Source organism: Barbus barbus (assembly GCF_936440315.1).
Source record: "Barbus barbus genome assembly, chromosome: 1".
Taxonomy (NCBI): Eukaryota; Metazoa; Chordata; class Actinopteri; order Cypriniformes; family Cyprinidae; genus Barbus; species Barbus barbus.
The window spans coordinates 1733974-1992500 of record NC_136729.1 but is presented as its reverse complement, the minus strand read 5'-3'; the positions used below and the strand labels follow the sequence as shown (position 1 = coordinate 1992500).

At 38.5% G+C, this 258527-nt stretch overlaps 6 protein-coding genes, 1 long non-coding RNA gene and 1 pseudogene across 10 annotated transcripts in view; 3 read left to right on the top strand and 5 right to left on the bottom strand.

Moving 5' to 3' along the window:
* Positions 1–12422, top strand: part of LOC306872984 (protein NDRG2) — a 37034-nt gene extending 24612 nt beyond the window's left edge. The window contains exons 5-16 of the mRNA XM_079421965.1: positions 2837–2957; positions 3529–3591; positions 5563–5623; positions 7328–7414; positions 7505–7561; positions 7898–8001; positions 8341–8379; positions 8473–8524; positions 8621–8668; positions 8788–8823; positions 8913–8964; positions 11716–12422. Coding sequence (XP_079278091.1) covers positions 2837–2957; positions 3529–3591; positions 5563–5623; positions 7328–7414; positions 7505–7561; positions 7898–8001; positions 8341–8379; positions 8473–8524; positions 8621–8668; positions 8788–8823; positions 8913–8964; positions 11716–11879 — 884 coding nt within the window. The 3' untranslated portion in view covers positions 11880–12422. The remainder of the gene's footprint in view (positions 1–2836; positions 2958–3528; positions 3592–5562; positions 5624–7327; positions 7415–7504; positions 7562–7897; positions 8002–8340; positions 8380–8472; positions 8525–8620; positions 8669–8787; positions 8824–8912; positions 8965–11715) is intronic.
* A 13088-nt stretch (positions 12423–25510) lies between these two features.
* Positions 25511–144751, bottom strand: LOC306871753 (uncharacterized protein). 3 transcript variants are annotated; one of them, XM_079419888.1, is made up of 9 exons: positions 144398–144751; positions 36762–36800; positions 31041–31290; positions 28540–28685; positions 26557–26833; positions 26316–26455; positions 26120–26211; positions 25880–25976; positions 25511–25775 (listed from the first exon to the last, which is right to left on the bottom strand). In XM_079419888.1, exons 2-9 carry the CDS (start codon positions 36778–36780, stop codon positions 25753–25755), a joined length of 1044 nt encoding a protein of 347 aa, XP_079276014.1. In that variant the 5' UTR covers positions 36781–36800; positions 144398–144751; the 3' UTR covers positions 25511–25752. The 3 variants fall into 3 exon arrangements, with proteins under 3 accessions (XP_079276014.1, XP_079276013.1, XP_079276012.1); XM_079419887.1 differs by lacking the exon at positions 144398–144751 and adding an exon at positions 39267–39332; XM_079419886.1 differs by lacking the exon at positions 144398–144751 and adding an exon at positions 39267–39332 and having other exon boundaries at positions 25896–25976.
* Positions 44391–53470, top strand: LOC306871770 (C-type mannose receptor 2-like). The gene is made up of 5 exons (XM_079419915.1): positions 44391–44673; positions 44835–44873; positions 44960–45316; positions 52053–52400; positions 52561–53470. Exons 2-5 carry the CDS (start codon positions 44837–44839, stop codon positions 52920–52922), a joined length of 1104 nt encoding a protein of 367 aa, XP_079276041.1. The 5' UTR covers positions 44391–44673; positions 44835–44836; the 3' UTR covers positions 52923–53470.
* Positions 67552–76214, bottom strand: LOC306875646 (uncharacterized protein; the record flags this gene model as incomplete). Its single annotated transcript, XM_079426334.1, has 9 exons — positions 67552–69382; positions 73017–73071; positions 74029–74112; positions 74226–74293; positions 74373–74456; positions 74668–74774; positions 74998–75088; positions 75194–75318; positions 76130–76214. 9 exons carry the CDS (start codon positions 76212–76214, stop codon positions 68303–68305), a joined length of 1779 nt encoding a protein of 592 aa, XP_079282460.1. The 3' UTR covers positions 67552–68302.
* On the top strand, positions 137945–149367 carry LOC306875560 (C-type mannose receptor 2-like; annotated as a pseudogene). The gene is made up of 5 exons: positions 137945–138008; positions 138554–138910; positions 147233–147580; positions 147741–148139; positions 148822–149367. The product of its transcript is annotated as a C-type mannose receptor 2-like (transcript).
* A 10919-nt stretch (positions 149368–160286) lies between these two features.
* LOC306864303 (uncharacterized protein) lies at positions 160287–177366 on the bottom strand. Its single transcript, XM_079408246.1, has 10 exons — positions 176873–177366; positions 173206–173290; positions 172292–172416; positions 172096–172186; positions 171766–171872; positions 171462–171545; positions 171315–171382; positions 171116–171199; positions 170125–170179; positions 160287–163407 (listed from the first exon to the last, which is right to left on the bottom strand). The coding sequence occupies exons 2-10, from the start codon at positions 173288–173290 to the stop codon at positions 162328–162330; spliced, it is 1779 nt and encodes a 592-aa protein (XP_079264372.1). The 5' UTR covers positions 176873–177366; the 3' UTR covers positions 160287–162327.
* Positions 177367–190173: 12807 nt separating this feature from the next.
* LOC306846903 (uncharacterized protein) lies at positions 190174–210425 on the bottom strand. The gene is made up of 9 exons (XM_079380594.1): positions 210396–210425; positions 210180–210211; positions 202274–202338; positions 201841–202123; positions 201097–201230; positions 200979–201011; positions 191511–191793; positions 190475–190611; positions 190174–190375 (listed from the first exon to the last, which is right to left on the bottom strand). Exons 2-9 carry the CDS (start codon positions 210188–210190, stop codon positions 190371–190373), a joined length of 951 nt encoding a protein of 316 aa, XP_079236720.1. The 5' UTR covers positions 210191–210211; positions 210396–210425; the 3' UTR covers positions 190174–190370.
* Positions 210426–240259: 29834 nt separating this feature from the next.
* LOC306876604 lies at positions 240260–252265 on the bottom strand. The gene is made up of 6 exons (XR_013784841.1): positions 251956–252265; positions 251273–251317; positions 250581–250652; positions 246142–246232; positions 245349–245412; positions 240260–241824 (listed from the first exon to the last, which is right to left on the bottom strand). It is a non-coding gene; the product is annotated as an uncharacterized lncRNA (long non-coding RNA).
* Positions 252266–258527: the final 6262 nt, after the last annotated feature.

Below are 258527 nucleotides of genomic sequence, written 5' to 3'. Positions count from 1 at the left end.
AAATGAAAGAGTCTGGTTGAGTCTGAGCTGAAGATCAGACAGACGCTCACTGGGTTGATATTTTTACTGGAAAAGAGGCAGGTGTGAAAATACATCCTAATTTATTTTATAAGTTTCTTGCCAGTAAGCAAAATGCAGTGTGATTTTTGCTGCTTTGAGATTCTGTTCTTGGGAAATTCACATGCTAATACAATAAAAATCAAGAATAAAACAAAGTGACATTACAAACAGTCCCCAGAATGGACTTGAGGAGAGCTAAAAATCACTAAAACATGACAAAGAAAAGCGATTTTAGTGAAGAGAAATGATCCCGCAGTATTTGAGACAATTTGCAGACATTTTAAAACTCTTATAATACATAAAATGTTTCTTAATGTAATCAATCGACAGGGGAGTATTGTGATTTTTTTACTTTATTTTTATACATTAAAGCAAATTACTAACAATGAGCTAAACATTCCTTGACGACAACAATGACTCAAAGAAAAAGAAAAATAATGATAAAAATAAATATAAAAGAGTAGAAAGAAAACACATGAATACATCATTGTGTGTTAAATTATACAACGGGGAATAAATCAAGGGTTTTCAACTAAATCAATGCATTTTCGATGCATCCAGATACATAGTAACAGGTCTTTATAAAAATTTCAGTTGGAGTTGGGCAGTCATGTATTCCATTCTATTAATAGATTAAATTTTTTTTCTATCCACTGGGCCATTTTTTGGAGGGTGTGTCTTCATCCAGTCAATTGTAATTTTTTTTCTTGCACTTATAATACGAGTATATGCATAATATATCTCTGGGGTATCCCTTCAGGCAAGAAAAACAGGGGGGTAAAAGGCAAGACTATACAAAATTTTCATAATCTCAACATTTACCCCTTGCCAAAATGTAGATCTTTTCGGACAGTCCCAAAATATATTTGTGTGACCTCCTACCTTTAATGAGTGGTTAAAACAACATTTCAACCCTCATTACACCCACCGTTATGAAATTAAATCATGGTGTATAATAGCAAATATCTGGACGCGTGTTCTTTTCAACGTGTTGCTCATGATATTGCACAGGTAGTTTGTCCTCACATTGAACAATTACATAATATTTGGCTGTATGACAATTTTCAATGATGCACTTCCATGACATCTGTGATGTTTCATTTCTGCTTTCAGTGTTGTACACTCGGAAAAGATTTGTACTTTTGGTATAGTTATCCTTTGTGTTTTTACCAGCACCATTGCAGATTTTTTGTATATTTTCTTCAGTGTCGTTAATGAAGGACTGTACTTTAGTTCTACCACAGAGACAATTGTTCACTAAGTGGTTCCTCCAAGCAGCTTCATCATTTGTTTGAAAATCAGTCGGGAGAATGTGTTTTTTCTTGAACTCAGCATATCGGTCGTTGTTCTGGCGATTCGCTCCATTGCTGAGAGCAGAAAGAAGAGGAGTGAGAGAAGAACCGCAGATCTCATCCTATGACAAACAGGAGAAAAGAGCATGTTGAGAAAGTATACAATTACAGACACCAAACACCAAAAATGAGTCGTGTTTGGGATGTTACTCTATAAATTCATCAGCATTTTCCCAGTTATGAACTACTGAGTAAGTAGGTCATCTGAAAGACTGACTGACCCAGTGGTTGTAAGGAAAGCTTGAGTGATCCTCCAGATCAGACTTATGCATATGGCTTAGCATATTTTACTGTCCTATTCTTGTCTGTGATTGTTATAAGTACTGTGAGTATTTTCGTTCTGTGAAAGAACTTATCCAAAAAGCAGGCAAACAGTTTAATGCCATCGACTGTGTTGAACATTAAATACTTAAAAGAACCACGAATGTGATTCATTAGATTGATTCTCATATTTAAAGTCTCAGTGTCTTTGAATCAGTTGGTTTTTGGTGATTTTCAGTGGATGTATGATGTCAGTCCCAAGTTCACACACCGTCTTAGTTATTACTAAATAACAAAAAAAATAAACAAATAAATAAACCTTTACCTTTCCCTTTGCGCTGTTCTTGAGCTTGTGTAAAAGTCCGAGCTGTTCTGAAAGTCGTGTCTAAGACGCTCACTGGACTGATATTTATTGGGTTGAAATGAGGCAGGTGTGAAAATATGCTCTGTAACACCTTTCTTGCAATATGAATGTTACTGGATCTAATAATAATATAGGTGTTTAAAAGCAGTCATGCACATCACACGTAACAAGATGAGCTCTTCACACTCAGTCCATTTTGGTTCACAATCGATGAGCGTGTTTAACCAGCCAGACAGAGTCAAAGTGCATGAGAACCAAAATAAACACATAACACATCAACTGTTGTATTAGCTAGAGGTTTCTTTTATTGTAAATTTATCAGACGCAAGTTGTGAACCATCATGATTAATGGAAGCCTTCATCTACACTGAAATGTCCAAAAGAATTGAATAGAGAATCAGTGCAAAATGCAAATGGAGAATATATATATACATTTTTTTTTTTTTATAAAAGTGAAAATAAAACATCTCTGTTTCCTGAATTGGGATATAAGACATATTTTTGCAAACCAGTGCTTTTGAAAACTTTCTATGTTATTTATTTGTATTATTAGCCATGTTTAGCTCTTTGAGCCTATTGTGTAATTTTAAAAATGATGAATAAAAATTGTGTGAATGAGTGCAAACAAGAAGCTGCGATGTGTGTGTTTCTATGTTTAAAAGCTTTCTAGTATCCCAGCTTAACAATTACCTAAATTAAAAAAGTAATTCCGATTGCTAGTCATCTTTCTAGTTAGAAAGAGTCTAAACCACTGGTCAAGGCACATTCAATGAAATGATGCTTTGTTTGTCTCTTTCAGGTAAGAGCTGCTTCTCCACCCTGTTTAAGTTCGAGGAGATGCAGGAGATTGTGAAGAACTTCACTGTGGTCCATGTAGATGCTCCGGGACAAGAGGGCGGCGCGGCCATTTATCCTGCCGGGTATGTGCTTATGTATATGTATGTATATATGTATAGATCCAAAATAATAGCAGTCATCCAAAATAAAAGTTTTTGTTTACATAATATATGTGTGCATACTGTGTATATTTTTTATGTTTATATAAATGCAAACACATGCATGTATATATTTAAGAAAATTATGTTTTGTTTATATATTAAATATAAAATATAATAATATGAATATATAAATGTATAAACTTAAATATTTTCAAAATATATACTGTATGTGTGTGTATTTATATATACATAATAAATATACACAGTACACGTGTATATATAATGTAAACAAAAACGTTTATTTTGGAAGCAATCGTTTGACAGCACATACTGAGACTTTGTGGGGATGTTATAAAAAATATGAAAAATTAAAATGCATTAAATGGCGTGTGACACCTGTCAAAGCGTCTTGAGAAGGTGTTAGTGGTTCTACCGTCTTCGTGGTTGATGCAGATTGTGACTCAGAGACTATTTGTAAGTTTTCACATGTCCACAGGCCGCTGTGCCTCATGTTGGTCATGTTAACAGTCCTACATTTTTTTTTCTGTGACAGATACCAGTATGCATCTATGGATCAGGTCTCTGAGATGCTCCCTGCTGTCCTGCAGTATTTTAAGTGAGTCAACAAGTTACTGCATGTTTAAATCTTCATTAGTGATAGCTGCAAACGACAAATATACTTGACATCAGCTCTGATCTTCATATGATTCAGTGCATTACGACTGAACTAAGATGGCACCGCGCATGGCAGCCATTATGCTTGGCTATCCAGTTGTTTTAGTGTTTTTGATAGTTTTTCCTTTTTTTTTGTTTGTCAAACACGATCAGTTTCACATTCGGCAGAACACACCACAAAATCTCCAACCGGTTTTCAATTATTCGGATGTTTTGCTGAACATAGTAGTCGGCGGAGCTGCGGCGCTGTTCAGACGCTTCAGGACGCGCAGAAGGGGGAAGCGAGCCGGTGCGCTCGTGAAGCTCAGACAGCGCGGATCCCTAGCATCCATCTGGCGAATCTCCGCTCTCTACCCAACAAAATGGACGAACTCCTTCTGCTTTCCCGGTTTAACAAGGACTTTTCAAACTCTGCTGCTCTGTGTTTCACGGAAAACCTGACTGAATGACGCCATACCGGACAGCGCGATTCATCTTCCTAACTTCCAGCTGATCAGAGCAGATTGCGATGCAGAATCAACGGGGAAATCGTGCGGCAGCGCAACATGCTTCTACATCAATGAGAGGTGGTGTATAGATGTAACTATGTTAAAGAAGATGTGCTGTTCAGATCTAGAAACGCTCTTCATTAACTGCAAGCCGTTCTATTCGCTGCGGGAGTTCTGCTCGTTCATTCTCGTGAGTGTCTACATTCCACCGCAAGCGCACGTGAGCACAGCTTTACAGAAACTCGCTGATCTGATCACAGACACAAAACAACAACACCGGTACTCTGTTTAATTCATTCTAGGGGATTTTAATTAAGCAAATCCCATGAACTGTCAAAATACATACAGCATGTTACATGTCCCACCAGAGACGGTAATATATTAGATCACTGTTACACAACAATAAAGGACGCTTATCACTCTGTCTCATGGGCAATTTTAGGACTGTCTGATCACTATTTGGTTTATCTTATACTGACCTACAGACAGAAACTGAAATCAGCTAAACCTGTATTAAGGACTGTAAAGAGATGGACTAATGAGACAGAGCGGGTTTTACAAGCCTGTTTCGACCTCACTGATTGGAGTGTTTTTGAAGCTGCCACAAATGATCTGGACGAGCTCACAGAGACTGGAATGGTCTGAAAGACATCACCAATTACAAGACACCATCCCCCAGCACTGTCGAGAATCTACAAATTGCAGATGATCTGAATGAGTTCTACTGCAGGTTTGAAAAAACACCATTCACATCTCCTGCAACCCCCCTCCTGCACTGCAGATCAGTGAAGATGAAGTGCGCCAGCTCTTCAGAAAGAACAAACTGCTGCTGAAACAGTTCTCAGCTACCAAATCTGACCTCAGAAGACTACGGAGGGTAGTCCGGACTGCTGAGCGAATCATTGGTACAACCCTCCCCACTCTCCAAGAACTGTACTTATCCAGAGTGAGCAAAAGGGCTGGCAAAATCACTCTGGACCCCTCACATCCAGCACACTCCCTCTTTGAACTTTTACCATCTGGTCGACGCTACAGAGCTCTGAGCACCAGAACGACCAGACACAGGAACAGTTTCTTCCCTCAGGCAATCCATCTCATGAACACTCAACAATAAACGTGGAACACACAACACTATCATATTTTTATTTAATTTTTTTATTTAACACACATACTTATGACATTTCAAATTTGCACCTAACATACCTGCACATATTAAATTGTGTATTTTGTATATTGTGTTTGTGCTATTTTGCACATTGTCCATTTTGTATATTTGTACATTATTTTTTTATTATCTCTGTCCTGTTGCTGTCATTCTGTCGCACTTCTGCTTCTGTCACCAAAACAAATTCCTCGTTTGTGCAAACATACCTGGCAATAAAGCAAATTCTTATTCTGATTCTGATTATTTTCCTTTTGTTTAGTTTCCGCACAATTATCGGTGTTGGAGTCGGAGCCGGCGCTTACATACTGTCCAAGTTCACTGTGAGTTACACACAATTCATGCATGTGCTATATTTGCATGTCGTTATTGATAAACATATTAAAGTAAATAAATAAATAAATAAAGGCATTACAATGATATGTACTCCAGGAGTACCATGTACATACCATGACTTATGGATATGGTCATTATTCAGTTTCATGGTATAGTCTATATATATAGTACAAATACCATATATATTATACAGCAGAAACACAAATGCATATAAACATTGTTTTTCTTTTAAAATTGTAATAAAATAAACAGAGTTTTCATTTAGGAGGCCATACTTAATAATAATAATAATAATAACAAAAATAAATAAATAAATAAACGAATACAAATATATGTAGCTCTCAATATAGTTTATTGTCATTGTCATTTATTGTTCAGTTCGATCCTTTTGCACTGCCACTTTCTGGCTTATGTTTGGAGTTCTTCTTTGAATTTATTTCAAATTTATTTTCTTTCTCTTGCCAAATAACAATTTAAGTTTAAGTTTAGTTTTTTGTTTGTTTGTTTGATTTTTGTTGTTGTTTTGTTTTACCTGCAGCCATAAACATGTTATAAAACAGGATATGTGACACTCAAACATTGAATGAAGCCCTCTGCTGGCCAAATAAATAAATGCATACATGCATTCATGTCTGAATGAATGAATGAATGAATGAAAAAGTAGTTCTGATTTCTTGTCATGACCCCTTAAGATGTGGTGAGCAAGTGACTAAGACACTGAAGGCACGTTAAATTTAATTATGTTAATATGTTAAAATACAGTATATATGACACAAGCAGACACTTAAAGACTGAATGAATCCCTCTGCTGGCCATAAATAAATAACGGCGTGTCTATGTACACTTAAGTGCAAATAGCCCGCCTTGTTGGCAAAGGCTATTTACACTAACTCCACCCACCAACGCGTGATTGGGTTAGTCAACAATAAAAAAAGACGTTCATTTTGTGTCAGTTTTAGTGGCGGAGATGGAAAGGCACGACCCGAGTTCGATTCCGCCTTTTGCTGAACTTTTTTTCTTCCTTTTCAAATCTGATATCACATCAGAAAGGCATTTATTTACAATAAAAATTAAGGAAATAATAAAAAAGTTGAAAATAAAAGTATAGGTTAGGGTAGGTGTAGGGAGAGCTTTATTTTATTTAATAATTTGAATTAAAACTATAATTTGCACTCAATACGATATTATTGTGTACTGTTTTATAATGTACTACAATACTGAGGTGCAGATAATTGCCACTATTTGCAATAAGTAGTATAAATAGCAGATGTGCTATTTTAACATAGCGTAAATAGAATCTATAGCTATTTGCACTTAGTGTAAATAGTATCTATCGCTAAGAAAATATGCTATTTACACTTAGTGCAAATAGCTGCTGCCAATAATTAAACCCCACACACTGGGCCATTCAATATTATTTCACTTTGCAGACTCTTTAAATATACAGTACAGTAAAACTGAAAAACTCTCAAAATAAACGCCATTAATATTTAATTATGCTTATCACAATGCATTAGAATTTCACCTTATTCATGAAGGGAACCTGCATTGCTGCCTTATATTTTGGCCAAAAATGAAGGCTGCATCATTTTGCCTGTGTTTTGAACAGAAAAATGGCTGTGAATCCTTCACATTCTTTAAATATTCACTGAACGCTGCTTTACATACTCTCTTTTCTCTCTCACTCACAGCTGACTAACCCTGAGGCCGTGGAAGGGCTCGTTCTGGTCAACGTCGATACAAACGCACGCGGCTGGATGGACTGGGCCGCCCATAAGGTCTGTCAGCTGCATATGAAGTCCTTGTCTGATTAATAACAGGCAATATGTACCCAAAAATGACTCAAACAGCTTGTGTTTCTTCTGCAGCTCTCCAATCTGACGTCTTCCCTCTCAGAACAAATCCTGAGTCACCTCTTCAGTCAGGTGTGTGTGTGTGTGTGTGTGTGTGATTCAACAACGGTGACATTAGAGTAGACTGTGTGTTTGTCTCTCAATGTAAAGCAGAACACTTCTGATCAACCTGAGGTAGATATTGTTTTTCTGATAATGAATAGCTGACATGTGGGGAAAATGGTCAGTTTCTATAGTTTAACATCATTAGACATAAATGTTTGACTACAGAATGATATGACTGACCAATCAGAATCAATTATTTCTGAAAACAATGTAATCATTTTGAATAATGTCATCCATTATAAAGATGATGGTGTGTACAAAGTTGAATTCTGATTTGTTGTGTGTGTATTTGTTTGTTTTCAGGAAGAGATGTCGGCAAACACAGAGCTCATTCAAACTCACAGAGAGAGAATCGCTAAAGCGCCAAACCTCATCAACATCGAACTCTTCTGGAAGAGCTACCAGGGGTAAATTCACAAACATACGCCAAGAAAACACTGATTTAGCAATGTTTTATACATGCATCACTGCATGCTTCTGGCTGTTAAAATGTGAATATTAGAGTATTAATAATTACAAATCAATTATGCAAGTTTGAATGCTGTGTACTTGCATGCTCAAAAATACACTTCAGTTTGCATTAAAAAGGGATCTATCCATAACTATCAATTCCATGAAATTAATGTGTGATGCAATGTACATGTTATTATCGGCAAGGAAATTCACACGCGTGATACAATACAATAAAATAAATACAAATTTAGCACCTTAATAATCAAACTTTTGTTTTTCTTTCTACCTTACAGTCGCAGAGATCTGAATATCGACAGGAATAACATGTTCAAGTAAGAATGATGACAAATAAAGCCATTCTGTCATACAGACGTCTCTCTTTCAGCGTCTCCTCATGTGTGTGTGTGTGTGTGTGTGTCTTTCAGATGTCCTGTGATGTTGGTGGTCGGTGATCAGGCGCCGTATGAAGAAGCTGCCGTAAGTCTTTTTGTTTGTCAGTCAGTCCAAAAAAAAACATTTATCCACAGAAATCCACATGATTATTCTAACTGCACGTATGTTTCTGTCCACTAGGTGGAGTGCAACAGCAAACTAGATCCAACCACGACCTCGTTTCTCAAGGTTTGGACTTTGGACAAGCATTTAATCATTTAAACATCTTAAAAGTATTTGATTAGAAAATCAGACCAGTTTGCATGACAAAAAGAGCAGTTTCATATGAACTCTGTGTTTTCATTCAGATGGCTGATGCCGGCGGGATGCCACAGCTGACTCAGGTAAGTCACATCAAATTATTATTTAACAATACAGTTAATCTATTCAGATGAATCTGTGCAGTGAGTAAATGGAATGTGTGTCTCTACAGCCAAGCAAACTGACAGAAGCGTTTAAGTACTTCATTCAAGGCATGGGATACAGTAAGTGACCTGACTGTGTTTTATTATTGAAAAATATCATAAAGAAATTATGAAATTGAGGTTTTAATATAAATCAACAACTACTTGCATTATCATTTACAAAATTGGGGTCAAAAATATTTATTTTGACAGAAACTGTTTTATTCAGTTAGGGTGCATTAAATTGATCAAAAGTGAATGTTACAAAATATTTGTTTAAAATAAATGCTGTTGTTTTGAACTTTCTATTCATCAAAGAATCCTGAAAAATAACTTGTCCGATGGTTTCTACAAAAGTATCAAGCTGTTTTCAACATTGAAAATTATATGAAATGTTTCAAATCAGCATATCAGTATATTAGAATGATTCCTGAAGATCATGTGACACTGAAGACTGGAGTAATGATGCTGGAAATACAGCTTTGATCACAGGAATAAATTACATTTTACTAGGCCTATTCAAACAGAAAACAGTGATTTTAAATTATAATCACATTTCACAATATTCCTAATTTTTCTATTTCTGATCAAATAAATGCAGGCTTTCAAAAACATCTTACCAAGCCCAAACTTTTGAGCTGTTGTAATAACACAGCAATGTTTAGCTTCTCATTAACAGTAAACAAAATGTTTAACCCATTGATTTTACCTGTTTGGTGTAATTTTTTATCAGATTAACTAGAGCAAATGGTAACATTTTGTTGGTAAACAAAATCGCTGACAGAAGTGTCATATTTGTATTTATGCTGTTGCTTTAAAAAAATAAAAATAAATAAATAAATTTGGAGTTTACACCATGTCTACAACGGACGAGAGTGGCGCGGTGCGGTGCAAAGCGACATAATGCTGTAGAACCCATTACGGTGTGTTTCCACTACAGCATCAAATCTGCGCTCAGTGCCGCTGGCAACACTACAACACCACTGCTTTCGGGGCGTGTCAAATTTAGGGCAGAGCACGCCTCTAAAAACAATGTTTACACCCTGTTTGCATTTCATCATCTTCTTTTCACAGCAGTTTGCAAGCTAAACACTTTATTGGCATCATCTAGGTACAGCCTAAAATTCAATATGATGAAGCCTATAGAGACAGCCCTAAATAAAACACACAAGAGTAAAACAAACCAGCAATAAAAGGCATCACAATCATATATTAAATAAATGAACACAGGCATATACAGGTCCTTCTCAAAAAATTTGCATATTGTGATAAAGTTCATTATTTTCTGTAATGTACTGATAAACATTAGACTTTCATATATTTTAGATTCATTACAACACAACTGAAGTAGTTCAAGCCTTTTATTGTTTTAATATTGATGATTTTGGCATACAGCTCATGAAAACCCAAAATTCCTATCTCAAAAAATTAGCATATCATGAAAAGGTTCTCTAAACGAGCTATTAACCTAATCATCTGAATCAACTAATTAACTCTAAACACCTGCAAAAGATTCCTGAGGCTTTTAAAAACTCCCAGCCTGGTTCATTACTCAAAACCGCAATCATGGGTAAGACTGCCGACCTGACTGCTGTCCAGAAGGCCATCATTGACACCCTCAAGCAAGAGGGTAAGACACAGAAAGACATTTCTGAACGAATAGGCTGTTCCCAGAGTGCTGTATCAAGGCACCTCAGTGGGAAGTCTGTGGGAAGGAAAAAGAGTCAAGTACCCACAGTCAGTGATGCTGGTGTTGGTCCACTGTGTTTTATCAAGGGCAGGGTCAATGCAGCTAGCTATCAGGAGATTTTGGAGCACTTCATGCTTCCATCTGCTGAAAAGCTTTATGGAGATGAAGATTTCATTTTTCAGCACGACCTGGCACCTGCTCACAGTGCCATAACCACTGGTAAATGGTTTACTGACCATGGTATTACTGTGCTCAATTGGCCTGCCAACTCTCCTGACCTGAACCCCATAGAGAATCTGTGGGATATTGTGAAGAGAAAGTTGAGAGACGCAAGACCCAACACTCTGGATGAGCTTAAGGCCGCTATCGAAGCATCCTGGGCCTCCATAACACCTCAGCAGTGCCACAGGCTGATTGCCTCCATGCCACGCCGCATTGAAGCAGTCATTTCTGCAAAAGGATTCCCGACCAAGTATTGAGTGCATAACTGAACATAATTATTTGAAGGTTGACTTTTTTTGTATTAAAAACACTTTTCTTTTATTGGTCGGATGAAATATGCAAATTTTTTGAGATAGGAATTTTGGGTTTTCGTGAGCTGTATGCCAAAATCATCAATATTAAAACAATAAAAGACTTGAACTACTTCAGTTGTGTTGTAATGAATCTAAAATATATGAAAGTCTAATGTTTATCAGTACATTACAGAAAATAATTAACTTTATCACAATATGTTAATTTTTTGAGAAGGACCTGTACATGGTTTCGCAGTAAGGGAAAAGTTTATTATAAAATATTTGTGTAAACTTAATGTGTGAAGGGATACATTTTCATAATACATGTAATATATACAATGACAGTTTAATACAATTTCACTCACCCAGTCATAGCATAGAATGAAAGCATGCAAAGTGCATTTCCGGGGCAGTCGTGGCCTAATGGATAGAGAGTCGGGCTTGTAACCCAAAGGTTGTGGGTTTGAGTCTTAGGTTTTGAGTCTCTTGCCCTTTTCACAGAATTCTGAGCTTTACATCTCGCTTTTTGATTTTTTCTTTTGGCCTATTTGTTTGTTTGTTCCTTGTTTTTCGTCTTCTTCTTTTGTTTGTTCCCTGATGTTTGCCTTGCTTCTCTTCCTCTCTCAGTGGCGTCGTCCTGCATGACGCGTCTCTCGCGCTCACGCACCACCTCGCTCTCATCCTCCTACTCCATGGAGGGCTCGCGCTCCCGATCCCGCACGCTGTCCCAGGGCTCGCAGGGCGGACAGCTCCCACCGAGCCCATCCCATACCATGGAGGTGTCGTGCTGAGGAGCGCCAGAGAGGGGGAGAGAGATGGACGGATGAAAGGCTTCGTGTGACGACGGACGGATGATGACGACTCTCTCCTTCCCTTCACCGACCCGTCAGGCAGATGATAAAGCCCTTTAACTCTGTGACATGGGTGGGGCCTTTAGTGAGACCCAAACGTAGTGTTAACCAATAGTAATACTTCTAATATGAATATTGATTATTAATATTAATAACGACGAGTGTCACTGAAAACTTAAACAACGATGTTTCTCTTAATTACATGTTGAATTTCTAAACAAAATAATAGAGAAAAGAGTATATAAGCTCATAATGTGTGTCTATCAACTTCTTTGTGATTATTATTTTTTGGTGTGCTTTTTTTGTTTTTGTATTCTGTATTACTATTTTTTTCTGTTATACAATCCTGCTGCTGTGAGAGGAGTGCAGTATTGTCGGAGACGGTGGCGAATGTTTTAGGCCGAAATACTCGTCTCTGTAGATGACAGCCCCCTCATGTCTTCCATTTGCCCTTAATGAAAAAGCTATACACATAAAACCGAGAAAGAAAAATACTGTAATTATATATATATATATATCAATTTTTGTTGTTTGTTTGGTTGCAGGGCTGGGACCATTGGTGTCTTTGCCTGTTTTGAAATGCATGCCAGAATTTTCTCGACCACATCAGTCTATAATTTTAACTTTTTTTTTTTTTTTTTTTTTTTTTTTTTAAGGATTTTACGTTTGTTTTATTTCGGTGAGAGAGTGAATGTGTGGTCTTAAATAGGAAAGAACAACGAGAAAGTCACAGGAATCATTGTTTTGAAGTCAAGTGACACATTTATATCTGTGATGTGATGTGATGTATTTTCATAGAAATCGGACATAAACATTGGACAGGAATTAATCTGTGAGGAATTTATTAGATGGTGAAAAGGTGTCTGTATGAAGGTCTTAGGAATAAAATAAATCAATGTCGGAAGCTGAAAAGGAAAGTTGTTTGAGCGAGTTTGATGAAAGATTACGAAGACTAACGCTTATAGCAAGAGCAGAAATAGGAATCAAGAAAGTAATAAAGTCGATTTCAAGTTGACCTTCAGGTGAGGGCAAGATTGCTAGAAGAGTCGGACAAGTGCTTCCATTAACTGGTGCGAAATCACACATGTAAACACATTCATACGTCCAGTTATAAAGAAATCAACTCAACTGCTAGTTTGAGATATAAAATACCTGCCGGATGAATAATATTGGTGTTTACTTGTAAACAGTAATTCATCTACAGTGCGCACTCAATAAATGAGTTGGCGATATTGTATGAATTCGTACAATATGATTAGTATATAACCAGAATAGAAGTAAGCATACAAGTATGCCTCTAAACTGACTCTAAAGTGGGCAGATCGTACAAATTTACACAAATTAGCCACCGATTCGCCGATTCGCGAACTGACATGAGAGTGTGTTTTTTAATGTGTAGGCTACCTTAGATTTGTAGACACGTACCATGGTATTTTTTGAAGTACTTTGGAGTACAATAGAATTGTAGGCTACAGTATAAATATGGTAACCACCTAGTACTGTAGTATATAGTTTGCATATATATAGTATATAGTACTGTAGGCTTATAGTTTAGCCACTGATGCCATCACTGTACCATGGTACGGCCACAGTACTTTGTCGTGACTAAGTAGTCTGTTAGTAGAAGTGTTTGGTTGGAAACGTTGAGGTGGACTCATGGTGATGGTGACGTTTGTCATATGAATGGCCGTTCCTAGATTTAACGTAACTTGAGAGTTTTATCTCTGGTTTGAAGTGTACTTAAAGCCATGGTGTGATCTAATGCTGAACCATAGTGACTTGTACACAGAGTAAAACAGTACGTGTGGGCATGCCCGAGTGTGCGTGTGGTGCTTTAACTTTCAAACACAATAAGGGAATACGTGTGAGTTTGTTCAGAAGAATGACGCTTCAAAGCTCTTGTGTCAAATTCACTTTGCTGATTAACCAGCCCCTTCACTGCCAGCAGGGTTTAGCCATGTTATTAACTCATTAGCTCCAAGAGCTCTTCCAATCGGCAAGCCATTGAGATTAGCAGGTTGGCGTAGCTGCAATGTTTAAACTTTAAACAAATAGAAGATTTGTTATATAGAGCGCTCAAAAGAATACCGAAATCACTGCATTTTTGCTATATTTTTAACATGATTGCTAACACTTGCCAGTAACAACATAGACCAAATGCATTGTAACAATCACTTTCAGCAAAACACTGCCCTGAAAATGTCAATAAATTGGAATAGGCTAATCAACGTTAATTGGAGAGTTCATCCAGTGTTCGATGAGATTCTCAAATCACTTTTTTTTTTAGACTTTTTCTATTGTTCATGACAGAACGTTGGCTTTAATGGGTTGTGTAAGTGGGAAACGTGGTATTTTTCTTCTTTCTTTTTAATGGACAGTTTATGTTGAGATTGTTGGAATATTGATAATTTCATTCAGCATAAAGACTGCAAGATCATCCCAGATTCAAAGGAGCTTTTACCAAAAATACAAATAGATGGAATCTGACAATTTTAACAAATATATAGAGAAATAACCACATTAATGTGAGAATAATGACACAATAAAATAAAAATATGGGGAAAGGAATGGATCAGGTCGTGGCGTGGCGTTTGTAGGGACGGTGTGAATGTGAATGTCTATTTTTCTTTTTTTTTTCCATTTTTAACTCTCTTCAATGATAAAGCCCTTTAATTTCTGTGAAGTAGATTTGCGTCTCAATGTCCTCATGGGTTAGACATCAGTGTGCTAGTTCTTGTGTAACTTTTTTAGCTTTAGCACTAAAAAAGGAAATAATGTAATTAACAAAAAAAATAAAAATAATAATGTTATGAATAAAAGAATGCAATCAAAATTAATAGTGTGACTAATTTCTCTGTGTAATACTATGAACAACTGGAAAAAAAAAAGTAATTAAAGGGATCAAAATGACACTGTTATTTGAGTCTTATTTTTATATGTACTTTTTGGTCATGTAAAATATTTTTATGTGGTCCTGTGACAATCTAATTTTAATAGGTCACTTAATTTTAATTGAGGATTTTTTTATTATTATTATTTTAATATGCACGTTTTATATTTAAAGCTCTGATATTTCTGAAGATATCTTTGGGTTCCAGTTCATTTCATTTCACTCTTTCACAATGCATGTGTGATATGAAATGAAAGGCCCTGATAAGAAATTAAAGGCACAATGAAATGCCACATTTAAAACAACCAAAGTCGACCAAAGTGCTGCACAGAGTATGCAAAAAGTCAACAAGTTTATAAACAATAAAACAAAAAATATATATATATAAAACACAAATATATAAAACACAAACTGTAAAATGAATGAGATTCGCTAAAATAAAAATCATTGCATAAGTCAAAAAATATTAAATGCCAAGGAAAAGAGATTTTTAGAGTAGACTTAAACACAGATATTGTTGAGGCAGTTCTAATATGAATTGGGAGACTATTCCACAACTTAGGACCAACAACATAAAAAGCACGATCACCTCTATTTTTGAGACGTGCTCTAGGAACTTGCAATAAACCAGAATCAGAATACACTCTTGACTGAGTGTATGGTTGTAACAGATCAGATAGGTGCTGTGGAGCCAGATTATGGAGAGATTTATAGACAAACAGTAGAATTTTAAAATCAATTCTATATTTGACTGGCAGCCAATGCAGTGAAATCAGAACAGGCGTGATGGACTCATATTTGCGCTTCCCATAAAGAAGCAGAGCTGCATAATTTTGAACCAACTGTAGACGAGAAACACATGACTGAGGAGCACCGATATACAGTGAGTTGCAGTTAATCTAATCGAGATGTTACAAAAGCATGCATAACCATTTCAGACTTCTTTAGAGACAAAAGACGAAGATGATAAAAACAGGACTTAACCACAGCACTTATCTGCTTACCAAATTTAAGATTATTTATTTGAACCATACACCTAAGTTTTTTTGCACATGTAGTTCTATATGAAGAGGTCCAGATTCAAAACAATGTACACAGTGGTCATTTGAGCCAAACAAAATAAATCCTGTTTTACTTTCATTGAGGCTTTGACAGTTTTGTATTGTGCAGTTGCTTTGACACAATTTGCATTGGTAAACAAATATATACAGTGCCCTCCATAAGTATTGAAACAGTAAAGACAAAATTGCTCTGTTGGCTGTTGAGTCAAGACATTTACAAATATGATTAAAAGATGAATATGAGACAAAACTACAGAATGTCACATTTTATTATTAGCCGTTTCAACACATATATGTTTTACCAAATAAAAAGAACAGCACTTTTAGAGTTCATCCCACTCATTGATGAGAGCATAAGTATTGGGACAGTTGAACATAAGGCAGATATAGAAGATTAAAAGCTATTATTTAGTTGCAGATCCCTTGCACACAATCACAGCAGTGAGTCTGTGACCCATAGACATCACCAGACTCTTGCTCTCATCCTTTGAAATACTTTTCCCAGCCTTTAATGCAGACAATCCCAATTGTTGCTTGTTTCTGCCTTTACTCTCCTCTTCAGCTGTTGAAATTCATGTTCAATCAGATTTAAATCTGGAGATTGACTTGGGCAATCTAACATTTTCCATTTCTTTGCTCTTATAAACTCCTTGACTGAACTGGCAGGGTGTCTTGGGTCATTGTCCTGATGCAATATGAAGCACTTCCCAATGAATCTGGTGGCATTTCCTTGAATATTGGTAGGCAAGATGGTTTTGTATCCTTCCAAATTCATTCTGCTACTGTCATCATACATTAAGTCATCAGTAAAGTTGAGAGGGCCTGTTCCAGAGACAGCCATGCATGCCCATGCCATGACACCACCTCCACCATGCTTTACAGATGAGGCTGTATGCTTAGGATCATTGCAGTTCCCTTCTTTTCTCCACATTTTTGCTTTCCCATCACTTAGATAAAGGTTCATCTTTGTCTCATCGGTCCATAAACACAGTTCCAAAACTCTTCTGGCTCACCTTTGTGCTTTTTTTCAAATTCTAATCTATTCTATTTTTGGTGCTGGTCAGAGGTTTGCATCTTGCTGTGTAGCATCTGTAATTCTGTGTCAAAGTCTCCTGAGGACAGTAGATTGTCAGAGCATCACCCCAGCTTTCTGGAAGTTGTTGCTGATTTTACAGACACGTCTTTTAGGATTCATTTTCACAGCTTTTATGATTTGCCTGTCATCAACTACTGTTGTTTTCTCGGCCGATCAGGTAGTTGTTGGTTGCTGGTGTCGCTAGTGGTTTCCAAACTCTTGATTTCTCCATGCTCTTTGTTTTTGCTAGAGCTCTAACTGACTTCCTCTTTTCTTTTAGCATCCAAATTGCTTGCTTTTCTCTCAAAGTCAGCTCCATCATCTTCATCCTGGTTTGTGTGTGTCATCAGAATACAGAAGTAATGGATATAACTGATACGACACATTCCCTGCTTTTAATATCTGAAGAATTAATGCAACAGGACACAGTTGATCACTTAGAAAGACCTGTGAGGCAACTGCTCCAATACTTATGCTCACATCAATGAGTGGGATGAACTCTAAAAGTGCTGAACTTCTTAGCTGGTAAAACATGTATGTGTTGAAACGGCTAATAATAAAATGTGACATTCTGTAGTTTTGTCTCATATTCATCTTTTAATCATATTTGATGTCTTGACTCCACAGCCAACAGAGCCATTTTGTCTTCACTGTTCCAATACCTTTGGAGGGCACTGTGTATATATATATATATATATATGTGCGTGTGGGTAGTTGATGTATCATTACATTTAGTCATTTTGCAGACGCTTTTATCCAAAGCGAATTACAATTGGGGAATACAAAAAGCGATTAATCTTGAAGAGGCAATCAGACAGAGGAAGTGCTCATTACAGCAAGTCTCAGGCATTGTTCAAATAAGCATAAGCTAGGAAGGGAAGGAATAATTATAGAGAAAGATAATTTTTTTTTTTTTTTTTTTTTAGTTTAGGATGAAGTCAAGTAGTGTCGAAAGAGATGAGTTTTCAGTTGTTGCTTGAAGATTGACAGGGATCCAGCATTTCGGATAGGGGTGGGAAGATCATTCCACCAGCCATGTATCTGTCACACCTTACCAGGGAGCAAGGAACGAGGGAGCGAGGAGTACTTTAAAACACGGTATTTAATAGTCCACACATGTAGGAGACACAGGAACACATGGAATGACGTTTAGAAGCGACAAACACTAACTGAAAGGACTGGGGCTTATAAAGACAGGATAACGAGGGAACTAAGGAGACACACCTGGAATTAGATTAAACAATCAACATGAAGGAGAAACTGGGTCACCGGGAACACATGTGGAGCAAAACACACACAAAACAGTCCACAATCCTGACAGTATCAATGTGTTCTATGGTGTGATGGAAAAATGTAAAAATAAAAATAAAAAATAACCTCTAGTAACTCTAAGAAGGAAGATACATTTTTCTCAGGTTATCTATATTTAAATTTTTATTTATTTATTTATTTTTTACATTTTTGCTGTCACATCATAGGACACTTTTATTGTCAACTATCCATTTATGCTTAATATGTGTTAATAAGAGTGAAAAAAGTGTAAAAAATAAAAAAGTGTTTTCTAACCGATTATTAAAATATTTGCATATAGATTTGGCAGTTAATGCATCACTTTTTTTTTCTTTTTTTTTGTCATCAAAAATTTATGTTTAAATTTTCTGAAGTTTTAAGGTGTATTTAGGGTATATTTATTCAACTCAGTTTTCCATTATTTTTGTCACAATTTTTTTCAGTTCATATTAAATGCTCATAAGAAAGCATCCCATGTAATCATACCAAAAGTGTTTCATATTAACCACATTTCTGTCTTTGGAATTATTAGATGTTAATGGTGATTTTAATCCGTTTGAGCTTTCACAAACCCTATTTAACACTGTAAACCTAGTCTATTTTTAAATGTAGTCTGGGGTCAGATGAAAACAAAATGTTACTTGATTGTGAGATACTACTGTAATAGTTTATTTTATATATAGACAACTGGACCATGGTTACTCATGTGTCTGATGTGGTCAGTGTTGATACGCAGCTCTGTTTGTTGCTAGTACAAGGGTCGCGACCGCAGACCTCCTTGGTGGTTTATGTACGAGACCACCGACGTGCTGTCGGTGCACACCAACATGTGGTGATCTCTTAGGTCTGGGAGGAAGTGTTTGAGTGCTCGAAACACACGGCCAGCATCTCTAGCCAACTGATATGCCATGTCAGATGGCTGCCACTCCACAGACTGCGGGCAGGGTGGCCACTCATGACCACTCCCCAACCGACGAGGGACGCATCCGTCGCTAGTGCTACACGGCGACAAGGAGCTCCCAGTACCGGGCCCTGGGACAAGAACCAAGGTTTCCTCCACATATCTAAGACACTTATGCATCGTCTCGTGACCTTGAAAGTGCGGAGTGGGTTTCCCCTCGGGGAGAACCCCTTGGTCTTGAGCCACCACTGTAGGGGTCTCATGTACAGTAGGCCAGAAGGTATCACGTTGGATGCAGCTGCCATGAGACCCAGCAGTCTCTGAAGCTGCTTGACAGTGAGTGATTGGCCTTCGCCGTTTGCTATGACTGAGCTAGGATCAACCAATCATCGATATAATTCAGTATGCGGATGCCATGAAGCCGCAACGGGGCCAGTGCCACATCCACACACTTCATGAAAGTATGGGGTGAGAGTGCTAGGCCAAAGGGAAAAAATTGATATTGGTAAGCTTCGCCCCCGATAGCAAACCTCAGGAACTTCCTGTGAGTGGGAAGGATGGAGACATAGAAGTACACGTCCTTTAGATCTATTGTGACAAACCAGTCCTCGGACCTGATTTGAGACACGACATGTTTGATTGTGAGCATCTCGAACTTCAGTCCCATGACTGAGGGGTTCAGATGACGCAGATATAAAATGGGACGCAGCCCTTTGGAACTATGAAGTACCGGCTGTAAAATCCGGACTGTCTCTCGTGAGGAGGGATCACCTCGATAGCCTCCTTCCTCAGCAGAGTATTGACTTCTTGTTCCATCACCAGAGCCTGCTCGGGGCCGACCAGATTCGGAATGACCCCGTTGAAAGGTGGCGGCAGAGCACCGAATTGAATACGATAGCCTCTCTCTACTGTGTGCAGGACCCAACGAGATACATTTAATCTACTAAGGGAATCAGTCTCTCGAGACTGACCTCTGGTGTAATAGGAGCGGCTAGAGGGACTACCGATCTAACTGCTGCAGAGACCTCCGAAGAGGCGGCGAGTTTTTCAGCTCTGCTAAGTCTCCAGGCAGAAAGAACTGAAAATGATGCTCCCGCCCAGCGGCCCCCAGAGTTCGAGAGCAGCGAGGGAGGAACCGATGGAACGCCGCCGCTTGTTTACGGGCCTTCTGGTACCTGTCGACGACTGAGTTGACAGCGTCGCCGAACAGAAGGCGCAAGCGGGGCATCCATGAGGCAGACACAATCTTTATCCTTCATATCTGAGAGGGTCAGCCACAGATGCCTCTCCGCTGCCACAGAGTGTTTGGTCAGGCACAGGTGGACCTGTTTGCAAGGCAAGGCAAGGCAAGTTTATTTATATAGCACATTTCATACACAGTCAAAGTGCTTTACATAAAAGAAAGTGAAATAGTCATTAAAAATCAGCGGTTCTTCTAAGCTCAGAAATATCTTCTGACTTGAACTCCTCACCCTCATCTAACTCCTTCAGAGACGATGCTACTCAAGGGCGACAGATACCTCGCGAGCGTCTGTTCAACCCGTCGCATCGCTCTGTACCCGCGGTCACTCAATCCCCCCACTTTACCGTAGTAATCAGGCGTGTGGACGAAGAGGTGGGCCGAGAATGGCTTAGCCCACGATCTCGACACCTCAGTGTGGAGATTGGGGAAAAACGGGAGGCTCTGGTGTGAGGGTGGGGGCCTTGCTCGCAGAAAGCGTTCGTCTAACCTGCTTCTATGCGGCTCAGATTTTTTCTCGGCGGGCCAGTCGATGTCTAGCTTGGCAACCGCTCGAGTGACAACCTCCAACAGCTCCTCATACTAGGGCGATTGAGGAGGCGAATCCTTATCCAAACTCACCACATCAACCTCCTCGGCGGAAGAGAGATGAAGCTTCGAGCCCTCACCTCGTGGGGAAGAAACCGCGGAACGGGCTTCCGAACCCAGGGAGAAGGCACCAGATCTGGCAGGCGAGGAAGAAGATAGGGACTCGCCCATCTCCATTCCCTCTGCCAGATCAGCCTGCGAGCCCCTCGGCAGAAGTTGGGCCAGCACCGTGAGGAACATTCGCAAAGGCAACACACAGCTTGAGGAACACACAGCTTGAAACGCGATCCATGATCGCTCTTATGTTTTGACTTGTGAGATGCTTTAGACATTGCTTGCTGGGAGGAATGATAAACAACACTAAATAAGACTCACAAAACACGTATCAGACTGACAGACACAGAGCGCTTGCTGAATGACAGAAGGCTGAGTTGACAATTATCCCCTTCAATTTAATTTTATCATTATTATGTGAAATCTATGACACTTAATGTCTTCTCACCACATCTAAAAAGAAGGGTTCAATCATTCATATGCTATAACATGGATAAAAAAATGTAATGATAAAAAAGAGCTTGTTTTATCAAAAGCAACACTTAATATCTCATTTCAAAGCAAGGTTGATTTTTATTGACACATGCATGTTTCAAAAGGTTTCAAAGTTGTGTCCCCATTTTTTGTCAACACTGTCAGACATTAATTAAAATGTAATAAAATCAGGGAATATCAGGGGCAGCTGTCACTCTAAAGGACCCGCTTGCCACATTCCTTCTCTGCAGAGTGGATCAGCGTCAGACAGGCTCTGGTCCAGGGGTGTCCAAACTATGGCCCGCTATAACTCCTGTGGCAGCCCGCAAGGGATTTAAAAAAATGATACGAATCTGCAGAGGTGGGCAAACTACGGGCGTTTTCATCCAGTCCGTGAGGCAGTTGTTCCAAAATAGCTAATTTAATACAATATCAGCAATATCCAATAGATATAGCCGGCGTCAGCCTTCTGTTGAGGTTGAACTGGAATATCCTACATAAGAAAAGTCAGAGGCCAGCACTACAGATAGTGCTACCCTTTTGTTGAAAGACGTCACATCTGATTTGTTACAAGCATTAGTGACAGAATCATTAGCCAATCAAATTTTGACTTTCAATGACAGACCGCCCTCTGGGTCCAGCTACGTGCCCAGTGCTACCCCCAGAGTTAGACCGCTCCTTTAATCAGGGATTTCTAAGGTACGAACATGAAAGTAAACAAAAAGAAAATGACAGCTACAGTCATCGGCGCCTACACCAGATCTTGTTGCCGATCTACTAAAATCGTCTTTTTTAAGGCGCTCTTTTGCAGACAAAAGAGAATAACTGAGAAAGGAAGACCTACACCCAAAGTGAATTCACTAACAAAGGCCAGCAAAGGTTGTATGCGCCATTTCAATGATTGCAACTATGAGTGCTATCAGTGGCTAAAAGCTAGCACCGAGCACAAGTTATTTTGTTGGCTGTGTTTACTTTTAAATCCGAGTAAAGTGGCATGGAATGATGGACCTATGGACTTTATTTACAAGTGACAGGGGAGTGCTTTATTATTTGATGAGTATTGTATCATGCAAATTGTTATGGAGGTGTAGGTGGTGTGTTGATAATACTGTGGTGTGGTGTGTGGATGTCCAGAGTTTGTACAGTTTTGCTGCTTTGGGCGCGTCGTCATTTTAGAGTGAAATGAATGTGCATAGTGACCCGTGTATTGGCGGATTACTTTTACTGACCATGTAGGGAAATTTACTCTGCATTTCACCCACCCCAATATAGCCTACTATTAAAATAGTTGATCAGCCGACATTGTTTGTTGAGAGCCTGTGTGCAGCATAATATGTGCATTATATGCATATAGCTGTATTAGCTGTAACAGAGATGTGTAAGATGTTTACAGTTGAAGTTGAGCTTTATTGTCATTCCGCTACATGTGGTGACATACAGTGGAACGAAATGTCGTGCCTCGCAGAACCACGGTGCTACATAAATACAGACATACAACAATGAGGAAAAAAACACTATAAACCTATACACAACTAACCTTGCTTACTGAAGGCCCTGACTAAAACCCCACGGTATGCCACTGCTACTAGGTACTTATACTATATTGACTGGGTTAAATAGAATTACTAAAAAGAGACTAAAATCCCATTTTCATTGACTAAAACTAGACTAAATGTCATCAGTTTTCGTCGACTAAAACTAGACGAAAATAGTCATGGATAATTCTGACTAAAATAAGACTAAAATGCTCAGACTTTTAGTTGACTGAAACTTGACTAGACTAAAAAAAGTATGAACGTGACTAAAACTAATAAAAACTAAAATGACAGCTTCACACAAAGACTAGACTAAAACTAAAATTAAAACAGGCCACCAAAAACAACACTAATGAGTATCTTACTTACAGATTCTTACACACATCTGCACTTTGTTGTTTCTAATGAGAGAATTCGCCAGAAAGAGGTATTCAGTCAGCGAGAGAGTGATGAAAAAACCGGCATTTTAGCGATGACTCATCTGAACGCTTCTGATTGGTCATTGCATTCATAAGCTCAACAGCATGGTGCATAGTGCAGTGCTGCTCAAACGCGTCTGTCTCAGACTCAGTGCCAGCCAGCGAACACAGATTTGAATTTAGCAGCTGATGATAGGACGCGCTGAATGATTTAATCACACTAGTGTGAATATAGAAAATATTATTTGGCAATTTTCTTTTCTTTTGGAAGCTGCATTAAAATCCACTTGGCTCAAAAATCTGAGGGGGCACGTGCCCCCTTACTTTGAATGGGTACGACGCCTCTGATCACTGCAGTCACCAAATCCGGTTCGTAGCCAGATGACCTCTACAGCCCTGAACGTCAGCAGAGACCAGGACACCTAGATGAGCCCCAGAGACAGATCACCAGTGAGAACCCCGTCACTTAGACAGCCATCGGGAAAAGACCACTGGAACCAGTTGAGCTCTTACAATCTGACTTTGCTGCAGTTGGAACAAACTGCTGGTTCATTTGGCCAGAGGAGAACTGGCCCCCGACTGAGCCTGGTTTCTCCCAAGGTTGTTTTTTTCTCCATTCTGTCACCAATGGAGTTTGGTTCAAAACTCTGGCTTGCTTAGTTGGGGACCCTTCATTTCCAGCGACATCGTCGACTTTATTGCAAAGACACTATTTAAACTGAACTGAGCTAGACAATGACATAATTCAATAATGAAATGCCTTTAACTGAAAATTGAGTGTTTAATCTTGTCATTTTACATTATTGACACACTATTTTCCTATTTTGATATTGTGCACTTGCTTTGACACAATTTGTATTGTTTCTATATAAATAAAGGTGACTTGACTTGACATTTAACCATTATCGTGTAATATGTATTTGGTTTACCATGGGGCACATCATTTTATTCATATGCTGGCATGCACAAGCATTAAATAAAGTGATCATAAAAGTATTTTATTTTTATTCAAATCCTCGGTATCTATGTGATGCTTTGTGTGAGGAACAGATCCAAATTCAAACCATTCATCTTCTTCCTCTGTAGCTATATTAACAATTAAAAAATGTGCTGTTAGGAAGTTGTACAACAAGTTTTACGGAAGCGATATCAAACGCTCATTGGCTCTTGCCGGTTTCGTCATAGATTGCGGCATGCCGTGTTTCCGGTGATGCACGTGTTTTGAATAAGAAACGTGCGCCCTCACAGAGTGGATCGATAGTGTTTTCAGTGATAGATAATTATGTCCTACTCCTCGCACTAAACTATTATATCCTGCCAGAGAGGACTGTGAGTGCAATGTACCATCATTTGGACTACTGTGGGGCTGCTCTTTGACATTTCTGCAATAAATTCTTGATTATACATGTCTATCTGTTACGTTTCTTTTATAGACTGTATACTTTATACACACAGTCTTTATTGGTTGATTTGTTCTTCATAAAAAAAATAAAAAATTCAATGCAATACGTTACATGACCTGTGGACTTTAAGGCTGATATTCTATTCAGTTTAATTGGCATAGTGTGTACATTACCAAAACATTTCACAAAATGAATAATGGCGATTATAGTAATACACAATACAATAATATCAAATATTAATGTTCTGTATCTGAGTCTTTACTTAAGGCTGAGAATTGATGCCAATAATAAAACATGTTTTGGCCCCGTTTAGGGCCAGTTAGGGTGATTACTGGCTGAGATTCGGGCCAGTTATGGCCCATATGTGGCCCTTTTCTTTAATCCAGTTCTGGACCACTTCAGGGCCATCATTCTTTGCAGTACTTGGGCAGAGGGAAAAGTGATTGTGTGGCCCGGAGCTGGGCCAGAAAAGCTTTGCTATGTTGGCCGGAAGTGTGTATTTAGCACATACATACTCTGTTATACATCCAAATAGTTTTTTGAAAGTTTGGACATGTTTAGCATGAGAATCCAACTCTTTAACAATGCAAATAACTCACTGATCTTGACTGATTATGTTTAATAACTTAAATCTATAATTATATATCTATAATTATTTTCATTACATTTATTACTATCTGTCTCTATTTATTTACAATACACAGTTACACAAGATGCATTGTAATTCTTAAATATGGGAATAATCACGAAAAGGAAACTAAGCAGAAGTGAATTAAATAACATTTTCATTGTTAAGCATAATTATAAAGAAATAATTAAAAGAATTAACATTTTTTTAACAAAAGTAAATTTAGTAAAATAAAGACAGTCTTGATTTCCAGTGTTATTTTCCATTGCCACAGTGACCTGTAAATAAAATATTTTCTTATTACTTCTCAAAACAAATTTCGAATCATGCCTATTTTTGCAGCGTATTTCATGTTATTGTACAGTTGTGAGAACAGACTCACTTTTACTAGCATTCACCTTCTGCATCACCCGCTTAGGGGTCTGAGACCAACGAAGAGTCACGTTTGTGAATCCTCTATCAGCCAGAGCAGATCCCAACTGAAAATAACATAATTAAATTGGAATGTAACAATACACTCAAATATTTATGTCATAGAAACATTTGTCATGCCACTGAAAACCCTGATTAAAACAATGTCATTATATTCCGCATGAAGCTGTGAGGTTTTTCTTTCTCTTACCTGTTTAAGAACATTTTCTCTCACTGAAGTGTCAGTTACATCAACTCTGGAGTTAAACTGCATCTTTACAAATGATCTTTTTAAAACGGGAACTAAACAAAGATACATGTAATATGAATTAGTAGAGGTTGCTTTCATTAAAATGTATTAATGCTCCTCACTGTTTTGTTGACAAAAATATGTGACATTGTTAAACCTTCTCCATAGACCTCCACCTCACAGAGAGTGAGTATCTTCATATCTCCAGGAATGAACAGATTCACGTAACATCCCTCCATCCCACCGCATGAGTATCTGTAGGACTCACCTGCTGGAATAGCAGGAATAACAGCACATCTACAGACGAAGAGAAAGCATATAGAAATACTGTCATATCCAAATTAATCCTTCATATTTGTGCTCGATGTCTCAAATTCTTTCAAACTGGAGGGTTTTACATGGGATTGTTGTTGCCGTTGTTCTCCAAAGAGTTTCCGATGCGAATCTCCGTGCCGTTTATTTGTTCTGCGCAGCAGTCGTATCTGTTAGTGACGACCACTTCACTAATTTTGTAAACATCATGCAGATCCAGCCTCCACCACGGATTCATCTCATTAAGGGTTGAGGAGCATGATGTATTCTGCCGGAGACCTCGATTACTGTCAATGGCCTTTTCAGCAAACCAGCCTGTAAATGTTGATGACTGTGTAGTGGCTCCATCCACTGCCAAATTTCCTAATACAAATTTATGTAAAAGAAAATAAAAAAAAAAGATTCATCCTAAAGCACAAACTTGTACATTAAGTGGTTGGGAAGATTATAACAATGACTTGAGGTGAGGTGAGTAATTTATTCATCAACTACTGTAAACAAACGGAATTATAACGGAATCATGTCTAACGATGCCCTCACAACTACAGTATATTCACAAAAATTACTCCATGAGATCCTCAACAACCTTTTGGAACACTATTGCCCTTGTTTACAACCATCTGTCCATCTTCAATAACTTTCAACTGGAATGAAAAAGTATGTTTTGTAACACAGTTGATGCATTTCTTTACTACATTGAATTTTCCTACGTCTTGTGCTGGTCAGCATTATATGCTCACGCTGGCTACAACCTCGACCTGCCACCCACTACTAGGTTTTGTATTGCAGAAAACATTCTCTGTGACCAACAAAAGCTCATGATTCTGACACGTTGTGTTGGTCATGATCATTCTTATAAATAAACACAAATTTTTAAGCCTAAACACAATTGGCAGAAGTAAAAATTAACCGTAGCCTATAAAGGGGAAGGGAAGTGATGTGTGGCCAAGTATGGTGACCCATACTCGGAATTTGTGCTCTGCATTTAACCCATCCAAGTGTACACACAGCAGTGAACATACACTCGGAGCAGTGGGCAGCCAATGCTGCAGCACCCGGGGAGCAGTTGGGGGTTCAGTGCCTTGCTCAAGGGTCTCACCTCAGTCGTGGTATTGAGGGTGGAGAGAGTGTTGGTTATTCACTCCCCCCATCTATAATCCCTGCCGGACCTGAGACTTGAATCCACGACCTTCGGGTTACAAGTCCAACTCTATATCCATTAGGCCACGACTGCCCATAAAGGATTGTGTCTTCAACATCACCACCATTAAGTTTCAACAATCCTTTCAGTTTTTACTTTAATGGGTTAATTCACCCCAAAATGAAAATTCTGTCATGATTAGTTTTTTTTTTTCTTTATTAACTTTCTAACGTGACCGTGGTAGTTGTGTGGACTGTGGACAATGGGGGCAGAGAAATCAATCAGATTTCATGAAAAAAATATATTTATTAGTGTTTCAAAGATGAATCAATGTCCTATGGGTTTGGAAGATGCTGGATGTGGAGGTCCTGGGCTGGTGTGGTTACACGTGGTCTGCGATTGTGAGGCCAGTTGGATGTACTGCCAAATTCTCTGAAAAACCTTTGGAGACGGCTTATGGTAGAGAAAAGAACATTCAATTCACGGGCAACAGCTCTGGTGGAGATTCCTGCAGTCAGCATGCCAAATGCACGCTCCCTCAAAACTTGTGACATCTGTGACATTGTGCTGTGTGATAAAACTGCACATTTTAGAGTGGCCTTTTATTGTGGCCAGCCTAAGACACACCTGTGCAATAATCATGCTGTCTAATCAGCATGTTGATATGCCACACCTGTGAGGTGGATGGATCATCTCGGCAAAGGAGAAGTGCTCACTAACACAGATTTACACAGATTTGTGAACAATATTTGAGAGAAATAGGCCTTTTGTGTACATAGAAAAAGTCTTATATCTTTGAGTTCAGCTCATGAAAAATGGGGGCAAAAACAAAAGTGTTGTGTTTATAATTTTGTTCAGTGTATGTCTTTACATGTTTTTAAAGTATATTACATTCACTGTTGAAAAGTGCTCTTCAACAATGAATTACCTGCCAAATACCCGTAAACGCCGACTTCACTTAGACTAAGAATCTTCTGATGTCCAGGAATATGAACATTCATATAACGTCCCTCCATCCCACCACATGAAAAAGTGGCTGTAGCACCGTCCGCAAGAATAGAAATCACATCACATCTACAGAGAGAGAGATCATCTGTTATATATTTCTGTTCATCTGCAGTCACATTAACCAAGACAGTCAAAGAAATATGAAGGTAGATCAGTAGCTAAACTCGAGAGCTTGTTGATCTGAATGTGAGAACTTGTCATATTAACATTCGTATTTGTAAGTTGAAATTTACACTCACAGCTCTGATCTGAAAAGATGAATCTTTCGATTTGCACACACAGACAATAATCAAAACACCCGTGTTTTGAAGTTGAAGTTGCAGATTAATAGTTACATGTGTAGAATGACATTCACATAAACAAAATGATAATACTTCAGTTTCGCTGTAAAACCTCAGGTCAGCACTTACAACCTCTCAGATCTGGCAGTACATCTTCAAATCTTAGCGCTTTGACTTTTGCTACTCCTTTTGCGGTATTCCTGTAGCAAAACTCACTTGTGCACTTGTGAATGCAGATGTGAGATCTCAGAGCCGGGGCGGGGCTGGGCTGCGAATGAAGACATTTTATTGGTCGATGCCTGACCAATGAACAATGCCAGCCATCGCGACTTGCCCTGCAGAAAGAAACATGTTTTTTTATGCATATGTATCAGTTATTTGTGAAACACTGGAAACTATTTTCATTGAATATCCTTAGCTTTTACAGGATTTTAACACACAGCATTCATCTTGTCATACAGGTATTATCTGGTAGACAAATAATACAACATCCTTCATATGTATATTCTACTGCACATTGCAGAGTAATATCACTGTACCAGAGTTGCGACATAACTCTGTTATTTTTATTATTACTATTATTATTTTTTATAATTTAAACGTCTTTATTGGGTTAAATTCCTTATTTGCTTGTCAGTAATGAACCTTTTTAAATGCAACATAAAAAAAAATCTAACTTATAAAAATCGAGTGTGTGATAATGTCTAAATGTACATTAAAAAGCAAAACCTAAAAAAATAAGCAGTTATGAACGGCAATACTGTTTTGAGCAACTAGAGTCGAGCTAAATAGCCTACATGTATTTATTAAACAGCCATAAGGGCATCTAGTGGTTAAACCATGATATTACATATGAATATTATCTTTCTGGCCACCAAATGCCTCTAATTTGCCTCTTTGCTCCTGAAAACATTTTCTCTATTTTAATCCTAAATACTACACTAATTGTAATATAAATGATAAGCATATTAGAAAATGTTATAGGCCTCTTTTAAACGGTCATTCATGGATCATAATTATTGCGCCTATTATTTAGTAAAATCTCCTCAAACTAAACAGAACTGAGCTAAAATGTACTACAGTTATTTTATTGATTAAAAGTTACACTTACGGTGTTTGGTCACATTTGACTGCCAAGGAGCATGAGAATATTGCTGTCTCTTTCCCCAGAATAAAATTATATTTTAAAGTGTAGTCAGCGTGGTTATCAGTGCACAATCAATTGTTTCTCAACGGCTCTGGTACAGTGATATTACTCTGCAATGTGCAGTAGAATATACATATGAAGGATGTTGCATTATTTGTCTACCAGATAATACCTGTATGACAAGATGAATGCTGTGTGTTAAAATCCTGTAAAAGCTAAGGATATTCAATGAAAATAGTTTCCAGTGTTTTACAAATAACTGATACATATGCATAAAAACATGTTTCTTTCTGCAGGTCAGGCATCGACCAATAAAATGTCTTCATTCGCAGCCCAGCCCCGCCCCCGGCTCTGAGCTCTCACATCTGCATTCACAAGTGCACAAGTGAGTTTTGCTACAGGAATACCGCAAAAGGAGTAGCAAAAGTCAAAGCGCTAATATTTGAAGATGTACTGCCAGATCTGAGAGGTTGTAAGTGCTGACCTGAGGTTTTACAGCGAGACTGAAGTAAAGCGCAAAAGTACACGTTTGTGTGTGTCATTTTGTTTATGTGAATGTCATTCTACACATGTGTAACTATTAATCTGGGTGGTGTATGGGTGGTGATGGCACAGTGGATAAGACACATGCCTTTGGTGTGAGAGACCCGGGTTCGAATCCACTGTGAGACACCAATGTGTCCCTGAGCAAGACACTTAACCGCCTAGTTGCTCCAGAGGCGTGCGACCTCTGACATATATAGCAATTGTAAGTTGCTTTGGATAAAAGCGTCAGCTAAATGAATAAATGTAAATGTAATCTTCAACTTCAAAACACGGGTGTTTTGATTATTGTCTGTGTGTGCAAATCGAAAGATTCAGCTTTTCAGATCAGAGCTGTGAGTGTACATTTCAACTTACAAATACGAATGTTAATATGACAAGTTCTCACATTCAGATCAACAAGCTCTCGAGTTTAGCTAATGATCTACCTTCATAAAGAAACATCCTCACATGGTGTTGCTGTAAATGTCAGGGAAGTTCCCGATACGAATCACTGCCCCGTTAATTCTCGAGCCAAGGGTCGGTCTGTTAGTGATGGTGACTCTGTTCACTCTGTACACCTTCAGTAGATCCACTCTCCACCATGGGTTGTCCTCAGAGTAAGTGTGGGTAAAGGTGTTTAACAGGCCATCAAGAGCCAATTCAGGTCCATTGGCTAAAGTTGAAGACTGACTAGTTTTGCCCCATAGTGCTGCATTCTCTGGAAAATGTTTCAGAGATAAAGGCCAGTAAGAATCATCATCTTTTTATTGTCATTAAGTGTTAGATTTTGCATAAGACTTTCACCAAATTCATCTTCATTACTCATCATCAACTACAAGCCTACCACAGGGGCAGAAATTAAGGGTTGCAAACAAAGGCCAGATATTTACAATGAAGGGGCAAAAGAATGATCCTACAGTGAGTGTCATTTATTTGTTCAGATATCCAACATTTGTTATTTCATATAATTATAATCCACATTGGGATTGGTTTTACATGTTAACCCCCTCCAGCAGGGGTCGGCAAGTAAGATAGTGAAAGTGAAAGTGACGTGACGTGGCCAAGTATGGTGACCCATACTTGGAATTTGTGCTCTGCATTTAACCCATCCAAGTGTACACACAGCAGTGAATACACACACACCGTGAATACACAAATTTAGCAGTGGGCAGCCATTTCTGCTGCAGCGCCCGTGGAGTAGTTGGGGGTTCAGTGCCTTACTCTATTGAGGGTGGAGAGAGTGCTGAACATTCACTCCCCCCACCTATAATCCCTGCCGGACCTGAGACTCGAACTCACAACCTTTGGATTACGAGTCCGACTCTGTAACCCCACAAGATTATCATCAGGCCCAAAAAGAACTTCGCCACTAGATAGTCAAAAACCCTATTCGGACGGTAATTTTTTCTCATGGGGACGTAAGTGATTTTCACCATTTACAGGGTTAGTTAGTGATTTTAATGCCATCCTAATCCAGGATGTCTGTGTTTTTTGACAATTCGAAATGGGTCTTTATTATGGCAGAAGTATGCAATACAATTTTAAAATGTGTATTATAAACAGATATATAATAAGAAGTGGGTAGTGACGAGTTACATTTACTTGAGTACATTTTTGGGGTAACTAATACTTTTAGAGTATATTTAAAAATGGGTACTTTTATTCTTACTTAAGTAAATAGTGAAAAAACGGTACTTTTACTTCGTTGCTGTGGGTGACGAATCTACATTTTACATTTATGCATTTAGCAGACACTTGCGACTTACATTGCATTCAAATTACAGTTTTTACATTTTATCAGCTCTTGCTTTCCCTGGGAATCGAACCCATGACCTTGGCGTTGCTAGCACCATGCTCTACTATTTGAGCTTCCTGTAGCTTTCCTTAAAAAAAGCTTATCTTAATGCAATACAAGTTAAAAATGTTAAAATTTATTCCAAACGCGCCGTCTACTTTTCTCTGGGCAATGAGCGATTCCCATTCGCAAATGATTCATTCTTTTGAGTCAATTCTGTTCAAAGGCTTGATCAAACCAGTTGGCAAACCAGTGGATCGGTTCGCGAATCAGTTTGAATGATTCGTTCAGTTCCCTGCCGCACACGCTGAGTCTGAAGCGGTTCTCACTCAGATAACAGAGAGTTTAAGCACATCAAGAGCGACCTGTTCCAGGAGGAATGCCCTTGCCTAGACACAATTAATACTGATATTTTCACAATATTTACGCTTGCAGAAATATAGGCTACATTTGTTCACATTTTGCAGAACAGACGGAAGAAGATCCGTCAATGTGCATTTGTTTCATTATGTTCAGATAACACTCTTCTCCATGTCAGAGGTTATATACATATACATATGTGATATATAATTCATATACTTTGAAAATTTAATTCAATGATGCAAATCAGAATTTTCATCAGCTGTTACTCCAGTCATACAATCCTTCAGAAATTATTCTGTATTGATTTATTACCAGTGTTGGAAACAGTTTTGCTGCTTAATATTTTTTTTGGAACCTGTGTCATTTTGTTCAGGATTCTTTGATTAATAGAAAGCTAAAAAGAACAGCATTGATAATAAATCAACATACTGGAATAATTTCTGAAGGATTATGTGACACTGAAGACTGTTGTAAAGGCTGATGAAAATTCTGATTTGCATCACTGAAATAAATGACAAACTTTTTTAAAATATTTTGAACAGCAGTGTGTGTGTGTGTGTATGTGTGTGTGTATACACACATTACATACATTATATACTCTGGGGTGGTGATGGCGCAGTGGATAAGACACATGCCTTTGGTGTGAGAGACCCGGGTTCGAATCCACTGTGAGACACCAATGTGTCCCTGAGCAAGACACTTAACCCCTAGTTGCTCCAGAGCCGTGCGACCTCTGACATATATAGCAATTGTAAGTCGCTTTGGATAAAAGCGTCAGCTAAATGAATAAATGTAAATGTAAATATATATATATATAAATAAATAAATAAAATTAGACTATAGATATACAGTATATGATCTATTAACTAGATTTTTGTTTTATCCGATACTTTTTTATTCTTACTCAAGTAACTATTCAGACTATTACTTTTACTTTTACTTGAGTAAATATTTCTAGAAGTACTTTTACTTTTACTAGACTACAGTTTTTGGATACTCTACCCACCTCTGGATATAACGCGTATGATTATATACAACTATAGCATGTCTATTTTTAAACAGGAAATTTAAATAATCAAATAATAAATAGGATTATATATTATAAAATATGCATTTTACATAATAATAAGTATTTTTAAATACATTATACACAATGATAAGAATAAATGTATAAATACAATTCATTTTATTTACAGCAGACAATCATGCGACTGGCCACGTGAGCAGCATGTTCCCGGGTTCGTAGGGTCACAGAACTCACACCTCCACTGTGAATAAATCACCATCCGAATCCATGAGATTTATTACTGAGGTGATATGTACATTTATTTTTACAGATGTCCAACAATTACCGTCCGAAATCTGGCTAAAGGATCATTTAAGCAATTAATTGATGAAAAATGCAACTAGAATTGCCTGACAGACTGTTACAGTGTCTTTTGTAACTGGTAGTGAGCTGTTACTCTGTGTTAAATCCTGTTGGAGGACAGTCATTAACAGAAAGCCACAGAGTATGTGAGCGGAGCGTCAACAATTTCCCCTTGCTCACTGAGATCAGAAACACCGCTCCACCTTTGCTCCGCGTCTAAAGCATTTCAGTCAGTTCAAATATCACAGTTCTGTCCATAACGTATATTAAAAAATAAAATAAAAGGAGAGTTTCAAAGTGGCTTATTGGAAAACTACTGTTCAAACTTTTTTCCAACCACATGACAAGCTAATAACATGGTTGTCAGCATTAAAAGGTGTAATTGCTGCATTTTGTTGTGCAAATTTTGTGTGTGATGAAAATAAAGTTATTTTACCTAAGGATCGATGCTTTTCTTACAGATATCTGCTCATCAGACACAGATGACGTAGCACTGTAAGATTAGGCTACATTTGTTTGAATGCATTATTGAGAGAGCGATTGCGTGTGAATAAATGTTGTAGTACTTTTTAAAAATCATTACATTTCATAATTTCAGGTGAAAATATTCAGTATCTAGAAGGAACAAACAAATTCCTTGAGAACTATAACTTCCCGCTCATGTCCACTGCTGTCATCATAGCCTTCACACTCTTTCTGATCCTTCTCTATAAAGCTACATGTGAATTCTTGTTAAATATGCAGTTATCTTACGGGCTGTTGGCATGAATTGTACTCGTGATGGAGCGGTGATGGAGCAATCTTGCAGCGAGTGAAACTTTTAAAAAAATCCGCTCCTTGCTCCAGTCAAAATTGCTCTGCTCCTGTACTCTGATTGTGAGTAACTGTTGCTGTCATGGCAGATCTATTTCAGAACCAGTCGCTGTCAAAATAATCTGGCTACGGGCCAGATATTACTGCTGGCAGGCCAGTTTTGGCCCGTGGGCCTGTTGCCGACCACTGCTCTACAGCATAGCGTTGCCCAACGGAAAGTTGTTCTTGTGCCCCATGTTCAGTACATGGTTTTTTAAATGATTGCAACCAATTGAAATGTTTGAAAAGTATCAAAGAACAGTCCAATAAGGTGTGGGAGTCACTATCAAGCACCATTTGAAGGTGGGACGTCCTGTTCTGACACATGGTCACAGGGGCACATGGTGTGAGAAGTGGCAAAATTATTAGCTTTAGTAATCTTATCTAAAATGACATGAACTGTACACAAAACAATTATATACATTTATATAAATATGTGTGTGTGTGTGTGTGTGTGTATGAAAGTGTAGAGAAGACTTTTGTCAGGTTTTATTATTTTTTATTTTGTATGTTCAGAAATTCAGTTTTTCTTTTCGTTGCCTCAGGGCAACATTGTGAAATAAGGGGTAAGGAAGCAGGGGTCCACAGCTCCCATCCCTAACCAGGATTTCCCATTGAAATACATACGGGCAAATAATGTGTGACAAAAAGGGAAGATGTATGGTTCCTGGCTGCACAGGAACACCCAAAGTGATGTGCAAAACGTGTAACTTGCACCTCTGTTTCACAGCAGAAAATAAGTGCTTTCTGAAGTTTGACACGGGGTAAAATCTCATTCCATGAAGTACATGATCTGACACGACACACTACATCAGGACTGGGAAACCTTGGTCCTTGAGGGCAACTTTCCTGCAGAGTTAGCTCCAACCCTAATCAAACACATCAGAGCTAATGAATGTATTTATTAGGGTTGGAGCTATCTCTGCAGGACAGTGGCCCTCCAGGGCTGGAGTTTCCCAGCCTCGCACCATGACACAAAACCTACTTCTGAATCAAATGCAATATATCAATGTGTTTCAAGTGTTTTTCCCTTTTCTCTTAATGATTTCTTGACATTTTTTGACCGATTTGTGATTTTGTATTGCTCTCTGAACATTGTCTTATGATATGTGAATGGAGAATTTTCTCTGTGATTCTGCACCATTTTTGCGCAACATTGCCTTAAAAAATATTTTGGGATGGGGGGTGAGGGGTGGTCAAAAATATGTGTTATCAATAAAATGTTACCAAATAAACCCCCCCAAAAAAAAATATATATATATGTGGAATAACGTTTTTTATCATGTACCATCAAAATGCATGCAGCAGAGTTAAATGATACAGAAATCATTGTAATCTGATATAAGGACTGGACAAGAATTTAAAGTTGCAATAAACTGGAAGTAAATTCTCTTTTCTATTGTGATGGAATCAGACTTTTGAAAAAAATTATAATAATAATGTAGTGTACGATGTATCAGAGGTTGATTTGGTGTTTACATGTAAGTAAAATGTAAGTGCACTTAATAATTGGAGAATCATAAACACATTACATCACCAGAGAGAAGACGATTTTGTTTCACCAGAAGAAACATTTACGACATTTTGATCAAACATGACAAGGTCAAAGAAAGAAAGAAAGTAATTTGTCCAGAAAATGTATTTTAATTACTTTAACTAAATGAATGAATAAGTTGATTTTCTGACTTTATGGCCTCAGGAACTGTAAAACATGTACATCAAACTGCAACAGAGCTTCACAGTAGGGCTACATTTCCAAGTACTTTTGTTAAAACAGACAAAACGTGTCAATAAACGGAAGGATTATTACCTTCTTGTCCATTCGCCATAATCTCAGTCCATAACAGCCCTGTGGAAACAAGCGATTGAATTCACTTTCAGAGAACCAATTTGATATCGATGCTAATACATAAAGCATCATCTCAAGGATAACGACATTACTAAACATTGATTTGTGTCAGATGTAACTACTGAAAAATCTGTGATGAGCAGACTGTTTGAAATTAAAATCCAATAACTGGACAGAAATAGTTTAAAATGGGATTTACTTTAGAAACCTGTTCACAATGCACACAAAATAACCCAGGCACATATGGTCACACCATTTGGCATTGCACCCCAATTGAAAAATTCTGGAAACACATGCAGTAAATTGGATGGGGGTGGAGTTGGGGAGGAAGGTAGATTGGGAAGAGGCGACAACACTGATTTATGTTAAATCTAATTACATTTATTTAAAGATTAAGGAATTGGTTTTACTGGGACCCCTGTAGGCCCTTTCACCCCAGGCTCTGTCTGGTGAGGTGGGGATTTGTTGTGGATGGAGTTATGCGAGGCCTGGGGCTCGGGCCTTTGTAACCCCCTTCCTAACCACCACACTTCGTTCTTGTTCTGAATGGGCCTAGAACCCGAGTCTACGGCATAGGAGGCAGGCATACTAACAAGGAGGCTAAAGACTGCATCCACTAGTGCGCCTCTTGAGATCAGGGGAGGGAGGTTTACCTGCACAGCATCTACCTGCTGGCCTCCGTTCCTGCCGTCTCACTGTATTCCCTCATACTGGGTTACATGCCTCTCTTGAATCACATATTAGTTGACACATATATTTTTTAAGAGTTTAACAATGAATGCATTATTAAAAAAAAAAAAAAAAAAAAAACATAGGCTAAGCGTGGTGATGGCCTGGACTTCGCCTCAGGGTGTTTATTTAATTTTATTGATTGATTGATTCAATCATTCATTCATTCATTTATTTATTTATTTCCCATTCTGTTTCTATTCTATCAACTTGTTTTACTAAAAAACAAAAACAAACAAACAAACAAACAAAAATTTGTAACACTTTATTTTAGGGTCTCGTAACTAGTTGCTTATTAGCATGCATATAACTAGAATATTAGCCATTTATTAGTACAAATTAAGCACATATTAATGCCTTATTCTACATCCCTAATCCTACCCAATACCTAAACTTAACAACCACCTTACTAACTATTAATAAGCAACAAATCAGGAACGTATTGAGGGAAAAGTCGTATAATAGTGTTCCCTATTCTAAAGTGTTACCAAAAAAACTAGATTCTGCCAACTTGTTTTTTTTTAAATTATCATGAAAAATAATAAGAACTTGACTCTCTAACACTAGCTCTATCTCTTTCCTACTTTTTATTGTTTTAATTTATTATATATATTGCTACGTGTACTGCGTTAGACTAACCAGGGCTTGTCACAGCACTTATGTATTCTTGTTGTTTTGTTGATTTTGATTGCTTCTATTGCCCTCATTTGTAAGTTGCTTTGGATAAAGCATCTGCTAAATGATTAAATGTAAATGTAATGTAAATATGTGTGTGATGTTCTGGGGAGGGGGGAGGGTCTTGGCCCTATCCTGAGTTTGTTTATTATAATTATAATAATAATAATTATCATTATTACTCTCATTATAGTAATTTTATCGTTTCTACTGTAGCTATACAGTATCTGTTATACGTTTTTAGAAATAGAATCAGATGAGGAAATATTTCTGTGGAATCACTACCAGACCAAAGACAAAAAGGCCGACAAATTTACATACACAAAGGAGCGCCTGTTTAACATAGACTTTGATTAATAAAGTAGATGTACAAACTAAACTGAGAAAAACTATGCCAGAAACAAGCAAATTCCTGACCTACTGTTCAAAAGACTGGGGTCAGTAATATATATGTTTTAACAACTTGATACTTTTATTCATCACGGGTGCATCAAATTGGTCAAAAGTGGCAGTAAAGACATTTTTAATGTTATAAAAATATATATCTTAATTAAATATTATTTTATACTACTTTTTCAACATTGCTAATAATTAGAAATGTTTCTTGAGTAGCATATCATTATATTAGTATGATTTCTGAAGGATCACGTGACACTGAAGACTGGAGTAATGATGCTGCAAATACAGCTGCGCATCACAGAAATAAATTACAGTCTATAATATAGTCACATAAAAAACCCAGCTATTTTAAACTGTATTAATATTTCATGGTTTTTACTGTATTTTTAATCAAAAACATGCAGCCTTTTTTTAAACAAAATCATCTTTCAAGAATTTGAAAAATCTTATTAACCCCAAACTTCTGATAGATAGATAGATAGATAGATAGATAGATAGATAGATAGATAGATAGATAGATAGATAGATAGATAGATAGATAGATAGATAGATAGATAGATAGATAGATAGTGTCAAGATTCAAGATTTTATTTTTATTTGTCACATACACAATTATGTCAAATATTAGTTTTAATCAAATATCAGATCTATGTTGTACTTTACCCAGCAAGATCCACAGGCACTTGAATTGCTTCATCGTGGCTGATTGACGGCATCTGTATCTCTTATTAGGATGATGCGTTTGAGGTTTTTACATTTTATAGAAGACAGCTCATTTAAATGTGCATCATGTGACACTTTGTCTCTCCTCCCTTCCATCTATATCACACTCAACCATCTCTCTCTTCACTGCATCTGCTGTATTTTCTTTTATAAACACAGAGAACAGTTTATATCAGTCTATATTTTGTGCACAGTTTTTCTTATTTTCATGTACACTGTGCAAAAGCCTAATGCTAATATTTGCCTGTAATAAGCATGCAGTAACATTGTGTGCTGTTTTTGTATATTTGCATATCTCACTCACTGGTTGAGTCTAACACACAGCTTTCAAAAAGCGAAAGTAATAGAGTGGTGCAGGTATAACGTCAGAACCTGGAAGACTAATTAGCTGCTGGTTCCTTCAAGATTTCCCTAGGGAGTTTTATAATGGTGTTTTTAAAGTTATAAAACAAAGCCTGTGGTAAACAGAACTTGGCAATACTTTGATGTTTTGTTCTACAGCATAACCTGCCCAGACTCAAACTCTAAACTGTCTCATCTAGTTATCTATTAGAAACTTTTTTTTTTTTTTTTTCAAAAATAAACATAACTGGTTCAAAATTCAGTTTTTGTATGAGTGTGTGTAGTTAAAAAAACCCAAAAAACATTAAAGTGTCATCAAGTTGATCATCAGAATCAGAAAGGGGTTAGGGTTACAGGCTTTATTTTACTCATTGAGAGTGGTGGTGAATTCAAGCACTCCCATTCTCTGTCTGTTTTAGTTTAAGGTCTCTGTTTAACAGTCATATCTAATGAAAGAAAGTAAACAGAATACAAATAAAGTATTATAGTGTTTGCTTTATATTATGATGAGACAAAGTCATTGAGGTTGAGTCTAAGTCAAGTCTTAGGTCTTTGAAAGTCAAGTCTTAAATCTTTATTTTTGTGACTTGAGTGCGATCGAGTCCAAGTCGCAGACTCAAGTTTCCATCTCTGTTAGTAATAAAACTCTGCAATACTTTCTAATTTTCCATTAATATTCAGCAAGTATGCAGTTATGTCATTTAAACAAATCTTTTAATAGTAATAGTCACCCTGTTCTTTAAAGTGCCCCTATTATGTTTTTTTTTTTAAACTGACCTTTCATGCAGTGTGTAACACAGCTCGAAGTGAATGAAAACATCCTGCAAAGTTTTAAATCTGAAAGTGCACCGTGTATAAAGTTATTATCTCTCAGAGTCGACTCTGAATCATTGAAACGAGTCGTTTTTAAAACGAATCACAAGCCGTTTCATGTTGACGTCAATATGAAACAATAGCATATTGCCCGCCCACTTGTTGCACACAGCGACCTGGGAGAACTTGAACCCCCATTCCCTCAAACACTGACGCTGTGCTCTGCACTGTGAGGGTAAATCCATTTTTTTAAATTTTTTTTTACTGCCAAAGGACGAGGCTGTAAAGAATGGTTAAAGTAAATTTTTATGGGGTTTGTAAGACTCGTTTGGGAGTCGTTGAGCAAGTAAGGTCAAAATAAATGCATATTATAAGACAATGAAAGTGTTTTTTGATCTTGCATGCATGCCAGCCTGTTGTTGGGGACACTCAAAACCAAAATATGAACCTTTCATAACCCATAATAGGGGCTAATTTAAGATATAGGCACTGACCATAAAAACAATTATAGGCACTGGCCATCAATATTGGTTAACCACTAAATTTTAGTGTATAAAATGTATTTAAGTGTAACAGTAGTAAACTTTGAGTATATGTATACTGGTGAATTCACATTTTCATTAATTTAATGTTTCAATATCATTTAGTTATGTTTTGTGTATGTATCATTAGTGTACTTTAGTTTCCATGCTGTAACGGCCTGATGTATGCAGTCGCCCTCCACTCAAACTCTCATTGAAGGCTTGAAAAGTGTTTGTGATTGGATATTTTGTGACTTGAAAGTTGTGGTTTGATAATTAGTGTGTGTTAATGCATCGAGTGTTTTATAATGTTGATGGGATTTTGATTTTGTCAGTTTGCTGGGATGTATTGACATGGGATTTTTCTGATTACAGTTTTTTTACGATTGCTTACACACTAAAATGAAAAATAACACACAGTTAGTGAAACCTTACACTCAAGGAACACAACCTCTGCCCAAATATGCACAACAATAAGCACATTCTCAGCCTCAAACTTTTTGCAAAACATTACACACATTGTACTGCAAAACACTAAACTCACTTCTCTACATTAGACACAACATAATGTCAATTCTTTGCCATTTCAAGGCACTGCTTTCAAAAATACCACCCCTATAAACCAAACACGGCCATCAGGTGTGCAGACACTTAGGTGCTTAACTGTAAACTCAACAATCAGGTGTAAGCACTATAAAAAGGCAACAGGTGAATTTTTTTATTCATCAAAAATGAAAGGCAGCGTTGCAGTAAGAGGAAGAGGAATACTGTAAGAAGAAATATCTTTGGCCACAGAGCTGTGTTGAATGTCCCGGGTCAACATGGTGGTAACATCACATTATATGCTGCGATCACACAGAATGGGGTCCTCATGCCAAAATAGCTCCTTACAACACCGACCACATCACGTTTTTAGACAGACTAAGTATTGGACAGAGTACAGTAGGTATCTGTTTCCATTATTCCAGTACCAACAACAACACTCTCCCTTCCTTTCCTTTTCCCCTTCTGCATGGCAGTGGAAGGTTTATGACCTCTGACCCTATTGAAGCTATGGAGGAGGCCTGTGACCTACTGTAATAGATACCGAGTCTGTGTAAGGATGGAGTCACCTTTCAAGAAGATTCTTTGTCTGGACATTGCCTGTAATGTGGATGAAGTGGCCATATCCAGCTATATGAAGAGATGATGAGAAGGTGTTTTTGTCTCGACAAATGTTTATGTACTACATTGTAATTAGAATATGTTCCGATTTTCAGCCTAATTGCAATGATGTACTGAAGAGTTTTACAATGTGGTGAGAAATAAATACTTTCATCAGTGTGCAACACGTGTGTTTGGTCAATTCATGTTCTTTAACAATATCTCAAAAAATGAAAATCAAAAATCAAACCCAGACTGTATCATTAGACAGGTAGAATTGTTACAATTGTTTAAGATTGAGCACAGTAAGTGGTTCAAACAGAATCCGACTGTATGAACCATGTGTGTATCAAGCAGTACCGAAACTGGGTTTTGTTGAATTATTATACAGTTTTGAATGAAGTGTTTCATTTTGCAAAAGATCTGAGATGTTCTGCTACTTGTGTGTGTAAATGTGTGAACTGTTTGTAGTGTTTTGACTAAATGAACCTTGTTTTTAAAATCGTGCTTAAGCAATCGTACAAACACTTGTAATAGGATGTATCTGTAATGAGTCTTTCCACCTGATCACTAGTACCATTTATTTTAAAATGAACTCTTTGTGAAAGTCGAATAATTCACAGAAGAAGGCTGAGAGCTGAAACATTTGATCAACTTGTGTTTTTTGTATAATAATAATAATAAGAAGAAAAACCTACAGATGCATTTACAATAGAGCTTTGTGTATAGTACTGTAAAATCATATCAGGGGTCTCTTCTCACCGACCGCCAGAGTGCAGCATCCAGTCAGATGACGCAAAAGCAGCCACAGTACAACACCACACACCAGCCACAGGTGGAGAGGAGAGAGAGTGACAGAGCCATTTCAGTGTATGGGGATTATTAGGAGGAGGATAAGGGCCAGTGGAATTTGGCCAGGACTCCGTGGTTACACCCCTTCTCTATAGTGTCCCCGTAACTACACTGGGGCGTTAGGACCCATACAGACTAGAGGATGAGCACCCCCTGCTGGCCTCATTAACACCATCTCGGAGGTCTCCCATCCAGGAACTGACCAGGCTCAACCCTGCTTAGCTCCACCACTGATTGGCTAATCTCACAATAACACACAGCGTGTTCAAATATGCCTACTTCTATACTATATAGTAGGCAAAAAAAAAAAGAACAAAAACAAAACAAAACTGTATCTAATGGACACTTTAATGTCCTGTGAGACCACAGGAGAGCATTATAACACAAGACAAATGTAAGTAAATTTCTGTCTTTTACGAGCGTCCAAAATTCCATAGTCAGTGAAGAAAGATGCTGTTTAGAGCCAGATGCCGTCGTTATAACTTCTTCCAGCAGCGGCACATGAACATGTGTCAGCCAAAAGCTGCATCAGAGATGCTTTTAACAGAGCTGTCGTTGTGACAGAGTGTATATTTCATTATTTATGAATTCACATTTTCATTAGTATAATGTTTCTGCATTTAAATGTATTTTCTGCTCTTGTAACTCCTGTGTATTTATGCACTTTTTGTGCTATCTTATGTCACAGTGTAAAAAATGGCATAAGAAAACATGGACATTTAGATTTAGCATTTTGGTTTGAGCCCATTTAATGTTTAATGTTGAAGATCCTCTTATGCATACTGATCAGCAAATAAAAAAGTTAGAAAGGGGTTAAAGTAACACTTTAATCAAATGCAAGCATGTATTGTACCACAAGCGAATGAAATGTACTGTTATATAAGTAGACATTATATGAAGAGAGAGCAACAGTACACCTGCATGCATAGCCTAGTGAAATAATGTGGATGTTCTCTGTGCCTATATTTCCATAATTAAAGAGTTGAGTGTGCTGTTACTGTTGACTTTTATTTGCATGTGTCATTACATTGTGTACATAGCGCTCATGACACAGCAGATAATAATACTGACACAGCGTATATGACATAGCATAAACAAATCAATTCTCCCCCCGAGGACGCCCTAGACGGAAGAAGTGGAGAGCGATGTGCCAAACAGCGGACCCTGCACCAGTGCGGGATAAACGCTAGGAAAGAGAGTGTATGTTCAAATTTTGTGAAAATGCTGTTTAGTTTGGTATGCAGAAACATGCTGATGGTTTCCAAGGTTAAAAACATTGAAAACAAAAAAAATAAATAAATATAAAAGTAGAAAATGTAAATGTTGATGTGGATTTCTTCTGTGAAGGTACTATGGAAATGAAGTGCTTCATTACAGAACATGCAGACTCTCCACTCCAGAGCCTGGGCATGGCCTGTAAATGCTCCCCTGGGCGCTGACCCTGCGGTCTCCAGTCTCCACCACATTCAAATGAACACGCTTCCAAAGAATTACAGCAACAAAGACCAACACACAGAAAGAATTCAGGAAATATATGTGAATGAGGAAGAAAACTGAAAAGCGCTCTTATAATAAACAAATAATGTGACGCTGAATGAGAACAGATATAATCATCACACAGTTTGAAGCTGCAGACAGAAACATCAGACTCAGGACAGAAACACACAACCTCTAAAGTAAGAACAACTCACATGTTCATTCTTTAACTAGAATTATACTTTTGTAATATTAATATTGTCTTAATAATTGTTCACTGTGCATTGTGCATTTATGTTCCTGTTAAGATCTGTGAATATTTAAAATATGAGTTTGTCTATACTTTTCTTCAATTTCTCAGAAATGGACCGAACTCTATATTTCATTCTTCTTCTCGTTGGTGAGTGTGGATTTATTTACGGCTTATAGTTTCATTCGGTTTGGTCTTGTTGTGAAAAGCATTAAAGCAAAGCCTCTCTTTCACAGATCTCTGCTCCGTATCTGAATGTGTTCAGCGTCAATATCACTTTATAAGTGAGAAGAAGACATGGACTGAAGCTCAGAGATACTGCAGAGAGAAATACACAGATCTGGCCACCGTTGACAACATGAACGACATGAACGAGCTGAAGAAGAGTCTGGATGATAGAAGTGTTCAGTTTGTCTGGATTGGGCTGCAGAAGACACATCATAATAAATGGCACTGGTCTTCAGCTGAACCTGTGCTCTATCTGAACTGGGCAGAGAAACAACCTGATGGCAGAGATGAGTGCACTTTTATAAAAAAAGGGCAATGGCATGATTGGAAATGTAGTAACAAGTTGTCTTTCATCTGCAATAACAGTGAGTACAAACACTTGATGTAATAAACATGCATTTAACAAAAGTTGCTTCATATGAAAAATGAATTGTGACAACAGTAAAAGCTATGAATTAGTGTAAATGAAAAAGCATGGAACCATAATATTTACCAAGTCAAATCTACTTTTGTAATGCTGTTGCAGATATATCTGACAAACCTGTTAACTAAAAAATAAACGAGAGATAAAAGAGAAGGAGATCTTATTGTACTCTACCAGCTCTAGATTTAAGAGATCATAGTAATATTCATAATCACAACAGTGTAGCAGTGTTGTTCTATGACAATTAATGCACCATAACAATTAATGAACCATGCTAAGGAGATGAGTTAGGAAATAACTTCTGTGGCACATTTGATCAGACGTGATATACTGAATTTTATTTGTAATCCACCGAAAACATTTCTTACAAGTTTTGACAAATCTTTAGATAATTTGGGCATTAATGTAAATATTATTTATGCTTCATTATCAACACTATTACCCTATAACTCATTTCTCGTTTAGCTCTCAGCGAAGGCGGACGTTTTTTCTCTCCTCTCCTCCCCTTATCTCCCCTGCTTGCTTTCTCGTCTTGTCTATTGTCTAACACTTGAGAGACTCTTTCTGCACTGCTCTCCAAACTGAAAAATCATGAATTTGATCAACTGGTCTCTCAACGCAATTGACACCATCTTTTCTACGAGAAGCCTGGGTTCGGGGGAGCCCAATTGTCCGGCCGGAACGTTCGCTACTGGCTACATGATGGACGCATGGGAGAGATGTCGTGTCGTGTGTCTGGCGGCTCTTTCCGTGGAGGATATTGAAGACATCTACCTATTCGGAACCATGATAACGGGTTTTCTGCTGATTGGATTAGGCTTTGCCCTGGGTTATCAGAGAATTCAGAAGACGGGAACAGCTGTCATGATTGAAGCAGTGGGCAGAGCGGTCAGCACTGAGACTGAGACTATCAACCGCAATATGGATTCTATCACGGAGAAGCTCACGGCTTTGCTTAGAAAAAAATGATGGATTTGGAGACCAGAATGGACAAAGAGAGTAGCTGTGAAATTGGTATGCAGCTGCTCGCACCAAGACTTCTTTCGGCTTCCCTAAACAACCAGAACTGCCTCGGACAAGGTCGTGCTGAAAACAACCCCACGGAAGAGCACTGCAGTGAGACGCTCTTGCTTCCTGACCCCTTCCACAGACACCTGGTTGTCGACTCCGTCTGGGTCCAGATCAAGGCCGTTTCCATGGCAATTGCTGTGTCGCTATCACAATCTGCGGACTGAGACAACTTGTTTTGAATACCAGCGTGGCGGATCTCCAGGTCTACAAATAAAGGAACTTTATATACGCACATACAGATATGCATTCACCTCCCAAACCCCCATCCAACGCCTTTGCCGCTTTGTACCGCCAGTCTGACAAGCGGGCCTGTGATTAGCACTGAGAGGCTTTTATTGATTGTGCTTTTGTTGCTGGGGTGTTTTTCCTGTTCTCAGACTGTACTCCCGAAGGAGCATAGTATGGGGATTATTTTTTTCTCCTCTCCTTCCTCATGTTATGCTGTATTCTTCTTCTCTATTGTATTTCGTTGCCTTGTACCCACATGTGCAATGACAATAAAGTTGAATCTAATCTAATCTATTATTAAGGCTGGTAAAGACGATGGTGGTAGTAGCAGTCTATTATTATGAAAATAATCTTACATACCGTTATGTATAGTTTTATGTAGGGACTCCTAAAATATACCTTGTTTAATATGCTTTGTGTCAAATTATTCAAAGTATTAAAATGTATTTTATTTTATTTTTCTTTATTTTGAAATATGATGCAACAACTATATGTTTGCTTATATCCAATGAGAAAGTGTGTTCAATACAGGTGTACTATTGCAAGCCAGTGACTGTTGAGCTTGAGGTTGCATCATAACGTGAGTCACGTAATGAGGAAAAAGGGGGAGGAGCATCGCACATGGCGAACAGAAGCTGCATGTGAATTCGGTGTGTGTAAAAATCTGAGTCGTCATCATTTTGGAGACCGTGTATATTTTGTAATATAAGGCCCAAAGTGAAAGGGAACACCCCTTGTTTATTTTGGTTTATTTGCTTGGAGAGTTTTTGTTTTTTCTAAAGGTAAAAAAAAGTAAAAGTGAGTGATTTCTATTGTTTTATTCGCCATCGTTTGAGTCACCCGTGTGAGCTGAAAGCTAGAGACATTCGCCTTCGTGAAAAGTAACTTGAAGTTCGTGGTGGACTTGTGCTGAGTTCGTTCGGGACTGGACGCATCCTGTTTCTCCAGGAGACTTCGCTGGACTGGACTTGTTGTGTGCGAGGGACTCTTCGAGACTAGAAGCGGTGAGGTTGTGCCGTGAGTGATTTCAATATTGCCTCATTATCATCGGAAGACCGTAAGTGGATTCATTTTCGTGACTCGTTGACTGTCAGCGATTACTTTTACTTCATCATCTGATTAATGTGCACCAACGAACTGGGCCCCAACGATAACGACTCTCGAACAATTGAACTGTTTGACTGACTCACCTATATTTGAGCTATGTGCGTACAGTACTGAAAGACCGTGTATGATGTGAACCAAGTTTTTGTCTAGTGTATAACTGAGCTGGAAAGAGGGATTGTTGTTTTTTTTTCATTGTATTACGTGGTTCTAGAAGAAATTGAGTGTTTTACCAGAACGGGGTTCTAAATTGACAATGTATATCTTAATTGAGTTATAATATTCTAAAAATAGGAACAAAGCTAAGGTTAACAAGGAGAGTGTAATAAGTGTGAAAGAAAAAAGAACCATTCTGACACTGTAAAAGAGGTTTATTTATTTTACTTAAGAAAAGAAGCAACTTGCATATCATCAGGGGGAATTGTTTACTTGTTGTTCTTTAAAAAGAAGGTTGTTATTGATTTCTTCATTTACTGTTTTATTTAAGAAAAAAAGGAGTTATTACATTAATGTAAAAATAAATCTTTATTCTTTTTCTCCTTTAACATTTGTACTATGGTATTTCATTGAGTCTGGTAAGTTAAATCGTTTACAAATTTACTGAATTCCTGTGAATAGCGAATAAGAATTGTTTAATTGATCTTTAGTAAAGGGATTGGGTAAAATTGGTACAGGAGAAAATATTCATCTACAATTTAGGTTTTTTTGTAAACACTAAAAGAAAAATACCGGCCTAATTCACCATCTAATTGCCGGGGATCCAGGATTTTTGTTTGAGAAATAAATTAACCCCTAGGGTTAAGAAAAGGGTTACATTTATTATTACATGTTTTGTATACACTATTATTATTATAATAGTGGGGGAAGTCGTGGCCTAATGGTTAGAGAGTCGGACTTGTAATCCACAGGTTGTGGGTTCGAGTCTCGGGCCGGCAGGAATTGTAGGTGAGGGGAGTGAATGTCCAGCGCTCTCTCCACCCTCAATACCACGACTGAGGTGCCCTTGAGCAAGGCACCGAACCCCCAACTGCTCCCCGGGCGCCGCAGCATAAATGCTGCCCACTGCTCCGGGTGTGTGTTCACGGTGTGTGCGTGTTCACTGCTGTGTGTGTGTGTTCACTGCTGTGTGTGTGTGTTCACTGCTGTGTGTGTGCACGTTGGATGGGTTAAATGCAGAGCACGAATTCCGAGTATGGGTCACCATACTTGGCTGAATGTCACTTCACTCACTTCACTTATACCAACTAGGAGTGGGCGGTATGCCCAAAATTAAGTTTCACGGTATGACTAATGTTATTTTACGGTAACGATATATTTCACATTATAGTTATTTATATTGTTGTATTTGATATACTGAATAAAAGGGGTTAAAACCTGGATCATTATCAGTAGATATATAATCACCTTTCAGCTGAGTTGATATTGGCAGAAGTCTTCCGTCTGTTTCCTCCAGTGTCCATCCTGGCTCAGTCAAGATCGGGCCTCTTGGGACTCGTAATAAGGATTTAATTCAGATTCTGATAGCTAGTTATTATCTATTAATCACTCAGAGACTTGTTTAAAGGAGTCGACAAATCACCAATACAATGATTTCGTTTTATTAAAACAATAACTCATAAACGAATAACAAAAATAACAGCGAATCAAATCTTCACCACAAATGTCGGCCCCCGTACATACATTGTTTCAGCATTTTATAGCCTTGCATATCATTTGCATTAATCACATAACAAAACCTCCTATCACTTTCCCCTCTTCTGCCCCTGCCTGTGTTTTGCCTCCACTGCTCGTGCAGGCAGGAAACGCCACCTTCGCTACAGAAGCTGCACAAGGCAGGGTCGGAAGTTCAACAGAAAAAAAAATATAACACCTTCAAACAGCAAGCATGCATATTGCTATTTTAAACTATAAGGAAAGCGGCAACACCTCAGAATACATACGTGAATCTTATATACACTTGTCTAAACCACTATATCACACCTCTAGCAGAGGCGAGTAACACTTGAAGTTTTGGTCTCATCTAGAAAGTCCATGTTGCAACCCAGTTGCAAAATGCATCTCCTAGTTTCGACCACCCTCATATGAAACAAGCAAAATAATCACATAACAATTATAACCACAAAGCAATCAATATTCGTGCTCTTAAATATACAGCACATACTTCCTTGGTATAGCATCTATAGATATAGCTATATAGCATTTATATGTCTATGATGGGAGTTTGAAGTTCTATTGTCTCTAATTCATTTGTGACCATTTGCAACTCAGCTGAAAAGTCATGCAACTTAAGTATTTCCCTCTTAACTTCATTATTCTTTTATTCACTAATGTTTGTTTCCTCATTAACTTCAGGATGGCTCTCATTTTGAAGAAGATCTTTTGGTCTTCCAGTTCTCTTGTAGGTCCGCCTCTTTCGTTCCTTCTTCCTCTGTTTCTTGACCTCCTTGTCATGGAGACGTTGAAGTCCCTGAGCTAAAAGATCATTAAAATCAACTTATATTTTTATCCGGCCGCTTCTTACCGCTCCCGGCTGGGGATTGATCAGGAGATCGCGTATCAGTTATGGCAGGAAATGCCACAATATGTATTTATTCTGAACACTGATAAAAATTACTTATGACGAACTCAAATACTTAAGAAATGAAAAGTACTTCACCTTGTTTGAATTTTCTTTTTCTTTTATTTGCTAGTATTTTTGTCTAGCCCCCCGTAGTTAATGCAACTGCATAACAACTTAACTAAAGTCAAGCTGGAATCTAGAATCTCACCTGATATGCTCCATGCTCCATCTAACCTGAGATCTAGTGTATACGTAACCCTGGACACAGACTCGCAGAAACATGCGCCTTCACTTAATCTTGAGAAAACAATTTCAGAATAAGTCAGAATAATATCAAACGTGACAATTTATTAGAAAGTAAAATATTTATGCCAATTACATAATCAATTCAGAGATAATCAATACAAGACATCAAATTATCAAAGATAAATCTAACAGTAAAAGACGCAGACCTGACCTCAGAAAATTACATAGTATGGAGTGTATGGACACACTCCACACTACAGGCTCATCTGCCCACAGAATCGCCCTGATCTTTTTGCAACATTTCCCTAAGTACCCAGACCCAGGCAAATATCCTCCAAATGGCGACAGGAACTAACAATTGGAATTTACATTGATCAAGTCCTAGACGTTGAGAGTGTACACGTTTTGGGACAGATGGTAATTTACAAGAAAGACACTGTCACACCTTCTACAATGAGCAAAATATTTTTAAACTCTTAGAATCTGTATTACCTTTTGGTCTACTTTGGTCAACTATTTCCTGGGTAGGTTTAGAGAGCAAACCACAAAACCATACATACCAGTTTCAGTCATAGACTGTAAAAAAAAAAAAAGATGGATGACGCAATGTGAGTGAAGTGGAGCTGCGTCCCGCCCACAGTCCATCGCAAGCACACTCCCCTGATTGCCGTATAAGAGGTTTGTTAAAATAAGACAAATACAACTCCGATCTCCTTTGTGGTAAAACCATGGTTAATTTTCTATCAATCATGATGTCACACTCCCGTTTTTATAGCATCACACAACTAACTAAAACCAAACTTATTTAAAAAAAAAAAAGAAAAAACTATATAAAATGACAAAAACACTGGCACACCCATACAGTGAGCAAAATATCTCTAAACGCTTAGAATCTGTATTACCTTTTGGTCTACACTGGGACATACATCAGCATGATAAAAACTACATAAAATGACAAAAACCTTAAGACTCAACTTAAGACAATTTAAGACACTTCAGTTCCTAATCCCAGATTTATTAATAGGTGCAAAGAAAATATTATTTAACTTTTAAACTTAAAATGGTCTTTTCTGTTATGTGTTTCTTTTTCAACTGTGTCATGGCATTTATTGCTGTATTAATACAAAAGCATTCATACTGATATACTTGTATCAGCAAGAAATGCATCACAATACATTGCTGAATTGATATTTTGAGCACAGTCCATGTGTCTTCCTATATTTTGCCTTATTATGTCCTGTCCTAGAAACAAACAAATAAATAAAGTGAACCAACATAATGAATTCTAGACATAAGACACTTTTATCTGCATTTATAGAGCATGTATCTACACAATTTCAAACTGGAATGGCAGTTACTCACTCTTAAAGCTATTCAATTGTGATCACATCACATTGCCATTGTAAGGTTTCTTTATAGTGTAAGTGTTTGAGAAATACTGAAGCCCTGATTTAGTTTTTCTTGAAAGCAAAAACAGGACTCGTCTTTGTGAATCAGCCATTGAACTGGAGAGACGCTCAGAGACACTGCATACAGAAACACATAGATCTGGTCAGTGTGAGAAACCAGGATGAGAATCAACAGGTTCAGAAGATCATCAGTGATAGACAGTTATCTGGATCAAGGATCTGGATCGGTCTATTCAGAGACTCATGGCAGTGGTCAGACCAGAGTAACTTCTCATTCAGATACTGGAAGTCTGGTGAACCTAACAATAAAAAAGGTGTTGAAGACTGTACAGCTGTTAAACAGAACGGTCAGAGACGATGGATTGACATCTCTTGTGATAACCAGTTTCCTTTTGTGTGTCATGAAGGTGAGTAGATCGTCACAAAACACACACAATCCATCATTACCTCCAGATCTCTTAAAGTTCACGCTACATGTCTGACATAACAAATTCATCCACAGAGTTTGTTCTGCATGTTGTTTTTGATCAGTCTCTAGTTTCTGCTTGTGCTTGGTTTGGTTTCCAGATAAACTGATTGTGATCAGAGAGAATCTGATGTGGTCTGAAGCTCTGAGATACTGCAGACAGAATCATGTGGATCTGGTCTCGGTTCATTCAGAAGAGATTCAGCATGAGGTGATGAACGTGGTTAAACGGGCGTCTACTGCGGCGGTGTGGTTGGGTTTACGTCACTCCTGTGTTTTGGGCGCATGGTTCTGGGTGAGTGGAGAGACTGTGTGCTATCAGAAGTGGGCTCCAGGGAACGGCACATCAGAGGAGGACTGTGAACACACAGTGAGATCTGGAGCAGTTCAGTCTGGAGGAGATCAGCGCTGGATCAGCCGTCCTGAAACGGACAAACTCAACTTAATCTGCAGCAGATATTAAGAGAGAATGGATACACTTAGATTTCAAGATAGCAAATGTGCGTGTGCTTCCTGTTGATGTACTGTTCTGATTGTGTGTTTGCTCATTGGTCAGAACTGCTTTTATAAACTCATTGAATGTGTTCATTGCCAATTTAGATATAGGTCTAACATTACATAAAATTGCAGGGTCTAAATTTGGTTATTTGAGAAGGGGTTGGATGGAGGCATGTATTAAATAGTCAGGTACTGTTTCTGAGTCAAGACATTTATTAATAAAGTCTAAAAGATTAGGCCATATTGCATTTAAAACCTGTTTAAAAATACAGGGCGGAATTTTGTCAGAGAGGGGAGCCAGAGGGTTTCAACTTATTTACAATTTCCTGCAGAGATGAGAGAGAGATTGTTGAAAACTGATCAAGAACCACATGATATGAAAAAGGTGCAGCTAGATCATATGTTTCAGCAAATATTCAGTCTTATGTCGTATTTACAAAAAAATTGCAAGGAATTTTCAAATAAAACTATAGACTCACTCTGGTGAAATACACTAGTAGTTGTATAAACTACAGCATTTATGGTTTTAAAAACAGTTCTTGGATTATTACAACTGCTTTCAGTGAGATCAGAATTAATTTTTTGCTGATCTCATAGCCAGTTGAAATTTAGAAAGTCCTCCTTAGTAGCTCATAGGAGACCTGTAATTTGTATTTCTTCCATTTCCTTTCTGCTCACCTACAGGCCTGCCTCAGATCCCAAAAATGATCATTTACCGATGGCTCAAATGAAGGTTTTTGATGTTCAGCTTTTAAGAGAGCCGCTTCATCTAAAATACAAGCAGTATTAAACAAGCTGAGGTGTTTAGCTGCACTCTTGGAGGTATGCATCAGAAGCTCTGGCCATTTCACGAAACACTACAGAGAAGTCATAATTAGTTCTGGGTGTCAGTATGACACAAAGCCTTAGTAGTGTTAACCATATCTGATGTAAAAGGAATAGAAAACAAATTTGGCTTTTGGTCAGATCAGCTTCACCCACTTCTAGGTCTTTAATGGATATACCATCATATGTTAGCACCCAATCTAGTGTGTGACCCTGTAAATGAGTCAGTCCTTTCACCCACTGAATAAGATCAAAAGAATCAATAAGACTAAATTCATTTCCAAGTGAGTTTGATGGGCAGCACACACTAATATAGAAATCTCCAAGAATATGCACTAATAATGGCCCCAAGAAAGTTTGCAAATTCACTTATAAAGTCTTTATGGTCTTTTGGGGGTGATAAAGCACAGCAATGGCCACGGGAGTGTAACAGACTTTTACACTCTTTACAATAAGCAGTGAACAAGGGTTGGGGGCGTGGGCGCAGCCACTGTGTTGCCAGATCCAGCTGTTAAAGGCGTTTTTGGACTTGTCTTTTACACTTAATTTGACAATTTAGAAAGTTAATTAAGTGGAAATTTGCAGTTAAGTGTCAGTGATATCCTTATTTCATTTGCAACAATTTGAAATAATTTTGGTTTATTTTCATTTATTTTTCAATTGAATTTGCATTCCAGGGGATAAACATCAAGTTATTGGGGGCACTTCAACCCGCTAACATGAAAATCAACCCACGGTGACAGCGTTATACTGGTCGTCTTTTTCTTATGGTGGTTAGAAAACTAGCTCTAAACAGGCTCAGCTACAACATGCGATTCTTGTAGTCTGCCTGGCACAACCAGAAAGAGCCAGCAAAACAGTATTGGCTTTTTTATTTAAAGGAAGATAAGGTAAGTTGACTAATTTTATACATGCCCAGCCTATATGTTGTGTTGGGCGGTCGTGGCCTAATGGATAGAGAGTTGGACTTGTAACCTGAAGGTCGTGGGTTCGAGTCTCAGGTCCGGCAGGGATTGTAGGGGGTGAGAATGAATAACCAACACTCTCTCCATCCTCAATACCACGACTGAGGTGAGACCCTTGAGCAAGGCACTGAACCCCCAACTGCTCCCCGGGCGCTGCCCACTGCTCCGGATGTGTGTTCAATACTGTGTGTATGCTTGGATGGGTTAAATGCAGAGAACAAATTCTGAGTATGGGTCATCATACTTGGCCACACACCACTTCCCTTTCCCTATGTGAAATGCCATTTGTCATCATCCCCCAGATGGCATGTTTGTGGTGGCATTAAATCATTTAGAATTAAATATAAATTAATTAATGTTAAAACACAATGCATTTTAATTTAAAGTGTTTTTATTTTATTTATTTTTTACATTTAAGTACAGTACAGTTTTAACTGTTACAACACATTTTGTCCAGAACATTTTTTGGACAGAATTTCTAGGCGCAGCCAGGGGCCGGAGGGTGTCAGGTTTGGTGACCACACGATTTCGTCTCTGCTTTTTGCAGATGACGTTGTCGTGTTGGCTTCATCAAGCCAGGACCTTCAGCAGGCACTGGGACGGTTTGCAGCCGAGTGTGAAGCGGCTGGGATGAGAATCAGCACCTCCAAATCCGAGGCCATGGTCCTCAGTCGGAAAAGGGTGGTTTGCCCACTTCAGGTTGGTGGAGAGTTCCTGCCTCAAGTGGAGGAGTTTAAGTATCTTGGGGTTTTGTTCACGAGTGAGGGAAGGATGGAACGGGAGATTGACAGACGGATCGGTGCATCTTCTGCAGTAATGCGGTCGATGTACCGGTCTGTCGTGGTGAAGAAAGAGCTGAGCCGCAAGGCGAAGCTCTCGATTTACCGGTCAATCTACGTTCCTACTCTCACCTATGGTCATAAGCTTTGGGTCATGACCGAAAGGACAAGATCCCGGATACAGGCGGCTGAAATGAGCTTTCTCCGCAGGGTGGCTGGGCGATCCCTTAGAGATAGGGTGAGAAGCTCGGTCACTCGGGAGGAGCTCAGAGTAGAGCCGCTGCTCCTTCACATTGAGAGGGGTCAGCTGAGGTGGCTCGGGCATCTGTTCCGGATGCCTCCTGGACGCCTTCCCGGGAAGGTGTTCCGGGCGCGTCCCACTGGGAGGAGACCCCGGGGAAGACCTAGGACACGCTGGAGAGACTATGTCTCCCGGCTGGCCTGGGAACGCCTCTGTGTCCCCCCGGAAGAGCTGGAGGAAGTGTCTAGGGAGAGAGAAGTCTGGGCATCCCTGCTTAGACTGCTGCCCCCGCGACCCGGCCCCGGATAAGCGGAAGAAGATGGATGGATGGATGGATGGATGGACAACACATTTTAATTTCATCTTCTTCTTTTTTTAACCTGTATGTAAGCAGAGTGCAGTGTTAATGTTCAAACTGTGTTTTTACAATATTAATGAGGCTGACAATAATAAATATTCTCCCACATAAAAAGCTGGTCTACAGTGGACAGATTTGACATTCTCCACGCGTTTTGCTCATCCCTAAGTTTTGATCATTCATATGTACTTCTTAATGATCAGGCAAGTTTAATATATGATCGTCTGACGGTGAGCCTGAAATGGAGGTCCAATATCTGGAAATCTGGGGCCTCATTTATAAAATGTGTAAGAGTATTGCAGGTTTTTTAAAATGTAAGCTGTTCTTGCAGCTCGCTGTTCTAAATTATGATGATTGGTGATATTTTATATGTTAATGACATTAATTAGGAGTCGTTAAGAAGGCAGAGAGCTGAAACCCTTAAATTGCGCGCAAGTTCAAGACATTTGCGATTCACAATTTCACATCTGAAAGAGATGCGTACACTCGTTTTCTGTTTGTACATTCATTCTATGAATCAAATGTACGCATATTCGAGATATGATCGTAAGATCAACATTAGGATGGTTTCTGTGCAAGATTTTATAAATGAGGCCCCTGATCTTACTATGTGAGCTTTTACTTACAGTTTACCCCCCGCACTTTGAAAATGTCTCCTGAGCCCCTGCTGGCAACACTACATCGGCGGCACTTAAACTGGCAATCATCAAAAAAGCCCACGGACAGGTTATTGCAGGTTATAGAATATTCAGTATAGGGGATTACAAAAAAAAATCCCACCAACAACAACAAGATATTATCTGTCAGAAACATTATCAATGCTGTCAAAAACAGCATTTAACACTTACACAGATGTGTAGAACTTGTAGAACTTAATATACAACTGATAAAATTATCCAGCCCTAACCCAAATGTTATACTTTACTATAGTATAGTAAAATATCAACAAATTTTGATGCAATACATATGGTACAATAAATAATTTTGATACAATAAAAAATTTAACAGTTCATCCCTCCAAAACAGAGAAAACATATTTCACAAACATCTACATGTCTTTCTTGTATATTGTATTTGTAGGGGTTATTATAACACAATTCTTAACCCACCCCAGACCTTAGGAAAAGGCTTATCAATGAACATACTGAGTCATACTGCATCAATTTACTATAGTGACAATCTTGTGTTCTGGGTTTTTTTTTTTTTCAAGATCCATTGTCACTTTCAGTATGGCTATACAGTTATACTCATTAGATGTCTAAAGATCCTTATATGTATTGATAAAAAAAATAATAATGAAATAAAAAAAAATGACAAAGAGAAAATAATGTTAAAGTAGCACTTACATCAGATGAACATGCTTTGTAACTCCAGTGAATTAAATGCACTGTTCTGTAAGTTTACATTATATGAAGTGAGAGCAACATCATCTGCTTACATAGTGAAATAATGTGGACATTGTCTGTGCCTATGATTTACATAGTTAAATGTTGAATATGTTGTTGCTGTTGTCTTTTATTTGCATGTGTCATTACATTGTGTGCACAGCGCTCATAACCCAGCAGATAGGGTACAGTGGGGAAAACGCCCCCTTTACATTTGTTTCTGTAAAACAAAGGTTAAATGTGTTCAGAAAAGTTATCAGTTTTTCCTCTCATTGGTGGGTGTGTTGTGGTTTTATTGATGATTTATTGTTAGGTTTGATCCTGTTATGAAAAGCATTAAAGCAAATCCTCTCTTTCACAGATCTCTGCTCCGTATCTGAATGTGTTCAGCGTCAGTATTACTTTATAAATGAGAGGAAGACCTGGACTGAAGCTCAGAGATACTGCAGAGAGAAATACACAGATCTGGCCACCGTTGACAACATGAACGACACGAACGAGCTGAACAAGAGCCTGAATGATGGACGTGTCTGGATTGGGCTGCAGAAGGCGGGTCGTGATGAATGGCACTGGTCTTCAGGTGAACCTGTGCTCTATCTGAACTGGGGGCCTGGAGAATCAGAAGGCAGTTATTGTGCTATGATGCTGAAAGGAGAATTGCATGATTTGCCATGTAGTGATAAACGGCATTTCATCTGCAACAACAGTGTGTACAAACATCTAATGTAATAAAAATGTATTTAACAAAAGATGCTTCATATGAATTTAAGCATGACAATAGTAAATGCTATAAATAATAATAATAATAATAACAGGGGCACGTGATACATTTTCAAAGTGGGGAGGAACCAAACTATAAGCAAAAGCCCAGATAGTAATATATATCGGACCAACACTTCAGGCTCACCATTGGACCACCATCATATATTATTCCGTTCTCAAACTTTTTATACCAAGTACCACCTCAGAAAATATTTGACTCTCCAAGTACCACCATGATGACCGATATTAGGGAAGTCGTGGCCTAATGGTTCGAGTCTCGGGCCGGCAGGGATTGTAGGTGGGGGGAGTGAATGTTGAAAAGATTCCCTGATGGACACCGGCATTAAAAAATATACATTTTATATTTTAAAACGTTTTATACATATTTGTTTTTATATATTATATAGCAAAAAACTTTAAAACGGTTTTAAAATATAAAATGTATGTTCATTTTCAACAGTTATGCTAACAACAATAAAAAGACATTTATGCCATTAAAACAGCGACATCCGCTTACGCACACCATGTTGTGTTGTCATATACATACACACACACACACTCAGAGCGAGTAAAATAAGTATTGAACACGTCACCATTTTTTTCAGTAAATATATTTCTAAGGGTGGTGTTGGCTTGAAAATTCTGCCAGATGTCCGTAACAACACAAGTAATCCACACACACAAAGAAAATAAAACAAATCAATTCAGAAATGAAGTTATGTGTAGTAAAATTAATGACACAGGGGAAAAGTATTGAACACATGAAAAGAGGGAGATGCAAAAAGGCATGGCCTGCATCCCAATGTGCATACTATTCACCCTATTTGCCCTAAATAGTATTGAAAATTAATATTACATAGAATTTAAGATGTATAATATGCACATTGGGACGGTGGGATTGAAAGCCAAGACACCAGCTGAACTCTATCAGTCATTAGAAAGCAATTCTGCCCCTTGCCAGTGGAAATTAGTATTAGCTGGTTCAGTCCCAACACCTACAGTATCAGGATGATGAAGATGAAACAAGGGTGGACATTTCAACAAGACAGTGATCCCAAACACAGCCAAGGAAACTCTCAATTGGTTTCAGAGAAAGAAAATTAAGCTGCTAGAATGACCCAGCCAATCGCCTGATTTGAATCCAATAAAAAATAAGAACTAAAGGTCAGAGTTCATAGAAGAGGCCCACATAACCTTCAAGATTTGAAGACTGTGTGGGAGAATGGGCCAAAATCACACCTGAGCAATGCATGTGACTAGTTTCTCCATACAGGAGGCGTCTTGAAGCTGTCATTACCAACAAAGGCTTTGGTACAAAGTAATACATTTCAGTAGTTTGTTACTTATTTTTCCCTGTGTCATTTCATTTTATTACACATAACTTAATTTCGGAACTTATTTGTTTTGTTCTCTTTGTATGTATTACTTAGGGTTGTTACCGACATCTGCTGAACATTTCTTGTCAACAGCACCTTTAGAAATATATTTACTGGAAATAATGGTTCAATACTTCATATATCCGCTATATATATATATATGTATATATATATATATATATATATATATATATATATATATATATATATATATATATATATATATATATATATGTATATATATATATATATATGTATATATATACACACACATACAGTTGCAAGAAAAAGTAAGTGAACTATTGTCTTTTATTTCACTACTGCCTTTCATTTCATGGCAATAGTAGTATTCTCTTCTTTACCGATTCTGAATCTCTGTGTGTTTTTTTTAATTTTTTTATATGAAATTCATCCTCCTAAAGTACTCGTCAGATTGAAGACTGAAGACAGGAACAAAGTCACAAATGTCAACACAAACAATATTTCTAATCTGATAAAACACAAACAGTCATGATCTTTCATGTATTTATTGAACATACCCATTAAACATGCAAAGTGATGGTGAAAAAAGTAAGTGAAACAGTGCTTTAACAACTGGTTGAACCACCTTTGGCAGCAATAACCTCAAGCAAGCGTTTCCTGTAGCTGTGTTTTACAGCCTGAATTCCAAAAATGTTGGGATGTTTTTTATTTTATTTTTATTTGAATAAAATGAAAACTAAAAGACTTTAAAATCACATGAGGCAATATTTAATTCACAATAGAACATAGAGAACATAACACATTTTACACATAACACATAACACGTTTTAACGGTTAAAATTTTACACCTTTATCCACTAAATGAGCTCATTTCAAATTTGATGCCTGATGCAGGTCTCAAAAAAGTTGGCACGGGGGCAACAAAGGGCTGAAAAAGCAAGACATTTTGAAAAGATTTAGCTGGGAGAACATCTAGCAACTAATTAAGTTAATTGACCTCAGGTCTGTAACATGATTTGCTATAAAAGGGGTGTCTTAGAGAGGCAGAGTCTCTCAGAAATAAAGATGGGCAGAGGCTCTCCAATCTGTGAAAGTGCGTAAAAAGATTGTGGAATACTTTAGAAAAACAACGTTTCTCAATGTCAAATTATAAAGGCTTTGCAAATCTCATCATCTAGAGTGCATAACATCATCAAAAGTTTTAGAGAAACTGGAGAAATCTCTGTGCGTAAGGGACAAGGCCGAAGACCTTTGTTGGATGCCTGTGGTCTTCGGGCCCTCAGACGGCACTGCATCACTCAGAGGCATGATTCTGTCATTGACATTACTAAATGGGCTCAGGAATACTTCCAGAAAGCACTGTCGGTAAACACAATCTTCCGTGCCATCTGCAGATACAATCTAAAGCTCTATCATGCAAAAAGTAAGCCATATGTGAACATGGTCCAGAAGCACCGTCGTGTCCTGTGGGCCAAGGCTCATTTAAAATGGACGGTTTCAAAGTGGAAAAGTGTTCTATGGTCAGACGAGTCCAAATTTGACATTCTTGTTGGAAATCACAGACATCATGTCCTCCGACTTTCCAGCGTGTTATCAGCATTCAGTTCAAAAGCCAGCATCTCTGATGGTATGGGGGTGCATAAGGTATGGGCAGTTTTCTCAACTTTCTCAAGTTTATTCAACAAAAAGTTGAGAATCTTTTACAAAAATAAGTTGAGAGAACTCAAAAAATCTGCTGAAGCTGGTTGCCTTAAAATTTTATGTTAGCTCAATTTATTTTAATTTTTTACAGTGCAGGGAAGGCCTTGTGTATTTCAGCAGGACAATGCAAAACCACATACTGCAACTATTACAACAGCATGGCTTCGTAGTGGAAGAGACCAGGTGCTGAATTGGCCTGCCTGCAGTCCAGATCTTTCACCTATAGAGAACATTTGGTGCATCATTAAATTAAAAATGTGTCAAAGACAACCACAAACTCTTCAGCAGCTGGAAACCTATATCAGGCAAGAATGGGACCAAATTCCAACACCTAAACTCCAGAAACTCATAACCTCGATGCCCAGACATCTTCAAACTGTTTTGACAAGAAGAGAAATCAAATCAAATCAAATTTGAAATGAGCTCATTTTGTGCATACAATTGTAAAATTTCTCAGTTTAAACGTGTTATGTTGTGAATAAAAATTTGACTTGTGTGATTTGAAATTCTTTTAGTTGTTATTTTATTCAAATTTAAAAAACGTCCCAACATTTCCGGAATTCAGGTTGTAGATCTGTACAGCGTCCAGAATTTTGGATTTACGGAAATGCCTTACATAAATGCTTCAGCTCATCCATATTCTTAGGACGTATGGTGTGAATAGGTCTCTTGAGGTCATTTCACAGCATCTCTATTGGGTTGAGTTCTGGGCTTGACTGCATCACCCAGCTTCTTTTTAGCTTCAGCTTGCGGACAGCTACCTTGAGATTATCCTGTAGGTTATCCTGGTAAACTTGGGAATTAATTTTCTCCTCCACAATGCCAAGTGGTCTAGGTCCAGAAGCAGCAAAGCAGCCTTAAATCATGATGCTCCTTCCACCATACCTCACTGATGGGATGTTTTCATGTTGATATGCTGTGTTTTTTTGTTTTGTTTTTTCACTATAAATAGTGCTGCACGTTCTTTCCAAATAATTATATTTGTCTACAAGACATGTTCCCAGTTGTGTTGTGGAGTGTCAAGGTGTTTTTTGGCAAACTTTAGGCATGCTGCAATGTTTGCAGCAGCAGTGGCTTCCTTCGTGGTGTCCTTCCATGGATACCATGCCTGTTCAATGTTTTATGACTGACTCTTGAACAGAGATGTTAACCAGTTTCAGCTAACCCTTCAAGCATTTAGCTGCTATGCTAGGGTTGTTTTTCACCTCATTGAACATTCTGCATTGTGCCTTTGGCGAGATCTCCATACTGTGCCATATTATCTCCATAGTTAGACAATTTTTCTAACTGTGGACTGATGAATATCTAAAGTCTTTAAGACTTTAACTGTTTTAACATGCATATCAACAACTCTTGATCGTAGGTTTTCCAAGAAGATTTTTTTTTTTTTGGCATGGCTCACATCAGCTAATTCTGCTTGTGAATAGCACACTGACACTGTTTGGGTGTTTATATAAGTCATTTTAGCTCTAAACCACACCTTTTTTTCGCATTTCATTGATTGGACTTCTGGACTAGCTGTATTTAATCAGTGCAGCTTATAACATCCAAGTGAAAGATATAACACCAACATGTCCGAACAAATAAATAAGTAAATAAATAAATAAAATCAGAATCACTGACTTGGAAAAATTATCACACCCCTCCTAAAAATGACTTCTAAACAAAATCAGCTATAGGTAAGCACCTTCTCAATGACAAACAAAGCCATTTGACTTTCAACTCTGATCAGCTGTGGTCATTTTTATTAGCTCAGCATGAAAAGAGATTGTACTAGAGCATTTAAATCCTTAACTAAAGCAATCAACTATGGGTGGCAAGGCACTGACTTTGAAAAGATCTCCGAAGTAAAGTGGTGGACAGAAACAAGTCTGGAGAAAAAAAAGGGTTTATCAATGCCTAGTAGCACAGTGAAGTCTGTTTTTAAGAAGTGGAGAGTATTTGGTACTACACAGACCCTCCCTGCATCAGGACATTGCTCCAAACTGGATAAAGGAGTCAGAGGAAACTGCTCAGAGAGCCTACCAAGAGGCCTACAGCAACTCAAGAAAGGCCACATGCAGTCACGACTGAGCTTGCCAGAAGCTTCCAGAAACTTGTCAATGGAAAGAAGGTTAACTATAATAACCACAGTTTATTCAGCTGTATTTACACAGTAAATTTCCCATATGTACACCGAGCAGTGTTGATTTAACACTAGGAAGTGTACTCAGTGCAATTTATAACATCCAGGTGAAAGATAAAGCACCAACATGCCAGAGAAAAAAATTAAATAAAATAAAATATAAAAAAATTGATGGTGACTGTTTGTGGACTGCAGTCTTCAAGTCATTCCACAGATCTTCAATGGGGCTCTGACTAGGCCATGCAAGGGCATTCACCTTTTTCTCCTTCAGCCACTGTGTGGTCCTTTCTGCTGTGTGTTTTGGGTCATTGTTGGAAGGTTATATATATATATATATATATATATATATACAAACGCACATATATATAGAGAGTCGGACTAACCCAAAGGTCGTGGGTTCGAGTCTCAGGTCCGTCAGGAATTATATCACACAATACCATGACTGAGGTTAGACCCTTGAGCAAGGCCCCCAACCCCCAACTGCTCCCCGGGCGCCGCAGCATTGGGTGCCCACTGCTCCGGGTGTATGTTCACTACTGTGTGTACACTTGAATGGGTTAAATGCAGAGCACAAATTCCAAGTATGGGTCACCATACTTGGTCACACACCACTTTCCTTTCCCTATATGTATATATATATATATATATATATATATACTTTATTAGGTACACCTGTTCAATTGCTTGGTAACACAAATTGCTGATCAGCCAATCACATGTGGTGAAGATGACTTGCTGAAGTTCAAACTGAGCATCAGAATTCAGAAGAAACGGGATTTAAAGGAGCACTGCGTAAGTTCTGAAATTTCTAACAGTTACTGACACCAGTGGCCGTTAGAGGAACTGCAGCCAGCCACTAGATAAGGCTTTTTTTTTTTTTTTTAAGCTTACGAGGAGTTTCCGTGGGTGTCTGGGTTGTTCTGGAGACTGGTCGCTTCTTTCCGTGCGCAGAGTCCATTTCAAACACTACCGCTAGCGATTGCTGCTGTAGACGAGAACGTGCATGATGTCACATTTTGTGAATTTTCGCTCCAATTCGGACTCGACACCACCAGACACAACTGAGCCTACAGGCTGTTAGAGGCAACCGTGGTGGACAGTCAAGGTGTCATTCTTCCTATTACATTATGGTTGGCTCATAAATGGACAAATTAAAACTATCTTAAAGATTTTTTTAAGTGAAAACTTACAAGTTCAAAGCCCCTTTAAGTGACTTTGAACGTGGTGCCAGATGGGCTGGCCTGAGTATTTCAAAAACAGTTGATATTCTGGGATTTTCACGCACAACCATCTCTAGGGTTTACAGAGAATGGTCCGAAAAAGAGAAAATATCCAGTGAGCGGCAGTTGTGTGGACGAAAATCCCTTGTTGATGTCAGAGGTCAGAGGAGAATGGGCAGACTGGTTAGAGATTATAGAAAGGCAACAGTAACTCACATAACCACTCGTTACAACCAAGGTATGCAGAATACCATCTCTGAACACACAACACGACACAACACAGGCTCATTAAAATTGGACAATAGAAGATTGGAAAAATATTGCCTGGTCTGATGAGTCTCGAATTCTGCTGCGACATTCAGATGGTAGGGTCAGAATTTGGCGTCAAGAACATGAAAGCATGGATCCATCCTGCCTTGTCTCAACGGTTCAGGCTGGTGGTGGTGGTGGTGTAATGGTGTGGGGGATATTTTCTTGGCACACTTTAATATAGCGTGCATAATGCTGTAATGTGTTACAGTAGTTTCTGTAGTGAGTGTGTTGTCAAAACGAGAATGGAGAACTGATACTACATAAAGAGGTAAGACGTATTTCTTCACAAAATATTCCTGGTTGTGTTAATTCCAGCCGCCATTTTCTAATACAACGAATGGACTATTTACAGAGACAGAAAATTGTCTATCTAGCTCGGATGGATGGTTTGTTTGGTTGGCGGGTCGTCAGTGTGAGTATTCGTGGCAATTTCAGAGGAGGATGATTCCAAATAGAATTCTGAGAGAACGGGAGTGCTCGGAATTCCTTTGGCCCTGAGGAAATCACAGCGATCACGAGCTTGACGGACATCTAGTGCCGGGAGGTGAAACACGTTCTTCTTATTGGAGAGTTGAAGTTATTTTTTTTTGTTTGCTCTGCGTTGAGTGAAGCGTTCTTTTATTTTTTTGACCACAACGTACCCCAGCATCAAACAGGCCTGCAACGTGAAAAGTGAATTTTTTATATTGAGTTAATTTTTTATATTGAGTCAGTTTAAAACAAGCTACCTCTTTCCAGCTGTTCGCAGAGAAAATGATACAACATTTGTAGTTCAGTGGATGTATACTGTGATGTTTTTATAGCAAAGAAAATAATAAAAATAAAAAATAATAAAAATAATAAAACTAGGTTTAATTTGACCATCAAACAATTAAATTAAAACTAGTGCAATATTTGTATCTGTAATTACTGTGCAAATATACACTTGTTCTGTGTTAAAGTCCAACTTGTTCCCCCTTATTCCATGTACACTCTCAGAAATAAAAGGTACAAAAACTGTCACTGGGGCGTTACCTTTTCAAAAGATACATGTTTGTACCTAAAGGGTCCATTTTGGTACCTTAAAGGTACATATTAGTACTTAAAGTGTACACATTTGAACCTAATAGGTACAAAAGTGTACCTTTTGAAAAGGTACCGCCGCAGTGACAGCTTTTGTACCTTTATTTCTGAGAGTGTAGTTACAGGGTAAGTGGCTACAACAAATTGCTCTGAAACTATTGTTTATACAATAGGTCATACATACATACATTATATATGAGGTAATACATTAATACACATGGTGACTGTTTTATTTAATTCAAATATTTTTTGAAATTTGGGTTTTTTAATCAAAATCACACACAATGATAACAGTAACAACACAGACAACAGATAATAAAAGATAAAAAATGTATTACACCAGAAAAAAGCAAAGCAACTCCATACTAATACAGCTTATACAGTTAAGCCTAATTATGTTGAAAACCAAATTATAAATTTTTAAACCAATTATCATTCCACCAAAAAGCAACATGATTACAAATGTGATATTGATTTTATAAAGCAGTTAAATAAACAATAATTTAATATTAACACACTTATGTTTTAGACACAATATTTTTTGCTCTATTTCGCCAACAAATATAATTTCAATTTGCGTCTCTGTGCAACAGCTGTTTTGTTCAAATGATCCGTTTCAGTTGCAATGACTCACTTATTAACAGTGACTTGCTGCCACCTACTGGCAGTTTTAATTTCACATTTCTTTGTTGTTTTTTTATCAGTATTCAATGTTTTATGTTTAAAATATCAAAACAGTATTAATGCATTTGTAACTGCAGGTTAATGTCCTGCATTAAACAGTGTGTAAACGCATCTAAATGCCACTTCTAATGCAGCTTCTGTGTTTTCTCTGCATTGCAAATATTAATTTAGTCAATACTGATTTAATTTGCTTGGCAACAGCTTAAATTACTTATTCTAATTGACATTCAATTTAAGAGTTTGACTGAAAATTTGATGCACACTCATGCAGGGTTTTATAAAGGTAAAAATGCTCATAAAATCTATTTAAACTTATTGGAAAAGATTAATTTCTACCACTTCTGTGAACTGATCACCACAGAATATGCAGAGTATCAAAAACTTTAGGAGTCAGCTGTCCACGGTAGTCCTTAAGATACCAGCACAATAAGACACTCAGCAAAATATTGTGTAATTATCGTTATCGATAAAATCCCAGAAAATATTGATATATATTTTTGTCAATATCGCACACCCTAATATATTTAGCATTTTGTTTAGAAAATAATAAAATTTATATGAGAATTGCCCTTTTTTCCTCTTGAGCCCCTGCCCCTCAAAATGTCTGTGCACGTCCCTGCGTGTAACTATGTGACAGAGCGGTCGTTCAGCCTCGTTCAGCACATACCTAGATAACAGTAATCCAGACTCAACACTGATGTTAATGAGAACAGCCACCTTGAACTGAAACAGAGAGACATACTTTAAAAACAAGGTGAACAGAATCTGATAATCAATGATTAACCATAGCAACAAACCAGAGAGCGAATGAGTGACCAATGGAATACATTTTTATACAAAAGCAAACAGAAACAGAGCAAAACAAATCAAAATGAGATAAAAACAGAACATAACGCAATATACATAAATTATTACCATGGTAAAGTGTATTAATTACCCACAAATCACTAATAACAATTATAAAACACACACCAGTGAGTACTCATAAAACAAATAGTAATCCATAAAAGCTAATTCATAAACTAATCTACACCTATGTAATAGAAAACACTTGTTTATAATGAATATATAGTATTTGCTATATAGTTTTTATTTTATTTTGTGTTTGCTCTCCATTCTGTCACCTAATGGAGTTTGAGTTCTTTGCCACAGTCACCTCGTTTAGTTGTGGCCACCTACTATTAAACTATATTATTGATCTGACTGCACTGACACTTTTATATGAGAACTGAACTGAGTGGACTATGACATCACTGTTTTCTCCTGAGCTACTGAATAGATTAAATTAAATCAATTAATAACTGAAGATCTCTACAATGGACATGAATCAACACTGAACTGACTCAAGCTGAACAATGAGACTTTTTTATTCCAAACTTTATTGCATATTTTTTCCTATTATCGTTGTAAACCTGCATTGTTTTGTAAAATTGGTACTGTAAAAAGCGCTATATAAACAAAAGGTGACAACTTGATATAATCACAAAAACTCAACCTCATGCTACACACGTGAAATCTGGTTTCAGGGCAATATAGGATGTATCCTGATTCGCGGACTGAAATCATATCTATATTTTTAAACTATTTAAATCATTGTCTATTTCCCTCTCATCCTTGGCCAATTCTATATAGTCTTTTAGTTCCTCTCTTGTTTTTTTAATTTCCCTCTGGACATTGCAAAGCTCATTATGTGTTCTCCTCATCTCTGCAATGGATTTGAGAACACTGGATCTGACCCTTTCTGGATGATCAACTCTTCCCTGTCTCATCTGGTGAATGTCTACAGAATCCATCACTATGAAGGCGACATCAAGTATGACTAGTAGTCCACTTAACACGCCTGAGACTGCTTCTGCTACTACTCGTCCTACTCTCGCAGTCTGAGTAGAAATTCTGCTAACATTTGCCAACAGACCTAAATTCATGAGTTGTGCAGCACATAAAATATTTCTTCTGTCTAAATTGCATGATATTTGTACATTGTCAAAAGTTGAGGTACCACCAAAAAAACTGAACTTTGTGATTTTTTTCAGTACCTTTCTCAGTGTATTCAGTGGCGTGAGAATTGGTTCGCTTACAGATTTATACTTTTGCTGAATTTTTTCAAGGCTCTCTCTCAATGATTTTTGTTGTACAGTATTAGTAATGGTGGATGCAGCACCTGTTACTCCACCTGCAACTCCAACTCCAACACCGACACCAGTAACAATCAGAGATGCACCGAGAGTGAACGGTGCCAAAATTAAACCAACTAATGCAGTGATTCTTCCTGCTGCTCCAATCACTGAACCTGACAGACTGCCTGCTGTGGCACTGTAATGTGCAGACTCCATCGAATCTGTTATTCTTCCCCACTCACTTACTAAATCCTCAAAGTCTTTATAGTGCTTGTTGTAGCCCTTATCAAAGGCGTTGATAGACTTCATGAAACTCTGTAGCAGTGCCTCTGGAATTCTGCTGTTTCTGTTCACTGCATCTTCCAGGAAGGGTTTTGCTAGAATCTCTTCAGCTGAAGGCCTGTCTTTAGGGTCACAGCTGAGCATTTGTCTGATTAATTCTCTCAGTTCTACTGAGTATCTCTCTGAGATATGAGGAAGTTGTCCATTCATGCTGACTGCATGAATTATGTGACGCTGCATGTTATCTGCCTATTAAGAAAAGAATAAATAAATACAATATGCATCTGGTTAGTGTCAGTAAGGGTTGAAAAAAGAAAAAAAAATAGTTTAATGTAATTGCAAGCAATTTTTAATGAGAAACAAAAAAAAACAAAAAAAAAAACAATAACATGATACACAGAACAATCACTGTAAGAATGAAACGATCTGACAAAGAAAGGACCAAACACAGGACTATATATACATAGAAAAATACCAGAGATTAAACATGGTATTTAAATAGACCAGGGGTAGGCAATGTCGGTCCCAGAAATCTGCTATCCTGCAGATTTTAGGTCTAACCCTGATTAAAAAATAAAAAAATTGAACCTGCCTGTAGCTTTAGTAGTTCTGCAGACACTGATTAGGTTGTTCAGGTGTGCTTGATTAGGGTTGGAGCTGAAATCTGCAGGACAGCTGCGCTCCTGGACCAACATTGCCTACCCCTGATCTAGACCTGGGGTGTCCAATCCTGCTCATGGAGGGCCAGTGTCCTGCAGAGTTTAGCTCCAACTCAAATTAGACACACCTGAACCAGCTAATCAAGGTCTTACTAGGCATACTAGAAACTTCCAGGCAGGTGTGTTGAGGCAAGTTGGAGCTAAACCCTATAGGATAGTGGCCCTCCGGGACTGAGTTTGGATAGTCCTGATCTGGACCCAGGTTTGACACATGAGGGCAAAAAAAACAAAAAAACATGGTAACAAATGAATAAAGTGTAGGACCTCTGTTAGCACTTGCCCACAAACCTGCAGAACAGACACATTCCAGAAGAATCCAAAGATTCACCCTCCTAACCATCAAGAAGTCGTAAAATTAATTAACTATCCACATGACGCAAGCGTGTTTCGACCGGTTTCTGTCCTGCTCTGCGTTATCTTCTCATGAGATACATAAAGCAATCAGGAGGATAGATAACTCCCTGCATCTGGAGCGACTTAAACCACAAAAGGGGTGATTGTCACCCATGATCACTTTGCATAGATCCATGTAAAGACAAAGGAAAAGGGTGATTTACAGGACACTCACCAGACATGCAACACAAAGGATCTAAGAAACAGTGATAACGTTTAACCCAAGCAACAGATCCGTGGTACCCATGACCATTTACGCATAAATTGATAATCGAATAAACAAGAAAAAGACAGATTTATATCCTCACTCTGAGCCGGGAGGCTCACACATCCACACCACGTGACACTTCCCTGACCTCAGGACATGTGCCCCCTCCTTCTCTAGACATTCCCAAAATCCAGTCTTTATCTCCAACATAAGAACACATAAACTTGATGAGGATTTCTAAAAGACAATCAGTTATTACTGTTGCTACTACAGCAAATATATTCACACATTGTAACCTATTAAGTTAATCAATGTTTTATAACCCCTTGAAGCAGATGAAGTTATTAATGTGTATGCAAGATACTTGACATTTGATGTTGAATGAAAGCTCATTCACAAAAGTGGACAAAGCAGCACTGAGCTTTAAATGTGCAGTACGTGCTAATTTTTATTCAACGAAGCCTTTTGAAAAATCGGTCAGTTTTGATATCGTGGCGGGTCGCCACAAATAAATAAATGTTTGGGAAACACATCCCACAGCACAACAAACTGAGCCCAACTTCATTACTCATCAATTTATTTGTAACATTTGTAACGTTAGCAGTTAAAGTTAAAGTGATGAGAGTGAAAGCTGTGCTCCTCTCATACCATTCTAACCAGAATGATAAACAAACACAGACCAGAAGGTAACTTCGGGCACCCGATGAAACCGTCGGTAACACTTTAGAATACTGTTCCATCATTAATGAATAACTACACAAGAACACATGAGTAACGCAATATTAGCACTCTACTAACTACTAGTAACTAACAAGAATATCTGATTAATGAATTAGCAAATAATAGTGCTTAGTCGAATGTGGTAGTTCACTATTAGCTAATCAGTAACTATTATTTTTTCAAACCTCCCTAAGAACTACTAAGAACTACTGTATACAGGTTCATAATTAATATGAATAATACATAATGTAAAAGTCATGGTAACCCACTAGTAATGACTCAAGTATTACCAAATTATTCTGAAGGAATTACTAATTATTTCTAAAGTGAAGATCGTGATAACTCCCTAGTAATTACTGAAGTCATTGTAAACTTTTAAGGTTTTTGTAAGGTTTTCTTAGTAATTAATTTTGCTAGATTTGGTAACTGTCACGAATCTGGTCCATGCTCTTCCGGACAATCACCACCAGATGTCACTCACTCACCACATTGACTCTCACACCACACTTCTCTGGACTGCAATACCCACAATCCATTGCACTGACGACACGCAGCTGATTACACTGATCATTCCTGTTTTGGTGGAGGGGGGCAGTGCAGACTGGCTGATCGATTGGGAAACTGAGGTAATGCTCCCCACCCTGCATCTCCTGTGCCATCATCACCGCAGGTCCTACCCAGCACAAAGCCTGTGTCATCACCCTGTGCTGAGACTGTGTTGTTGTCACTAATCATGCCTGGCCTCCCTCTCTCAACTCCTCATCCAGATTCACCCAGTCCTTCAGCCCCATCTTTGCTGGTTCCCTTCAACCCATTGTCTTCTCCCATGATGCTTTGCTGTATGGATGAGCCTCAGGTCTTGTGGTCTCCAACTTCGCCCAAGTAAGTGGATCCCCCGGCTTCTCCTCCGACTGATGCCCATCGATCCGTCGACCTGTCGGCTCCACCTTGGCTCCTCCCTCCGTTGGGTCCACCAGGCTCCCTCATCCCGCTGGCTCCACCTTTGACAGCCATCACCCTGCCTGTGCTATGGACTCAAGAGCCTTCCACTGTGCTCCGTCTATCCACCCTACTGCTTCAGCTGGCTCTGCTTCTCCCTGGCTCTGCCTTGGTCTCCAGTCACAATGGCTCCGCCTCAGTCCTCAGGCACTCTGGCTCCACCTTGAACATTTGTCACTGCCGCTACGTCTTGGTCGCCTGAACCATCGGTGTCGCTCGGTCCCATCAGCTCTCCATCTGTGCCTAGATGTCATCAGCCAAGGCTCCATCATGGCTTCTCCCTCCGTCAACTCCGCCATGGACTTGCATCCAGGGTGTGCCCTGGATACTCCTCCCATCCTCACCTCCCTTGTTCTTTCCACTGTAGGTTCCTCCTTCACCAGTGATTTGTACAACTCCGGAACCACCTCCTCAGCCATTTTACAGCACAAGGCTGCACCTTCCCAGAGGGTGGCATTCTGCCACAGTTATGCTCTTTAGTTTTGTTTTCATGGACTCTTAGTTTGCGTCACTTCAGTCACACGTCTCATTTGTTCTAAGTTCCAGCCGCAATCTGTTGTCATGGACACTGATCCAGTCATCATGCATGCTAGTCCTGTATTTCATATTCTCTGTGCATTTAGTTCATCGGTTTGATCTGTTCAGGGTCCTGTACTCTATGTGCACAGCACATTGTTTTGTTAAGTTTGCTTGTTGTTTGGATTTCCTGTTTTGAGTTATATGATAACTCTTTTATTTGACCCTTTTGGCATTTTTTCATCATCACTGGACTTTAAATGTAACAGTAAAATGGAGCTTTTTGGGGAAAAAAATAAATAAATAAAATAAATGAATGAATACTCACCCACACATGAAGCATGCAGAGATCATGGAGCAACCATCCCAATGACCATATGTCACTAAAACAAGTGCATGACAATGAAAATCAAGACGTATGTGTACACTGTTAAAAAAAGGTCATGTGCTATATTTTTAAAAAAAAAATGAATGATGGTAACAATTGTACACATTATATTTTTTTTGTAGTTTTAAAGGCTTGATTTCTTTAACGGAATCTACCTGAATAAATAATGTAAAATGTCAAAAATTATTTAGTCTATGACAATGAATTTAATATTTTTAGTGTCTTTAGTGTCTTACTCTGCTTTCTGCGTTTATATTTTAAGTCTCAAAATTGTGTGATTTTGAGTGGATGGAAACAGTTTGAATTTGATTTTGAGTTATGTTGTTAAATTAAATGTCTGTCTGCTGCTAAAATTGCACATATGGGAAGAATCTTGTTGCTGCACTGGCATTAACAAAGTTATGACTCATTGATCAAAGCAACACGCACAACTGTATTAACATATATGCAGTTATCCACAACCTAACCATAAGCTCTACTCTTCTGCCAAATACTTAAACATAACAGGAACATTTTCAAATGTGAAATACAACTGAACAATAAAGATTAACAGATGTTTCCCTTCACTCAAAAACACATAAAACATGTCATTTCAATATTCACTCTCCATATCCAGCCACATGCAGAGCATGCTGGGAACTAACAATCACAGCCAAATGGTGTCTCTAAATAAAACTGCATTATTTAACTAATAATCTTAAAATTTTCAATACAAGACTGAACCACAATTTACTTAATAAAATATACACACAATTTTTAATTATCACCTTAATTGTTTAATGAAAATTACAACACCCATGATTAATTTTTTACTGTGTACTGCACATAACTGATACATTTTTAGACCACTAAAATAATCGACCTTCGTGGAACGATCTTAAGGAAACTGAAACTATTTTATAATGCTGAATATATCAATATTTTAAATACACTCAGTGGTACTAAAGCTTACCTCTTGGAATTATATTTCTTCTCATAAACTTCTGGGCTCATATAGGATTTTGCTCCCACAACTGAATGAGCATATTCATCAGCGCTGCAAAGAAAAAAAAGAGTAAACTCAAACTTATAAATGTCCAGGACTTTTGGTTTTGGCCAATAATTTGCATTTTGATCTATCCCTAGTTCCCATTACTGTTTTTTTTTTACCTTTCCAATGCTTTTGAGCATCCAAAATCTCCTAAATTGATGTAACCATCTTCAGTCAGAAAGATATTCTACAATGACAAGAGAAATCTCAAAAGTCTTACAGATTTTACTTTGTGATATTAATTATTGAGCTTTATCAGTGCATACCTGAGGTTTAATATCTCTATGAAGAATTTTCCTCTCATGGAGATACTGCAGAGCCAGACAAATCTGAACAAACCAGTCAAGGATCTGCACACATGGAGAAATGTGTGTTTGTGTGTGTTAGTGAGTGTGAGTATATGTGTGTGTGTGTGTGTGTGTGTAATGTCCCCACAAGGGTATTGCATTTTATGGGTATATCATACTAAATCATGTTTTTTAATCTAAAATTTTGTTTTTTAGGGTTGTTTAAAAATACAGAATGGAATGTACAGTATGTGTGTCTGCATAAGAAACTTACCTGTTTTTCTTCAAAAAAACATGTTTCTTTATGTGTTTCCATGACTTTTGAAAGATCACCTCCTTCACAGTACTCCATCATAATATAAATGCGTCCCGCTTCTTTATCTAAATAAATGAACATCCAGTCAGAGAATAATTTAACTCATAATATATTAAAATAGCTTCATTTTCTGACAGCTATACTGAGGTTTTGTGCTATTCTTCTTTAGTCTCTATTGTGGTTATCGTTAGTAGTTCTCTTTCATTTTTAAGAAACATTATTACCACATTTTTGATTTGGAACAATTGAAAATTAGTGTATAAAGAAGAAGAAAAAAACAACAACAACCTTCAAATGAATTCACATAAGTAACAATATAGCCAAAGTTCAGAGTTTTCAGGATCTCAACTTCTTTTCTGACTGCATCCAGCTCCTTCCCCTAAAAGGAAGGAAAAAAACTTCCATTTAAAAGCAACACTCTTATTGGAAAGAAAATAGTCAATTATATGGTCAAATATGTAAGTAAGATTCGGTAAATGCTCACATCTCTGGAATTCAACTGTTTAACCACAAAAGGATCTCCGTCTGTGTCTTTCACCAGAAAGGCTATTCCAAAAGCCCCTCGTCCAAGTTCTTCCTCTATGGTGTATCCATGATTTTTTAGCACATCTATAATCAAGATTTAGAATAAATTCTACAAAAATAGTGTAACCTCTAGAGATAAGAGAAACAAATATTTTCCAAACTTTGAATCAAATGAAACAAATGGTACGTAACATGTTTATTTTAAGTGCTCAAGACACCACAAGGTGACACCTGCTGGTCAAAACTGTGTAAATACAATGAAAACTCAGTCCAAACAAGCAGAAAAACCTTTTACAAAATTACTCCAAATATTTTCTTGAATTTGTAATTTATTAAATGCACTCTACATAAAATACTATTACATATATTTTGCTGTATAATAATTAATTTCATTTATTTTGTGGTGTTTGTTTTGTGTGTTTATTGGGGGTCTAGTTTATAGGCCAATAAGAGACACATAACTGTTTGTTCATACTGTCACTCCAAATCCAATTATTTGTGTATCCAATTAGAAACTGATCTAAACAATTGACTTCCACACTGTTTAATAGTAACTTTCAGTTGTCCTTTCTTCAAAAAGTAACTTTTTCATTTTCTGGACTATCTGCATTGGTTTCTATGGCAATGATGTAGGGTTATGCCAAACAACAACAAGATTATGATTCTCTCTCTATTACAACATAAATGTGTAGCCACCACACTGGACTGACTAATGGGGCATAAGCATACAAGTAGGTTGTCATACCTGTAAGTTATCAGCAATTTGTTTTGCCATCAGAATTTTTTTTTCGTTGTTGTTTTTGTTTGTTTGTTTGTTTTCTAAGGGAGATTTGATGCTTTATGCTGCTAACATAAAACTGATGTTGCTCAAACTCAATGTGAAATGTATACTCACTGATCATACCAGCAGAAACATCCATGCTGTGATCTGGGGTACTGCTGTCAGCACTGGTGTCCGAGAATCTGCGATACTGAGCCATCTTTAGAGGAAAACATACTAAATCTTAATTAAGTATCCATGACACTTACACTTTAAATATTTTTGATGGAGCACTTTTAGTGTTCATCGTATAATGCAACTGAATCCTGCAACATCTCCTCATGAATATTAATTCTGTCTTATCTTGTTATTGAATTGCCAAAGCACAAAGGACAGAACTTGATGGGTGTTTTTGTCCTCCTTAAAATCTTGAAAGTGCTGTTACAACCATCGATACTGCCCTTCCCACCCTTCAAAGACAAGGAAACAGGCTGGAAAAATCCCAATGGACCTCACATCTATAGGCCACTGCTCTGCTCCACTTGCGTGAGCAAAAGCTTTTTACCATTTAGATTTGAAACATTAGCTCTTAATTTCTGGCATGCTATATTTTAGCATTTATAAACAATAACAAGAAGAAAGATCATAACGTTTAAGCACTTTGGAAATGTTTTGACTGCATATATCGGTACCATGGAATTTTAAGATTCTATAATGGCATTTGTTTTTGTTTTTTTGTCAAAATTGAGATCATATTCTTATTCTCTGACAACTATTTAATTGTATTTTTTTTTATAAGCTGTATATATTTTGGGAATAATGTATGAAGGAGAATTGTTCCCCATATAATTTTTTAGATCTATCTATCTATCTATCTATCTATCTATCTATCTATCTATCTATCTATCTATCTATCTATCTATCTATCTATCTATCTATCTATCTATCTATCTATCTATCTATCTATCTATCTATCTATCTATCTATCTATCTATCTATCTTAAATCTGTTCAAGTCCATGCACTTCAATCTGTCACTTCTATATACTTTTTATTTTATTGTACATTTACTTTAATTTAAACACACATATATTACAATAAATAAAAAAAAAGTATGTAAAAGTTACAGAAAAAAAGGTATATTAAAGTTACATAACTCTGTCCATTCAATTACATACATTGTGCATCCTCTGGTCGTGTGCAACAGAAATCACGTGACTAAAAAATATGAATTGTACATCTCCCTTTTTACCTGATTTAAACAACACCACCCATTGTTGACTGGAGTAATTATGGACAAGTTGTTTTGAATCATTGTCTTTTGAAATCTATATGTCGCTTCAGCACAGAAAGCTTGAGTATCAGATTTTAACTGGCGTAAAATGACCGCATCAGCAGCCAGCAGGCCAATCAAATATCTCTCTGGAATCATGTCAATAATATCTGGCAAACTGGGACAAAAACAGGTTCTGCTATATGGACGAAAAAACAAACAACTAATGTTTTAACCATTCAAGTTTATTTTTTTCTCCTAGTCCACCTTTGTCGAGTCCAAGACTTGGACTATCGAGTCTGAGTCAAGTCTGAATCCAAAGAAATTCAAGTCCAAGTCCAAGAGATCTGAGTCCAAGTCAAGTCCAAATGAGACGGTCAAAACAGAGAAAGAAAAAAAGCCTTTTTTTTCAAAACCACATACTTAACTATTGATAATTTATGTGATACGAAAGACAGCATATCTTCTATTCTAAGATAATCATGTTGCATTATTATTTGTAATGATCTAAAAGCATGTGCAGCAACACTGTAGGATCAAATTAGGCTATTTTATTTACTTTAGGTTTAGCAGTTTCACTAAAGTGCAACTTCACATTTTCAGCATTTTTATTAAAGTGTAACAATCACATTCTGGGCTGCCAATGGAAAATATTACAAATAACAAGCAACATAAGTGTAAAAAAAAATAACATGTTCCCATTCTTGAACTTGTTACTTGTTCTAAAGCAGGGTGTCCAAACTCAGTCCTAGAAGGCAAAGTAAAGTTTGTAAATATGATGTAGAAACTTTACTTGTCTGTGAAACTGCTTTGCAACGATTTGTTTTGTGAAAAAGTTATACAAATAAATGTGAATTGAATTTAAATATGTCCATGGAAATAAAAAATTAAATGTTTATGGCCTTCAAACATGACAATGGCATGCCCTGACATGTTGAGTCCACTATATCCCTTACCATTTGCCTGTTAAAATATTTATTTTTTTCCCCTTTACTTACCTCAACCATCATTATAAAAATTTTGTTATCTAAAATTTTTGTTTTGCTTTGTTTTATATCATGTGTGATTTATTTATATTCAATTCATTTGTAAGATGAGAGTAAGACTCTGACAATTGAATGTGTGTCTGTGTACTTGTTTAACCTACGGTGTGGGGGGCAAGCGTCCTCTCAGAGAGAGAGCGAACATTTTATTGATCCCATGAGTAAATTACTAACATTAATGCACATTAATTATTCATTTATTTTCTAAGATGTAAGGTTTTCTGTGATGGGTTGTAACATGTATAATTATCTGTAGATAAAAACATCAGGATTCTGTGTAATATCCCCATTTTAGATGGCTATGCAAAGGTATGTGTGTGTGTGTGTGTGAGAGTGTGTGTGTGAGAGAGAGAGATACAGAATTAAAGTTTAAACACAACCATTTTTGTAATCATTTCATTTGAGACCCACTGGAATACCGTGAAGACATGCATTCTCTGTTTCCATGAAGTATGTAAGAGGATTTATATTTGTTAACCATTTTATTCGTTAAGCTAAACATTTTTTTATCCCTTCTCATTGATAGCCTGTTTTATTTCAATTGTTTTTATTCAACCAACAGAATATGTGTGAGCGCTGGGTGTGTGTCTTAAAACTGATCTCTTATTTCCTTTACTTTTTAATATTGCTTGTTCATTATTGTTTTTTCTCACGGATCCCATAGAGACAGAGAGGGAAAGAGAGAGAGAGAGAGAGAGCGTGTCTAGGAACATTCCTCAGGACTTCATGTGTCTCCTGTCACCGGACGGACACGTACAAACATCATATCTCATTCACAGATCACGTCGGAAATTCAAAAATCTGAATCTCATTGACGGGTCATTTTTGTCATTTGCCATGCCATATTGACTACTTACTGCATAGTGTTTCCCTCAGGCAACGGAAAGTTTTTCTTATGCCCCATGTTAAGTGCATGTTTTTTAAATGATTGCAACCAATTAAAATGTTTGAAAAGTATCAAAGAACAGTCCAATAAGGTGTGGGAGTCACTATCAAGCACCATTTGAAGGTGGGACGTCCTGTTCTGACACATGGTCACAGGAGCACATGGTGTGAGAAGAAGGCAAGATTATTAGCTTTAGTAATCTTATTTAAAATGACATGAACTGTACATAAAAAAAAAACATGTGTGTGTGTGTGTATGAAGGTGTAGAGAAGACTTTTGTCAGGTTTTATGATTTGTATTCAATTTTGCATGTTCAGAAATTCAGTTTGTATTTCCGTTGCCTCAGGGCAACATTGCGCAACCATTATGTGTGACAAAAAGGGGAGATGCAAGGTTCGTGGGTGCAAAGGAACATTTTTTCCTATTCCACTGCCCACGTCGCATCTTTGTCAACACAAAAGCACATTCTGTGTGAATGATATAGAGAACATCACAAGACAACGGTTAATCATGTGCACCGACATGCGGTTAGATCGTTCTTCTCTCTTTACTGTTATTGTCAAAGTGTCTAATTCTAGCGTTTGGTCATATTTCTATTCGAAATCTGGATTCCTCGATATATAAAAAATATAATTGTGGCAAAACATTAAATTCGAATTAATTGATAAAATCTGAAAAATCGCCCAGCCATATCCACAGTGTTTGCTTATTTTTACCTTATTTAAATTTGTGTGTAAGTTATTTATTTTATAATTACATCAATATGTATTCTGTGCCTCCAGGCTTTATTCGTTCTGTTTCTTATTCATTTGGTTCCACAGCGTTTGCTGATTTTCAGGGGGTTTTTACATTTAAACATTTTGTAAGTTTGTAATTTTATATTAGGCTTATAGCATGATAATGGTGTATTTTTATTCGTTTTGTTCATAAAAGTCCCATGTTTATTGCAGAAAATGTGTTGCTTATAGATAAGCAATTGACCGGAAACGAAAGTGAAAGTAAAAAGCGCACAGGCATTTCTAAGTTATTTAAAAGCGAAGGAAAGTGAGAGAGAAAACGCCAACGAACTTTGTAAAACCAAACTGTATTGTGCAACTCGCCGACATTGCGTCTGTGGCCAAAATAAAAATGATTTATGCCCCAGGCATATATGATGCAGCTGTGCATTTACCAGGCGACCAAAGGCAGTGCCCAGATGGAATTAAACCAATTACATTACCCATTTTCCGAACAAGCGAGCCAGATTAATGTTTGTTTTGAAAGAGAAAAGAGCATATATAGCTGGACTCGGTCGAGACCAACTAGAACATTTGGCGAGTCCGAGACAAGTCCGAGTACTACAGTCAAATCTGATCACACAAAAGATTTAGCTGTAGACATCATTCTCACTCAAAGCAACATTTATTGCTCGAATTGCCAGATAAAATTGGCATAGTTTAAAAGCAGTGATTTTGCTTTATTATGAAGGCCTATAACATGATACAGTTAAAATTCAGGTGTTTTAAAGCCACGCTTCTCCACGAAGACCTCGTCGTTATCGAGGGGCTTAATTAACATTAAGTTTGCCTAACTTATATATAGGCTATGCAATTATATTAATATGAAATCTCAAAATCTAAAACACAAAGTTAAACAAAAGTATCAGAGCACATCGGCATATGCTTCAATCACGCGTCCCCTAAGTAAATACATAAATGCATCCATACATACATAAATGAATAATTCAATCAATCAATAACAGTGGCCACTAGGACAAATATTACAGTATTTAGAATTTGGTTCGTTTTTCCAAATGAAGCTTAATTATTATTATTTATTTTTTTAGTTTCGATTTTGTTTTGGACATTCATACTGTTACATAAATAACATTATCCTACCTTGTTGCAGTCTTGATCGAACCTCTTGTGTTTTTTTTTTGTTTGCTTGTTTTTTGCGAACTAAGGATATGAAGCTTGAGCACGCGCCAAAACAGGGAAACTTTTTGCTTTTACAGCTCGACGATAAAAACTAGAGTGCACTTAATGTGTACGGGTCCGAGCCATCCACTATGTGTAATAAACTAGGTGTGTTCGACTTCAGGGCTATCAGCGAGAACAGACGCTTGCAGTCGGGCGGGGTTGAAAAGGAGAGTGAAGTCGGACTCTTTCTGCTCCCGTTAGTGATGCTCTCGCGGTGTTTGGATACTCTTATCACAGATGAAGTGAATAACATGCAATATTTGTCAAATGCACGGACGTTTCAGAAATGTTTTCATGAGCAACAGAAACACTTTGTATATAGTGCTTAATAAAGGGCCATCTGCTCAAGAATAAAGATCAACGTAAACATATACTATTTAAATACCAATAAGGAGAGTGAAGTCGGACTCTTTCTGCTCCCGTTAGTGATGCTCTCGCGGTGTTTGGATACAGACATCCTGTTCTGACACATGGTCACAGGAGCACATGGTGTGAGAAGAAGGCAAGATTATTAGCTTTAGTAATCTTATTTAAAATGACATGAACTGTACATAAAAAAAATATGTGTGTGTGTGTATGAAGGTGTAGAGAAGACTTTTGTCAGGTTTTATGATTTTTATTTTATTTTGCATGTTCAGAAATTCAGTTTTTATTTCCGTTGCCTCAGGGCAACATTGCGCAACCATTATGTGTGACAAAAAGGGGAGATGCAAGGTTCGTGGGTGCAAAGGAACACCCAAAGTGATGTGCGAAAAGTGTAATGTGCACTTCTGTTTCACAGCAGAGAATAAGCACTTCTTGAAGTTTAACACGGAGTAAAATCTCATTCCATGAATTATATGATATGACCCCAAACACATCAGAACCAGCTAATGAATGTATTTTAGGATCCTTAGAAAGCTACAGGCAGGTGTGTTTAATTAGGGTTGGAGCTAAACTCTGCAGGACAGTGGCCCTCCAGGGCCGGAGTTTCCCAGCCTTGCTCCACAACACAAACCTACTTCTGAATCAAATGCAATATATCAATGTGTTTCAAGTGTTTTTCCCTTTTCTCTTAATGATTTCTTGACATTTTTTTGATAGATTTGTGATTTTGTATTGCTCTCTGAACATTATCTTATGATATGTAAGTGGAGAATTTTCTCTTTAATTCTATACCAGTGGGAATGGGGGGGGGGGGGGGGGGGGTCAATATATATATATTTTTTTCAATAAAATGTTCCCAAATAGACCAAAAAATTATGCGGAATAATTTTTTATCATGTACCATCAAAATTCATGCAGTAGAGAGTTCTGTGTTATTCTAACTGCACCACAAATGAAGTTGTCATCATGATGTAAATGCTAAAAAAACACTAAATATCTTTGCAGAAAAGATGCATGAACTACAACTACATCATGTACAAACTTTTCTTATGCATAGTAAATGTTCAGAAATAATACATGAAAAATGCTTAAAAAAATCTCAAGTAATTCAAATTCAAAATGACTGAAGGTATAACACCTAGAGTGCTATTATTAACTATAAATGCTCTGTAAAACAATGAACAGTAGTTTTCAGCCTGTCACCTTCATGCACACATGAAATATCAGACATACAGTAGTAGTTCTTCACAGGTTTATTATTTGATTATGCTGCTTTTCCATTGTTTTTTCTGTAAACATGGACGCGTTTGACTGTTGCGCTCGCGTCTCTTGCAGTGTCTCGTGCATGAAACGGCTTTCTAAAAACGCGGTGCTCTAGTTATTAAAAGATGTTTAACTCCAATCTTCTTGCATTTTTTCCTATTCCACTGCCCACGTCGCATCTTTGTCAACACAAAAGCACATTCTGTGTGAATGATATAGAGAACATCACAAGACAACGGTTAATCATGTGCACCGACATGCGGTTAGATTGTTCTTCTCTCTTTACTGTTATTGTCAAAGTGTCTAATTCTAGCGTTTGGTCATATTTCTATTCGAAATCTGGATTCCTCGATATATAAAAAATATAATTGTGGCAAAACATTAAATTCGAATTAATTGATAAAATCTGAAAAATCGCCCAGCCATATCCACAGTGTTTGCTTATTTTTACCTTATTTAAATTTGTGTGTAAGTTATTTATTTTATAATTACATCAATATGTATTCTGTGCCTCCAGGCTTTATTCGTTCTGTTTCTTATTCATTTGGTTCCACAGCGTTTGCTGATTTTCAGGGGGTTTTTACATTTAAACATTTTGTAAGTTTGTAATTTTATATTAGGCTTATAGCATGATAATGGTGTATTTTTATTCGTTTTGTTCATAAAAGTCCCATGTTTATTGCAGAAAATGTGTTGCTTATAGATAAGCAATTGACCGGAAACGAAAGTGAAAGTAAAAAGCGCACAGGCATTTCTAAGTTATTTAAAAGCGAAGGAAAGTGAGAGAGAAAACGCCAACGAACTTTGTAAAACCAAACTGTATTGTGCAACTCGCCGACATTGCGTCTGTGGCCAAAATAAAAATGATTTATGCCCCAGGCATATATGATGCAGCTGTGCATTTACCAGGCGACCAAAGGCAGTGCCCAGATGGAATTAAACCAATTACATTACCCATTTTCCGAACAAGCGAGCCAGATTAATGTTTGTTTTGAAAGAGAAAAGAGCATATATAGCTGGACTCGGTCGAGACCAACTAGAACATTTGGCGAGTCCGAGACAAGTCCGAGTACTACAGTCAAATCTGATCACACAAAAGATTTAGCTGTAGACATCATTCTCACTCAAAGCAACATTTATTGCTCGAATTGCCAGATAAAATTGGCATAGTTTAAAAGCAGTGATTTTGCTTTATTATGAAGGCCTATAACATGATACAGTTAAAATTCAGGTGTTTTAAAGCCACGCTTCTCCACGAAGACCTCGTCGTTATCGAGGGGCTTAATTAACATTAAGTTTGCCTAACTTATATATAGGCTATGCAATTATATTAATATGAAATCTCAAAATCTAAAACACAAAGTTAAACAAAAGTATCAGAGCACATCGGCATATGCTTCAATCACGCGTCCCCTAAGTAAATACATAAATGCATCCATACATACATAAATGAATAATTCAATCAATCAATAACAGTGGCCACTAGGACAAATATTACAGTATTTAGAATTTGGTTCGTTTTTCCAAATGAAGCTTAATTATTATTATTTATTTTTTTAGTTTCGATTTTGTTTTGGACATTCATACTGTTACATAAATAACATTATCCTACCTTGTTGCAGTCTTGATCGAACCTCTTGTGTTTTTTTTTTGTTTGCTTGTTTTTTGCGAACTAAGGATATGAAGCTTGAGCACGCGCCAAAACAGGGAAACTTTTTGCTTTTACAGCTCGACGATAAAAACTAGAGTGCACTTAATGTGTACGGGTCCGAGCCATCCACTATGTGTAATAAACTAGGTGTGTTCGACTTCAGAGCTATCAGCGAGAACAGACGCTTGCAGTCGGGCGGGGTTGAAAAGGAGAGTGAAGTCGGACTCTTTCTGCTCCCGTTAGTGATGCTCTCGCGGTGTTTGGATACTCTTATCACAGATGAAGTGAATAACATGCAATATTTGTCAAATGCACGGACGTTTCAGAAATGTTTTCATGAGCAACAGAAACACTTTGTATATAGTGCTTAATAAAGGGCCATCTGCTCAAGAATAAAGATCAACGTAAACATATACTATTTAAATACCAATAAAGTGGGGGTATATTTGCTGTTATCAGTGTTTTTTTTTTTTTTTTTTTATTAAATGTGACTCAATATAACATTGCGACCATAAGCCTACACCCCAGCAAGCAATTTTGCGTCTAATTGGATTGGATTGGATTGGATTCAATTTATTGTCATTGCACATGTAGGTACAAGGCAACGAAATGCAATAGAGAAGAAGAGATACAGCATAACATGAGGAAAGAGAGGAGAAAAAAAAGTGTCTTCCCACTACGTCCTTGGAAGAGGGTGCAGTGAGAGAACAGACAAAAAACCTCAGCATAAAGCACAGTCAACACAGAAACATAACTTGCATAGTAATCCTAGTTCAGACGAAACAGCCATCCGGCCAGCAGCCATTACAGCGCCAACACACGGACCCGTTAACACCTGACAGGATGAAGCGACGAAGGCGTGGGATGGGGGTAGGGAGGTGTATGAGTGTGTGTATGTGTAAGTTCGTGTGAGTTCGTATGCCTTGAAATCCGTCTCGCCAGCACTCCAAACCAGTCGACACAGTTCGCAGGTCGTGATGCGACATAGCAATTGCCATGGAAACGACCTTGGACAGAGCACAAGCGCCCGACAATAACAAGGTGTTTTTGGGAGGAGGGAATGGAAGAAAGAGCGTCTCCCTGCAGTATTCACCGGAGAGTTGATACCAGAGCGGCCTTGCCAAGCCGTTCTGTTGTGGGAAGCCGGAAAGAGATAAGATTGTTTTGTCTTAGTGCGAACAGCTGTCTTCCAGTTTCACAGCTATTCTCATTGTCCATTCTGATCTCCATGTCCGTCGATTTTTCTTTCCAAAGCCGAGAGCTTAGCCGTGATTGAATCCATATTGCGGTTAATCGCCTCAGTCTCCGAGGCGACCGCTCTGCCTACAGCCTCAATCATGACGGGCAGCCGTGAGAGGTTTTGGACAGCCAGTCCCGTCTCCTTAATTTTCTGATAATTTAGGGCAACGCCTAATCCAAATAGCAGAAACCCAGTTATCATTGTTCCGAATAAGAAGATGTCTTCAATGTCCTCCACTGAGAGAGCCGCTAGACACACGACCCGCCATCTCTCCCATGCGTCCATCGTGTAGCCAGCAGCAAACGTCCCAGCGGGACATTCCGGTTCTCCAGATCCCGCTTTCCTAGTCGAGAAGATGGTGTCAATTGCATTTAGAGACCAGTTGATCAGATCCATAATTTCGGTTTTGCAAATAGTGCAGCGAGAGTCTCTTAAGAAGACAGGACAATACAAGAGAGCAAGCAGGGAAGTTCAGGAGGGAGGGAGGGAAGAAAAATGCGACCGCCTTCGAACAGAGCCAAACGAGAAGTCTAATAGACGTCTAATAGCCGTCAAAACACAGCCCAGACGTCTAGGCTAAAACGAGGCTAATTTTGGGCTGTCAGTGAAAATCTAATAGACGTCTAAACATAGACTAAAAATAGACAACTATTGAATGACTACATATATACGTCTAATAGACATCTAAACATAGCCCAAGAATAGACAGCTATTAAACGACTACATATATACGTCTAATAGACAGGCAATATGGGTCTAGGCTAAAACAAGGCTGATTTTGGGCTGTCAGTGAAAATCTAATAGACGTCTAACCATAGCCCAAGAATAGACTAGTCATCAATTACACTACATATACATGTAATAGACAAAAGGAGGCATAAGGATTCTTTTCACTCAAATATAACAGGTTCTCATAAATGAAAATCCATCCAAACTACTTGAATATAAAGGGATTTATTAAGAACAATTATATTAACAACTTAGACAACATTCAAACATAAAAACGAACAAATAAAATATTGCAAAATATGTAAAACAACTTAAGATACTAAAATTTTTAATTAATTGTTAGCTTTATAGCCATAACCCCCGCCCCCTGCTCTCCCTGGTGCCTGTTTAAAATGACCAGAAATTGCATTTTTTATTTCCCATTCAGTCGCCAATGGTCATCACTGCGGTCATCACTGCGTCTGCCAAATGAGAAAAAGAAAACAATTATTGCTCAAGAAAAGCATTGTGGACAATAATTTTTAAAGGGGTCATATAATGGTACATGCACTTTTACAAGTTGATTGTACTTAAATGTGTGTTGGCAGTGCCTGTACACAACCATCATAAAATGATAGATATCCATGCAGTGTTTTTTTTTAATCTTCTTGTATGTTTACCCCTCTCTGAAATCAAGCTGTTCGATTACAGTATTTTTAATTATCATTCTAATGAAGGTGAAAACAGATTTTATTTTCATTTCTTTAGTTCTTCCCTCATTTTTAAAGGGATAGTTCACTTTGAAATTAAATTTTGGCATGTTTTAGCTTACCTTAAGGGCATCCAAGATGTAGGTGTCTTTGTTTCCGCAGTAGTTTCAATTTTGATATTTTTAGGTCAAACCGTTCTTGTCTGTCAGTCATATAATGCAGGTCTATATGGTCACCACCTGAAAGAGCATGCACAGAGAAGTCCAAATTAAACAAAGACACCTACATCTTGGATGCCATTAAGGTAAGCTAAAACATACCAAAATTTAATTTCAAAGTGAACTATCCCTATATATCATTCTTTATCACTTACTCGTATAACTCTAACTCGTCTAGTATCAAAATACTACAGCTGGTTATTAAATTAATTAAAATTTTAAGGCCAAAGTAAATTTCTAATCTTCTGATGCATTATGAACCTTCCAGAGCAGACCTCTCAGGTCATCTGGGACAGTAGCCAGCTACTTTTATATCCCCAAAGTCAAAACAAAACATGGAGAAGCAGCATTCAGTTTTTATGCACCATATATCTGAAACAAATTCACTGAAAACTGAATGTATGCTGCATATTTTATTTCTTTTATCAAGTTTAAAGACTTTACTGTTTGCCACTACCTTTTATTAATTGGAAAGGAAAAAATATTTGTTTATAATTTCTTTTCATGTTGCTGTTAAGTTTTATGTAAAGTACTTAGAAAATTTGCATTAAATCAAAAACTATTATTTCTTACTCTAATCTAAAAACAAAAATATACTGGTATATTTAATAATAATAAAAAATAGTAATGATAAGTTTCATAGTTTCTCGACATTGAATTTAACTGTTAGATACATTTTAGAAGGGCACACAGTTGCAATAACACGTGCAGGTAACCTTAACTTGTTGGAGAAAAATAGTACTCTGCAATGGTAATGTTAAAATGTCACGGTTTCTACACGTTATAACAACTAACTAATTTAAACAATGAACATACCAAAAATAAAACGCATACTTACAAGATCGAAGTAGAAATGTGACGCTTTTCAGAGTGTCGCTCTCCCGTTGCTCTCCGACAGCTGCCTCGTGTAAAACAAAATGGCGGAAATGTTTATCGCGAGATCTGGCTAAAGTGATCTAGTCTCGCAATGCCAGTAGTCCCAGTAGTCATGTCTCAGTAGTGTTTTGATTGAGCAATGCAATTGCATTTGATTTAATTTGAAATGATAGACAGTCATATCGTAGATTGTGTATGAATGGTATGTTATGTGTGACAGGAAACATTAAGCTTTGTGAGCGAAAACATTTCTAAGACTAATATTCTTATACTATATGTGGTCTGAATCAGGGCTATAGCCAAGCCGTACGTAGACCAGATTGCCTTGATTACGCCAGGTGGGCTAAAGCAGACCGCATATAGCCGTCCAATTCAGAGCTAAATCGTGACTACAGATCGACCATGTCGTGAAATGACACATTGAACCTTGTAGATATCATTACCAATGCGAACATGATGGAATATCAACCATTTCATGCACTGCCTGGCAAAAAACTACAATTAATCAGTTCTGACTAAAAGTGGGCTACAAATAGCCGGGTCTGAATACGAGCTAAATCGTGGCTACGCACAGCCTACACATATAACATGTAAAATAAAGCAAACCAAACAACTTGTAATCACAGTTGACTTTGCTTACATGATGGAATATCATACATCTCACAAGTTATTTTGGAGAAAAATACATTTATCCAGATTAAATGTTATTTGGGCTAAAAGTGGGTTACACATAGCCAGACTATATCGGGTCTATATTTAACCGAGACGTTGAAATGACGGCTATTGCTTGCTGGGACTGTTCTAAAAACAGATTTGTGAGCAGCATTTTTTAATGCAAAAAATATACAAAGGTTTGTATAAGCATATACAACTCACAACAAATAAACATTCATAAAAATATGTAAAGTCAAACAATTCATGCCAGGGGTAAAATAACAACAATTTAAAGTAAAAAAACAAACAAACAAACAAACAAACAAAAAAGCTTCATAGGTCTTTCTTGCTTTTTTGTTCTTAATTTGATCTAATGTAGTACCATATTTTTTTTTATCTCTTTAGTCCATTTTTTATATATATTTCCCAAGTAAAATAAGATATGTGAGCTGTATTGGAAATAAAGATCTTAGAAACACAAGTCATTGTTGTCATGTGGAGAATTTGGCCAATCGTGAAACAGCTGTGTCGTCATCGGAATCAGAAAAGTGCTGTAATAACTCTGTTTAAAATTACAGTAATTAAAATAAACTACAACTCAACATTTAAAAGCTGTTTTATACATTTGATTAGTATACTCACTGAGAGTCTTTGATGGCAGCCTTCCTCCATCAGGCGCTCTTCACCGGATAAACACACGTGTGTCTCATCTGTCCCTGTAACATCCAGACCAGATTCAGTGTCCTCTGTGATTTATCTGCTCAATACTACAGTATATTTACATGTTGAGGTAGTTGCTGATGTGTTAACTCACTTTTTATCCAACACAAATGCTCCTCAATTTATCAACAATACTAATGGACACATGAAATAGATAACTTAAATCTACGTGGAATAACTAAATATGTTTATTTACATTACTAACATTCATCTGAAGCAATGTTGACAACAGGGAATTCTACATAATAGCACACATACTACATCTCTAACTCAGATTTCTGTTCATGTTCATGAGATGTCATCTGTAATTATTTTATTACATTGTCCGGTCTCATATTAAATAGACATTTAGTAATCATCTTTAAGAAATAGTTTATGTAAATGCACTTTGGAGACGTGCGTGTTCTTACTGGAGTTCCCCTGTTAGCTAGTATGTTTTTTACTAGCTAAAATCACAAATATACTGTAATGCTACTGTCTAGCGTCTACACCTTAAGCAAATCAACAGTTTACATACAGTAGCTCAACACATGCGATTTTAACACAAGGAACTGTGTTTTTGGTTTATAATACACACATTTGAAAACACCCTCGTCGCTGTTCTCCATCACGTTCGATGATGATGTGCAAACATACCTGGCCAATAAAGCTCATTCTGATTCTGATTCTGATGAAATTGACAAATTGCACTGCATGCTTTAAAACTGTCTCAAGACACTCAGGCATTTTATTTGATGCGAGAAATACGCGATGAATCATACAGTGGGTCCACTTGGCTAAAGGGGCTACGTTCTGGACACGAGTGACAAGACCGCTAACCCTTCCAGTCATTGAACGGGCCCCGTCCGTGCAAATCCCAACACATTTATCCCATGACATGCCTGCATCCCATATATATCCATCCAGAACTTCAAACAATGCTTCACTGGTTGTGTGCTCTGGAAGAGACAGACAGAAAAAAATGTCCTCCTCAATATTACCTTTTTTACATATCTGACATAGGTAAGCAACTGTGCTAGCCCTGCAACATCAATTGTCTCATCAAGCTGTAGGGCATAGTACTGGCTTTGCATGATGTTAACTAGCAATTGCTCTTAAATGTTGCTTGCTGTGTCAGATATGTGGCAGCGAATGGTGTCGTTAGAAAGGGTGATGTCACTAATCTGCTGAGCAAAATTATCTCCAAACATGACCTGACAGATATATTTGGCAGCAGGTAAGATTAGCGCATCGGCAATTGTGTGAGGTTTTCCTACTTTAGCAACTCGTTTGGAGACGTAGTAGGATGCTTCTAGGCCAGATAACTTTAATTTGAAAAAATGTAAGGGTTTGTCTTTGAGTGTTGGGTGTTTCGTGTCTGAATGGCGCTTCAGCTTGCATGGCTTCATGCTATCATTTGCCAGCAGATCTGCACATATGACACACTGGGGCAGTGGTTCAGCATCTGTCCCAGCCACCATAAAGCCAAACTGAAGATAGCTAATGTTGTACGCATCGTCGTCACAACTCCTTTTCGTACGTGTGATGAACTTATCCAAAAACTTCCCAAAATCCGTTCCACTGCTAATCACTGACGTTCTGAAACGTGTCTGCACTGACAGTTGCATAAAAGGCAGGCAAATAAGCTCCGCCTCTCCCCACCGACAAGAAAATGCAACAACAAAAAAAAAGTTTTTCCCAAGCAGAGTGGGTTTTCTTCCAAGCTGAGCGGGTGTTTTCCATTTTTCCATGTATATGCTACATGAAAGGTGAAACTCAATAAAATACATCCAGTACCCAAATAATGCCTAGTCTCTGTTTTTTCTTGAAAACAGTTTGCGCCCCCACCAGGCACGCCACCCATGTTGAGAACCAGTGCAGTAGAGCAGTGATTTTCAATCCTGTTCCTTGGGACCCACTGCTCTGCACATTTTGCATGTCTCTCTTATCTGACACACTCATTTGAGTTCATGGAGCTCTTTCCCAATGATGATCTGAATCAGGTGTGTAAATTAGGGAGACATGCAAAATGTGTAGAGCTGTGGGTCCCCAGGAACAAGTTTGAAAACCACTGCAGTAGAGGGTTAAAATGATGCTAAAATTCAGCTATGACTCAAAGAAATAAATATTTTAAAGTATGGTAAAAAAAAAGACAAAAAAAAATTCCATTATTTAAAGGTGCCATAGAATGGACTGATACAATATTTTTAATTGTTCTTTGATATCTACATAGAAGGTAAGAGCAAAAATTCTCTAGAAACAGTTTTACATGTCGATTTACAACCCTAAGATTCTCCTCAGAATGAAACGGTCTGTTATTGGCTTATTTGGAAGGGTCATGAATAATAATGTTGAGCTCTGCTCTGATTGGCTGTTTCACTGTGCGGCTCATTCAGTAGCTCACAGGAAGGAATATATATTTCAATACTTTCTTGCGCAGTTATATCATTGGGTAATTATGCAGTAAATAAAATTCGGGCATCAGGGAGCCGTTATTAATATGCGGGGCATTGAAACTGCTTTGGAATGCACATTCGTGTTTTATTTTCAGTTTCGAGAGTCGTGATCGCATGTACTGTTTATACTATGGAGCGGCAGTACTTACCACACATTTCAGAAGATCAGATGCTTGTCAGTGGTGCTCAGGATCTGTAAATCATTCGCCACCATCCTCAGTCATCTCTCTGTTTATGTAATCTTGACAAATGAACTAATGATGACAAACGAGGACAGGAAAAGGAAGGCCAAATATGGGCACGAGAGGAGAGGGAAACGAGACACAGGACTGACAATACAGTGGCACAAAATGGTATTAAGAAATAAAATATTAATTTTTATGGTCATTAAATTCAGATGTGTGCAGAACGTGCAGAACATGTGATTTAAAATTGGCATTGGATGCTGTTAACACATTAGCTACACGAGTGCATTTCATATCACTATACCTCCTCCTCATTGTAAAGATCCAAATTTATTTATTTATTATTCAGAAAACTGCAAAACCACATGCAATGCTGTAGTAATTTATTCATGTAGAAAGCAAAGATAAACAAAGGGTTGTGTAGATACAAGGTCCACCCAATTGGAGGAAGGATAAAGGTACATAAGTAAAATGAAGAAAAAAAAAAAGTGAAATACTAGTATTGCTCAGAAAACAGTAGTTTGGAGAGATCAGTGACTGTGGTGTAACGTCATGTCATTCCACTTACTCTGGCAATAAAATCAGAAAAAAATCAATAAGGCAGTGTAAACATAGTACACATCATAAAAAGCATCTACACAACACATCTCTCTCCTTTTATCGCTCACCTGAATATACCTCAACTTCACACAGTGTGAGGTATTCATTGCGTCCAGGCACAAAAATGTTGACGTATCGCCCCTTAATAGGCTTGAACGCAAAAGTTTTTGTCCCTCCAAGTGGGATGGTCCCAACAGTTGCTGCCCTGTGAAAACACACAGAAACAGAGGGGGGCATATTAAATATACTCCTGTCAAAGGCAAATTTGTGTTACAGTTATTTTTGTTTATTTAATTTTAGACACTAAAAGTGGCCCACACGTTCACTCATATACCTAATATTTAATTTTGAGAAATGGAGCTATAGTTTCAAAAACCGTGTAAGCATTTAATAAATATATATATATATATATATATATATATATATATATATATATATATATATATATGTACAGTTGAAGTCAAAACTTTACATACACCTTTCAGAATCGGCAAAATGTTAATTATTTTACCAAAATAAGAGGGATCATACACAATGCATGTTATTGTTTATTTAGTACTGACCTGAATAAGATATTTCACATAAAATATGTTTACATATAGTCCACAAGAGAAAATAATAGTTGAATTTATAAAAATGACCCCGTTCAAAAGTGTATACACTTGATTCTTAATTACCTGATCGATCCAAAGCTGTGTTTTTTGTTTAGTGATAGTTGTTCATGAGTCCCTTGTTTGTCCTGAACAGTTAAACTGCCTGCTGTTCTTCAGAAAGATCCTTCAGGTCCCACAAATTCTTTGGTTTTCCAGCATTTGTGTGTATTTGAACCCTTTCCAGCAATGACTGTATGATTTAGAGATCCATCTTTCCACGCTGAGGACAACTGAGGGACTCGTATGCAACTATTACAGAAGCTTCAAACGCTCACTGATGCTCCAGAAGGAAAAAAACACAGCATTGGATCCTTCAGGTAACTGATGAATATATATATTCAAATCAATTTGATCATATTTACTAATTTTCTAATCATTTGATTAAGCATTAAGAGAGACATGACACTTACAGCTCATTATTGTTGCCGTTATTGTCCAGGCTGTTGCCGATATGGATCTGAATACCCTCGATCCTGTTTTCACAACGGTCTCCACGATTAGTGATGCTGACCTTGTTTACCCTGTAGACGTCTCCCAAGTCGACTCTCCACCAGGGGTTCCTGTCCCATTGAGTAATGCTGCATGACCCGCGTGTGTAATATGAATCCCTGTTGCCATCGACAGCATTATGAGCATCTGATAATGCACTGTATTTGGAAGACTGGGCAGCTTTGCCTCCAAGAGCAAGATTCCCTGTTTAACATATAACAACAGACTATTATTATCATTATCATTATTGTTGTTGTAATTAATATTAACTTTAATGTTCTAATGTATAATCCCAATATAATGGGGATTATATTTATCATCTGGTCCTTCTTGGATTTAAAACACTTTAACTTCAAATCAATGTCCATGCAATCAATCAATCAAACAATCAATATATTTATTTATTTTTATTCATTATTTTTTATTTTTTGTGAAAAGCCGTGTAATAAATGGTATGACTGACTGTATATTATCTCTGTATATTATTGTTCTTCATGAAAGTTTGCATTGATTACAAGTGAACTAATACAATATTTCAACTCAAATCCAGGGCCATGCAGAGACCTTTGGAGGGGCAGGTGCTCAAAGTATAAAGGGCAGAGTTGGACAAAGAACAACTCTAATACTTGAAAGTCGTAAAGACAGATTTTTACTTAAGTAAAAGTACAGTACTTGCTTTTAAAAGTACTTAAGTACCAAAAGTAAATTTACGTTTTTAATGTCAATTCACTGTTTTAATATTTGTGATACATTATGCCTCTGATGCAACGTACAATACATTATATCTACTGAATACACTGACTCGATTTTGTGTCTTTGAAATGAAGAGCTTATAGAATGTTAAAAACCTATAGAAACTAAACAATTGAGATGACCAAAAAAAAAAAAAAAACGTATTTAACACCCCTACCCACCCCATAAAAACAGGACGGCAGTGATCTCAGTGAAATTGCTGTAAATACAGACTGATAAAGAAGAAAACAAACACACAAACCTGCTTTAAAACCCAGCAACACAACTGTAGCTGTATAGCTTTACAACAAAAACACTGCTTTAACAAACAAACAAAAAGCAAGATTTTTTTGACTTAAAAACAAAAACTTCAAAAGTGCTCTCTAATTGCTCTCGCGGCACTTTTATGTCCTACACAGAGCAGTCTGTGCACTGCTGCTTCGAGTCAAACGCCTGCCGTGTTTTGCTAGAAGATGCACAACTGTTCTTCTGTGACTTTATAGGTAATTGTCACAGATGCAGACGGACTCAAAGGTAGGTGCAATAACAGCGACTTTATTTACAGGACTTGGGTGCTGGTGATCGTGAGACAAGGTGAGTAGCTTCTTTATAGTGAATCTTGCAGGTGTCGGATGACAGTGCTAATAGTGTCTTCTTGCTTTGTAGGCGGGTGGTACGTGGCCGGAGAGGAGTCAGAACTCAGACTTGCAGCTCACACACAGACGGGTCTGAAGACAGAGAAAAGGACAGAACGGAGAACAGGAGGTTAGTACACAAGGTAGGTAATCAGAGGTTATACTCATCAACTGGAGAGCTTCCGAGTAGAGTCCGTTGGGTAGCAACGAGATCAGACAGTTTCTGTGACTGGGGTGAGTGCTTATGTAGTGTCCATGATGAGGGTGATGACGAGGTGCAGGTGCGCGTGATTAATGACTGAGGGAGACCAGGTGAGGGCGTGCATCCGGATTGGAGAGAGGGAAGGACAGGCAGACTCGTGACAGTAATATTTTGTTTACACAATTTTTCAGAATCAGACAATGTTGTGTCTAATATATACCACAATGTTAACTTCTTATGTATTTACAATAATTAAATAATATCACATTTGCAATTGGTCAGTGTTAAAAAATGCTGGGAAATCACTTCACGTAACCCTACAAGAGTGATTACTGATAGGCTGTCTAAAAAATAAAAGTCATGTTTAAAAGAAGAAGAAGAAAAAAAAAAATCACAGACTTTCACAGCTGCTACATAGTAACACATTTCTACTTGGAGGACCTTAATAGAAATGAAGTGCAGTGAAAAGTGCAATATTTATCTTTCAAATGTAGTGAAGTTAAAGTCATAAGAAAAAAATAATAGGCCTACTCAAAAAGGCCATTTCTGACACAATTGAGAAAAATAAATAAATAATTATTTAATAATAATGAAAACGTTTGTCATAATTATGATTTATTTTTCTTATAATAATGAGAAACTTTCTCGAGAAAATGACTTAATCCATGCATGCGCAACGCAAGAGTGAACAGTGGCTGCGTTTACATGCACGATTTTTGGTTCAACGATTGAATCGGACAGAATTCAGTCCGATTGATGAATCTGAATGTTGTGTTTACATGATCGCTAAAAAAAGTGATCGGGTTGATGTGCGCATTTATGTCACAAGCTTTAAATCTGAATTATTTTTTTTTTACACGCGCACACTGCCCAAATATAGAATTTCTCACTGTTTGCACATAATAACCACTCTCCTACACGGTTTCTTAATTTGTTTTTAACAACAGAATTAATGGTTACACTTTATTTTAATAGTCCACTTTAGACATTCTACTAACTATAAGTAACTTTGTAACATGTCAACTACTTGTCATTCATTTACAACTAAATATCTACTAACTCTCAGAGTAGACTGTTAGAGGAGGTTTAGGGTTAGTAGAATAAGTTGACACATACTTTCAAAGTTTCTGATAGTCAGTATGTTGTATGTTGTGGACCCATAAAACTAAAGTGTTAGAAGATATTAAGCAGACAGTCTACTAATACTCTAATGGCTGCTAGTTGGCATGTAATTGCAAAGTTACTTACTGTTAGTAGAATATCTAAAGTGGACTATCAAAATAAAGTGTTACCGATTTAATATTTATCAATTTCTGGATAAATATAGCCTCCATATAATCTGCTGCGCCGTGCTGCTGATGCGCAGCAAAAATGTCCCTCCCTGCGCACAAAACGGGTTGCCTGTGGATGAGAATCTGAAATAAGAACTGGTGGGACGAGTTTACTGCCGAGTGAAAGGAGAGTTTTATAATGACAGGACACGCATTTACACAACACTTTATTCAAAAGCAAAAACCGCTTGTTCCGCACGTCATACGTCATTACGCTATTTCTGTGTCATTGCACACACGCAGTCCTTTCAGTTCCGGTTTTCAATCCGAATGAGTGTTTACATGCACTCTCAAAAAGGAATAAACCACCCCCTTCAATCCGATCAAAATTTTATTTAGATTGAGCTCAATCGGATCGATTAAGGTGTTTGCATGAAGGTTTTTCATTCTGATTTAGCCGTCAATCCGATTACTAACGGATTATTTGGTTGCATGTAAACGTAGCCATTGATATGTTCTGTAATCTAAAGTGTACAATATGTCATTAAATAACGATTTCAGATAAATTATCAGCATGTAGTCTTGTTAATTTGCAGCATTTACCAAGTTACTCTGATAGAGATGAAGAGGAATATACAGTGCCTAGTAAAAGTATTCATACCACTTCTCTTTTTTTATGTTGCTGTTAAACTGCTTTAAATTATTTATTTTTTCCCCATATCAATCTACACTCCATACACAATATTGACAAAGCAAAAACAGACAAATTTTGACTAATATTGACAAATTGTCACAACTTCGTAAATGTATTAAAAATAAAAAACTGAAATAAGTACATTGCATAAGTATCCATACCCTTAACTAAATATTTAGCTGAAGCACATTTATAGCCTCAATTTTTTTTTGTTTTGTTTGATGGGACAAGCTTTGCTCATCAGCATTTGGCAATTATCTGCCATTCTTCTTCTCATCTCGTCACCTCTCAAGCTCTGTCAGGTTGGATGGGGGCAGATGCATATATTCAGGTTTCTCCAGAAATATTTTATTGGGTTCAAGCTCAGGCTGTGGCTGGGCCACTCAAGGACATTCACAGAGTTGTCTATAAGCCACTCTTGCTGTGTGTTTAGGTTCATTGTCCTGTTGGAAGGTAAACCTTCTGCTCAGTCTGAGGTTCTGAATGCTCTGGACTGGGTTTTCATTAAGGCGATCTCAATATTTTGGTGCATTGAGCTTTTTTTCTACTCTGATTAGTCCCTCAGTCCCTGCTGCTGAAAAACAGCTCCACAGCATGAGGCTGCTACCAGCACACTTTACTTTTGGGATGGTACTCTGCAAATGATGAGCAGAGCTGGTTTCCTTCAAACATGATGTTTGGAATTGAGGTTCATCAGACCAGATAATATTGTTTCTCACAGTCTGAGGATGCTAAATATCTTTTAATAACTAGAGCGCCGCGTTTTTAGAAAGCCGTTTCATGCACGAGACACTGCAAGAGACGCGAGCACAACAGTCAAACGCGTCCATGTTTACAGAAAAAACAATGGAAAAGCAGCATAATCAAATAAAAAACCTGTGAAGAACTACTACTGTATGTCTGATATTTCATGTGTGCATCAGGGTGACAGGCTGAAAACTACTGTTCATTGTTTTTACAGAGCATTTATAGTTAATAATAGCACTTGAAAATAAAATACAAAAGATGTACTTTACAGTGGTAGTTCTTAACTCAGTTTTCCTCAGTATTTCATGTTAGCTCGCGGTTTTATTTTAGGCAGCGGCTATTTACACTAAGTATAAATAGTGTAAATTATGGATTCAAAGATTACACTAAGTGTAAATAGCCACTAAGTGTAAATAGCGATAGACGCTATTTACGCAATCACACGTTAGTGGGCGGAGTTAGTGTAAATAGCCTTTGCCAACAAGATGGGCTATTTGCACTTAGTGTAAATAGACACTCCGTTTATTGGCACGTCTCTCACTGAATTTAGGGACCGTCTCTAAAGTTACATACAACACTGGTACACACGTTTCTAACTTAAATAGCATTTGAACAGAATTGCACTTGCGATAAAGAGGCAGTGTACAAAAGATATTATGCTTCTCTGTGTTCGTTAACTTCGGCTAACTGACATTATTAACTTACCAGATGTTATCATCGATGGCATTCACAAGAAGAGGCTGCAAAATACATCTCCGACGTTGCAGACGAAATCTAGACTAGAAACTTGAAAAGAACAAACAAAAGAAGTACTTGAAAATACTGTTTAAAATCTTGACTGAAACAGTGTTGTTGCCTACGCACTTTACCTCAGTAACGTTATTTCACGTTAGTACGTGTTAAGGTTAAGTAAGGATTTGCCGGATTAACTAACTTGCATTAAAGGCATAACCTACGTGTTTCTCGGTTTAACTAAGGTTTATTTAGACTAATATAGGTGACCTTAGTTTACTCACCAGTCTATGTTATCACCGTTATGGCGGCGTTAATCCGGCCGTCAGTCAGAAAAAAAGGCCCCAAATCCCGATATGAAAAAGGACACAATGAATAATGTTAGTTTGTTGTTAACCAGTTAAAACATCTTAAAATATCTCAGTTTTGTATAAAACAGAAATAATATACTTACCTTTTTGTCCGCTTAACAGTGTAACCTTTCTCTTTTGTCCTTTTACCGCTGCTTCCACCAAAGAGTAAATAAAAGAAATCTCCCTTGCCATTGGTCAGTTTTTCGCGGGCAAGTTCACTACTGTAAATTTGCAGTAGTTTACTGTAAAATACATATATTTTCCCACGATCCTTTGCAGTTTACAGTAAAATACTGTATATACATTTTACAGTATCTTACTGTACATATTACAGTAAAATACTGTTCAAATTACAGAAATCGGTTACAGTGTATGATTTACATAGTTAAATATTGAATATGTTGTTGCTGTTGTCTTTTATTTGCATGTGTCATTACATTGTGTGCACAGCGCTCATAACCCAACAGGGTACATTGTGTCGTCTGAGGGAGTGCGTAGGGATCCTGAGAAAGTTAAGGCTGTGGTGGATTGGCCAAATCCAGATTCCCGTAAGGCCCTACAGAGGTTTCTGGGGTTCGCCAATTTCTACCGGCGGTTCATTCGCAATTTCAGCCAAATAGCCTCTCCTCTGACCGCCTAGACCTACCCCAGAACTACGTTCAGGTGGTCAAACGCAGCTGAGGTTGCGTTTGCCAAACTGAAAGGCCGCTTTGTTTCAGCCCCCATCCTAGTTACCCCTGATCCATCACGTCAGTTCATGGTGGAGGTCGATGCGTCAGAGGTGGGGGTAGGTGCAGTGCTATCCCAGCGTTCTCCTGCAGACGACAGAATGCATCCGTGTGCGTTTTTGTCCCACCGGTTGTCCCCTGCCGAAAGTAATTATGACATTGGTAACCGAGAGTTGTTGACAGTCAAGCTAGCATTGGAAGAATGGCGTCACTGGTTAGAAGGGTCGGGGGTACCTTTTATCGTATGGACCGATCATAAGAATTTGGAATACATTAGAACTGCTAAGAGATTGAACTCCAGGCAGGCTCGGTGGGCACTTTTTTTCGGACGTTTTGACTTTACTCTCTCGTATCGCCCGGATTCCAAGAACATCAAACCCGATTCTTTATCACGTATTTTTGACCGTTCCGATCGCCCGTCTACTCCCGAGTGCATTTTTCCGGAGACCCTAATTGTCTCCACACTCACATGGGAGGTCGAATCAAAGGTCAAGACAGCCTTACAAGGGGTAACGCCTCCGGTCGGCTGCCCACCGAACCGGTTATTTGTGCCAGAGGGATTACGGTCCAACGTTATTCAGTGGGGTCATTCTTCCAGTGTGGCTTGTCATCCAGGAGTCAGTCGCACTACATCTTTAGTCAAGCAACGATTTTGGTGGCCACTCATGGCTCGCAATGTTCACAGTTTTGTTTTGGCTTGCTCAGTTTGTGCCACTGGTAAGACTTCCAATAGACCCCCAGATGGGCTCCTTCAACCGCTGCCGGTCCCTTCGAGACCCTGGTCCCATATCGCTCTAGATTTTGTCACCGCCCTCCCACCCTCTCAGGGTAACACGGTAGTTTTGACTGCGGTGGACCGGTTCTCGAAGGCGGCCCACTTTATTCCCTTGCCCAAATTACCCTAAGCCAAGGAGACAGCGTTAACAGTCGTTAACCACGTCTTTCAGTTACATGGCCTCCCGACGGACGTGGTTTCCGACAGAGGACCCCAATTCGTGTCCAAATTTTGGCAAGAGTTTTGTAAATTACTGGGTGCTACTGTTAGTCTGTCCTCAGGGTTTCATCCCCAGAGCAATGGTCAAACTGAGAGAGCCAACCAGGATTTGGAGAGAACGTTGCGATGTCTGGTCTCCAAGAATCCTTCCTCATGGAGCCAACAACTGTCAATGGTGGAGTACGCCCACAATTCGTTACCAGTGTCATCCACAGGCCTATCTCCATTTGAATGTAGTATAGGTTACCAGCCACCAATTTTTCCTAGTCTGGAATCCGAAGTCGCGGTCCCCTCCGCTCATGAATTTGTCCAGAGGTGTCATCGCACTTGGACTAGAGCCCGCGAGACTCTACTCCAAGTGGGAGCGCGCACCAAGGCCAAGGCCGATCGCCACCGGTCTAGACCCCCCGTATACGTCATCGGTTCCAAAGTGTGGCTTTCTACCAAGAACATTCCTCTCCGCTCCGTGTCGAATAAGCTTGCTCCTAAATTCATTGGCCCGTTCTCTGTCACCAAGATCATTAGCCCGGTGGCAGTCCGCCTCAATCTTCCTCCAGTGTACAGGAGAATTCATACCGTGTTCCATGTATCCAAAATCAAACCCGTCTTTTATGCCCGTATTAATCCGCCAGCCCCGGTTCCCCCACCGCCGCGACTCGTAGAAGGGGAACCTGCTTATTCGGTTAATCGTATTCTGGACTCAAGGCGGAGGGGATGCGGATTTCAGTACTTGGTGGACTGGGAAGGTTACGATCCGGAGGAGAGAAGTTTGGTGCCTGCTAGAGACATTCTGGATCACTCCCTTATTGATGATTACAATCGACAGGTAAGGGAGTCTGGGAACACCAGGAGGCGTTCCTAGGAGGGAGGGTACTGTCACGGTTCATGAATTCACTGGTTTCTTCATGTCTCGTGTATTGTTGTTCTCTGTGTGTGTGTGTGAGTGGGCGTGACCGCTCACTCCAGTCATCAGCGCGCCAGCTGATCTCAATTCCCGCACCAGCTGCTGCCAATCTACTCGCCTATAAAGTCTCACCGCACTTTCCTCTCCTTGTCAGATCGTTGTTTGATGTCCTCGGCGTTGTTCATTGTGTGCCGTCTGCTACAGTGTTCCTGGTCCTCGTCTGTCTGGAGTCTTCGTGGTTTTCGTCTCGTCTGGATGTTCACCTGCACTGGATTCACCATCACCACTCGTCACCAGCACGCTGTCCATCTAGTCCCTGCATCACCAGCCCACCCGAGAGACTTTACTCAGTTTGTGTCCTCTGACAAATAAATAATTATTCTCACTTGCATCTTTGCTTCCTCCTCATTTGTCGTGACAACTTCATTACAGAATACAGACCCTCCAGTCTCCCCCACATTCAAATGAACACACAGAGGAATGAGGGATGAGAGCAGATATAATAATAGATATAATAATCCCTTTGTTTGAAGCTGCAGACAGAAACATCAGACTCAGGACAGAAACACAACACCTCTGAACTAAGAACAACTCACATGTTCAACTAGAATTAGAGTTGAGATATTCATACTGTCTTGATGATTGTGTTCCTGTTAAGAAGGATTTTTAAGTATCACTGAAATCATGTTTTACACCAGAATTAAACTGTGAATGTTTGAAATTTGAGTTTTTTAATGTGTTTCTTCCTCAGAAATGGACCAATATTGAATTTTTCCTCTCATTGGTGAGTGTGTTTGTGGTTTTATTGATGATTTATTGTTAGGTTTGATCTTGTTATGAAAAGCATTAAAGCAAAGCCGCTCTTTCACAGATCTCTGCTCCGTATCTGAATGTGTTCAGCGTCAGTATTACTTTATAAATGAGAGGAAGAACTGGACTGAAGGTCAGAGATTCTACGGAGAGAATTACACAGATCTGGCCACCATTGACAACATGAACGACACGAACGAGCTGAACGACATGAACGAGCTGAACAAGAGCCTGAATGATGGACGTGTCTGGATTGGGCTGCAGAAGGCGGGTCGTGATGAATGGCACTGGTCTTCAGGTGAACCTGCGCTCTATCTGAACTGGGGGCCTGGAGAATCAGAAGGCAGTTATTGTGCTATGATGCTGAAAGGAGAATTGCATGATTTGCCATGTAGTGATAAACGGCATTTCATCTGCAACAGTGTGTACAAACATCTAATGTAATACAAATTAATTTAACAAAAGATGCTTCATATGAACTTAAGCATGACAATAGTAAATGCTATGAATAATAATAATAATAACAGGGGCATGTGATACATTTTCAAAGTGGGGAGGAACCAAACTATAAGCAAAAGCCCAGGTAGTAATATATATCGGACCAACACTTCAGCCTCACCATTAGACCACCATCATATATTATTCCGTTCTCAAACTTTTTATACCAAGTACCACCTCAGAAAATATTTGACTCTCCAAAAAAAAAGTACCAAACCGTGACACCACTGTGTCGTATCGAACCGAACCGTGAATTTTGGGTACGCGTATCAAACCTAAACGGTTCACGAGGCAATTTCCAAATGGAAGTGATCATCCATATCCCCTTGGAGTAGGGACTTTGTTGTGAACAGGCGACTCCAAACGACTGCATAATGTGAACATTATGCAGTCGTTTGGAATGCACTTGGCAAAGGGAGAGACGTAATGTCCTCATTATCTGCAGCTGGGATGTTCCCGTGACAACGCACCACGGTGTGCGTCAGCAGATTCGCTGATGGACACTGGCATTAAAAAATATACATTTTATATTTTAAAAAGTTTTATGCATATTTGTTTTTATATATTATATAGCAAAAAAACTTTAAAAACGTTTTAAAATCTAAAATGTATGTACATTTTCAACAGTTATGCTAACAACAATAAAAAGACATTTATGCCATTAAAACAGCGGCATCCGCTTACGCACACCGTGTTGTGTTGTCATATACATATACAGACACACACACACACACAAACTCAGAGCGAGTAAAATAAGTATTGAACACGTCACCATTTTTGGGTTGTTGGCTTGAAATTTCCGCCAGATGTCCGTAACAACACAAGTAATCCACACACACAAAGAAAATAAAACAAATCAATTCAGAAATTAAGTTATGTGTAGTAAAAGTAATGACACAGGGGAAAAGTATTGAACACATGAAGAGAGGGAGATGCAAAAAAGCATGGCCTGCATCCCAATGTGCATACTATCCACCCTATTTGCCCTAAATAGTATTGAAAATTAATATTACATAGCATTTAAGATGTATAGTATGCACATTGGGACGCTGCGCTTGAAAGCCAAGACACCAGCTGAAATATATCAGTCATTAGAAAGCAATTCTGCCCCTTGCCAGTGGAAATTAGTATTAGCTGGTTCAGTCCCAACACCTACAGTATCAGGATGATGAAGATGAAACAAGGGTGGACATTAACAAAACAGTGATCCCAAACACAGCCAAGGAAACTCTCAATTGGTTTCAGAGAAAGAAAATTAAGCTGCTAGAATGGTCCAGCCAATCACCTGATTTGAATCCAATAAAAAATAAGAACTAAAGGTCAGAGTTCATAGAAGAGGCCCACATAACCTTCAAGATTTGAAGACTGTGTGGGAGAATGGGCCAAAATCACACCTGAGCAATGCATGTGACTACTTTCATCATACAGGAGGCATCTTGAAGCTATCATTACTAACAAAGGCTTTGGTACAAAGTAATACATTTCAGTAGTTTGTTACTTATTTTTCCCTGTGTCATTTAATTTTATTACACATAACTTAATTTCTGAACTTATTTGTTTTGTTCTCTTTGTATGTATTACTTAGGGTTGTTACCGACATCTGCTGAAAATTTCTTGTCAACAGCACCTTTAGAAATATATTTACTGGAAATAATGGTGACATGTTCAATACTCAATGTATCCGCTATATATATATATATATATACACACACACACACACACACACACACACACATACAGTTGCAAGAAAAAGTAAGTGAACTATTGTCTTTTATTTCACTACTGCCTTTCATTTCATGGCAATAGTAGTATTCTCTTCTTTACCGATTCTGAATCTCTGTATGTGTTTTATATATATATATATATATGAAATTCATCCTCCTAAAGTACTCGTCAGATTGAAGACTGAAGACAGGAACAAAGTCACAAATGTCAACAAACACAATATTTCTAAGCTGATAAAACACAAACAGTCATGATCTTTCATGTATTTATTGAACATACCCATTAAACATGCAAAGTGATGGTGAAAAGTGAAACGTGCTTTAACAACTGGTTGAACCACCTTTGGCAGCAATAACCTCAAGCAAGCCTTTCCTGTAGCTCTGTATTACAGCCTGAATTCCAAAAATGTTGGGACGTTTTTTATTTTATTTTTATTTGAATAAAATGAAAACTAAAAGACTTTCAAATCACATGAGGCAATATTTAATTCACAATAGAACATAGAGAACATAACACATGTTTTAACGGATAAATTTTACACCTTTATCCACTAAATGAGCTCATTTCAAATTTGATGCCTGATGCAGGTCTCAAAAAAGTTGGCACGGGGGGCAACAAAGGGCTGAAAAAGCAAGACATTTTGAAAAAGATTCAGCTGGGAGAACATCTAGCAACTAATTAAGTTAATTGACCTCAGGTCTGTAACATGATTAGCTATAAAAGGGATGTCTTAGAGAGGCAGAGTCTCTCAGAAGTAAGGATGGGCAGAGGCTCTCCAATCTGTGAAAGTGCGTAAAAAGATTGTGGAATACATTAGAAAAACAACGTTTCTCAACGTCAAATTATAAAGGCTTTGCAAATCTCATCATCTAAAGTGCATAACATCATCAAAAGTTTCAGAGAAACTGGAGAAATCTCTGTTGGATGCCCGTGGTATTCGGGCCCTCAGACGGCACTGCATCACTCAGAGGCATGATTCTGTCATTGACATTACTAAATGGGCCCAGGAATACTTCCAGAAACCACTGTCGGTAAACACAATCTGTCGCGGCATCTGCAGATACAATCTAAAGCTCTATCATGCAAAAAGGAAGCCATATGTGAACATGGTCCAGAAGCACTGTCGTGTCCTGTGGGCCAAGGCTCATTTAAAATGGACGGTTTCAAAGTGGAAAAGTGTTCTATGGTCAGACGAGTCCAAATTTGACATTCTTGTTAGAAGTCACGGACACCATGTCCTCCGACTTTCCAGCGTGTTATCAGCGTTCAGTTCAAAAGCCAGCATCTCTGATGGTATGGGGGTGCATAAGTGCATAAGGTATGGGCAGTTTTCTCAACTTGTTGTTCTAAGTTTATACAACAAAAAGTTGAGAATCTCTTACAAAAATAAGTTGAGAGAACTCAAAAAATCTGCTGAATCTGGTTGCCTTAAAATTTTAAGTTTGCTCAATGTTTTTTTTTTTTTTTTACAGTGCAGGGAAGGCCTTGTGTATTTCAGCAGGACAATGCAAAACCACATATTGCAACTATTACAACAGCATGGCTTCGTAGTAGAAGAGCGAATTGGCCTGCCTGCAGTCCAGATCTTTCACCTATAGAGAACATTTGGTGCATCATTAAATTAAAAATGTGTCAAAGACAACCACAAACTCTTCAGCAGCTGGAAATGTATATCAGGCAAGAATGGGACCAAATTCCAACACCAAAACTCCAGAAACTCATAACCTCGATGCCCAGACATCTTCAAACTGTTTTGACAAGAAGAGAATATGCTGCACCATGGTAAACATGCCCCCGTCCCACCTATTTTAAGACCTTTAGCAGGCATCAAATTTGAAATGAGCTCATTTTGTGCATACAATTGTAAAATTTCTCAGTTTAAACATGCGTTATGTTATCTGTTCTGTTGTGAATAAAAATTTGACTCGTGTGATTTGAAATTCTTTTAGTTTTCATTTTATTCAAATTTAAAAAACGTCCCAACATTTCCGGAATTCAGGTTGTAGATCTGTACAGCGTCCAGAAGTAATTTTGGATTTACGGAAATGCCTTGCATAAATGCTTCAGCTCACCCATATTCTTAGGATGTATGGTGTAAATAGGTCTCTTGAGGTCATTTCACAGCATCTCTATTGGGTTGAGTTCTGGGCTTGACTGGGTCACTCCACAGAGTGGATTTTATGTCTCCGAAGCCATTCTGTAGTAGATGTACTTTGCTTTTTAGGGTTATTATCCTGCTGCATTACCCAGCTTCTTTTTAGCTTCAGCTTGCGGACAGCTGCCTTGAGATTATCCTGTAGGTTATCCTGGTAAACTTGGGAATTAATTTTCCCCTCCACAATGCCAAGTGGTCCAGATCCAGAAGCAGCAAAGCAGCCTTAAATCATGATGCTCCTTCCACCATACCTCACCGTTGGGATGTTTTCATGTTGATATGCTGTGTTTTTTTGTTTTGTTTTTTCACTATAAATAGTGCTGCACGTTCTTCCCAAATAATTATATTTGTCTACAAGACATTTTCCCAGTTGTGTTGTGGAGTGTCAAGATGTTTTTTGGCAAACTTTAGGCATGCTGCAATGTTTGCAGCAGCAGTGGCTTCCTTCGTGGTGTCCTTCCATGGATGCCATGCCTGTTCAATGTTTTATGACTGACTCTTGAACAGAGATGTTAACCAGTTTCAGTTAACCCTTCAAGCATTTAGCTGCTATGCTAGGGTTGGTTTTCACCTCATTGAACATTCTGCATTGTGCCTTTGGGGAGATCTCCATACTGTACCATATTCTCTCCATAGTTAGACAATTTTTCTAACTGTGGACTGATGAATATCTAAAGTCTTTAAGACTTTAACTGTTTTAACATGCATATAAACAACTCTTGATCGTAGGTTTTCCGAGGAGGTTTTTTTTTTTTTTTGGCATGGCTCACATCAGCTAATGCTGCTTGTGAATAGCACACTGACACTGTTTGGGTGTTTATATAAGTCATTTTAGCTCTAAACCACACCTTGTTTTCTCATTTCATTGATTGGACTTCTGGACTAGCTGTATTTAATCAGTGCAGCTTATAACATCCAAGTGAAAGATATAACACCAACATGTCCAAACAAATAAATAAGTAAATAAATAAATAAAATCAGAATCACTGACTTGGAAAAATGATCACACCCCTCCTAAAAATGACTTCTAAACAAAATCAGCTATAGCACCAATCAGCACCTTCTCAATGACAAACAAAGCCATTTGACATTCAACTCTGATCAGCTGTGGTCATTTTTATTAGCTCAGCATGAAAATAGATTTTACTAGAGCATTTAAATCCTTAACTAAAGCAATCAACAATGGGTGGCAAGGCACGGACTTTGAAAAGATCTCCGAAATAAAGTGGTGGACAGAAACAAGTCTGGAGAAAAAAAAGGGGGTTTATCAATGCTTAGTAGCACAGTGAAGTCTGTTTTTAAGAAGTGGAGGGTATTTGGTACAACACAGACCCTCCCTGCATCAGGACGTTGCTCCAAACTGGATAAAGGAGTCAGAGGAAACTGCTCAGAGAGGCTACCAAGAGGCCTACAGTAACTCAAGAAAGGCCACATGCAGTCACGACTGAGCTTGCCAGAAGCTTCCAGAAACTTGTCAATGGAAAGAAGGTTAACCTTCCAACATGACAATGACCCAAAACACACAGTAGTAATGACCACACAGTGGCTGAAGGAGAAAAAGGTGAATGCCCTTGCATGGCCTAGTCAGAGCCCCATTGAAGATCTGTGGAATGACTTGAAGACTGCAGTCCACACACAGTCACCATCAAATTTTAAATTTTAAATTTTATTTTATTTTTTTCTCTGGCATATTGGTGCTTTATCTTTCACCTGGATGTTATAAATTGCACTGAGTACACTTCCTAGTGTTAAATCAACACTGCTCGGTGTACAAATGGGAAATTTACTGTGTAAATACAGCTGAATAAACTGTGTGTGGGGGGGTAATTATTTTCTATATTATATATATATATATATATATATATATATATATATATACAGGTCCTTTTCAAAAAATTAGCATATTGTGATAAAGTTCATTATTTTCTGTAATGTACTGATAAACATTAGACTTTCATATATTTTAGATTCATTACAACACAACTGAAGTAGTTCAAGCCTTTTATTGTTTTAATATTGATGATTTTGGCATACAGCTCATGAAAACCCAAAATTCCTATCTCAAAAAATTAGCATATCATGAAAAGGTTCTCTAAACGAGCTATTAACCTAATCATCTGAATCAACTAATTAACTCTAAACACCTGCAAAATATTCCTGAGGCTTTTAAAAACTCCCAGCCTGGTTTATTACTCAAAACCGCAATCATGGGTAAGACTGCCGACCTGACTGCTGTCCAGAAGGCCATCATTGACACCCTCAAGCAAGAGGGTAAGACACAGAAAGACATTTCTGAACGAATAGGCTGTTCCCAGAGTGCTGTATCAAGGCACCTCAGTGGGAAGTCTGTGGGAAGGAAAAAGTGTGGCAGAAAACGCAGCACAACGAGAAGAGGTGACCGGACCCTGAGGAAGATTGTGGAGAAGGACCGATTCCAGACCTTGGGGGACCTGCGGAAGCAGTGGACTGAGTCTGGAGTAGAAACATCCAGAGCCACCGTGTACAGGCGTGTGCAGGAAATGGGCTACAGGTGCTGCATTCCCCAGGTCAAGCCACTTTTGAACAGAGAAGCAGCACTGGACTGTTGCTCAGTGGTCCAAAGTACTTTTTTCGGATGAAAGCAAATTTTGCATGTCATTCGGAAATCAAGGTGCCAGAGTCTGGAGGAAGACTGGGGAGAGGGAAATGCCAAAATGCCTGAAGTCCAGTGTCAAGTACCCACAGTCAGTGATGGTCTGGGGTGCCATGTCAGCTGCTGGTGTTGGTCCACTGTGTTTTATCAAGGGCAGGGTCAATGCAGCTAGCTATCAGGAGATTTTGGAGCACTTCATGCTTCCATCTGCTGAAAAGCTTTATGTAGATGATTTCATTTTTCAGCACGACCTGGCACCTGCTCACAGTGCCAAAACCACTGGTAAATGGTTTACTGACCATGGTATTAATGTGCTCGATTGGCCTGCCAACTCTCCTGACCTGAACCCCATAGAGAATCTGTGGGATATTGTGAAGAGAAAGTTGAGAGACGCAAGACCCAACACTCTGGATGAGCTTAAGGCCGCTATCGAAGCATCCTGGGCCTCCATAACACCTCAGCAGTGCCACAGGCTGATTGCCTCCATGCCACGCCGCATTGAAGCAGTCATTTCTGCAAAAGGATTCCCGACCAAGTATTGAGTGCATAACTGAACATAATTATTTGAAGGTTGACTTTTTTTTGTATTAAAAACACTTTTCTTTTATTGGTCGGATGAAATATGCTACTTTTTTGAGATAGGAATTTTGGGTTTTCATGAGCTGTATGCCAAAATCATCAATATTAAAACAATAAAAGGCTTGAACTACTTCAGTTGTGTTGTAATGAATCTAAAATATATGAAAGTCTAATGTTTATCAGTACATTACAGAAAATAATGAACTTTATCACAATATGCTAATTTTTTTAAAAGGACCTGTATATATATATATATATATATATACGCACATATATGGGCAATTGTGGCCTAATGGATAGAGAGTCGGACTAACCCAAAGGTCGTGGGTTCGAGTCTCAGGTCCGGCAGGGATTGTAGGTGGGGGGAGTGAATAAACAACACTCTCTCCTCCCTCAATACCATGACTGAGGTTAGACCCTTGAGCAAGGCCCCCAACCCCCAACAGCTCCCCGGGCACCGCAGCATTGGGTGCCCACTGCTCCGGGTGTATGTTCACTACTGTGTGTACACTTGAATGGGTTAAATGCAGAGTACAAATTCCAAGTATGGGTCACCATACTTGGTCACACACCGCTTTCCTTTCCCTATATGTGTATTTATATATATATATATATATATATATATATATATATATATATATATATAGTATGTATATATATATATAGTATGTATATATATATATATATGTATTTTATATATATATATATATACACTCACCTAAAGGATTATTAGGAACACCTGTTCAATTTCTCATTAATGCAATTATCTAATCAACCAATCACATGGCAGTTGCTTCAATGCATTTAGGGGTGTGGTTCTGGTCAAGGCAATCTCCTGAACTCCAAACTGAATGTCAGAATGGGAAAGAAAGGTGATTTAAGCAATTTTGAGCGTGGCATGGTTGTTGGTGCCAGATGGGCCGGTCTGAGTATTTCACAATCTGCTCAGTTACTGGGATTTTCATGCACAACCATTTCTAGGGTTTACAAAGAATGGTGTGAAAAGGGAAAAACATCCAGCATGCGGCTGTCCTGTGGGCGAAAATGCCTTGTTGATGCTAGAGGTCAGAGGAGAATGGGCCGACTGATTCAAGCTGATAGAAGAGCAACTTTGACTGAAATAACCACTCGTTACAACCGAGGTATGCAGAAAAGCATTTGTGAAGCCACAACACGCACAACCTTGAGGCGGATGGGCTACAACAGCAGAAGACCCCATCGGGTACCACTCATCTCCACTACAAATAGGAAAAAGAGGCTACAATTTTTACGAGCTCACCAAAATTGGACGGTTGAAGACTGGAAAAATGTTGCCTGGTCTGATGAGTCTCGATTTCTGTTGAGACATTCAGATGGTAGAGTCAGAATTTGGCGTAAACAGAATGAGAACATGGATCCATCATGCCTTGTTACCACTGTGCAGGCTGGTGGTGGTGGTGTAATGGTGTGGGGGATGTTTTCTTGGCACACCTTAGGCCCCTTAGGAAGGAAGGAAAGTGGTGTGTGGCCGAGTATGGTGACCCATACTCAGAATTTGTGCTCTGCATTTAACCCATCAAAGAGTACAAACAGTAGTGAACATACACCCGGAGCAGTGGGCAGCCATTGCTGCGGCGCCCGGGGGTGCCCAATTAGTGCCAATTGGGCATCGTTTAAATGCCACGGCCTACCTGAGCATTGTTTCTGATCATGTCCATCCCTCTATGACCACCATGTACCCATCCTCTGATGGCTACTTCCAGCAGGATAATGCACCATGTCACAAAGCTCGAATCATTTCAAATTGGTTTCTTGAACATGACAATGAGTTCACTGTACTAAAATGGCCCCCACAGTCACCAGATCTCAACCTAATAGAGCATCTTTGGGATGTGGTGGAACGGGAGCTTCGTGCCCTGGATGTGCATCCCACAAATCTCCATCAACTGCAAGATGCTATCCTATCAATATGGGCCAACATTTCTAAAGAATGCTTTCAGCACCTTGTTGAATCAATGCCACGTAGAATTAAGGCAGTTCTGAAGGTGAAAGGGGGTCAAACACAGTATTAGTATGGTGTTCCTAATAATCCTTTAGGTGAGTGTATATATTAGATTAGATTAGATTAGATTCAACTTTATTGTCATTATGCAGAGTACAAGTACAGAGCTAATGAAATGCAGTTAGCATCTAACCAGAAGTGCAAGAATATAGTGTTTTATATACATATAAGTGCAGAGTACATGAAGATATGATTTACAGAATGTACAGTGGAATTGCTATATACAGTATTGAGCAGAGTATATACAGAATATAAATAGGAATGCAATGTAGGGATTGTATGTACATTATGAACAGAGCAATGTGGGATTATATATACACATTATGAACAGCAGAGACGTGAGAACAGTGGTAATAAATAAATAAATACAGCTGGATGAGTGTGTGCAAGTATTGATAGAACAATGTATTCTATGCAAAATAACAGTAGTGCAATATTTTATAGAAATAGTTTACTGTGCTTTGTACAGTAACAACTTTAGACCGTTTATATTGTAATAACTTTAACAATGTGCAGTCTGTGCAAAATATGAGTAGTGCAAATGCATGTGTGTAAAGTACTGTGACCAGTGCAGTAATAAGCAGGTGCAGGTTAGATTGGTGATGTGGCGTTCAGAAGTGTCACAGCTTCGGGGAAGAAGCTCTTCCTGAGCCTACTAGTGCGAGAGCGTAGGCACCTGTAACGCCTGCCGGATGGAAGGAGGGTGAAAAGTCCATGGTTAGGGTGAGAGGCATCCTTGATGATGTTTCTTGCCCTGCCCAGACAGCGCTTATGATAAATGTTCTCAATGGAAGTTAACTGGGTGCCGGTGATCCGTTGAGCAGTTTTCACCACCCGCTGGAGTGCTTTGCGGTCAGATGCGGAGCAATTGCTGTACCATACTGAGATGCAGTTCGTGAGTATGCTCTCAATGGTACAGCGGTAGAATTCCACAAGGATCCTGGGATTCAGGTGAACTTTCTTAAGGCTCCTTAAGAAGTAAAGGCGCTGCTGTGCCTTTTTGACCAGAGTGGAGGTGTTATGGGACCAGGTGAGGTCATCAGAGATGTGGATGCCAAGGAACTTGAAACTCGACACACGCTCCACTATAGCTCCGTTGATGTAGATGGGTGTGTGTGCATGACTCCTAGTCCGCCTGAAGTCCACAATGATCTCCTTTGTCTTCTGGGTGTTTAGTTCTAGATTGTTGGTGGCACACCACACAGCCAGGTGCTGCACCTCATCCCTGTAGGCTGATTCATCGTCATCCTTGATCAGACCTACCATAAACAGGAACACAGTCATGGGTGAAGAGGGAGTACAGGAGAGGGCTCAGTACGCAGCCCTGTGGCACGCCGGTGTTCAGGGTGATGATGGAGGAGGAGAGGTTATCTAACTTAACGGACTGAGGTCTGTTAGTCAGAAAATCTAGAATCCAATTGCAGATGGGTGTGCTGATTCCAAGCTGGCTGAGCTTGGAGATCAGCTTGGAGGGGATTACAGTATTAAATGCAGAACTGAAATCTATGAACAGCATTCTCACATGTGTGTTTTGACTGTCCAGGTGGGTGAGGGCAGAGTGAAGTGCTGTTGAGATGGCATCCTCTGTTGACCTATTGTGGCGATAGGCAAATTGGAATGGGTCTAGTGTAGCAGGGAGACAGGATTTTAAGTGAGATGCAACCAGTTTCTCAAAACACTTGGCAATGATGGGGGTGAGTGCAACAGGACGGAAGTCGTTAGGGACCGAGGCAGTGGAGTGTTTCGGTACTGGTACGATGGTGGAGGTTTTGAAGATAGTGGGGACAGTTGTTTGGGCCAGGGACAGATTGAAAATGTCCGTGAAGACCTCAGCTAGCTGCTCCGCACAGGCTTTAAGCACACGACCAGGTATTCCGTCAGGGCCAGCTGCCTTCCGTGCATTCACCTTACGCAGAGTGGAGTAAACATCTGATGTGGAGAGTGTGAGAGGCAGTTCACTGGGTTGATGCTCAGCTTTGAGTGAGATCTCCTTATTATTTTGATCAAAACGAGCATAAAAGTGATTGAGCTCGTCTGGGAGGGAGGCAGAGCTGGAGGGGGACACAGAGTTAGGTGGTTTGTAATCTGTGATAGATTGTATGCCTTGCCACATACGCCGGGGGTCTGAAGAATTGAAGTGATCTTCAATCTTCTGTTTGTGCGTGAGTTTGGCCTGGCAGATACCCTTCCTCAGGTTGGCTCTGGCTGAGCTGTAAGCCTCCTGGTCTCCAGACCTGAAGGCTGCATCTCTTGCCTTGAGCAGGAGGCGAACCTCTCTGTTCACCCAGGGCTTCTGATTGGGGAAAATTTTTATTTTTTTGTGTGTGGTCACTCTGCTCACACAACTGTTGATGTGCTCCAGGACAGAGTTGGTATAAATGTCAATGTTGATCTGAGAGTTTGTGGTGGCCTGGGCAGCAAACTCACTCCAGTCTGTGTGTTGAAGAGTGGCATCAGCACCTTCCAGCCAGATTTTAACAGTCCTTATTGTAGGTTTCACACATTTGATGACCGGGGTATACTTGGGGAGCAGGAACAAAGAGAGGTGATCAGACTGACCCAGGTGGGGGAGAGGTGTGACTTTGTAGGCATCACTCACATTAGTATAATGGGGAAGTCGTGGCCTAATGGTTAGAGAGTCGGACTTGTAATCCGAAGGTTGCGGGTTCGAGTCTCCGGCCTGCAGGAATTGTAGGTGGGGGGAGTGAATGTCCAGCGCTCTCTCCACCCTCAATACCACGACTGATGTGCACTTGAGCAAAGCACCGAACCCCCAACTGCTCCCCGGGCGCTGCAGCATAAAATGGCTGCCCACTGCTCCGGGTGTATGTTCACGGTGTGTGTGTGTGTGTTCACTGCTGTGTGTGTGCACGTTGGATGGGTTAAATGCAGAGCACGAATTCCGAGTATGGGTCACCATACTTGGCTGAATGTCACTTCACATATAAACGTGGTCCAATGTTTTATGTCCCCTTGTAGTGCAGGAGACATTTTGATGAAATTTAGGGAGAACAGATCTAAACAGATCTATATATATTTATATCTAACAGATATAAATATATATAGTTGGGCAAAAAAGTATTTAGTCAGCCACCAATTGTGCAAGTTCTCCCACTTAAAAAGATGAGAGAGGCCTGTAATTTTCATCATAGGTACACTTCAAGGGGAAGTCATAGCCTAATGGTTAGAGAGTCGGCCTTGTAATCCAAAGGTTGCGGGTTGGAGTCTCGGGCCGGCAGGAATTGTAGGTGGGGGGAGTGAATGTACAGCGCTCTCCACCCTCAATACCACGACTGAGGTGCCCTTGAGCAAGGCACCGAACCCCCAACTGCTCCCCGGGCGCTGCAGCATAAAATGGCTGCCCACTGCTCCGGGTGTGTGTTCACGGTGTGTGTGTGTTCACTGTTGTGTGTGTGCACTTTGGATGGGTTAAATGCAGAGCACGAATTCCGAGTATGGGTCACCATACTTGGCTGAATGTCACTTCACTTCAACTATGAGAGATAGAATGGGGGAAAGAATCCAGGAAATCACATTGTAGGATTTTTTATGAATTAATTGGTAAATTCCTCGGTAAAATACGTATTTGGTCACCTACAAACAAGCAAGATTTCTGGCTCTCACAGACCTGTACCGTCTTCTTTAAGAGGCTCCTCTGTCCTCCACTCGTTACCTGTATTAATGGCACCTGTTTGAACTCGTTATCAGTATAAAAGACACCTGTCCACAACCTCAAACAGTCACACTCCAAACTCCACTATGGCCAAGACCAAAGAGCTGTCGAAGGACACCAGAAACAAAATTGTAGACCTGCACCAGGCTGGGAAGACTGAATCTGCAATAGGCAAGCAGCTTGGTGTGAAGAAATCAACTGTGGGAGCAATTATTAGAAAATGGAAGACATACAAGACCACTGATAATCTCCCTCGATCTGGGGCTCCATGCAAGATCTCACCCCGTGGGGGCTAAATGATCACAAGAACAGTGAGCAAAAATCCCAGAACCACACGGGGGGAACTAGTGAATGACCTGCAGAGAGCTGGGACCAATGTAACAAAGGCTACCATCAGTAACACACTACGCCACCACGGACTCAAATCCTGCAGTGCCAGACGTGTCCCCCTGCTTAAGCCAGTACATGTCCGGGCCCGTCTGAAGTTTGCTAGAGAGCATTTGGATGATCCAGAAGAGGATTGGGAGAATGTCATATGGTCAGATGAAACCAAAATAGAACTTTTTGGTAAAAACTCAACTCGTCGTGTTTGGAGGAGAAAGAATGCTGAGTTGCATCCAAAGAACACCATACCTACTGTGAAGCATGGGGGTGGAAACATCATGCTTTGGGGCTGTTTTTCTGCAAAGGGACCAGGACGACTGATCCGTGTAAAGGAAAGAATGAATGGGGCCATGTATCGTGAGATTTTGAGTGAAAACCTCCTTCCATCAGCAAGGGCATTGAAGATGAAACGTGGCTGGGTCTTTCAGCATGACAATGATCCCAAACACATCGCCCGGGCAACGAAGGACTGGCTTCGTAAGAAGCATTTCAAGGTCCTGGAGTGGCCTAGCCAGTCTCCAGATCTCAACCCCATAGAAAATCTTTGGAGGGAGTTGAAAGTCCGTGTTGCCCAGCGACAGCCCCAAAACATCACTGCTCTAGAGGAGATCTGCATGGAGGAATGGGCCAAAATACCAGCAACAGTGTGTGAAAACCTTGTGAAGACTTACAGAAAACATTTGACCTCTGTCATTGCCAACAAAGGGTATATAACAAAGTATTGAGATTAACTTTTGTTATTGACCAAATACTTATTTTCCACCATAATTTGCAAATACATTCTTTAAAAATCAGACAATGTGATTTCCTGGATTCTTTCCCCCCTACCTGTTCAATTGCTTGGTAACACAAATTGCTGATCAGCCAATCACATGTGGTGAAGACGACTTGCTGAAGTTCAAACTGAGCATCAGAATTCAGAAGAAATGGGATTTAAAGGAGCACTGCGTAAGTTCTGAAATTTCTAACAGTTACTGACACCAGTGGCCGTTAGAGGAACTGCAGTCAGTCTCATGCTCGTTCTCGGTGTGCACTAGATAAGGCTTTTTTTTTTTTTTTTAAGCTTACGAGGAGTTTCCGTGGGTGTCTGGGTTGTTCTGGAGGCTAGTCGCTTCTTTCCGTGCGCAGAGTCCATTTCAAACACTACCGCTAGCGATTGCCGCTGTAGATGAGAACGCGCATGACGTCACATTTTGTGAATTTTCGCTCCAATTCGGACCCGACTCCTACAGACACAACTGAGCCTACAGGCTGATAGAGGCAACCGTGGTGGACAGTCAAGGTGACATTCTTCCTATTACATTATGGTTGGCTCATAAATGGACAAATTAAAACTCTAAAGTGAAAACCTACAAGTTCAAAGCCCCTTTAAGTGACTTTGAATGTGGTGCCAGATGGGCTGGTCTGAGTATTTCAAAAACAGCTGATATTCTGGGATTTTCACGCACAACCATCTCTAGGGTTTACAGAGAATGGTCCGAGGATGTAAATCTGTCTTTTTCTTGTTTATTCGATTATCAATTTATGCGTAAATGGTCATGGGGTACCACGGGCCATCTGTTGCTTGGGTTAAATGTTATCACTGTTTCTTAGATCCTTTGTGTTGCATGTCTGGAGAGTGTCCTGTAAATCACTCTTTTCCTGTGTCTTTACATGGATCTATGCAAAGTGATCATGGGTGACAATCACCCCTTTTGTGGTTTAAGTCGCTCCAGATGGAGGGAGTTAAAGAGAAAATATCCAGTGAGCGGCAGTTGTTTGGACGAAAATGCCTTGTTGATGTCAGAGGTCAGGGGAGAATGGGCAGACTGGTTAGAGATGATAGAAAGGCAACAGTAACTCACATAACCACTCGTTACAACCAAGGTATGCAGAATACCATCGCAGATGGGCTACAGCAGCAGAAGACCACACCGTGTTTTTCCGCTCCTGTCAGCTAAGAACAGGAAACAGAGGCTACAATTCACACAGGCTCATTAAAATTGGACAATAGAAGATTGGAAAAATATTGACTGGTCTGATGAGTCTCGATTTCTGCTGCGACATTCAGATGATAGGGTCAGAATTTGGCGTCAAGAACATGAAAGCATGGATCCATCCTGCCTTGTCTCAATGTTTCAGGCTGGTGGTCGTGGTGTAATGGTGTGGGGGATATTTTCTTGGCACACTTTAATATAGCGTGCATAATGCTGTAATGTGTTACAGTAGTTTCTGTAGTGAGTGTGTTGTCAAAACGAGAATGGAGAACTGATACTACATAAAGAGGTAAGACGTATTTCTTCACGAAATATTCCTGGTTGTGTTAATTCCAGCCGCCATTTTCTAATACAGCGAATGGACTATTTACAGAGACTGAACATTGTCTATCTAGTTCGGATGGATGGTTTGTTTGGTTGGCGGGTCGTCAGCGTGAGTATTCGTGGCAATTTCAGAGGAGGATGATTCCAAATAGAATTCTGTGAGAACGGGAGTGCTCGGAATTCCTTTGGCCCTGAGGAAATCACAGCGATCACGAGCTTGACGGACATCTAGTGCCGGGAGGTGAAACACGTTCTTCTTATTGGAGAGTTGAAGGTGTTTTCTTGTTTGCTCTGCGTTGAGTGAAGCGTTCTTTTATTTTTTTGACCACAACGTACCCCAGCATCAAACAGGCCTGCAACGTGAAAACTGAGATTTTTATATTGAGTAAATGTTTTATATTGAGTCAGTTTAAAACAAGCTACCTCTTTCCAGCTGTTAACACAAAAAATGCATGATACAACATTTGTAGTTCAGTGGATGTATACTGTGATGTTTTTATAGCAATGAAAATAATAAAAATAAAAAAATAATAAAAATAATAAAACAAGGTTTAATTTGGCCATCAAACAATTAAATTAAAACTAGTGCAATATTTTTATCTGTAATTACTGTGCAAATATACACTTGTTCTGTGTTTAAGTCCAACTTGTTCCCCCCTTATTCCATGTAGTTACAGGGTAAGTGGCTACAACAAATTGCTCTGAAACTATTGTTTATACAATAGGTCATACATACATACATTATAAGGTAATACATCAATACACATGGTGACTGTTTTATTTAATTCAAATATTGTTTGAAATTTGGGTTTTTTAATCGAAATCACACACAATGACAACAGTAACAACACAGACAAACAGATAATAAAAGATAAAAAAATTATTACACCAGAAAAAAGCAAAGCAACTCCATACTAATACAGCTTATACAGTTAAGCCTAATTATTTTGAAAAGCTTGTTTAAGAGCACATTTAAGATTTTCTTCAATTTTTCATGTTTTTCACCCACTAACAAAGTTAAACCATTACCACACCAAACCATCACGTCAATAAACAGTAATAAACACTGAAATTCAAGATTAAACTGTGTGTTATGGCATAGATTAAGAATGATCACAAAATTCAAGATATGGGGGCAGAAATGTATATATTTATATAATTTCATATAGTTAATCAGTATCACACGAAGACTGATGTTTTGTTTTAGTTTTTTTTTCCACCAAAAAGCAACATGATTACAAATGTGATATTGATTTTATAAAGCAGTTAAATAAACAGTAATTTAATATTAACACACTTATGTTTTAGACACAATATTGACTGTTTTTACTTTTACTTTACTTTTGTCATTTAGCAGACGCTTTTGTCCAAAGCGACTTACAAATAAGAAAAAGTAACTAAAACTAAAAAGTTACAACTCTATAAATACTATCTACCCACATATTTAAGAAAATAAAGAAATTAAATAAAATTAACACATGCATATAACAACAACATTTCAATAATAAACATATCAATGAAAAAATTAAATAAAAAGCTACTACTATCCCTTGCCGGTGTCCCTGCCCGGTGGAGTCGCACGGTAGAGTCGATGGTCTTTACACTCTTTGGTCTTCACACTAGGAGGGCTTCACACGACGACTGCCGCGACCGCTGCCGCGGTATAATAACCTTTATTATACCAAACCAACAAATGATCATTTCAATTCAGCTGGACCCACTTTCCTGTTTATCAACTACAAATGGCCAAGCAAGTGCACACACTGACAAGATACACGATACAGTACGAGACCAAACGCCATTTCAGCAACTCTCATCCTAGTAAACAAAATAAGCTTTTTGCTCTATTTCGCCAACAAATATAATTTCAATTTGCGTCTCTGTGCAACAGCTGTTTTGTTCCTGAATGAATCAACCATTTAAATGATCCGGTTCAGTTGCAATGACTCACTTATCAACAGTGACTTGCTATAATCACAAAAACTCAACCTCATGCTACACACGTGAATTCTGGTTTCAGGGCAATATAGGATGTTTCCTGATTTGCGGACTGAAATCATATCTATATTTTTAAACTATTTAAATCATTGTCTATTTCCCTCTCATCCTTGGCCAATTCTATATAGTCCTTTAGTTCCTCTCTTGTTTTTTTAATTTCCCTCTGGACATTGCAAAGCTCATTATGTGTTCTCCTCATCTCTGCAATGGATTTGAGAACACTGGATCTGACCCTTTCTGGATCATCAACTCTTCCCTGTCTCATCTGGTGAATGTCTACAGAATCCATCACTATGAAAGCGACATCAAGTATGACTAGCAGTCCACTTAACACGCCTGAGACTGCTTCTGCTACTACTCGTCCTACTCTCGCAGTCTGAGTAGCAATTCTGCTAACATTTGCCAACAGACCTAAATTCATGAGTTGTGCAGCACATAAAATATTTCTTCTGTCTAAATTGCATGATATTTGTACATTGTCAAAAGTTGAGGTACCACAAAAAAAACTGAACTTTGTGATTTTTCTCAGTACCTTTCTCAATGTATTCAGTGGCATGAGAATTGGTTCGCTTACAGATTTATACTTTTGCTGAATTTTTTCAAGGCTCTCTCTGAATGATTTTTGTTGTACAGTATTAATAATGGTGGATGCAGCACCTGTTACTCCACCTGCAACTCCAACTCCAACACCGACACCAGTAACAATCAGAGATGCACCGAGAGTGAACGGTGCCAAAATTAAACCAACTAATGCAGTGATTCCTCCTGCTGCTCCAATCACTGAACCTGACAGACTGCCTGCTGTGGCACTGTAATGTGCAGACTCCATCGAATCTGTTATTCTTCCCCACTCACTTACTAAATCCTCAAAGTCTTTATAGTGCTTGTTGTAGCCCTTATCAAAGGCGTTGATAGACTTCATGAAACTCTGTAGCAGTGCCTCTGGAATTCTGCTGTTTCTGTTCACTGCATCTTCCAGGAAGGGTTTTGCTAGAATCTTTTCAGCTGAAGGCCTGTCTTTACGGTCACGGCTGAGCATTTGTCTGATTAATTCTCTCAGTTCTACTGAGTATCTCTCTGAGATATGAGGAAGTTGTCCCTTCATGCTGACTGCATGAATTATGTGACGCTGCATGTTATCTGCCTATTAAGAAAAGAATAAATAAATAAAATATGAATCTGGTTAGTGACAGTAAGGGTTGAAAAAAGAAAAGAAAAGAGTTTAATATAATTGCAAGCAATTTTTAATGAGAAACAAAAAAAAAAAAAAAAAAAACAATAACATGATACACAGAACAATCACTGTAAGAATGACACGGTCTGACAAAGAAAGGACCAAACACAGGACTATATATACATAGAAAAATACCAGATTAAACATGTTATTTAAATAGACCAGGGGTAGGCAACGTCGGTCCCAGAAATCCGCTATCCTGCAGATTTTAGGTCTAACCCTGATTAAAAAATAAAAAAATTGAACCTGCCTGTAGCTTTAGTAGTTCTGCAGACACTGATTAGGTTGTTCAGGTGTGTTTGATTAGGGTTGGAGCTGAAATCTGCAGGACAGCTGCGCTCCTGGACCAACATTGCCTACCCCTGATCTAGACCTGGGGTTTCCAATCCTGCTCATGGAGGGCCAGTGTCCTGCAGAGTTTAGCTCCAACTCAAATTAAACACACCTGAACCAGCTAATCAAGGTCTTACTAGGCATACTAGAAACTTCCAGGCAGGTGTGTTGAGGCAAGTTGGAGCTAAACCCTATAGGATAGTGGCCCTCCGGGACTGAGTTTGGATAGTCCTGATCTGGACCCAGGTTTGACACATGAGGGCAAAAAAAACAAAAAAACATGGTAACAAATGAATAAAGTGTAGGACCTCTGTTAGCACTTGCCCACAAACCTGCAGAACAGACACATTCCAGAAGAATCCAAAGATTCACCCTCCTAACCATCAAGAAGTCGTAAAATTAATTAACTATCCACATGACATGCGTGTTTCGACCGGTTCCTGTCCTGCTCTGCATTATCTTCTCATGAGATACATAAAGCAATCAGGAGGATAGATAACTCCCTGCATCTGGAGCGACTTAAATTGTCACCCATGATCACTTTGCATAGATCCATGTAAAGACACAGGAAAAGGGTGATTTACAGGACACTCACCAGACATGCAACACAAAGGATCTAAGAAACAGTGATAACGTTTAACCCAAGCAACAGATGGTCCGTGGTACCCCATGACCATTTACGCATAAATTGATAATCGAATAAACAAGAAAAAGACAGATTTACATCCTCACTCTGAGCCGGGAGACTCACACATCCACACCACGTGACACTTCCCTGACCTCAGGACATGTGCCCCCTCCTTCTCTAGACATTCCCAAAATCCAGTCTTTATCTCCAACATAAGAACACATAAACTTGATGAGGATTTCTAAAAGACAATCAGTTATTACTGTTGCTACTAGAGCAAATATATTCACACATAATGTGTTTTATGTCTTTTATATGCTTGATGCGTTTATTGTAACCTATTAAGTTAATCAATGTTTTATAACCCCTTGAAGCAGATTAAGTTATTAATGTGAATGCAAGATACTTGACATTTGATGTTGAATGAAAGCTCATTTTATTTCCAGAATGTTGACTTGGGCTCGAAGAAGAAGTTTTATTTATATAGCGCCTTTCCATTGCTCAAGGTCACTTTACATAGTGCTATACATCGCTAATGTAGGAAATGAGCCAGGAAAGAACTGAGCCAGTGATACCGATATCAGAAAGACGAGAGATGAGTATTTCATGGCAGACTGTGTCAAATGCAGAGCTTAGATCGAGAAGAATCAAGATGTTTATTAACCCAGAATCCATGGACAGAAGAATTAACCACACAAAGAAGAGCAGTTTCAGTGCTATGTGATGAACAAAATCCTGACTGAAAAGGTTCAAAAAGGCCATTAGCATTTAGGTAAGATCTTAATTGTGAAGCCACAACTTTTTAAAGAATTTTACTTAAGAATGATACATTTGAGATTGGCCTATAATTGTTCATGTCTAGATGGTCAAGAGCCGTTTTTTTAAGTATAGGGGTCACCACAGCCATTTTTGATTCTGCTGGAACAATGGCAGATGCTAAACTACAGTTAATCATATGTGTTATGAAAGGTTCAACCTCATGAACACACATCTTAAGCAAAACAGTAGGTTTGGGATCAATCTGGCAGGATGTAGAATTTGCATTGACAATTAGATCTCGTGGCAGCAGAAGTATAGTGAGAGTAATGGCAGGAAGAGAGTATGTTGAGTGAGCCGAGTCAGCTGACATCAAATGGATATTTGAGTCAGTTGTATGAGGGGTGTCTTTGGAAATTGATTCAGTGATTGACTTCAATTTGTCTGAAAACTAATGAGAAGAGTTATTCACAAGCTCGTCAAAGCCAGCAATAATATGTTGTGGAGGTTTAGTGAGTTTGTTGATCATAGCAAACAGAGATGTGGGCCTGCACATGGAATTCTTAATAGTAGAAGAGACATATGAGGATCTTGCAGCATTGAGGGCTGTACGGTAATTGAGCAAATGTTCTTTCAAAGCCGAAGAGTGCACACTGAATCCAGTTTTCCTATAAAGTATTTTCAAGTGATGTCCCATAGCTTTCATTGCTCGAAGTGCAGGAGTGACCCAGGGTGAATTGTGTGTAGATGGAACCAATCTAGTTTTAACAGGAGCATGTTTCTCAAGTATGTGGGAAATGGTATTATTATAGATTCTGCATATTCCTGATGGACAGTTGGATAATAAACAATCAGACAAGGTAGAAACCCTTACTGAATCAGAAAAACAGATGGATCTACAGAACAGATTTTACGATAAGGGAGCATTTTTTTCACAGGTGATGTAGAAATTGGAAAACTAAAACTGAAGTTTAGTTTGTGATGTGAAAAAGCAAAATCAGTTCTACTAGCAAGAATATTATTTAAACCAGACGGACTTATTGAGAATGCAAATTCATTCTCTGCCATCAGGAGGCGCTTTAAAGAGGGAGAACTAGAGGTTTCTCCGGTAACGGCTGTAGACAAAGCAGCGCTGAGCTTTAAATGTGCAGTACGTGCTAATTTTTATTCAACGGAGACTTTTGAAAAATCGGTCAGTTTTGATATCGTGGCGGGTCGCCACAAATAAATAAATGTTTGGGAAACACATCCCACAGCACAACAAACTGAGCCCAACTTCATTACTCATCACTTTATTTGTAACATTTGTAACGTTAGCAGTTAAAGTTAAAGTGATGAGAGTGAAAGCTGTGCTCCTCTCATACCATTCTAACCAGAATGATAAACAAACACAGACCAGAAGGTAACTTCGGGCCAGGCGTGTGCACCCGATGAAACCATCGGTAACACTTCAGAATACTGTTCCATCATTAATTAATAACTACACAAGAACACATGAGTAACGCAATATTAGCACTCTACTAACTACTAGTAACTAACAATTAACTCTGATTAATGAATTAGCAAATAATAGTGCTTAGTCGAATGTGGTAGTTCACTATTAGCTAATCAGTAACTATTATTTTTTCAAACCTCCCTAAGAACTACTGTATACAGGTTCATAATTAATATGAATACATAATGTAAAAGTCATTGTAACCCACTAGTAATGACTCGAGTATTACCAAATTATTCTGAAGGAATTACTAATTATTTGGATCGGTATTCTAAAGTGAAGATCGTGATAACTCCCTAGTAATTACTGAAGTCATTGTAAACTTTTAAGGTTTTTGTAAGGTTTTCTTAGTAATTAATTTTGCTAGATTTGGTAACACTTAAATCATCACTAGTGGGTTACCGTGATTTTCACTTTAGAATACTGATGCAAATAATTAGTAGTTTCTTCAGAAGAATGTAGTAACACTTGAGTCATTACTATCCAAAACCTTACATAGATCTCAAAAGCTTTAAATCACGTCAGTCAATATTAGGGAGTTATGATGCTTTTCACTTTAGAATACGGATCCAAATAGTTAGTAGTTCCTTTAAAAGAATTTGATCATTCTTGAGTCATTACTAGTGGGTTACCATGATCTTCATTTTAGAATTAATTATACATTATGCATAATTCACATTAATTATGAAACTGTATACAGTAGTTCTTAGTAGTTCTCCAGTATATATATATATAAATCATAGTTATTGATTAGCTAATAGTGAACTACCAGTTTCAACTGAGCGCTATTACTTACTAAATCACTAATCATAGTTTCTTGTTAGGTAATAGTAGTTACTACAATGTTAATAGTGCATTAGTCACTTGTTCCTGTGTAGTTATTCATTAACAAGGGATCAGTATTCTAAAGTGTTACCAAACCGTCTATCAGCTGCAGTTCTGACGCCGCCGTACCACATACATTCACATCAGTGTTAATCAGCTGTAGAGTTACTCTCACGGGACACTGCACTTATTCACAGTCACAAAAGAGCGCCTTTTTCTGATCAAATACACCCAAAGCGCGCTAAACAAAAAGCCCATCAAACAGCGCCTGATTACTGAAGTTATGTTTTGTGCTAATACTGTCAAAACACACAAGGTTTACATATAGACTCAGTTGGTTATGTATAAATTGAAAGTAAACAGCTGAGAGAAACGGATGCGTGCCTTTATGTTAGATGCGTGCAGGTCTTAAAGGGACAGTAGACTAAACATGCTGCCGACTGTAATTAAAGGGATAGTTCACCCTAAAATTTAATTTGTCATTATTTTTTTCATTCACATGTTGTCCCAAACCTGTATCAATTTCTTTCTTTTGCTGAACACAAAATAATACATTTGAAGAATCTGGGTAACCAGACAGTTGCTGGTTCACATTAACTTTGATAGTAGGAAAAAAAAAATACTATGGAAGTCACTCAGGACCAGCGACTGTTTGGTTTTCCACATTCTTCAAAATAACGTTTATGTTTAGCACAAAAAAGGAAACTCATTCAGGTTTAAAACAACTTTTGAGTGAGTAAATGAAGGTGTAAAAATAAAACACTAGCCTATTTTAATTTTTGGGTGAATTATTCCTTTAATGTTAATAAAACATCACACACAAAGAGAGAAATCACTCACTCCTCTTGACAGAAAAACTGTAATACAGTTGCTTTAATAGAAATCAGTCAATATAGAACCTAGAGGAGGTCAGCACTGACCATCGCCCCGGAGCCAAAGCACCACAGTCAGTCTGACCAACTGTGTGAGCTGGCAACATCCATTCCTGTTTTGGTGGAGGGGGGCAGTGCAGACTGGCTGATCGATTGGGAAACTGAGGTAATGCTCCCCACCCTGCATCTCCTGTGCCATCATCACCGCAGGTCCTACCCAGCACAAAGCCTGTGTCATCACACTGTGCTGAGACTGTGAAGTGAAGTGACATTCAGCCAAGTATGGTGACCCATACTCGGAATTCGTGCTCTGCAATTAACCCATCCAACGTGCACACACACAGCAGTGAACACACACACACCGTGAATATACACCCGGAGCAGTGGGCAGCATTTATGCTGCGGCACCCGGGGAGCAGTTGGGGGTTCGGTGCCTTGCTCAAGGGCACCTCAGTCGTGGTATTGAGGGTGGAGAGAGCGCTGGACATTCACTCCCCCCACCTACAGTCCCTGCCGGCCCGAGACTCGAACCCGCAACCTTTGGATTACGAGTCCAACTTTCTAACCATTAGGCCACGACTTCCCCAAAGTCGTGGGGAAGTCGTGACAACACTCTGTGTTGTTGTCACTAATCATGCCTGGCCTCCCTCTCTCAACTCCTCATCCAGATTCACCCAGTCCTTCAGCCCCATCTTTGCTGGTTCCCTTCAACCCATTGCCTTCTCCCATGATGCTTTGCTGTATGGATGAGCCTCAGGTCTTGTGGTCTCCAACTTCGCCCAAGTAAGTGGATCCCCCGGCTCCTCCTCCGACTGATGCCCATCGATCCGTCGACCTGTCGGCTCCACCTTGGCTCCTCCCTCCGTTGGCTCCACCAGGCTCCCTCATCCCGCTGGCTCCACCTTTGACAGCCATCACCCTGCCTGTGCTATGGACTCAAGAGCCTTCCACTGTGCTCCGTCTATCCATCCTACTGCTTCAGCTGGCTCTGCTTCTCCCTGGCTCTGCCTTGGTCTCCAGTCACAACGGCTCCGCCTCAGTCCTCAGGCACTCTGGCTCCACCTTGAACATTTGTCACTGCGGCTACTTCTTGGTCGCCTGAACCATCGGTGTCGCTCGGTCCCATCAGCTCTCCATCTGTACCTATATGTCATCAGCCAAGGCTCCATCATGGCTTCTCCCTCCGTCAACTCCGCCATGGACTTGCATCCAGGGTGTGCCCTGGACACTCCTCCCATCCTCACCTCCCTTGTTCTTTCCACTGTAGCTTCCTCCTTCACCAGTGATTTGTACAACTCCGGAACCACCTCCTCAGCCATTTTACAGCACAAGGCTGCACCTTCCCAGAGGGTGGCATTCTGCCACAGTTATGCTCTTTAGTTTCGTTTTCATGGACTCTTAGTTTGTGTCACTTCAGTCACACGTCTCATTTTTTCTAAGTTCCAGCCACAATCTGTTGTCATGGACACTGATCCAGTCATCATGCATGCTAGTCCTGTATTTCATATTCTCTGTGCATTTAGTTCATCGGTTTGATCTGTTCAGGGTCCTGTACTCTATGTGCACAGCACATTGTTTTGTTAAGTTTGCTTGTTGTTTGGATTTCCTGTTTTGAGTTATATGATAACTCTTTTATTTGACCCTTTTGGCATTTTTTCATCATCACTGGACTTCAGTGGTGGCTGGTGAAAAATATTTTAGGTGAGGCTGTTTGTGCGGGGGGTCTGGGGCTCCTCCCCCATAAAAATTGTAATTTCATAGATGTGATTTCCTGCATTCTGGTGCATTTGAGGCCACCCATGTCCCTTGCTTATACCAATAAAATAACTCAAACCAGTCAATACCAATGGTCTAAAAAGACAATATTATTTGAACTGCCATGTAGAAATCAACGGTTTCACAGATAATGATAATGAACAAGTTGCATGTTTATTATGCTCCGTGTCCAGAAAGAAAAAGTGCAAATGCATAACGATAAATTATTATAGGAAATACAACAATCTAGTTCTTTAATCAATCCCAAACTGTAGACTATATATCTTTAAAGTTCACTGTAGACAAATTGGATAATGGATAACAGTCTGTGTTGATACTAGAGAAAGAGAGAAGGCTCTCAAAGAAAGCGTGGGACAACATTCTTGAAGAACACCAAGTATGAGAAAAATTATTTTAACATTTTAACTAGTATGAAACACAGTAATCCAGTAATCCAGTAAACTTCGAAACAAAAAAAGCTTATTGAGATCACTATTTTAATGGCAAATGTGTGTGAAACGTGGTGTGTGACTGTGAGTGAGAGAGAGAGACTGAGTGAGTAAGAGAATGACAGCATAAAAATGAATACGCTATATTCACTCAAAATTATTAAATACATTTAACAAATTAGAATTGAGTAATAATTAATCTAATTAATTCCTTAAAAGTTAACCATTTAAAATCAGTAAAATTTACAAAAAATGTTTTTAAACAAAAATATCTGAATTAAGAATTCTTTCTTTTTTTTAATTTACATTAATGCTACTCGATGTCGGCGGCGCTGCCATACTGCACTCGCACTCCTCTGAGGTAAATGTCCTGCGCAGCAGGTGCACTGCTCTAATCTTGGTACTAGGGGCGATATTTTCAGCGCCCCCAAACCATAAAATTCGACGATGATGATTGGCAAAATATAAACTTTTTTGCGTAGCAACAGGGGAACCATTGGCTTAAATTCCAGCACTGTAGGGCTGAGCGAACTGGCGCCCAGGGAAGACAGCCTATTGGCTACTACTACACCAACATGAAGTGAATGCAAATATCATTCTGGAGAGTTCTAAACACATTCTAAAGTAAAACCATTAATAGCATGTCATTAACACGGATCATTTTTCAAAATGAGAGATTATTAAAAACTTATTATTATTAAATAAATAAAAAAAAATATTTAAAAAACTGGCAGGGAGGTCGGCGCCCCAGGGCCCTCTATGGGCGAGCCGCTGCTGCTGGACTTTAAATGTAACAGTAAAATGGAGCTTTTTGGGAAAAAAATAAAATAAAAATAAAATAAATTAATGAATACTCACCCACACATCAAGCATGCAGAGATCATGGAGCAACCATCCCAATGACCATATGTCACTAAAACAGCCGATGCATGACAATGAAAATCAAGAAGTATGTGTACACTGTTAAAAAAAGGTCATGTGCTATATTCTTAAAAAAAATGAATGATGGTAACAATTGTACACATTACATTTTTTTGTAGTTTTAAAGGCTTGATTTCTTTAACGGAATCTACCTGAATAAATAATGTAAAATGTCAAAAATTATTTAGTCTATGACAATGAATTTAATATTTTTAGTGTCTTTAGTGTCTTACTCTGCTTTCTGCGTTTATATTTTAAGTCTCAAAATTGTGTGATTTTGAGTGGATGGAAACAGTTTGAATTTGATTTTGAGTTATGTTGTTAAATTAAATGTCTGTCTGCTGCTAAAATTGCACATATGGGAAGAATCTTGTTGCTGCACTGGCATTAACAAAGTTATGACTCATTGATCAAAGCAACACGCACAACTGTATTAACATATATGCAGTTATCCACAACCTAACCATAAGCTCTACTCTTCTGCGCAGCAGTAATGCCAAAAACATAAACATAATAAGCATGTTTCCCTTCACTCAAAAACACATAAAACATGTCATTTCAATATTCAGGCCTTTGTAACCCCCTTCCTAACCACCACACTTCGTTCTTGTTCTGAATGGGCCTAGAACCCGAGTCTACGGCATAGGAGGCAGGCATACTAACAAGGAGGCTAAAGACTGCATCCACTAGTGCGCCTCTTGAGATCAGGGGAGGGAGGTTTACCTGCACAGCATCTACCTGCTGGCCTCCGTTCCTGCCGTCTCACTGTATTCCCTCATACTGGGTTACATGCCTCTCTTGAATCACATATTAGTTGACACATATATTTTTTAAGAGTTTAACAATGAATGCATTATTAAAAAAAAAAAAACATAGGCTAAGCGTGGTGATGGCCTGGACTTCGCCTCAGGGTGTTTATTTAATTTTATTGATTGATTGATTCAATCATTCATTCATTCATTTATTTATTTATTTCCCATTCTGTTTCTATTCTATCAACTTGTTTTACTAAAAAACAAAAACAAACAAACAAACAAACAAAAATTTGTAACACTTTATTTTAGGGTCTCGTAACTAGTTGCTTATTAGCATGCATATAACTAGAATATTAGCCATTTATTAGTACAAATTAAGCACATATTAATGCCTTATTCTACATCCCTAATCCTACCCAATACCTAAACTTAACAACCACCTTACTAACTATTAATAAGCAACAAATCAGGAACGTATTGAGGGAAAAGTCGTATAATAGTGTTCCCTATTCTAAAGTGTTACCAAAAAAACTAGATTCTGCCAACTTGTTTTTTTTTTAATTATCATGATAAAATAATAAGAACTTGACTCTCTAACACTAGCTCTATCTCTTTCCTATCTACTTTTTATTGTTTTAATTTATTATATATATTGCTACGTGTACTGCGTTAGACTAACCAGGGCTTGTCACAGCACTTATGTATTCTTGTTGTTTTGTTGATTTTGATTGCTTCTATTGCCCTCATTTGTAAGTTGCTTTGGATAAAGCATCTGCTAAATGATTAAATGTAAATGTAATGTAAATATGTGTGTGATGTTCTGGGAAGGGGGGAGGGTCTTGGCCCTATCCTGAGTTTGTTTATTATAATTATAATAATAATAATTATCATTATTACTCTCATTATAGTAATTTTATCGTTTCTACTGTAGCTATACAGTATCTGTTATACGTTTTTAGAAATAGAATCAGATGAGGAAATATTTCTGTGGAATCACTACCAGACCAAAGACAAAAAGGCCGACAAATTTACATACACAAAGGAGCGCCTGTTTAACATAGACTTTGATTAATAAAGTAGATGTACAAAATAAACTGAGAAAAACTATGCCAGAAACAAGCAAATTCCTGACCTACTGTTCAAAAGACTGGGGGTCAGTAATATATATGTTTTAACAACTTGATACTTTTATTCATCACGGGTGCATCAAATTGGTCAAAAGTGGCAGTAAAGACATTTTTAATGTTATAAAAATATATATCTTAATTAAATATTATTTTATACTACTTTTTCAACATTGCTAATAATTAGAAATGTTTCTTGAGTAGCATATCAGTATATTCGTATGATTTCTGAAGGATCACGTGACACTGAAGACTGGAGTAATGATGCTGCAAATACAGCTGCGCATCACAGAAATAAATTACAGTCTATAATATAGTCACATAAAAAACCCAGCTATTTTAAATTGTATTAATATTTCATGGTTTTTACTGTATTTTTGATCAAAAACATGCAGCCTTTTTAAACAAAATCATCTTTCAAGAATTTGAAAAATCTTATTAACCCCAAACTTCTGATAGATAGATAGATAGATAGATAGATAGATAGATAGATAGATAGATAGATAGATAGATAGATAGATAGATAGATAGATAGATAGATAGATAGTGTCAAGATTCAAGATTTTATTTTTATTTGTCACATACACAATTATGTCAAATATTAGTTTTAATCAAATATCAGATCTATGTTGTACTTTACCCAGCAAGATCCACAGGCACTTGAATTGCTTCATCGTGGCTGATTGAAGGCATCTGTATCTCTTATTAGGATGATGAGTTTGAGGTTTTTACATTTTATAGAAGACAGCTCATTTAAATGTGCATCATGTGACACTTTGTCTCTCCTCCCTTCCATCTATATCACACTCAACCATCTCTCTCTTCACTGCATCTGCTGCATTTTCTTTTATGAACACAGAGAACAGTTTATATCAGTCTATATTTTGTGCACAGTTTTTCTTATTTTCATGTACACTGTGCAAAAGCCTAATGCTAATATTTGCCTGTAATAAGCATGCAGTAACATTGTGTGCTGTTTTTGTATATTTGCATATCTCACTCACTGGTTGAGTCTAACACACAGCTTTCAAAAAGCGAAAGTAATAGAGTGGTGCAGGTATAACGTCAGAACCTGGAAGACTAATTAGCTGCTGGTTCCTTCAAGATTTCCCTAGGGAGTTTTATAATGGTGTTTTTAAAGTTATAAAACAAAGCCTGTGGTAAACAGAACTTGGCAATACTTTGATGTTTTGTTCTACAGCATAACCTGCCCAGACTCAAACTCTAAACTGTCTCATCTAGTTATCTATTAGAAACTTTTTTTTTTTTTCAAAAATAAACATAACTGGTTCAAAATTCAGTTTTTGTATGAGTGTGTGTAGTTAAAAAAACCCCCCAAAAAACATTAAAGTGTCATCAAGTTCAGCATCAGAATCAGAAAGGGGTTAGGGTTACAGGCTTTATTTTACTCATTGAGAGTGGTGGTGAATTCAAGCACTCCCATTCTCTGTCTGTTTTAGTTTAAGGTCTCTGTTTAACAGTCATATCTAATGAAAGAAAGTAAACAGAATACAAATAAAGTATTATAGTGTTTGCTTTATATTATGATGAGACAAAGTCATTGAGGTTGAGTCTAAGTCAAGTCTTAGGTCTTTGAAAGTCAAGTCTTAAATCTTTATTTTTGTGACTTGAGTGCGATCGAGTCCAAGTTGCAGTCTCAAGTTTCCATCTCTGTTAGTAATAAAACTCTGCAATACTTTCTAATTTTCCATTAATATTCAGCAAGTATGCAGTTATGTCATTTAAACAAATCTTTTAATAGTAATAGTCACCCTGTTCTTTAAAGTGCCCCTATTATGTTTTTTTATTTTAACTGACCTTTCATGCAGTGTGTAACACAGCTCGAAGTGAATGAAAACATCCTGCAAAGTTTTAAATCTGAAAGTGCACCGTGTATAAAGTTATTATCTCTCAAAGTCAACTCTGAATCATTGAAACGAGTCGTTTTTAAAACGAATCACAAGCCGTTTCATGTTGACGTCAATATAAAACAATAGCATATTGCCCGCCCACTTGTTGCACACAGCGACCTGGGAGAACTTGAACCCCCCTTCCCTCAAACACTGACGCTGTGCTCTGCACTGTGAAGGTAAATCCTTTTTTTTTACTGCCAAAGGGCGAGGCTGTAAAGAATGGTTGAAGTTAATTTTTACTACAATACGACAGCAGCATAGCCCCAACCTTGTGTCCCCATTATTTTACTGAAGACTGCTACAGTGTTTCCCACAGAGTTACCCTCTGTGCTAGGGCTTCCCCCATGGGATATGTATATACACTGGTTCACATTTACAGCTCTGCCGTTTGCTGCGTAAACCATCAGTCGATTTTCGCGTTGGTCTGAATGAAAATGCAAATTCATTCTTTGCCACTAGGTGTCGCTTTTGGAGCGGTAAAAATAACTGTTTCCCCGGTAACGGCTGTACACACAGCAGCACTGCACTCACAAACACTGCTTTATGAAATGAAAATGAAATTGACCGATCGGACCAATCACCGCAGATTTACGTCACGCAAATGAGGGGTTTGTAAGACTGAATCATTGAACGAATCGTTTGGGAGTCGTTGAGCAAGTAAGGTCAAAATAAATGCATATTATAAGACAATGAAAGTGTTTTTTGATCTTGCATGCATGCCAACCTGTTGTTGGGGACTCTCAAAACTAATATGAACCTTTCATAACCCATAATAGGGGCTAATATAAGATATAGGCACTGACCATAAAAACAATTATAGGCACTGGCCATCAGTATTGGTCAACCACTAAATTTTAGTGTATAAAATGTATTTAAGTGTAACAATAGTAAACGTTGAGTATATGTATACTGATGAATTCACATTTTCATTAATTTAATGTTTCAATATCATTTAGTTATGTTTTGTGTATGTATCATTAGTGTACTTTAGTTTCCATGCTGTAACGGCCTGATGTATGCAGTCGCCCTCCACTCAAACTCTCATTGAAGGCTTGAAAAGTGTTTGTGATTGGATATTTTGTGACTTGAAAGTTGTGGTTTGATAATTAGTGTGTGTTAATGCATCGAGTGTTTTATAATGTTGATGGGATTTTGATTTTGTCAGTTTGCTGGGATGTATTGACATGGGATTTTTCTGATTACAGTTTTTTACGATTGCTTACACACTAAAATGAAAAATAACACACAGTTAGTGAAACCTTACACTCAAGGAACACAACCTCTGCCCAAATATGCACAACAATAAGCACATTCTCAGCCTCAAACTTTTTGCAAAACATTACACACATTGTACTGCAAAACACTAAACTCACTTCTCTACATTAGACACAACATAATGTCAATTCTTTGCCATTTCAAGGCACTGCTTTCAAAAATACCACCCCTATAAACCAAACACGGCCATCAGGTGTGCAGACACTTAGGTGCTTAACTGTAAACTCAACAATCAGGTGTAAGCACTATAAAAAGGCAACAGGTGAATTTTTGTATTCATCAAAAATGAAAGGCAGCGTTGCAGTAAGAGGAAGAGGAATACTGTAAGAAGAAATATCTTTGGCCACAGAGCTGTGTTGAATGTCCCGGGTCAACATGGTGGTAACATCACATTATATGCTGCGATCACACAGAATGGGGTCCTCATGCCAAAATAGCTCCTTACAACACCGACCACATCACGTTTTTAGACAGACTAAGTATTGGACAGAGTACAGTAGGTATCTGTTTCCATTATTCCAGTACCTCCAACAACACTCTCCCTTCCTTTCCTTTTCCCCTTCTGCATGGCAGTGGAAGGTTTATGACCTCTGACCCTATTGAAGCTATGGAGGAGGCCTGTGACCTACTGTAATAGATACCGAGTCTGTGTAAGGATGGAGTCACCTTTCAAGAAGATTCTTTGTCTGGACATTGCCTGTAATGTGGATGAAGTGGCCATATCCAGCTATATGAAGAGATGATGAGAAGGTGTTTTTGTCTCGACAAATGTTTATGTACTACATTGTAATTAGAATATGTTCCGATTTTCAGCCTAATTGCAATGATGTACTGAAGAGTTTTACAATGTGGTGAGAAATAAATACTTTCATCAGTGTGCAACACGTGTGTTTGGTCAATTCATGTTCTTTAACAATATCTCAAAAAATGAAAATCAAAAATCAAACCCAGACTGTATCATTAGACAGGTAGAATTGTTACAATTGTTTAAGATTGAGCACAGTAAGTGGTTCAAACAGAATCCGACTGTATGAACCATGTGTGTATCAAGCAGTACCGAAACTGGGTTTTGTTGAATTATTATACAGTTTTGAATGAAGTGTTTCATTTTGCAAAAGATCTGAGATGTTCTGCTACTTGTGTGTGTAAATGTGTGAACTGTTTGTAGTGTTTTGACTAAATGAACCTTGTTTTTAAAATCGTGCTTAAGCAATCGTACAAACACTTGTAATAGGATGTATCTGTAATGAGTCTTTCCACCTGATCACTAGTACCATTTATTTTAAAATGAACTCTTTGTGAAAGTCGAATAATTCACAGAAGAAGGCTGAGAGCTGAAACATTTGATCAACTTGTGTTTTTTGTATAATAATAATAATAAGAAGAAAAACCTACAGATGCATTTACAATAGAGCTTTGTGTATAGTACTGTAAAATCATATCAGGGGTCTCTTCTCACCGACCGCCAGAGTGCAGCATCCAGTCAGATGACGCAAAAGCAGCCACAGTACAACACCACACACCAGCCACAGGTGGAGAGGAGAGAGAGTGACAGAGCCATTTCAGTGTATGGGGATTATTAGGAGGAGGATAAGGGCCAGTGGAATTTGGCCAGGACTCCGTGGTTACACCCCTTCTCTATAGTGTCCCCGTAACTACACTGGGGCGTTAGGACCCATACAGACTAGAGGATGAGCACCCCCTGCTGGCCTCATTAACACCATCTCGGAGGTCTCCCATCCAGGAACTGACCAGGCTCAACCCTGCTTAGCTCCACCACTGATTGGCTAATCTCACAATAACACACAGCGTGTTCAAATATGCCTACTTCTATACTATATAGTAGGCAAAAAAAAAAAGAACAAAAACAAAACAAAACAGTATCTAATGGACACTTTAATGTCCTGTGAGACCACAGGAGAGCATTATAACACAAGACAAATGTAAGTAAATTTCTGTCTTTTACGAGCGTCCAAAATTCCATAGTCAGTGAAGAAAGATGCTGTTTAGAGCCAGATGCCGTCGTTATAACTTCTTCCAGCAGCGGCACATGAACATGTGTCAGCCAAAAGCTGCATCAGAGATGCTTTTAACAGAGCTGTCGGTGTGACAGAGTGTATATTTCATTATTTATGAATTCACATTTTCATTAGTATAATGTTTCTGCATTTAAATGTATTTTCTGCTCTTGTAACTCCTGTGTATTTATGCACTTTTTGTGCTATCTTATGTCACAGTGTAAAAAATGGCATAAGAAAACATGGACATTTAGATTTAGGATTTTGGTTTGAGCCCATTTAATGTTTAATGTTGAAGATCCTCTTATGCATACTGATCAGCAAATAAAAAAGTTAGAAAGGGGTTAAAGTAACACTTTAATCATATGCAAGCATGTATTGTACCACAAGCGAATTAAATGTACTGTTATATAAGTAGACATTATATGAAGAGAGAGCAACAGTACACCTGCATGCATAGCCCAGTGAAATAATGTGGATGTTCTCTGTGCCTATATTTCCATAATTAAAGAGTTGAGTGTGCTGTTACTGTTGACTTTTATTTGCATGTGTCATTACATTGTGTGCATAGCACTCATGACACAGCAGATAATAATACTGACACAGCGTATATGACATAGCATAAACAAATCAATTCTCCCCCCGAGGACGCCCTAGACGGAAGAAGTGGAGAGCGATGTGCCAAACAGCGGACCCTGCACCAGTGCGGGATAAACGCTAGGAAAGAGAGTGTATGTTCAAATTTTGTGAAAATGCTGTTTAGTTTGGTATGCAGAAACATGCTGATGGTTTCCAAGGTTAAAAACATTGAAAACAAAAAAAATAAATAAATATAAAAGTAGAAAATGTAAATGTTGATGTGGATTTCTTCTGTGAAGGTACTATGGAAATGAAGTGCTTCATTACAGAACATGCAGACTCTCCACTCCAGAGCCTGGGCATGGCCTGTAAATGCCCCCTGGGCGCTGACCCTGCAGTCTCCAGTCTCCACCACATTCAAATGAACACGCTTCCAAAGAATTACAGCAACAAAGACCAACACACAGAAAGAATTCAGGAAAAATATATGAATGAGGAAGAAAACTGAAAAGTGCTTTTATAATAAACAAATAATGTGACGCTGAATGAGAACAGATATAATCACCACACAGTTTGAAGCTGCAGACAGAAACATCAGACTCAGGACAGAAACACACAACCTCTAAAGTAAGAACAACTCACATGTTCATTCTTTAACTAGAATTATACTTTTGTAATATTAATATTGTCTTAATAATTGTTCACTGTGCATTGTGCATTTATGTTCCTGTTAAGATCTGTGAATATTTAAAATATGAGTTTGTCTATACTTTTTCTTCAATTTCTCACAAATGGACCGAACTCTATATTTCATTCTTCTTCTCGTTGGTGAGTGTGGATTTATTTACGGCTTATAGTTTCATTCGGTTTGATCTTGTTGTGAAAAGCATTAAAGCAAGCTTCTCTTTCACAGATCTCTGCTCCGTATCTGAATGTGTTCAGCGTCAGTATCACTTTATAAATGAGAAGAGGAACTGGACTGAAGCTCAGAGATACTGCAGAGAGAAATACACCGATCTGGCCACCGTTGACAACATGAACGACATGAACGAGCTGAAGAAGAGTGTGAATGATAGAAGTGTTCAGTTTGTCTGGATTGGGTTGCAGAAGACACATCATAATAAATGGCACTGGTCTTCAGCTGAACCTGCGCTCTATCTGAACTGGGCAGAGAAACAACCTGATGGCAGAGATGAGTGCACTTTTATAAAAAAAGGGCAATGGCATGATTGGAAATGTAGTAACAAGTTGTCTTTCATCTGCAATAACAGTGAGTACAAACACTTGATGTAATAAACATGCATTTAACAAAAGTTGCTTCATATGAAAAATGAATTGTGACAACAGTAAAAGCTATGAATTAGTGTAAATGAAAAAGCATGGAACCATAATATTTACCAAGTCAAATCTACTTTTGTAATGCTGTTGCAGATATATCTGACAAACCTGTTAACTAAAAAATAAACGAGAGATAAAAGAGAAGGAGATCTTATTGTACTCTACCAGCTCTAGATTTAAGAGATCATAGTAATATTCATAATCACAACAGTGTAGCAGTGTTGTTCTATGACAATTAATGCACCATAACAATTAATGAACCATGCTAAGGAGATGAGTTAGGAAATAACTTATGTGGCACATTTGATCAGACGTGATATACTGAATTTTATTTGTAATCCACCGAAAACATTTCTTACAAGTTTTGACAAATCTTTAGATAATTTGGGCATTAATGTAAATATTATTTGTGCTTCATTATCAACACTATTACCCTATAACTCATTTCTCGTTTAGCTCTCAGCGAAGGCGGACGTTTTTTCTCTCCTCTCCTCCCCTTATCTCCCCTGCTTGCTTTCTCGTCTTGTCTATTGTCTAACACTTGAGAGACTCTTTCTGCACTGCTCTCCAAACTGAAAAATCATGAATTTGATCAACTGGTCTCTCAACGCAATTGACACCATCTTTTCTACGAGAAGCCTGGGTTCGGGGGAGCCCAATTGTCCGGCCGGAACGTTCACTACTGGCTACACGATGGACGCATGGGAGAGATGTCGTGTCGTGTGTCTGGCGGCTCTTTCCGTGGAGGATATTGAAGACATCTACCTATTCGGAACCATGATAACGGGTTTTCTGCTGATTGGATTAGGCTTTGCCCTGGGTTATCAGAGAATTCAGAAGACGGGAACAGCTGTCATGATTGAAGCAGTGGGCAGAGCGGTCAGCACTGAGACTGAGACTATCAACCGCAATATGGATTCTATCACGGAGAAGCTCACGGCTTTGCTTAGAAAAAAATGATGGATTTGGAGACCAGAATGGACAAAGAGAGTAGCTGTGAAATTGGTATGCAGCTGCTCGCACCAAGACCAAACAATTGCAATCTTATCTTCTTTCGGCTTCCCTAAACAACCAGAACTGCCTCGGACAAGGTCGTGCTGAAAACAACCCCACGGAAGAGCACTGCAGTGAGACGCTCTTGCTTCCTGACCCCTTCCACAGACACCTGGTTGTCGACTCCGTCTGGGTCCAGATCAAGGCCGTTTCCATGGCAATTGCTGTGTCGCTATCACAATCTGCGGACTGAGACAACTTGTTTTGAATACCAGCGTGGCGGATCTCCAGGTCTACAAATAAAGGAACTTTATATACGCACATACAGATATGCATTCACCTCCCAAACCCCCATCCAACGCCTTTGCCGCTTTGTACCGCCAGTCTGACAAGCGGGCCTGTGATTAGCACTGAGAGGCTTTTATTGATTGTGCTTTTGTTGCTGGGGTGTTTTTCCTGTTCTCAGACTGTACTCCCGAAGGAGCATAGTATGGGGATTATTTTTTTCTCCTCTCCTTCCTCATGTTATGCTGTATTCTTCTTCTCTATTGTATTTCGTTGCCTTGTACCCACATGTGCAATGACAATAAAGTTGAATCTAATCTAATCTATTATTAAGGCTGGTAAAGACGATGGTGGTAGTAGCAGTCTATTATTATGAAAATAATCTTACATACCGTTATGTATAGTTTTATTATTACATGTTTTGTATACACTATTATTATTATAATAGTGGGGGAAGTCGTGGCCTAATGGTTAGGCAAGGCAAGGCAAGGCAAGGCAAGGCAAGTTTATTTATATAGCACATTTCATACACAGTGGTAATTCAAAGTGCTTTACATAAAAGAAAGTGAAATAGACATTAAAATCAATAAAAACATGGAAACAAGGAATTTTAAAATGATATAGAAAATGATTTAAAATAAATTTAAAGAAAATGATTATACATAAAATATATTGCAGTCAGTTCGGACATATAGCATAGTGCTCATTCAAATGCACAGTTAAACAGATGAGTTTTGAGTCTTGATTTAAATGTGGCTAATATTTTAGCACATCTGATCTCTTCTGGAAGCTGGTTCCAACTGCGGGCCGCATAATAGCTAAACGCAGACTCCCCTTGTTTTGTGTGAACCCTTGGTATTTCTAACTGACTCGATCCTAATGATCTGAGTGGTCTGTTTGGTTTATATTCAGTGAGCATATCAGCAATATATTTAGGTCCTAGGCCATTGAGTGACTTATAAACGAGTAAAAGTACTTTAAAATCAATCCTAAATGTAACTGGAAGCCAGTGTAAGGACCTGAGGACTGGTGTGATATGCTCAGATTTTCTGGTTCTAGTCAGAATCCTGGCAGCAGCGTTCTGGATGAGCTGCAGTTGTCTAATGGTCTTCTTGGGAAGGCCGGTGAGGAGACCATTACAGTAATCCACCCTGCTGGTGATAAAGGCATGAACAAGTTTCTCCAAGTCTTGACTGGAAACAAAACATCTAATTCTTGCAATATTTTTGAGATGATAGTATGCTGATTTAGTTATTGCTTTGACATGACTACTGAAACTAAGGTCTGTCTCCAGAATCACCCCAAGATTTCTGACTTGATTTTTCGTTGTTTGACCCCTAGAGTCAAGGTATGCATTCACCTTGAGAACTTCATCTTTGTTTCCAAATGCAATGACTTCAGTTTTCTCCTTGTTTAACTGAAGAAAATTCTGGCACATCCAACTGTTAATTTCATCAATGCATTGGCAGAGGGAGTCAATGGGGCTGTAGTCATTTGGAGATAAGGCTAGGTAAATCTGGGTATCATCGGCATAGCTGTGATAGGCAATTTGGTTCTTCCTCATTATCTGACTTAGTGGGAGCATATACAGGTTAAACAAGAGCGGTGCAAGAATTGAGCCTTGTGGGACTCCACATGTCATGGCCGTCCACTTAGACTTATGCTCTGCTATACTCACATAATAACCTCTCCCTTCTAAGTATGACCTGAACCATTTGAGTGCCATCCCAGAAAGCCCGACCCAGTTTTCCAGTCTCTCTAAAAGTATGTTATGATCGACAGTGTCAAACGCAGCACTAAGATCTAGTAGTACCAGCACTGATATTTTGCCAGAATCAGAATTGACGCGAATATCATTTATTATCTTAATGAGTGCTGTCTCTGTGCTGTGATGTGCTCGGAAACCAGATTGAAAATTGTCCAGGTATCCACTTGACTTTAAGTAGTTGTTCAGCTGATTAAAAACTACCTTTTCAATAATCTTACCTATGAAAGGAAGATTTGATATGGGTCTATAGTTGCTCAACATGGTGTTATCAAGATTGCGCTTTTTCAGAAGGGGCTTAACAACTGCAGTTTTAAGGGAGTTTGGAAAAGTCCCAGAAAGAAGTGAGGCGTTCACCACTTCTAAGAGATCAGCTTCTAAACAGTTAAGCACATTTTTGAAAAAGGATGTGGGAAGTGTGTCAAGATAGCAGGTTGAAGATTTAAGGTGCTGTACTATTTCTTCCAAAATTTTGTTATCAATTTCTTTAAAAACACACATAGTCACTTCTTTTTGAAATTGCGGTCGAATCTGTGTGACCTCTGCATAACTTGAGGATGTGCCAATCTCCTTTCTGATATTATTGATCTTCTCAGAAAAGAAGGAAGCAAACTCATTGCATTTGCTGTCTGAGAGCATTTCACTGGGAATCTGACTTGGGGGGTTTGTCAGTCTCTCAACAGTCGCAAAAAGAGTGCGGGTGTTGTTTAAGTTACTGTTTATAAGGTTTGAAAAGAAAGTCTGTCAAGCTGTGGCTAGTTCCACATTGAAAGCATGAAGGCTGTCTTTATAGATGCTATAGTGAATTTCGAGTTTCGTCTTCCGCCACATCCGCTCAGCTTTTCTGCATTGTCTTTTCATGCTCTGAACTGCTGTTGATTTTCTCCAAATTGATTTCTGTTTCCCCGTCTTCTTGCTGACCTTTATCGGGGCAATATCATCAATAACATTCTTAATTTTTGAGTTAAATGACTCCAGGAGAAGATCAACAGAGTCTGCAGAAATGCTTGGTGTTAATGATATTGCCTCCATAAATAGCACACTAGTGTTCTCGTTAATGCATCTCTTTCTGATAGAGACAGATCTAGATTCAGTGGTGACCGAGATCAATACATCAAAGAAAATACAGAAGTGATCAGATAGTGCTACATCCTTGATTGCAATGGATGAGATGTTTAGACCTCTACTGATGAGTAAATCTAGGGTGTGTCCACGATTGTGTGTGGGTCCGTGCACATGCTGACTCAGGTCAAAAGTGTTTAAAACAGTTATAATTTCTTTTGTAGTTTTGATTTCTGCATTATCTATGTGAATATTAAAATCCCCTGCAATAGCAAAACAGTCAAACTCTGAGGAAATCATTGATAACAGTTCAGTGAAATCATCAACAAAGGCTGGAGAATATTTTGGAGGCCTGTAAATAATGATAAACAGGGTGCGTGGAGCACCTTTCAGCACAATACCTAGGTATTCAAAAGATGAATACTGACCAAATGACATTTGCTTGCACTGATAAACATCTTTAAACAGAGCAGCTACACCTCCACCTCTCCTAACAGTCCTGCAGACACTTATAAAATTAAAGTTAGGAGGGGCTGTTTCATGAAGGACTGTTGCACTGCAGCTGTCTTCTAACCATGTTTCATTTAAAAACATAAAATCCAGGTTGTTTGTGGTTATTAAATCGTTGATCAGAAATGATTTATTTTTAAGTGAGCGAATGTTTAAAAATGCTAACTTGATGGATTTACATTTTGTCTCTACAGCAATCTTAGATTGATGCATTATAGGCCGCAGGTTAGATGGGTTAGCCGTACGGCTTGAGAAGGCCTTAGACTTTCTATTGCTTAATAAAACAGAAAGATAAAACGGTTAGAGAGTCGGACTTGTAATCCGAAGGTTGCGTGTTCGAGTCTCGGGCCAGCAGTGATTGTAGGTGGGGGGAGTGAATGTCCAGCGCTCTCTCCACCCTCAATACCATGACTGAGGTGCCCTTGAGCAAGGCACCGAACCCCCAACTGCTCCCCGGGCGCTGCAGCATAAATGGCTGCCCACTGCTCCGGGTGTGTGTTCACGGTGTGTGCGTGTTCACTGCTGTGTGTGTGTGTTCACTGCTGTGTGTGTGCACGTTGGATGGGTTAAATGCAGAGCACGAATTCCGAGTATGGGTCACCATACTTGGCTGAATGTCACTTCACTCACTTCACTTATACCAACTAGGAGTGGGCGGTATGCCCAAAATTAAGCTTCACGGTATGACTAATGTTATTTTACGGTAACGATATATTTCACATTATAGTTATTTATATTGTTGTATTTGATATACTGAATAAAAGGGGTTAAAACCTGGATCATTATCAGTAGATATATAATCACCTTTCAGCTGAGTTGATATTGGCAGAAGTCTTCCGTCTGTTTCCTCCAGTGTCCATCCTGGCTCAGTCAAGATCGGGCCTCTTGGGACTCGTAATAAGGATTTAATTCAGATTCTGATAGCTAGTTATTATCTATTAATCACTCAGAGACTTGTTTAAAGGAGTCGACGAATCACCAATACAATGATTTCGTTTTATTAAAACAATAACTCATAAACGAATAACAAAAATAACAGCGAATCAAATCTTCACCACAAATGTCGGCCCCCGTACATACATTGTTTCAGCATTTTATAGCCTTGCATATCATTTGCATTAATCACATAACAAAACCTCCTATCACTTTCCCCTCTTCTGCCCCTGCCTGTGTTTTGCCTCCACTGCTCGTGCAGGCAGGAAACGCCACCTTCGCTACAGAAGCTGCACAAGGCAGGGTCGGAAGTTCAACAGAAAAAAAAATATAACACCTTCAAACAGCAAGCATGCATATTGCTATTTTAAACTATAAGGAAAGCGGCAACACCTCAGAATACATACGTGAATCTTATATACACTTGTCTAAACCACTATATCACACCTCTAGCAGAGGCGAGTAACACTTGAAGTTTTGGTCTCATCTAGAAAGTCCATGTTGCAACCCAGTTGCAAAATGCATCTCCTAGTTTCGACCACCCTCATATGAAACAAGCAAAATAATCACATAACAATTATAACCACAAAGCAATCAATATTCGTGCTCTTAAATATACAGCACATACTTCCTTGGTATAGCATCTAGCATTTATATGTCTATGATGGGAGTTTGAAGTTCTATTGTCTCTAATTCATTTGTGACCATTTGCAACTCAGCTGAAAAGTCATGCAACTTAAGTATTTCCCTCTTAACTTCATTATTCTTTTATTCACTAATGTTTGTTTCCTCATTAACTTCAGGATGGCTCTCATTTTGAAGAAGATCTTTTGGTCTTCCAGTTCTCTTTTAGGTCCGCCTCTTTCGTTCCTTCTTCCTCTGTTTCTTGACTTCCTTGTCATGGAGACGTTGAAGTCCCTGAGCTAAAAGATCATTAAAATCAACTTATATTTTTATCCGGCCGCTTCTTATCGCTCCCGGCTGGGGATTGATCAGGAGATCGCGTATCAGTTATGGCAGGAAATGCCACAATATGTATTTATTCTGAACATTGACAAAAATGACTTATGACAAACTCAAATACTTAAGAAATGAAAAGTACTTCACCTTGTTTGAATTTTCTTTTTCTTTTATTTGCTAGTATTTTTGTCTAGCCCCCCGTAGTTAATGCAACTGCATAACAACTTAACTAAAGTCAAGCTGGAATCTAGAATCTCACTTGATATGCTCCATGCTCCATCTAACCTGAGATCTAGTGTATACGTAACCCTGGACACAGACTCGCAGAAACATGCGCCTTCACTTAATCTTGAGAAAACAATTTCAGAATAAGTATAATAATTGGCATAAAGTAAAATATTTATGCCAATTACATAATCAATTCAGAGATAATCAATACAAGACATCAAATTATCAAAGATAAATCTAACAGTAAAAGACGCAGACCTGACCTCAGAAAATTACATAGTATGGAGTGTATGGACACACTCCACACTACAGGCTCATCTGCCCACAGAATCGCCCTGATCTTCTTGCAACATTTCCCTAAGTACCCAGACCAAGGCAAATATCCTCCAAATGGCGACAGGAACTAACAATTGGAATTTACATTGATCAAGTCCTAGACGTTGAGAGTGTACACGTTTTGGGACAGATGGTAATTTACAAGAAAGACACTGTCACACCTTCTACAATGAGCAAAATATTTTTAAACTCTTAGAATCTGTATTACCTTTTGGTCTACTTTGGTCAACTATTTCCTGGGTAGGTTTAGAGAGCAAACCACAAAACCATACATACCAGTTTCAGTCATAGACTGTAAAAAAAAAAAAGATGGATGACGCAATGTGAGTGAAGTGGAGCTGCGTCCCGCCCACAGTCCATCGCAAGCACACTCCCCTGATTGCCGTATAAGAGGTTTGTTAAAATAAGACAAATACAACTCCGATCTCCTTTGTGGTAAAACCATGGTTAATTTTCTATCAATCATGATGTCACACTCCCGTTTTTATAGCATCACACAACTAACTAAAACCAAACTTATTTAAAAAAAAGTTAAAAAAACTATATAAAATGACAAAAACACTGGCACGCCCATACAGTGAGCAATATATCTCTAAACGCTTAGAATCTGTGTTACCTTTTGGTCTACACTGGAACATACATCAGCATGATAAAAACTACATAAAATGACAAAAACCTTAAGACTCAACTTAAGACAATTTAAGACACTTCAGTTCCTAATCCCAGATTTATTAATAGGTGCAAAGAAAATATTATTTAACTTTTAAACTTAAAATGGTATTTTCTGTTATGTGTTTCTTTTTCAACTGTGTCATGGCATTTATTGCTGTATTAATACAAAAGCATTCATACTGATATACTTGTATCAGCAAGAAATGCATCACAATACATTGCTGAATTGATATTTTGAGCACAGTCCATGTGTCTTCCTATATTTTGCCTTATTATGTCCTGTCCTAGAAACAAACAAATAAATAAAGTGAACCAACATAATGAATTCTAGACATAAGACACTTTTATCTGCATTTATAGAGCATGTATCTACACAATTTCAAACTGGAATGGCAGTTACTCACTCTTAAAGCTATTCAATTGTGATCACATCACATTGCCATTGTAAGGTTTCTTTATAGTGTAAGTGTTTGAGAAATACTGAAGCCCTGATTTAGTTTTTCTTGAAAGCAAAAACAGGACTCGTCTTTGTGAATCAGCCATTGAACTGGAGAGACGCTCAGAGACACTGCATACAGAAACACATAGATCTGGTCAGTGTGAGAAACCAGGATGAGAATCAACAGGTTCAGAAGATCATCAGTGATAGACAGTTATCTGGATCATGGATCTGGATCGGTCTGTTCAGAGACTCATGGCAGTGGTAAGACCAGAGTAACTTCTCATTCAGATACTGGAAGTCTGGTGAACCTAACAATAAAAAAGGTGTTGAAGACTGTACAGCTGTTGAACAGAACGCTCAGGGAGGATGGATTGACATCTCTTGTGATAACCAGTTTCCTTTTGTGTGTCATGAAGGTGAGTAGATCGTCACAAAACACACACAATCCATCATCACCTCCAGATCTCTTAAAGTTGACGCTACATGTCTGACATGACAAATTCATCCACAGAGTTTGTTCTGCATGTTGTTTTTGATCAGTCTCTAGTTTCTGCTTGTGCTTGGTTTGGTTTCCAGATAAACTGATTGTGATCAGAGAGAATCTGACGTGGTCTGGAGCTCTGAGATACTGCAGACAGAATCATGTGGATCTGGTCTCGGTTCATTCAGAAGAGATTCAGCATGAGGTGATGAACGTGGTTAAACGGGCGTCTACTGCGGCGGTGTGGTTGGGTTTACGTCACTCCTGTACTGTGGGCATCTGGTTCTGGGTGAGTGGAGAGACTGTGTGCTATCAGAAGTGGGCTCCAGGGAACGGCACATCAGAGGAGGACTGTGAACACACAGTGAGATCTGGAGCAGTTCAGTCTGGAGGAGATCAGCGCTGGATCAGCCGTCCTGAAACTGACCAACTCAACTTCATCTGCAGCAGATATTAAGAGAGAATGGATACACTTAGATTTCAAGATAGCAAATGTGTGTGTGCTTCCTGTTGATGTACTATTCTGATTGTGTGTTTGCTCATTGGTCAGAACTGCTTTTATAAACTAATTGAATGTGTTCATTGCCAATTTAGATATAGGTCTAACATTACATAAAATTGCAGGGTCTAAATTTGGTTATTTGAGAAGGGGTTGGATGGAGGCATGTATTAAATAGTCAGGTACTGTTTCTGAGTCAAGACATTTATTAATAAAGTCTAAAAGATTAGGCCATATTGCATTTAAAACCTGTTTAAAAATACAGGGCGGAATTTTGTCAGAGAGGGGAGCCAGAGGGTTTCAACTTATTTACAATTTCCTGCAGAGATGAGAGAGAGATTGTTGAAAACTGATCAAGAACCACATGATATGAAAAAGGTGCAGCTAGATCATATGTTTCAGCAAATATTCAGTCTTATGTCGTATTTACAAAAAAATTGCAAGGAATTTTCAAATAAAACTATAGACTCACTCTGGTGAAATACACTAGTAGTTGTATAAACTACAGCATTTATGGTTTTAAAAACAGTTCTTGGATTATTACAACTGCTTTCAGTGAGATCAGAATTAATTTTTTGCTGATCTCATAGCCAGTTGAAATTTAGAAAGTCCTCCTTAGTAGCTCATAGGAGACCTGTAATTTGTATTTCTTCCATTTCCTTTCTGCTCACCTACAGGCCTGCCTCAGATCCCAAAAATGATCATTTACCGATGGCTCAAATGAAGGTTTTTGATGTTCAGCTTTTAAGAGAGCCGCTTCATCTAAAATACAAGCAGTATTAAACAAGCTGAGGTGTTTAGCTGCACTCTTGGAGGTATGCATCAGAAGCTCTGGCCATTTCACGAAACACTACAGAGAAGTCATAATTAGTTCTGGGTGTCAGTATGACACAAAGCCTTAGTAGTGTTAACCATATCTGATGTAAAAGGAATAGAAAACAAATTTGGCTTTTGGTCAGATCAGCTTCACCCACTTCTAGGTCTTTAATGGATATACCATCATATGTTAGCACCCAATCTAGTGTGTGACCCTGTAAATGAGTCAGTCCTTTCACCCACTGAATAAGATCAAAAGAATCAATAAGACTAAATTCATTTCCAAGTGAGTTTGATGGGCAGCACACACTAATATAGAAATCTCCAAGAATATGCACTAATAATGGCCCCAAGAAAGTTTGCAAATTCACTTATAAAGTCTTTATGGTCTTTTGGGGGTGATAAAGCACAGCAATGGCCACGGGAGTGTAACAGACTTTTACACTCTTTACAATAAGCAGTGAACAAGGGTTGGGGGCGTGGGCGCAGCCACTGTGTTGCCAGATCCAGCTGTTAAAGGCGTTTTTGGACTTGTCTTTTACACTTAATTTGACAATTTAGAAAGTTAATTAAGTGGAAATTTGCAGTTAAGTGTCAGTGATATCCTTATTTCATTTGCAACAATTTGAAATAATTTTGGTTTATTTTCATTTATTTTTCAATTGAATTTGCATTCCAGGGGATAAACATCAAGTTATTGGGGGCACTTCAACCCGCTAACATGAAAATCAACCCACGGTGACAGCGTTATACTGGTCGTCTTTTTCTTATGGTGGTTAGAAAACTAGCTCTAAACAGGCTCAGCTACAACATGCGATTCTTGTAGTCTGCCTGGCACAACCAGAAAGAGCCAGCAAAACAGTATTGGCTTTTTTATTTAAAGGAAGATAAGGTAAGTTGACTAATTTTATACATGCCCAGCCTATATGTTGTGTTGGGCGGTCGTGGCCTAATGGATAGAGAGTTGGACTTGTAACCTGAAGGTCGTGGGTTCGAGTCTCAGGTCCGGCAGGGATTGTAGGGGGTGAGAGTGAATAACCAACACTCTCTCCACCCTCAATACCACGACTGAGGTGAGACCCTTGAGCAAGGCACTGAACCCCCAACTGCTCCCCGGGCGCTGCCCACTGCTCCGGATGTGTGTTCAATACTGTGTGTATGCTTGGATGGGTTAAATGCAGAGAACAAATTCTGAGTATGGGTCATCATACTTGGCCACACACCACTTCCCTTTCCCTATGTGAAATGCCATTTGTCATCATCCCCCAGATGGCATGTTTGTGGTGGCATTAAATCATTTAGAATTAAATATAAATTAATTAATGTTAAAACACAATGCATTTTAATTTAAAGTGTTTTTATTTTATTTATTTTTTACATTTAAGTACAGTACAGTTTTAACTGTTACAACACATTTTAATTTCATCTTCTTCTTTTTTTAACCTGTATGTAAGCAGAGTGCAGTGTTAATGTTCAAACTGTGTTTTTACAATATTAATGAGGCTGACAATAATAAATATTCTCCCACATAAAAAGCTGGTCTACAGTGGACAGATTTGACATTCTCCACGCGTTTTGCTCATCCCTAAGTTTTGATCATTCATATGTACTTCTTAATGATCAGGCAAGTTTAATATATGATGATCGTCTGACGGTGAGCCTGAAATGGAGGTCCAATATCTGGAAATCTGGGGCCTCATTTATAAAATGTGTAAGAGTATTGCAGGTTTTTTAAAATGTAAGCTGTTCTTGCAGCTCGCTGTTCTAAATTATGATGATTGGTGATATTTTATATGTTAATGACATTAATTAGGAGTCGTTAAGAAGGCAGAGAGCTGAAACCCTTAAATTGCGCGCAAGTTCAAGACATTTGCGATTCACAATTTCACATCTGAAAGAGATGCGTACACTCGTTTTCTGTTTGTACATTCATTCTATGAATCAAATGTACGCATATTCGAGATATGATCGTAAGATCAACATTAGGATGGTTTCTGTGCAAGCTTTTATAAATGAGGCCCCTGATCTTACTATGTGAGCTTTTACTTACAGTTTACCCCCCCCCCCCTCCCGCACTTTGAAAATGTCTCCTGAGCCCCTGCTGGCAACACTACATCGGCGGCACTTAAACTGGCAATCATCAAAAAAGCCCACGGACAGGTTATTGCAGGTTATAGAATATTCAGTATAGGGGATTGCAAAAAAAAATCCCACCAACAACAACAAGATATTATCTGTCAGAAACATTATCAATGCTGTCAAAAACAGCATTTAACACTTACACAGATGTGTAGAACTTGTAGAACTTAATATACAACTGATAAAATTATCCAGCCCTAACCCAAATGTTATACTTTACTATAGTATAGTAAAATATCAACAAATTTTGATGCAATACATATGGTACAATAAATAATTTTGATAAAATAAATAATTTAACAGTTCATCCCTCCAAAACAGAGAAAACATATTTCACAAACATCTACATGTCTTTCTTGTATATTGTATTTGTAGGGGTTATTATAACACAATTCTTAACCCACCCCAGACCTTAGGAAAAGGCTTATCAATGAACATACTGAGTCATACTGCATCAACTTACTATAGTGACAATCTTGTGTTCTGGGTTTTTTTTTTTTCAAGATCCATTGTCACTTTCAGTATGGCTATACAGTTATACTCATTGGATGTCTAAAGATCCTTATATGTATTGATAAAAAAAAAAATAATTAAATAAAAAAAAATGACAAAGAGAAAATAATGTTAAAGTAGCACTTAAATCAGATGAACATGCTTTGTAACTCCAGTGAATTAAATGCACTGTTCTGTAAGTTTACATTATATGAAGTGAGAGCAACATCATCTGCTTACATAGTGAAATAATGTGGACATTGTCTGTGCCTATGATTTACATAGTTAAATGTTGAATATGTTGTTGCTGTTGTCTTTTATTTGCATGTGTCATTACATTGTGTGCACAGCGCTCATAACCCAACAGATAGGGTACAGTGGGGAAAACGCCCCCTTACTGTGTACATTTGTTTCTGTAAAACAAAGGTTAAATGTGTTCAGAAAAGTTATCAGTTTTTCCTCTCATTGGTGGGTGTGTTGTGGTTTTATTGATGATTTATTGTTAGGTTTGATCCTGTTATGAAAAGCATTAAAGCAAATCCTCTCTTTCACAGCTCTCTGCTCCGTATCTGAATGTGTTCAGCGTCAGTATCACTTTATAAATGAGAAGAAGACCTGGACTGAAGCTCAGAGATACTGCAGAGAGAAATACACAGATCTGGCCACTGTTGACAACATGAACGACACGAACGAGCTGAAGAACAGTCTGAATGATGGACGTGTCTGGATTGGGCTGCAGAAGATGGGTCGTGATCAATGGCACTGGTCTTCAGGTGAACCTGTGCTCTATCTGAACTGGGGGCCTGGAGAATCAGAAGGCAGTTATTGTGCTATGATGCTGAAAGGAGAATTGCATGATTTGCCATGTAGTGATAAACGGCATTTCATCTGCAACAGTGTGTACAAACATCTAATGTAATACAAATTAATTTAACAAAAGATGCTTCATATGAATTTAAGCATGACAATAGTAAATGCTATAAATAATAATAATAATAACAGGGGCACGTGATACATTTTCAAAGTGGGGAGGAACCAAACTATAAGCAAAAGCCCAGATAGTAATATATATCGGACCAACACTTCAGGCTCACCATTGGACCACCATCATATATTATTCCGTTCTCAAACTTTTTATACCAAGTACCACCTCAGAAAATATTTGACTCTCCAAGTACCACCATAATGACCGATATTAGGGAAGTCGTGGCCTAATGGTTCGAGTCTCGGGCCGGCAGGGATTGTAGGTGGGGGGAGTGAATGTTGAAAATATTCCCTGATGGACACCGGCATTAAAAAATATACATTTTATATTTTAAAAAGTTTTATACATATTTGTTTTTATATATTATATAGCAAAAAACTTTAAAAAGGTTTTAAAATATAAAATGTATGTTCATTTTCAACAGTTACGCTAACAACAATAAAAATACATTTATGCCATTAAAACAGCGACATCCGCTTACGCACACCATGTTGTGTTGTCATATACATACACACACACACACTCACACACACAAACTCAGAGCGAGTAAAATAAGTATTGAACACGTCACCATTTTTTTCAGTAAATATATTTCTAAGGGTGTTGTTGGCTTGAAATTTCTGCCAGATGTCCGTAACAACACAAGTAATCCACACACACAAAGAAAATAAAACAAATCAATTCAGAAATGAAGTTATGTGTAGTAAAATTAATGACACAGGGGAAAAGTATTGAACACATGAAAAGAGGGAGATGCAAAAAGGCATGGCCTGCATCCCAATGTGCATACTATCCACCCTATTTGCCCTAAATAGTATTGAAAATTAATATTACATAGAATTTAAGATGTATAATATGCACGTTGGGACGGTGGGATTGAAAGCCAAGACACCAGCTGAACTCTATCAGTCATTAGAAAGCAATTCTGCCCCTTGCCAGTGGAAATTAGTATTAGCTGGTTCAGTCCCAACACCTACAGTATCAGGATGATGAAGATGAAACAAGGGTGGACATTTCAACAAGACAGTGATCCCAAACACAGCCAAGGAAACTCTCAATTGGTTTCAGAGAAAGAAAATTAAGCTGCTAGAATGGCCCAGCCAATCGCCTGATTTGAATCCAATAAAAAATAAGAACTAAAGGTCAGAGTTCATAGAAGAGGCCCACATAACCTTCAAGATTTGAAGACTGTGTGGGAGAATGGGCCAAAATCACACCTGAGCAATGCATGTGACTAGTTTCTCCATACAGGAGGCGTCTTGAAGCTGTCATTACCAACAAAGGCTTTGGTACAAAGTAATACATTTCAGTAGTTTGTTACTTATTTTTCCCTGTGTCATTTCATTTTATTACACATAACTTAATTTCTGAACTTATTTGTTTTGTTCTCTTTGTATGTATTACTTAGGGTTGTTACCGACATCTGCTGAACATTTCTTGTCAACAGCACCTTTAGAAATATATTTACTGGAAATAATGGTTCAATACTTCATATATCCGCTATATATATATATATATATATACACACACATACAGTTGCAAGAAAAAGTAAGTGAACTATTGTCTTTTATTTCACTACTGCCTTTCATTTCATGGCAATAGTAGTATTCTCTTCTTTACCGATTCTGAATCTCTGTGTGTTTTTTTTTTTTTTTTTTATATGAAATTCATCCTCCTAAAGTACTCGTCAGATTGAAGACTGAAGACAGGAACAAAGTCACAAATGTCAACACAAACAATATTTCTAATCTGATAAAACACAAACAGTCATGATCTTTCATGTATTTATTGAACATACCCATTAAACATGCAAAGTGATGGTGAAAAAAGTAAGTGAAACAGTGCTTTAACAACTGGTTGAACCACCTTTGGCAGCAATAACCTCAAGCAAGCGTTTCCTGTAGCTGTGTTTTACAGCCTGAATTCCAAAAATGTTGGGATGTTTTTTATTTTATTTTTATTTGAATAAAATGAAAACTAAAAGACTTTAAAATCACATGAGGCAATATTTAATTCACAATAGAACATAGAGAACATAACACATTTTACACATAGCACATAACACGTTTTAACGGTTAAAATTTTACACCTTTATCCACTAAATGAGCTCATTTCAAATTTGATGCCTGATGCAGGTCTCAAAAAAGTTGGCACGGGGGCAACAAAGGGCTGAAAAAGCAAGACATTTTGAAAAGATTTAGCTGGGAGAACATCTAGCAACTAATTAAGTTAATTGACCTCAGGTCTGTAACATGATTTGCTATAAAAGGGGTGTCTTAGAGAGGCAGAGTCTCTCAGAAATAAAGATGGGCAGAGGCTCTCCAATCTGTGAAAGTGCGTAAAAAGATTGTGGAATACTTTAGAAAAACAACGTTTCTCAATGTCAAATTATAAAGGCTTTGCAAATCTCATCATCTAGAGTGCATAACATCATCAAAAGTTTTAGAGAAACTGGAGAAATCTCTGTGCGTAAGGGACAAGGCCGAAGACCTTTGTTGGATGCCTGTGGTCTTCGGGCCCTCAGACGGCACTGCATCACTCAGAGGCATGATTCTGTCATTGACATTACTAAATGGGCTCAGGAATACTTCCAGAAAGCACTGTCGGTAAACACAATCTTCCGTGCCATCTGCAGATACAATCTAAAGCTCTATCATGCAAAAAGTAAGCCATATGTGAACATGGTCCAGAAGCACCGTCGTGTCCTGTGGGCCAAGGCTCATTTAAAATGGACGGTTTCAAAGTGGAAAAGTGTTCTATGGTCAGACGAGTCCAAATTTGACATTCTTGTTGGAAATCACAGACATCATGTCCTCCGACTTTCCAGCGTGTTATCAGCATTCAGTTCAAAAGCCAGCATCTCTGATGGTATGGGGGTGCATAAGGTATGGGCAGTTTTCTCAACTTTCTCAAGTTTATTCAACAAAAAGTTGAGAATCTTTTACAAAAATAAGTTGAGAGAACTCAAAAAATCTGCTGAAGCTGGTTGCCTTAAAATTTTATGTTAGCTCAATTTATTTTATTTTTTTACAGTGCAGGGAAGGCCTTGTGTATTTCAGCAGGACAATGCAAAACCACATACTGCAACTATTACAACAGCATGGCTTCGTAGTGGAAGAGACCAGGTGCTGAATTGGCCTGCCTGCAGTCCAGATCTTTCACCTATAGAGAACATTTGGTGCATCATTAAATTAAAAATGTGTCAAAGACAACCACAAACTCTTCAGCAGCTGGAAACCTATATCAGGCAAGAATGGGACCAAATTCCAACACCTAAACTCCAGAAACTCATAACCTCGATGCCCAGACATCTTCAAACTGTTTTGACAAGAAGAGAAATCAAATCAAATCAAATTTGAAATGAGCTCATTTTGTGCATACAATTGTAAAATTTCTCAGTTTAAACGTGTTATGTTGTGAATAAAAATTTGACTTGTGTGATTTGAAATTATTTTAGTTGTTATTTTATTCAAATTTAAAAAACGTCCCAACATTTCCGGAATTCAGGTTGTAGATCTGTACAGCGTCCAGAATTTTGGATTTACGGAAATGCCTTACATAAATGCTTCAGCTCATCCATATTCTTAGGATGTATGGTGTGAATAGGTCTCTTGTGGTCATTTCACAGCATCTCTATTGGGTTGAGTTCTGGGCTTGACTGCATCACCCAGCTTCTTTTTAGCTTCAGCTTGCGGACAGCTACCTTGAGATTATCCTGTAGGTTATCCTGGTAAACTTGGGAATTAATTTTCTCCTCCACAATGCCAAGTGGTCTAGGTCCAGAAGCAGCAAAGCAGCCTTAAATCATGATGCTCCTTCCACCATACCTCACTGATGGGATGTTTTCATGTTGATATGCTGTGTTTTTTTGTTTTGTTTTTTCACTATAAATAGTGCTGCACGTTCTTTCCAAATAATTATATTTGTCTACAAGACATGTTCCCAGTTGTGTTGTGGAGTGTCAAGGTGTTTTTTGGCAAACTTTAGGCATGCTGCAATGTTTGCAGCAGCAGTGGCTTCCTTCGTGGTGTCCTTCCATGGATACCATGCCTGTTCAATGTTTTATGACTGACTCTTGAACAGAGATGTTAACCAGTTTCAGCTAACCCTTCAAGCATTTAGCTGCTATGCTAGGGTTGTTTTTCACCTCATTGAACATTCTGCATTGTGCCTTTGGCGAGATCTCCATACTGTGCCATATTATCTCCATAGTTAGACAATTTTTCTAACTGTGGACTGATGAATATCTAAAGTCTTTAAGACTTTAACTGTTTTAACATGCATATCAACAACTCTTGATCGTAGGTTTTCCAAGAAGATTTTTTTTTTTTTGGCATGGCTCACATCAGCTAATTCTGCTTGTGAATAGCACACTGACACTGTTTGGGTGTTTATATAAGTCATTTTAGCTCTAAACCACACCTTTTTTTCGCATTTCATTGATTGGACTTCTGGACTAGCTGTATTTAATCAGTGCAGCTTATAACATCCAAGTGAAAGATATAACACCAACATGTCCGAACAAATATATAAGTAAATAAATAAATAAAATCAGAATCACTGACTTGGAAAAATTATCACACCCCTCCTAAAAATGACTTCTAAACAAAATCAGCTATAGGTAAGCACCTTCTCAATGACAAACAAAGCCATTTGACTTTCAACTCTGATCAGCTGTGGTCATTTTTATTAGCTCAGCATGAAAAGAGATTGTACTAGAGCATTTAAATCCTTAACTAACGCAATCAACTATGGGTGGCAAGGCACTGACTTTGAAAAGATCTCCGAAGTAAAGTGGTGGACAGAAACAAGTCTGGAGAAAAAAAAGGGTTTATCAATGCCTAGTAGCACAGTGAAGTCTGTTTTTAAGAAGTGGAGAGTATTTGGTACTACACAGACCCTCCCTGCATCAGGACATTGCTCCAAACTGGATAAAGGAGTCAGAGGAAACTGCTCAGAGAGGCTACCAAGAGGCCTACAGCAACTCAAGAAAGGCCACATGCAGTCACGACTGAGCTTGCCAGAAGCTTCCAGAAACTTGTCAATGGAAAGAAGGTTAACTATAATAACCACAGTTTATTCAGCTGTATTTACACAGTAAATTTCCCATATGTACACCGAGCAGTGTTGATTTAACACTAGGAAGTGTACTCAGTGCAATTTATAACATCCAGGTGAAAGATAAAGCACCAACATGCCAGAGAAAAAAATTAAATAAAATAAAATATAAAAAAATTGATGGTGACTGTTTGTGGACTGCAGTCTTCAAGTCATTCCACAGATCTTCAATGGGGCTCTGACTAGGCCATGCAAGGGCATTCACCTTTTTCTCCTTCAGCCACTGTGTGGTCCTTTCTGCTGTGTGTTTTGGGTCATTGTTGGAAGGTTATATATATATATATATATATATATATACAAACGCACATATATGGGCAGTTGTGGCCTAATGGATAGAGAGTCGGACTAACCCAAAGGTCGTGGGTTCGAGTCTCAGGTCCGTCAGGAATTATATCACACAATACCATGACTGAGGTTAGACCCTTGAGCAAGGCCCCCAACCCCCAACTGCTCCCCGGGCGCCGCAGCATTGGGTGCCCACTGCTCCGGGTGTATGTTCACTACTGTGTGTACACTTGAATGGGTTAAATGCAGAGCACAAATTCCAAGTATGGGTCACCATACTTGGTCACACACCACTTTCCTTTCCCTATATGTATATATATATATATATATATATATATATATATATATATATACTTTATTAGGTACACCTGTTCAATTGCTTGGTAACACAAATTGCTGATCAGCCAATCACATGTGGTGAAGATGACTTGCTGAAGTTCAAACTGAGCATCAGAATTCAGAAGAAACGGGATTTAAAGGAGCACTGCGTAAGTTCTGAAATTTCTAACAGTTACTGACACCAGTGGCCGTTAGAGGAACTGCAGCCAGTCTCATGCTCGTTCTCGGTGTGAACTAGATAAGGCTTTTTTTTTTTTTTTTAAGCTTACGAGGAGTTTCCGTGGGTGTCTGGGTTGTTCTGGAGACTGGTCGCTTCTTTCCGTGCGCAGAGTCCATTTCAAACACTACCGCTAGCGATTGCTGCTGTAGACGAGAACGTGCATGATGTCACATTTTGTGAATTTTCGCTCCAATTCGGACTCGACACCACCAGACACAACTGAGCCTACAGGCTGTTAGAGGCAACCGTGGTGGACAGTCAAGGTGTCATTCTTCCTATTACATTATGGTTGGCTCATAAATGGACAAATTAAAACTATCTTAAAGATTTTTTTAAGTGAAAACTTACAAGTTCAAAGCCCCTTTAAGTGACTTTGAACGTGGTGCCAGATGGGCTGGCCTGAGTATTTCAAAAACAGTTGATATTCTGGGATTTTCACGCACAACCATCTCTAGGGTTTACAGAGAATGGTCCGAAAAAGAGAAAATATCCAGTGAGCGGCAGTTGTGTGGACGAAAATCCCTTGTTGATGTCAGAGGTCAGAGGAGAATGGGCAGACTGGTTAGAGATTATAGAAAGGCAACAGTAACTCACATAACCACTCGTTACAACCAAGGTATGCAGAATACCATCTCTGAACACACAACACGACACAACACAGGCTCATTAAAATTGGACAATAGAAGATTGGAAAAATATTGCCTGGTCTGATGAGTCTCGAATTCTGCTGCGACATTCAGATGGTAGGGTCAGAATTTGGCGTCAAGAACATGAAAGCATGGATCCATCCTGCCTTGTCTCAACGGTTCAGGCTGGTGGTGGTGGTGGTGTAATGGTGTGGGGGATATTTTCTTGGCACACTTTAATATAGCGTGCATAATGCTGTAATGTGTTACAGTAGTTTCTGTAGTGAGTGTGTTGTCAAAACGAGAATGGAGAACTGATACTACATAAAGAGGTAAGACGTATTTCTTCACAAAATATTCCTGGTTGTGTTAATTCCAGCCGCCATTTTCTAATACAACGAATGGACTATTTACAGAGACAGAAAATTGTCTATCTAGCTCGGATGGATGGTTTGTTTGGTTGGCGGGTCGTCAGTGTGAGTATTCGTGGCAATTTCAGAGGAGGATGATTCCAAATAGAATTCTGAGAGAACGGGAGTGCTCGGAATTCCTTTGGCCCTGAGGAAATCACAGCGATCACGAGCTTGACGGACATCTAGTGCCGGGAGGTGAAACACGTTCTTCTTATTGGAGAGTTGAAGTTATTTTTTTTTGTTTGCTCTGCGTTGAGTGAAGCGTTCTTTTATTTTTTTGACCACAACGTACCCCAGCATCAAACAGGCCTGCAACGTGAAAAGTGAATTTTTTATATTGAGTTAATTTTTTATATTGAGTCAGTTTAAAACAAGCTACCTCTTTCCAGCTGTTCGCAGAGAAAATGATACAACATTTGTAGTTCAGTGGATGTATACTGTGATGTTTTTATAGCAAAGAAAATAATAAAAATAAAAAATAATAAAAATAATAAAACTAGGTTTAATTTGACCATCAAACAATTAAATTAAAACTAGTGCAATATTTGTATCTGTAATTACTGTGCAAATATACACTTGTTCTGTGTTAAAGTCCAACTTGTTCCCCCTTATTCCATAGTTACAGGGTAAGTGGCTACAACAAATTGCTCTGAAACTATTGTTTATACAATAGGTCATACATACATACATTATATATGAGGTAATACATCAATACACATGGTGACTGTTTTATTTAATTCAAATATTTTTTGAAATTTGGGTTTTTTAATCAAAATCACACACAATGATAACAGTAACAACACAGACAACAGATAATAAAAGATAAAAAATGTATTACACCAGAAAAAAGCAAAGCAACTCCATACTAATACAGCTTATACAGTTAAGCCTAATTATGTTGAAAACCAAATTATAAATTTTTAAACCAATTATCATTCCACCAAAAAGCAACATGATTACAAATGTGATATTGATTTTATAAAGCAGTTAAATAAACAATAATTTAATATTAACACACTTATGTTTTAGACACAATATTTTTTGCTCTATTTCGCCAACACATATAATTTCAATTTGCGTCTCTGTGCAACAGCTGTTTTGTTCAAATGATCCGTTTCAGTTGCAATGACTCACTTATTAACAGTGACTTGCTGCCACCTACTGGCAGTTTTAATTTCACATTTCTTTGTTGTTTTTTTATCAGTATTCAATGTTTTATGTTTAAAATATCAAAACAGTATTAATGCATTTGTAACTGCAGGTTAATGTCCTGCATTAAACAGTGTGTAAACGCATCTAAATGCCACTTCTAATGCAGCTTCTGTGTTTTCTCTGCATTGCAAATATTAATTTAGTTAATACTGATTTAATTTGCTTGGCAACAGCTTAAATTACTTATTCTAATTGACATTCAATTTAAGAGTTTGACTGAAAATTTGATGCACACTCATGCAGGGTTTTATAAAGGTAAAAATGCTCATAAAATCTATTTAAACTTATTGGAAAAGATTAATTTCTACCACTTCTGTGAACTGATCACCACAGAATATGCAGAATATCAAAAACTTTAGGAGTCAGCTGTCCACGGTAGTCCTTAAGATACCAGCACAATAAGACACTCAGCAAAATATTGTGTAATTATCGTTATCGATAAAATCCCAGAAAATATTGATATATATTTTTGTCAATATCGCACACCCTAATATATTTAGCATTTTGTTTAGAAAATAATAAAATTTCTATGAGAATTGCCCTTTTTTCCTCTTGAGCCCCTGCCCCTCAAAATGTCTGTGCACGTCCCTGCGTGTAACTATGTGACAGAGCGGTCGTTCAGCCTCGTTCAGCACATACCTAGATAACAGTAATCCAGACTCAACACTGATGTTAATGAGAACAGCCACCTTGAACTGAAACAGAGAGACATACTTTAAAAACAAGGTGAACAGAATCTGATAATCAATGATTAACCATAGCAACAAACCAGAGAGCGAATGAGTGACCAATGGAATACATTTTTATACAAAAGCAAACAGAAACAGAGCAAAAAAAATCTAAATGAGATAAAAACAGAACATAACGCAATATACATAAATTATTACCATGGTAAAGTGTATTAATTACCCACAAACCACTAATAACAATTATAAAACACACACCAGTAAGTACTCATAAAACAAATAGTAATCCATAAAAGCTAATTCATAAACAAATCTACACCTATGTAATAGAAAACACTTGTTTATAATGGATATATAGTATCTGCTATATAGTTTTTATTTTATTTTGTGTTTGCTCTCCATTCTGTCACCTAATGGAGTTTGAGCTCTTTGCCACAGTCACCTCGTTTAGTTGTGGCCACCTACTATTAAACTATATTATTGATCTGACTGCACTGACACTTTTATATGAGAACTGAACTGAGTGGACTATGACATCACTGTTTTCTCCTGAGCTACTGAATAGATTAAATTAAATCAATTAATAACTGAAGATCTCTACAATGGACATGAATCAACACTGAACTGACTCAAGCTGAACAATGAAAATTTTTTATTCCAAACTTTATTGCATATTTTTTCCTATTATCGTTGTAAACCTGCATTGTTTTGTAAAATTGGTACTGTAAAAAGCGCTATAAACAAAAGGTGACAGCTTGATATAATCACAAAAACTCAACCTCATGCTACACACGTGAAATCTGGTTTCAGGGCAATATAGGATGTATCCTGATTCGCGGACTGAAATCATATCTATATTTTTAAACTATTTAAATCATTGTCTATTTCCCTCTCATCCTTGGCCAATTCTATATAGTCTTTTAGTTCCTCTCTTGTTTTTTTAATTTCCCTCTGGACATTGCAAAGCTCATTATGTGTTCTCCTCATCTCTGCAATGGATTTGAGAACACTGGATCTGACCCTTTCTGGATCATCAACTCTTCCCTGTCTCATCTGGTGAATGTCTACAGAATCCATCACTATGAAGGCGACATCAAGTATGACTAGTAGTGCACTTAACACGCCTGAGACTGCTTCTGCTACTACTCGTCCTACTCTCGCAGTCTGAGTAGCAATTCTGCTAACATTTGCCAACAGACCTAAATTCATGAGTTGTGCAGCACATAAAACATTTCTTCTGTCTAAATTGCATGATATTTGTACATTGTCAAAAGTTGAGGTATCACAAAAAAAACTGAACTTTGTGATTTTTTTCAGTACCTTTCTCAGTGTATTCAGTGGCGTGAGAATTGGTTCGCTTACAGATTTATACTTTTGCTGAATTTTTTCAAGGCTCTCTCTGAATGATTTTTGTTGTACAGTATTAGTAATGGTGGATGCAGCACCTGTTACTCCACCTGCAACTCCAACTCCAACACCGACACCAGTAACAATCAGAGATGCACCGAGAGTGAACGGTGCCAAAATTATACCAACTAATGCAGTGATTCCTCCTGCTGCTCCAATCACTGAACCTGACAGACTGCCTGCTGTGGCACTGTAATGTGCAGACTCCATCGAATCTGTTATTCTTCCCCACTCACTTACTAAATCCTCAAAGTCTTTATAGTGCTTGTTGTAGCCCTTATCAAAGGCGTTGATAGACTTCATGAAACTCTGTAGCAGTGCCTCTGGAATTCTGCTGTTTCTGTTCACTGCATCTTCCAGGAATGGTTTTGCTAGAATCTCTTCAGCTGAAGGCCTGTCTTTAGGGTCACAGCTGAGCATTTGTCTGATTAATTCTCTCAGTTCTACTGAGTATCTCTCTGAGATATGAGGAAGTTGTCCCTTCATGCTGACTGCATGAATTATGTGACGCTGCATGTTATCTGCCTATTAAGAAAAGAATAAATAAATAAAATATGAATCTGGTTAGTGTCAGTAAGGGTTGAAAAAAGAAAAGAAAAGAGTTTAATATAATTGCAAGCAATTTTTAATGAGAAAAAAACAAAACAATAACATGCCACACAGAACAATCACTGTAAGAATGAAACGATCTGACAAAGAAAGGACCAAACACAGGACTATATATACATAGAAAAATACCAGATTAAACATGGTATTTAAATAGACCAGGGGTAGGCAACGTCGGTCCCAGAAATCCGCTATCCTGCAGATTTTAGGTCTAACCCTGATTAAAAAAAAAAAAAAATCTAACCTGCCTGTAGCTTTAGTAGTTCTGCAGACACTGATTAGGTTGTTCAGGTGTGCTTGATTAGGGTTGGAGCTGAAATGTGCAGGACAGCTGCGCTCCTGGACCAACATTGCCTACCCCTGATCTAGACCTGGGGTTTCCAATCCTGCTCATGGAGGGCCAGTGTCCTGCAGAGTTTAGCTCCAACTCAAATTAGACACACCTGAACCAGCTAATCAAGGTCTTACTAGGCATACTAGAAACTTCCAGGCAGGTGTGTTGAGGCAAGTTGGAGCTAAACCCTATAGGATAGTGGCCCTCCAGGATTGAGTTTGGATACTCCTGATCTGGACCCAGGTTTGACACATGAGGGCAAAAAAAAAACAAAAAAACATGGTAACAAATGAATAAAGTGTAGGACCTCTGTTAGCACTTGCCCACAAACCTGCAGAACAGACACATTCCAGAATAATTCAAAGATTCACCCTCCTAACCATCAAGTCGTCGTAAAATTAATTAACTATCCACATGACGCCAGCGTGTTTCGACCGGTTCCTGTCCTCCTCTGCGTTATCTTCTCATGAGATACATAAAGCAATCAGGAGGATAGATAACTCCCTGCATCTGGAGCGACTTAAACCACAAAAGGGGTGATTGTCACCCATGATCACTTTGCATAGATCCATGTAAAGACACAGGAAAAGGGTGATTTACAGGACACTCTCCAGACATGCAACACAAAGGATCTAAGAAACAGTGATAACGTTTAACCCAAGCAACAGATGGTCCGTGGTACCCCATGACCATTTATGCATAAATTGGTAATCGAATAAACAAGAAAAAGACAGATTTACATCCTCACTCTGAGCCGGGAGACTCACACATCCACACCACGTGACACTTCCCTGACCTCAGGACATGTGCCCCCTCCTTCTCTAGACATTCCCAAAATCCAGTCTTTATCTCCAACATAAGAACACATAAACTTGATGAGGATTTCTAAAAGACAATCAGTTATTACTGTTGCTACTAGAGCAAATATATTCACACATAATGTGTTTTATGTCTTTTATATGCTTGATGCGTTTATTGTAACCTATTAAGTTAATCAATGTTTTATAACCCCTTGAAGCAGATTAAGTTATTAATGTGAATGCAAGATACTTGACATTTGATGTTGAATGAAAGCTCATTTTATTTCCAGAATGTTGACTTGGGCTCGAAGAAGAAGTTTTATTTATATAGCGCCTTTCCATTGCTCAAGGTCACTTTACATAGTGCTATACATCGCTAATGTAGGAAATGAGCCAGGAAAGAACTGAGCCAGTGATACCGATATCAGAAAGACGAGAGATGAGTATTTCATGGCAGACTGTGTCAAATGCAGAGCTTAGATCGAGAAGAATCAAGATGTTTATTAACCCAGAATCCATGGACAGAAGAATTAACCACACAAAGAAGAGCAGTTTCAGTGCTATGTGATGAACAAAATCCTGACTGAAAAGGTTCAAAAAGGCCATTAGGATTTAGGTAAGATCTTAATTGTGAAGCCACAACTTTTTCAAGAATTTTACTTAAGAATGATAAATTTGAGATTGGCCTATAATTGTTCATGTCTAGATGGTCAAGAGCCATTTTTTTAAGTATAGGGGTCACCACAGCCATTTTTGATTCTGCTGGAACAATGGCAGATGCTAAACTACAGTTAATCATATGTGTTATGAAAGGTTCAACCTCATGAACACACATCTTAAGCAAAACAGTAGGTGTGGGATCAATCTGGCAGGATGTAGAATTTGCATTCACAATTAGATCTCGTGGCAGCAGAAGTAGTGAGAGTAAAGGCAAGAAGAGAGTATGTTGAGTGAGCCGAGTCAGCTGACATCAAATGAACATTTGAGTCCGTTGTATGATGGGTGTCTTTGGAAATGGATTCAGTGACTGACTTCAATTTGTCTGAAAACTAATGAGAAGAGTTATTCACAAGCTCCTCAAAGCCAGCAATACCATGTTGTGGAGGTTTAGTGAGTTTGTTGATCATAGCAAACAGAGATTTGGGTCTGCACATGGAATTCTTAATAGTAGAAGAGACATATGAGGATCTTGCAGCATTGAGGGCTGTACGGTAATTGAGCAAATGCTCTTTCAAAGCCGAAGAGTGCACACTGAGTCCAGTTTTCCTATAAAGTCTTTCCAAGTGATGTCCCATAGCTTTCATTGCTCGAAGTGCAGGAGTGACCCAGGGTGAAATGTGTGTAGATGGAACCAATCTAGTTTTAACAGGAGCATGTTTCTCAAGTATGTGGGAAATGGTATTATTATAGATTCTGCATATTCCTGATGGACAGTTGGATAATAAACAATCAGACAAGGTAGAAACCCTTACTGAATCAGAAAAACAGATGGATCTACAGAACAGATTTTACGATAAGGGAGCATTTTTTTCACAGGTGATGTAGAAATTGGAAAACTAAAACTGAAGTTTAGTTTGTGATGTGAAAAAGTAAAATCAGTTCAACTAACAAGAATATTATTTAAACCAGACGGACTTATAGAGAATGCAAATTCATTCTCTGCCATCGGGAGGCGCTTTAAAGAGGGAGAACTAGAGGTTTCTCCGGTAACGGCTGTAGACAAAGCAGCACTGAGCTTTAAATGTGCAGTACGTGCTAATTTTTATTCAACGGAGACTTTTGAAAAATCGGTTTGATATCGTGGCGGGTCGCCACAAATAAATAAATGTTTGGGAAACACATCCCACAGCACAACAAACTGAGCCCAACTTCATTACTCATCACTTTATTTGTAACATTTGTAACGTTAGCAGTTAAAGTTAAAGTGATGAGAGTGAAAGCTGTGCTCCTCTCATACCATTCTAACCAGAATGATAAACAAACACAGACCAGAAGGTAACTTCGGGCCAGGCGTGTGCACCCGATGAAACCATCGGTAACACTTCAGAATACTGTTCCATCATTAATGAATAACTACACAAGAACACATGAGTAACGCAATATTAGCACTCTACTAACTACTAGTAACTAACAATTAACTCTGATTAATGAATTAGCAAATAATAGTGCTTAGTCGAATGTGGTAGTTCACTATTAGCTAATCAGTAACTATTATTTTTTCAAACCTCCCTAAGAACTACTGTATACAGGTTCATAATTAATATGAATACATCATGTAAAAGTCATTGTAACCCACTAGTAATGACTCGAGTATTACCAAATTATTCTGAAGGAATTACTAATTATTTGGATCGGTATTCTAAAGTGAAGATCGTGATAACTCCCTAGTAATTACTGAAGTCATTGTAAACTTTTAAGGTTTTTGTAAGGTTTTCTTAGTAATTAATTTTGCTAGATTTGGTAACACTTAAATCATTACTAGTGGGTTACCGTGATTTTCACTTTAGAATACTGATGCAAATAATTAGTAGTTTCTTCAGAAGGATGTAGTAACACTTGAGTCATTACTATCCAAAACCTTACATAGATCTCAAAAGCTTTAAATTATGTCAGTCAATATTAGGGAGTTATGATGCTGATCCAAGTAGTTAGTAGTTCCTTTAAAATAATTTGATCATTCTTGAGTCATTACTAGTGGGTTACCATGATCTTCATTTTAGAATTAATTATACATTATGCATAATTCACATTAATTATGAAACTGTATACAGTAGTTCTTAGTAGTTCTCCAGTATATATATAAAAAAATCATAGTTATTGATTAGCTAATAGTGAACTACCAGTTTCAACTGAGCGCTATTACTTACTAAATCACTAATCATAGTTTCTTGTTAGGTAATAGTAGTTACTACAATGTTAATAGTGCATTAGTCACTTGTTCCTGTGTAGTTATTCATTAACAAGGGATCAGTATTCTAAAGTGTTACCAAACCGTCTATCAGCTGCAGTTCTGACGCCGCCGTACCACATACATTCACATCAGTGTTAATCAGCTGTAGAGTTACTCTCATGGGACACTGCACTTATTCACAGTCACAAAAGAGCGCCTTTTTCTGATCAAATACACCCAAAGCGCGCTAAACAAAAAGCCCATCAAACAGCGCCTGATTACTGAAGTTATGTTTTGTGCTAATACTGTCAAAACACACAAGGTTTACATATAGACTCAGTTGGTTATGTATAAATTGAAAGTAAACAGCTGAGAGAAATGGATGCGTGCCTTTATGTTAGATGCGTGCAGGTCTTAAAGGGACAGTAGACTAAACATGCTGCCGACTGTAATTAAAGGGATAGTTCACCCTAAAGTTTAATTTGTCATTATTTTTTTCATTCACGTTGTCCCAAACCTGTATCAATTTCTTTCTTTTACTGAACACAAAATAATAAATTTGAAGAATCTGGGTAACCAGACAGTTGCTGGTTCACATTCACTTTGATAGTAGGAAAAAAAAAATACTATGGAAGTCACTGAGGACCAGCGACTGTTTGGTTTTCCACATTCTTCAAAATAACGTTTATGTTTAGCAGAAAAAAGGAAACTCATTCAGGTTTAAAACAACTTTTGAGTGAGTAAATGAAGGTGTAAAAATAAAACACTAGCCTATTTTAATTTTTGGGTGAATTAATCCTTTAATGTTAATAAAACATCACACACAAAGAGAGAAATCACTCACTCCTCTTGACAGAAAAACTTTAATACAGTTGCTTTAATAGAAATCAGTCAATATAGAACCTGAGAGGAGGTCAGCACTGACCATCGCCCCGGAGCCAAAGCACCACAGTCAGTCTGACCAACTGTGTGAGCTGGCAACATCCATTCCTGTTTTGGTGGAGGGGGGCAGTGCAGACTGGCTGATCGATTGGGAAACTGAGGTAATGCTCCCCTCCCTGCATCTCCTGTGCCATCATCATCACCTACCCAGCACAAAGCCTGTGTCATCACCCTGTGCTGAGACTGTGAAGTGAAGTGACATTCAGCCAAGTATGGTGACCCATACTCGGAATTCGTGCTCTGCAATTAACCCATCGTGCACACACACAGCAGTGAACACACACACACACCGTGAACACACACCCGGAGCAGTGGGCAGCATTTATGCTGCAGCACCGGGGAGCAGTTGGGGGTTCGGTGCCTTGCTCAAGGGCACCTCAGTCGTGGTATTGAGGGTGGAGAGAGCGCTGGACATTCACTCCCCCCAACTACAATCCCTGCCGGCCCGAGACTCGAACCCACAACCTTTGGATTACGAGTCCAACTCTCTAACCATTAGGCCACGACTTCCCCAAAGTCGTGGGGAAGTCGTGACAACACTCTGTGTTGTTGTCACTAATCATGCCTGACCTCCCTCTCTCAACTCCTCATCCAGATTCACCCAGTCCTTCAGCCCCATCTTTGCTGGTTCCCTTCAACCCATTGTCTTCTCCCATGATGCTTTGCTGTATGGATGAGCCTCAGGTCTTGTGGTCTCCAACTTCGCCCAAGTAAGTGGATCCCCCGGCTCCTCCTCCAACTGATGCCCATCGATCCGTCGACCTGTCGGCTCCACCTTGGCTCCTCCCTCCGTTGGCTCCACCAGGCTCCCTCATCCCGCTGGCTCCACCTTTGACAGCCATCACCCTGCCTGTGCTATGGACTCAAGAGCCTTCCACTGTGCTCCGTCTATCCACCCTACTGCTTCAGCTGGCTCTGCTCTCCCTGGCTCTGCCTTGGTCTCCAGTCACAACGGCTCCGCCTCAGTCCTCAGGCACTCTGGCTCCACCTTGAACATTTGTCACCGCGGCTACTTCTTGGTCGCCTGAACCATCGGTGTCGCTCGGTCCCATCAGCTCTCCATCTGTACCTAGATGTCATCAGCCAAGGCTCCATCATGGCTTCTCCCTCCGTCAACTCCGCCATGGACTTGCATCCAGGGTGTGCCCTGGACACTCCTCCCATCCTCACCTCCCTTGTTCTTTCCACTGTAGCTTCCTCCTTCACCGGTGATTTGTACAACTCCGGAACCACCTCCTCAGCCATTTTACAGCACAAGGCTGCACCTTCCCAGAGGGTGGCATTCTGCCACAGTTATGCTCTTTAGTTTCGTTTTCATGGACTCTTAGTTTGTGTCACTTCAGTCACACGTCTCATTTGTTCTAAGTTCCAGCCACAATCTGTTGTCATGGACACTGATCCAGTCATCATGCATGCTAGTCCTGTATTTCATATTCTCTGTGCATTTAGTTCATCGGTTTGATCTGTTCAGGGTCCTGTACTCTATGTGCACAGCACATTGTTTTGTTAAGTGTGCTTGTTGTTTGGATTTCCTGTTTTGAGTTATATGATAACTCTTTTATTTGACCCTTTTGGCATTTTTTCGTCATCACTAGACTTCAAATGTAACAGTAAAATGGAGCTTTTTGGGAAAAAAAATAAATAAATAAAATAAATGAATGAATACTCACCCACACATCAAGCATGCAGAGATCATGGAGCAACCATCCCAATGACCATATGTCACTAAAACAAGTGCATGACAATGAAAATCAAGACGTATGTGTACACTGTTAAAAAAAGGTCATGTGCTATATTCTTAAAAAAAATGAATGATGTTAACAATTGTACACATTACATTTTTTTGTAGTTTTAAAGGCTTGATTTCTTTAACGGAATCTACCTGAATAAATAATGTAAAATGTCAAAAATGATTTAGTCTATGACAATGAATTTAATATTTTTAGTGTCTTTAGTGTCTTACTCTGCTTTCTGCGTTTATATTTTAAGTCTCAAAATTGTGTGATTTTGAGTGGATGGAAACAGTTTGAATTTGATTTTGAGTTATGTTGTTAAATTAAATGTCTGTCTGCTGCTAAAATTGCACATATGGGAAGAATCTTGTTGCTGCACTGGCATTAACAAAGTTATGACTCATTGATCAAAGCAACACGCACAACTGTATTAACATATATGCAGTTATCCACAACCTAACCATAAGCTCTACTCTTCTGCCAAAAACTTAAACATAACAGGAACATTTTCAAATGTGAAATACAACTGAACAATAAAGATTAACAGATGTTTCCCTTCACTCAAAAACACATAAAACATGTCATTTCAATATTCACTCTCCGCAGCCACATGCAGAGCATGCTGGGAACTAACAATCACAGCCAAATGGTGTCTCTAAATAAAACTGCATTATTTAACTAATAATCTTAAAATTTTCAATACAAGACTGAACCACAATTTACTTAATAAAATATACACACAATTTAATTATCATATGAAAATTACAACACCCATGATTAATTTTTTACTGTGTACTGCACATAACTGATACATTTTTAGACCACTAAAATAATCGACCTTCATGGAACGATCTTAAGGAAACTGTAACTATTTTATAATGCTGAATATATCAATATTTTAAATACACTCAGTGGTACTAAAGCTTACCTCTTGGAATTATATTTCTTCTCATAAACTTCTGGGCTCATATAGGATTTTGCTCCCACAACTGAATGAGCATATTCATCAGCGCTGCAAAGAAAAAAAAAGTAAACTCAAACCTATAAATGTCCAGGACTTTTGGTTTTGGTCAATAATTTGCATTTTGATCTATCACTAGTTCCCATTACTGTTTTTTTTTTTTTACCTTTCCAATGCTTTTGAGCATCCAAAATCTCCTACATTGATGTAACCCTCTTCAGTCAGAAAGATATTCTACAATGACAAGAGAAATCTCAAAAGTCTTACAGATTTTACTTTGTGATATTATTTATTGAGCTTTATCAGTGCATACCTGAGGTTTAATATCTCTATGAAGAATGTTCCTCTCATGGAGATACTGCAGAGCCAGACAAATCTGAACAAGCCAGTCAAGGATCTGCACACATGGAGAAATGTGTGTTTGTGTGTGTTAGTGAGTGTGAGTATGTGTGTGTGTGTGTGTAATGTCCCCACAAGTGTATTGCATTTTATGGGTATATCATACTAAATCATGTTTTTTTAATCTAAAATTTTGTAAAGTTTTTTTTAGGGCTGTTTAAAGTTGTTTAAAATACAGAATGGAATGTACAGTATGTGTGTCTGCATAAGAAACTTACCTGTTTTTCTTCAAAAAAACATGTTTCTTTATGTGTTTCCATGACTTTTGAAAGATCACCTCCTTCACAGTACTCCATCACAATATAAATGCGTCCCGCTTCTTTATCTAAATAAATTAACATCCAGTCAGAGAATAATTTAACTCATAATGTATTAAAATAGCTTCATTTTCTGACAGCTATACTGAGGTTTTGTGCTATTCTTCTTTAGTCTCTATTGTGGTTATCGTTAGTAGTTCTCTTTCATTTTTAAGAAACATTATTACCACATTTTTGATTTGGAACAATTGAAAATTAGTTTATAAAGAAGAAGAAAAAAACAACAACAACCTTCAAATGAATTCACATAAGTAACAATATAGCCAAAGTTCAGAGTTTTCAGGATCTCAACTTCTTTTCTGACTGCATCCAGCTCCTTCCCCTAAATGGAAGGAAAAAAACTTCCATTTAAAAGCAACACTCTTATTGGAAAGAAAATAGTCAATTCTATGGTCAAATATTTAAGTAAGATTCGGTAAATGCTCACATCTCTGGAATTCAACTGTTTAACCACAAAAGGATCTCCGTCTGCGTTTTTCACCAGAAAGGCTATTCCTAAAGCCCCTCGTCCAACTTCTTCCTCTATGGTGTATCCATGATTTTTTAGCACTTCTATAATCAAGATTTAGAATAAATTCTACAAAAATAGTGTAACCTCTAGAGAAACAAATATTGTCCAAACTTTGAATCAAATGAAACAAATGGTACGTAGCATGTTTATTTTAAGTGCTCAAGACACCACAAGGTGACACCTGCTGGTCAAAACTGTGTAAATACAATGAAAACTCAGTCCAAACAAGCAGAAAAAACTTTTACAAAATTACTCCAAATATTTTCTTGAATTTGTAATTTATTAAATGCACTCTACATAAAATACTATTACATATATTTTGCTGTATAATAATTAATTTCATTTATTTTGTGGTGTTTGTTTTGTGTGTTTATTGGGGGTCTAGTTTATATACTGTTATATACCATAACTGTTTGTTCACACTGTCACTCCAAATCCAATTATTTGTGTATCCAATTAGAAACTGATCTAAACAATTGACTTCCACACTGTTTAATAGTAACTTTCAGTTGTCCTTTCTTCAAAAAGTAACTTTTTCATTTTCTGGACTATCTGCATTGGTTTCTATGGCAATGATGTAGGGTTATGCCAAACAACAACAAGATTATGATTCTCTCTCTATTACAACATAAATGTGTAGCCACCACACTGGACTGACTAATGGGGCATAAGCATACAAGTAGGTTGTTATCAGCAATTTGTTTTGCCATCAGAATTTTTTTTTCGTTGTTGTTTTTGTTTGTTTGTTTGTTTTCTAAGGGAGATGTGATGCTTTATGCTGCCAACATAAAACTGATGTTGCTCAAACTCAATGTGAAATGTATACTCACTGATCATACCAGCAGAAACGTCCATGCTGTGATCTGGGGTACTGCTGTCAGCACTGGTGTCCGAGAATCTGCGATACTGAGCCATCTTTAGAGGAAAACATGCTAAATCTTAATTAAGTATCCATGACAATTACACTTTAAATATTTTTGATCGAGCACTTTTAGTGTTCATCGTATAATGCAACTGAATCCTGCAAGATCTCCTCATGAATATTAATTCTGTCTTATCTTGTTATTGAATTGCCAAAGTACAAAGGACAGAACTTGATGGGTGTTTTTGTCCTCCTTAAAATCTTGAAAGTGCTGTTACAATCATCGATACTGCCCTTCCCACCCTTCAAAGACAAGGAAACAGGCTGGAAAAATCCCAATGGACCTCACATCTATAGGCCACTGCTCTGCTCCACTTGCGTGAGCAAAAGCTTTTTACCATTTAGATTTGAAACATTAGCTCTTAATTTCTGGCATGCTATATTTTAGCATTTATAAACAATAACAAGAAGAAAGATCATAACGTTTAAGCACTTTGGAAATGTTTTGATTGCATATCGGTACCATGGAATTTTAAGATTCTATTTGGCATTTTTTTTTTTCCTTTGTCAAAATTGAGATCATATTCTTATTCTCTGACAACTATTTAATTGTATTTTTTCATAGTGTTTCCCTCAGGCAACGGAAAGTTTTTCTTATGCCCCGTGTTAAGTGCATGCTTTTTTAAATGATTGCAACCAATTAAAATGTTTGAAAAGTATCAAAGAACAGTCCAATAAGGTGTGGGAGTCACTATCAAGCACCATTTGAAGGTGGGACATCCTGTTCTGACACATGGTCACAGGAGCACATGGTGTGAGAAGAAGGCAAAATTATTAGCTTTAGTAATCTTATTTAAAATAACATGAACTGTACATAAAAAAATATGCGTGTGTGTGTATCTAGGTGTAGAGAAGACTTTTGTCAGGTTTTATGATTTTTATTTTATTTTGCATGTTCAGAAATTCAGTTTTTATTTCGGTTGCCTCAGGGCAACATTGCACAACCATTATGTGTGACAAAAAGGGGAGGTGCAAGGTTCGTGGGTGCAAAGGAACACCCAAAGTGATGTGCAAAAAGTGTAATGTGCACTTCTGTTTCACAGCAGAGAAGAAGCACTTCTTGAACACGGAGTAAAATCTCATTCCATGAATTATATGATATGACCCGACACACTACATCCGGGCTGGGAAGGTTTGGTCCTTGAGGGCCACTGTCCTGCAGAGTTAGCTCCAACCCTAATCAAACACATCAGAACCAGCTAATGAATGTATTTTAGGATCCTTAGAAAGCTACAGGCAGGTGTGTTTAATTAGGGTTGGAGCTAAACTCTGCAGGACAGTGGCCCTCCAGGGCCGGAGTTTCCCAGCCTTGCTCCACAACACAAACCTACTTCTGAATCAAATGCAATATATAAATGTGTTTCAAGTGTTTTTCCCTTTTCTCTTAATGATTTCTTGACATTTTTTTGACAGATGTGTGATTTTGTATTGCTCTCTGAACATTGTCTTATGATATGTAAGTGGAGAATTTTCTCTGTAAGTCTATACCAGTGGGAATGGGGTGGGTGAGGGGTGGTCAATATTTTTTTTTTTTTCAATAAAATGTTCCCAAATAGACCAAAAAATAATGCGGAATAATTTTTTATCATGTACCATCAAAATTAATTCAGTAGAGAGTTAAATAAAATGTTATTCTAACTGCACCACACATGAAGTTGTCATCATGATGTAAATGCTAAAAAAAACATTAAATATCTTTGCAGAAAAGATGCATGAACTACAACTACATCTTGTACAAATTTTTCTTATGCATAGTAAATGTTCAGAAATAATACAAGAAAAATGCTTAAAAAAATCTAAATTCAAATTCAAAATGACTGAAGGTATAACACCTAGAGTGCTATTATTAACTATAAATGCTCTGTAAAACAATGAACAGTCGTTTTCAGCCTGTCACCCTAATGCAAACATGAAATATCAGACATTCAGTAGTAGTTCTTCACGGGTTTATTATTTGATTACGCTGCTTTTCCATTGTTTTTTCTGTGTAAACATGGACGCGTTTGACTGTTGCGCTCGCGTCTCTTGCAGTGTCTCGTGCATGAAACGGCTTTCTAAAAACGCGGCGCTCTAGTTATTAAAAGATGTTTAACTCCCGTCTTCTTGCATTTTTTCCTATTCCACTGCCCACGTCGCATCTTTGTCAACACAAAAGCACATTCTGTGTGAATGATATAGAGAACATCACAAGAGAGAGGTTAATCATGTGCACCGACATGCGGTTAGATCGTTCTTCTCTCTTTACTGTTATTGTCTAATTCTAGCGTTTGGTCATATTTCTATTCAAAATCTGGATTCCTCGATATATAAAAAATATAATTGTGGCAAAACATTAAATTCAAATTAATTGATAAAATCTGAAAAATCGCCCAGCCATATCCACAGTGTTTGCTTATTTTTACCTTATTTAAATGTTTGTGTAAGTTATTTATTTTATAATTACATCAATATGTATTCTGTGCCTCCAGGCTTTATTCGTTCTGTTTCTTATTCATTTGGTTCCACAGCGTTTGCTGATTTTCAGGGGGTTTTTACATTTAAACATTTTGTAAGTTTGTAATTTTATATTAGGCTTATAGCATGGTAATGGTGTATTTTTATTTGTTTTGTTCATAAAAGTCCCATGTTTATTGCAGAAAATGTGTCGATGTAAGTTATAGATAAGCAATTGACCGGAAACGAAAGTGAAAGTAAAAAGTGCACGGGCATTTATAAGTTATTTAAAAGCGAAGGAAAGTGAGAGAGAAAACCCCAACGAACTTTGTAAAACCAAACTCTATTGTGCAACTCGCCGACATTGTGTCTGTGGCCAAAATAAAAATGATTTATGCCCCAGGCATATATGATGCAGCTGTGCATTTACCAGGCGACCAAAGGCAGTGCCCAGATGGAATTAAACCAATTACATTACCCATTTTCCCAACAAGCGAGCCAGATTAATGTTTGTTTTGAAAGAGAAAAGAGCATATATAGCTGGACTCGGTCGAGACCAACTAGAACATTTGGCGAGTCCGAGACAAGTCCGAGTACTACAGCCCTAGTAAAATCTGATCACACAAAAGATTTAGCTGTAGACATCATTCTCACTCAAAGCAACATTTATTGCTCGAATTGCCAGATAAAATTGGCATAGTTTAAAAGCAGTCATTTTGCTTTATTATGTAGGCCTATAACATGATACAGTTAAAATTCAGGTGTTTTAAAGCCACGCTCCTCCACGAAGACCTCGTCGTTATCGAGGGGCTTAATTAACATTAATTTTGCCTAACTTTTATATAGGCTGTGCAATAATATTAATATGAAATCTCAAAATCTAAAACACAAAGTTAAACAAAAGTATCAGAGCACATCGGCATATGCTTCAATCACGCGTCCCCTAAGTAAATAAATAAATGCATCCATACATACATAAATGAATAATTCAATCAATCAATAACAGTGGCCACTAGGACAAATATTACAGTATTTACAATTTGGTTCGTTTTTCCAAATTTAGCTTAATTATTATTTTTATTTTTTTTAGTTTCGATTTTGTTTTGGACATTCATACTGTTACATAATTAACATTATCCTACCTTGTTGCAGTCTTGATCGAACCTCTTGTGTTTTTTTTAGTTTTGTTTTGTTTTTGTTTGCTTGTTTTTTGCGAACTAAGGATATGAAGCTTGAGCACGCGCCAAAACAGGGAAACTTTTTGCTTTTACAGCTCGACGATAAAAACTAGAGTGCACTTAATGTGTACGGGTCCGAGCCATCCACTATGTGTAATAAATTAGGTGTGTTCGACTTCAGAGCTATCAGCGAGAGCAGACGCTTGCAGTCGGGCGGAATTGAAAAGGAGAGTGAAGTCGGACTCTTTCTGCTCCGGTTAGTGATGCTCTCGCGGTGTTTGGATACAGACATCCTGTTCTGACACATGGTCACAGGGGCACATGGTGTGAGAAGAAGGCAAGATTATTAGCTTTAGTAATCTTATTTAAAATGACATGAACTGTACATAAAAAAAATATGTGTGTGTGTGTATGAAGGTGTAGAGAAGACTTTTGTCAGGTTTTATGATTTTTATTTTATTTTGCATGTTCAGAAATTCAGTTTTTATTTCGGTTGCCTCAGGGCAACATTGCACAACCATTATGTGTGACAAAAAGGGGAGGTGCAAGGTTCGTGGGTGCAAAGGAACACCCAAAGTGATGTGCAAAAAGTGTAATGTGCACTTCTGTTTCACAGCAGAGAAGAAGCACTTCTTGAACACGGAGTAAAATCTCATTCCATGAATTATATGATATGACCCGACACACTACATCCGGGCTGGGAAGGTTTGGTCCTTGAGGGCCACTGTCCTGCAGAGTTAGCTCCAACCCTAATCAAACACATCAGAACCAGCTAATGAATGTATTTTAGGATCCTTAGAAAGCTACAGGCAGGTGTGTTTAATTAGGGTTGGAGCTAAACTCTGCAGGACAGTGGCCCTCCAGGGCCGGAGTTTCCCAGCCTTGCTCCACAACACAAACACAAATCATGTACAATCAAAATCCATGCAGTAGAGAGTTAAAGAAAATGTTATTCTAACTGCACCAGACATGAAGTTGTCATCATGATGTAAATGCTAAAAAAAACACTAAATATCTTTGCAGAAAAGATGCTTGAACTACAACTACATCTTGTACAAATTTTTCTTATGCATCGTATATGTTCAGAAATAATACATGAAAAATGCTTAAAAAAATCTCAAGTAATTCAAATTCAAAATGACTGAAGGTATAACACCTAGAGTGCTATTATTAACTATAAATGCTCTGTAAAACAATGAACAGTAGTTCCCTTCCAGGCACGTCGAGCTGCGTCCGAAGACGCTATGAGAACTCCATCAGCGTGACCGACGCTCTGAATATTATCTACAACCAGTCTAATGGATGGCGAGGCGTCACGGGCTGGGTGACGTAGGAAGTATATAAGCACGTGCGGCGGAGCCGGCGTCAGCTTTTTGTCATTCAGCAAGCGCTCTGTGTGTTGTCAGTCTGATTTCTGTCTTGTGAGTCTTATTTAGTGTTGTCTGTCCAAAAAAATAAGGAGATGCCTAAATCTAAGGCTGAGACAGTGGGCGATTTCAGATCGCGTTTCAGGTTATGTGTTAGTCCCTGCCCTCGCTAGATTACGAGTGGGGACACACACACAATCGTTGCGTGGTCTGCCTGGGTGCTGGTCCCGTTTTTGCCGAGGCAGAGCGGCGGCTGCACTCTTGGGGCTCGCAGGCTGATCTGGCTGGCGAGAGTGAGACGGGCATGTCCCTATCTCCTCCCGCATCCACCAGATCTGGCGCCCCGTCTCTCGGTTCGGAAGCGGTCTCTTCCCCCGGAGACGAGGGCTCGACGCTTCGTCTTTCTTCCTCCGAGGAGGTTGATGTGACGAGCGTTGACGAGGTTTCGCCGCCTCTTTCGCCGCCCAGTTTGAGGAGCTACTTCTACACAGGAGCCTTCCGTTTTCCCCGATCTCCTCACCGAGGTGTCGAGATCGTGGGTGAAATCTTTCGTCCCGGCCGTTTGTTCCCGCGGGAACTGAATGAGCGCGGGTACGTGGCGATGCCGTGGTTTGAACAGACGCTTGCGAGCTATCTGTCTCCCTCTACGGCATCGCCTTTGGAGGCTCCTGCTCTGCTTACAACATCTTTGGTGGGCAGAGGGTATGCGCGCTCTCTAACTCAGGTGGCTGCTGGGCGGGCGCAGCCTCCTCCGCATACCAGCTCCTCGCGCTAAAGGTCCTGACGGGCGAGCCCCAGGACCGCGGAGGGCGACCCCTACTGGGGTGGAGCGGCTTACACCGTGGCTCACGGTGACCGTCTCCCCTCGGTGCCCTCCGGGGATTTGTCTGTCAACCCTGCAGTTCCAGGGCACAGCAGGTCCCAGCGAGTATTTCTCTCAGGTTCTTCCGCCTGTGATTTCAGCGGGCCTGAGAAACTCGCCTCGGCCGCCAGATCACGCGTCTCCTGCCGGTCCGCCGCAGCGAGGCAGCGGTCTGGCCGCTTCTCTAACACCAGAGGTCAGTCTCGAGAGACTGATTCCCTTAGTAGATCGTTTGGCAGCTTGGTAGCGGCTGCCGAATGTGTCTCCTTGGGTCCTGCGGATGGTAGAGGCTGGCTATTCCATCCAGTTCGATGGGCCACCTCCGCTGTTCAACGGGGTTTGCGTGACTACGGTCCGCCCCGAGCAGGCTCTGGTCTTGGAACAGGAAGTTGGTACTTTGCTGAGAAAGGAAGCCATCGAGTTGGTTCCACCTCACGAAGTCCACACCGGCTTCTACAGCAGGTACTTCATTGTTCCAAAGAAGGATGGGGGGCTGAGGCCCATACTGGATTTGCGTCTCTTGAACCGCTCAGTCATTTCGCTGAAGTTCAAGATTTTGACGGTCAATCAGATCGTGTCTCAAATCAGGTCCGAGGACTGGTTTGTCACGATAGACCTCAAAGACGCCTATTTCCATGTGTCCATCCTTCCTGCTCACAGGAGGTTCCTGAGGTTCGCTTTCGGGGGGCAAAGCGTACCAGTATCGGGTTCTTCCCTTCGGCCTAGCACTCTCACCCCGCACTTTCACCAAGTGTGTGGATGCGGCTCTGGTCCCGTTGCGACTGCAGGGCATCCGCATACTAAACTATATCGACGATTGGTTGATTCTCGCTCAATCAGAGCGCTTGGCAGTTCGGCATCGAGATGTCGTTCTCGCCCACGTGAAAGACTTGGGGTTAAGACTAAACGCCGGGAAAAGTGTGCTTTCTCCAGCTCAGAGAACCACTTATCTAGGCGTGGTGTGGGATTCGACCACGATGCAGGCGCGGTTATCCCCTGCTCGGATCGAGTCGATCCTCACGGCAGTCGAGAGAGTGCGAGAGGGCCAGCCATTCACTGTCAAGCAGTTCCAGAGGCTGCTTGGGCTCATGGCAGCTGCGTCCAGCGTGATTCCTTCTGGCCTGCTGTACATGAGGCCCCTACAGTGGTGGCTCAAGACCAGGGGGGTCTCCCTGAGGGGAGACTCGCTCCGCGCTGTCAAAGTGTCACACCGTTGTCCGTGCCTTAGACATGTGGAGGAAACCTTGGTTCTTGTCTCAGGGCCCGGTGCTGGGAGCTCCTTGTCGCCGCGTCTCGCTAGCGTTCCCATAGCGGAATGCGCTATGGGTATGCGCGCTCTCTAACTCAGGTGGCTGCTGGGCGGGCGCAGCCTCCTCCGCATACCAGCTCCTCGCGCTAAAGGTCCTGACGGGACGCTAGCGTTCCCATAGCGTCTTCGGACACAGCTCTCGTTCCCTTCAGGGAACCTGGGTTACATACGTAACCTGGGTCGTTTTCAGCCTGTCACCCTGAATGCAAACATGAAATATCAGACATTCAGTAGTAGTTCTTCACGGGTTTATTATTTGATTACGCTGCTTTTCCATTGTTTTTTCTGTGTAAACATGGACGCGTTTGACTGTTGCGCTCGCGTCTCTTGCAGTGTCTCGTGCATGAAACGGCTTTCTAAAAACGCGGCGCTCTAGTTATTAAAAGATGTTTAACTCCCGTCTTCTTGCATTTTTTCCTATTCCACTGCCCACGTCGCATCTTTGTCAACACAAAAGCACATTCTGTGTGAATGATATAGAGAACATCACAAGAGAGAGGTTAATCATGTGCACCGACATGCGGTTAGATCGTTCTTCTCTCTTTACTGTTATTGTCTAATTCTAGCGTTTGGTCATATTTCTATTCAAAATCTGGATTCCTCGATATATAAAAAATATAATTGTGGCAAAACATTAAATTCAAATTAATTGATAAAATCTGAAAAATCGCCCAGCCATATCCACAGTGTTTGCTTATTTTTACCTTATTTAAATTTTTGTGTAAGTTATTTATTTTATAATTACATCAATATGTATTCTGTGCCTCCAGGCTTTATTCGTTCTGTTTCTTATTCATTTGGTTCCACAGCGTTTGCTGATTTTCAGGGGGTTTTTACATTTAAACATTTTGTAAGTTTGTAATTTTATATTAGGCTTATAGCATGGTAATGGTGTATTTTTATTTGTTTTGTTCATAAAAGTCCCATGTTTATTGCAGAAAATGTGTCGATGTAAGTTATAGATAAGCAATTGACCGGAAACGAAAGTGAAAGTAAAAAGCGCACGGGCATTTATAAGCTATTTAAAAGCGAAGGAAAGTGAGAGAGAAAACCCCAACGAACTTTGTAAAACCAAACTGTATTGTGCAACTCGCCGACATTGCGTCTGTGGCCAAAATAAAAATGATTTATGCCCCAGGCATATATGATGCAGCTGTGCATTTACCAGGCGACCAAAGGCAGTGCCCAGATGGAATTAAACCAATTACATTACCCATTTTCCGAACAAGCGAGCCAGATTAATGTTTGTTTTGAAAGAGAAAAGAGCATATATAGCTGGACTCGGTCGAGACCAACTAGAACATTTGGCGAGTCCGAGACAAGTCCGAGTACTACAGCCCTAGTCAAATCTGATCACACAAAAGATTTAGCTGTAGACATCATTCTCCCTCAAAGCAACATTTATTGCTCGAATTGCCAGATAAAATTGGCATAGTTTAAAAGCAGTGATTTTGCTTTATTATGTAGGCCTATAACATGATACAGTTAAAATTCAGGTGTTTTAAAGCCACGCTTCTCCACGAAGACCTCGTCGTTATCGAGGGGCTTAATTAACATTAATTTTAGCTATCAGCGAGAGCAGATGCTAGCAGTCGGGCGGAATTGAAAAGGAGAGTGAAGTCGGACTCTTTCTGCTCCCGTTAGTGATGCTCTCGCGGTGTTTGGATACTCTTATCACAGATGAAGTGAATAACATGCAATATTTGTCAAATGCACAGACGTTTCAGAAATGTTTTCATGAGCAACAGAAACACTTTTTATATAGTGCTTAATAAAGGGCCATCTGCTCAAGAATAAAGATCAACGTAAACATATACTATTTAAATACCAATAAAGTGGGGGTATATTTGCTGTTATCAGTGGTTTTTTTATTTTTTATTTTTATTTTTATTTTTTTTATTATTATTAAATGTGACTCAATATAACATTGCGACCATAAGCCTACACTGTTCTAAAAACAGATTTGTGAGCAGTATTTTTTAATGCAAAAATTATACAAAGGTTTGTATAAGCATATATAACTCACAACAAGTAAAAAAACAAATAAACATTCATAAAAATATGTAAAGTGAAACAATTCATGCCAGGGGTAAAATAACAACAATTTAAAGTAAAAAACAAACAAACAAACAAAAAAAGCTTCATAGGTCTTTCTTGTTTTTTTGTTCTTAATTTTATCTAATGTAGTACCATATTTTTTTTTATCTCTTTAGTCCATTTTTTATACATATTTTCCAAGTAAAATAAGATATGCGAGCTGTATTGGAAATAAAGATCTTAGAAACACACGTCATTGTTGTCATATGTGGAGAATTTGGCCAATCGTGAAACAGCTGTCGTCATCGGAATCAGAAAAGTGCTGTAATAACTCTGTTTAAAATTACAGTAATTAAAATAAACTACAACTTAACATTTAAAAGCTGTTTTATACATTTGATTAGTATACTCACTGAGAGTCTTTGATGGCAGCATTCCTCCATCAGGCGCTCTTCACCGGATAAACACACGTGTGTTTCATCTGCCCCTGTAACATCCAGACCAGATTCAGTGTCCTCTGTGATTTATCTGCTCAATACTACAGTATATTTACATGTTGAGGTAGTTGCTGATGTGTTAACTCACTTTTTATCCAACACAAATGCTCCTCAATTTATCAACAGTACTAATTGACACATGAAATAGATAACTTAAATCTACGTGGAATAACTAAATATGTTTATTTACATTACTAACATTCATCTGAAGCAATGTTGACAACAGTGAATTCTACATAATAGCACACATACTACATCTCTAACTCAGATGTCTGTTCGTGTTCATGTGATGTCATCTGTAATTATTTTAGTACATTGTCCGGTCTCATATTAAATAGACATTTAGTAATCATCTTTAAGAAATAGTTTATGTAAATGCACTTTGGAGACGTGCGTGTTCTTACTGGAGCTCCCCTGTTAGCTAGTATGTTTTTTACTAGCTAAAATCACAAATATACTGTAATGCTACTGTCTAGCGTCTACACCTTAAACAAATCAACAGTTTACATACAGTAGCTCAACACATGCGATTTTAACACAAGGAACTGTGTTTTTGGTTTATAATACTCACATTTGAAAACACCCTCGTCGCTGTTCTCCATCACGTTCGATGATGATGTGTAAACATACCTGGCCAATAAAGCTCATTCTGATTCTGAGGAAATTGACAAATTGCACTGCATGCTTTAAAACTGTCTCAAGACACTCAGGCATTTTATTTGATGCGAGAAATTCGCGATGAATCATACAGTGGGTCCACTTGGCTAAAGGGGCTACGTTCTGGACATGAGTGACAAGACCGCTAACCCTTCCAGTCATTGAACGGGCCCCGTCCGTGCAAATCCCAACACATTTATCCCATGACATGCCTGCATCCCATATATATCCATCCAGAACTTCAAACAATGCTTCACTGGTTGTGTGCTCTGGAAGAGACAGACAGAAAAAAATGTCCTCCTCAATATTACCTTTTTTACATATCTGACATAGGTAAGCAACTGTGCTAGCCCTGCAACATCAATTGTCTCGTCAAGCTGTTGTCAGTCCTTGTCTTGTGTTTCCCCTCCTCCCGTGCCCATATTTGGCCTTCCTGTTCCTGTCCTCGTTTGTCTTCATTAGTTTAATTAGTCCCTAGCCCTGTGTTTTGATTAGTCGACACCTGTTCCTTATTTCCCTGTGTTTATAAGCCCTGTGTTTCCTAGCCCCTGTGTCCGGTCTATCGTCAGTGATGTTCGTCTCTCCCCAAGCTCCTCGTCTCAGTGTTTGTGCAATAAATGTGATTATTGGAACTCCTACGTCTCCTCGCTCCTTGTATCCCGAGAGGGAACGTGACAGAAGACCGGACCTACAACAACACTATGGCTGAAGACAGGCTTTGGTGTCTGCGGCAGGATGGTCGGGAGTTGGTAGAGTATGTAGAGGAGTTTCTTGAGCTTTCCAACGAGGTGAGCTGGATTGACGCCTCGCTCGGTGTGTGTTTTCGGTTTGGGTTGGACAAAGATGTCATCAGCTGCGATATCCCCACGTCCAGTTTTTCCCTTATCGGGCTGATAAATTATGTCCTCAATGTACATGGCATTGATTTCGAAGTCGAAGAATGTCAAACTGATCTTCGTCCAACCCAACCCGAGAACAACCCGGCCTCACCAGCTCACCGCTCGCCAGGACCCTCCACTTGCCCTGCCAAATGTTCCGGCCACCCAACTCTTCCCAGCACTGCTGCTGTCCTCAGCCCAGAGCACCCCCGCAACCCCGCGCTTCAAGAGCGCCCTCCTGAGTTCCCGCTGGTTCCGTCCAGCCCTCCTGAGTTCCCGCTGGTTCCGTCCAGCCCTCCTGAGTTCCCGCTGGTTCCGTCCAGCCCTCCTGAGTTCCCGCTGGTTCCGGCCGGCTCTCCTTCGTCTCCGCTGGTTCCATCCAGCCCCGCGCCTCCCGAGCGCCCCCAAGTGTCCGCGCTTCCCGAGCGCCCCCAAGTGTCCGCGCTTCCCGAGCGCCCCCAAGTGTCCGCGCTTCCCGAGCGCCCCCAAGTGTCCGCGCTTCCCGAGCGCCCCCCAGTGCCGGCTCCACGCACGTGCCCTCCAGTGCCGGCTCCACGCACGTGCCCTCCAGTGCCGGCTCCACGCACGTGCCCTCCAGTGCCGGCTCCACGCCCGTGCCCTCCTGAGTTCCCGCTGGTTCCGTCCAGCCCAGCTCGTCAAGAGCGTCCCCAAGTGGCTGCGCTTCAAGAGCGTCCCCAAGTTTCCGCGCTGCAAGAGCGCCCCCAGGTGTCCGCGCTTCCCGAGCGCCCTCCCGTGCCGGCTCCTCGCACGTGCCCTCCAGTGCCGGCTCCTCGCACGTGCCCTCCAGTGCCGGCTCCTCGCACGTGCCCTCCAGTGCCGGCTCCTCGCACGTGCTCTCCCGTGCCGGCTCCTCGCACGTGCCCTCCCGTGCCGGCTCCACGCACGTTCCCGCTGGTTCTGTCCAGCCCCGCGCTGCAAGAGCGCCCGACAGAGTCCGCGCTGCAAGAGCGCCCGACAGAGTCCGCGCTGCAAGAGCGCCCGACAGAGTCCGCGCTGCAAGAGCGCCCGACAGAGTCCGCGCTGCAAGAGCGCCCGACAGAGTCCGCGCTGCAAGAGCGCCCGACAGAGTCCGCGCTGCAAGAGCGCCCGACAGAGTCCGCTCCTCTGTGGCTCCCAGGGGGGAGCTTCCCCAAGAAAATTTTGGGGGGGGGTAAGAGGGTCACAGCCTGTGTGGCCGGGCCAAGGGCCAAGGCCACACGACCCGAAAAAAATAGGCCGTGGCTTCCCGAGTCCCCTGACCCGCCCTGGCCTCCCGAGTCCCCTGACCCGCCCTGGCCTCCCGAGTCTCCAGATCCGCCCTGGCCTCCCGAGTCTCCAGATCCGCCATGGCCTCCCGAGTCTCCAGATCCGCCATGGCCTCCCGAGTCTCCAGATCCGCCATGGCCTCCCGAGTCTCCTGACCCGCCATGGCCTCCCGAGTCCCCTGACCCGCCATGGCCCCTGGAACGGGCACCGCCCTGGAGGCCTCCAGAGCGCCCACCCCCCCTCCCCATTGGATGGTGTTAGGCGTGAGGACACGCCTTCCGGAGGGGGGCGTAATGTCAGTCCTTGTCTTGTGTTTCCCCTCCTCCCGTGCCCATATTTGGCCTTCCTGTTCCTGTCCTCGTTTGTCTTCATTAGTTTAATTAGTCCCTAGCCCTGTGTTTTGATTAGTCGACACCTGTTCCTTATTTCCCTGTGTTTATAAGCCCTGTGTTTCCTAGCCCCTGTGTCCGGTCTATCGTCAGTGATGTTCGTCTCTCCCCAAGCTCCTCGTCTCAGTGTTTGTGCAATAAATGTGATTATTGGAACTCCTACGTCTCCTCGCTCCTTGTATCCCGAGAGGGAACGTGACAGCTGTAGGGCATAGTACTGGCTTTGCATGATGTTAACTAGCAATTGCTCTTAAATGTTGCTTGCTGTGTCAGATATGTGGCAGCGAATGGTGTCGTTAGAAAGGGTGATGTCACTAATCCGCTGAGCAAAATTATCTCCAAACATGACCTGACAGATATATTTGGCAGCAGGTAAGATTAGCGCATCAGCAATTGTGTGAGGTTTTCCTACTTTAGCAACTCGTTTGGAGACGTAGTAGGATGCTTCTAGGCCAGATAACTTTAATTTGAAAAAATCTAAGGGTTTGTCTTTCGTGTCTGAATGGCGCTTCAGCTTGCATGGCTTCATGCTATCATTTGCCAGCAGATCTGCACATATGACACACTGGGGCAGTGGTTCAGCATCTGTCCCAGCCACCATAAAGCCAAACTGAAGATAGCTAATGTTGTACGCATCGTCGTCACAACTCCTTTTCGTACGTGTGATGAACTTATCCAAAAACTTCCCAAAATCCGTTCCACTGCTAATCACTGACGTTCTGAAAAGTGTCTGCACTGACAGTTGCATAAAAGGCAGGCAAATAAGCTCCGCCTCTCCCCACCGACAAGAAAATGCAAAAAAAAAGAAAAAAGTTTTTCCCAAGCAGAGTGGGTTTTCTTCCAAGCTGAGCGGGTGTTTTCCATTTTTCCATGTATATGCTACATGAAAAGTGAAACTCAATAAAATACATCCAGTACCCAAATAATGCCTAGTCTCTGTTTTTTCTTGAAAACAATTTGCGCCCCCACCGGGCGTGCCACCCATGTTGAGAACCAGTGCAGTAGAGCAGTGATTTTCAATCCTGTTCCTCGGGACCCACTGCTCTGCACATTTTGCATGTCTCTCTTATCTGACACACTCATTTGAGTTCATGGAGCTCTTTCCCAATGATGATCTGAATCAGGTGTGTAAATTAGGGAGACATGCAAAATGTGCAGAGCTGTGGGTCCCCAGGAACAAGTTTGAAAACCACTGCAGTAGAGGGTTAAAATGATGCTAAAATTCAGCTATGACTCAAAGAAATAAATATTTTAAAGTATGGTAAAAAAAAAGAAGACAAAAAAAGAATTCCATTATTTAAAGGTGCCATAGAATGCACTAATACAATATTTTAAATTGTTCTTTGATATCTACATAGAAGGTAAGAGCAAAAATTCTCTAGAAACAGTTTTACATGTCGATTTACAACCCTACAATTCCTGGGGGTGCACATCACAGAGGATCTCACCTGGACCACCAACACCATGTCACTCTCCAAAAAGGCACAACAGCGCCTACACTTTCTCCGCCGGCTGAAAAGAGCAAGTCTCCCTCCACCCATCCTCAACACATTCTACAGAGGCACCATTGAGAGTGTGCTGACCAGCTGCATCACTGTCTGGTACGGGAACTGCAGTGCTGCTGACCGCAAGACCCTCCAGCGGACAGTGAACACAGCTGCAAAGATCATCGGTGTCCCTCTCCCCTCCATCCTGGACATCTTCCTTACACGATGCTCCAGCAAAACCAACAGCATCGTGAAGGACTCCACCCATCCCTCCCACAGTCTCTTCCAGCTCCTACCATCAGGAAGACGGTACCGGAGCATCAGAGCCCGCTCCGCCAGACTGCTCAACAGCTTTTTCCCCCAGGCTGTGAGAGCCCTGAACTCAAACCACCCCGCCCCCCTCTGAAACCCCATGCAAACCCCTACCTCCTGAAACATGGACCACCCCCCACCCCAAACCTTACCACACCAAAGAAAAACTGTATGGAACTTTAATTTTTTTTATTTATTTTATTTTTATTTTTTGTGCAATTCAAAGTGTGCTACACACAGGTGAGTGGGCCTGTACAAACCACCTGTAGTAACACACTCTCCTCTATGTGCACTATGGACACTTTACACTATGTGCACTATGGACACTTTACACTATGTGCACTATGGACACTTTACACTATGGACACTTACACTTCACACCACACACACTTACACTTTGCACTATGGACACTTACACTGCTGCGTGTGCACAATCCCACAAAAGACTCAGCAATATATGTATGTTTACATGCTCATGCACTACAAATCATCCTGCACTGTTCCCCACCCAGCTGCTGACTCAAATGTCTCTCTTTGCACATGTACAGTATTTGTGAAGCATTCGTATAGTTTGCATTTTTTATCTTCTATTTTTTAGTTTGCATAGGGTAATATTTATGTGAAGCATTCGTATAGTTGTATTTTTTATCCTTTATTCTTTTAGTTTGTATAGGGTAAATACTTATATATAGTATACTTATAGTTAAATCTGTTAGTAGTGTATAGGTTTATAGTGTTTTTTACTTCATTGTTGTATGTCTGTATTTATGTAGCACCGTGGTCCTGCGAGACACGACATTTCGTTCCACTGTATGTCCCCACATGTAGCGGAATGACAATAAAGCTCAACTTGAACTTGAACTTGAACTAAGATCTTACTATTGGCTTTTAGTAATCATCTTTAAGAAATATTTGGAAGGGTCATGAATAATAATGTTGAGCTCTGCTCTGATTGGCTGTTTCACAGTGCGGCTCAGTGTTGATCTCTGCTCTGATTGGCTGTTTCACAGTGCGGCTCATTCAGTAGCTCACAGGAAGGAATATATATTTCAATACTTTCTTGCGCAGTTATATCATTGGGTAATTATGCAGTAAATAAAATTCGGGCATCAGGGAGCCGTTATTAATATGCGGGGCATTGAAACTGCTTTGGAATGCACATTCGTGTTTTATTTTCAGTTTCGAGAGTCGTGATCGCATGTACTGTTTATACTATGGAGCGGCAGTACTTACCACACATTTCAGAAGATCAGATGCTTGTCAGTGGTGCTCAGGATCTGTAAATCATTCGCCACCATCCTCAGTCATCTCTCTGTTTATGTAATCTTATGTAATGTAACAGGCTACAGCTAGCAAGGAGATAACCATGTCCCTTTAGTAGCTCGTGTTATTTTATTAGAACGTGTCGTTTGTTTTCCGTGCCTTTCTGAATACAGACACCAACCCATCCCTGCACTTCACATCCCCTGCACAGCCTGGAACATAACATTTATTTCCATGATCTGTATTTCTTCACAATACCTGCAGAACTTCTGATGGTTCGGCTGGATACTGGCCTAAATGTTGAATTTTGCCTAGAGCCCCCAAATGTCTAGAAACGGCCCTGCAATATTTATCTATCAGTGCATGTCTTCTGTCAAAACTGGAAGTGGGAATGTGTTTTTATTATATTAGTAATGAGCATACTGTCATGTTGCACTTGGAGCAAGGAGCGAGGAGACACGGAGATATTCAATCGTCAGGTTTATTCAAATCCCAAAACACAGACCGAGGAGATCGGGGTAAGACGAACAATACAGGACATGGGAGACAGGGAGACACAGGGCTTAAGAACACTAGGAAATCAACGAGGAAGACCAGGAACAGGTGGGGAGTAATTAAACAGGGCTGGAAACAAATGAACTAATGATGACAAACGAGGACAGGAACAGGAAGGCCAAATATGGGCACGAGAGGAGAGGGAAACAAGACACAGGACTGACAATACAGTGGCACAAAATGGTATTAAGAAATAAAATATTAATTGTTATGGTCATTAAATTCAGATGTGTGCAGAAAGTGCAGAACATGTGATTTAAAATTGGCATTGAATGCTGTTAACACATTAGCTACATGAGTGCATTTCATATCACTATACCTCCTCCTCATTGTAAAGATCCAAATGTTTTTTTTTTTTTATTATTCAGAAAACTGCAAAACCACATGCAATGCTGTAGTAATTTATTCATGTAGAAAGCAAAGATAAACAAAGGGTTGTGTAGATACAAGGTCCACCCAATTGGAGGAAGGATAAAGGTACATAAGTAAAATGAAAAAAAAAAAAAAGTGAAATACTAGTATTGCTCAGAAAACAGTAGTTTGGAGAGATCAGTGACCGTGGTGTAACGTCATGTCATTCCACTTACTCTGGCAATAAAATCAGAAAAAAATCAATAAGGCAGTGTAAACATAGTACACATCATAAAAAGCATCTACACAACACATCTCTCTCCTTTTATCGCTCACCTGAATATACCTCAACTTCACACAGTGTGAGGTATTCATTGCGTCCAGGCACAAAAATGTTGACGTATCGCCCCTTAATAGGCTTGAACGCAAAAGTTTTTGTCCCTCCAAGTGGGATGGTCCCAACAGTTGCTGCCCTGTGAAAACACACAGAAACAGAGAGGGGCATATTGAATATACTCCTGTCAAAGGCAAATTTGTGTTACAGTTATTTTTATTTATTTTTAGACACTAAAAGTGGCCCACACGTTCACTCATATACCTAATATTTAGTTTTGAGAAATGGAGCTATAGTTTCAAAAACTATGTAAGCATTTAATATATATATATATATATATATATATATATATATATATATATATATATATATATATATATATATATACAGTTGAAGTCAAAACTTTACATACACCTTTCAGAATCTGCAAAATGTTAATTATTTCTTCTGGAGCATCAGTGCGTGTTTGAATCTTCTGTAATAGTTGCATATGAGTCCCTCAATCATCCTCAGTGTGGAAAGATGGATCTCAAAATCATACAGTCATTGTTGGAAAGGGTTCAAATACACAAACAAATCAGGAAAACCAAATAATTTGTGGGAGCTGAAGGATTTTTCTGAAGAACAGCAGGCAGTTTAACTGTTCAGGACAAACAAGGGACTCATGAACAACTATCACTAAACAAAAAAAACAGCTTTGGATCGATCAGGTAATTAAGAATCAAGTGTATACACTTTTGAACGGGGTCATTTTTATAAATTCAACTATTATTGTCTCTTGTGGACTATATGTAAACCTATTTTATGTGAAATATCTTATTCAGCTCAGTACTAAATAAACAATAACATGCATTTTGTATGATCCCTCTTATTTTGGTAAAATAATTAACATTTTGCAGATTCTGAAAGGTGTATGTAAAGTTTTGACTCCAACTGATATATATATATATATATATATATATATATATATTCAAATAAATTTGATCATATTTACTAATTTTCTAATTGTTTAAGCATTAAGAGAGACATGACACTTACAGCTCATTATTGTTGCCGTTATTGTCCAGGCTGTTGCCGATATGGATCTGAATACCCTCGATCCTGTTTTCACAACAGTCTCCACGATTAGTGATGCTGACCTTGTTTACCCTGTAGACGTCTCCCAAGTCGACTCTCCACCAGGGGTTCCTGTCCCATTGAGTAATGCTGCATGACCCGCGTGTGTAATATGAATCCCTGTTGCCATCGACAGCATTATGAGCATCTGATAATGCACTGTATTTGGAAGACTGGGCAGCTTTGCCTCCAAGAGCAAGATTCCCTGTTTAACATATAACAACAGACTATTATTATTATTATCATTATTGTTGTTGTAATTAATATTAACGTTTAACGTTTGCATTGATTACAAGTGAACTAATAAAATATTTCAACTCAAATCCAGGGCCATGCAGAGACCTTTGGAGGGGCAGGTGCTCAAAGTATAAAAGGCAGAGTTGGAAAAAGAATAACTCTAATACTTGAGTGAAAGTCGTAAAGACAGATTTTTACTTAAGTAAAAGTACAGTACTTGCTTTTAAAAGTACTTAAGTACCAAAAGTAAATTTACTTTTTTAATGTCAATTCACTGTTTTATTATTGTTTTAATACTTGCGATACATTATGCCTCTGATGCAACTTACATTATATCTACTGAATACACTGACTCAGTTGTGTGTCTTTGAAATGAAGAGCTTTTAGAATGTTAAAAACCTATAGAAACTAAACTTGAGATGACCAAAAAAAAACTTATTTAACCCCCAAACCCACCCCATAAAAGCAGGATAGCAGTGATCTCAGCAACCAAATAATCGGATGAAAGTGAAAGTGTATAATATGTCATTAAATAACGATTTCAGATAAATTATCTGCATGTAGTCTTGTTAATTTGCAGCATTTACCAAGTTACTCTGATAGAGATGAAGAGGAATATACAGTGCCTTGTGAAAGTATTCATACCACTTCTCTTTTTTTTATGTTGCTGCCTTATGTTAAACTGCTTTAAATTATTTATTTTTTCCCCACATCAATCTACACTCCATACACCATCAAAAACAGACAAATTTTGACAAATATTGACAAATTGTCACAACTTCGTAAATGTATTAAAAATAAAAAACTGAAATAAGTACATTGCATAATTATCCATACCCTTAACTAAATATTTAGCTGAAGCACATTTATAGCCTCAAGTTTTTTTATTTTATTTGATCTGACAAGCTTTACACATCAGCATTTGGCAATTATCTGCCATTCTTCTCCTCGCCTCTTCATGTCTCAAGCTCTGTCAGGTTGGATGGGGGCAGATGCACATTTCCAGGTTTCTTCAGAAATATTTTATTGGGTTCAAGCTCAGGCTGTGGCTGGGCCACTCAAGGACATTCACAGAGTTGTCTATAAGCCACTCTTGCTGTGTGTTTAGGTTCATTACCCTGTTGGAAGGTAAACCTTCTGCCCAGTCTAAGGTTCTGAATGCTCTGGACTGGGTTTTCATTAAGGCTATCTCAATATTTTGGTGCATTGAGCTTTTTTTCTACTCTGATGAGTCCTTCAGTCCCTGCCGCTGAAAAACAGCTCCACAGCATGAGGCTGCTACCAGCACACTTTACTTTTGTTACTCTGCAAATGATGAGCAGAGCTGGTTTCCTTCAAACATGATGTTTGGAATTGAGGTTCATCAGACCAGATAATGTTGTTTCTCACAGTCTGAGGATCCTTTAGGTGCTTTTTTTTTAATTCCAAGTGTATTTTCATGTGTCTTCATTGAGGAGAGGATTGAGTCTGGCCACACTGCCATAAAGCCCAGATCAGGGGAGTGTTGTCGTGATGTTTGTCCTTCTGTAGATTTCTCCTATCTCCACACATGATCATGGAGTTGTAACTAGAGTGACCATCAGCTTCTTGTTGACCACTCTACACAAAGACCTTCTCCATCAATTGCTCAGTTTGGCCAGGAGGTCAGCTCTAGCAAGAGTCCTGTTTGATTCAAACTTCTTCCATTAAGGGTAACAGATACTACATGCTTATGTGACCCTTCAAAGAAGCAGATTTCTTTTTTCAGAACTCTTCCCCAGATGTGTGGCTTGATGCAAACCTGTTTCTGAGCTCTACAGGCAGTTCTTTTGACCTCAGGGCTTGGTTTTTACTCTGATATGCATTATCAGCCGTTAGACATTTTATTAAGGTGTGTGTGCCTTTCCAAATCATGTCCATTCAATTGAATTTGCCACAGGTTAACTTCACTCGAAGTGTAGTAACACCTACAAGCAATACGAATACTCAACTGTTTCAACTGTCCCAGATAAGCGTCCGAGTACTTATGCAATGGAATCATTTAAGTTTTTTTATTTTTAATAAATTTGCAAAGATGTTAAATTATTTTAATTTTTTTTTTTGCTTTATCATTATGGTGTACGGAGTGTAGTTTGGTGTGGAAAGAAAGTAATTGAAAGCAGTTTTACATAAGGCAGCAACATAACACAATGGGGAAAACAAATGAAGGGGTATGAATACTTTCGCAAGGCACTGTATTCAAACAAAAATCACACACACACATTTTTATGAATAAATGAAAGCCATTACACATATAAACTTAATGAACAGATGTTCATTTCGATGATTTGTTAGTTTTATTATCTGTCACTTTCATGCATCGCATAGGCCCACAGTGTTCATACAGTAGCCCAATCTCGCTAGCAGAAAGCCAAAATCCCTTTATGCCAAGTCATGTCACTAGGCGGCCATCTTTGAAATTCCTCTCGGGCATGCAAGTGCAGCTCCAATCTCTTTGAATGGGGAAATATCAAATTCTCCAAAACTGGTCATCAAGCTTATACGATTAAATTTCATATTTGAAATCACCAAGGAAATCTGACAACAACTGTATCAAAAATGTTGTTTATTTTGCTCAAATCGCTTTTAAAAAAGCTTATTTCTCAGGCTCGACCCACCAGTGCGCATGCGCAGTCCTAGGTGCATGTCTTCGAACGCTGATTGTTTCTATAGCAACTGGGACTTCTAATGGCAGATGCAGTGACATGCTAACTTTAGCGATGGGCTCTGTGGCTCAGAAGATGGGGCTTCGTTCGATAGAGCAGCCATATTGAGCCTTGCATTTTTCCCCATTCAAAACTATACGAGTGACATATCTTGGGTATTCCATAGCCTTTGAAAAAGCATAGATGTTCGCTACCACGGCAACCACCTGGTCTTCGATCAACATCCCGCTTCTTGCATGACAAACGCTTAAAGGTCCCCTGAAGTGCCTTTGAAACACGCAGCGTTATTCTATGTGGTGACATAATTTCAACTGAAACAGGAAGACAGGGCGGGACATATCGAGCAGCCCCACCCCCTTAAAATAGCCAATAGCGTTTTGTTTATGTCTGCTCAGGCCAGAGCCGTTGAGCTCGGTAAAGCCGCAACCTTTGACAGCCAGAGTCTAATAGATTACCCCTAGATTCAATATGAAACTCTTAGTAAAACAAAATAATGATCATGCTGAGGCTGTGTAGTTTTAAAAGTTTTTAATATATGCCGACTCGTGCATATGATTCACTCCGTGCGTTCACGTCTCTGGACTGGAGCCGAAGTCCGGAGTAGACTGTGCGTGCTGCCGCGGAGACCTCATTTGCCCCAATCGAAAGCATATTTACACTGTCTGAATCGCTCCCTATGGCCTACATTGTGCACTACGTGTCATTCACTGTACAGGAAATACTACACTGTGAACAGGTGACCAATCTCAACCGCAGATTCAGCATCTATTTATAGTGTAGGGGGCAGGCATTTTGGATTCTAGAGAGCATTTGATTGGTCATAAGATTTGATGAGAAGCTGAAGGACGAGGCGATCCATTTTTAGTGGAAGTGATGAACTGCAAGCTTTGAATGCTTATATCTTTTAAAATATGAATGCAATGCTTATGCATTTTCTATAATGGTTTTCTAGAGGACAAAGCTTAACGGTAAACTTTGTTGCGTTCAAATTCTGGGCTCTTATGCTTGCCCGTATGCATGATCAATTACATTGTATCCTGAATTTGTCATTGTACTGTAAGCCAGATTAAGCATTTTTCACATTCACATGTCATGCAAGAAGGTGTGATGCTAAAGACCAAGCGGTTGCCGTGGTAATGAACAACTATGCTTTGTTCAAGCGGAATGAGCTAAATTGAGCTACTGTATAAACATTGTGGGCCTTTGCATGTGATGCAGGGGCGGACTTACCCATTAGGTAAAGGTAGGCGACTGCCTTGGGCCCCCAAAAGCCAAGGGCCCCCTAAAATGCTTTTCATATATGAGATGTGCATTAAGCGCGGATTTAAGCGCGGTTGCGGTTTACAGTGTTTATTACCACGACAACCGTCTGAGTGTCTGAGTTGAACGTGCTTCTTGTGTATCCTGCTTGTAGCATATAAAAATATTATGCATCTGAAGCTGACTGCTGCGCGAGGGCGAGGGCTCTCTTTCCCAGCATGCGCACACCTCCCTCTCCCTCCCTCTCTCTCTCTCTCTCTCTCTCTTATTCTCTGTTCAGCGAGCGGCTGAAAGGAGCTGCACTTTCAGTTAAAACACAGATACGTTGCTTCCCTAATTTTTCATGCAAGTATAGCCGAGATCACAGCACCGCTATTGTCTTTATCTTGTGTGTAGCCTATTTGATTTTATCATTTTATTATGGCACAATTATATATCAGGATTTTTGTGCAGATTAACATCTTGGAAGGGAGAGCTGGTTATGGTTATCAGTGCAAAGAAAGAGAAGTAATAGGAACCTGGTATTTCTATGTTCTTTTTTTCATGTGTCTAATAGACATGAACTAGTTCTTTAAAAAACATCTATGACCTATGAAACATGTCTACTCTTCATATGGTATCACTAATAATGCACACATATTGCATAAAGCATCCATATTTGTCCATGCCCATGTTAATTAGAGTATTAAAAACTTGAAAAGTATTAATTTAAGGTACTTTTAGAACAGATAAAATTTTTAATTTTAATTTTACCTGATAAAGTATAATTTATGAGTTGAGCGCTGCTGTCACGAACTCAGCCTCTGTGGCTCCCTCTGATCACCACCAGAGGGAACCCTCACCTGAGTATTAACTCTGTCATTCGGACTTCATTTCCCATCACACCCCGTACCTGAGACTGATTACCTGCACAGGTGTTCCCCATTGACTGGTCTGTTTAATCTGCTCCACCCTTGCTCTCATTGTGAAGTTTTGTTCTTGCCATGCAGACAGTGGTTGGCCTGTGTTTGATTTCCTGTTGCGATCTGGACTGTTTACCCGATTATAAAAGAACTCTGCCTGCCTTGCTGATCTGTTTTGTTATCTGTCTGCTGCCTGCCAAGACCTCTAGCCCGAACTCTGTTTATGATTCTGCTCTGCCTACGTGGTACCTGATGCCTGTGATTGACTTATGCTTGTATGACCATTCTTGTGTGATAATAAAGCTGCACATGGATCTTAAAGACACTGCCTCCTCGTTACAGCTGCTTGGTTTACAGCTGTTACCGGGGAAACCGCTATATGTCTGATGTTCCAAAAGCACCTCCTGCTGGCAGAGAATTAATGTGCATTTTCAATAATCCGGTCTGCGAAAATCCACCCACATAAATCAATTTAAATAATAATAATTTATACTTCGGACTCGTCCCTTTTCTTAAAATTATAATTTAGTTTTTTTTTTTGTTAACTTGTATCTCAATGGTAAATCAATTGCTATTTCATGGTCTACAACATTAAATAATTACATTTATTCATTTAGCAGACAATTTGAATGTAAATGTAAATAAAAGAATCCCATCATAACATGTACATGAAAAATGTAGAAACATTGGACACAACTATGGGGCACCATTGTGCAGCAGCAAGCAAGCTCAAGGTTGATCTAGGTAAATGTGTGCAAATGTATAGGGCCCCATTCCTATATTTGCCTGGGGCCCCCAATTCAATAAATCCGCCCCTGATGTGATGCATGCTAATAAAACTAACAAATCATCGAAATGGTTAAGTCATTATTTCGAGAAAACATCTTGTTATAACGATAAACTAAGTCATAATTATGAGAATGTTTCTTATGTATTACATTTTTTGCCCCTGAATATTATATTAACTCATTATTATGAGATACTAAGGCATAATTACGAGAAAATTTATCATTATTATGACTTACAGAATTTATTTATTTTTTTCTCAAAGTTGCGGGAACGGGCTTCCATACACTTAAGTACAGTAATCAAGTAAATGAACTTCATTACTGTCCACCTCTAATTGAAGGGGCACCTGGGACAAGGCTTTATATAGGGCTGCGCTCAAAATATCAACACAGCAATATATTGTGTGACATTCCTTGCTGATACATGTATCGATACATACGATACAATACATACATTCATATATGTATCGATACATACAGCAAATGCTGTGACGCAGTTTTGAAAAGAAACACGGAATTAAAAAAAAGACCATTTTAAGTTGAACCGTTATTTATTTATTTATTTTTGTACCTATTAATAACTCTGGGATTAGAAACTGCACTTATCATTATTATTATTGAGTTTACAGGCTATGGTGGTTTTGCAATAAACAATACTGTTGCTGTTTCAGAAAACATAAAATAAAATAAATAAATCTGTCATATTTAAAATATAATTCTACTGTAACCCTGTTCTGAATGTATTTCTTTTTGAATACTAATTAAAAAAAACAAAAACAGGATTGATAAGTATTATTCAGGGGATGAGAAAATCAGTGTAAGCCTGTTTTACCAGTGCTGTGATAGCCTAATTATTTTAAGGCACCCTACTGTGCCTTAAAATCATTTTTAAATAAACACTGTAATAATAATAGTTCAAAGTATGAATAATAATAAAGAAAAAGACCAGAACCCTCGACGCCAGTGTAAATAAATTATTTCAATTAAAAGAGGCAGGATAGACTATGCAAGACCTGACATTGTATTTGTATCCAAAAGGAGGTGATGTGAACATCACAGAGCTCATTCAGTGCTGTTACGGTGCTGTGCGGAACAACGAACACACGACAAGCATAAACAATTACCTTCTCTTTTAATCAGAGATCCAGGAGCAGATACAGACACAGGAGTGCACACACATCATAGTAGAAACAATAACCGACGGTGAGACTAACAAAGACAGGAACTTCTAAAGGGGCAGATAATTGGGAAGGACAGGTGTACACAATGACTAATTAAACTGAACTAGGACACAGGGGAAAACAGAAAACCCGACATGGAACAGTCACAAAAAACCCAACATGTAACATATCGCCCCCTCCCGGCAAGGCGTGGCCTCACGCCGTAACGTAACAACTGAGGAGGGCGGTTGGGGGATCTGGAGGAGGGTGTGGAACCGGAGGGTGGCAGGGAATAAACATAAGAGAGTCCAAACAATAAGTCCATGGGGGAGTGGAGGGTGGGAGGAGCCAAGGGGGAGCCAGGAACAGGAGGAGCCAGATGACGACCCAGGCCACAGTCCAGATGGTGGCCCACGGGGGAGCCGACGGAGGGAGGAGCCATGGTGGAGGAGGGACCGCCGACTCCATGGGGCCGACCAACGGCGGCGGAGCAGGTGGTGGTGGAGCCCGAGGTGGAGACAGAGAGCCAAAGTGCCAGGGTGACGCCGAAGATCCGGAGGTCCAAGGCGGAGCAGATGTCTTCGGCGACCTCGGCGCAGGCGGAGATCTGGATGGCCGCGGCGGAGCCGGAGCGACAGAGGACATAGGTGGAGCAGGAGGGAAGGAGGAGCCCAACGGAGCCGGAGGGACGAAGGGACGGGGCGCAGCCCAAGGAGAGTAGTCCTGAGGTGCAGGTAGGGGGACGACTGACCAATGCGGAGCCGGAAGGACGAGGGAGCCCGGTGGAGCTGGTGGACAGACGGGATCCGGTGGAGCCGAGGGAGCTTGAAGGCATGGTGGAGCCGCAGGGTCGCCGGACTGAGGCGGAGTCTGGGTCTCGGAGGCTGAGGGCAGAGACGAGGGATCCTCCAGACTCAACGCCAACAGAGCTGGAGGTCGGCAGACCCGCGGCGAGCCCACGCCACAGATGGTGTGCTGAGGGTGAGCAGAGGGGCTGACGAACTCCAGTGATGAGGGTGTTGGAGTAGGAACCAGATCAATGAGAGGCGGTGGGAGAGGGAGGTCGGGTGGGATAATTCCCCAGAAATCCAATACAGGAGCTAGCTTCAGGATGATTGTGTCAGTGTGAAAGTTAATGAGGTTTCCCAGGTCCAGTTCATGCTCACCCTCAGCGGTGGCGTCGTGGGCGGGGCGTTCCATCGCCCCCGCGATCTCCACAGCTTTCTCCACCGTCGGATGCACTGCCGGCTCTCGCACCTGGTCAGACGTTTGGGGCTCGGGCTCCGGGACGATCGGCAGCTCTGTCGCTCCTGATGGCGATGGCTCAACGACCGCGGCAGGCTCTGGCTCTCCGTCTGCGGTGGGCTCGGGCAGCTCCGCGCTGCGGGGTGGTAGTGGACTGGGCGCTGGGTCCCGAGTGGGGCTGGTGTCATTCTCTGCGAGGTCCACTGTGAGTTGCGATTTGCAAGACACCAGCACCCACTCGATAAAGGCGGCGAGGCTCTCTCGAGGACCGTCCCCGGACAACTGCCTACGTGTGGTGATATTAAGTCCAGCCTTGTAGAAGGTGCAGAGGCAGTAGTCCGGGAAGTGTGTCTTGTTGGCCAGACACAAAAAATCCTCGGTGTGGTCCTCGAGAGAGCGATCCCCCTGTTCCAACAGGAGGACGAGGACACCGGGATCCATAATAAAAAATAAAAAACTTGGCAAAAACCGGGAAAATAAAACGGGGGAAAAACGCCGCAAACTTGCTGTTTTGGTCGGTTATTATGTTACGGTGCTGTGCGGAACAACGAACACACGACAAGCATAAACAATTACCTTCTCTTTTAATCAGAGATCCAGGAGCAGATACAGACACAGGAGTGCACACACATCATAGTAGAAACAATAACCGACGGTGAGACTAACAAAGACAGGAACTTATAAAGGGGCAGATAATTGGGAAGGACAGGTGTACACAATGACTAATTAAACTGAACTAGGACACAGGGGAAAACAGAAAACCCGACATGGAACAGTCACAAAAAACCCAACATGTAACAAGTGCACAGGGCCCAGATTTACTAGCAACACCCCTGGTACTGAGGTCAGATGAGGTCGTCAAGTGAAAGGTCATCATTTTGGTCATATTATTTATGGCTAAATTATTATTCAGTAATTTTACAAATAGTTAGATTTGACAAGCCTTTACAAGGGGCCTTTAATAAAAAAAAAAAAGAAAAAAGAGCGAGGATATTTTGCCTTGACAAAAGGGCACTTTGGACATGTGCTTAGATAACAACTGTCTTAAGTGATCCCTTATTGATTACCAAATACATATATTACTGACAGCATTAGAGTAATGAAGAGCACTCACTTGGCACACAAATGTACAGTGGGTTGGCCTTTTCTGTTAAAAGAATAACAACACATACACACATTAATAAGTACCTGAACAAATTCTATCACAGTCGTCTTCTCTCTCTGTCCCTTACCTGCAAACACCTCGACTTCACACAGAGTAAGGATTTCATCATTCCCGGGTAAAAAAATGTTGACAAATCGGCCGCTAATAGGCTCAAACTCGAATGTTTTTGTGCCGCCGAAAACAGTGAGAACAGTTGCAGCCCTGCAAATACATAAAGAACAGTATTGAAAGTGGAAACCAGAGGCCTCTCAATACCTGGGAATAATGACAGCCTGTGAATTTACATTTGTGCTTGGGCATTTTTTATGCTGTTCAGGAGCCATGTGCCACCCACTGTTGCAAGCAAGCTGCTTATCTGTCTATATGGCTGTTGTCGTGGTATTTAGGGTAAAAATTGAGATGCAGTTTGAACAATGTTTGCATACATGACTGACCAATGGTGTTGCGTGAGAAGGTGGGACCTAAAGAGAAAGGTCAAAGCAATGCAAAAACGCACAAAATGGGAAAGGAAAGGATGTAATGTGTGTCCCATACTTGGAACATGCGCTCTGCATTTCACCTATCCAAGTGCACACACACAGCAGTGAGAAGTGAACACACACACAGGTGGTACTGAAGGTGGAAGAGAGCGCTGGTCATTTGCGTTACAAGTCCGACTCTATAATCACTAGGCCACAACTGCCCCAAATGGCGGAATGACATTTTGGACAAAAATAATACATGTCAGGGAAAAACAGGATGTATGGTCACCCTTGTTAAACCAGATCGAACTTTATAAATATGATGAAAAAAAAATGTATAAATTTCTTACAGCTCGTTGTTGTTTCCGTTGTTCTCCAGGTTGCTTCCAATACGAATCTGAGCTCCTTTAATTCGCTCTTTGCAACAGTCTCCACGATTAGTGAGGGCAACCTTGCTTATGCTGTAGACGTTTCCAAGGTCAACTCTCAGCCATGGATTAAGCTGCACTTTAGTGTGAGTGCATGAGCCCTTCCTGTAATTTGTGTCTCTGTTTCCATCTACTGCATGTTTAGCAACTCCGTCTTGCTTGAATAAAGAGGACTGCACCACTCTGGCATTAAAAGCAACATTCGCTGTTCAGTGAAAAAAGATAAGACAGCTTCAAAGCAAGACAAACAAATCAATCAATCACATGATTACAAAATTGACATGTATTGCGACGACGCACAATGGTTACAGATTTTTAAATCCAGACATTTTTACTTTTATTATTCTAAACGTACCTTTCAAATAAGCGCCACAGGGCCCAGTGAAAAGTGTTAGTAACAAAATCACACATATGGCCATCCTGATTGAAGACATAACACATCACATCATCTCAACATATGAAAGAATCATTTTCAATTTATCATCCTAATTTACACAAAGAAACAAATATAATCCATTTGAGAGATTGAACATGTCACACCTATGCTGTGTGGGATTAGGCAGGACGATGAAGACGAAGAATTCCAATAACACTTTAATGATTCCACAACAGGTAATATCCAGACAGGTCAGGAACACACACATACACACGAGGTAATATTCACAATACCAGACAATGACAGAATGAACAGAATAGACTATAAAATGGGGTGCTAATTAGGGACAGACAGGTGAAGAGGATCAACTAATAATGACACAATGGGGACAGGAACAGGAACGACCAACTATGGGCACACGGGGGAGAAAACACAACCAAAAGTCCAATGTGGTGTGACAGTTCGCCCCCCTCCCGGAAGGCCTACCTCGCGCTGCAGAGACGAAGGGGGACAAAGGAGTGGAAGTGGGATGGTGACGGGATGTTAAAGCGTGGCAGGAAGGCAGGCAAACACTACAGGGCAGAGGACGGACTCCCGGGAGGAGGACGACAGACAGAATCCAAGGAGGAGACGATGGAGGAAGGAACCATTGAAAAAACAGGAGGAGCCAGGATGGAGACAGGAGGGACTTGGAGCAGGAAGAGCCAGGCGGGACCCAGGCCACAGCCATGAAGGCGGCCCACGGTGGAGTCGACGGAGGGAGGAGCAATGGGGGAGGAAGGGCTGTCAACTCCAGGGGGCCGATGGAGGAGGAGCCCGAGGCGGAGAAGGAGAGCCAATGAGCCAGGGCAACACTGAGGATTCGAAGGGCCAAAGCGGAGCAAGGGTCCTTACACGATCAAGGTCCAGAAAAGTACCAAGATGATCGACAAAGTAGTCCATGTGACATCAGTCTGTCAGTCTGTCCAGCGTGATGACGTTGAACACACGGCTTGTGTTCTGGAGCACGCTGGATCTGGATTAGCACTTGCGCCACCACACGCTTGCGTCATGTACTGTCGTGAACGCATGTCCACAAGAGAAACAGTAGAGACGAAAATGTGGAATAAAAACATTATTTTTATTTTCTTTGCGCAAAAAGTATTCTCGTGGCTTCGTAAAATTACAGTTGACAGACTGATTTCATATGGACTACTTTGTCAATCATCTTGGTACTTTTCTAGACCTTGATTGTGTAAGGACCCTTGCTGTCTATGGGAGAGTCAGAGAGCTCTCAGATATCATCAAAAATATCTTAATTTGTGTTCTGAAGATGAACGGAGGTCTTACGGGTGCGCATTAATTAATCAGGGTGATTAATTATAATGCAAGTGAAAATGAAGCAGTTGGGGGTTCGGTGCCTTGCTCAAGGGCACCTCAGTCGTGGTATTGAGGGTGGAGAGAGTGCTGGACATTCACTCCCCCCACCTACAATCCCTGCCGGCCCGAGAATCGAACCCACAACCTTTGAATTACGGATCCGACTCTCTAACCATTAGGCCACGACTTCCTCTTAACGACAGAATTTTCATTTTTGGGTGAACTACCCCTTTAATTGTTCACCACAAGACTAATAATGTGCACTAACAAAAAGTAGGTTAATTTTTTATTTCATGACGACTTTAATCATTTTCAGTACCATTGGCAAAACTACTGCCATATAGATGGTTTCAACAGCAACAACATAAACAAACGTTACTGCGCATGCATGCTTTTGTGGCCCTAACTTATCTTCCGGTAGACATCCAAATAGAATCAGTAACAACAACCAGAGTAGACTTCGGGCCAGGCGCGTGCGCTCGATGAAACCGTCTATAGATATTGTAATCTCTTTTTTTTTTTTTTAAGTCAATCATTATTTAAAGCTTTGAGTGGTTTATTCCAAGTCTTCTAAAAAGACACATTCACTTTATATTATGTAACTATTTTCATAGGCTTTTATTTGCATACATAAATATTGATCAATTACCATTACAATAATGTCAATCTTAAACATTTCCTCTTTAAATTATTATTTTTTTTTGTCTTTAAATCTCTTTATTTGTGTCTTTAAAATTTGTCTTTAAAACTTAATATAATATTTATTCATTAAAAGGAAATGAAAACACAGTTATTGCAACACACTGACGCACAGCAAAACCGTGTACCTACCCAAAAATGCCAATTGCAATGTTTATTTGAGGTTAAACATTTAACTGTAGTATATTCATTAAGGATACAAATGAAACTTTTAACCCTTACCACCATATAAAATGTATTGAGCTAAACATGCTGTAGCATTACAAAGGCAACAGAACTCAGTAGACACGACCATACTCGTACTATGAGGTGCAGTGAGTTTATTTTTTTAACTGTGTTTGATAAGGTAAGAGTTAAGGCCAATATTTATAACCATTACAAATATATTGAAATTATTAGGTGAAAATCTATGTTTCTATGTATCATTATTGTAATTGTATGAATATGATAGAAAATCTATGTAATTGTAGCTGTTTGTCAAACATGTCAATAATATGAATTATCTTAGGTTAACATTTTTGCATCCGCTGTTGGAAAGATATTGAAAAACAAAGTCTGAATGTGAGAATATGAAACCAACTTTACCGCAGTACAAAGGATAGTTTACCTCAGTACAAACCAACAAGCCTATTCCATGACAAAGATGTTATCAGTCACTCAGTATGTAGTTTTAATAAAGTTAAAAGGTTTCATATTTATGAATTAGATTATAAACATATCCATTTCTTTGCTAGTGCAGTGCGCTTCCAGGGAGAGCCCGCCCACACACGCTTCTGATTGGCTGTGATATTTGATTGATGCTGTCGTGTCACGTGTAGTTAGAACAAGGTGTTAGGGTAGGTTTAGGTTTAGTCGAACAAGTTGACATATACTTGCAAAGTTTCTCATAGTCAGCATGTTGAATGTTGTGGACCCATCAAAATAGGGAGTCCCACTGTCATTAATACCTGTGTACTTACATAGTAACTAGATGTGTACCAGTGATGTAGTCTAGTTTTTTGTAGTGAGCATACTGTGATTTTTCCCTCCCTCACCCGTCCCAAAGCGACTCCCCATAAGCACCACTCACTAATGTGTACAGTATGCATCTAGCTACATGTTACTGACAGCATTCTAGACTGCTTATGTGATATCAACATGTCAATTTATTATAAGCAACACACGACAGCCAATGACATTTACAGCTGGGGAGACTGGACTGATCTTCTACTGTGTTAATCTCAGCTAGTTAAGAGCTATATTTTTCCTGAATATGGTCCCTGGAGCATAGGGATCAGCTGGCAATTTTCAATGCACATTTAAGAGGGCCTGTTTTTAAATTCCCTAGCCTGACCTTCAGTCCACAAGGCTGGCCAGGATTTCTCATCTCTCTCATCATCTGAAACAATAAACATTGTATTCAGTTTAACTGCTGTACACAGACACACACATATCTGTGTTATCTCTCCCCTTCTCCTGTTTTCATTGATCCGCGCACTAATGTAACTGAAGTTATTAGCTAGTTACGCAAACCGTAGCTGGGGTTTGCGGGGCCCCAGGTTGTACCTGTGGGCCCTGTTTGAAATAGTTTAATATATGTTTGTTTATACTTATTTGTGCTATTTACACAATGTTTATGTTTTTCAAGTCTGTAGGTATCCAGGTACAGAAACCGAATAATCAAATATAAAATAGCATTGCATATATAACAGACGTAGGCAAGTAAGTGCTGGTGCGTGTAAACCTCACTCCCCTGATCTCAAAAAGAGGCCGTGGCCTTTAACCTCCTCGTTAGAGTGCCCTCCTCCCACGCCGGAGACCGCGGATTGAATCCCGCTCGGAGCGGGTGGAGTAGAACCGGTTACACAGTCTTCACTGTGTAAATTAAATTTAGATTAATTTGTGTTAAACTACAAAGTAGTTCAGTAAAGAGCTGTGAGTGATTTTCTCTGATTTAATTTCTTGGATTAACATTAAGGACACCGACATCAGCTAGTAAATTAGGCACGAACACTTTAAGAGAATAATACAAATCTTTTTACAAAATAATAATACAAAAATTTTTTCTCAACTGTTGCGTTCACTTAAGTTTACGTTTGTTCTATGTGTGCACCAAACACGGCACGCGATTACTCATTTGAGTTTTTCTGCGTCCTGTGTTGGAATGCTTATAAACTCTTTTGAATGTTTAAATGGGCAAGGCATAAAAACGTGTGTAAATGATAAGCTTTCGTGGCGACGCGCAGCAGTGGTGCATTTTTAGGATGGCCTCAGCCAGTCATTTAAATGAAAGAGTTGAGCAATAGCACTGGTCATCAACAGAAACACAGCGTGATTTTCAAAAAGTCAGTGCTTCCATCGCAACACAGACGGGGTGAATTTATGAATGAACGTGAGAAATTTCTTTCACAAAGATGTTGTTTCGTATCCTTGCGTTTTTTTAAGTGGGTATATGGAAATCCTTGACCTGCATATACCTGCGTATCACGTAGAAAACACCACTGATGTGTATGTGGTATGTAACCACACATTGGTGCATAGAATCTACACCTGTAATATTTCTGTAACGTCTGTAACATGTGTAAGTACAAATGTGTAACAGGACATTGGTAACAACACTTTTTTCACTTCACCAAGTATTCGTGTAACAGAAATTATAAAACGACATTTTGTAACAACAGTATGTATAAGAGTAATTGGAACAATTTGATCCAGGGGGTGGAAATGGGTAGGTTTAGGGATATGTAAAATGGGATTAGTTGGATCTCGAGTTGGAGTTGGTGCACCACTGTAATACCAGTGTACTTACATGGTAACTCCTCAGGAACAGTCCACTTAATATAAAGTGTAACATTCTGGACACCAACCACAATTTATTTGTAAAGTCTAATTTACTGGCCGCTGATGTGTACATCAAAGTAATTACATGGTAAATCCATAGGAATTGTCTACTTAATATGAAGTGTAACACATTCTTTACCAAAAAGTGCTGTTAGTCCTGTTACACATTTGTATTTTCATTACCAAAAAGTGTTGTTACCAATGTACCAATTTGTACTTACACATACCATTCAGTGGTTTGTTACACATGTGTGGTTACACAAACATTAGAGCTGTAGATACTATGTACCAATGTGTACTTACACTGTGGTTAAATACTACATACACATCTAGGTACTATGTATGTACACAGGTATTAGGGACACTTAATATAAAATGGGACCGCACACTGTCTGAGTGCGCACAAGCAATATCGGAGTGAAAGGACAGGCTGTTCATTTGTGTAAGTTAGGTGTATTTGAGATCTCGCATCCAGTTTTCTGCAATTACATGAGTGTGTTATCATGTTACAATAAATCGCTACCCACATTTATGCAGGAATGATTAAAATGATGCGGAATACTTGCAATCCCATGCGGATATTCAGACTCTGTAATTACCAAGAGGCAGATGCGTGTCAAACTCGCTGTTGGAGAGGAAAGAGCAAGACACAGCGTATATCGGTGTATATATGGTAGACACTGTGGAGAATGAGTAACGGAACTGTGTCAGGTATTTCAGTATAGGTATCAAAATATAGATATTTATGATAACACTACCATGTAGTTTGTTTCTCCAAACTTTGAGTCCATAAGTTACGCTGACCTCCCTCACTGTCCGCTCTTCACCTGCTGTTGCGGCGGCTTTTCCCGGTTCAAATAACAGGGCTTTTATTCGTCCGTTTACGAGCGGATATCTTTATTGGCTACTGAAGTGCCATCAAAGGTTTGGATATCAATTCAAATTGTGGGCGTACTCAGCAACGAACTATGACTTAAATGTAACAAAGTAGATTTTGCTAAATTTATACTTAAGTACAAGTAAAAGTATAGCTTTAAAAACATACCTAAAAAGTATAAGTACCCGAAAAAGCTAATTACAGTAACATGAGTAGTTGTAATTCGTTACCTCCACCACTGTCGACCACAGCCCAAGGAGCAGCCGGAGGGACAAGGGAGCCTGGGGGAGCTGGTGGACTGATGGGCCACGGTGGAGAGGAGGGAGCTAGGAATGAGCTGCTGGGTTGAAGGGCTGGGGTGGACTCCAGGACTCAAGAGGCTGGAGGCGAAGAAAAGGGATCCTCCAGCCACGACGCCGATGTAGACTGGCAGACCCGTGGCGATCCCACCACACAGATGGTGGGCTGAGGGTGAGCAGAGAGGGAGAGCAGAGGGGCTGCCAGAAGACAGTGGTGGCGGAGCTGAGTCAGGAATGACAGGAGGAGGCAGGAGAGGGAGCGAGGGAAGGTGGGTGGAAAATCCAGGCAGGTAGAGGGTTCAGGGATGCCGCCCACACACACCATATTGCGACTCCCAACACTGGGAGCGCGGCGGACAGGGGAAAGAAATCTGCGGTTGTTTTCGGACAGGCAGACGGTTCAGGATGCGCACTGAGCTCGGCTCACCCTCAGCCATGGTGCAGTGGGCAGAGCTTTCCTCCGCGCTCTCACTGTCCATGGCGCTCTCTCCCGTAGCGAACTCTGTAGCCGGCTCTCGCACCTGCTCTGACATCACAGGCTCTGGCTCCGGGGCTCTAGTGTGGTCCTCGAGAGAGCAATCCCCCTGCTCTAGCAGGAGGAAGAGGACAGCAGGGTCATTCATAACAAAAAAGAGAAACTTTAAAAACAAAAACAAAAACACGAGGGGAAGGTCTCCGCTTACGCTTTATTTATTTTTTTGGTCCAGTATTCTGTCACAACTATGGTGTGTGGGATTAGGCAGGACGACGAAGAATTCCAATAACACTTTAATGATTCCACAACAGGTAATATCCAGACAGGTCAGACAGACAGATGAAGTAACATTCACAATACAAGGCAGAATGAACAGACTAGACTATAAAATGGGGTGCTAATTAGGGACAGACAGGTGAGAAGGATCAACTAATATTGACACAATGAGGACAGGAAGAGGAATGAACAAATATAGGCAAATGAGGGAGAAAACACAACCAAAAGTCCAATGGGGTGTGAGAGAACCTTACTGTAACGGGGCGAACGAGACGTGAGACATGCGGATCCAAGTGCAAGCTTTTATTTATAAACAGTCAATAAACAGGCAGGGTCAAACAGCGGCAAACAAATGGGCAAGACACAGAGCAATCCTAGGGCTAGTGAGAGTCGACGATCGGCGAACGATATCCAACATTAAAGTTTTTTTTTTAATTTTTTTTTATGCAGTTAATAAACCTTTTCAATTCCATCTGTTTTCATTCATGTATATTCACAAATTCAGTCTTCTTGATTCATATAATTTAAGCTAACTGATCGTAATTATCTATTTATCGGTTTATTATTTTGTGTTATTGTGAAGTATGAACATGACATTCACACTGAAATTAAGGTTTAGTGAAAGGAAACATCCGACAGTAATAAAAAAATAAAAAATAAAAAAAAAAACTGTAGCACAGCTAATTTGTTTAAAACCTGTAATCAATAAATTTCAAATAACTCCATTTTTAATAATTTTCACAAATCATGTTTTTTCATTGTGCTTTCCAAATCATCTCAATCAAATTGCAGTTGAGTTATTTTGATCAGGTTAAAAATAACTCAAAATTACAGCTAACTATAACACAATAAAATACAATAAAAACATAATAAAAAACATGATTTTTTAACATATAAAAAATGGATTTAACCATTTTTGCAAACAAACTCTTCATATATATATATATATATATATATATATATATATATATATATATATGTATATATATATATATATATATATATATGTGTGTGTGTGTGTATGTGTGTATTACAAATATAATTTTCCTGCTGTAGAGACTGCATCAATATTCAACTCACCTAGAATCCATCAATGTATCAACCTCAGTTATCTGCTTTAAAAAAAAAAATATGTTTTATACAATACATTTTTGTATTATAAATATGAATTTAAAAACAATTGCTATATTTAATATATATTCAATATATTATTCACATGTGGAATATTATGCCCTGACAAAACATGTTAAACCAAAAATGTGCTATTGTAGATATGAAAGTTAATACAGTACATACTCAGCAGTCTGTAAGAGTGTCTAGTTGAATAAGACTGTGCTCAGAAAGGATGCTTTATTTATTGCCAAATAAGTTCCTCCCAACCAAATGAGATATCTGAATATTCAACATTAAATGGACCTATTACAAAAGAGTTCCCATTTTTTGTAAAGCTTTATTCTGATAAGAAACAGTGACATACAGAATTTGGAACATTCTTGTATGAATGTAATCAGTATGTTGCAATTAACACTATCAACCACAAAATTATTTTGAATAACCTCAAACTATTTTGGCATTAGTGGAATTGCAGTGGCATGGTTGAAATTATACTTATCGGGATAAAGGGAGATTTTTATTAAAGTGTTTTCACATACATATCATGAAAAAAGATGTACGTAAAACGTACAACGCCTGTTTTTTCCGTACAAGTCAAGACGTGCTAGTGTTGTTAAAACAGTTTCAGGAAAAACGTAGAAACTAAAACAAAAAAAGCTTTAGATACGCTAGTTTTTCTATCATTAGAATTTAAAACTAGTTAGTCTGACAAAGTTAAAAAGAAGAAGAGGTGAGCGCGTTCGTTTATCTAAAACAATAAGATATATTGTTTGTTTTGTCTTATTTTATTTAAGTGTCATAAGTCCTTTATTTACCCTTTGATTTTTGTCAAGCTTAAGACTTCTGCAGTGCTATATACCCCAGAATTTTTTCGCTTTTAAAATTAGGTTACACAAGTTTTCTTTTAAACATTCAACTCTAACCCACAGGAAAATGTTGTTTTATTTAATTTTAGTTATTCACGCTTAATACCTTTTATTTACTCTTTGATTTTGTCCATTTTAAAACTTCTAGTGTGCTATATCAGTTAAAATACACATGTGCGAGAACAAACTAAAATGAAAGCAAATGTTTTGGATTTTCAGTCGTAATTAGACGGGTAAACTTTATTTTTTTTTACAACATCTTACGAAATGTAAATATTTTGTCTCACGCAGAGCGACGAAATGAGAAAGGTCGCTGTGCATCTGGCCCTATGACCAGTGAAACGTACTTATCTGATCAAGAGGACTGTTGTAAAATATCTAAAGTTTCTGGGATTCAACTCATTTGCAATCTATTGAGTTTTTGAGGGGGTCGTAAACTTTGTTAGAATGTGAGGTAAAAAGTTCATTGATCAAAACAGATCATCTTTCTAAGATATTCAACGATCAAAGGACATTGTTACCATTTTATGACGTGCACCTGCGTGTGTGAACTCTGTCAAAGGTTTAAGCAGAAGTTCACTAACTGGTCAAAGGATGTGTGCCCTATTGAACCTATTTATCAGGGGCGTAGCCATCATTTCAAAAGTGGGGGGGGGGGGGGGGCAGAATGTCTAGTGTTATACCTGTTTTTTTTTTTCAGTTAACCCTTGTCTAATTGACAGGTTTTATTTTTAATCATACCTTTTTGCTTAATATGCTTTATGATTATATTATTATTATATGTGATTATAAAACATAAGGAAAGAAAGAAAGAAAGAAAGAAAGAAAGAAAGAAAGAAAGAAAGAAAGAAAGAAAGAAAGAAAGAAATACAAAGATGTCCTTTTAAGGGTACTGTCCCACTTCTCAAACTCACCAAACCGGTTCAAAAGCAGATCACAGTATGGCCAGACAATGCCACCTCAGCACTGCAGGACTGCTTCCAGGACACAGACTGGAACATGTTTAAAGAGGCAGCCACCTACAACAACCACACAGACCTGAATGAGTACACTGAAACTGTGACTGCTTACATCAAAAAGTGCACTGATGATGTGACAGTCACCAAGACCATCACCACACGTGCAAACCAGAAGCCATGGATGACAGCAGAGGTTCGTGGGCTGCTAAAGGCCAGAGATGAAGCATTCAGATCAGGAGATAAAGCAGCCCTCAAAACAGCAAGAGCCAATCTGTCCTGTGGCATCAAAAAAGCAAAACGGTCATATGCCCAAAAAATCAACAACCACTTCACAGACAGCAGAGACACACGGAGCCTGTGGCAAGCCATTCAGACCATCACTGACTACAAGCCCCCGCCACAGGCCTGTGATGAGGACACATCCCTCCCCGATGCACTCAACCACTTTTATTCACGGTTTGAAATGCAGAATGACACACCTGCACAAAAACTGCCCACACCTCCCAATGACCGGGCGCTCTGTCTGTCTCCAGCCGACGTAAGGAAGACCCTATCTAGGATTAACCCACGCAAGGCTGTACCTGGCCGTGTTCTGAGAGACTGTGCTGCACAGCTGACAGATGTCCTAACATATTTCTTCAACACCTCGCTGAGCCAGGCAGTCGTCCCCACATGTCTCAAATCCACAACAATCATACCGGTACCAAAGAAATCACCTGTGTCCTGTCTCAATGACTACCGTCCCATAGCACTGACTCCAATCATGATGAAGTGCTTTGAGAGGCTAGTCATGCATAACATCAAAACCAGCCTCCCCAACACACTTGACCCGCTCCAGTTTGCATACCGTCCAAACCGCTCTACGGACGATGCAATTTCCTCCACCCTCCACCTGGCTCTTACCCACCTAGAAAATAAAGACTCCTATGTTAGAATGCTGTTCATTGACTTCAGCTCGGCATTCAACACAATAATCCCACAACATCTCATAAATAAGCTAAACCTGCTGGGCCTTAACAATTCCCTTTGTAACTGGATCCTGGACTTTCTAACTGGAAGACCTCAGTCAGTCCGTGTCGGCAACAACACCTCGAGCACTACAACACTGAGCACAGGTGCCCCACAAGGCTGTGTGCTCAGCCCGCTGCTCTTCACACTGCTGACCCACGACTGCACTGCCAAGTTCAGCTCCAACCACATCATCAAGTTTGCTGATGACACAACAGTGGTAGGTCTCATCAGCAACAATGATGAAACGCACTACAGAGAGGAAGTGGCACAGCTGGCTGAATGGTGTGGCACAAACTTCCGAAGAAACTCCGTTGACTAAATTCCTGGGGGTGCACATCACAGAGGATCTCACCTGGACCACCAAGACCATGTCACTCTCCAAAAAGGCACAACAGCGCCTACACTTTCTCCGCCGGCTGAAAAGAGCAAGTCTCCCTCCACCCATCCTCACCACATTCTACAGAGGCACCATTGAGAGAGTGCTGACCAGCTACATCACTGTCTGGTACGGGAACTGCAGTGCTGCTGACCGCAAGACCCTCCAGCGGACAGTGAACACAGCTGCAAAGATCATCGGTGCCCCTCTCCCCTCCATCCTGGACATCTTCCTTACACGATGCTCCAGCAAAACCAACAGCATCGTGAAGGACTCCACCCATCCCTCCCACAGTCTCTTCCAGCTCCTACCATCAGGAAGACGGTACCGGAGCATCAGAGCCTGCTCCGCCAGACTGCTCAACAGCTTTTTCCCCCAGGCTGTGAGAGCCCTGAACTCAAACCACCCCGCCCCCCTCTGAAAAACTGTATGGAACTTTAATTTTTTTTATTTATTTTATTTTTATTTTTTGTGCAATTCAAAGTGTGCTACACACAGGTGAGTGGGCCTGTACAAACCACCTGTAGTAACACACTCTCCTCTATGTGCACTATGGACACTTACACACACTGATGCGTGTGCACAATCCCACAAAAGACTCAGCAATATATGTATGTTTATATGCTCATGCACTACAAATCATCCTGCACTGTTCCCCAACCAGCTGCTGACTCAAATATCTTTCTTTGCACATGTACAGTATTTGTGAAGCAAATTTTAAAATGTTACAAGATTTTTACAAGTATCTTATACTATTGTTTTAACGGTCTGATATTTTTATTTCACACCATGGTAAGATAAAACAATTCTATATTATTTAACTTTGTATCTGTTATAAATTCAAACTTTTTTTAAAAGTACGACATAGATTTTGATAAATATATCTTATTGTTTTAACAAACGCTTCCGATTCTTTTTTGTTATAGATAAACGAATGCGCTCACCTCTTCTTCTTTTTAACTTTGTCAAACTAACTAGTTTTAAATTCTAATGATAGAAAAACTAGCGTATCTAATGCTTTTTTTGTTTTAGTTTCTACGTTTTTCCTAAAACTGTTTTAACAACACTAGGGAAAAAGGGACTTGTAGGGAAAAAACAGGCGTTGTACATTTTACGCATATGTTTGATCTTTTTTCTTGATGTGTATGTGAAAACGCTTTAATAATAATCTCCCTTTATCCCATTTAACACAATTTCACCATTTAAAGTTTAAACCACATAAAGTTGGCCCCACACACTTATTGTCATAAATTCCTTAAGATCACCGGCGTGGATGAAACAGATGGTCACTTAGACGGGTGGGGGTGTACAAAACAGATGTCCAAACAGGTGTCCAGTTATGGGAGGGGGGTGGTATTTTATGATAATAAAATACCAATAATCAATTTTTGGTGCCTCATATCCTCTCTTACCAATTCACAAAATTAACATAAAGCAGAGGTGTTAATTATTAGACCAAAAACCTCCACACATAATAACATAGAATACTATCTAACATTTGATGGATGTTCTGTCAAGTTTTTGTTGCCAGTTAAGTGTGCTATCCGATAACAATCTTTATTTTGAAAACCATGTCTAGCATTTGTGAAACTGTATTTTTCCACCTTAAAAGTATCACTAAATTATGACATGCTCTCAATGTCAAATGCAGAAATGTTAATTCATGTATTCATGACCTCAAGACTAGATTAGGACGAGCTTCACCACAATACAAATCACCTCACATATTTCAGAATCACCCTCAATGATTTGATTTTGGGACCAGGCCTGGTCGAAATGCTGGATTTTTCTGCATTGGGTAAGGCAATTATTATCGTATTAGCTACCATGTCAAATCATGCTTACAGTATGCTTGCTTTTCTATTAAAATTAACAGTGATTTGTGAAAATAAATACTTTATTAACAAATAATTTATCTGGAGCATTTATGCTTGGATGTGCACCTAACTTGAAACTATTTAATGTAAATCTACTTAACTGTGTTTTAAAGGAAAAGTTAAAACACTAAAAGGCAAGTGACCTGACCTTTTCTCCTTGTACTTTCAATATTTTCTAATGTTGTCCCATATGTTTACTTTTTTAAAGCATTTAAAAAAGTTTTTATACAGTGATAAATTTCATTTCAAAAATAAAAAAATAAAAGAAAATCCTTCATCATAATGCAGTAGATTGTGCTCTTTAAGAGGGTATATGTAAGGTTGGTCCATCTAATGTCCATGTGCAATCTCAAGTTCACATTTCTACACCCTGGCTGTTTCCAAAGCTGCCTTTTGCTTCATAGCTGAAATGAACTTCTCTAAAAATTTGATGAAATTCACAGTGTTATGGATTTGAACTGAACCAATACTGAACTCACTTGATCTGAACAATGACAACATTGTCTTCAAGAGCTGCTTTAAAGCAGAATCTGAATTGTCCCCATAAATGATGCATCATGTACAATTAGAAATGTTCATTATTTCCTTGTGCTCAGTTAACATAATATTGGCACAATGTACACTGTGTAGCCTTTTCAAGACGTCAAACATGCATTTCAGTCATCATTCAAAAATAAAAGACAGTTTCAGTAATAGCTGAATTTAAGTGCTTTTGACAAAGCTATTAAAAAAGTATATTATCATTTTCATAGTTATTGCCTTTCTGTCTTGGTTCAGTCTTAGCACTGTTGTCCAAATTTATTCAGCATCAGTGTGTAAACTAAATTATTATTACTATTATTATTTTATTTTATTTTTTTGTACTTTCACAAATTTTGCTTTACAAACATATTGCACAAAACAATGATTTTGTATTTTTCTTGCAAGACAATGTAGTTATGCAATTGTGGTATACTGTGTGAAGAAAACCCTTTTTATTTTCACAGCCTTCGCTTTCCACACATATTGCACAAAAGCAATGATTTGATCTTTTTTCTTTCTTGCATGACTAACCAGGCTCAGTCGGGGTCAGTTCCCCAGCTAGATTTTTTTTTTGTTCTAAAAATGTTCTAAGAACATTAACATGCATTGTTCTAGCAATGTTTTTAGCAGGTAGTTTTATTTGTGTTCCCAGAATGTTGTCTCAAATGACAGGATGACATTCTCTAAAAACATTCTAAAAATTGTTTAGTGACAACATTGTTAAAACATTATTATAAAGTTTAGTGGGTAGTTTTATTTGTGTTCCCAGAATCCTAAACACTATATAAAAAAAATGCTTAGCTATTACTATCACAACTGGGTAGAGAGAGGCATACACAGGATGAACGGTTCAGAGCTACTTTATTTAAACAAAACTTAAGAGGAAGACAGAATGGTAAGTTCTGAAGCTCAGAAGAAGCTCATAAAACTGAGGAATCAACAGTCATTAGCTTTTCTTTCTAGGTAGGTGCTGCAGGCAGGAGTGGGACGCAGACTCAAGGAGATCCAGAGCGGTGAGTATAGCTTGAGGTAAGGTATGCAACCTTGAGACCAGCCAACAAGGGACTGAGATGAGTGGACTGATATAGTGCTAAGTAAGTGGGATCAGATGTCAGTAATTAGTAATCAGGTGACTGTGATCGGGTGTAAGTGGCTGGTGTGACTGGTGAAGCTGTGACAGTTACATTGTTATTGATCTCAAAAATAAAACATCAAAATCTAACAGGTTTATAAATGGCATCCACATAAATTTTGTAGTTTTTTATTTGTAGGTTCTTGCAGAAAAATAATACAGTCGTCTGTATTTTGGAAATTCAGTACAGAAGATGTGTACTAGCGCCCCCTACCATATAACAATGAAAACATGGATTCTAGGAGCACAAGTATAGCTCAAATATATTTAGACTTTTTCTAAGTATAAGTCAAGTATACTTAAATGTCATTTAAGTATATTTCTGAGAAGTACATAAAAAGTAAACTAAAAGTAAACTTTCCTTTTTTTAGTTTAAAATAAGTAGGCCTATACTAATAGCAAACTTGAATAATTCGTAAGGGTCGCCTGCCAAAGATCCCCAGGCTTTTTCTCTCTAGTCCAGCAATGCTTGCAGAGATTGCATCTTATCATCGGGACATTTGAAGAAGATTTCAGACGTGCTACAGGAGCATTTACAAATTCAACATATGCTGAAGTAGCTGGAGGCTTGATGATGGGTTTGGGGTTAGTTTTAGCTCCAGTTCATCGGAGCATTTCTGCTCTTATCACAGGAGCAGGAGTAGTTGTGCTTTCAGGCGCTACAATCGCTGATCAAATCTGGAACAAGAAGATCATGAGCCTGCAGGCCAAGTTAATACAAGACACTGAAGCTGAACTGAGGAGATTTCAGTGTAAAGTCAGCCCTATGATGGACAAGATGAATGAGATCAGCCAGCATGTTCATGAAATATTGAGAGACCTCAGTTACCCAGAGCGTGATGTTGGGTATTTAAATAAATATGTTTCATCTGCCAGTGAATTAGTGCGCTTCATACAGATATATGACATTAGTGTACTGGCTGCGCAGATACAGTCTCAAACGTCATGTTTGATTGGAGCCCATTTAGTCAGAGTTCTGCCAGTTAGAATAACACTTGATCAGATGTGGATAGAAATGGTTCAGTTACAGAATGCCATGGAAGAAATGACTAAAACAATAGACAGAATAGCAAATCAACCTGACTAAATAACATCATTTATACACATTCACATGAAGTGCTTTTGCTCTGCATTGTTTTTCAAAAGAATTGTGTTTTATGCATAACTATTCAAATGATATGTTCCCAAATAAGACGTGTATATTTATGTTTATATACTTTAATACAAAGTAAATGTAAAGTGAATTATCAGTCTTTATTTAAAATAGCCTTGCTTTAGGAGAACTAAACGGGGAAAACATTAACTATATATATTTTGTTTGCTAATGCATGAAGAGGTTCTGTTTATAACCTACCCATTATTTTCAGTCTAAACACTGTTGCTTAAAAACAGCTTCTTAATGAATCAACATTATAAGAATGAATAAGTTGTCTTGTAAAAATATTGTAACAGTATATTGAGACCATCTAGTGGTGAAAATCATAAATAAGTAAAAAGTGATGGGTACTCACGTCACAGATGATGTTATGATTATGGATCATGTGCAGGACGGACTGGCCACCGGGAGAATTCCAATTTGGCCCACTGCCCTACATATTCTTGTTGTTTTTGTTGCCTGCCGAATGTACTAAAGTGATTATTTCCAAATTCGCCATTCAATAATATTTATTTAAAAAAAAACAAATAAAAATAATACATCATGAATCGGTTATGCGAGACTCGAGAATGGAGTGGAATCAACCAGGTGGAGCAGAGAGGCGAAACTGTCCCGTTCAGGACTTCAAGTGCTCACACTTTTTATTTACATCTGTAAATAGACTATTGTAGTTTTGTATTTGTTTACTTAGTTAAACATTAGACTGCTAGCAAATGTTAGCAATAGCAGTCATTTAATTACTGCAAAATTGCCAAAAGGACAAAATTACTATTGTAAAGTGTAGAAGCACGCACACACACACACACACACACACACACACACATATATATATATATATATATATATGTGTGTGTGTGTGTGTGTGTGTGTGTGTTATTCCCTTTGAAAATATGTCATTATAATAACATACTTGGTATTCCAGTAAAGGAGATGGTAGATTGTTTAGGTATTAAGATCTGTAAAGATCAAAAGGAGAGAAATAATCTGAATTTAACCAATAATTAAGAAAATTAAACAAAAAATGAATTCATGGTTAATGAGAGATATTTCACTAAAAATAATATTATTATCCAAAACTGAAGGGTTGTCACATTTAGTGTATACGGCTCTTGTATTAGACTTTCCACAATTGGTCATAAAAGAGGTGGATGCTTTCTTGTTCAATTTCAACTGGAAGAACAGACCACATTATTTTAAAAAGACAGTTTTGTGCAATCCAACTGAAGATGGTGGTCTTAATAAAACTTGGTTTAGCAGCTGTAACTTTAGACTTGTGAATATGACCTTTTCATAGCAAGCACAGGATTTTAACAGCATTATTTAAAAGAACAGAGCCAGTGTTAATGAACAAAAACAGGACCATCTTCTTTCATAATATCAATGAGGTTATTAAAGGATGTAAAATCAAAATTGAAATCTCAGTCCAAAATTATACTGCGAAGGGACATCTAAAGAACAAATAAAGCACTGATTAATTTTCAGATCCACAAAAAACTGCTTTCTTGATGAATATCCATAAACTTAAACTTATCCATAAAAAAATTAAAATTAAAATAATTTACAGGGGTAAAAATTTTGAAGGATTTTAGTATGAATGTATTTGATCTTATTACTAAATTATTATGAACAGACCATATGTTACACAAAGATAAGGAATGATAAATCTGTTTCCATGAATGCTTTAGGGGCAATACTCCTCATTGAGAGTAATGTTCTTCTGATATGTATATTATTATTATTTTTTTAAATTGCACAATCCCATCTAGCAAAGAACGGGGGATTTCTTCCTTTAAATTAGAGTACTGTAGGCATGATTTAATAAGCTGTAGAAGCTTAGGTGATATGCCCTTAATTATATGATATGATATGCCTCAAAAACTCTTTGATTTTTAATAACTAATCAGAGTCCCACCAGTGTCTATAAATTTTGAAATATTATTTTCCATTGACCTGTTTTTGATACAGAACATATTGATTATTCCATAAAATACATTTGTGAGGTTTATACATTTATGTATAGTTCTGAGAATATTTTTAAATTTGAACTCAAATCAAAATTTATCAAAGGCTGTATGTATATATAAATTCATGCTCAATAGAGTCAAATGCCTCATAGAAGTCTAGGAACAAAATAATGGCACCTTCTTCAATAAGATCAGAATAGTCCATCGTATCCGATACAAGATGTACATATTATTAGAAATATGTCCCCCCTTAATAAAACCTGATTGTGTTATTTAAATAATATCTTCCAGACAGGGTTTTAATCTTTTTGCAAATAGAGAAGTTAACAATTTATAATCAGAATTTAAGAGAGCGAGTGCATTTTCAATGTAACAATTCTCTTTTCTTGGTTTTGGCAAAAGTCTAAGAAGACCTTGTTTCATAGATTCTATTAATTCATCAGAACTTAAACAGTCTTCAAATAAAGTGAAAATCAAATCTCTTAGAGCTTTCCAAAAAGTTCTATACCATTTAAATGGCAAGCCGTCAGGACCAGGACCTCCAGGAGTTTTAGATAAAATATTATATATAAATATATAATATATATATAAAAATTAAAGTTAGGGGATTTTCACAATTATTTAAACTATGGGATGGTGACGTCTATGGTGTGTAAACCTACCGTTATTAACTTCCCCCTCATTTATTTTTGAATCCCTTATTTTTACTGTACAACACACTAAACAACTAAAGTGAAACAAATAGTAAAATTAGTAACTCTGCTTCAACATTCACAGAACAAACTGCATGTCCTTTAGTAAAGTTTACAGATGAAGACTTTTACAAGAACTGACTGATCATCACCTTAAATCAGGTCCTCTACTGAAATTCTTCTACCAGTCTATGATGGCAAAGGGCTCTTTGAATCCAGCGATCTTCTTCTGTCGTCTGGCTTCTTCCACCGGTGGCCATAACTTGGCTCTTGTATGTTTCATATATTGTGTCAGGTCCTCAGTTATGTTCTCTTGTTTGAGAACCTCTGAGTTTGTGGCTTGGTTGTGAGGAAGCGAAACCCTTTTTCTGTCTGGGACCCAAACAGTGAGCAGCATCCAAGTTTTGCAGAGTATCCACAAAATGCATGAAAGAAGATCAATTACAGTCATCTTGACATTCTCGTCGTCATATTCCGGTATTCCAGATATTTAAAAATTCCAGTGTCTTTGTTAGGACTGAAGTTCATTCACCCTGTTTCACAGCGTCTTATTTTCCACATTTATCATTGATCATTTTTCCTCCGCCGTATCCAATCTGCCATTTATGCCAGTCACTTGTTCTTTAATTTCTTTCACAGCATTCTCAACAGACATTTTCCATTGTTGATTGCAGCTGGAAGGGCTCTGTTAAAAACTGTCTCAGGTGTTTCCACTTTGTTTTTTTTTATTACTTTTATTTTTTTGCTTGGCTGTCGGTGGAGTGCATTCCGGTGTGGGTTTCTGTAGATTCTCCCTCGAGTTTCCAACGCTTGCCTTCATTTTTCTTTCTGAAAAAGTAGCTCATCAACGATCACGATCATTTAGACTAAGCTTTTCATCGATATAATCACAAAATCCCTAGAAGGGTGGATAATTATCTTTTTTAGTATGATTTAGCAAGGCATAAATAACAAGGTCGTTCAGCACCTACGCATATAATTTTGAGAAACCGAAAGCTAAATTGTGCACAAAAGAAAACAACGTCTCTCACAATACAGCTTCCCTTGGCACCATCTTAGTGCGCCTCGTGGCTCTATTGGTAGCAGCACTCGCTTCAACTCACCACGTCGCCATTTTCCTCTATTTCCTGTCAATACTCTTTACTCTTTTATTCACCGATTTCCACTTATGATTCTTTGGCATCAGTTTTTGTCTCTCTGCAGATTGGCTCTTAAACTTGATTCGTTGTTGTGTGATTCGTTACAACACGAACTTGTCACAACATCTGGTGAATGTTGACTGATCATATATTTTAGTGTACCATGTAATATTTTATCATTAATAACACAAATGTTGTTGAACTTGCTTGTTTTTCATTGCATCAGTAAAGATGCTGCTGCTGACATCTAGTGGTTAGAAATGTTATCATTCCAAACAACATCATGTGTAAGGAGTGAAATTATCAAAGACTTCTGCTTTCCTTTCCCAAACCCATCTAGAGAAACAAAAGGTCCATCTGGCATTCCTGAAGGCACATGGGTGCTGATATCGATCAATGGCTGTAGGCCAAGATGTGTCTGCTAATTGTCACATCTTTTGCACAGTGACTGGAGCTGCAATCTGCTGATTGGTCCGTTTGAATTGGTTTTTAGTCACATGGTCAAGGAAGGGATAAAATAAGATTGCAACTGTTGCTCTGTCTCTTTCTCTTTGCTGCCTCTTTTCTTTGCTGGCACTCTCTTCTTTGGGCTCGGCCTTCTCTCCCTCTTTTTCTCCCTCTCTCTGTCCCCCATCCCCCTCCCTTTATCTTTCTTAAAGGGATAGTTCACCCAAAAATTCAAATTAGCCAAAGATTTACTCACCCTCAGGGCATCCTAGTTAGGGTTTGTCTGCCATCTCTTTCAGACAAGAGTTATATTCCACATTGTCCTGTCTGTTCCAATCTGTATAATTGCAGTGAATGGTACCCCTGTTTCTGTATCCGATAAAGTATGCATCCATCATAAAACTACTCTGCTTGAGCGACCGGAAGCTGCACATTACAGTTTATAAAGTTTTAAGAATTGACATTTTTCTTAAACTAACGCAGAGAAAATTCCCGCATGTAAATGAAGAACATCAAAGCTGATCTGAAGAGTTTAGGTTTTCCCATCATCATCATCATCATCATCATCATCATCATCATCTTTCTTCATATCAGAAATCCCTCGTTCTGCCAGAACAGATTAAAGCTGAAATGAGCAGATTACCTAGATGACATTAAATACAGGTTCACCTGCAATAGTCAAATAGTTCACCTGCAAATGTGTTTTATGCAGTAAATTATTGAAAGCTGAGAGCATGCAACTGTTGAAGTTACACCTTGAAAAACCACAAATAGCCAAATTGCAACTATTGTGGAGCCGTTAATAGTTTCCCAAAACACTAAATCTGCTTGTTTGATCACACCTTCTCCATAGACCTCCACCTCACACAGAGGCTCAAAATACCTGGGATTAGGAAAATATAATTATATTTTCATTATGATTTTTTTTTTTCTTCACAAACCTTATCTGGGGTGTAAAAACACCCCTGGCCAAATGCCCCTTGAGGGAATCACTTCCCACTTTGATAATTAGTTACCATGTTCTGAACATCAAATCCTTTCTTTTTCCCTCAGATGTAATCTATCTAGGTGGTTGAATAAAAATATTTGGACTTTATGTCTAAAAATTTCCTCAAGCTTGTTAGCTAGACAGTTAGCATCAGCTAACAATATTTACTTATTTTCAGTATGGTTATGAATAAACCTTTGTCTACTCGGCTAGTTGATCCAAACAATATAAAAATGTATACTGGTGATAAAAACAGACGTCATGCAGACGAATGTGCATTATTTATTTTCTTAATCTGTGTTATTTTAATATTTCTTTTTCCTAAAACATAGAGACACTGATCTGTCTGCATTCAAGCTTTTCAGTGGGCTTAAACAGCAGATTTAGTCCACAAACAACTGACAGTTTTCACATAAATATGATTTTCAGTTACAATAATTAATCCTAAAATTCGACATTAGTAATTTACTTTTCGCAGCATCAGTTGCGCGTGCGCGCTCGCTCACAAGATCTCCCAGTTCTCACTTGAGTTCAGTTCACTGGAGACTCGCTCTAAACGGATCATTTGAATCAGTGAGTTCAGTTCACTGGAGACTCGCTCTAAACGGATCATTTGAATCAGTGAGTTCAGTTCACTGGAGACTCGCTTTAAACGGATCATTTGAATCAGTGAGTTCAGTTCACTGGAGACTCGCTCTAAACGGATCATTTGAATCAGTGAGTTGAGTTCACTGGAGACTCGCTCTAAACGGATCATTTGAATCAGTGAGTTCAGTTCACTGGAGACTCGCTCTAAACGGATCATTTGAATCAGTGAGTTCAGTTCACTGGAGACTCGCTTTAAACGGATCATTTGAATCAGTGAGTTCAGTTCACTGGAGACTCGCTCTAAACGGATCATTTGAATCAGTGAGTTCAGTTCACTGGAGACTCGCTCTAAACGGATCATTTGAATCAATGAGTTCAGTTCACTGGAGACTCGCTCTAAACGGATCATTTGAATCAGTGAGTTCAGTTCACTGGAGACTCGCTCTAAACGGATCATTTGAATCAGTGAGTTCAGTTCACTGGAGACTCGCTCTAAACGGATCATTTGAATCAGTGAGTTCAGTTCACTGGAGACTCGCTCTAAACGGATCATTTGAATCAGTGAGTTCAGTTCACTGGAGACTCGTTCTAAACGGATCATTTGAATCAGTGAGTTCAGTTCACTGGAGACTCGCTCTAAACGGATCATTTGAATCAGTGAGTTCAGTTCACTGGAGACTCGCTCTAAACGGATCATTTGAATCAGTGAGTTCAGTTCACTGGAGACTCGCTCTAAACGGATCATTTGAATCAGTGAGTTCAGTTCACTGGAAACTCGCTCTAAACGGATCATTTGAATCAGTGAGTTCAGTTCACTGGAGACTCGCTCTAAACGGATCATTTGAATCAGTGAGTTCAGTTCACTGGAGACTCGCTCTAAACGGATCATTTGAATCAGAGTTCAGTTCACTGGAGACTCGCTCTAAACGGATCATTTGAATCAGAGAGTTCAGTTCACTGGAAACTCGCTCTAAACGGATCATTTGAATCAGAGAGTTCAGTTCACTGGAGACTCGCTCTAAACGGATCATTTGAATCAGTGAGTTCAGTTCACTGGAGACTCGCTCTAAACGGATCATTTGAATCAGTGAGTTCAGTTCACTGGAGACTCGCTCTAAACGGATCATTTGAATCAGTGAGTTCAGTTCACTGGAGACTCGCTCTAAACGGATCATTTGAATCAGTGAGTTCAGTTCACTGGAGACTCGCTCTAAACGGATCATTTGAATCAGTGAATTCAGTTCACTGGAGACTCGCTCTAAACGGATCATTTGAATCAGTGAGTTCAGTTCACTGGAGACTCGCTCTAAACGGATCATTTGAATCAGTGAGTTGTCGACTCGAGTACAGCTGCAATCGGATCATTCCAATTCGTGAATTAATCGTTTGTTGCGATTTGCGAACCGATTTAACACGTTCATTGAAAAGAATCAGTTTGTTCATGAATCAGACACCGCTTCTGCTCCTCGGAGCATGTGATATATTATGTAATAATATAATAATGTTAATATAATATTATATATTAGTAACGATATGCTTTGGAATGTGGTGAAGTAAAAGTAAAAGTTACTCAAAATAAAACTACTCCAGTAGTCTAACCATTAGGGCAGTCGTGGCCTAATGGTTAGAGAGTTGGACTCGTAATCCAAAGGTTGCGGGTTCGAGTCTCGGGCCGGCAGGGATTGTAGGTGGGGGGAGTGAATGTCCAGCGCTCTCTCCACCCTCAATACCACGACTGAGGTGCCCTTGAGCAAGGCACCGAACCCCCAACTGCTCCCCGGGCGCCGCAGCATGGCTGCCCACTGCTCCGGGTGTGTGTTCACGGTGTGTGTGTGTGTGTGTGTTCACTGCTGTGTGTGTGTGTGTGTGTGTGTGTGTGTTCACTGCTGTGTGTGTGTGTGTGTGTTCACTGCTGTGTGTGTGTGTTCACTGCTGTGTGTGTGCACGTTGGATGGGTTAAATGCAGAGCACGAATTCCGAGTATGGGTCACCATACTTGGCAGTATGTCACTTCACTCACTCACTCATAAAGTACAGATACTTGCACTTAAGTAGCTTTACTTCATTACTGACCATCACTGTTTTGAAGAAAATAAAAAGTTTCAAGGAGAGAGGAAAAGTCTTTGGAATTAGGCTCAGGAAAGACCAAGACACTACCCCTAAATATTTCTATTTTTGTGGATTTTTTTTTTTTTATCTGTCCAATCCAAACAATGAAAAAGTCAGTATGTTCTGATTTTTTTTGTTTTTTTTTGTGAGGTTTTACCCAATGTACATATTGCACTTTGCTTTGAGCTGAAGGAAATATCTGTACACTTAACTTTATTTTTTATTTTTTATGTATCCTATAGTCTTTGGTATAATCAAATTGGCTGTACAGGACATTTAAACTCTTTTAGCGAAATTGGTAAATTATGAGTTAAACTATTGGATAAAACATATTGACTGATCATATCATATTTTACAGTGTATCATAATATTTGATCATTAATAATAAAACTTGTTAAACTTCCTGGTTTTCCACAGCATCAGTAAAGATGCTGCTGCTGATATCTAGTGGTTAGAAATATTATCATTCCAAAGATTATGTGTGAATTAATAGATCAAAATGTCAGCACTTAGCAGTCCTCTGGCACTTTATAAAGTTATGAGGCTGCACCTTTTTACATGGCAATTTTTGTCCTTTTTCTTAATACGAATGACTACACAATAGATGAAAAAGAAGAAAATATAACAAAGAAAATAAAAATAGTGAACTGCAGTAAAAATAATAATTAACCGCCTCATTGTCAAGTACTTGCACTTTATACAATACAAACAGCTTCAAAGCAGCAATCAGGAATCAGCAGGTTTATTGTTCACATTCAACTTTATTGTAATCAACATTCCAGCATGTACAGTAGATAAAGAACATCAAAGCTGATTTGAAGAAAGTTTAGGTTCCCTCATCATCATCTCTTTCTTCACGTCAGAAATCCCTCGTTCCCCAAGAACCGACTGAACCTGAAATGATCAGATCTCTTAAAACTGCTATCAATGTGATTTGAGATTTCTGTGTTTCCCTCTCTCACCTGTGACAGGAGCTGGAGGTTCAGACAGACTCGAACTGGACCTCAGTTTCATCTTCACAAGGGTCCTCTGGGGAAAAAAAGGATTTAAATGTGCACATGAGCATTGAACATGAAGGAAAATAAAGCACTAAATGCAAATAATAAAACACATAAAATGCATTGTGACCACAGTATCTACAGCAATTTGTTGCAAATGCATCTGTCACTTAAGAGATTGTAGTGATCCTCAAAAATCATGAACAAAACTATCCCAAGTTTAAAAAACCCACCTAGATGGCATTAAATACAGGTTCACTTGCTGTAAGGATGGACATGGTTTAGTGTTAAACACAAATGCATTTTATGCAGGAAATTAGGCTGAGGGCATGAAACTGTTGAAGTTTCACATTTTGAAAAACCCTAAATAGCAAAATTTAAACTATTGTGAAGCAGTTATTAGTTTCCTAAAACACTAAATCTGCTTGTTGATCCCACCTTCTCCATAGACCTCCACCTCACACAGAGTAAGATACTTTGAATCTCCAGGAATGAACAGATTCACATATTGACCCTCCATATTGTTACATGTGTAGGTGAAGGAAACACCAGCTGGAATGCTAGAAACCACAGCACATCTAAAGAGAGACAGATAAACCATTATTTAGACTTCTAGTCTTTCTTCATATGTGTTTTCAGGGATTTTTATGGTTATTAAGCCACAGAAAGAGGGTCTCACATGGGATTGTTGTTGCCGTTGTTCTCAAGAGAGTTTCCGATGCGAATCTCTGCTCCGTCTATTCGCTCTGGACAGCAGTCTAGTCTGTTTGTGATGATGACTCTATTAACTCTGTGCACAGAACTCAGATCCAGCCTCCACCACGGGTTAGTCTGAATATCGGTTGAGGAACACGCTGATGATGTTTCTATGAAACCTGGATTGAAATCAATGGCCTGTTGAGCAACCCAGTTGTAATAGGTTGAAGACTGTGTGGCGGTTCTTTCTGCTGCCAAATTATCTGCAAGATATAGTGTCAAGAAATGGCTTTAGTCGGCTTCTTTTATACACTTTTAATGTGTTTGAGGAGGTTTTCTTAGGAATGCATATATATCAGGTTTCAACTGGTTGAGTCTTGACAAGGGGGGGGGGGGGGGGGGGGGGTCTTCTCATGCTTGTATATATTAATGCAAAATATTTCCAAAAGTGTTAACTATATCATGAAATAACTCAATCCTCAAATGTGTGTAAGTAAATGTTAGTTGATCTTTAATAGGCAAAGTATGGCCTAAAGTATGCATGAAACCTGTCTTTTTACTTAAGTACCAGATATGGGTGTCATGTCATAAAATATTTTAATATGACTGACTTACTGTATTTAACATGAATTTAATAAAAACATTGTAAGTTACTAATAATAACAATTTAATTTTACAGAAAGAGAGCAAAGAACATTTACATTATCAAAGAATATTATCATCGACTTCCGTCTAGCCAGAGTTGAAGCACTCTCAAAAACTCTCATTATAATCACTGAAGCTGTTTACGCTGTGAAATTAATGTCTCACTTACATCACATGCACATCTGCACTTTGACATTTCTAATGAGAGAATTCACCAGAGAGCAGAATTCAGTCAGTGAGTTTGTGCTGAACAAAACACCGGTGTTTCAGCGGACGCCTCTGATTGGTCATTGCATTCATAAGCTCAACAGAATTGTGTGTGATTGGTTATAATGTGTAGTGCTGTAAGCATGCGTCTGTCTCTGGCTCAGCGCCAGAACACAGATTTTAATTTAGCATCTGATGATTATGGAAGCATATGTGTAGCTAAATTCAATTTGCAATGTAATATGCAAAATGGCAATGTATTTCTGTATTTAAATTTACATTTTCCCATTCCATATGTGCAACAATTAATGCAAAATGAAAATTCAATTATATCATTTAAATTTGCCATTTTCTACACCAGTTTTAATATGCAAATTAAAAACATATTTTAAAGCTTTATAAATTGCAAAACTAAAATGAAAATGTATTACCCAAATTGATTAGATATGTTTAACATGTCCAAGCAAAAACTGTAGCAAAATTATCATTTAAATGCTGTTTTTCCTAAATGCATTTAGACTTAGGGGTAGGACACTTGGGATTGCATTTTCATCGTGAGACCGCGGGATAATTGCAGCAAAATTCAATGACAGTTTCAAAATGCATTCTGAGCCAAAGGTGCAGCAAAAGGGTAGCAAAATGGTGATTTAAATGTCTTTTATTTTTCTTAAATGCATTGATACTGCATTGCAAACTGAATGTAGCTACACAAATGCTTCCATAGATGATGTGCTGCACTGAACGTTTTAATCACGCCGGTGCAATTGTATCAAATAGACCAAGTTGTTAAGAAGGTATGCATTACCTGGAAAAATCACATAGACTCCTACTTCACGGAAACTGAGAATCTTTGGAGTTCCAAGAACATTGACAGTAACATAACGTCCCTCCATCCCAAGACACGAGTAGCTGTAGGTAGCTCCTGCTGGAATAGAAGAAACTACAGCACATCTGGAGAAAGACGAAAGAGAGAGTCACTCCTGTGATTGTGTTGCTCATTATTAGTACGACTCTTCACTTGTATTGTCTTCTCTTATCCCTGAATGCATTTAATATGATTAACTCTTTCTTTTACAACACAATGTATATTTTTGTAACACATTTTACACAATTTTTATTATTATTAAGCAGCTAAGCAAATGTGCAATTATTTGTCACAGAAAATAAAGTTTTGCTGTTTTTATCCTTGCCTGTGTGACACTTCAGGAAGAAATGGTCTCATTGAGTTTGTATTGTTAGGAAGGTTCTATGCAGGACAATGTTTGATGTTTTATTTGATTGTAGGTGGTAGTAATCTGATCACTGGAGGTGAATTGCTAAGCATATTGCCTGTGTGACACGAGCTGCCATTTTAGAAAGATATAACATCAACGGTCGGATCATTAGATAACTAATCCTGTGTTTCCTCCACCGATCATTTCCACGCAAAAAATGTACCTGATCTGTGAAGGTGAGTTTACAGCCTTTATTGAATATGTTATGGAATAAAAAAGCAGTGTACCATGAAATAATAGTGTACAAGTCTTTATATTGCAATAAGCATAGAACAAACAAATTACATGATCTGCTTCTTTTTAGGTAAAAATACACAAGTCTAAGTGTAGTCTGATTCAGCAACAAGTAACAAAGACGAGAGTGACCAGTTAGAATCAGTAAGACAAATCCTTCACTGAACTGAATCTACGTTTTACTCACTTACTGAACTGCAAATACCACTATCAACAGTCTAAACACCTGCAAATAGTCAGTATATGAAACACACACACATATGTATGACGATACTGAACAACTGGCCACAATCTGTATAAGAATATATCAGAGAGACTCACACTGGGTTGCTGAGAAAATCTGAAGAATGTTTTCCAATCCGAATCACTGCCCCGTTTATCCATTTGTTACAGCAGTCCTGGAACCTGTTAGTGATGGTCACTCTGATCACGCTGTACGTCTTCATCAGATCCAGCTTCCACCACGGGTCACTCTGTCCATCTGCTGTACGACTTTTGGTGGAGTTTTTCCCATCCAGAGCTTTTTGGGCAGACCAGTCAGAATATGTTGTTGACTGATCGGCTGTTCCCCATGCTGCTATGTTCACTTAAATACGTTCAAGAGAAAACCTTATTTAGAATCGCAGTTATTTATATTATAGCCCTGCTTGGCTATTTAAGTTCATGTGTTTTCATGATGTGTCTGAAAATGTTTCACAGCAGCACAAACTCACAAACAAAAGATGTAATAGTGTTTAATTCACAAAATCTCACCTTCTCTTTCTGCCTTCGTCTGAACTGAGAAAAAGCCTTGAAATGAGAAACACAGAATGATGCTCATTATTTAGTAACTTAAAAGGATTGTTCTTATTTTGTTGGATTTATTCTTTAAAAATATTTGCCAATTGGGTAAAATTCAGTATAATTTCTAAAATCACGTATTAATGTACATGACATAATTTAGCTTCTCAAGTAAAAGTATTTTGTTTAAGGGAGTTTAGATAACATTAACCAATAAAAAACACATGAAATTATAATTTAACTTTCTGTCTGAAAGATGAAGCTGAAAACAGACTGTAGGTCATTAAGATATGTTTTACTCACCCAGTAAAAACAACAGACTCTTGAAGAAAACTCTCATGTTGATTTCAGGCGATTCGTGATTCTCTCTGCTTCTGTTTGAGGAGGTTTGAATGAATGTTGTTCCTGGGAGAAATACATTAGTTCAAGTTACATCAGAGTCACATGATCCTGTTTCTCCTCCCACTTTTCTTTGTGTATTGAGCTGGGGAAAAATCTTACACGTAACAATAATAATAACAACAATAAGTATTTTTCTTAAACATCTTTTAGCAACAAAACAAGTGAACACATGTTCACTGAAAATTATAATTTGTAACTTCAGTTTAGTGATGAATGATATCAAAATGTCAATATTGAAATTGAGCATTTATCTCTTTGTCAGACTCTTTTATCTAAAGCAAGTCAAAGAATTAATTTCATGTTGACCTGCTTACGTTGAATATTAGGTTTGGTACATTTGGTACTGGATTGGTACATTAAGGTTTGTATTCAATTTTGTATTCTAATTCAGTAGCAATTTGACTTAAACTCTGTTGTTATTCCATGTAATTCTAACCCGTATGACTTTCTTCCAATGAAACACCAAGGATGAGTTTTTTAAGTGAAAGAGAACTGAAGCTGTCAAGCTCCAAAATAACAAAAAATCATAACAGTGCCACAGAAGTAGAAGTAGACACTTTTCCCAATCTGTATCTGGCATACTGCATGTCTTTCCATCTGCCATTTTTAAATGTGTCTTTTCTTTCCGATCTCAAAGACTTCTCAGTATCAACCCAGATTTGCATTTTGTTGTTTTATGCGTGAAGGCTGCCTGTCAATGATACCTGAAGGTATGCAAACACTGTCCTGCATCTGGTCTGACGCGAAGCTCTCTTTAAAATTTTAATATTCACATTAGATGTTCATATAGCAATGCAGTAAATCTTTGCCATATGCATCCACATCTACTGCTGCTCACTTGTTTTTCTTATTTACAGAAAGTTTTCCTCTAGTCGTTTGCTTAAAGCATGTTCCAAAACCATGAATTTAAATGTAAATGTTCACAAATTGTTTATTCAGAAGAGCACGAACGTGAGGAAGCGCACTATGACTGCGTCTACACTGGCATCTTGGGGTTTGAAAGGAACCAGATCATCATTATTTCATTTTAAAACTTCACCTAAAATCTTCCACAAGTCTTAGTTGCCTACAAATGTGTTTTTCTTGTCCCCAATGCACTTGGTTGCAGTTCGTTTGACTACGCATACAGTTCTTTTGCCTATGTAAATAAGGTTTTTTTTTTTTTTTTTTGTGGAAAGAAGCTCAGAAAATGACTGTTGATGGAGATAAATGTTTAATTCAATGTGTTACTTTATAAGTAATTACAAAATTTACAGTGCATCCGTAAAAATATTCACTACACTTCACTATTAATACTATTAACTTCACTATTAATAATAATGGGAATTGTTATTATTATTATTATTCACTTTTTCCACATTTGTTACAGCCTTATTCCAAAATGGCTTACATTCATTATTTTCCTCAACATTCTACAAACAATACCCCATAATGACAACGTGAAAGAAGTTTGTTTGAAATCTTTGCAAATGTATTTAAAAAAAGCACATGTAAATATGTCACGGATCTGTCTGTTCTCCACCAGTCACGATGCACTCACGCACCTGGTTTCACCTATAGCTATTGATTGAGCACACCTGCACGTCATCTGTTCACTCATCAACACGGCTACAAATACACACACCTCACAGCACTCCAGGGTCCGGTCTTGTTAGCACCATAGTTAGTGCTGTTGGTCACTACAAGTTATGGCCCAGTCCCTTTTCTACCCCTTAGCCCTTCCCCTTCGAAGGGGTAGCTGGTGTCTTGATTCTGTTTTAGTTGGTTGGATAGGGGTAAGGAGAAGGGCCAGATAGCTCTTCAAACAAAGATTTTTCAGGACCACACTTCAAACGAAGGAGTATGAGCATAAACCGGCTACAGCGGCAACATGGCTACCCGAGTGAACAAAAAGACCCATAAATGCAGGTACGGATTATGACTTCAAAAGGCCCCTTCCCACCTTTTTCTAACCATTCCCGTTCTTTCCCTTAGCTGCACATTCACAGTAATAGAAAGTGAAAGTTGAGATTATCATGAATATTCAAACCGTTCGCACTCCGCGTCAAATACCTGTGCAACACCTATGTTAATAAATCATCTGTACAGCAGGTTTTTATTTTTATTGCCACGCTGGTGGAAACAACACGAGACCATATACTACTACCGGAATGACATGTTTAGTGTCCCCACCAGCGGCAAAAGAAGTGAGAGCACCTTCAGCGCAGCTGGAAGAGTTGTAGAAGAAGAAAAAAAAAATGTGAGCCGGCAGAAAGTGCATCTTGTTTGTTTGTATATTGTATTTTACAAAAGCAATGTTTTGTTGATATTGCGAATGCACTCGCACTCAAATAGAAGTAGACCCTTTACAGTTCTGAATGATGTAATAGTCTTATATGTATGAGCAAAAATGATGGCGTATTTTAAGTTGATTTCACTGTTATAAAAAAAAAAGCAAGTGATCGCACTGGTGTCTCAATGCATTAAGCGCGCATCAGCTTCCACTCTCCGCACAAAAGCTTAGATATACGCCCAGGTTAAACATTTGAACAAGTCTAATATTAGCTACACCGGTATCTTATATGACTTTCTTCTTTCAGACGTATCCAGTCTGAGTTATATTAAACAGTTTCCTTTCTCTTCCGAGCTTTATCATTGCAGTGCACATCTACACTATATTGCCAAAAGTATTGGGCCATACCCTTCTAATGAACATTTGACTACTTTAGAATTCTAATTTCTATGAGTACAAATCTTAATGGTTAAGCATATAATGATATTCTAGGGAACTGTGTGCTTCTAATTGTATAGCAACAGTTTGGACAGAACCCTTTTCTATTCTAACATGACAGTGCCTCTGTGTATAAGACACGGTTCAAAAAGACATGATTGATTCAGTCAGTGTGGAAGAACTTGACTTCAGACTTTTGTATAGAAGGACTTCTTTGATCTCTGGATGATTATGGTCCTTGGTATGAAGACTGTGAAGGAAGTTTATAATTTCCTTTTGTTCACAAATCTCATTGTTTGTCATCTGTGTATGGATCTCCAGCTTGCCATGAACTCTGGTATGGATCACAATAGGGATATGGATAAAGACTTGACTGCTAGGCTGGACCTAGGGACTTTGAATGGAGTACAGATAAGACTTTGTTCACTCTTACTCTTAATGCATCATCAATGGACATTGAGCTGATTTGGAATTGTACCTTTACATGTTTTTTTTTTTTTTTTTTTTTTTTTTGGTGTTTCATGAAACAGGTTTAAATTAATTGAAATGTGTTGCTTAAATTGTTCCTACTGAATATAAAAGAGCTCAAATAGTAGCTCAAATAGTAGAGCATGGCACTAGCAACGCCAAGGTCATGGGTTCGATTCCCACGGAAAGCAAGAGCTGATAAAATGTAAAAACTGTAACTTGAATGTAATGTAAGTCGCTTTGGATAAAAGTGTCTGGTAAATGTAAATGATTTATTTGTTAGATAAACTGTTTAATGCAGGGGTGCCCAACCCTGTTCCTGGCGATCAAGTGTCCGGCAAAGTTTAGCTCCAACTCTAATCAAACACACATGCCTTTAATTTTCACGCGATCCTGAAGACCTTAATTAGTTGCTTCAGGTGTGTTTGATTAGAGTTGGAGCTGAACTTTGCAGGACAGTCGATCGCCAGGAACAGGGTTGGTCACCCGTGATTTAATGCAATAGGTTAACTTTTTAAATAAGTGATATCAGCTTTTGGGCTGAATTAAACCTGAGACTGTTATATCGGCAATAGTAACTGGACTCTGCATGTGACAACATTAATGGTCAAAAGTTTACAACAACTAAGCAGTATCAAACTCAACATCAGGCAGTTGAACTCTATCAGGAAATCAGTGATCTAGATGCTGGTCATTGGTGTGCAAATTTACAGGCCATGAATATTTAATTTATTGAAAATTTTAGGAGATATGTTTTCTTCAGCTAATAGTTTGATTTGATTTACTCACATCACATGAGAGTGACAGTCTATCGTTTCACTTTAAACATGTATTACATTGCAGAATAACTCCTTGCCATTTACATCTGGCTCTTGGTCAGTGTTAACTTTTGGACCCTTTATAAGAACCAATTCAATGGTGAGGAAATCACAATGAAACTGAAATATGAATTTGCTTCAACTGAAGGAAACAAGTAGAGAGAGGACTTTGCCTTCTCATTTCACCACCACATGACACCAGTCGAGTAGCACTTTCATCTGTGGCCCACCCAATAGAGAAGTTGGTCATTTTCCAAATGGATGTAATTTATTAAACAATACTAATAAACGTCTTATTTCACTGTAACTTTATACATTTATTAAGAAATATTAAACGCTTGTTTTCATGCTCAATTACAGGTCATTTCTTAGTTTTCCCTCTTCCTATATGTGCATCACGCTTGTCAAAATTGATGATTCATCCGTTTCTGTTAGTCCCATCCACAATGTTATGTTTACGACATAAGGATATAATAGTAAAATGCGTGCGTTTGTGAAGTAAAATTTGAAAATAGCTGAGTTAAGCAAACATAAATCAGATAAATTCTTTAAAAAGTAAAATCTTAGCAATAAATCCAGACCGTCTACAAATGACACCCCGACAGACCACCTGTGGGTGCCGGTTTTATCGATCAGACACTTCTGAGCCCAGCATGTTTGAAGCATCATATTAGCAAAGGTACAGTGTTTGATCCGCTAAACAGATGTGTCGTTTGTGGAAAGAAACACATAAACGTTGTGCTAGATCCTGGTCGCCTCAACAAACTGCATAATTTGCAGCTGCGCACATTTCTGCGGTCCTCGATGTGCGTGAACTGACAGAGACGCTTGATTATGAAATAATCAGCGAAGCCCCGATGTTTCACACTGAGGTAATGCTTTTTAATAAACTTCCTTTAGTTAATGTTAGAAATGCATTTGTTACCGTGTTTATTCGTCTTTGTTAACCAGCTCAGGCAAATGTTAACAGATACAACTTTAAATTTTAATAATGTCCTAAATTTTGAAATGAACATAACATAACAAATTACTAATATACCTAGTAATCCCCATCCACTTGATTGGCTCTATGACTCTCTCTCATCTCCACCTGTAGCTGGTGTGTGGTGAGCGCACTGTCGCCGTTGTGCTGTGGCTGCCGTCGCATCATCCAAGTGGATGCTGCACACTGGTGGTGGTTGAGGAGAGACCCCCCAGATGATTGTAAAGCGCTTTGGGTGTACAGCAATATACAATAAAGCGCTATATAAATGCATCATTCATTCATTGATAATGCTAATGCATGCTTTAGAAGTACTGTGTAATGAACCTTGGTGCTGTATTTGTTGTTGGCAATTTGACATGCAGTTTTCATATGCTACACAATTGGCCCACCCAGTTTTATGTACGCCCACCCACTTAAACATTTCTGGCTACCCTAGTGCATGACACTCCATCCAGGAATACTGTGTTTATCCAGTAAGTTGTATGTGGACTTGGGAGTAGTCTGAAACTCAATTTGATAAATTAGTGCTGTCAATTAATCACATCCAAAATAAAAGTTTTAGTTTACATAATATGTGTGTGTGCTGTGTATATTTATTATTTAAATGTAAATATCTTCAAAATATATGTGTATATTCATATGTATGTATTTATATTCATATAATTTATATTATATATAAACATTTAATATATAAACAACCTATGTTTCTTAAATATATGCATGTATGTATATGTATTTATAAATGCATAATAAATACAAACACACACATATATAATGTAAACTTTTATTTTGGATGCGATTAAGTTTGACAGCACTAATAAATTACAAATATTAGTATCTTGGATAACAAGGCTTCAGGAAAAGTGACAGAGATTATGCACTATTTTGGTGCTATTAATGTTCTACAGAATGCTTTGGAAATCCAGCATTTGTGTGCACGCGCGCACACACGTGTGTGTGTGTGTGTGTGTGCATGCGTGCGGGTGCGTGTGCGTGTGTGTTTGATCAATTGACAAATATAGAGATACTGCCACCTGCTGATAATGTTATATAACTTCATTATTAGTTATGTCATTTCATGCAGCCACAGAACGTAGGCTAGGAGTGATGAATGGTGGTTTATCTTGTCTTTTTTTTTATATATATATATAATGGTTAATATGATACTTTTAATGTTATTCCGGTCACACTTTATTTTATGGCCCAAATCTAACTATTAACAAACCATTAAATACAACTTTTGACTCAAACGCTCAGTAAAATAATTTGCTTCTTATTAATAATTAGTTGTTAAGTTTAGGTATTGAGTAGGATTAGGGATGCATGATGTGTGCTTTATAAGAACTAATAAACACCCAATATGTTAATATTATACCTGCTAATAAGCAACTAGCAAATAGTGAGAATTGGTCCCTATACTAAATTGTTACCATCATTCCATTACATATGCCATAATATTTAAGTTTATTTTTACTGGTTTAATATGTGTGATTTGTAGTGAAAGGTAAAAAAAAACAAAAAAAAAACTAGTACAGTGTATATACACTCACCTAAAGGATTATTAGGAACACCATACTAATACTGTGTTTGACCCCCTTTCGCCTTCAGAACTGCCTTAATTCTACGTGGCATTGATTCAACAAGGTGCTGAAAGCATTCTTTAGAAATGTTGGCCCATATTGATAGGATAGCATCTTGCAGTTGATGGAGATTTGTGGGATGCACATCCAGGGCACGAAGCTCCCGTTCCACCACATCCCAAAGATGCTCTATTGGGTTGAGATCTGGTGACTGTGGGGGCCATTTTAGTAGTGAACTCATTGTCATGTTCAAGAAACCAATTTGAAATGATTCGAGCTTTGTGACATGGTGCATTATCCTGCTGGAAGTAGCCATCAGAGGATGGGTACATGGTGGTCATAAAGGGATGGACATGGTCAGAAACAATGCTCAGGTAGGCCGTGGCATTTAAACGATGCCCAATTGGCACTAAGGGGCCTAAAGTGTGCCAAGAAAACATCCCCCACACCATTACACCACCACCAGCAGCCTGCACAGTGGTAACAAGGCATGATGGATCCATGTTCTCATTCTGTTTACGCCAAACTCTGACTCTACCATCTGAATGTCTCAACAGAAATCGAGACTCATCAGACCAGGCAACATTTTTCCAGTCTTCAACCATCCAATTTTGGTGAGCTCGTGCAAATTGTAGCCTCTTTTTCCTATTTGTAGTGGAGATGAGTGGTACCCGGTGGGGTCTTCTGCTGTTGTAGCCCATCCGCCTCAAGGTTGTGCGTGTTGTGGCTTCACAAATGCTTTGCTGCATACCTCGGTTGTAACGAGTGGTTATTTCAGTCAAAGTTGCTCTTCTATCAGCTTGAATCAGTCGGCCCATTCTCCTCTGACCTCTAGCATCAACAAGGCATTTTCGCCCACAGGACTGCCGCATACTGGATGTTTTTCCCTTTTCACACCATTCTTTGTAAACCCTAGAAATGGTTGTGCGTGAAAATCCCAGTAACTGAGCAGATTGTGAAATACTCAGACCGGCCCGTCTGGCACCAACAACCATGCCACGCTCAAAATTGCTTAAATCACCTTTCTTTCCCATTCTGACATTCAGTTTGGAGTTCAGGAGATTGTCTTGACCAGGACCACACCCCTAAATGCATTGAAGCAACTGCCATGTGATTGGTTGATTAGATAATTGCATTAATGAGAAATTGAACAGGTGTTCCTAATAATCCTTTAGGTGAGTGTATACAGGTGCATCTCAATAAATTAGAATGTCGTGAAAAAGTTAATTTTTTCTTGTAAGTTATTTCAAAAACTGAAACTTTTTTTACTTTATGACTCACAGAGGGTCATATTTATATTTTAGTACATATACACGCTCAGTCTTCAGGAAAAGGGCTACCAAGCCACTTCTGAACCAGAGACAACGTCAGAAGCATCTCACCTGGGCTGTGGAGAAAAGAACTGGACTTTTGCTCAGTGCTCCAAAGTCCTCTTTTCAGATGAAAGTAAATTCTGCATTTCAGTTGGAAATCAAGGTCCCAGAGTCTGGAGGAAGACTGGAGAGGCACAGAATCCATGTTGCTTGAAGTCCAGTGTGAAGTTTCCACAGTCAGTGATGATTTGGGCTGCCATGTCATCTGCTGGTGTTGGTCCACTGTGTTTTCTGAAGTCCACAGTCAACGCAGCCATCTACCAGGAAATGTTAGCTCTTCATGCTTCCTTCTGCTGACAAGCTTTATGGAGATGCTGATTTCATTTTCCAGCAGGACTTGGCACCTGCCCACACTGCCAAAGATACCAAAAGCTGGTTCAATGACCATGGTGTTACTGTGCTTGATTGGCCAGCAAACTCACCTGACCTGAACCCCATAGAGAATCTATGATGTATTATTGAATATGAGAGACACCAGACCCAACAATGCAGATCACCTGAAGGCCGCTATCAAAGCAACCTGGGCTTCCATACCACATGAGCAGTGCCACAGGCTCATCACCTCCATGCCACGCCGCATTGATGCAGTAATTAAAGCAAAAGGAGCCCCTACCAAGTATTGAGTGCATATACAGTAAATGAACATACTTTCCAGAAGGCCAACAATTTACTAAAAATGTTTTTTTTTTTATTGGTCTTAAGAAGCATTAAAATTTGTTGGTGGGTTTTTGTTAAATGTGAGCCTAAATCGTCACAATTAAAAGAACCAAAGACTTAAACCACTTCAGTCTGTGTGCATTCAATTTATTTCACAATTTGAGATGAATTACTGAAATAAATGAACTTTTCCACAACATTCTAATTTATTGAGATGCACCTGTATAATGCTGTTTGAATGGACACTAGTTCGTCTTACTCTTGATTCTTTGTATTACTGCCCCGACTAAATAAAAAATGAAAAAAAGTAAATAAAATAATAATAATAATTTTTCCATAGTTTTTCCCCCTTGGTGAGGACGTTAAATGGTTAAAGAAACTCCAATACATTTTTATCCGTGCATTTTATTACATGTTTTGATAAGAAAAGTGCTAAATATAAAGCACATAATAGCGCAAAAAAAACTAACAAAAAAAACATTTTGAACAATAATGCAGAGCAAAAACAATCGTACTCCTGGATTTCTACATTTAACAATGTATCAATTTCCCTAACCCAAAAAAAGAAAGAAAAAAAAAAAGACAATGTGAACATTAATTGTTTTAGAATTATAACATTAGAATTGTTTAATACTGCAATGTAATGGTCGCTAGTTGTGTTGCCCTCTATCATGAGAATCCAATAAGAAAGTTCATACAGGTTGAATTAATATTATTATTATTATTATTATTTTACACATTTATTTGAGTGTTTTTGCTTTTTCACAGAACAACAACAACGAAGGGGAAAAAAGATCATTACAATGATAGAATAGAATATGAATTAAAATAATAAACCTATGACAGTACAACAGAATATTGAGTGACAAATGCATACAAAGACAAATGATCATTTCACTGGTCAGGTAATGCATAAGCAAGACACAGATTCATAAATGTTGTAGAGTCACTGAATCCCATGTGAACTCAAATGATTTGATATTTTTTCTGCTATTTGGTTGATTTCTTTCACTCCGTTTTTAACTTACAAATTCCATTCTGCATATTATTAATGCACTTCTCTGCTTTCTCCTTGAACTCCATTTTGTTTTCATTGTAGGAAAATTAATGTTGAACTTCTTCAATGCAATATACAACAAAGCAAAGTCGTGTCTCAGCAGTTCATTTTGTCAGGTTCATTTCAAACGATTTGATATACTGTCTGTTGTTTTGCTGAGTTTTTTCACTCCATTTTTTAACTCGCATATTCTTTTTTGCATATCATTAATGAATTTCTCTGCTTTCTCCTTAAACTCTCTTTTATGTATTTGTTCCTTTGTGGGTTTTGTAGGTTTGTTACGCTGCCTCTTGTTGTCTTCGATGATCTCTCTGAGGATATCAGGCACAGAATTAACCTTGGCGATCATTTCTGAAAGCTTTCCAGAAAAATTGTCAATTTTAGAAACCACTTTCCTCCTGTCATGTTCCTGAAAGAGACTTTTTTCAAAGCAGGAGGCAAAATGTTCACTTAATGCCTGGGTTTTGTGGACTGACAGCGAAGGGTCTCTCAGTATTTCCTCAGTACGTTGACAGATATTTTCCAGCATGTCAATAATAAGGTTCATTTTATCCTGAAATCCCTTAAGTTCCACTTCAATGGTTCGTTTTAATTTCTTCTCCTGCCGTGTTTTCCTGTTTAGCCCAAAAGCAACACATAATACAGCAACTACAGCCACAACTGCCCCTGCTCCAGCAAATATTTCAGAAACCTCATCATCAATTACAAAGAAAGATAATACTGACAACACCATCCCGATTGCTCCAGTTATTGCTCCTCCTCTGAGTGCAGAAATAGTAAGTCTGTTACCATTTATAAACTCATTGATGCGATCATTAATGTTATCTCTATACTTGTTGCATTCAAGGGAAATGTCCTTATGAACTCTGTTCAATTCCTCATTGAGATGAAAAATATCAGATCTAAAAAAAAAAAGAAAAACAACAGAAACTTCAGGTATTTTATTCAGCATATTCTGTACATTGTGTAATGCAAATATTTATATTTGAGTACATATACAGTGGGTATGGAAAATAATCACCCGCCTTTTAAAGAAAAAAAAAACACATTTTGTTGCTTTGTGGCTTGAAATGAAAACTGACACCGTTTTGTTTTATCCAGCTGTATTTACTGAGAGGAACTTATTACATTCAAGTGAAAGATATGACACCACCATGTCAGAAAATAAATAAATAATAATAATAAAAACAGAATCAGTGAATTAGAAAAAGAATCACCCCCTTGTGTCAGCATTTGGTTAGTTGTGAATGTCTCTACTAACTTTGCACAACTAGACTTTGCAATATTTGTCCACTCTTCTCTGCCGAACTGCTCAGGTTCAGTTCAATTTTATTTGTGGACTGCCGTTTTCATGTCACTCTACAGATTTTCAATGGGATTTAAGTCTGGGCTCTGACTAGGCCATGCAAGAACATTCACCTTTTTTTTCCTTCAGCCACTGTGTGGTCAGTGGCTTGGCGGCTGATTTGGCCCGCTGGCCTTTTTTTTTTTTTTTTTTTTTTTTTATTATTATGGATTTTGTTATCCATTTGGAATTTGCCCCGTGAACCGTACGGTTCGATACGCGTACCGTTCCACCCCTACTCTATACAGAAAAAAGGGGCCAAAATTTTACTTTTTGGGGTACAACAGCTTGTCACTGGGGCAGTACTCTGAAAAAGGATGTATTTTTGCCTTTTTTACCCCTAATAGGTACATATTAGTAACTTGTGTACGAATTACTGTAAGGTGTATATATATATACTAATATATTAGGGGTAAAAAAGGGACAAATATGTTCTGTTAAGAGTACTGAACCAGTGACAAGCTGTTGTACCCCAAAAGATACCATTTTGACCCCTTTTTTTCACTTTATTTTTTAAATTTGAAATTCCACAGTCAGAATTTGTAAGTCTTGCGTTGTCCTCTGTCTATATGTTCTTTCCAATTGAAGGTTCATGAGATGCACCTTTGAGCGGTTTCAGAGAACTGGTTTGTCATTGGTTGATCTGCATTCTCTTCATTAGTGAAAGTCAAGATTCACTTGCACAATTATAATGTCAAACATATTAATATGTTTGACAGTTTATGACAACTAGATCAACCGTTTTGTATTTAATGACTTATATGATGAACTGATGACTAGATGATTTGAGGGGAAAGACTATTGCACAGAGAACTATAATACATTTTGAGCAACGTGACAATAGCAACTGTTAATCAGTTGCATGAATGTACCAAAGCAATTGCAACTTGTTCAAAAGAAAGAGAATCTGCTTTTATGATGTGACTAGATGATGTGGAGGTTGAACAAGTAGCTTTGAGAAGTTCATTTCTGATTCGAAAAATGCACCAAAGCGACTGAGAAAAATCTGACGTGTAACATCATATTAGATCCATGCATTACAGTAGGTCTTCGATCTGCCTCAATGTTAATCAAATATTAAAAGCAAAGACATGCTATTGATTAAACTACTGTTTATTTGCATCTTTGTTCTTATTTTTAATAACAAAGATAACATAAACAACAACTATATTGTGATTAATAATATAGTAATTATTATTAAGAAAAGAATTGGAGGAAAATATGCAACGTTGGTGCTATAGGAGATGGTAACACTTTATAATAACGTTCAATTGTAAGTCATTTACAAGTGATTAGATAATCATTAACTAATCATTTACAAAACTTGACTAAACATTCACAAATGATTAAGTAATATGCTAATGATTTACAAATCTGTCATAAGTTATTTAAAAAAAATTGCATATCATGAAATAATCCAAGAGATCCTTAGTAAATGCTTAATAAATTACTAGTTAATATATTATTAATCACTTATAAATCATTGAAATGTCAACATTGTACTATTTTCTCAAATTTTTTAAATCATGAACAATTGATTATCAAACCATTAGAAAAATGATCGGTATATTATTTATGTATGTTTCATTAAAGTTGTAAGCTGGTCTGTTAAAAAGCACAAAAATGCAATTACGCTAAAACGAAATGATTTGCCGTCAAGTGTATAAACGCGTACATGACTTACAGTCAGGGGATTCCAGTGGGTTGTGTTAAACCCTTTCTCTCATCATCACAGACTTGTGTTCTGTGTGGAGTGTGTGGGATCTAGTGATAATGTGAACCTGGTTTACCCTCCACTGAAGATCACATCAGGTGCACAGCATTAAAATACTCCACACGTCAGAGAAGACATCTGTCTACACCCTCACCAGTCACCCCTTACAGTGCAGTACACATTACAAACCTGTTGTGTGAACGGATGAATACATCCTTTACAAAGATTTCTGCGTCCCCTAATCTAAAGTGTAAACTACTCATCACTAGTAAATGTGCTACTCGTCATTTGTGGATCTTGTTTACCTGTTAAATGATCTGTAGGTGTATGCAAGACATTTATAATACTTTCTGCATCCCCTAATCTAAAGTGTTAACTACTCATCAGTTGTAAATGTTTTACAAACTTTATTGTTTCCAGTTGTGTTTGCGTAAATATATACACACACAATCAACAACCTGTAACCGGAAGGTTTGTAAAACATTTACAACTGATGAGTACTTTCCACTTTAGATTAGGGGATGCAGAAAGCTTTGTAAATGATTTATAATGTTTATTGGGTAATACTTTAGAATAGGGAACACTTATTCACTATTAACTATGACTTTTCTCTCAATAAACTCATAATTAGCTGCTTATTAATATAGTAAGTTAGTTGTTAAATTTAGGTATTGGGTAGGATTAGGGATGTAGAATAAGGCATTAATATGTGCTTAATTACTACTAATAAATGGCTAATATTCTAGTTATATGCATGCTAATAAGCAACTAGTTAAGAGACCCTAAAATAAAGTGTTAATGTTTATTGATAAAGTAGTACAATGTTGATATTTCATTGATTTCTAAGTGATTAATAATTTATTAACTAGTAACAAGTAGTAATTTGTAAATCGTTAGAATCTTAATTATTTGTGAATGTTTTGCAAATGATTAGTTAATCATTATCTAATTACTTGTAAATGACTTACAACTGAACATTATTATAAAGTGTTACCATTTTTGTTGTGTTTTTCCTGACATGTTGGTGTCATATCTTTCACTTAGATGTCATAAGTTGCATTGAGTAAACACAGCTGGATAAAACAAAAATCTTCATGTCTTCATGTCAGGCTGCAAAGCAACAATGTGTTTTTTTAAAGGGGGTGATTCTTTTCTATACCCACTGTATGTAAACAAGTGTATTAGCTGATGTGTATCGATGAAACATTTTCTTTGATTTGATACTTTATCACATATACACTTACTACTACACAGGCTTTTATTATTATGGTTTTTTAAACATTGTCTCCTTATCAAAATTATGTTAAACATCGTTATTCTAGGTGAAAACCCATAAAAATACACAATGTATTAAAACAATCTCTTACAGCATGTTAGTTGGCAGCTCCATGCTTCCGCGCCGATGGCGGGGTCTGGGTGAAGCCATTGTTGCTGTGATTCAATAACACAAATGTTATTTATCATGCCTGGACCAGCTAGGTCAACATTGTAAATTTAAGCAACTAGCAATATCTTCATCCACACAGTCAAGCCAGTCGTCTATTACTGGATGCTGCTATATTGCTGATGTAAGATACTTTGAAGCAATCGTATAAAACAACCAAAAAAAAAAAAAGGTTTTATTGACAAAATATCTTCGCTTCTACATAAATGTATGACACATGTTTACAAGAGACCCACAATGCATGTGTTGTATTGATGTGAGATTAGACAATTTTACATTCATTAAACCCTCACGTATGCACCATTTTAGATAAATAAACTAAGACAAGCCAAATCAACTTAGAATGTAACAAATGAAGCTTGCACACAATGGCATATATCCTCTGCTGTAAACAGCTGTACTCTCAAATTAACAACATGCATGTGACATTTCATTGTTAATTAGCTTTTCAACTCACAAACCCCAATTTGGGAAAATATGGTATACATATGCCATATAATAATTCCATTCAATATAGTATGCACAATAATTCAATTCAAATATATGTAATACACTAGGTAGGTCAAAAGTAATCTAAAAGTAATCAAAAAGTAGTCAGAATACATTACCTAAGACATGTAATACTGATTAGCACTGTGTACCAATTGGCTAGTTGAAAGTATTTTTGTAATAAGTCTAATTACTTATTTTAATAATGTTAAGAACAATGACCTTACCCGAATAGCATGTAGTAATTGTCCTGAACTCATCAGTGGAGTGGCAGTGTAACTCAGATTTGGCATCAGTCTTCTGTTAGCTTCTTATAACCTGTCCAAAAAAACAAACAAAATCAGAACAGAAATTTGATATTAACCCTTTGGGGTCGGCTGTATCGCCGGCGATACGAACTCGTTTTTTTTAAGACAAGTGCAAAAGACACTAAAAATGCTCTGTTGATTTTGGTCACACAAATAAGTGTTATGCATCAATCGAAACTGTTAAGTGTCTACTTTTTTTTGAGTACACTCACGATTACAACAAAACTTTGTGGTTTTGGGGAAAAAAGAAAACAAACAGGATGCGCTCTCGGTCTTCTCCTTCTCCGCGATATGTTTATAGTAACGCGTCACTAAAATGAAGTGTAACTCATCAAATACTCAACACAGAAACATGAGAGTTATATCTATAGAAAACCTAAAGTATCTGCTTTCAACTGAAGTAAGTGTCGAAAACAAATGTTCTGTGATAAAGTAATCCGTATGAAACCGACACGATGTTCAGTCTGTCCAGTCTAACTCATTATTTCTAATGAGATCCTGCCCCCTCGTGTTCACATGTAAATAACCACATGACCCGCGCGCGCTTGGAGACGCCCAACAACATAAACAAACAGTCACGAGACTCTGTTCATCTCTGCTACTGTTCGTTTCTGGAAGACGACGCGCTGAGTAAAGGCTGGATTTACCTCAGAATAAGAGGAGAGTTCATCCAGAAGACATCGATCGATCTGATGAGTAAGTAATGCTTGTTTTTTGCATTAGTTAGCGTGTTATTGTGACAAACCTGAACGCGTTTAGTAAATAAACACATAGAACTTAGAAAATATGTATGTCGCAGAGGTGCCAGATTTATGTCCTTGTGCATACTTATCGCAACTTACGAAGTTTAACTCTTTCCCATTTTTTTCAGTGACAATTGAGAATTGTTTCCAGATTTCTGACTTGCCTTGCTTTGCTTTTGTCAAGTAAACATCCACTTTCATTTTTTTCTCAACTTAATGTGTTGACTAATGTGTAAAACCGCCCACTCCCGCGAGATTTGTGTTGGGTCCCGTGGGTCCCACGTGAGCCCAAACCCAATGCAGCCCTCTACAGTAGACCACAATGCAGTGGAGAAAGAGAACGACAAGCTCATTAAGTTTAAGAGCCTGGGGATCGACATCAGTAGATCCTGCATCACGAGAACACAGATAGTGCCAGTTGTGATAGGTGCCCTAGGATGCATCAAGAAAGGATTCCACCAATATCTGGATCAGATCCCAGGGAAGCCAAGTGCCTTTGAAGCTCAGAAGATTGTTCTGTGTGGGACTCCACACATCCTATGCAAAGTACTCTCTTAGTGAGGAACTCCCAAGGACTCTGGTTGAGTCCTGGAAGATAACCGAGAGAATCTTGAGGAAAAAAATAAATGAATAATAATTACTTTTGAATACACCTATTAGAGTATTTGTGAATGGCTTTAATCTGGATATTGAGAATATAAGACATTAATTTCAAGATAATATCTTTTTGAAATGTGGTAGATTGTTTTTTATCTGTTTATTTTAGTTTATTTTTAGCAATGTGCCTGAAATGTGCATGATATATATATATATTTTATTATTAATCAATCAATCTATTAATGCATTTAATGAACAAATATCCGCATAACTGTATTATAAGCAAGTCCCCATAATATTTAGGATTTAAATTAAATTGCATTAGTGTCTGTTAATGAATATGCATACATACTCTCCTATTTAAACTTAAAACTCTGGCCCATCTCAAGCTAGCTGTCACGAATCCGGTCTATTAACTTCCGTTCACTCACCACCAGAGGTCACCCTCTCACCACATGGACTCTTGCACTTTGCACATTACTGTTGCACGTCACCTTGGACTGCAGTTCCCATCATCCATTGCACTGATGACACACACACAGCTAATCACACTGATCACACAGCATTCCCATTACACGCCTTATTTAAGCCATGGACTTCCTCAGTCATATGGCCGAGTATTGTTTTGCGTTTATCACAGTCATTGCTGATAGCTACTTTACGGAGCCTTTCCTAGTGTCTTAGTCTTAGTCTTGCCTAAGCCTGTTTACCGGTGTTTGTTTCTTTGCTTTTGTGTTTTTGGATTACCCTTTTGGACTCTGTTTGCCCCTGTTTGGATTATTGCTTGTGTACTCGGATTACCCCTATTGTCAAGCCCTTTTGGATATTGTTCGCCGATTGTTGACCCCCGCGTGTTCTCGGAATACTCTTGTGTCTTGCCTTCAATTCATCTGTTTACTGATGTTTGACCCTGCCTATGTTTGACCACATTTCTAAATGAAGCGTGCACATGGATCCGTACGCCTCACGTCTTATTCGCCCCGTTACATTAGCATGCAAGTCCTGGATCAAAATTAGTTCATCAACTGTGTTATTATATAATATATAGGCATAAAGAGAGTCTCCAATCAAACATAATGGTTTGAAACCTGCATATGTGGCTTGCCTTAAAACAAAGCCCCTGTTTTTCATTTTTCAAAAATAATTCTGTAATTATTAAAAAAATTTAAAGTGGAGTATTGTTTATTTTAATTTCACTATGCTCACACTATGCTGCCATTATAGCATGTGGTAGACAGAGAAATTAAACATCCACACAAAGTGGATGAAATTATAAAACAGGCTATTTACCTATCCTTACTGATGTGGATGCACCTCTATCTGAAAATGGATAGTTTAATTAAATGTTTTATTGTTTCAAATGTTTTTCTCTTTTTAGGCCACTGATGGAGAACAGGCGGTGACTGGGATGATTGCTGGTCAGAGAGGAGAATGACATTTCCCTCAAACTGATGCAACAGTGGTATTAAAGGAGGACGCTGCCCTGGATGCTGTGCCTGACTACATCAATTATGCTAAAGAGATCATGAAAATTGACAGTGATGCATGATCTGTATTCATGGACTAAACTGTAAGTGTACAATTTGTAAAAACAAAATATGAAATGTGTTGTTTAGTAGAAGTGGAGTTTACACGCTGTCATTCATACACATGCATCTGTTGAATGTTATAATATCAGTGTTAATGTTGTGGTTTATTTGTGTAATGTCATGCCAGAATAGTTTATAAAGGACTTAAGTATTAACTAATTGTACAATTATTGTATAATAGTGTTTTTATATATTGTTATGCAATATATAAAATTTACCAAAAAAGTCCAATTTGATCAGAAGTTATATTCAATAAATGTTCAATGCTTCATTTATAAACTCTGTAGCTGTTAATGCCATACTTTTATGCATTTCTTCTTACATGCATGTTAATTTTTGACTGTTTTCTCTTGTTTTAATAAATATTTACCTTTTGAAAGTCATTGTTTTTTGTGATTTTAAAATGAACAAGATTTGTAGGTTTAATGCCTAGCTCGATTTGGGATCATTTTAGCACGGCAATGTAGTAATTTTAAACCATAAAAAAGCAACCCAGCATGCTGGGTTAAACATAATACAAACCCAACTTGTTAGTCAAAAAGGGACGAACCCAGCGCTGGGTTGCCAAAACCCAGCGCTATGAATTGGCAAAGATAACGGTTTCACCTAAAAACCATATTTACCGTTCTACTGAAGAAAAAAAGGCACCTACATCTTGATGGCCTGAGGGTAAGAAAACTAACAGCAAATTTTCATTTTTGGCTGAACTATTCTTTTAAGTCAAAAATGAGCCAAGAAACCCTGATTTTATGTTGCGTGTTGTTTTATTAAAGGCAGTAATGTAGTTGCTGATGCAGAGATCTGATTGCTAAGTACATTAGCACATGCATGTGTGCTATTGCTAATGATGACCTGCACAAAATTTGAGTTGATGTCATGTTTTTAATTATCTCACCAATACACATTACTAGTTTGAACAGTTTTGAGTGTTTGCGGTTTCATTTTACACTAAGAAAAATATACTTTTTAGTAGACTCCAATTAACTAAATTCACATCACTAATGCCTTATAAATATTAGATTTTTTTAAAATCTTGAATTGTTCGAAGCAAATGGTTTCTCAAATGAAATAGGTTAACTTCCATGCTTTATTACTGCCATATCATACTGTACAAAAAGCCATACTGCCAGCATTTTACTGTCATTTTACAGCATTTTTTTATTATTTTTATTTTTTTAAATGTGAACATCAAGTTAAGTGAATTTAATTACATAAGTTTTGGTAGACCCCATTACTCAATTAAATTGAGAGAATAAGTTACTCAATGAGTTCATTCAGCTTGCAGTATCAGGGTTTCCCATGCATAATAATTAATATCTGACAATATAAATACATTTTTAATTATTGTTATATTGTTTGTGACATCAGATGCTGCTTTTTTATAAAGACACATGATATGGTTTGAAAACAATGCAATTTACAGACTCACGGATGAAAGGAGGAGGACGTTCAATACCGCTGTCATCACTGGAGTCAGAGTCATTGTCATGGCGATCCATCTCTAGGAAAACATGTTACTGCCTCTTAATAAGATATTCAACACATTTATGTGTAAGTAAATTAAGCTAGCAATGGTCAACTAATAATTTACCATATGTCACACAGTTAAATAACATCACATTTTGTGATGCCCTGTTAATGAGTTGATGAAGGACTTTAATGAACACAACTCCTTAAACTGTATAAGGGAGAGCATTTTAAAGGTTGAAGTGGGGGCTCAAGGAACGTGGTTAGGAACCGCTGGAATAGAGGATGGTGGGGAAAATAAACAATGGTAACCAAATGGTTTCTGCTCCCCAACTGTTTGGTTTGGTTAGCAGCTTTCTTCAAAATATCTTCTTTTGTGTTCAACAGAACAAGGAAACTCAGATTTAGAACAACTTGAGTGACAACTTTCATATTTGGGTGAACTATCCATTTAAGGATACAACAAATATTTTGGTCATTTATTGGGTTCTTGTTATTTACTACCAAGTATAGTGTAATGAACAAATAAAATTGATAAATAAATATTTAGCATTTTAAAAATTATTCATATTTTTTACTCAATCAAATGATTGCAGATAAACAATTTTACTCTCGTATTGAAAGCTCATCAACAAAGATTTTAACTTAGCCTACCTTGAATTCTTCCGTGTCTCCACCTCACGACTTCCCAGTTACCTGCTAAACAAAACAATTCACTCTTAAAATGATGCGTTATATTTCAATAGGTTCAGCCTCGTGGAATCGATTTAGTTAGTTAGTTTTGCCCAGGTGCCCAGTGTTGGGTAGTCTGTGCTGTGCCAAATTGGTTAAAATAAATTACCTGTAAGTTACCTCAGTATATTATCTGTGCCTGAGAAAGACCTGATCAGTGTGCGGACGTTTGTTCCTTTATTATAATTATTTTTTTTGTCCTGCACCTGAGCCCTATTCTGGTTTTGGGGGATGTGGGAATCCTTATAGTCTTATATGGGAACACTGGGAATATGTGAGCACGTTAGCCAAAGCTATGAGCACGTTCCCTGTTAGCTGAGAGTCAATCTCTTTCTAAATGCCTGTTCTTTATATGCTACTATAGGCTAGTAGCCTACCAATTAGTTGTAAAAATAAATACTAGGCTGGCACAATACGATATTCATAATTCATTTACTTATTCCAAATCTACATAAAACATAATTTTTTGTTTGTATCAATTTTCGCCCCAGTTTATTTTCGGTTTCGTTTCTGCGCGTCTCGCAGCCGAAATCACAACCTAGGTCTAGCAAGCACTGAACATGAATTCCACACACATTCACGCTGTTACACTATCCATACACTACCTTGTTGCAGGTCTGACCGAAGCGCGTGTGTGTAGCCGGAGAACAGAAGCTAGCTAGAGATCGTCCTCCACGCCTTGAAACAGAGTGCTTTACACGCCACGGTAATATATATATATATATCAAAAAATACATTTAACATGCACGAAACCAATCTATTACATTTAGCTTTAAACCATTTCCATAATATAGCCTAAATAAAAGATAAACTAGGAGTAAATCTTAAGTTAATGTTCGAAATTAAGTAAAAACAGCAGCAATACAGATACAGTATGCTTCTTCCTGCTTTCTGTCTGTACGTCCCGCCCAAAACAGGTTGAGATCTGACTGAAGACTTTCATCGATTCGTTTTGCTGATTTCTATTAATGAGGATTTCATCATTTACATTTGTTACCGCGGTTTTGCTATGTCGAAATGAGTTATTGCGGTCTGCGAGGAGAGTCTGTGCAGCATACAGTATATAATAAGGTTATTTTATTAATTATTATTTTATTTTTTTTGAAAGATTATTTTTTAAAAGGCTATGGAATAGTGATAAATGCAACAATGAATTATTTTAGCGAAATAATTCCTTTTAATAAATGCCTTTAGATTTTCAAAGGTATTTTCTTTTAAATGAAATGAATAATTTATCCACCACACACCTGTTCAGATTCGTTTTTCATAGATCTACATGGGGATCAAACGGTTTGGATGGTCTGCTGACCCTGGAGTTTCCATTGAGCACATTCATTTATCTTGCATATTCCCTAGTGCATCTATGCCTTACTAGTGTTTCTTATGGGATGTATTCTACATTTCTGTTGCAAATTTTACTGATTTGTCTCAAAATATAATATTATCAAGCTATAGCTGGATGAATGGGTTTTGTTGAATTTGCTTCAGAGGTGTGTAGAGTATCCAAAAAACTTTACTTAAGTAAAATTAGAGATACTTACACAAGTGAAAGTAAAAGTAATACTCGAGTAAGAGTAAAAAAAGTGTCCAAAAAAATAATAATTTAAAATATTTACTAGTTACTTATGTCACAAAACAGAAGAATGCAACATGTATTTAAATAATACCTGCATTCCAATTTGCATACTATCCATCCTAAATTCTATGTGATATTAGGGTGGATAGTACGCGGGACGCAGGAAATGTTTATTGCAGGTTTTGGCAGACAAGCGATGATAGCAAGTAAGTAGGGATTGTCAAGCTATCACGTGACCTTTGGAAGCTTCGTTACCTCACTGACACGTCATGCCGTGGACTCAAATGCAAAGCGCGCTGATTTGCCTTGTCCCATACCCGCTATACTTTTAGTGCAATGTTATAATTATATTGGTCATGCATATGCAAGTTCTACTTCTGAATATAGTGCATTATTTAATTCTGTTTGTTTTTTCTTAGTGTTTTATTAGTATGCACTGTGTGTCTCATGTGTGTTTGCACTATATCCATACTTTCTAAAATGTCAAATGTAAACTGACTTGCTAGTTGCTAATGAAGCTAATTCTGTTCTGTTTGATCTGTTATGTTATAATTCCACCTAAAATATTGTTGTAAAACATTAACCAACAGCAATAAAAGCCCATGATTATCCATGACACAATCGCATACAAGAGGAGTGCAGTGGACTATTGTGAGGAGCTCAGAGACACAAGGTGATCTGGACTTAGAGAGGTAATGCAAGTTATTGGTTTTCATTGTCCAGGTTTATCAGTTTGTTTTCTCGGTAAAAAAGTACTTGAGAAGTCCTAAGAGATCATGCATTATTATTGTCATGATCACAGTTTAAATGCCTTTACTGTTGTTTCTTGGTCTGTGGTAACTTTTCTTAGTGCAATATCTGTATAGGACTGTAACAGATGAGTGAATTGGTTTTTACTTTTGCAAGAAGTATCGGTCCCACTTTATTAATTTGTCCATATGTCAGAATGTTAGCATGCTGTATATAAGTTCCAAACACTAGCCCAATGACAGAATTTGGTTAATGTATGTACTGTAGGTCTTACTTGTATACTTTACAAATTGCATCAATGTAAATCAATTAATTATTTTCTAACATTGAGATTTTATATTCACTAAGACGTTCAATCATTGTCATTCATTTAAGGAAACGATGTGCTTTATTTTGAAAAGCTCTATACAAATTAAATGTGTCTGTCTCATGGTGACAAAGCACCCTTTTCTATACACATACATTATGACAGCACTGTATCATTGCAATACTCTTTGAATATGCTTAATTTCAATACAGGTGAAGAGATCTGACCAGTCAAGATGTCCAAGAAGTAAGATTTTCTTGTTCAAAGCAACTGATTTGAGCGTATATTTTTTAACAATTTACACAAGATTTCATTGGTTTCAATTTATTTTGATGGTACCTTTAACACATTCTGTAGACCAGGGCTGTTCAAACTCGGGAGGGCCGGTGTCCTGCAGAGTTTAGCTCCAACTTGCCTCAACACACCTGCATGGAAGTTTCTAGTATGCCTAGTAAGACCTTGATTAAATGCTTCAGGTGTGTTTGATTAGGGTTGGAGGACTCTGCAGGACACCAGCCCTCCAGGACCGAGTTTGGACAGCCCTGCTATAGACTATACGTAACATTGCACCTATATTTCTACTAACTCTCATTAGAGTGTTAGTAGTGTATTAGTAGACTGGTAGGGTTAGGGTTAGAATTAGTTTACATGTACTTGCAAAGTTACTTACAGTCAGTAGAGTGTCTGTTGAAAGACCATCACAATAAAGATATGAAGCAGACAGTCTACACCAGGGGTGCCCAATCCTGTTCCTGGCGATCAACTGTCCTGCAAAGTTTAGTTCCAACTCTAATCAAACACACCTTTCACAATTTTCACGCGATCCTGAAGACCTTAATTAGTTGCTTCAGGTGTGTTTGATCAGAGTTGGAGCTAAACTTTGCAGGACAGTCGATCGCCAGGAACAGGGTTGGGCACCCCTAGTCTACACTGAGAGTGTGTTGACATGTAGTTGCAACATTACTTAGTGTCAACAGAATGTTCAATAGGGACCATCAAAATAAAGTGTTACCCATTTTTTAACCTTAGTTAACTACATTAGCTAAAACAAATTAAAAAGGAAAACAATGCAAAAACACAAAGCACATAAGAGTCCAAGAGAGCAAATTCCAATTGACTCAGGACATTATAATTTAACCTACTGCACCTGCTCCATCAGTAGTGGGCGCTCGTGCAACATAAGCAATAATGTGCATTCAAGCAACAGATGAAGGGAAGTTAGCAAAGAGCATAAAAAGGGCTTTTTTTGGCTGTATTACTAAATCACAGCATAACAATTATCAATAGCATAGTAATTAACAAAATGTATTTTCTTTGTGTCTAAGGCCAATGCTGTCTAAATCTGATATTTCAGGGAACTCGAAGCTCTTAATGATGAACTGCAGAGAAGCATCAAGGAACTGAACTCATAATTTGACGAAAAGTTTCCAACTCTGAATCGTAAAATAAAGGAGCTGAATGACGTCACTGATGAACTGCATTCCATGCACAAGGCCACAATGGTGCAGCAGTTTGTCAGGAGGCGTAATATAGGAGCAGCAGCAGGAATCACAGCACTGGGTTTGTTTTTGGCCCCGTTCACATTTGGTGTTTCGTTAGCTGTTGCTGGTGTTGGAGCAGGTGCAGTAGTAACAAGTACAGCATGTACCATCACCAACATGATCAAGCAGAAAAACCTACGACAGACTATTAAGAAGATCACAGATGATTTCCAGAATATAATCAACCCAATAATTAAGCATCTAAAGACCATTTCTGACATCATAGAAGAGATTCAGATGAAGAAGTGGGCTTCTAAATCAGATTTTTGAGACACTCGCGACAACTGTGGGTTCTTTGGAAACTCTTTTAGCCTTTTTATCAATTGCAACTGAATTACAAATGGCTAAAATTGAGAATGTGGCCACAAGAACTGCCAGAGCTCTCAAAGTGGCTGGAGAAATAACTAGTAGACTCTCTCTTCCACTTCTTTTTCTTGATGCTGTTGGTATTGGTCTAGATTTTAAAGAGATCATTGAAATTAATCAAGTAGCAGACAGAGAAGAGCGGAACAAATCCAATCAAATACTTTGAAATTTATTCGTCAGGCGAGAGGACTCTGGATTAAATCGAAAGTGCCGGAGACACAATTAAGTGAAGTGAAGTGAAGTGAAGTGACATACTGCCAAGTATGGTGTGGAGACGTCTTCCTGAGGGAAGCAGAGAGAGCAGTCTGTGGGACGGGTGGCTGGAGTCACTGATGATCCTCCGGGCTTTCCTTATACACCGCCTGGCATAAATGAAGTACACTGGGCTTTATTGCTGGCAGGATGCCACATTAAGTAAGGCAAGCTCAGAAATCATCATGATGTTATCTGTAAGAAATGTTATCAAAGCTATTGTTACGTCCAGTGACATATTCACTTTTCCGTTATCTGCATTGTGTATGGTTTTCTTTTTTGTTGTTGTTGTTTCATTCTCTTTGCCTCCTTTTTCTCTGGCTCCTCCTACTCTTTCCACTCTGGCAGGTAGCTGATTGCCCTTTCCAGCTGCACCTGCTTACCAGCTGAGAGAGAAGCAGTATAAAAGCCAAGCAGAACGCTCAGAAGATTCAAGATTTTTATTTGTCACATACACAATTATACAGGGTATAACCAGCAGTGAAATAAGAATTTCTCTCCAGAGCATGTTCTGTGTCTAGCCCTGCTCAGTTCAGTTTGTTGAAGCCTTTTGGAGTTCTGTATGGTTATCTTCACTAATCTAAAGAACTGTGGACTAACTCTCTGTTGTTGCTAGAAGCTCTAGATAATTGTTGTGCTCTGTGTTGAGCCAGGTACTTAGATACTCAGCCTACAGCTTTGCCGTTTAACATTTATTTGGTATTTCACTGTTAGCAACTGCTTAATTCGTTACTCTCTTGATTGATGGTTACCCTTTTGGAAGCTGTAGGGAGGTGGGCGCCTTTTCTTTTTGTACTGTACCTGTTTTTCTGCTGGTTTAAGGATTAGGTAGGGAATGAGTGTATAACTTTGATTTTCTTTTATTTGACAGGTTTAGAAAGAATTTTACCCCAGAATAGAAATGCTTTTCTTTGTTATTTTGGCATAGTTCCTCCTCTTGAAATTTTTGTTTTGCTTCCCTCTTAATTTAACTTCCTTTTGTGTTTGTTTGGAAAATATTGCATACTCTCAGAGCGGTTAATACAACCTGTTAAAGGGATCTGGTTGTTGTTATTGTGCTGTGGCAGGGACTCAGGCAAATACTCTCATTAAACCCTTAATATTGTTACGTTATCTTCAAACCCCTTGACACTTGCAAGACGTAACCGTACTAAAAACAGTAATAACACTGGTACACTAATCTGTAGAACAAATGGGTTACAGAATGAAATGAATGCTTCAGTATAGCAATATTCATAGAATATTCATTCAGTATAGCAGTTAAACTTTCACATGATAAAATCATTCACAAGAACACTAGATAAACATCTATATAGCAATGCTTACTAATGGAAAATATTACAGTAATGAGTATTATTGCATGAATAATAAAAGTTAAAATCACCTAGTTTATAGTGTATATAAATAGTTGTATTTGTAGGTGTTATTGGCCTATAGCAAAAATTCTGAACCCTACCTCAGACCTCACTAATTGTCAAACCCTGGTTACGGTCATAGACCTGAGAAACATTTTCCCTGTGAATATTTCAGCAGATATTATTTGTGTCCTGTATTTCTGTCAAATGAATCAGTGATGACAACCATTTGTGATTTATGCTGCATTCACATGCTATCGTAATTACTAGTTTCCTAGTCGGAAATTGGCCATATAAGGCCTCTCTAAGGTCGTTCATGTCCAATTTCCAACTAGAAAGCTTGTATTCAGTTCTGTCTTTTTCAAAGTGACAAATACAGACTACTCTCACACAGCTGCAGAACCTTGGTTATAGTCTTTGGTTTTGTTTCGTTTTTTTTTGTTTTTTGTAATAATGGTTAATAGTATAGTTAATCTTATTCCATTGTATGCTAAAATATTTGTAATTTTTTACATGCTTGCCCAATGGTTCAGTTGTGTGATTTATAATAAAGGTAGATCAATTAAGGCACTGACTGATATCATAATGTATATGTATAAATGTTGTTTGAATGGACACCAGTTTCAGACTTTCTTGATTCCTTTTATTGCTGTCCAAACTAAAAAAAAAAAAGAAAAGAAAATTACATTGGTTAAAACAAGTACTTTAATCACTTTAAAGTGATAAATATAAATCAATAAAATAAAAAAATAACCTCTACAACTTTTGATCAATAATGCAGAGCAAAAACCATCTGTGGGAAAAATAAATTAATCTTGTTTCTAATTTTTGTCAGTGTTAACATGTCAGCTGCATCCAATAAGTTGTGTCTCAGCAGTTCATACGTTTTCATTCTGTCAGGTTGAACTCAAACAATCTGATTTTATGTCTGATGTTTGGTTGATTTCTTTCACTGCATTTTTTAACTCGCAAATTCCTCTCTGCATATCATTAATGAATTTTTCTGCTTTCTCCTTAAACTCTCTTTGAT

Excerpts from the sequence above, each read along its gene's own strand:
- LOC306871770 (XM_079419915.1), top strand. The coding sequence starts at position 44,837 with ATGGACCGAACTCTATATTTCATTCTTCTTCTCGTTG. Across the intron at positions 44,874-44,959 it reads TTTCATTCTTCTTCTCGTTG|ATCTCTGCTCCGTATCTGAA; the intron begins GTGAGTGTGGAT and ends TCTCTTTCACAG. Across the intron at positions 52,401-52,560 it reads TCCTTTTGTGTGTCATGAAG|ATAAACTGATTGTGATCAGA; the intron begins GTGAGTAGATCG and ends TTTGGTTTCCAG.
- LOC306846903 (XM_079380594.1), bottom strand. Across the intron at positions 201,231-201,840 it reads AACGGAAACAACAACGAGCT|GGCTGCAACTGTTCTCACTG; the intron begins GTAAGAAATTTA and ends ATGTATTTGCAG. Across the intron at positions 201,012-201,096 it reads TGAAGTCGAGGTGTTTGCAG|AAAAGGCCAACCCACTGTAC; the intron begins GTAAGGGACAGA and ends TTCTTTTAACAG.
- LOC306871753 (XM_079419886.1), bottom strand. The coding sequence starts at position 39,300 with ATGAAGCAATTCAAGTGCCTGTGGATCTTGCTGG. Across the intron at positions 26,834-28,539 it reads CGTTTACGGGTATTTGGCAG|GAAATTTGGCAGTGGATGGA; the intron begins GTAATTCATTGT and ends AATTTGTATTAG. Across the intron at positions 26,212-26,315 it reads GGTGGAGGTCTATGGAGAAG|TTCCCGTTTTAAAAAGATCA; the intron begins GTTTAACAATGT and ends ATCTTTGTTTAG.
- LOC306864303 (XM_079408246.1), bottom strand. The coding sequence starts at position 173,290 with ATGGCTCAGTATCGCAGATTCTCGGACACCAGTGCTGACAGCAGTACC. Across the intron at positions 171,873-172,095 it reads TTATGTGAATTCATTTGAAG|ATAAAGAAGCGGGACGCATT; the intron begins GTTGTTGTTGTT and ends TAATTTATTTAG. Across the intron at positions 171,383-171,461 it reads ATAGAGATATTAAACCTCAG|AATATCTTTCTGACTGAAGA; the intron begins GTATGCACTGAT and ends TTGTCATTGTAG.